At 37.1% G+C, this 216,123-nt stretch overlaps 4 protein-coding genes and 1 non-coding gene across 7 annotated transcripts; 3 read left to right on the top strand and 2 right to left on the bottom strand.

Moving 5' to 3' along the window:
• Window positions 1-13,552: 13,552 nt before the first annotated feature.
• LOC126967752 (kelch-like ECH-associated protein 1B) lies at window positions 13,553-21,021 on the top strand. The gene is made up of 4 exons (XM_050812424.1): window positions 13,553-13,761; window positions 13,862-14,020; window positions 15,674-15,850; window positions 18,102-21,021. Exons 1-4 carry the CDS (start codon window positions 13,614-13,616, stop codon window positions 18,344-18,346), a joined length of 729 nt encoding a protein of 242 aa, XP_050668381.1. The 5' UTR covers window positions 13,553-13,613; the 3' UTR covers window positions 18,347-21,021.
• Window positions 21,013-30,362, bottom strand: LOC126967693 (uncharacterized). 2 transcript variants are annotated; one of them, XM_050812284.1, is made up of 7 exons: window positions 30,192-30,362; window positions 30,031-30,102; window positions 28,235-28,365; window positions 27,722-27,826; window positions 23,895-24,110; window positions 23,107-23,681; window positions 21,013-23,034 (listed from the first exon to the last, which is right to left on the bottom strand). In XM_050812284.1, the coding sequence occupies exons 1-7, from the start codon at window positions 30,246-30,248 to the stop codon at window positions 21,248-21,250; spliced, it is 2,943 nt and encodes a 980-aa protein (XP_050668241.1). In that variant the 5' UTR covers window positions 30,249-30,362; the 3' UTR covers window positions 21,013-21,247. The 2 variants fall into 2 exon arrangements, with proteins under 2 accessions (XP_050668241.1, XP_050668251.1); XM_050812294.1 differs by having other exon boundaries at window positions 28,235-28,353.
• Window positions 30,363-36,622: 6,260 nt separating this feature from the next.
• On the top strand, window positions 36,623-93,986 carry LOC126967732 (dual specificity protein phosphatase Mpk3-like). 2 transcript variants are annotated; one of them, XM_050812365.1, is made up of 6 exons: window positions 36,623-37,247; window positions 63,235-63,325; window positions 84,856-85,036; window positions 85,847-85,985; window positions 86,802-87,037; window positions 89,530-93,986. In XM_050812365.1, the coding sequence occupies exons 1-6, from the start codon at window positions 36,881-36,883 to the stop codon at window positions 89,659-89,661; spliced, it is 1,146 nt and encodes a 381-aa protein (XP_050668322.1). In that variant the 5' UTR covers window positions 36,623-36,880; the 3' UTR covers window positions 89,662-93,986. The 2 variants fall into 2 exon arrangements, with proteins under 2 accessions (XP_050668322.1, XP_050668333.1); XM_050812376.1 differs by having other exon boundaries at window positions 36,624-37,247; window positions 86,802-87,032; window positions 89,530-89,627.
• Trnas-gga (transfer RNA serine (anticodon GGA)) lies at window positions 50,986-51,059 on the top strand. Its single transcript has one exon. It is a non-coding gene; the product is annotated as a tRNA-Ser (tRNA).
• A 2,815-nt stretch (window positions 93,987-96,801) lies between the features above and the next one.
• On the bottom strand, window positions 96,802-123,020 carry LOC126980130 (afadin). Its single transcript, XM_050829708.1, has 20 exons — window positions 122,891-123,020; window positions 122,557-122,744; window positions 121,098-121,385; window positions 119,776-119,916; window positions 118,567-118,687; window positions 114,065-114,185; window positions 113,038-113,181; window positions 111,978-112,077; window positions 110,985-111,343; window positions 110,836-110,905; window positions 110,686-110,761; window positions 109,691-109,850; window positions 107,351-107,471; window positions 106,405-106,863; window positions 104,670-104,845; window positions 102,776-102,921; window positions 102,516-102,643; window positions 101,833-101,978; window positions 100,233-100,383; window positions 96,802-99,300 (listed from the first exon to the last, which is right to left on the bottom strand). The coding sequence occupies exons 1-20, from the start codon at window positions 123,018-123,020 to the stop codon at window positions 99,256-99,258; spliced, it is 3,270 nt and encodes a 1,089-aa protein (XP_050685665.1). The 3' UTR covers window positions 96,802-99,255.
• Window positions 123,021-216,123: the final 93,103 nt, after the last annotated feature.

Here is a 216,123-nt window from a genome sequence, read left to right as displayed (position 1 = left end):
GGTTCACCCGTCATTGAATTTGAAGTTGTATGTATTTTTCAATGCTTTATCATAATTAAATAAAAATAAAAATCAAATTAGAACCGTTTGTGTCCAGAACCTGGATGCCGTTTCCTATATCAACTTGCTATTCGTATTAATGAGAAGAAATAGGCTTGAAATGAAATAAAAAACGAAATGAAAAAAGAAAAATGAAAAAGGAGAATGAATGAGAATCCTTAGCAGCTAGGCATTTAATAAACCTACTATAGATCAGCTGTCATCATAATATAGTTTAAGACATAACCTCATTTTTATATCTTCGATTACTCAGCTCCTAGATTGACAATTCTTGCAAAATTTTCAATTATGGATTATTTAAATGGTGCTACTTTCATCTTGTTATCACCTGAGCCTAGGAATGTATGGAAGCGTTTCAATCTCCTTAAATGACTCCGCCCCAGCAGCGCTATGCAGAGTACGAAAGTTTGTTCGAAATCGTGATAACCGTCTGCCAAGCCTTTTTTGCAGCAATTGGTTTAGGGAACAGTAGCGGCTGTCTAATGACCCATATGCTCTCATTTACAAAATAGGAGGATAAGCAAACATACGTGGTGGGGGGTGACCATTAGTAAGTGATAACTTCCGCTCATGCTTACAACAGGAAACACCGTAAAACTAAGCGCATTTTAAGTTTTTACATAATATACAAAATTAAAAATAAAGATAAAAATCTTTTACCTATATAAGCATATAATGTCATGCACTGTCAATGATGTCTACAGAGAAGGATTAAAGTCCGGACCACATTACAGCGCCGCACAAAGCGGGAAATATTATTTCAATCATTCATGTCACATGTGCATGGAGCAGTGCTGCACTGTGCGTTGATGAGCGTCGCGGCAGAATTGCTTTGCAGAGAATATTTTGACGCACAGCTCCGCGACCCGCAGTGCAAAGACGCTCAGTACGACACAGCAAGCGGCGCGTCGTTTTAGTATGAGTACTTTTTAACCGACTTCAAAAAAGGAGGAGGTTCTCAATTCGTCGGTATGATTTTCTATGTTTGTTACCTCAAAACTTTCAACTGGGTGAACCGATTTTGATAATCGTTGCCGCGGCGGGAGGACACCGATTCAAAAATAACAATAATCGTTACTAGAATTAGATTTATTAATTAGATGGCACAAAAATACGCAATTATTTCATACTTTTTAGTAAATATCATATTTATTGTTAAGTTTACAGACTTTTGACTTCTACATTTTTTCCTGTTAGATAAATATTCGATAAACTACAAATTACCTTAGTTCATAGTCACAGTGGTCACACATTGTTGAGAGTTTTTATGTAGGTATATTATTTACAAGTTAAGTGCGAGCCACGCAAATATTAATCTACCTTCAAATGAAATAGAAATAATTGAAACAATTTTTAATTAGTTTACTGTATGCATAAGATTAGTATATTTATGTTTTTGTTAAATACGTTAGCATTCTTATCCGTTCTGCGAAATTCTAAGGGAAGTCCTTCAATATATATTTACTAAAATGCGAAATAAATAAATTTATGTTTTGATTTTGAAGCATTCTGAAGTAAGTGTGAAATCGTGCAGAGTCATTAAAAAGGCGAGGAAACAAATAGTGATATTCGCCTTCTCGATAGCGTGACGCGCTGCGCAGCGCCGCTCTAATGCGGTCCGACCTTAATCGTTTTTGGCCTTCATAGTATATTAAGAGTTACAGCTAAAAGAAAATTTGAAACTTAAAGGTTTGTATTCGAATGAAATTTTTTTCTTCAGAGATCTCTTTATAAATATTTAAGAACGTACATAGCTATGACCAGGTACGTATGAGTTCCTATGTTACTGTCGACGATTATAATCCGCTCAAAACGAATTCGCAGGGTATAAAGAATGCACAGTCTTAATAAAACTGGTTTGTATATAATTCTACAGGTAAAATATGATGAGGACAGGCGGTATCCTCGCATGGAGCACATCCTGCAAGCTGTGCGGTGTCAGTTCCTTACGCCGAACTTCCTCAAGGAGCAGATGAGCACGTGCACTGTGTTGAAGAGGGTGCCAGCCTGTCGGGAGTATCTGGCAAAAATATTTAAGGTATTTTGTAGTCCATTTAGGCTTAAGACGAACATAACGCATATCTTCGTCGTACAATATTGCAATGATTTATATCTGTTTTCATTAAATGACAAATTTATAGTTTTATAATAAACATTTATAAATGGCCAGTATCAACTTTTATGTTTTTGTTTATGAAAATATGAGACGAGACGAGCAGGACGTTCAGCTGATGGCAATTGATACGCCCTGCCCTGATTACAATGCAGTGCCGCTCAGGATTCTTGAAAAACCCAAAAATTCTGAGCGGCACTATAATTGCGCTCGTCGCCTTGAGACATAAGTTTAAAGTTTATAATAAACAATAAACTGTATAAATATTAATTATCCTATAATATTGGATGCATCCACCTTTAGAGCTTGAATTCATTGTCTGTATAAGGATGCTTCGTGAACATGATGGTCGTGATTACTGTCATAATTAGTAATCGCATCCAAAAAATACAATGATTTATTAACTATAACAGTTCGAACTGGCACCACCCGTTCTCGAGTTGTCCCATGGACCAGCTATCGTTTCCTTGGCACATTTTTGAGGGAACGAGAATGCGTCTTTATGCGTATCAACGATCACGTTATTCGTCATCATCATTTAAATAAATATTATAAAATTAATTGATTTTTGCAGGACTTGACGCTACACAAGAAGCCCGTTGTCAAAGAGCGAAGGCCGAACACGCCTCGTATCATATACGTGGCGGGCGGCTACTTCAGACATTCCATTGATGTGTTCGAGGCGTTCAATCTGGACGATAACTGCTGGACCACGCTGCCTCGACTCACCGTGCCGCGGTCTGGACTGGCCGCTATATTTTTAAAGGTACTGTGCAAAAAGGCACGGACGAGTAAAAAAGGAGGACTCCGCGCCATGATATTAACAAGTGAAGCAGCTTTAAGCTAGTGTGTGTGCAGTTACGTGGGATACCAGCTAACACAAATGATGTACCGTTATTAGTCTTAGTTATTCTGATAGTCAGATTGTGTGTGATGTGATTATAGTGATTTGGTTGCTAGGTAAATACACATGTGATGGAAATTTCGACAGAGTACTGGATCCCCGACGATTCGATTAGCTCTGCGTTGCACGCGATTTAATGTTTAGAAATGATACTGGGATGCACCATATCAAAGACGAGAACGATACTCGTATTATAGTAGTGTTCCACTCTATTTAAAAAAAATATTGGTTAAGACATACCTATTATCATGCTGCATCACTGCATCTTGAAACAGATAATGATTCATATACTGAGAACACCATTAAAAAGGATTACCCAATTTTTCGGGTAAAGTCCTTGTTCATTTACCGGCCACACCGGCCGTTGGCCGAATCGTCGACATCTAGTCGACGGAGCCATTTAATATAAAAAAAGAAGTATAATTCGGCCAAAGTTTGCGGATAAAGTTTGAAAGCTTAAAACGTAGTGAATTTCGGCTATTTCCCTTCGAGTCGAGTCGATTATGAAAGAGTTTTTATCTACACCCATGCTTTAAATCCTCTATTAAAGATTCTGAAACAGTTAGCTTATTGCCAACATTAAAACACCCAATGTTCTAATAACCATTACATCACCCAAAAGAGTGTTGTAATGTTGTACTGAATTTCATAACAACACTCCTATGTTTTTTTTTATCCCTTCATGCGCAAAGAGTTTCAACATACATTCACATTCTTATTGCTCGATGCGTGGTATCTGTATGAAATTCAAAAAAAGAACATTTTCGTTTACGCGCGCTCCAAACTCCCAGAAAGTCGCGCGCCGTAAAAAAAAAGTAGGTTATTCGAATCCCCGCCATTTTTCTTCGATATTTTTATTGTTTTGTTTCAAAAAATGAGCGATTCATTTTAAACGCTGCAAAAGAATTATATTCAAGTGAATTTTAATTATTGCACTATACAAAATGTAAATTACTACTAAAATAAATAATTGTTTCATTATTACTTATTTAATTTGTATATAATCAGTAATGTAATATTAGGTTACTACTAGGACTGGTGTTTTAATGTAAGTAAGTAAGCTAACTGTTCCAGAATCTTTTAGAGGATTCATATTCTGGGTGTAGATAAAGTCTTGTATGCAACTGTTGATAATTAGGTATTAAAACACTCATGTGATACTATTATCATCAATCCACATTCGTGTTTTAATACTCCTTATTACACAACAGTTGCATAAATAACTATTATTACACCCGAACTGGCATAGTGAAATAACTATGATTACATATGAGGAGAATAAACGAGCATACGGGTCAACTGATGTTAAGTAATCACCACCGCCCACATTCTTTTTTCTACAAGCTTTTTTTTGAAGGTACCCATGTCGTAGCGTCCTAGAAACACCGCACAAGAAAGCTCATTCTACAGCTTGGGTTGTACGTGGAAGAAAGTTCCTTGTAAACCTCATCCGGAATCAGTCCAAACAGCTCTTCGGAACACTTCCTAAATAAATTAAGTGTTAAAGTTAATTTAGTTTAATTTGGTCCGTTATTTTATAACCAAATTCTATTGAACCCCTACTCATAAATTTTCCTAAATACCTATGGTAAGTTGATTTTCTTATCTTTGCAGAACCAAGTCTATCAGCCAATTCCTTCTTTTTTCTTTCTCTTCCCCATTGTAATTCGAAATCAAGAGTAATGTCGATTATAGCAGATTCCACCAGTTCTACCATCTCTCCGTTTAACTAAACTACTACATTTTTATATGTGTATTTTGTTTTATTATTTGCATTAGTGCATTTTTAACAATAGGTTAGCGCGAAACTCCATGTCAGATTTTCATTGATGTCTCATTTTTTACTTTGAATATAAGTAGAGCGTCATCCGAAAACAGTACTTACCACCGTATGTTTTTTTATGTTGTTAGATAATTAAAATTATTCCTCCCAGGCCTCAGAAATATTTTTGCTTAGCTAATAAACATAATATTTTTAATATCAGTATATTTACTGCCTCACTTTTAAAGTATCGCGATTGAAGAACTTTTCACTTCAGAATTCCCCTTGCGTTTGTCACGGCCATTGTCTCAGGTCTGGGGCATTTCTTTTGCGAAGTTTTTGAGTCTTACCCAGACATTAAATACGTAAATTGTGAATATAACAGTATATTTAAATTTGATCGTTTGTTTAACAAATGCTTGCAGGGTTTGTTCTACGCAGTTGGCGGACGTAACACAGCGCCTGGTTCGTCGTACGACAGTGACTGGATGGACGTATACAACCCGGCTACAGAGCGCTGGGTACCGTGTAGTCCTATGTCCACGCCTAGGCACAGGGTGAGTTGCACGATTACCTACAACAGACAGACAGACAGCAGTTACTGCGCAACCGATTGCCACGAAAGTTTCGTATTGTTTTATTGCCTGGCTACTGAGTTGAAACTTGTCAAGAGACTATAGGCAGAGTCGAAATAGAACAGTACGTCTTAATTGTTCAGTTATGGGCCTCAACAACTTGAGCAGTGAGCTGATGCATCATTTTTCTATTTCTGAACCATGATATCGCATCAGCAGAAACCGGGAACTGATTTGCCGACCGTCAGATGGAGATAAGTAGTGATGAGTCAAATATAGGGCAAGCGATGCGCTGGACGTTGACTACCAAACATTTAGGATTAGACCAGCTTTGCAGCTGAGCTGACGGCAAACCTCTAGTAGTGGAGAGGTACCTGAAGAGAGAGAGAGAGAGTGCGTCACGTAAATATACCCAAGAACTTACACGTCTTTCCGGCTCTTCTACTCATCAGGCTAAGGAAGCGGCTGTAGTGCACCTTATAAAAAAGGTATACACGGATCCTTCCAACTACCACTCTTTCGCCATTAAACCTCTTCTCCATTGTAACGGAGTCGATTATCAAACGGCTGATCTTGAGATAACTTCAGTAGCTACAATTAGCAACTGCTATTACGGTTTCATTCAAGGTCTCTCAATTGGTGTTCTTTTGGTGTATCTCACCCATGAGCGGAAGCGATTGAGTTCACTCGATAATGGTTGGTCTGGACTAGCCGAACCCTTCAATTGGGTGGTACAATACGCTTCTATCGAAAATGTATTCCTATGGGCTTCTCCTGAAATTTTTGAAATGGGTAACCAACATTTAGGCTGATCTGAGCATCAAGGCCGACGGTGCATTCTTCAACTATAAACCTATATGGTGTCCTGGAAGGGTGTGTACTATTTATTCCCTACCTGTTTCTTATGCATAATTCTTTGTTGCAAAGAACTCATTGTTATGAAGACGACAGAATGGCTATGCTTACACTGGTCGTGCCAACATCCCGTCGATGAAAAACTGAACAAACTTATCAAGTTGCTGTGAAATCAAGATCAAGTTGCCATGCAAAGCCTCGGGATGGGGCAGGCCATCTTTTTTCTTAGCAATATTTGTGCGTTCACTACGTAAAATTCGTTCTTAGTGCATTTCAGTGTTTACCTGGAGATAGTTCTTCAGTTCAAGCTAACGAAGTATACAGGTGTCCCAAAGTTATAGGACATGAAGGGAATTTACCTTAAATATCGAAGATAGGCTATTTTACTGAAAGAAGACTTTATGTTATTATTAAAAGTTAGTAATTCTGCATTCAAAGATTTTCTAAAAATTACATGCCTCGTCTGGGAATCGAACCGACTTAAATGTAAAAAAAAACACCCCTACTCTTATGATACCAAAAACTAATAACTCTTCTTAAGTAACATAATATTTTAAACTGCGTGGGTATTTTTTTGTAAATTAATTAATTAAATGCTCAAAATGTGATCTCTCTTGTCTTACGCAAATCGCCAATCTTCTAATGAGTCCGCTGCCTGTTGATTTTCTTATCATTTTATGGTGAATACTCGATATGATATGGCACAATTCTGTTTGTAACTCGCCCACGTTCTCGTACCGCTTTTGTATAGCATATCTTTCACATATCCCCAAAAGAAGAAATCTAATGGTGTAAGGTCCGGGGATCTGGCCGGCCATCTAATCGGTCCATTCGTACCACTCCAAGTAGGAAAACATTCATTTTACGTTGTTCCTTTCTTTTAAAATACTATGTTACTTAAGAAGAGTTATTAGTTTTTGGTCATTATTTCGATTGGCATCATAAAAGTAGGGATGTTTTTTTTACATTTAAGTCGGTTCGATTCCTAGACGAGGCAAGTAATTTTTAGAAAATCTTTGAATGCAGAATTACTAACTTTTAATAATAACATAAAGTCTTCTTTCAGTAAAATAGCCTATCTTCGATATTTAAGGTACTTTCCCTTCGTGTCCCATAACTTTGGGACATCCTGTATATAATATAGCTTCACATGGAGTACACTGTACTCACCTCTTGAGTTGGTTCCCCAGTACCACCTCCGCTTATTTGATCCGCATCACGTTTGCGCCTGGCATGCTAGAACCGTGCTATTCGCTAGGAATAATGCCTCACGCAGCCAATTCTTTAAACCATTAGCAAACTAATAATAAAGAACAAGACGGAAAGGTGCAGTTAATAAGCAATCCAACTGAGGAAAAGGGTGTGTCTATGTGTACGTCACGGGAATATTTTATACGTGAATTCCCTATATTCCTATTTTTCATGTATATTGTTATAACCAATATAAAATTTAAATTAAATATACATTTATGACGTTATTTTTATTATTATTCAGATCTTCTGAATGCTAGCGGCGGACTGCTCACTTTCATGGGTCAAGTATCCGTCTGCATACAAATGAAATATATGTTTCTGGTAAACTAATTAAATAATACATACATACTTATCCACATGTTAAGAGATCACCGCCGTCTGTTGTATCGGTGGTTGTATGTGAAAGAAAGTTGTTTAGAAACCATTATTTGGAGGATCGCCTTTCGATTGTATTATTGTAGAGCAAACCGTAAGTTCTATTGTATTGACGTTGGTGTGTTTCTCTTCTGAAGGTGGGCGTGGCTGTGATGGACGGGTTGCTGTACGCAGTGGGCGGTTCAGCGGGCTCGGAGTACCACAAGTCTGTTGAATGGTAACTACAAAATCATTTTTATTTCGCACTTTACATGTACAGGGTGGGCCAAAAGAAGTCATCCGATGTTGTTTGGCTCTCTTTTTTTTTCTAAATGAAAAACTTCGATTCTGTTTTTTGATTATGTTTATTTGAACCTTTATAATTGTATTGCTCAAGTCGAGAAGATGATATCGGCCAAATGGGCGCCATCACAATTGATTGCCCTACGGGCTTGTTTTATGACATTTTTCATCACTTCAGCGATAACTTTGGGCGACAGATTCTCGCACTCGTGTGGAAAGTTGTCCTTGAGGGCTTCCAGAGTCTCGGGCTTGTTCACGTAAACAATGGACTTCGAAAAATCCCACAAAAAAGTCTGAAACGGTTAAATCATGCGATCTTGCGGGAAAGTGCAAATCGCCAAAACGAGAGATGAGGCGACCCGGAAACGGAATATCGGTTGTGGCTCTCGCAGTGTGTGCCGTTGCTCCGCCTTGTTGGAACCACATGTCCTGCAGGCCTAATTCGTCCAATTGCGGCAGAAAAAACTCGGACAACATGGCCCTATAGCGCGCAGCGTCCACTGTTGTCGTTTGGCCAGGGGCGTTCTCGAAGAAAATGGCCCGATGACTGCTTCAGCGTGAACAGCGCACCATGCAGTCACTTTGAGCGGGTGTAATAACTCCTTGTGCATCACTCGTAGAATTTCGGTGCCCCAGAAGCAATAGTTTGTTTGTTCACGTAGCCGCTGAGGTAGAAATGAGCCTCATCGCTCATTATGATTTTGGTCGAAAAATCGTCCACTTCTTCCTCGAGATTGAGGGTGGCTTGGACGTAGGTTAAGCGGTCAGGTCGGTAGGTTACGCGTTTGACGGTCGTCCGGCAGCAGGTGATGCACGGACTGGACGTTGGACGGGAACATGCGCGGGTCTTTGACCTTTGAGGGTTTCCGGCGACAGCTTGACATCCTCGGCCACAGCGGCGATATTCTCAGCAGAACGGGCCCTCCGGGGCCAGCCACTCTTGGCATCGTCTCGTGTGGTCCCATACTCTTCAAGGTTGGTGGCCAAACGGCGCAGTGTTTGCGCAGTCGGTGTCAGATGACCGAGGAATCAGCGACGGAATTCGCGCTGCGCCAACAACACAGACGAATTGTTACGCAAAAATTAGACACAATTATTTCGCGTTCTTGGTGAGTGTATCGCTCCATGGCTTGTTCACTTGTATTCTGCATCTATCTAGTCCATAAATGTCAAAACAGATTTGACATTGGCAGCCATCTGCAAAAATGAGAGCATCTTCCAATAGGGTGATTTCTTTTGGTCCACCTTGTACAAATTAACATTTTATGGTGTTGATTATCTTTATTTTGTTGATAGTGTTTAGATGCTAACTTTACTACATTATCTACATGATTTCTAAAGCGTTTTTGTAGTTTTCTATTCAATTGTGTTAACTGCGGACCTACCATGAACTCTTCTTGCGATTCAATTGACAACCTAAAATGAACTGCTTTGCTATTTCGTACCACGACGTGATTAGAGCTATCTAATTTAGGTTGACGTCAAATCAACTGATTAAATCGCAATGATGTCAATTGAATGTCAAAAATGATATCAACTGAATCGCAAACATCAGTTTGCGATTCAGTCATGGTACGAATGAATGAACGAACTAAATCATTAATTCGTTCATTCATTCGTACCATGAGGTGTTATTTCAACCTAAACTGGATAGCTTATTTGTCAAAGTGACCGATTCGAAAAAAGTTGCTACTTCCTCAGAGGAAAGTGAATCGTGTTGTTAATAACTTTTAAAAAATAGTGAAAACATAGAAAAGAAAAATTTTATTGATTAAAGATGAGATGAGTATACTTTTTATTGGACTTTTTTGTAAAACAAAATACTGAAAATGAATACCAAAAATGAAAATACTAAAGACGAGGCAGTAAGGGCCCGGGCTATAGCCTATTCGCAAGAACGAATTAAAAAAAATGTACTCTGTGGTTCTGCCAAATCAAACATCAATGGAGGTTATTTTTACTCGTTAATTTACGAAAACACATAAGCAAACATTTAATTTGTAATTCAAAGAACTATATATATTTATATTACTATTATTTAATCAGTATAAAAAAGGGCTTAATGGTTTATAATTTGACGCAATTGCGCAATTCTAAAATGTATTTTTAGTATTTTCTACGCAAAAAAACCGCAAAAATCATATCATTTTAGGTTTCGAAACGCAATTTTATTTCGTTCATTCTTCATAATTGATCCAAACGTAATTCAGTAAATGGTACTTCATGGTACGAATTTAAGTGATTCAGTTTGGGTACCTAAACTGAACTGCATCGGATTCGCATCGCTTATTAAAAGTTGATGGTAGGCCCTCTGGCCTGAACGGCATACAAATACAAGACAAATAAGGGGCGTGCACTGGAAGCCTAACTAGTCGTAGTTGCGATTAATATTTAAAGAAATAGTTCCTGTTATAGGGAAAAATATTAGTTCACTTACCACCATTTTTCTGCCGTTCTGTCAGATTGATCGTGTTTTTAGCAAGATTTGTCAAATTATTCAAGTCCCTGTAACCAGTACCTATCATTACACACAGTCTTAGTTGTAGAAAATAAACAGCAAGGAAAGCTGAACAATAAATTTGAATGGCGACATCCAGCTAGACAAGTGTATTTTTCGTAATACTTGGTATTGAAATATCTCATAGTTTTACCTTTTTGTTGAGTTAAACTAATATTTGGCAATGGTCTATTAAGAGAAACGAAAAATGTGCAAAACGTACCTAATTTCTGTAAACAAATCGTATTTACAAACACTTAAATATAATTTAACAATAAACAAATCAACACAAAACAAATAACTAATGTAATTAGTCTAATAATTCACGCCCGTGATATAAGGTACACGAAAACACAACAACTAAAAAAATGGCACTGTCATTGTTGATTACTGAACAATATATTTTTATTTCCGGAAATGTCATATTTTATATCTTACCACAGTCATGAATCACGTCATGTGCGACGTCAACACTCTTATGGGAGCGCAATAAGGTTGAAACTTGGACACTAAGCGAACGAGATACGTCATAATAATTACTCATAAATCATAATGTAGGTATAATTTCTTTCGTTGGTTTAATTCGTGACAGCTGCTGTTGTCAGTTCGAACTGTTATAAGCTTCCCTACCCAGGACGTGCCAAAGAAGTCAAATTGCGATGGTCATATTTAAGAACGATATATATACTCATTGTATATTTATTGCTGTGGTCGTATAACCTTGACAAATAAATTTTGTTATAGAAATTGAACGTATTCTACTAGCCTTGAGGGGGCATTATCGGAACTGCCTACTATAGGTATTTAGTATATCGCGTAACGAAAAATTTACTGGTTGGGTGTTCAATAGAAGTTCGATTATAGAATAAAAGAACTAAATTTTTCTGAATTAACTTGGAATCTAGTGTAGGTATATTATTTAAACTCTTAAAAATATGGTAGGTAGGTTAAGCCTATTGGCATATATAGAATGCACGCCCCTGAAACCACTTGAAGGATATGCTCACGAAAGAGGAATTAAAGTAGCCAAAATTAATCTAGCTAAACAGCGCCATATTACTACTAAAAGATTTAAATATTAAAATTAAGTAATACATTGTACTTTTATAGTATCGATAAAAACGTAATTCTATTGTACTTCAGAAATTAGTTTACTATAATTAAGAAGAAATTATTAGTGACAATGATAGAGTGTCCAATGTGTTACAGCTACGACCCGGAGAAGGACGTGTGGACGTACGTGGCGTCCATGAGCACGGCGCGCCTGGGGGTGGGCGTGGCCGTCGTCAACCGGCTGCTGTACGCCGTGGGCGGCTTCGACGGCGCGCGCCGCGTGCGCTCCGTGGAGTGTTACCACCCCGAGAACAACTGCTGGACCGAGGTGGCGCCCATGGCCGTGGCCAGGAGCGGCGCGGGTGGGTTACAGATTGGGAATAAGGCGACCGCCTGAGGGCTATTAGATATTATTATTGTGGACGTACGTGGCGTCCATGAGCACGGCGCGCCTGGGGGTGGGCGTGGCCGTCGTCAACCGGCTGCTGTACGCCGTGGGCGGCTTCGACGGCGCGCGCCGCGTGCGCTCCGTGGAGTGTTACCACCCCGAGAACAACTGCTGGACCGAGGTGGCGCCCATGGCCGTGGCCAGGAGCGGCGCGGGTGGGTTACAGATTGGGAATAAGGCGACCGCCTGAGGGCTATTAGATATTATTATTGTGGACGTACGTGGCGTCCATGAGCACGGCGCGCCTGGGGGTGGGCGTGGCCGTCGTCAACCGGCTGCTGTACGCCGTGGGCGGCTTCGACGGCGCGCGCCGCGTGCGCTCCGTGGAGTGTTACCACCCCGAGAACAACTGCTGGACCGAGGTGGCGCCCATGGCCGTGGCCAGGAGCGGCGCGGGTGGGTTACAGATTGGGAATAAGGCGACCGCCTGAGGGCTATTAGATATTATTATTGTGGACGTACGTGGCGTCCATGAGCACGGCGCGCCTGGGGGTGGGCGTGGCCGTCGTCAACCGGCTGCTGTACGCCGTGGGCGGCTTCGACGGCGCGCGCCGCGTGCGCTCCGTGGAGTGTTACCACCCCGAGAACAACTGCTGGACCGAGGTGGCGCCCATGGCCGTGGCCAGGAGCGGCGCGGGTGGGTTACAGATTGGGAATAAGGCGACCGCCTGAGGGCTATTAGATATTATTATTGTGGACGTACGTGGCGTCCATGAGCACGGCGCGCCTGGGGGTGGGCGTGGCCGTCGTCAACCGGCTGCTGTACGCCGTGGGCGGCTTCGACGGCGCGCGCCGCGTGCGCTCCGTGGAGTGTTACCACCCCGAGAACAACTGCTGGACCGAGGTGGCGCCCATGGCCGTGGCCAGGAGCGGCGCGGGTGGGTTACAGATTGGGAATAAGGCGACCGCCTGAGGGCTATTAGATATTATTATTGTGGACGTACGTGGCGTCCATGAGCACGGCGCGCCTGGGGGTGGGCGTGGCCGTCGTCAACCGGCTGCTGTACGCCGTGGGCGGCTTCGACGGCGCGCGCCGCGTGCGCTCCGTGGAGTGTTACCACCCCGAGAACAACTGCTGGACCGAGGTGGCGCCCATGGCCGTGGCCAGGAGCGGCGCGGGTGGGTTACAGATTGGGAATAAGGCGACCGCCTGAGGGCTATTAGATATTATTATTGTGGACGTACGTGGCGTCCATGAGCACGGCGCGCCTGGGGGTGGGCGTGGCCGTCGTCAACCGGCTGCTGTACGCCGTGGGCGGCTTCGACGGCGCGCGCCGCGTGCGCTCCGTGGAGTGTTACCACCCCGAGAACAACTGCTGGACCGAGGTGGCGCCCATGGCCGTGGCCAGGAGCGGCGCGGGTGGGTTACAGATTGGGAATAAGGCGACCGCCTGAGGGCTATTAGATATTATTATTGTGGACGTACGTGGCGTCCATGAGCACGGCGCGCCTGGGGGTGGGCGTGGCCGTCGTCAACCGGCTGCTGTACGCCGTGGGCGGCTTCGACGGCGCGCGCCGCGTGCGCTCCGTGCAGTGTTACCACCCCGAGAACAACTGCTGGACCGAGGTGGCGCCCATGGCCGTGGCCAGGAGCGGCGCGGGTGGGTTACAGATTGGGAATAAGGCGACCGCCTGAGGGCTATTAGATATTATTATTGTGGACGTACGTGGCGTCCATGAGCACGGCGCGCCTGGGGGTGGGCGTGGCCGTCGTCAACCGGCTGCTGTACGCCGTGGGCGGCTTCGACGGCGCGCGCCGCGTGCGCTCCGTGCAGTGTTACCACCCCGAGAACAACTGCTGGACCGAGGTGGCGCCCATGGCCGTGGCCAGGAGCGGCGCGGGTGGGTTACAGATTGGGAATAAGGCGACCGCCTGAGGGCTCTTCAATATTATCCTTTGCACAGGATGCCGGCTAGATTATAGGTACCCAAGGAAGCCTGTTTCTGCCGTGAAGCAGTAATGTGTAAACATTACTGTGTATCGGTCTGAAGGGCGCCGTACCTAGTGAAATTACTGGGCAAATGAGACTTGACATCTTATGTCTCAAGGTGACGAGCGCAATTGTAGTGCCGCTCAGAATTTTTGGGCTTTTCAAGAATCTTGAGCGGCAGTGCATTGTAATGGGCAGGGCTAATCAATTATCAGCTGAATGTCCTGCTCATCTCGTCCCATATTTTCATTAAAAAAAAGTATTTATTGTAACCTTTTCAGAGTTTCTTGCGCCCGTTCTTCTCAGGTCTGGGGAATACTTTCTCGAATGGATAGAATTGATAGTTATTAACTTTCAATAAGTGACATCATATCCTATTTTAAATAAAAATAATTTAATTTTAATTTAAGGGGAAAATGTTGCATATACTTAATGTTACACTCAGGTAGCAGGGATTACAGATTTTTGTGTAATTTCATTTTTGTAGTGTAATTTCAGCTTTTCTTGTAAAATAAAAAATTTTGTAGAAAAATATTTGTCAGCGTGGATCAGAAACAGTTTTCAAACTTGTGACAGGTAGAATGCCTCGATGAGGATATTCAGACATACGTACAGAATTTAATTGCCCTGCATGATGACTTCAAAATCAGATTTGAAGGTATTCTAACAATGGAAATACCAGCATGGATCATAAATAAATTTGATGAAACGGTAGTATGAAGTTGTAGAGAATGTGATATTTCAAGACAAACTACTAAAGCTTAACACTAATGAGGAGAGCGTGAATTTTTAAACAAAATAACAAACATTTTGCCTGCAGTCAGAAATATCCAAAAAAATATGGTGGAATAAAGCTTTTGATAGCTTTTCTCTCGTTTTGTTTTATCGAAAAAGTTTAGTGTCGGTACAAACCTTTTAACAAAAAAAATAATTACAATTTTTTTTTCTTATTTTTCCCACTCCAAATGGGGAGTTTTCTTAATGTAATGAGAATTGAGTCGTTCCTTGCGCAGTGAGTAGAAGTCAATAAAATAAAGTTGGATGGAATTAATTTTTTTGGTTGGTATCTTTACTACATCTAATCACAGCTCAATCAATTATTAACCAATTAATTCTAACTTTTTAGAATACTATAAATTCGTGGTTAGTACCCAGCTGTAACGCAAATTAACATTTCATCTTCACATTTTTTGAGGCCCACTAAGGCACAAATGCAAATTCAAATATTTTTATTCAAAATAGGATATGATGTCACTTATAATTGGACGTAATTCCAGAAAAACGTTCCAAACCACAATCATGTCGAAATTGATTCAAGAAAACAAAACATGATTCATATTAACGGACTGACAAAAAATGGCAGCCCTACTGTCACTCTTTAAATGACATCATGACTTAGTAGCCCAACCCACATGTATGGAATACACTAATTACTTTAAACACGAATTCCTTAAAATGTGATGTATGTGTTTTAGAAAGTTTTTCAGGAACTACGTCCAATTGTAAGTTAAAACTACCTGTTGACATTCCGTTTTAATTTATTTCGATTGTTTGTATGTGTCAGGCGTGGCAGCCCTGAACCAGTATATCTACGTGGTGGGCGGGTACGACGGGTCGCAGCAGCTGGCGGTGGTGGAGCGCTACGACACCGAGCGGGACGCCTGGGACAGCGTGGCGCCCGTCACGGTCGCGCGCTCCGCCCTGTCGCTCACCGTGCTCGACAACAAGCTGTACGCGATGGGTGAGTGACGCTTCCATTGCAGATATTGACGGACTTGTGCAACAAGTAAACAACAGAAAAGCATTCGACAAAGTTGACCATATCATTTTACTTAAAAAATTTGCGTATAACGGTATTAAAGGGAACTCGTTAAGATGGTTTGCATCTTTTTTGTCTAACCGCACTCAGAAAGTTATTATTGCAGGATATGAATGAGAAACAACTAAAATAATATCGGGAGTTTTCCAAGGCTCCATAATGGGTCCTCTTTTATATATTATTTTTATAAACGATATCTCTCAATGTTTTATTAACTGTAAATTCATTACGTTTGCGGACGATCTTAAAATCTATAGGTCAATCCAAACAATACTCGACATTAAACTAATGCAAGAGGAGCTTGATAGATTTAATCAATCCTGTTCTATTAATAAATTGTACTTAGCACACAACAAATGTGTGCATATAACATTCACAAGAAATAAATATAAAATCGAGGCTACCTACCACATAGGTAATACAAAAAATAACTAAAATTAAGGACCTTGGATTAATATTGGATGAAAAACTTATATTAGATATTCATATCGATTATATTACTACTAAAGCATATCAAATGTTTATACATTTTCTACTAAATCAAAGAAGATTAAGTTCTCATGAATTCTTAAATCAATATAATTTTACAACATTATCTGACAGGTGACTAGTATTAGACGTTATATTGGCGTTATGTTGCAAGATATCGATTTTAGAATATATACACTTTGTACTAGATCGCAAGAACCATTCATACTTAGCAGATGTCGCAAATAAATATAAATAAAAAAGTGTGTGTGTCAGCTCCCACGTACGACTTCAGTTTACTCCTCAAGAATGAAGGCATTTAGGCATTTTTGCTGGAATTTCAACATCTGGCCGAACAAATCTCGTGTTAAAAAAATCTATAGAAATCAAATAAATCCTTAATGCTCAAAATATGTCAGGAAATGCCCAAACACAACTCCTGTTAAAAGCGGAATTCAAAATTCCAATTCTAAAAGGTCCATCAAGGACACATTTGTACACAAGATTACATTTTGGCACACCCTAATAGGTATATTATACTACATGCGTAAGCTATCACGCTCACACAGGTATATTATACACACACACACACAACTGAAAAGTGAAAGGTGCGCGATAAATGATGCGCACCAAAAACGTTACTATCCCATTAGATGAGTAGGTTTTACTCTCCATATTTTTCTCACACCGGGCGCCTTATATGAAAATCGATTCTTAAGGAGTAAACTCCAAAAATAAAATAAGTTATTTCACTCAGCCGTTATGAATACTAAATGATTACTTACTCGCTGCCAGTCTAAGTCACTTGTGGAGCGACATGTTCAAGGCGGCTATTGTACCTTCTTTGTTCGGTTCGAGCTGTCATCATTTAGTTCAATGCTACAAAGACTACTACTCATGAAATAAAACAACAGCTAGTGAATTACATAAACGGGCGAATTACTATTAACCTTTCCGCATCGGCGCGCTCCGGATCTCGCTGTACACTGTAGATCGGCAAGCTTCCGGCATTTTCGCGGCATTTTCCCCGTGTGTATTATTTTACGTGTAGTTATAAAATGCTTATAACTAGGGTGATTTGAGTGACTGTCACTGAAAGCTATTGAAACAAGCTATAAGACCATGTATAAATTATTCATATTGTCTTTCTTTTTTATTTCACAAAGACTTCATTCGAAAAAAAGTGTAAAAATAGGTATATTTTAAAATAAATATTGTAATTATTGTTAATTACTTGTTTTATTTATTTCCTTTTATGTTTTTGTAATGAATAGTATATGTTAATTATAAAATTAAGCTTAAATCTCCACAAAGAACGATCTTCGTGTAAAGTCTTGATAACGACCGCTCGCTGCGCCGGCCGGGAACAAGTGGACACATAAGTGCTTTGTCCGTAAAGCTATGACGTCGAATATTGGTGGCCTTGAATCGTAACGGATCGAAATGTGTTTGGGAATTCACTCGTTCATAACTGCGTAGGCAAATAAACCATCTTGTACACCTAATAAGGGTGAAAACTGGATGAGGTAAAAGAGTGCCCCGCGGCACAGCCGCTCTCATTGTTTTTTGAATTACCAGTGCCCGCGGGCACGACTGATGCGGAAAGGTTAACGCTCCTTCGTTGATAGGCGATCAGGATACAATACAACCGGCCGAGTGAAACTTTTTAAAATAGTAAACGGTTATAATAATTGTTAATTTCCAGGTGGTTACGACGGCGCTTCGTTTCTTGACATTGTGGAAGTGTACGACCCGGCGACAAACACGTGGACAAACGGCACGCCGCTGTTGTCAGCGCGCTCCGGACACGCCTCTGCCGTGTGCTGTCAGCACGTGGCGCCCGACGGAGACGCCGTGCCAGCCGCGCTCAGGAAGGTGGCCCGGCTGGGGCAGGAGGTGCCCTCGGACACGGTACTGGGGGCCGTGGCGCACGCGCGGGACCGGATATAACAGTGCAAGTGATACAAGGGACTCGTGGTAATATAAGACGATAACATTGGCCTACCAAGTGGCTAAGTTATCAACGGAATATATAACCCGCTTGTGTTTATAGTGTTGTATCCCAAGTCGAGCACAATATTTAAAGACTTTTTTATAAAAAACACTAGTGACAGTCTCTACTGACTAGTAGAGTCTAAAAATTACTAAGGTAAAAAAAATTATAAAATCACTCACAAACACTGAGTCAGATGTTGCCGGATAAAATGTGAGGCAAAATTATCCATAGCATTATCATCAATAGAAATTGACATTTAAATTGGTAATTTCAAACCTGCATTTATTGTTTGATACACAGACTGATGTGCTTCTGAATAATTTGATTGTGATAAGAGATTAGATAGAGATAATTTAGAGTTGCTAAAAATGTAACATATTGAGATATAAACAAGGAATGCTTTAAATGCGCTGGTACATCCCTACATTCCATAAACTAAAAGCACGCCCTGGTAGGTTCAATAATATTGTAATTATAGATTAAACAACAAAATTAGTTAACACTTAGACACATGTTAACATATAGCACAAAATAAGTTTCTATCAGATACGCTCGACCCAGTTTCATGTAGTAAACTACTATTAATATAGTAGTTTACTACATGAAATACCTAATGGTAAGGGAAAAAGTTTCTTCGCATTTATATGAAAACACAAGAAATGGTTTTTTTATTTCAAATCTTATTTACATAAATTAATGACATTATACATGTGCCATTATTCCCCTCTCTGGATGGTTAACCTGACACTGCCTAAAGAATTCTGAAGAGACCGAAACAGGTGGAAATCAGAAGGTGCCAGGTCAGGGTATATAGCAGCAAGTCTTGATTTTTGCTAAGTTGCTTAAAATGTGTGTGGTCTAGTTTTATCGTGATGATCGACTAGAACACCTCTCTATTGATCAATTCCAGCCGCTTTCTCTCAACTTCTTAGCTTTAATCTCATCAGATGCTGACAGAAGAAATCCGAATTGATGGCATCGCCCGACTGTATATGTTCATAATGAAAAATACCCTTCCAGTATCACTTTATTTCGAGTTAACCCGGGTTTTGCCAGTCTGTGAAGCCTCACCTTTTTCGGACGTTCTTTTCGTACGAGATCCACTAAACGTCACCAGTTGTCAATATCTTCAAAGAATGGTTCGGTGTAATTAACGTCTCAATAAAATGAGCACACAAAATAGCACAACATGGTTCATAAGGTTTTTCAGTGAGCTCATATGACATCCAAATTTCAAGCTTCCAATGTACGAACTATTTTGTGATCAATTCCCAGTTTTTGAGCTATATCCCACTAATATGCGGATTTTGCTCCAGATTTTCAATTTTTTTTTTCTCTTTCATTCGTAAGAAGGCGACCAGAGCGTGCATCTTTGACATCAAAATTCCCGACTCTTAGTAATACTGCATTAGGTCCATAAACGTCACAATTTATTTCGCGCCTTGCATTGCATTTGTCCTATCAGTTATAAAACTTTAGAACGTTTCGAATTTCTTGATTAGATTTCACTCATATTGACAAAAAAAATCAAATGATAAATAGCTGAAGAAAACAACATGTTACTAAATTGTTTAGTTTTTGGAAATGTAACGTTTAAAGTCATATCCAATATTATAGACCAAGAGATGTTATTACAAATTTATACATACTATAGGCGAAAAGTCTTCCCCAACCCATTTACTTTTGATTAGGATTGTATAATATATCAATTATTAAATATAACAAATGCATCCAAATATAATTAAAATACCCAATTAAAATGTACGAAATGTTTGTATAGATTTGTGACAAGACCTAGTCTAAGAGTTTTTAATCCTATAATGATTTATTTGAACAGACAGAGAAATAATCATTTCATTAAATTTATATTTTTCTTATTACTCTCATTGTATTCTGTAAAAATATTAGCCACTATGTTGGGTTTCACCATCTCTTCTTTCATTTATATATTTGTTGACAGACTGGTGAGATCTAACAGTTCCTAATTTGTTGAATAAATATAAATTACACTTTGGATAGTGTTTGTTATGTGATAATACAAGGAAATAAGAATATAATTATTGTAACATGCTCAGAAACCTGTAGCTATTAAAAAAATCAAGTATGTACTAGGCTTACAAATATACTTGGTATAAAACCTATATAAACCAAGAAAATGCAAAATTTTTGCTATATCGCTGACAACACTGATAATTCTGAAGTTTTCGAAATATTAAGCAGCCTAACAAATGGAATAGCGGGAAACGTGTACGTCCGAATAAACCAATCATAAACAAAACAACTATTTGGAAATATTTTGCATATTCTTGGTTTATTCTCAGGTATACTTTATACCATTTATTTTATTTGTAAGTAAAAGTATTTACTCGTATTTTTTTAAATACAACCAGGTTAGCTAACAATGCTTCCAATATTCAATAGCATGTTGTATGAATTTGTATATAATGCTGATAAACAATACATGAATTTGTCATAAGAAATAATTATGTGACGAAAAGAATCCCCCACACCACTGTAAGCCATTATTAAATTAATAATAATTTTAAATTTATAAATATACATTAGTAGTTATTTATATAATGTAAATAATATTGATTATTAATTAGGAAATTAAAGACTGTTTTGGGAACATTGTCTTTTATTTGTACTATAGGATATGAACATCAAATTCATATTATAGAAAATGTGTTCTCGAAATTAAAATGTGCTTAGCCAAAATTACATTTGACTTAATAAATAAGAATATTAGTAAATACTACATGAATACAAAGTAAAATATCATTCATTTCTTTATGTACAAACGGAATCCTATAATACATTATATAAAATAAATCAATAATTTATGAGTAAACAATTCACAATCTCTTAATTTTCCTTCTCCTTTTTACAAATATCCTGACATCGGGAACATCATTACATGTATCAACAGAGCTTGTGTTTATAGTGGACTCTGCTGATTTCGTTCCTTCGTTAACCAATGCTCTACATGAACTTTGTTCAATACATAAATCTTCGAAGGTAATGTTTTCCTTGTATGGTGTTGATGTGGCAATAGCTTTTAGAACATTATTTTGTTCTAAATTATTGGAGGGTTCTGCATGTTTAACTATTTTTTTATTATCTTTCAATTCATCATCACAAGTCTGCTGTTTTCCTGTTGATATAACAATAACATTGGAACCATTCATTGATACATCTGCATTTATATTTTTATATATTAGTTCAGGATTTACTTTAATCTCTTGAGTACTTGTGGAAACAGGCACTGATACATCAGTATTTTTACATTTATTTGCAGGCACATTTACTTGAGCACCAGCTATGTAAGTAGACTGGCTTGGAACAGTTACAGGAATATCTACATTCTTATGAATGTCATTGTAAAAAGTACTAGGTGCACTGCTTTCAACTTTTTCCACATGAATATCCATTGCACTTTGAGTGTCATCAAGTATCTCTGTGAATTTATTTTCTGTGTGCTTTGCAATACCTAGATCTTCAGGTGTGATTAAACTACTACATTCACCAAATAAGTCTGAAAATTTAGTTTTAATTTCAGTTTTTTTTGATTCTTTATCCTTTTTCGATTTGGTTTTCTTTATTGTGTTCAAATCCTTGTTTGGTTCTTTAGTTTTAGATGACTTCTGGTCTTGGGATTTCTTTCTGCTTTTTTGCTTTTGCTCTGTTGTTTTTTTAAGTTCGTCTCGTTTATCATTGATTTGCTCCTCTGCTTTATTTTCTTTTTTGTTTTTTACATTGCTAGTTATAGATATTTCAGATTTTGAGGCTCTTACTTCTATGACACATTTATTACCTTGATCTCCATTTTGATACCCTCGTGTGGTGTATGTAATGTCATCACAATCATTATCATCACTTAATAACAAATCGCCTTCGACAGTCCCGATAGACTTGGTCATGACGCAATCACCGTCACCATGACTAATATTCTTGTGCCTTTGTTCACATTCCTTAGATATACTTACGATTGAGATATTTTTTAAACTATTGGACTTATTCGGCTCTGCTATTATTCTAGGGAGGTCATAGTTCTTATTATTATTTTTAGGATTAAAACTTCCAGACTTATTATTTTGACTTTCTATACTCAAAGTACCACTATTTTCTAAATTGATTTTACCTTTAATTTCATCTTCTTTCGATTTTTCCTTTTTTGGTATTCTAAAGTTACGAATTGACGATACCTCAGACAGATCTCGTGATTCCTTTTCCTTGTTGTTTAATTTAGTTATACAAATATCTTTTTTATTATGTGTGTCACTAGTTTGATTCTTCGAGAGTTCACACTTGTCATCTACATCAAATTTGCTAAACAGGATATCATCTTCTGTACTTGTGATTTCACCAGATTCCAATGTCATATTAAGGTTTGCATTATCAATATCCCGATATATTATATCTGTGGCAATATCATTATCTGTAGTTGGAGCTGGTAATTCTCGCAATGCGTCAGGTGCAATCACTTTTGCAATACCCCAAACACTTTTGTCTATTACTTTTAATTCAATATCTTTACAACATATTGTTGATAAAAGAACTTTATCGTTTTCAGTCTTCAAAATATAATTCTTATCGCACATTCGGGGATCTTCTAATGGGATTACTGAAGTATGCATTATTTCTGTAAGGAATAATAAAAAAAGATTAATATATCTAAAACTTAAAGTAGGTTTTTTTTATGGTAAATAAATACCTTTAACTGGGTGCTGAAGTGAAACATTACTATCAATATGATCTGGTGACATACACGACCTAAATGTATCATCAGGTGATATCACAGTTTTGATATCAGTCACCTCTCTTTCGTTTACAACTTCACTTAAGTGATGGCCACTTGATTCTCGTCTTACCCTTTTTAAACTAGGCTCTTCTAAACTTGTTTCTACTTTATGCTTCATGGGTGGCCTTCCATGAACATAGGAGGGTGAACTGTCATACTCCCGCTGATCTTTAACATAATGTGCACGGCGTTCACGACTTCTATTTCTTTTGTATCTATCTGAAGGTGGACTTCTTTGGCGGAAGTATTTACCTCTTTCTTCTGCTGTGATAAGCCTTTTACTATGATGATTATAATAATTTTCCTTTCTTAGTCTTTCTCTAGGATCTCTGTATAATCTTTGATTAGAAAATCTAGTTCTTGTGGTCGTAGTTTCAGGTATACTACTTCGTTTATTATTATAATTTTTACCAGCCTTTGTCTCTTCTCTCAAAGATTCATACTTTTCATCATCTTCTGAACTAAACACAGGAGATATCTCTGCTTGCCTGTAACAATATTCAAATTAATACAAATTTAGCAAAAGAAAGTCTCTCACATTAATCAATTAAGAAGTTAACATTAAAATTTGGTTACAAAGATATTATTTTAGCATTAGATAACACTCATTTATGATTTAGCACAGAACGGTAATAACCTAATGCTACTATTCAATTTTACTTATTGGATTAACTCAAAAATCCACACAAGCCATAACCCACCTTGCAGGCAAAGACTTTCTCCTATCCATGATTCTCCTTGATTTACCAATATCTTTTCTATCTCGCTGTGGCTTTCCTCTTTCCTGCGATCGACCTTCATATTTATTTTCTTTAGAAACATAAGCATCGTGTTTATCGTTATTTTTTTTATGTTCCTTTGTCTTTTCACTTTTGACCACTGGGGCTGGAGATACTGATTTATTACTACTGGGTGTTCTGCAAATAATTAACAACACAGGAAATTATTAAAGACTCAATACTGGGTCATAAAGCTTGATCCATACAAAAGAGTGGCTGGAAAGAAATTTTCTCATATCGTCGATTTTTGTCATAAAAAAAAATATATATTTTTATTATTATGAATAAATCAGTTTCCAGATTAATATTTAAGTTATCGATAAGTTGTGTAATATAATGTATTGTATATATTAATGAAGCACGACATCATCGTGAATATCATCACTGCTATTTTTACTCTATAGATGTTACATATGCAATATGCAAGGGAAAATCCAGAGAAAGCATCCTCCCGGAAGAAGGCGTACTTCGTGGCTAAAGAATCTCCGAACACGGTTCAACCTTGGCACAGGATCCCTGTTCCGAGCTGCTGTGTCAAAGATAAAAATAGCACTAACGATAGCCGACCGCCGGTAGGAGATGGCAACTCAAGAAGAAGAAGATGCTACATATAAATAAAAGTCTGTACTACGTTTTGTGTCGCTCCAACTCTATTCGCTGTGATTGTTTCTTTAGTTGGATGTGCTAAAGTTGGACCCTAGATGATATCGACTTATCGACAAATTAACTATAAGTCTACAGTAATGTAAGTTAAATAATAAGTAACATTTATAATTCTGACTTAGTTATATTATTGCATTTGAACCACGTAATTTATTTGAATATTAATACATATAAATCATTAAATTAAAATCATTTAATTCATTATTGATTAAAAAAGGGAAACATCAAAGAAAAATAGATGTCACACAAAAAAAAACTAGTACAGGCCATTCACACGGCAACAGACACGAGTATCCTGTTAACAGTATCCGACAAAATACCGATCAATCCGAATTTGGCATTCGGTTATGCCACTACAAACTGGAAGACAATGACCAGTAAAAAGCAGGATCCAGTTTAATTACACGTTAAGTTTAATATTCCTACTAGCTGCCTGCAGACCGTATCCGATATCCTAAAGTAAACAACTTAGATTCATCCTTTCTCAAATCGCCCATGAGATTACGAAAGATACCCACTTTCTGTCGTTGTTTCAGAATCGGGTGAACCCAATACAATATCGCAACTCGCAAGCATGTTCACATCCACCACGTCTAACCAATCTATACCGTTCGTTGCTGTACCGCAGCAAACAGGACGCAAACTACTGTATGGGAACACAGTGGTGTTTTTTCCGGTATTCAGTAAAAAAAAACCCTTACCGCAGAACTGGCTGCCGTGGGAATGGGGTGTTATTGAATAAAATTAAAATATTTGATTTAAAATTATGCCTTTTGAAGTTTTGGGAATTCAGGGCTCTATGAACGGCTGGATCACTGTCACACACTCTTCATTGTGTATCTTCTACCGCATTAATCACGGGGAGTGTTACGAAGAGCTGCTTGACCTGATTCTTGCCGCCGAATTCCACCTTAGTATGACACACGCCACAAATTATCATCATCTCCACCACCGGATGTGTAGCGTTCCTCCACAGTGCAGTTTTCAATGAACTTTCTTCCACATACAACCAATCTGTGGAATGAGCTTCCTTGCACGGTGTTTCATAAAAAACCGCCTACACAAGGCCCGCAACGCTCCTGTGATTCCTCTGGTTTTGCAAGGGAATATGGGCGGCGGTGATCACTTGCCATAAGGTTACCCGTACGCTAGTTTGTCCTCTTACATAAAAAGAAAAATATTCTTGAGAAAAAAATTCTTAACATAGTGACAGATTGAAAATGAAGTTATCCGGTGTACAAAAGAAGAAGCACTTGAAAGATTTCAGCGTATTTATAATTTACAGCTTAAATTATCACCATAAATTATATTATAGTACTAAGATAGAACGACTTAAGACGCCCGCTTATAAGTTGCTTTTAAAAATCACACTTCGTTGGCAGCTGCGATGGATGCGTAACACATTGATAAGATGGAGCAAACTACTATTATTATTAGAAAGATACCAATAGCACCATTACCTCAAAACCAAAACAAATAGACGTTATTTGTCTTTAGTTAAGTTCTTCTGGTTGTAAGGTCAATGACTAACCTGATAAAGCTAAAATTAAGTACCATAACTTTGACAGAAGAATAAATAATAACTTACCTTGACTACTAAAGTACCTTGATAATGTTTACGTTTGATTTATTTATCTAAAATTTACTGGGTAGCTAATATTTAACTCCCAATTTATTATTTATTAATTACTTACTAAAAGAAAATTTTGTTTCATTTATATTGTCCTCCATATTTGATGAAAATTTAACTCTGATTATAAAAACAAAGAAAATAATAATATGTACCAGCACAGAATTAAGTAAGAGTAGAAATTGCTTCTCTTTCTATCGCGTGACTCTTACCTATTCTGATGACAATAGGGTTGTATTCTTTACCTAAAACTGTACCTACCGAGTATAAGGTCATCTTTTAAAAAGTGCTTAGTTTTTTGTTTAATATAAATAGTTTTGTGACTCTTTCGTTGTCAAACCCACATTAGTTGATAGTAATGAATACCACGACATAGTCAAACCTACTTAGTTTAAAGGAAATAAATAGGTAGCTATCATGAGTGGTAATATCATTATTATAATAATCACTTTAAATTAGGTTGTTTCAGCATCTTTAGGAAGATTAAAAAATTTAAATTTGGATCACAATGACCTTTAATATGCTTTGCTTTTTTATGTTTCTTCATTTTTAAATGATCGGTCGGACCGGTGAAGTAGGTGAACAAAACTCGCATGTCACTGTTCACTCTTGATTCTGGATAGCCTACTGTGTAGAGGCCACCGCGCTTAGCTACGATTTCGATACCTACACGGGGAGTGAGACAGGCCTGGCAAATTACATATGGTAGCCAAGATAGTATCGCCCATGTTGTAGTTTCCCGTTTATTGTGGAAGTGTCGGATAGCTGATAGCTGACCTCAATTCAACAGCTCATGTTATTATAAAATTATTAAGAATATATTCAAACATTATTTAAGATTTAATATAAGTATTAAGACACCTTTTTAATATTTTCAAATCTTTTGCAAACCCTTTGTGGTCAGCTCTGCAACCCGGGTTCAATATGCCTGTTTTTGCAGTCGGCTGCTGCTTTAACTGACACATTAAACTAGGGCTGTGTTCTGCCACCCATTGGTACTATAGCTTGGTATGGAAATATCCATGTTCTGTAGCATCACATTGGCTACCACAACGGCACAGGCACTAAGATGATCTGAAGAATAACAACTTTGTCCCAAGCGTAGGATGCAAAAAACGAATGCATCCTATCCGATTCTACTGACTTGCAGTTAAGTGCCGGGTTGCTGGTGTTATGTAAAGTGGCTGTTGGATAGACACCACACACCTGACCAGGCTATGGTCTGACATTCCGAGAGGAATTGTAGTTGATTTGCTCATTCAATAGTAAAAAATACTTGCTAAATAGGCCTTTCATAAAAATATATCTTGTTTATGCATCGGCAATATAAAATAAGTATTTTCATTTTTAATTTAATTACCAATGTATACCCAAATTTACTCAACAGAATCTAATTGTGATTTATTACCACATAGGTTCCGTAAATTAATTCATACCAATACTTAAGTTACAATACCTTTTATCTTCATTAGTCTGTACTTGAGCTGTGTTTAGCTTTGCTTTGAGCGATATCAGGTGTCTGCTGTTATTCTGCATTGCTCTCAATAACATTGAGTCTTTTCTGAAATTGAAATACACTTATATCAGAACAATGTATATACCTGATAGTATAATGTACCTGACTAATTTAAGGATTTTAAAACACAAAACTTTTGTAGTCCCGCTATGTAACTACTAATATTTATTTAATAAATGTAAAAAGTTATATTAAAAATGTAATGAATGTTGATAAGAAAGCTCTTTATTATAGTGTACACATAAAAATCATTACAGCCCATTAATTTGCTGTCAAATATGCAAATTAAAATGACAAAATATTTTTTTAAAGGAGAGGGGGAATAAACAAGTGCAATATCTGTATGTTGTGTGTGTTGAAGGCTTAAGTGATCACCGCCACCCTGCAGAAAAATCACTTGACTCTACCTGCCTTATATCTGTAAATATTGGTTTAGTAGCATTTGATACTTACTCGATATTAAGATTTGTGATCATATGAGTTTTCCGTTCTATCTCTGCCCTGGCTGTTTTTAACAATGTTGAATAATTTAACTGCAATTTTTTATATTCCCCATTTAATTTGTCAAATTCCTGCAAAATGTTCTATAAAATCAATGTCAATCAATCCACTGAAAATATGATTTCAATTATTGTATTATTAATTGCAAGCCTTGTCAAACAAAGGAAGAAACCTAAATAAACAGACCAATAGTTTGGAAAAATGAAAATCTGGATAATTTAATCTTTGTAGATTTTTTTACATATTTTTAACTTAAGCCAGATAACTGTAACGGCATAGGCAGGGGCGTGCATTGTTTTTCTAGTAAGGTAGGCACTGTGGATTTAATGATCCATACTTAGTTGAGCTTTGGAATGTGAAAAATTGCTTACCGTAGGTGTTTAGTATCTAGCAATCTATCAATAGAAGTTTGGTTATAAAATAACATAACCAAATTAAACTAAATTAATTTTGGGCTATATTTATTAAAGTTTGTAATGAAGTAGGCACTACCTTATTGCCTATATGATATGCACGCCCCTGAGCATAGGTACATATAATTTGTTGATTATACAAACAAAGAAACATTAACAAACTTTATTTTTAATTCAAGATGCATTTAGTTAAAACTGAATTCTATGAATACCTTCATATTAGCAGGTAAAACATACATTTTCATATGTATGTACCTATATTATTTTTAAGTTATTAACATACTACATACATCTTCTAAAATAATAAGGTTTCCTCAGATATTTCTAGCTATTGTTTGCATGCAGAATAAAATTAATTGGAACAGTTCAATCAATGGCCACCAGCAACAAACATTATGTGAAATCCTAGATCATGTTGCTACTAAGTTATTTGATTGTTATTGATAATCCTAATGAACACAAATTGGAAGACCTGATAATTTTTTTATGAACATTAAAAACAATATGAGCAGGACATTCAGCTGACGGTAATTTATACACCCTGCCCAATAAAATGCAGTGCCACTTAGGATTCTTGCAAAAACTCAAAAAATCTGAGTGGCTCTACAATTGCGCTCATCACCTTAAGACATAAGATGTTAAGTCTCATTTGCCCAGTAATTTCACTAGCTATGGCACCCTTCAGACTGAAATACATTAATTTCACTGCAGAAATTTACACCAATCTTACTCAAACAGAACATTGCAATCAAAATTAATTAATTATCTAGCATTAGCATAGCATTTTCACAATTTTAAAAATTATATTAAAAGCATGCTCAGCTTTTGTGTGTTTTCAGGCCTAGCATTTATATTTAGTAGTATTAATGCAAATTAACTGTACCTGTAATTAGTTATTAAATTCAGTAATAGAAAATCATGCATAACAATCTGATGACCTACAAAATATTTTAACATCCTATACAATAAAATAAACATAATCTATTTTAATCAAACTTTAACCTGTGTTCTTAAACCTCATGTCAGGTAGGTAATGTTAAGAAGCTTTTTTAATGGCAATATTCTTTAAATAGTAGAAAATATTTCTGCTGTAACACACAAACAGCTAAAATATCCCTGTGTTTAATGGACATCAACTAAATAACTTCAATCTAGGTCTACTTTAATACCCATTTTTTATTAATAAGAACTTAATGTATTAATGCTAAAGAACATAGAAATATTTCACATGAAAGGTTCTTTATACTGTTTCATCGTGCTATAATAGTAGCTTAAATTATAAATGACATGTTTTAGGACTGTGATCCAAGACATGACATTTTAATGAATACTAACATTTTGCAATCGCGTCATTGTTGTAGAATACTCTTCAACCTTCATTTTCAACTCCTTATTTTCATTTTTCAACTGCAACAGCATTCAAATTTAGTTCGACTAAACAATACATGGTTCACATAGAATTTGGCGCTAAATTGTGGCAGATACGCAATACTCACATCTTCGACAATATTAACATCATCATAGTTATCTAAGTTTTCGTAAATATTATCCATTAGGAAATATTACCACCAATCAATCGTTAAAAATAAAACTATATCTGTATTATATTATTATAACTTAAATAATATCATGAATCAAATTTCAGAAAAAATAACACTCGCAATCTTTTAAATTTACACAATTGTATTGAAAATTTGACATTTGATTATTTGAAGTGGATTTTGACAAATGACGGTGACGCTCATTTGACGTTTGTAATAACTAATACATAGCTTTTTTTTTTGGTTCTGTTCGTCCATCTGGACAGGCTAATACATAGCTTATAAACACTTGTATACTAGAGATAAGACCTTAGAGTAATGACACAGTGTTAATAAGACCGAAAAATGTTTTTTTATGGTTTCTGGTTATTATGAGTCTACTTTCTGCTGGCCCCTTAGACTGCTTATATTTTAGAAGTTTAATTTTTGCATGAAAATATCAATGAAATAAATATTTGATGTAAATGTCATGGTTTTTGGCCCTATCAGATACTGTCTAAATCTTACTTGAAAATGTTCACTTATATTACATTAAATAGGTTCTAACATGTTCAAAGCATATGACAAAAATTTAAGGAAAAATGTTTTGATTGTCTGATTTTAATAAGTTAATCATATAAGGCACATTGCCAAATTCATAAGGCTCAACACTAAAAAAAATAGGTGTATCATCGTCACTGTCCTGCATAGAGGTCAGTGATCATCGTACTGCTAGGTCTTAAAAAGTATTCATAAAGTAATATTAATTAATTAAGTAATTTAATTTTTATTCGATAAATTAACATTTATTTTCACTCAAAGTTCATTTATTAATTCAAATATTAAATTTAAAACCATTTAAATTTTATCAATGAACGTGTGTTTCAGCATATTAAACACAAATTAGTACGAAGAAGTTTTTGGAGACCCCTGGTCGATGGACTTGTACTTTAGTCACACGTGAAGTTTTCAGAGTTAGATTCTAGGAACTCCATATCTACACACAGAATCAGGTATCGGGATGTGAGTTGAAGTCTCCCAGGACGTAAGACACTTCCAAACCATTGTTTTATCATATTTTTTTTTTTATGGAATAGGAGGACCAACGAGCGTACGTACCTGTTGTTAAGTGATCACCGCCGTCCATACTCTCTTGCAACACCAGAGGAATCACAGGAGCGTTGCCGGCCTTTAAGGAAGGTGTACGCACTTTTTTTGAAGGTACCCATGTCGTATCGTCCCGGAAACACCGCACAAGGAAGTTCATTCCACAGCTTTGTAGTACGTGGAAGAAAGCTCCTTGTAAACCGCACTGTGGAGGACCGCCACACATCCAGATGTTGAGGATGATATCCTAACTTGTGGCGTGTCGTGCGAAGGTGGAATTCGGCGGCAGGAATTAGGTAAAACAGCTCTTCGGAACACTCCCCGTGATAAATGCGGTAGAAGACACACAATGAAGCGACGTCTCTACGCAACGCCAAGTGATCCAGCCGTTCACAGAGTACTGGGTCCCCGACAATTCGAGCTGCTCTGCGTTGCACGCGGTCAAATGGATCGAGCTGATACTGGGATGCACCAGACCAGAGATGACAGCAATACTCCATGTGTGGCCGGACCTGCGCTTTGTACAGCGCTAGAATGTGGACCGGCCTGAAGAATTGCCGTGCTCTATTAATGACGCCCGGTTTCTTTGAAGCCAATTTGGCTTTGCCCTCCAGATGGCCACGGAATTGGCAATCGCTCGAGATTTCGAGACCCAGTATTCCGATACTAGGCGAGGCTTTTAGGGAAGTGTTGTCGAAGAGCGGTGATACGACAAATGAGGTTTTTTTAGTGGTAAACACGAAAACTTGAGTCTTCTGGGGGTTAAATTGGACAAATTTACCCCATTCCGCGACCTTCTCAAGAGAGGACTCGATAGAAGACACAAGTTTCTCCCGGCACTGGTCGACGATTTCCCGAGAGAGACGTGCATGGCCCGTGTATACGGCATCACCAGTGCTGTCATCTGCATACCAATGAATGTTGGAGGTGTCCAACATATCATTGATATGCAGAAGAAACAGCGTAGGAGATAGCACACAGCCTTGGGGCACTCCAGCATTCACGGGCTTCGAGTTCGAGCAATGTCCGTCGACAACGACCTGTATGTTACGCCCAGTGAGGAAGCTGGAGGTCCACTTGCACAAGCTCTCGGGAAGCCCAAATGATAGAAGTTTAGAGAGGAGCGCCTTCTGTCATACACGATCAAAGTCCTTCGCTATATCCAGGCTAACTGCCAGGCCTTCCCCCTTGCTTTGAATAGCCGCAGCCAATCTATGTGTTAGGTATACCAGAAGATCACCTGCCGACCGACCATGGCGAAACCCGTATTGTCGGTCGTTGATCAACTGGTGACCCTCTAGGTATACCAAGAGCTGACGGCTAATTATGCTCTCCATGATTTTGGAGAGCAGGGAGGTAATAGCAATAGGCCTGTAGTTTGCCGGATCGGAACTGTCTCCTTTTTTTGGATCGGATGGACAGGGGCTGACTTCCATGAGTCAGGAACTACGCCTTTGGAATAAGAGTGCCGGAATAAACGCGTTAGCACCGGCGTCAACTCAGGGGCACACGTTCTAAGCACTATTGGAGAAATGCCATCCGGCCCGCTCGACTTCCTGACGTCCAACGAAAAACAGAGCTCGCCTAACAGTTTTCTGTCTGAACTGTACTTCAGGCATAGAGCTCTGACACCGCAGGATGGTCGGCGGTGTTTTTCCGTTGTCGTCAAGAGACGAGTTGGAGGCGAAAAGAGCGCACAGGAGATCGGCTTTCTCTTTTGCCGTATGGGCCAGGGTGTCATTCCTCATGTGCAACGGCGGCATGGACGGCTGGCTGAAGTTACCAAGAGCAGCTTTCGACAACGACCAGAACTTGCGTGTTCCGGTCGGGTAACTGGAAAGCTGCTCGCCTATTTTGACGACGTGTTTTGACTTTGCACGGGCGATTTGCCGCTTAAAAAATCTGGAAGCACGGTTGTATTTCCTCTTAAGAACTATGCAGTTCGGATCCTTTGTGCCCAGCGCCGCAACCCAAGTTCGATACGCCTGTTTTTTGCAGTCAGATGCTGCTTTAACTGACGCATCGAACCAGGGCTGTGATCTGCCACCGATCGGTACTACAGAGCTTGGTATAAAAATATCCATGCCCTGTAGTATCACATCGGCTACTGCAACGGCGCAGGCACTAGGATCATCCGAAGGGAAACAAACCCTGCTCCAAGGGTAGGATGCAAAAAAGGAACGAGTCCTATCCCAATCTGCTGACTTGTAGTGCCAAACGCGGGGGGTCGCTGGTGGTCTGCGACGTGGGCGTCGTATAGGCACTACATTCCTGACCAGGCAATGGTCGGACGTTCCGAGAGGGGCGTCGACAATGACCTGGTAACCATCGGGATGTGTAGTCAGCAGAAGATCTAATAAGGACGGCATGTGGCTATCCACATCCGGGAGCCGCGTTGGCGACTCAACCAATTGGGACAGATCGTACGCCAATGCAAAATTATGCACAGATCGCTCTGCGTAGTCTGTGGTACGTGATCCAAGCCATTCGGCATTGTGCCCGTTGAAATCACCCAAGACTACGATTTCAGCGGAGGGGATCTGTGCAAGCACGTCATCAATTGCCGCTTGAATGCAGCCCATGAGATGATCGGTTTCTGCGTTACCACTATGGGACCTGTAGACACACGCATAGATGCGGACGCGGTCCTCTAAATCTACGCGGAGCCAGAGAGTGGACAGGTCCCTACCCTCAAAATTGCCGAGACGGCGACAGCAGATATCCTCCCTAACGTACACACATACCCCGGGTATGAGACAAAAAATTGTGCTCAATTTTGTACCAGGGGTACGTTAAATATGACGTATCGCTAGGTCGAGATATCTGCGTCTCCGTAAGGAAACACAAGGCCGGCCTCGCCGTCTCAAGGTGGTGGTGGACGGCGTTTAAGTTGGAGTGAATTCCCCTGATATTGCAAAAGTCCACATTGAGTGTGGAGCGGGGTGCCGTGGTGTTACTGCCTCGTTTGTCCTTGGTATAGCCAACACTCATGTGTTACTCATGGAAATTGTATAAAAATTCACCGTCGTATACACTATTAATGACTAGAAATTCATTCGCACCTGTACGGAAAGCACACATAAACGGTCACTACTACATTCTACTATATTCACCCTGGAGAAATTGGAGTTGCGCCACAGGATGACCAGTCCGCCGTAGGGACGCCCTCTCAGGATTCCTACACTCGTTTCAACCGATGATTTTCACGTACATTCAACATCGTGGAAATCAGGATACCAGCTAGATTATGGGCACCACAACGGCGCCTATTTCTGTCGTGAAACAGTAATGTGTAAGCATTATTGTGTTGCGGTCTGAGGGGCAAGAAATATTACTGGGCAAATTAGGCTTAACATTTATGCTCCATTGTGACGAGCGCAACTGTAGTGCCACGTAGAAGGTGTTTAAAGAATCCTGAGTGGCACTATATTGTAATAGGTAGTGCATATTAATTACCATCAGCTGAACGTCATGCGCTGCTTGTCCCTTATTTTCATTTTAAAAAAACTGTTCATGTTCTATGTTCATTAGTGTTCGTAGGGACTCTTATTGTCCTTTTACGCTCCCAATATTTTCACATTTTACGTTATTGTTATTTATAGAAATGTATGGTCCAACTTTTTGAAGTAAATTCTCCAAATTTACTGGTGTCATTGTAACAAAATTTCTGAATCCACTTCTGTTTTGTATTCTTAAATCATTCATCAAGGAACGATAGGCCCCTTCTTGCTGTCGTCTCCTCAAAAATGATCGCGACCAATACTTGCGTGGTGCTCTTATAAGGAAGCAAAGTTACGCAATACCTTCACTTTCAATTGTCTGCACTGGCATGTCAAACAAGTTTACTTACAAGCCTACAACAACTATAACTGGAGACTGTTATACGTGCTGAGTTATACTTGCTACTAACGCGCAGTCCTTCTGTGCGTTAGTAGCGCTCTCTGGGTTTCCACGGAAGACCAGCGTTGTGGATTCTTTCGAAACCACAACTATACTGAGTTGGGGGCCCATTGGCGTCATTAGATCATAATTAGATTAGTATAACTTTAAGAACTATTATCCGAATGTATAATGACGTCAATCAACATTTATCTTTCTTTCTTTCTATAAAACATCAGATCAAATACATGTATACAACTAGTAGGTGACAAACAATTTCATCAGACAAGCTTCGTACAAATTTAGTCGGTGACAAGTTTTATGTTTTTGTATTTTGAAGACATTGCACACAACTTGTATTTGAAATTTGCATGAAACTTGTTAAATACATGTATAATACCTTGGTGAAAACGACGGATTATGATGTATAAGTATTCTGCACTCATGAAGCAAAGTTCCGCAGTAACTTCACTTTCTATCAACTTATGCACTGACATGTCAAATAAGTTTAGCTACCAACCTACAACAAGTATCAAATATGAGATCATATACATGTATACAACTAGTAGGTGACAAACAATTTCATCAGTAAAGATTCATACAAATATTGTTTACGACAAGTTTTACGTTTTTAAAGTGAAGCTTTTATTACGTCGTCTCAAACTTTTTCGTCTGTGTGTTGCATGTCCTAATAAAATATTATTCCAAAAAATTTTTGTTAAATGTCTATAAAGTGAAAAAAAGTTTCACTTTTACCGTGGTTTCATAAAACCACGTACTACAAAGCTGTGGAATGAGCTTCCTTGTGCGGTGTTTCGTGGACGATACGACATGGGTACCTTCAAAAAAAGCGCGTACACCTTCCTTAAAGGCCGGCAATGCTCTTGTGATTCCTCTGGTGTTGCAAGAGAATGTGGGCAGCGGTGATCACTTAACACCAGGTGACCCGTTCGCTCATTTGTCCTCCTATTCCATAAAAAAAAACACAATCCTTTTTTTGTATTTTGAAAACATTTCACACAACTTGTATTTGAAATTTGCATGAAACTTGTCAAATACATGAATTATACCTTTGGTGTAAACGAGTGTAAAACAACAACCTACAACAAGTATAAAACATGAGATCATATACATGTAGACAACTAGTTGGTGACTATCAAATTCATCAGACAAGATTCATTTTATTTTCTCTACGACAAGAATTACGTTTTCGTAGTTTGAAAACATTGCACACAACCTGTATTTGAAATTTGCATGAAACTTGTCAAATACATGTATAATACCTTGGTGTTAACGAGGGGTAATCATTACTTATTCTTTGTTTTTAAGTGTCAGAATGACAGTTGAGTAATTTGATAGTTTCTAATTGATTGTCAACAGTCAGTTTTCGCTTTCTGTCAAAGACCGATGTCATTCCAATACAGTGGCTACTGGCTTGTAGATAAAAAATCGCGTCGACTCGTTGATGTCGGTTGTTCATACGTTGTGGACGCATTATTTGTTTGATGTTTGTATTTCTGTGTTTATCAGAAAATTTGAAACGTTTTTCATATTTGGATAATGTTCCATCAAAACTATACGTGTTTGATATTATCTGTGCTAGTGAAATTTGATTAGTAGTGAACAGTGCAACAGGCAATAAAACACTTGTAAACAGAAGGTACCTTGGTCAATTCAAGATGCCTACAGATTCTGAATGTGAATGCAGCTTAGTGTCGAAAGAGTGGTTATTATCAAAGCTGAGATCAGACGAGAGGGACACAATATTAATAGATTGTCGAGGATCAAATGATTACGCTGTGTCTCATATACGGTCGGCCGTAAATTTTTCAATACCCAGTATAATGCTTCGAAGATTAGCTGCAGGCAAAATTGAACTGGCTTCCACGGTCCAGTGTAAAGAATTGAAGGCTCGCATTGGTCATTGCCGCGTCAGAGGCACATTCGTGTTATATGGTGATGGAGCTCCTCGTGATCCCGATTCTGTTCATGGGATCCTGCTAAAGCGGCTCAAACAAGATGGCGTGCAGGTGGTCTGCCTCGAAGGTAAATCAAATCCCTATTGAGTTCATTCATAGTAGGCATACCTATGAGAAATATTAATATAATATTCATCAATATATATTATGTTCTTATAAATGTAAAAATATAGTTAATACTTTGTATGATGGATATAAATCAAATTCTTATTCTATTTAATGTTAGGAAGGAAATTATGACAATATTATGTTATGTATGAACACTGAAGGAACCAATACAAAAAATGCCAAAGCAAATCTAATAATCACATAATTCATACTTTGCTGTTATTACTTGATTGACAGATATAAGTAATATATCATTACTAGTCATAGGCAGTCTAGTTGCTATCATAATGTTATACTACGATAAAATATTAGATACTATCAATAATTTGTTATTTAAGTATAAATGTAAAATGATCTTAATTGTTAGAACCTGTAAGCATTCTATTAATTATTACCAACATCCTTCCAGAATGCTTGTGAGAGCCCTACACATTGAATATATATTTTTCTAACAACAGGTATCACCGTTGATAAAAACACCATAACAACACTTAAATATGAAGTAAATAACTAAAATATGAAGCAAATGAATGAACAATATTCATTGCACAACTGATAATGCCTTGTTCATTATTGAATAAAGTATATGTATACAGTATTATTTGTGTATGGACATGTACTTGGCTTCCTTGAGAAAAACAATGCAATATCTAACACAGTTAGTGTTCATTTTTATGCATCATTAGCACATTTAAATAGAAGAAGGCTATAGGCACTTCTTTTCGTTTACATAATTAACCTTCCTAAATTGGCAGTGCCCCAGGGCAGTAGATTTTTCAGATACACCAAAACCAAGAGTGCAGTATGGCACACTATTCCCTCACCAAGTTCTGACTCTTATTTGCATTTGTATAGAACAATATTTAAATCACATATAAATATGTAGATTGATCAGTGACTGCTTTGCATAGATATTGTGGTATTTTTACTAAAATAGTTAAATATTATATTTTAGAAATGTAACCATTGTGATATCATAATAATTTTATTCTAATGGTGTTTCCAGTTTTGATAGTGTTACTCAATATTTGCCTAGGCCCATTGGCCCTAGCACCTTGTAATTTATAGTAACTTTCTGAGCAAGTTCAAAGACTACTTAAAGAATCTTTTAAATACTTCTAGATAATTGAGTTCCTGCAAATACACCATGTAAATTTAAAATAAAATAGCTTAATCCTAATAGGTTTTATAAGCATTTGAAACTACAGATAGAATTTACGTACTTACTAGGTACGTTAGTTGTATCAGATTAGTAGCATAATATAAACATGAGGAAATGGTAAGAAATAATATTGTCAATAATAATAATAATAATATAATTTGATGTAGTAGTGTGATTTGAGATATAATTGTTCCTTTTTAGATACTCTCTCTCTTGTCTCTTAATATATATATATTATTCTTGTTGCATTTATATTTTTCTTTTTTATGAAAATAAGGGACGAGACAAGCAGGACGTTCAAAACCCCAAAAAATCTGAGCGGCACTACAACTGAGTTTGTCACCTTGAGACATAAGATGTTAAGTCTCGTTTGCCCAGTAATTTCACTAGCTATGGCACCCTTCAGACCAAAGCACAATAATGCTTACGCATAGCAACCTATTTTCAGTCTGTCAATTTTAATTAAACTACTTTAACTATATATACAGCATGGAGGCTTATAACTCGTAAAAGCAATTAAAAAGACTCCCTAAGCTGTAGCCTTGGTTAACAATAATATAATATTATGGTTAGAAACAAAATATGCATAACTTAAGATATTTACTCATAAATATTCTTTATTAAGTTAACATTCTTGAGCAGGTATCTAATAATTTATTCAAATATGCAAGTATCTCAAGCAAAAGAATTGTTTGTTCTAAAAGGTATTTTATTTTCGGCTGCAGTTATGTTCTGAAAACAGCCGGATAGATAGCTCTTATTAGTGTAGTTTGAGGGTAAAATATTAATGGATATATTTATTTTTGTTGTACAAAAGTAGGTTGAATGAGATTTCATGAGCTCAATATGTTACAGGTAGCTGGAGTAAAAAAGTACCCAGAATCGTAGGGGACCAACAAGGTGTACATGTAGATAGTGTAGCCTCTGTAATAACTCATAGTTCATTGTCAAAGAATTTGCTACCTGATATTTTACAACCTTTCAGACCATATTTACAATAAATTCTGGGGATGCACCACAGACTATGAAGGAGTTTGTGGTTTACAAATGTGAGCTGTGCATATAATAGCTGGTATACCATCGCACCAATGTCTAAGACCTATTTTCGTGTCATTGAACATATTGACAATACCAAGCCATCTAATACTACAGATATATATCTAATACTACTACATATATGTAATACTAGCGACAGCCTTATACGCTGTATAAAAAAAGTGGCGACACCACCAAGTACCAGTTGCAGCATGCAAATTGCAAAAAATACAACAGAACACAGAATTAGTACATGCTAACCTTCCCTGCCTAAAATAATGAAAATACCACATGCTTACAATACTAGGATGCCGCAGTCGCTCGTCATACCGCTTCGCTGCGGAGTATATTTGAGCGAAGCGAGGTAAACTAAGTCTGTGTACAAAAACAAAACAAAATTAATCCAAACAAAAACAATACAAACAAAATTCTTATATAATATATTTTATTGTCTATAGTAAAACTATAGTTATGATAATAAATATAAATAGCGCGTGCCAATTTAGAATAATTTGTAAATCATGTTTGTTTTTAATTATAATAATCGAATCAAGTCGAAATTCAAAATTCTGTCTCGATAATAACCTACAAAATTTGGAAAGCTTTTTATGAGTTTAATTTTTTTTAAATCGGTCGAGAAATGGCTGAGAAACAATTTAACACAGAATTCAATTGGAGTCACCCGGTGGGAGCTCCGCTCAGCTTAGTTTCGCTCAATAAATATAGTATGTAATAATGAAAGAGTCCAACAGTTTCAACAGCAAGAAGGGAGAAACGTGAGGCGGAGAAAAAGGTAACGGTCAAATTTGGTGATTTATTAATAACATTATGAATTTTACAATCATAATATACAATTACAGTCATTGAAATTTTTCAATGATCCAAATCAATCTACATAGTTAGTAATCCGCATTTCTTAGTTATGTTTCGCCCAGGCCTATATATGTATACTAGCTGACCCAGCAAACGTTGTATTGCCGATATTAAAATCGCGATACAAAAGTAACTGTTGATCGTAGATGGGTGAAAATTTGAAGTTGTAAAAAAAAATTAAAAAAATGCCAAAAAAACATTTAGGGGGATAAAAAATAGATGTTGTCTGATTCTCAGATCTACCCAATATGCACTCAAAATTTCATGAGAATCGGTCAAGCCGTTTCGGAGGAGTTCAAAGTTTAACACCATGACACGAGAATTTTATATACTTATTAGAGAATTAAATTCTTTATTCCTTTAATCTAAATGCATAAGTACCGAAAATGAAGCCCGTTTAATATGAGCTAAGATTTAATGATCTATTTGTATCAATGGCACTATAGTTTGTACTGGATAAAACTGGTTTTATGCGTATGAATGTTGACGGCGAGGTAGGTAACAGAGGTCGTAAGTCGAGGCATCCGCTGTACGAAACGTGGGAGAGGAAGCTCTCTACTTATTGTGCTCTTCAATGCGCGACGGCACCCACCATTTGTAGATACCATCGTTCGTATTAAGACATCCTACAACACGACTCACCGGTATTAATATAGCCACTTCCTGGTTCATAAATTAAACGTACGGCCTCTATTGAATGTAAAAATCAAGTTATTTAAAACATAGTTTGTTTTTTATCTCATTCACCGATATATTAGACTTTGTTTCATGAAGGAAGTCGCGCGGCGTATAGTGTACTAAAAGGTAAAAAATCAACATTTTTTTTTTATGAAAATAAGGGACGAGACGAGCAGTACGGTCAGCTGATGGTAATTGATGCGCCCTGCTCATTACAATGCAGTGCCGCTCAGGATTCCTGAAATCCCCCAAAAATTCTGAGCAGCACTACAACTGTGGTCGTCACCTTGAGACATAAAATGTTAAGTCTCATTTGCCCAGTAATTTCACTAGCTACGGCGCCCTTCAGACCGAAACACAGTAATGCTTACACAATACTGCTTCACGGCAGAAATAGGCGCCGTTGTGGTACCCATAATCTAGCCGGCATCCTGTGCAAAGGAGCCTCCCACTGGTAAACATTGGAAGTAGAAGCAGACTATTAAAGTAGGAAATCAATTAAAAATGTATAATTTGTATCTTAATCTGATAATGTTTCTGTAATAAGAGGTAAGATAGAAAAAATATTAAAAATAAAGTAGTTTTATTTTGCGACACTAGCGCCATACCCACGGGACTTCTTTCATGAAACAGAGTCTACCGATGGCCCGATCGTAATACACTTCACCCGTCACCATGCTACCTAGGAATATCTCTGGAGCCTCAAATATGAAGTAAGGTTCTGGTGTGTAATAACATCTATATTTATCTCTGTTAAGCTGTCTGTGTTAAAAAGTTTGGCTCCTGCCTTGTATCGACCTCTCTCTGACCAATTCAAATTTTTGAAGAAATCTATGTATCCGAATACTGTTTATAATCGTATCTGATATCTGTGCCTTTAGAAGTAGGCTAATAGACATAATCTGCGAGGGCATAATTTTAAATTCAAAGCGAAGCGAAGGATTCTAAAGTAGAGTCCTAAGCGTAGCGAAGAATTTAGAATACGCAGCCGGAGGACAAAATATTTTAAACCTACTTAAGTACCTACTCGAAACTCGTATGGTATATACAGTAGCGGCCGTTTTCAATAACCTATCTATCCTTAGTTTAACTTACTAGAGGTAGACAAATCTATCCTCTTACGCTTACTTACATTTCATTAACCTATCGACATAAAGCATTGGACTATAACTATATTGGAAATAACTATGGATAGATAAAATCTTGTCATTAAACGGTGACAGCAATGTATCCGTAACTAGAGATACGGTATTGAAAACGGCCGTAGGTATGTTAAAGTTTAAATTAAGTTTGTTCTATCTAATACTAGTTAGATAGTTAACTTAATAGTTCGAGAGTATAATGTTTAAACTATTGGCTGGTTAAGTTGTACGCAAAAAAGTCATGTTTATTTATATTCAAACAATAATATGTATATATATTATAACAGTTTAACATTGTCATATATAAAACAATTTTTTCTATCTCCGGGACTTTTACTGGCAGATAGCTAACGGCATAAATATGAAAAGAGAATGAATTTCCAATCAGTTCTATAGATGTTGAAAACAGCAATGGAATACTTGTTACATTCTGGTTTGGTACTTCAGTGACGATATAATAACAGCGGGACCGGGACCCGGGTGTCTGTCTAGAATAATAATATTAATATGCACGGACTAGTAAAAAAATAAGGACTCCGTGTCACCTTACATAACAGTGTAGCACCAAAACAAGCCGATTAACGTGTAAATACATAGCCCCACGCACACACACTACTACAGGCCGATAGGCGGCCATTATGAGAATTGTCATCGTCGGTGACAGATAGTTTGCATTCTAATAAAATATTAAAAAAAAATGCCGTCGTGCGTTGTGAAAAAGGGTAAAAATAATAACATTAAAGTATTTGTGGATATATGATTATTTAAGGGAGAAAAAATTGTGTAACTAGTATACCCCGTAACCGCACACACACTAGTATAAAGGTGCTTCACTTGCTAATATCACGGCGCGGAGTCCATCTTTTTTTACTAGTCCGTGATTAATATGATCATTATACGTTTCCATAATACCAATAAGTTTACTGTAGGTATGTATACCTATTCAAATATCAATTGCCAAACAATGTTCAACATTTCCTGAATTGGCCCGTTATTAAACCTAAGTAGGTACATTTCTTATTTGTATATGAAATTTCCAAGTAATTTCCGGTTACTACATTTAATGGGTGTTCAACATGTTAAGCTACATTTTTTTTTTATTATAACACATTAAAATTCAAATGAACTTTTTCAGCTGCCTCTAACAGTTTCTAGCCGCCGCTGTTACAAGGTTTCCTAGATAAGACCATTTTTTAGGTGGCAGATTGAAAATACTGACGATTTTTGCCTTTGGCTCTTTCAAAATTTGTAATCCTGTATTTTGTATGAAGAGTTCAACTCCGTATCTATATGGCAGAGTTAAAATTTATATAAATCGACGCCAAAGGTCCCTCCACGTGTGTGTGTAGTTTTGTGTGTGTGTGTGTTAACCGAGCACCCCATGTAGTGTGTGTTAACGTCACAACGTACTCACCGAGTTGTTCAACGTACTCAGAGTCCAGACGTTACGAAGCTTAGTTGGAACAAACAGACAGCCAGGTGACAGTTAAAAAATTAAAAATTTAGTTTTCTGGTATTTTCTTGTATCATTGAACCATTCCAATTGACGGCCGTTTTCAATAACCTATCTATCCTTAGTTTAACTTATGGATACGTTGCTGTCACTTTTTAATGACTTATCTATATTATTATCCATAGTTACTGTCCAATATAGTTATTGTCCAATGCTATCTGAATATTAAAATTGAAATGTAAGTAAGCGTAAGGTTAGATTTGTCTACCTCTAGTAAGTTAAACTAAGGATAGATAGGTTATTGAAAACGGCCGTAAAACATCATTTTGACATAACAAACTGAAATTTTTATTTTATATTCATGTATTCTTTGTTTAAGTTTTAAAAATAATTCTAATATTCAGTAGGTAACATACATAAAGACCAAAGTTTGGACGCAGTACTTCGATAGTATGCAACCAATTCAAAAAATGTTTCACCAATTTTTAGAATGAGCACTAATTGGCTATGACAATAATAGGTTTTTTTGGTTTTAATCGTTAATGCTTAAACGAAGTAATAATAAATTTTAATTATAGTGCGTCGACAAAAAAAAAACAACTAAGAGTTTTCAAGTGACTACTTCTATAAATGAATTCAATTCAAACATAATTAATTTTTTTTCACTGTTAATAAGTATACCAGGTATATTCAAATTCAAATATTTTTATTCAAAATAGGATTTAAAATCACTTATTGAACGTCAAAAACTACCCCACCCATTCAAAAGAGACTGCCTCAGACCTGAAATGAATGGGCGCAAGAAACTCAGTGGGCTTTTTTATTATAATATAAAATATGTTTTTTTTTAAATATAAGTGTACCAATTAAAGTTTAGCTTTAAATATTGCGATGCCCTAGTAGTAAAACACGAAAAAGAAAACATTTTCCTATGATATATTATTGATTTGAATTGAATTTGAAAAATAAAGTCGAAATACCGGAACATTAATGAGAAATAGAGAAATTAACGTATTCTTTAGAGATATGCTCTAAATTGATGTCGAGGCAAACGCCTTGTTAATTATAATTGTCAAACTGATGTGTAGAACCACATAAATATATTATCAATTAGAGTTTAACTGGTAAGTAGTTAACACATGCCGTATATAATATAATAATACTAGCTACTATAATATAATAAGTACCCGGACGACCGAGCCTTGCTCGGATTTTTAAGAATGTACAAAACTTGCACAAAAAAAAAACTAATAGGTCACCTGGATTCGAACCGGGGTCTTCTGCTTCCCGGATCACCTAATGTCCCATCTGAGCTATAATAGTCTTGTATATAGTGGCGAAATTTACCTTTGTATTCTAATGTTATTGTAGCTGTTTCTCATTCAAACATAGATAAAACCATTTTTTTTAATTGAAACCTAGCTAGATCGATTTATCACCCCCGAAATCCCCTGCATACTTAATTTTATGAAAATCGTTGGAGCCGTTTCCGAGATTCAGATTATATATATATACAAGAATTGCTCGTTTAAAGATATAAGATACAGTTAGTACATAATAATACTAGCTGACCTGACAAACGTTGTCCTGTAGATAATAAAAAAAATACTGTTTTATAGGAATTTGCCAATATAATTTAAAAACAACAAGAATTATTCCGTAATTAATGCTCCCTGTTGTTATAATGAAATGATGCGGAACTGTCAAACCGTGCGTCACTAAATTCTCTCATAGAAAATATGTCCATACAAATATAATAAGAATAGTTATGGGTCCCAAATCGAAATAAAAACTATCCTATCTCTCAAGTTGGACCATACTGTACTCCATGGAGTAATCCCCATTAAAATCCGTTCATTAGTTTAGGAGCCCATCGCGGACAAACAACGTGTCACGTAATTTATATATATTAAGATAAGATATATACAAGCTGACCCGGCAAACGTAGTTTTGCCATATAAACTTGGACATTGCAACATTACTTTATTTTTGTAAAAAAAAAAAAATTCTAAATAACCTACATTACTCGTTATTACATCAGCTACCTGTCAATAAAAGTCCCGTCAAAATCGGTCCAGCCATTTCAGAGATTAGCCGGAACAAACAGACATAAAAATTGTACCGTATATTCATATACATGTAGTAAAAAACGGTGAGAAATATTACAAACAGACACTCCAATTTTATTTATATGTATATGTATGTAGATATATATAAGCTTACGCCATCGCTGGTACGGTATCGTTGTTATAGAACTGTTCTCATAAGATGAATAGCTCCACGCAAAGAACGGCTTACGTAAATATGGCAAGATGGAAGCCGCGAATCATCTCAATTATAAACTAATTAAATTGAAAAATGATTTTATTACTTTGTATCTTTGTTTGTTACACTTAAAAGTCGAAATAATCGATTATCCATAGGTAAATATGTACGTTTGTTGAACTCCTCTATCATTTACCAGTGAGAGGCTCCTTTGCACAGGATTCCGCCTAGATTATGGGTACAACAACGGCGCCTATTTCTGCTGTGAAGCAGTAATGTGTAGCTAATGAAATTACTGGGCAAATGAGACTTAACATCTGATGTCTCAAGGTGACGAGCGCAATTGTAGTGCCGCTCAGAATATTTGGGTTTTTCAAGAATCCTGAGCGGCACTGCATTGTAATGGGTAGGGCGTATCAATTACCATTAGCTGAATATCCTGCTCGTCTCGTCCCTTATTTTCATTAAAAAAATATATTTTCATAAAAATGATTGAATATTAGGAAATTGACTGAAGATGTTGCTCTTTTAAATCTATTTTTTTTTTCACTTTTGGGATTAAAAAACGAGTTTTTAACATTATCAATATTATTGTCATTCAACAATTCAGTTCATCGTGTTTCTAATTAGTATCAAAATAAATATCAAATACTGTATTAATTATTTATTTAACACCAACAAGACAAAAAACTAACAAAAGCATAATAATATTATTACAATAAATAATAAATTCAAAGTGCTGGCTTAATAAGACTTAGCTAAGCTGATAGGACTCAAACCACACTATGGTCAAAATAAAGGTAAGTATGCCATCGTACTCCTGAAGGTCAAATCTGACATGTAGTGAAAAGCCTATTTTTAAAATGTACACGGAAACTTCACCTTCGCACGACACGCCGCAAGTTAGGATATCATCCCCACCATCTGGATGTGTGGCGGTCCTCCACAGTACTGCAAAGCTATGGAATGAACTTCCTTGTGCGGTGTTTCTGGGACGATACGACATGGGTACCTTCAAGAAAAGCGCGTACACCTTCCTTAAAGGCCGGCAACGCTCCTGTGATTCCTCTGGTGTTGCAAGAGATTGTGGGCGGCGGTGATCACTTAACAACAAGTGACCTCGTTTGTCCTCCTATTCCATAAAAAAAAACTTTTTTTAAATATTTATTTGGAAGATTATTTAGAGCTGAAACTTCAAATAAGTACAACTCAAAATTGCCTTTATGTGGTTTGATTCCTTTATTCTTAACTGCGTCCAAATAAAGGTTAATTACGCACATTTCAAAAACACAACAGAACATATACAAGTATTGAATTAAATACAATTGAATACATAATAGTGAATAAGAAATCATAATCTAATATAAATATATATAAATTACGTGACACGTTGTTTGTCCGCGATGAACATTAATGGGGATTACTTCATGGAGTGCAGTTTAGTACAACTTGAGAGATAGGATAGATTTTTACTTCGATTTTGGACCCATAATTATTTTATTTCCAATATTTGTTTTGTATGGACACATTTGCTATGAGAGAATTTAGTGACGCACGGTTTGACAGTTCTGCTGTGAAACAATTTCATTGTAACAACAGGCATCATTTTTTACGAAATAATACTTGATGTTTGAAATATTATTGGCAAGTTCCTATAAAACACAATTTTTTTTATTATCTTCAGAACAACGTCTGTAGGGTCAGCTAGTATTTTATAATAATTAAAACATGCATCATTTCCAAATTATATAAAACAGATTATAGGTATATTATGCACTTATTTTTTTAAATCTCTCATCATCCGCGTTAGTTAACGAAAGTTATATTCTATTATGTTTATTGTAAGCGTTGCTCACAGAGCGTGCCGAGATCTCGGGGAAATGACGTCATGCAGGAAGTTGTATAATATTATTTTTGTAATCTGTAACCGAAGAACAAAATATATACACACAATTATTATAGTGGCAATGCTTCTCGCTTCCAATGTATCAGTAAATTTATATAACTTTACTAGCTGATACCCGCGACTTCGTCCGCGAACATACTTGAATAAGCTTAAAACTTAAGATTCATCGTTCGTAAAACAATTTATTTCAAATTTTATTTGTGCTAAAATTAAGTTTATATTTTACCTCCTGAGAAAGTTGGAAAGATATAAAAATTCTAATTAGTTATTAATTTATACAAACAATTCTTTCAATTTGATTTCTCAACGACGGGGGACCCATCAAACGAAAAACGAAATTGTTGTTTCATTCATTTCATTCCTTCTCTGGACTTCCACAAATAATTCAAGACCAAAAGTAGCCAAATTGGTCCAGCCGTTCTCGAGTTTTAGCGAGACTAACGAACAGCAATTCATTTTTATATTATATATAGATTTGTAAAAATTTAGATTCGTGTAGGCTTCTTTTTTAAATAGATTTCCCTATTAAAAATTATGTTTCGAAAGTGTTTGTAGTCTAATTTTTTTTCCTTTTTACCTATACATACACTAATGGAAAAAAATCATTATAAAGTTTAAAAAAAAGGGGAAGAGGAAAGAAAATAGGCAGATAATCAGGATACCCATTGCGTTAATTTTAACAGTGATCACTTCTCACTATAATATGTATAATTTTGCCCTTTGTTTGTGCCCACAAACTCCATCATCTCATCACAAACTTAAATTTACTTTTAACATTGCGTAAACAGTTAGTAGAAAAAAAAATCTGTTCATTTGTCTTTCCAGATACCTAAATTATTAACCGCGTAATGTTATGGCTTTTGTTATATTTTAAAGGGATGAATCATACATAAATCTGAAAACCGGACCTGTTTGTAATTACATGATAAAAATAAGGATAAACAATCAACTTCTAAGGTAAGGCCATTTTTCCATACAAACGTTCTTAACTCTAAATCATTATTATAATCTATCAAATAAGATCAATTTTATTATTAACTGTCTCTAAGTTTCGCCTTTTTTATAATTTTGTAAGTGCTAGAGTACCTTTTTTAAAAAGTGCTTAAAACGTCTAACGGCCGATCCCAATATACTATCTACAGATAGAGATAAATTACTACCTTCTACTGGCAGTAATTAGCTGTCAATAATCTAAAGCTGTCCCAATATACCCGATAAGTCATTCTTATCGCCTTATATTGGGACGTGTGAATTGCAATTTCCATACTAACTTCTATCGCTGGTAAGCTACACGTCGTCCCATTGACAGACAACGTGTACGAATAAGGTGAGTTACCGTGGATAAGTTTATTGGGATAGAAAAGTCAACGATAGTTAGGCTTTTTATGTCAAGTAAGAGATAGACTGAATATTGGGAAGGGCCGTTAATGATACAGGTCGCAAACAGAAGAGTAGTGTACAAATCCGCCAATAAATAGCGAAAAAAATTCCAAAATTACGTTTCGGTTAGCTTTAATAATTTGTCGAGGATGAAATTGCATAGCACGAAAACCTGATATTGATTTTTTTAATCGAAACTACAGCTGTTGTCCTCAGCACTGATGAAATATCATAAAATCTTTAATAGGAGGCCATTTTGTTTGTCAATGCTTGAGCTTGGGTTCAAATTCAGTTTTATAAAAAAAGAGGACTGCTGAGGCCTGAGGTTATTACGCACTTTTGAAAGGGTTTCGCGGAAATGGCGGTGAATAATTGTTTGATCCTTTTTTGAATTTTCATTTGTTAATAAATAAATAAAATATTTGAGTCGTTTTTCTTGGAGTAATAAAGTTGATTACCTACATTACATCACTTGCAATAAATTGTCTAAATTGTTAAAATATACGCCAAGGAAACAATTCTTTAACTAATTTAAATTCATTTCCTACATGCGGATTTCTTAAAGTTAAATTTATTTTTATTCTTACTCAAACGGATGCGTAACGTAAGTTAATTAATTGAAATTCCTCTAAAATTTAAATAAAATAAGTAGTTACTTAATCACTGAATACGATATTTTTAATCGTTATAAATTAGAGTTAATGTGCAGAACAAATGAATAATAATTTACATGTGAAATTAGATCCTTTAGATCCCGCGCCCTAAAACAAATTTTTAGGTTTTGTAATTTATCAAATGCAATAAGTATTATATTTTTGTAATAACATCTTATTTATATATATATATATATATATATATATATATATATATATATATATATATATATATATATATATATATACTAGCTGACCCAGCAAACGTTGTATTGTCTATGAAATTTGGTTTTAATTTTATTTATGGTGAAAATTTGAAGTTGTATGTATTTTTTAATACTGACTCATAATCAAACAAAATTAAAAAAAAATGTCAAATAAATTAAAACAAAATTCGTGTTTAAGATTTAGGGGGATGAAAAATAGATGTTGTCCGATTCTCAGACCTACCCAATATGCACTGAAAATTTCATGAGAATCGGTCAAGCCGTTTCGGAGGAGTTCAAAGCTTAACACCATGATAATTTTATATATTAGATTTCATGATACATTAAGGACATGCATTGAAAAAAACTGCAGCGGTATGGGCGTGGCTTAAGGTATTCCATCCTATGTTATAGAGGTAACAAGTACCGCTTAATTTTTTTCATTTTGTGATAGTCCGGTTGAACTTGATTTAAATTAAGTTTTGGTACAAGCTAGAATTAAACTACAAAATATGTTGATTTGTAATTATTAATAGTAGAAAAACTTTTCGTAAATGTTGTCTACTTTGTATATCTATTTTTGAAAATATGTTTTTAATATGTTTCCCCTCTATCAAACAACCAGAGTAGTTGGTAGGCCACTTGATGAGAAAATATTGTTTATATATATATATATATATATATATATATATTTCTTCTGTTCGTGTGTAGACAGTGAACTCCTCCTATACGGCTGGACCGATTTAAATGATTTTTTTGTGTGTCTTCAATTGGATTCTATGATGGTTTAGATTCACAATTGAACTACCTCCTAATTGGCTGGACCGATTTTGATGATTTTTTAGATTCTCAATACAGTCCACATATAATTCTCCTAAGTATGTTAGTGATCTCCTAACGTCTGGACCGATTTTTCAAATTTAACACGTGTGTACAGGACAAAAGAACGGTTAGCTCAGTTGGTTAGAGCACCGGCACGGAAAGCCGGAGGTCGTGGGTTCGAATCCCGCATCGTTCATAATATTTTGTTTTTTAAAATTTTATTTGTGTATTAATCCTAGAAGTGAGGTTATCACTTTAAAAAAAAACATAACATATTGTTTAGAGTACCTATAAATATATTGAATGGTATTGTTATGGAGGTAGATTACTTAACATAGTATAACGTTGACATTGAACACGTTATCAGATAAGTGAACAATGTCGTATGTACATCTAGTTGATATATTTCATTGTGTTATATTATCCGGTCCGTGGTTGCGGTGGTCGCACCAGCGCGGATATAAAACATGATCTGGAGGTCATCGCATGCGATTACTGTATTTGTGATGTGTGAAATGAACATAGCATTTACCATTGGGATGCTCCTTTGCACAGGATGCCGGCTAGATTATGGGTACAACGGCGCCTATTTCTGCCGTGAACCAGTAATGTGTTTCGGTCTGAAGGGCGTCGTAGCTAGAGAAATTACTGGGCAAATGAGACTTGACAACTTTCTCAAGGTGATCAAGTACCACACAAACGTTTTTTAACAATTCTTTTGAATATCGTAATAGGTACTTTTGTTTTGAAATTTTTCTGAGATCTTGTTGTAATAGTTATATACAACGCCCCACAAATGACTTAGTAACTCGACTTAGCCGATTAGTAGGCATTATAAGTATATTATGTCTGTTCCTGGTGTTAACATTATGGTTATGACAGTTTCTAGCAAATTCACTTATGTGCCTACGAACATACATTACATTATTAAGAATATATTGAGAGGCAACAGTTAAGATGTCAATCTCTTTGAATTATGCTCTCAATTATTCTTTAGGATCTAGGTTATAAATAGCGCGAATAGCCCTCTTCTGCAGCACAATTAATATTGTATTAATATCGGCAGCGTTGCCCCATAACAATACTAGTCGCGCCGCACCTATGACAGTTAATTGTAAAATTAATAAATTAATAATTATAAAGTTAATAACAATAAACAAAGGTTGTGTGACACCTTTTTTTATGTTAAACATTGCCGATGAATGTTTGATTATGGTTATACGGCCGTTTTCAATAACCTATCAACCCTTAGTTTAACTTATGAATACATTGTCACCGTTTAATGACAAGATCATATCTTTTAATAGTTATAGTCCAATGCTATCTGTCAATAGCAGGGGCGTGCATTGGTTTACTAACAAGGTAGGCACTGTAGATCTAACTAGTCGTAATTCCGCTTTAGTGCGACAGTACAACATAAGTTGTATGAAACGCTACTTGCTTAGTATATGGCAGTGCCGTACTGCCTACCGTAGGTAGTAAATTAACTTTAATACCAGTGCTCTATTTATTTAGGTTCATAACAAGGTAGGCACTGCCTAATTGCCTATATGATATGCACGCCCCTGGTCAATAGGTTATTGAAATGTACTTACATTTCAAGCGTTAAAGGGTAGATTTGTCTACGTCTAGTAAGTTAATCTAAGGATAGATAGGTTATTGAAAACGGCCGGTAATTGGCCTGTCGAGGGCCGGAGTAACTGACCGGCTGTCAACTAATGATGGTTGTGTTATCGCTGGGGCCGGCGCCGGCGCTCTTTATCTCGTTAGAAATCGGCTCCGCTTTTAATTGGAGCGCGCCACCGACTACTGTTTGATATTAATACCGCCGAATACATCTGTGAAGTCTTCAGCCAGTATACATCGCACTTGATACGAGCGAATGTTAACTTGATTAGAAGATGAGATCGTTGTTTTTTCTTGCGAACAGCTAGCAAGTCACCGATTTACGGCCGTTCCCAATATACTATCTTCAGATATAGATAAATTACTACCTTCTACTGTAAGTAATTAGCTGTCAATAAATTGAAGCTGTCCCAATATACCCGATAATTCATTCTTATCGCCTTACAGCCGTTCCCAATATTCAGTCTACCTATCTCTTACTTCAGATAAAAATCGTAACTATCGTTGACTATTATGTCCCAATAAACTGATCGACGGTTACTCACCTTATCCGTACACGCTGTCTGTTAATGGGCCGACGTATAGCTTACCAGCGATAGAAGTTTGTATGGAAATTGCAATTCCGTAAGCGTCCGAATGCTTCAATACGTCTCAATCACACATCCCTTCCCTGATTAATTTCAGTCAAGTCTATAATTTATTAAAATCGTATGTAAAAAGATATGGAATTGACATCATTGTTTATTTATTTATTGTCCAATTAACACGGCAGTGCCACTTACACTAGTTAGACGAAATACAATTAGGATAAATTACAAACAAAAAGGGTATATAAATTGAATGAATTATACAATTTCATTGCTCTCCGCGTAGGTACCTTAGTATTTCAGAAACTAGGCAAGTCTACTCATCATTGAATGGATCCCATTGAGCATTCTTGTCCAAGAGTCTCGTTGAAAGTTGCCAATGAACGTGGTGTAGGTGTAATGGCTCGGGCAACGGTGTGATGAAGCGGGAACACGAAAAGTTAATCTTTTCATGGGCGAACATTATTGAATTTACGGACACATATACAACACAATGGCTCATGTAGATCTGGAGCATCAACGTCTCCTCGTAAACTTCGACACATAATTTTATATATTTTATAATTATACTAGCTGACCCTACAGACGTTGTTCTGTTTATAATAATAAACAAATAATTCTTTTTTTATGTATTTGTCAATAATTTTTCATAACATCAGGAATTTTTCTTAACGTATACTCCTTGCTGTTATAATGAAATTGATTCACAGCGGAACTGTCAAACCGTGCGTCAATAAATTCTCTCGCATAAAATATGTCCATACAAAACATACTAGCTGCCCCGACAGACGTTGATCTGTAGATAATAAAATACTGTTTTATAGGAATTTACCAATAACATTTTAAAACATCAATAATTATTTCGTAAAAAATGCTCCCTGTTGTTATAGTGAAATTGTTTCACAGCGGAACTGTCAAACCGTGCGTCACTTAATTCTCTCATAGAAAATAGGTCCATACAAAACAAATATTGACAATAAAAATAATTATGGGTCTACCTACCCTATCTCTCAAGTTGGACCAAACTGCACTCTATGAAGAAATCCCCATTAAAATCCGTTCATTACTTTAGGAGTCCATCGCGGACAAACAACGTGTCACGTTATTTACATATATTAAGATTGTATCAAGTTACATTCACATAATTGTCATTTTTATGCATTTTTTTCGTTTTACGTTACTTCAGTCAAAAAGCATTTCGTCCCTTGTATCCCAACGATACAACCATGATCGCTTTTCGTACCGACGTAGTATATATCGCAATAAGTTACACCGGCTCTGTTAACATTATCCGAAATAGCCGATGACGCACTCATTACTTCACTATCCAGTGCTTCATCGTTTTCCTTTTTCAATCTTTCATCGGTTCGGTTTATTTTCGTAGTGAATCTTTTAAACATCCTAAATTTCCATTATACAGATTCATAGAAGCGGCCACTGCCTGACGTCAAACTGATATTTCTGGTTTCCAAGTAATTCGCTATTTATGTCGGCACTCGGTCCATTGTTTTCCTTGTGAAGGCTTCGGGGCTTGTGTATTTATATGCGTGGGCTGGATAGATCTGAGAATGTATTAATAACAAATGAACTCATATTGATGCGATAACATGATGATAACGTATACAAATCTTCATATCGCCTACCAAACCATAAGTACCAATAATAATTATTGCTGACCCGACAGACTTTGTTCTGTACATAATAAATAAAATATTGTTTTTTTTTTATGAATTTGTCATAACAGCAAGAATTGCGTCGTAAAATATGCTCCCTGTAGTTATAATGAAATTGTTTCACAGCAGAACTGTCAAACCGTGCGTCAATAAATTATCTCATGGAAAATATGGCCGTACAAAACAAATATTGGAATTAAAAATAATTATGGGTCTCAAATCGAAATAAAAACTATACTATCTCTCAAGTTGGACTAACTGCACTCCATGAAGTCATCCCCATTAAAATCCGTTCTTTAGTTTAGGGAGTCCATCGCGGACAAACAACGTGTCACATAATTTATATATATTAAGAAGATATATAATCTTTTCCTTTGAATTTTATAAAATTTGAAACTTTGATATCAATAACTTCAAATCTATATTTACACCAAAATATCAGGTGTGATTTACTAGTTATTTATGCAACTGTTGTGTAATGAGGGGTATTAAAACACAAATGTGGGTTTAATGGGATAATAGTATCACATGAGTGTTTTAATACCTAATTATCAACAGTGGCATACAAGACTTTATCTACACCCACAATATGAATGCTCTAAAAGATTCTGAAATAGTTAGCTTACTGCTAACATTAAAACAGCGAGTCCTAGTAGTAGCCTATTATCATCCATTACTGATTATATACAAATAAACTAAGAATTAATAAAAGAACTATTTATTTTAGTAGTAATTAACATTTTGTATAGTGCAATTATTAAAATTCACTTGAATATTATGTCCTTTGCAGTGTTTAAAATATCCGGCGGTGTGCTGTCATAACTTGAATCGCTCATTTTTTCAAGAAAAATGGCGGGGTTTCGAACAACCTACTTTTTTTTTACGGCGCGCCACGTTCTGGTAGTGTGGAACGCACGTAAACGTAGATGTTCTTTTTTTGAAATTCATACAGATGCCACGCATCGAGCAATAAGAATGTGGCTGTTTGTTGAAACTCTTTGTGCATGAAGGGATCGAAAAAAAAACGAAGAAGTGTTGTTATGAAATTCAGTACAACATTACAACACTCGTTTGAATGATGTAATGGTTATTACGACACTGGGTGTTTTAATGTTGGTAATAAGCTAACTGTTTCAGAATCTTTAATAGAGGATTTAAAGCATGGGTGTAGATAAAATATTTAATATCACACGATGTGGTATCATTCCATTATCAATTTGACCCGTCATCGAACCAAAATACATATTAATTCACTAGTTTGTCCCACCCACAGACTATTTCCAACAAATTGGCTTAAGGAGGTTCATTTAAAACAATTAAGACCACTACTCGTGTGGTTAGTGAATTCAGTTAAATAGTGCGTTTAGTTTCATGTCTGCTACATTGTAATTTTCAAATAATTTTTCCCGCTCTAAGTCCTCGTTATAAGGATTCCAATGTTCTCATTCCACTGGTGCTGCTACGTACAGTCACAACAACAGCTCGTTTTTCTTGATTTCCAAAGAGATGGGACCGTCCGCTATTGAGATTTCAGGGGCTATATATAAAAGTCACCGACATAGCCCAAATGATTGCGAAACTGAGGTGTCAGCGGGCAGGGCACATAGTTTGACGGACAGATGTCCGGTGGGGAAGTAAAGTCCTCGATTGGCGACCACGTACCGGAAGATGCAGTGTTGGTATGCGCCCCACAAGACGGACCTGGGGATAGTGCGCTTTGGGGGAGGAATCGCAGGAGCGTTGCCGGTCTTAAAGGAAGGTGTATGCGCTTTGTTTTGAAGGTATCGAAACACCGCACAAGGAAGCTCATTCCACAGCTCTAGTACGTGGAAGAAAGCTCCTTGAAAAGCGCACAGTGAAGGACCGCCATACCTCCAGATTCTGGATGTGATATCCTAATTTGTAGCGTGTCGTGCAAAGGTGGAATTAGGTGGCAGGAATCAGGTGAAACATCTCTTCTGAACACTCCCCGTGATAATAATGATGTTAAGTCGATCAGCTACGAATTGTAATGTGATAGCTTTTCATGTTTTATAAGTTTTTCCCTAGATTTATTCAGTTAGGTTACTATCGAACAGTTTTATATAGCTCCATGGGGTTATTGTTATAAGAGCGTGGAATGGTGTGCAAAGCTCAAGGTTTAGCGCGGGAACAGGGAAGGACGCGGCAAGGCTGTTCCCCAATCCCCTGCCACCCACGTGCGGCCCGAGCTCCGGCCGGTGTGCGGGGCGCGGGGGGGGGGGGGGGGGATCGCCCCCTGTCTCACGCGAGCCTAACTTAACCAGCCAGCTAGCCTGCCCGCCTGTTATTGCAATATCTCACACACACACATACACCACGCATTGTTAAGCCCGCAAAGATGTTGCCTTCGTTTTGTTTTTTTTTTATAGATGCTAGGTGAAAACCATTCATCCATAATATAATACGTAGTCAAAATATATAATATATTGGTTAGTAACATTTTATTTTAACATTATATAAGAAGATATTATATAATAGGAGTATATCGTAGTATCTAGTATATTAGAAATGACATCAAAAATAATTCTAATGGAATAAATTTTGAGAAAATAAATGCCTGTTATGTCTTTATGCCTTTTTACAGTTCGTGTACAACTGGAAGTTAAGTATGAATTTGTTTAAAAAATTTTAATCGGGCCTATACAGTAGTACATTCAAACTGCTTATCTACCTCTTTTAAATATTGTCTTTCTTCTACAAATAGTACATGTATGTACAAAATAAGTACATTTGTAACATATTTTTTTTTGGCATTAAACATTGAGTTTAAACTGCTTATTTAAAAAAATATTACTTTAGAACATCCTTTATTTTACACATTATTTTAACGTAGGTACTTATAATACATATACGCACGGGCGTGTGAGTAATGGGGGCACGGTGGGTAATTTTCAAATCCATACTATTGGCGCTATGTTATTATTAATTAAAGATATTTAATATATTTACGCACAGAGTACAGATTTACTGATATTGTAATATGTAAACAATTTATCATCGCAGTACGTACCTACTAATGAAATTCAAGGATACCATCTTCTAATATGTAAAATTCTCGCGTCATGGTGTTAAACTTTGAACTCCTCCGAAACGGCTTGACCGATTCTCATGAAATTTTGAGTGCATATTGGGTGGGTCTGAGAATCGGACAACATATATTTTTCATCCCCCTAAAAGTAAAGGGTGGTCCACACGATTTTTTTTTTTAAACTTGTTTATACAAATGATTTAAGTTTTCTTTAGTGTTAATTCCGCCAATATTTGTTTTTAAAACAATTCGACACGTGTTTCGCCTCTACACGAGGCATCCTCAGGACGTGTTGTCTCGCCAAGACTCCTTGAGTCTCGTGCCAGATTTTGGCGTGATTTGGTGTCGAATTGTTTTAAAAGCAAATATTGGCGGAATTAACACTAAAGAAAACTTAAATCATTTGCATAATTATGGATTTCCGCAAAGTAACCTAACCTAATTCAATACATTTTCTGAAACTTGTTTGATTATGAGTCAGCATTAAAAAATACATACAACTTCAAATTTTCACCCATCTACGATCAACAGTTACTTTTGTAACGCGATTTTAATATCGGCAATACGTTTGCTGGGTCAGCCAGTCCGAATATAAAAAGATGATTTAAATAGTAATTTATAGTGAAAAAAGATTTGAAATCGTTTATGTTCTTTAGATATGTCTTTATTAATAATAAAACAATTTGGAGTGAAAAAATATATTGCCGTGAATTACGAAAAGTCTCTCAGTCCGTGGGCTGAAATTGCCGCTACGGTGTGATTCTTTGTAGCGAAAGTATCAGTGATTCAGTTATTTCCATTCGACGAGGGGTGTCTTTAATGGGAGTCCTTGGCGTCGAGGACTCGGCGTGCGAGGGGGTGAGGCACGCTCGCTGGGGGGTGAGAGGGGGGGCGGGTTGGAGGGGGTTACGGCGGCGTTCCATTGAGCGCTGCGGATGAATGAGTCGCGGAGATGAGTCACGCGATCGATGCACGGCAACGTCGCCCCCGCATGCCGCGCGAGAACATCGCGCATGCGCACCAACGACCCTCGGTCTGAACATATTAAGCTTGCATTTTTAAGTCTAATTGTGATGAACTGTGATGACAATTTATGATCAGCCTACATTGGTTTCAATATTATACGACAGTCTGTAATTTACCAGTGGGAGGCTCGTTTGCACAGGATGCCGGCTAGATTATGGGTACCAAAACGGCACCCATTTCTGCCGGGAAGCAGTAATTTGTAAACATTACTGTGTTTCGGTCTGAAGGGCACCGTAGCTAGTGAAATTACTGGGCAAATGAGACTTAACATCTTATGTCTCAAGGTGACGAGCCCAATTGTGGTGCCGTTCAGAGTTTTTGGGTTTTTCAAGGATCCTGAGCTGCATTGCATTGTAATGGGCAGGGCGTATCAATTACCATCAGCTGAACGTCCTGCTCGTCTCGTCCTTTATTATCATAAAAAAATGTGTAATAATATATTTATCTTGTAATCTATTTTATAGCCTATCTCAAATCTGCTTTCACATTAGGTAGGTATAAGGCCTGATAATTCGTCTTGAAGTTGTCTAAGTCTACTACTACAATTCATTAGCCTTCCGCTATTTAAATAGTCCCCCTGGAGTTAATAAAATTAATGACAACGCTCTTGTGATACCCCTTTTATTGCAGGAGAATGTGGGCGGCGGTGATCACTTAACAACAGGTACCCCGTACGCTCACTTGTCCTCTCTTCCATAAAAAATAAAAACCGAGATTGCAAATTAAAAAATGGCCGTCATTGAAATTACTGGCACTCGTTCTTGACCGATTTTTTATTATATTCTCACTATATATTATAATACAAGTCCCCCCGTCGTGTCTGTTTGTCTATCCGTTCGAGATACACTCAGAAACTATACTAATGCGGTTCTCATTAAAAGAGTAATTCATGTGAAAGGTTTAGATATATATTTTGTTAAATTTTGAGTCCAAAAGTGAATTTTGGTTCTTGGCAAATTTCACTTTTTTTTTTCAGTAACTTATCGTCGAGATACCTACAGGTTTCAAAATGAGAATAATTTAGTATACACATTATTTTCCTAAGTCAATCCATTGCAATCCAGCACACAATAACTTATTTAAATTTAAAATAGGTATTTTGGTAAGTCTTACATCTCTTAAGGGTAGTCGGAGGGAGCTGAAGAAAAAATCTCACATCTCACTCACCAACTAACTTAGATTAACTTAACTAGTAATTTGTCTCTCGACAAAGGCCTCCTCTAAAGACTTCCACCTTATTCGGTCTCTGGTTACTCTCATCCAGTCCGGTCGTGCTATCCTTTTAAAATCGTCCTCCCACCTTCTAATCTGTCTACCTTTCCTTCGTTTCCCGTCTCTTGAATACCATTCTGTAACGGTTTTTGTCCATTTCTCTTTCTTTTCCCTCAGAATGTGTCCAGTCCATTTCCACTTTTGCTTTTGACAGAGCTTGTGTGCGTTTTTGAAATAGACACACAAACAAAAAGCACATTGTTAAAGTAACACAAAATAAAACCAAGATAGCATCAATTTAAATTATGACGCGTCCCACAGATAAATGAGATCGGTTCAATGTGGGCCCACGCAGTACATATTGGCAAAGTAAACTTGTAAGTCGTATGCCAAGCTACTCTCAAGGTTACACCCACGCTCCCCTCGGCTGGTCAAAGCCTTAAAAGGCTTTTTATGTATTTGCAGTCGCGATAACGATCCTTGTTCAAAGTGCAGCCCGTGTACTACCCACGGTTCAAACTTTAAAAGGGAAACATCACTGTATTATAATTACTGTTCTTCAAAACATTAGTGTATGTAAGTAATAGTTTATATTTAATACAAGCTGTGCCAGCGACTTCGTTCATGTAAATTAGGGTGCATTTGTTTGAATGCTTCTTATTAATGTACACCATGAGAACAGAAATACAGCCTAAATGTCCAGGTAATGCTGAAGGCATTCGTGAAAATGCACATTTTTTTTATTCCAATTTGTTTTTTTTTATGGAAGTAAGGGACGAGACGAGCAGGACGTTCAGCTGATGGTAATTGATACGCCCTGCCCATTAATTGTAATTGCATTGGCACTGCCGCTCAGGATTCTAGAAAAACCCCAAAAATTCTGAGTGGCATTACAACTGCGCTCGTCACCTTGAGACATAAGATGTTAAGTCTCACTAATTTCACTAACTACGGCGCCCTTCAGACCAGAACACAGTAATGCTTACACATTACTGCTTCACGGCAGAAATAGGCGCCGTTGTGATACCCATAATCTAGCCGGCACAGGAGTACAAAGGAGCTTCCCACTGGTATTTATTTTTGTTCAACTACAATCCCTTTATAACCTACAATAGGTTTTAAGTAAAAAATATAATTATCTAACGTAGCGACATGTCGACTCTTACAGTTTTGTATTCTTTTACGGATTACTACATTTAATATTATTTCCAAGCGCTTATTCTATTGTTTGCATCAATATATTTTGTGACAAGCATAAAATCACACTCTATGTGATAATTCCAATTGTTGTTCTTACCACTCATCCAACGCTTGCCCCAAGGCCTACGCAATGTTTACAAAAACGAGCTTTACAACTTTCGATTTAGCGAATAAATTTACAATAGTTTATATTAATTTTGTGTGAAAGTGCCAGTGTTGTTGGCGTTAAGTATAATTCTCAATTTAACATAGTGCTTAGCTCGTTCAAGACATTAAAGTTGTCAAAACAGCCTTATTTTGAATTTTATACCGCGCCGATTGTAGATCGATTATAAGTATTAGCATTACAAATACAGCGGCGGCAGGAAGCGGCGGAGCTGACGTGCCGGATGTGACGATTTCCTCCTCCGGCCGTGCCTCTCTTCTCAGAACAAGTGATACCTTATACGTGATCGTAATTCCTCTTGTAGTGCGGGTCCCAAATGGGTCAAACGCTATTAATAAATGATTGTCTTCAGCAAACAGGACTCTAAATCCACTTTAAGTGAACGTCACTCTTTGTAACTGGCTATTCCAATTCAAATCTTATGATTTTTTCTTGAGTGTAGCTAATTCCGCCAATATTTTCTGTCTTTCACCAATTCCTCTACACGACGTATCTTCAGGAGACTTTGACGAGACTCAGGAATTCGGCGAGTGTTTTCTTGTGGCTTGATAATACTTAATGTTCGAGAAATTAAAAGTATTTGAGAATTTCCTTCCTTAATTTTTTTAAAGAAAAAAAAAACGATAATTTGTACATCTTTGACTCGGATTTATCCTTCAAAAGCCATTACGATGATATTTGTTCAAAGGCAAATAGGATGTTAAGCTTTGTTCTTAGAATCGCCAGACCATTTAAACAGGAAAACTCCTGGATATTATTATACAAAGGTTTAGTGAGAAGTATCCTGGAGTATTGCTCAGTGATTTGGTCTCCAATTTATAATGTTCACCGTGATAGAATAGAGTCAATTCAGCGGCGGTTTGTAAGAGTTCTCTGTAGCAGGTTGGGTGTTAGACGTAAAATTCCCGAATACTCTGAGCGCTTACGTAAATTTAACTTGCATAGTCTTGATAAACGGAGATGGGTATCTGATATGTGCGTCTTACATAACATTGCGAATGGTTTTATGGATAGTCATCTATTAAGTTTGATAAACTTTAAAGTTCCAACACGATCTGTGCGTATACCATGTTTATTTTCGATCAATTCCTCAAATAATAATGTATCGCATAACAACCCGATTATGAGAATTTGTAGAGAATTTAACGAAGTGTGTGCTGATTTTGATATATTCTTTACAAATGTAGACATTTTTAAAAATACTCTTTATAAAACTTTCTAGTTTACGTAAAATAATTTAATGTTTAACTAAATTTCGTTATAGTTATAATATATATGCTGTACTTGTTATTAGATGATAGTTTTATCTTGTTATCTATTATTGTACAATGTCAAGCATATTAATCAATATTATATATTTTAGTTTAAATAATTTGTATACATCTAGTTAATTTGGTATTATTACGCTTCAGTTAGTAAAACCGTAGTTTTAAAGAGTTACGTTTAATGTCTTGCCATTGCTGCTCTTTCAGCGTAACATTTCCGAAGGTATGATGATCATGATTTTAACAATAATTGCTAACTTTAAGAGCTTTTGTAATGTGCTGAAAAACAATTTCGATCGGCGATTGATTATTGATGTTATGACCGAAACCAAGAAGTACTCTTTTTAGTATCTGGTATATTTGAAACGACATCAATTAGAATTCTAAAGGAATAATCAGTTTTGAGAAAATTTAGAAAGGTGTACGTCCCTATGTCGTATCTTCCTGGAAAAACCGCACAAGGAAGCTCATTTTACAGACCTTCCCTATGATTTGAACTAATCGGGCCTGCCTGTTTAATTCAAAGATATCAAACAAATAATAAAAGTGTTGGTATGTTTGTCGCAGGTGACTTCGCAGAGTTTCGTCGTTCATACCCCGAGTGGTGCAGCGAAGCAGGCGCTCAGCATTTACCACATCTGCCGCTCATGGGACTGAGGTATGTCATTGTTTGTTACTGTTATCTTTAGTAGATATGATATTATATTGGTATGAATCCTTCTTTGTAATTAATGCTTACCTTATTTGTAATTAATACTTAATCTCAAAACTTCTTGACCAGGAAAGAGAGAAATTCCACCAGATGAATGGTAGGTACCTATATTGTCATTGAGTTTCATATAATATTCTAAATTAATAATTATTATTATGATCCCTAGGTAAATTATTTAATGTCAATATATTTTACTAATCGTTAAAAATATCACTTTCATAACCAGCCTCGACGATGTTGGGGCTAGCAAGTGACTTGCAAGTAGATCTACCAAAATCAACAAAAACAATTATATCCTGTCATGAAATGAAACCTTCATTTCATTTTCGCCCGTACAACGCACGCGTTCATTATTTACAAGCTGTATTTCGCGCTCGTTCGGTTTCTTATGACACATCGTACTGATGCGCAGTGTGACATCCGATTGTTAAAATTTAGAGATCGAATATAAAAGCCTATTATAATGATGAGATTTCATTTACGCACGCGCTGCTATTAAATATAAGCGGTATTGCCGATACGCCTCGCTCGCTCACACTTACGATTCTTATGGCACATCGTAGAGTAGTGAAATGTAACTCTCGATTACATATTTAAATACATGATATCTGTTATTTATTGGTAGCATAATATAGAATACGTAGTAGGTACTTGTTATTGAAAATAAAATCTAATAGCGTAACGAATATTTGTGCTTCATTTGTTGGAATGTTGGTTTAAATCCTGAATTCTTCTGCAAGCTTTTTAAAATGTTGATATCTGACGTACAATGAACATACAGAGAACACACTGACTGCTGCTTCACTGTTTGGTACATTAAAATTGTGACGGGCTTGGTAGAACTACTGTAAATGTAAAAACCACAAAAAGATAATTTAGCAATAATTTCTCTTTGCGATTATTACGTCGGAGTTGCAAACTTGTCGATGAGCATTAATTACCCGTGTAGTGGAAAAACCGGCGCGCGTGGGAACACGATTTCATGCGCGAGAGGTTCCGCCATTCAGCTTATGTCGATGATGTTCAATGGCGGTCGTTGCGATCTGTTACACTCTCTCTTTCCTAGCCATTGAGAGAAAATGTTACAGCATTAAATTAACAATAATTCTGGATAGAGGTTTCTTGTATGTTTAATCTTTTATAACAGTGGTGGTCATTGGAGGTCATCACTAGGTTAGTTTGAAATACTTCGAATGAATCATTTGATACTTGCTGAAACGTGATTTTGTGTTTTGCTTTTTATTTACATAGAATACGTTATATCTTATACCTTTACACGAGCAATTCTTCTATATATATAATCTGAATCTCGGAAACGGCTCCAACGATTTTAATGAAGTTTAGTATACAGGTAGTTTCGGGTGCGAGAAATTGATCTATCTAGTTTTCAATTAAAAGTTTTAGTTTTATCTGTGTTTTAATGAGAAACAGCTGCAATAACATTAGAATACAAAGAAAATTTTGCCACTATATAAGACTATAATAGCTCAGATGGGATATTGGGTGGTCCGGAAAGCAGAAGACCCCAGTTCGAATTCAGATGTACAATTAGTTTTTTTTTGCTTAAGTTTTGTACATTCTTAAAAATCCGAGCAAGGCTCGGTCGTATATTTAATATATTTTACGGTCAAAAAGTACAACCCCACCCTAAACCATGATACATTTCTGGACTATGAACTCCACGTGCTTGATAGATTGACCTTCTTTATTTCTCTCCGCCCTTTCATCAATATCTGTACCAGCTGAAGGTCTGTAGCTACAAGAGCCCTTCAGCCGGTTATGTCAATATTGTATCTATTATCAATATTTATTCTTACAGTTGGTATCAACGCTGCTTGTTTACGTTCGTTGTCTGAGTAATTATCGCCACTAGTATGCTCCAGTACGCTCGAAGGTGACTCGTTTTATTCACTATCGTAGCAATTGTAAAATATTCCATTCACCGTATTGTTATACCTACTCTTCTATTTGCGCTCGGTGACGTCAGCCTATTGACAAATCTATATCGTTTCTGTGGAGTTGATAATTTAAGTTTTATTTAGATTTTTCTGTATTATAAATAGTATTAACTTGAATAAATTCCATACTTTAATATTCGCAAAGGTTTCAGTTTTAAAGAAAATTCTTTAAATGCTGTTATAAATTAAATTTCTTTAAAAATATGTTGTTCGTTTCTAAAGGGTAAACTCGCTTTTGCAAATTATAAAATGAAATATCAGTTCAGGTCATATAGGAGTTCAACTTTTTTCTTGTTCTAGTTATTGTATTACTATTTTTAGCTTCATAAAAATCTTGAAACGAAAATGTGTAACATAATATATTATTGCTTAGAGTATTAAAAATGTATATGTTTAGGTTAGGCTAAACCGCTATGGAAGCATTAGGCATAAAAAGGCATTTATTTTCTCAAAATTGATTCCTTTAGAATTCTTTTTGATGTCATTACGTCAGCTTCCTATTAGTTGGACTTCATGTCTTAAGTAAAAGTACACTTACTATGTTTTTGAGTTTGTTTATATAGAGCTTTTACATTTGTTGAGTACAACGTTCAATATCTTAAGCAGACTCTACCTGAAAACGAAGCTAATCAGTCTTAAGATCTCCGACATCAAAAGTGCATTAGGCCTGACTCTACGCAACTTTGTTAGGTACACCTTTGTGTAATATTCTTTGACAAGTCTTTAAAAGTGTCCTGTAGTTATCGCAATAAAAGAGGGAGCGGTTTTGCCAATCATGTGTTATCGCTTGCTCTTACTGGCCTTTGGTATAACTTCTATTTTTAATGTATTAAAACATGGTGTAACATTCCCAAATATGTTATAGTCGTAGCAAAAATTATTGAATGCATATTTATTTATAAATCATAATTAAAAAAATAATCCTTACTTACTTAGTAAAATACAGTATTGCGGCTGAAGTAGCAGCCATCGACAAACCTTAATATGTGCCAAATGATATTTTGCATTCTTCGTCGCAGCTTTTGCTATTTTTAAGCGGGCTTGTTTATAATTGCAAAACTAAGCAAAACTTAAGTATATGTATTAACATTAATCTAATAATTAAAACAACAGTTTTTGCGATTAAAGATGGTGAGCTATATCAACCTATCAACATCGTGTTTCTGAGTACCTCAAACTTACTACAAACTGCTTGCGAAATTCATGAAATAGATTGGGAACTACTTAAGGGAAACTTATATTTATACGAATGAAACGGGTGTTCTGGTCGCACTGCAGTCCCCACTTGACATGGAAAGCTCTCAGCTAACAAACCCATTCATCTTTTGTAGCTCGGGCGCGGACGACCTCCATTACCTAACTATTGCTATACACAGCAACAGCGACTCAACTTGCGCCTTCAATGGCTGTACGCTACGTTCATTCATCGCGCGCAACGAACTCCGTTCACTTTTCGATGCACAGCCTAATGTGGCATTTCTTTCCAATCGCATACGGTCGATTATTACTTATGGAACGAAGTAATTTCAGTCAATGAACTGTAATTGGCGGTGTGAGAACGTTTCGACAAGCATAATTAGCGATAATTTTTTTCTGGTAGGCAACAAGCGAGCAGGTTACCACAGTGCAAGTGGTCACCTCCCACGTTCTCTTTCAACACGAGAAGAGTAACGGCCGCATTTTTAACAACGATTACGGCATACGCATCGAACCGGAAACATTGGCTAAGGTATTTCGGTCTATTTGGTCATACGTGGGATGTTATGGATAGTGAAGTGATGATGAAATCATACACTACCTGGTTCCTGGATAATTTTGTTTACAGTTTATTTTCCACCATCCAGAGATAATGACAATAAGGTTGAAATAGTAATAATTTTTTATGATTTATAAAAAAAATGCGTTGTAAACCTTTGTTTTTATATGAAAACGCAATGGTTCAGTTTAAAAACGTATTTATGTTCTCTGCTAAATAAAATTGTATTTTATTCCACAGTACTGTTTTGTACCTATCTTATACGCATAGACAACAACTAAAGTATGGATTGAATTTTACGTTTCCAGATCGATATAACGTTGTGGTATTTGAAATTTTTTATTTTCTTAAACATTTAAGTACATAAGAGATGCGTTTTTGAGTATTACAAATAATTATTAATATCTAATCTATTGAGTTGTTCTATAGCAATAACTATAGTCAATTCAAGTTTTTGTTGCTCACAATTAATAGAATACTTACGGCCGTTCCCAATATACTATCTACAGAAAGAGATAAATTACTACCTTCTACTGTCAGTAATTAGCTGTCAATATTCTGAAGCAGTCCCAATATACCCGATAAGTCATTCTTATCGCCTTATATTGGGACGCGTGAATTGCAATTTCCATACAAACTTCTATCGCTGGTAGGCTATACGTCCTTCCATTGACATACAGCGTGTACGGATAAGGTTAGTTACCGATAAGTTTATTTAGACAAAAAGGTTAACGATAGTTACGATTTTTATCTCAAGTAGCGCAAGATAGACTGAATATTGGGAACGGTCGTTATACAATAAAGGCTCTATATTCACTTCACAGTGTTTTTTGAGACTCAAAAAAGTGACATCTGTTTTTTATTGAATATTTTAACTCAATAGTTCATTACAAATGTATGAAAATAACTCCCATGTGTCAAATTGAATACTTTTTTTTTAAAACTCTGTAAGTTCTTAAGAGGGTCCACAACCTTCGCGGTGAAAATACTGAAAATAATTCGTCAAAATAATACTGTATATAATTGAGTTTTATTTGTAGTGCACACATATTTTGAAATAAGTCTAGGCGCATATTTTGTTTGATTTCATTTAACCAAAAATGATAACAGAGCGTACAAAAAAAAATATTTTAGCAAAATCAGTATTTATTATTTTTAAATTTTTCTAGCTCGAAGTAGAACATGTGTAATGGTAATATTACTTTCATTTTGGGCGTAGGTTTTTTTTCATCGAAAAAGGAGGACAAACGAGCGTACGGGTCACCTGAATTTGTTTTAATTATCCTGGCCGTCCTTGGGACACAAGACCACTGTAATACAAATATTGTTTTGCTATCGGTACTTGATACGTGTGCAAAAAAGTAAGAATGTGTTCCGTTACCTAGGTAGGTATAAAGGAGTAGGTAAAAGCATTTACAAAATTACGCGTACACTCAATTGGACTTAGTTCCCCATAAACGTTCCAAACCACAAACATCACATTTTAAGGAAATCGTATTTAAAGTTTAATTAATATCAGTGTATTCCATACATGTGGGTTGGCCTACTAAGTCATGATGTCATTAAAAGAGTGACAGTAGGGCTGCCAATTTTTGTCAGTACGTTAATATGAATCACGTGACCAGTTTTGTGTTCTTAAATCTTAACTCAATCTCAACATGATTGTGGATTAGAACGTTTTTCTGGAATTATGTGCAACTATGCAGATGATTATCCTGGTGGTGGAGGTGATGAGGGTGGAGAAGGGTGGCTACGATTGCTCGTCATCAATAAAATCCCTCCTGCTATTTATATCGTAATAAATCGCCGTCCTCGCAGGTAGACTACGAATTATTTTGACCTTTCACCTACGCGTCTCTCGTTATTCTTTCGCCATTAATAGAACCCGGAGCGGTTGACTGTGTGCTGATTGTTAGGGCGCCCACGTCCTCCAGCCCTCAGCCCTCAGGGGTCCCTACGTTTATTTAGCCGGCATTACGTAAACGTTTTACGTAACACGGATTCAAGGCAGAAAATTACAATTTAGAAATAGGGCGCCGGTGTTTCTTTAATTTACAAAAATTCAAAGTAAATTAAAATTTATTCTTTGATAAGTTTTGCCATATAATTTATTCTTCGCGACCTAATAGTTTATAATGAACTAGCCGACCCAATAGACGTTATTCTGTTTATGATAAAAAAAACTATTGCGGGTGGAATTTTGTAAAATCCGTTCATAGCTGACCTCTATTCAACGAAAGGAATATTTCTATCAAATTTCAAATTTCTACGCTTTATGGTTCCAGAGATATCGTGATGAGTCAATCATCGGTGGAAATCTCTTATATATTTTTTGTTGAAATCCTCTGTCCTTCATCTGTCTGTACGAACGCGATAATGTCAAAAATCAGAGAGAATTCATAAGGAAAGTTTATTTTATATCGTGGTGAAGGCGTGATGGAATGCTTGATAAATTAATATCAATTGTTTTAAAGTCCACATGCCCGGTTGCTTATTTTAAGTTGATTAAAATAGTGGGAGTAGTGTAGTGACATTTATGTAATCACCTTTTCTTCCCACACGAAATGTACATGATTTAATCTTTTCGTATAAAACGCGAACTTGGCAACTTATTGAGACGACGATTCGAATAATTAATAATTTGCGCGACGATGTATAAGACTACAAGGGTCACACAAGCTGACATTACAAATTGATTATGGAATATATAATAATCTTTCCGTACTCCTCTTTAATCACAAACTACATGTATATTATATTTTAATGATGCACGTCGGAGATAATCATAGCAGATATTAATTTAGTTAGAAGTATTCGAAGCAATCAATGGCTATCATTGAGTCAGTCATCTGCTGAGTTTGTTGCGCCCATTCTTTTCAGGCCTGAGGCATTCATTTTGGAATGAAAAATATTTGAATTTGAATTGATAGATAGTGTTTGACGTTCAATAAGTCATTTTAAATAAAAAAAGATGAATTTGATAGCGATCCCGCTGTTACTTCCAGTGAGGTAGCGTGGTGAAACATTGGTCACCCTCTGGGTATTCCAAAAAAGCCTATACAGGTGGAACACTATCAATACCAAAACCTCGTGGATTTTTTTAAATGAAAATAAGGGACGAGACGAGCAGGACGTTCAGCTGATGGTAATTCATACGCCCTGTTCTTAACAATGCAGTGCCGCACTTACGGACACGACCTTCAGAAATGAAGATTGCGACCAAAAAGAAGACATCAACACCATTTAATGGCATAATAATAATAATAATATTGACAAACTTGTTACACAAATTATCTTGCCCCATATTAGGCATATATAGCCTGTGTTATGGTTGCAAGACAACGATATAGTTAATACAATATACTTACTTAAACATACATAAATACATATAAACATACACAAAAACATACATAAATACATATAAACATCCATGACTTGGAAACAAACATCCATATTCATCATAGTATAAAAGCTTGCACCTACCGGGATTCGAACCCGGGACCTCTAGCTTAGTAGGTAGGATCGCTAACCACTCGGCTATACAGGTCGTCTATATAATGATCCTATTCATTCAACAATGATACACGTGGTAGAGTGACACGGAGAGTAGCACGGAGCGAGATCCTGGTTGTGAAGTCGGCGGGTTATCAGCGACCGTCGGCGAGTGACGTCACGGCGCGCTGACGTCAAGCAACAGCAAGGTGAACGTGATTTCATTCACAAAATTACACCGGCGCGTAATTTGATACGACGCTTCATAGATTTACGATACGTATTATTGATAGTAATTGTGGTTATGTAACTTTTACCAGCTGGTGACCTCGCTCTCGTTTGTCGTCCTATTCGATTAAAAAAAAAGACGTATTTTTTTGATAAAATTAATTTAAAAAAAAGCAAACGGGAAGTGAGTAAAATTTTACTTGCAAGATTTGATTACAAACAGACAACGGGACAGGTGAAACTAAATAAAAATGCTTGTCATAATAATAAAAATTAAAAAAACGTGATAAAAAAACAAAGAAATTAAAAAAAATCAAGACGTAACCCCAGGCTCGAACCAGGGACCTTCTGCACAAAAAGCATACGTCATATAGATCTAGTAAGTAAGTGTTAGGTTATTTTCGTTACGGAATTTCTGGATTTGGTCTCCACTCTCAAGGCCCGCCATAGAAGTTATGCAATAGCTTAAAAACACGTTTATTTTCGCATTATTAGTGTCCAAGTAAATATCACTCAGGGAAGATCGCATCTAGGGGAATCTTACGGCCGTTCCCAATATTCATCTCCTACTTGAGATAAAAATCGTAACTATCGTTGACTTTTCTGTCCCAATAAACTTATCGACGGTGACTAACCTTATCCGTACACGCTGTCTGTTAATGGGATGACGTATAGCTTACCAGCGATAGAAGTTTGTATGGGAAATTGCAATTGCAACAAATATTGACAGTAGCAGGTAGTAATTTATCTCTATCTGTAGATAGTATTTGCGAACGGCCGTAAATCGTGGTAGTTTTTATCCTAGCCAACATGAATCCATGCCTCAAATTATATATACGGGTAGAACTACTTAACCGTAATCATAAAAAAATATTAATTAAAAAAATATATAATACTTCTAAATATATGTCAGCTTGATGTGTTAACAAGTGCTACCAACGTTATGAACTACCATAAGATATCCCAATTAATAATAACATTTATTTATCTACTGTTAATATTTAAATACTATTTAATATAATTATCACTATGATTAGAAATAACTATAATAGCATATTTAGATCTTAAGTTAACTTGATTCGTGTAAGTTAGTTGGCACTACAGCAGTGCCAACTAACAGTCGGTAGTATCATCATGAAGACGGTCGTGCCCTATATAAGCAAGAGCTCGAAGTTCGAGGAGGTATATTCCTCATAGCAAATAGCCAGGTTTTCCCAGATTCCTGGATTAAACCCCCCTTCCCCCCCCCCCCCCCCCCCACAAACCTCATGTATTACTTTTTTAAGCATAATAAACACGTAGATAGGGTTTTTAATATCGGCAATACAACGTTTGCTGGGTCAGCTAGTACCTATCATAATGTTATTGTGATGTAGATGTTCATAATTTATAATTGCTAAATGATAGTTAATTGTATGCGCATAAATATTAATTGAATTGTTAGATAATAGCGATATCGTTATTATTCTTAGGGATAATAATTGGTATCGCGATATAAGACAACTATTATGATAACATTATATTCAAAGTCATGATTTATTGTATCGAAACTCCGTCAGTTAATGATTTAATTAATCAATATTAACTTCGCTCATCTCTCTATATAATAATATTTGTAACATGCAGTAACATAGTTGATTATATTTGAATAGTCGTTTTTAAACACGGCCGCTGTTTGGCTAGAGGCCGTTCCCAATATTCAGTCTATCTTGAGATAAAAATCGTAACTATCGTTGACGACTTTTTTGGCCCAATAAACTTATCAACGGTATCTCACCTTATTCGTACACGCTGTCTGTCAATGGGAAGACGTATAGCTTACCAGCGATAGAAGTTTGTATGTAAATTGCAATTCACGCGTCCCAATATAAGGCGATAAGAATCACTTATCGGGTATATTGGGACTGTTTCAGATTATTGACAGCTAACTACTGACAGTAGAAGGTAGTAATTTATCTCATTCTGTAAATAGTATAGTGTCAAAGTGGTAAAATGTGTCCCCCCACCTATAACTTCTAAAACAAGAGAATCATATAACTTAATGAAATATATGATGTTGGTACATTACCATGCAAGCGTCCACCAAAAATTGGTTTGAACGAGATCTAGTAAGTCGTTTTTTTAATACGTATAAATGATGAGGGGTCATTTGCACTGTATGATTTCGAGTCAAAGATTTTTTTCTTTTCCCTTTAAGTAATTTAATATCACCTTCCTTTCTATATAACTTTTATATTATGTTACTTGCTGCTACGGAACCCTTCGGGCGAGTCCGACTCGGGCTTGGCCTCTTTTTTATAGGCTTGTTGCGTCGAAAGTTATATTTTCGTTATATTTATTATTAATATCTTGATCTAACCCGACATTTCGTGACATTTGCAGGACCACGTTTTGTAACCTAATGTAAAAAAACAAACAGTTTGTTTAGTTGCCTACACGCGTTTTAATTATTTCAAAAGCATTTTAGTGCCAGTGAAACAGACCCAAAGACTTACGTTCCACCGTAGAAGATATTATACTCATGTATAATACTATATACTTACTACTTTACCATAATAGCTTTTGCGTTAAATTGGTCTTTTCAGACTTGTTTATGGCAATGGCAATAATATTACCCTCTCTGTCAAGATTTCAGCTGTCTATCTATTGCGGTATATGAGATACATTATATGAGCCCGGTTACCCTTTGTTTAGAGAACCCTAAAAATGTACGTTCTACCTTCACAGTTCAGTGTTAATACAGTAATTAATTCTTAATATGTTTTTGCGCAGTTGAACTAAAAGTATACGTTTTATTTCCTATTGTCTCGGACACACAAAATGAGTGCTTGGATGTAGGGCTGCTGCAGATTTATAACAAGAATTGAGGAGAAAATGCGTTCAATTGGGAGGAAATAAAATTAGAGTACACCAACAAAGTATACACTAATTGAGTGCTAGCTCAATTATAGGCGCAAATCACATTCTTATATAAAAAGCAAGTACATTAAAAATTTATATGTTTTAAAAATTCAATCAAGATTATGTCATAAATTAAAAATTAAATCACAATTAAATTGAATTAATTATTATTAATTTACAATACATACATAATTAAATTATTGATTTTAAATAATAAAATAATTCTACGGTTTTTACTTATAACAGGTTAAAAAAAAACAATTTACTAACAATAGATTATAAAGAAATAACTTCCGCTTATGACCGAACAAGGAATTAATTTTTTCCGTGGTGTTTCCAGGTTGATATTATCATGCGAGTACCTTTAAAAAAGCATACAAGCTGGTTATAATAAAAGCCAGTTACCCAGGAGTGCACGATTATTGATAAAGGAAAATTAGTATTGCTTGGCACAACGTAAAATAAGGTTCGCTGACCTGACGGCCAACCACCAGTGGGTAGTGGAGAGGCACCTGAAAAAAACTACGATTAAAAAAACAGACTTTAAAAACTAAAAATGTATAAAATAACTTAATAAAAATTTAATTTAATACTCATCGTATGCATACCTTTACATTTAATATTAATTAAATAGTATTATTTATATATGCTACCTATTGATGGATTTTAAGTCGGTGCCAAGCCCTAAACAATATAAAACTTAATATTATACAGCTGTATAAGCTTATATACTGTTATTTTTATTTATGGGACCAAATGGCATCTATTCTGCATCGAACTGAAGAAGAATAATGTAAATTGGATCATAAATCTCAGCGTTATCATTGTTGTATACAAAAAAAATAGCGATCGAATTGAGAACCTCCTCCTTTTTGAAGTCGATTAAAAATACGCTATCAACGGTTTGATAGACAGGTATCGCTAGACCAACATCGTCAATAGTTTAATGCAATACCAATTGACCAAAATACAGTCACGAATCACGTTACAGGTATATAGGATATATGTAGGTATATATATTATGGGTACCATAACGGCGCCTATTTCTACCGTGAAGCAGTAATGTGTAAGCATTACTGTATTTCGGTCTGAACGGCGCCGTAGCTAGTGAAATTACTGGGCAAATAAGACTTAATATCCAATGTCTCAAGGGGACGATCGCAGTTGTAGTGCCGCTCAGTATTTTTGGGTTTTTCAAATAATTCTGAGCGGCACTGCATTGTAATGGGCAGAGCGTATCAATTACCAGTAGCTGAACGCCTTGCTCGTCTCGCCCTTATTTTCATAAAAAAAATACACTATTTTTTTATGAAAATTGGCGTGACAGCCCTACACTAGAGCAGTGTTGAATAAATGAAGTTTTATTATTTATTATTCATTCGGTGGTTGTGGCGAGCAGCAAGCGATGCACGGTGGCTAAGTAGCGTGCCATTGTTTTTGTTGGATGTTAATGTATTCACAAGGCAGGCTTCATTCACGGCGCGCGATCAACGAAAATGTCCTTGTTAGTGAATCTGTTGACTTGAACAAGTTACATATCTGTTGTGATTAAAATGTATGTACATCATACTTAACCTCACATTGTCAATGTAACGTCGCATGTTTACTACATAACCTCGAAATGTATAATAATGACAGTAGTCTCGAAATCATAAACTCACCTATAATAACCATAATAACCTATCTATCCTTAGTTTAACTTAGTAGAGGTAGACAAATCTATCCTTTTACGCTTTCTTACATTTGAATAAACTATCGACAGATAACATTGGACTATAACTATAGATAGATAAGATTTTGTCATTAAACGGTGATAGCAATATATCCGTAACTAGAGATATGTTATTCAAAGCGTCAGTTAGTAATAGACAAACGCTATTTTCTCAAAATTGATTCCTGTTAAGGTTCTATAAATTTTTTGTGTGTATGTTCCGTCAAAACTGTAATAGCTGCCTGCCAAATGCTGCTAAATGCAGTTGAGCAAAAATCGCCATAAAAAATACAGTGACAAAAACCTCTAATAAAAAGGTTGCTTTCGAACAAGATTGCACCTAGGGCATAAGGTACGAACTAGCCATGCTTGGCTAAAAGCTATCATTCGGGGCCTTACAAGTGCTGAAGACTGGCCTTACACAAATTAATTTGAAAACAAAATTTATGAACGATGCGGACTCGAACCTGCGACCTCACGCGCTCCAACCACAACCATCTGTAAAGTAGATCCTGTAGATGAATCCACAACCTTAGAGTTAAACAAAGGCATAATATCAAGATTTATGAACTCTAGTTTACTTCCAGCATCGTTCATAAATTTTGTTTTTTAATTAATTTAAGTAATTAAATCCAGAATTGAGGGTCACTTTAAACAAAAAAATAATAATAACAAATTGAATGGGGATGGTATAAATTGAAAATTCGAGGCGGAAGGTGGCGCTAAGATCGTCTCCTAAAATAGGTTCTTATTATATTTTATTAATTAAGCAGTGTTTGCGGAGTATATCTTCAATTTCTTCCTCTTCCTCGGGCTCGGTATTTACGCATAATTTTTTGCTTTATGTAGTTCTTCTTAAAACTTCGACTAGGTTACCTAGATTACCAGTGGGAGGCTGCTTTGCACAGGATGCCGGCTAGATTATGGGTACCACAACGGCGCCTATTTCTGCTGTGAAGCAGTACTGTGTTAACATTATTGTATTTCGGTCTGAAGGGTGCAGTAGCTAGTGAAATTACTGGGCAAATGAGACTTAACATCTTATATCTCAAGGTGACGAGCGCATTTCAAGTGCCGCTCAGAATTTTTTGGTATTTCAAGAATCCTGAGCGGCACTACATTGTAATGGGCAGGCAAAATCAATTACCATCAGCTTAACGTCCTGCTCGTCATGTCTCGTCCCTTACTCTCGATACGGCCGTTATAAATGGATTCGGAGCTTTAGCTTAATTATTAGCAAAATAAAACTCATATAGATGTCAGATTGCCTCATCAGAGTCGAGCACTCAAAGCGGCCTAGAATGTGGTCGGATTATAGATTTAATTGCGAACATGAATGCAATTTAAACGGATGTTACAAGCCGGATGTTGCTACAATAAAATGTCTATTTCAATATTCTGACTTGGCCATTTCCTTTTAACATTATCTTAAATCGAGTGGTTATTATATTACGTGTAGGTGCCGACGACCTTCTGCCGCGACCGATTGCTAACACAATTCACATTTAAAATCAAATATTTTTATTCAAAACTAGCTGACCCGACAAACGTTGTTCTTGTATATAATAAAGAAAATAATGTTTTTATTTGAATTTGTCAATAATATATCATAACATCAGAAATTACTTAGTAAAATATGCACCCTGCTGTCGTAATGAAATTGTTTCACAGCAGAACTGTCAAACCGTGCGTCAATAAACTCTCTCATAGAAATTATGTATGGACACATCAAAGGAAAAACAAATTTGTTGTTTTTATTTAATTTAGCAGCATTTTCCTATTTATTCACCTTTTAAAGCTTCTCTGGACTTCCACGAATAATTCAAGACCAAAATTAGCCAAATCGGGCCAGCCGAGTTTTAGCGAGCCTAAAGAACAGCAATTCATTTTTTTATATATAGATAGATAGGATGTGGTATCACTTGTTGAAATTCAAAAACTACCATCCATTCGAAAACGAATACTTCAGGCCTGAGAAGAGCGGACGCAACAAACTTAGCGGGCCTTTTTTTTTGAAAAATTTATTTTTACAAAGTAATATTGTACAAGTAAACTTATTATTTATTTAATAGCCTGAGTGCGGTCGCTTCATTTCCAATCTGTGGTATCATTAAGAAAGTCATTTATGTTATAGTAACCTTTACCACACTAACGTTTTTTAACAATTCTTTTGAATACCGTAATACTTTTGTTTTGAACATTTTCTGGGAGCTTGGTGTAAAAGCATATACATCGCCCCACAAGACTTGCTAACTCGGTAAGCCGAGTAGTAGGCATTATAAATTTATGTCTGCTCCTGGTGTTTCAATTATGTTATAATATATTTTGATTTAGCATACAATGTATGTTCTCGTTAATTGCAACTGTATGTAAATCCTTAATACATGATATAAGAGCAGTATTGTAAATGCAAATCATAATCAGATTAAAATACCAGTGGGGGGCTCCTTTGCACAGGATGCCGGCTAGATTATGGCTACCGCAGCGGCGCCTATTTCTGCCGTAAAGCAGTTATGTGTAAGCATTACTGTGTTTCGGTCTGAAGGGCGCCGTAGCTACTGAAATTACTGGGCAAATGAGACTTAACATCTTATGTCTTAAGGTGACGAGCGCAGTTGTAGCGCTGCTTAGAATTTTTTGGGGTCTTTCAAGAATTCTGAGCGGCTGGGCGTATCAATTACCACCAGCTGAACGTCCTGCTCGTCTCGTCCCTTATCTTCATAAAAAAAATCAATTCACTGGCTTTAGGACTAATAATAACCTAACCTAACCTATGATCATTAATACGTCTAGATCAGTGTTTCCCAACCATTTTTAGGCCCACCATTAACAATTTAAACACAGACAACAATATAAAAAAATGCTATTTTGGTGTATGCCCCGTATATATATTCACATACATGTAGTAAAAAACGATTATTTTAATATTACAAACAGACACTCCAATTTTATTTATATGTAAAGATTATGAATCTCGTTGTAGTGAAGTATTCACCACTGCGAGTGATCTTAGGCCAGACCTATAGAGCAAACTTAGACTTTTCTCAGACTTTACTTATATAAAACTTAGCCTCGTGTGATAAAACGCGAACTTGACTTTTGTATTATTGGGCTGTCTCAGCTTAAGCTCACAATAATTTTAGCTGTAAAATGGCTATAAAAAATAGTCTGTGTGTACTTATGTATGCACGCAAGATGTTACACTTCTTTGGGCTAACGAAGCAAAAATCATTAAAATGATTTATTTCTCGTGCTATTTCTATGTTGTGAAAGAACAATTTTGTTAAAATCTTGCAAAGTTGGCTTTGACAATTAATTATGAATTAATGAATACGGCTGTATGGGCCTGAACCCTTTGCCTGTCCTAATAATGGACGAAGAAACCAAAAAAAAAAAAACGAATGACGCAAACGTCAAAAAATTTTAGGAACTAACTTCGACCTGTTTGTTACTTTTATGTTACAGTGATGCGCGCGCAAAATTTGACTCTCGTCATTTTTTCATAACGCCCCTCAAAAAGTATAACTTGAAAATCAAAGATTACGCTAAGCTTATTACACTCAGCTCAGTTTTACGTCTTTTTTTAAGTCTGAGCAAAGTCAAAGTACGCATAGATCTCAGCCATAATCTCACACCGTATTTTAGCTTTCCTTATACTAACTCATATTTTCAGAGTCGTTTTCGCATAAGTATTCCCCAATGTTTGATATATTGCGTAGTTCGTTCAAACGTCAAGTATGTGTACATTAGTCGCGTCGCCACTCGCCGTGTAATCGGCGCGACCGCAACCAGTTAACTCTTTGTCCGGCCGACTCCACTCGTTAGCTTGTGGCCGGATGGAAACTAGTAAGTCAGCCAGTAAAAAAGGGTCTGCGCCCCGCGAGCGGCGAGCCAGCGGTCATTGGCAGCCGCCCGGGGACCCACATTCCTGTGCGCTTGCGCACCCGCTCCGCACGCACTCACACGCACACATGCGCAGAGCAGCAGCCGTGTGAGCAGCTTTATGAACGCCTTCGAATGACGCGCGTTGTGTTCACCTGAAGCTAAATAAGTGTAGAGCCAAACACTTATGCTTAGATAATTTATACGTCTAGATAGTCTCTTGTTGTAAGACAACCGATAAAAACAGGCCAAGTTTAATACTTTAGAGTGCGTGACAAGCACGTGACGTCTTATACTCGCGATTTGTATGTCACTTTGTGTTATTGTGCGTGCATTACTCAAATAGAGGCTAACTAAACTCAATTTTTTATGAGATACGTCAGCTCAGTGCAAAAGATATAATAAGATTCATGAAAAGAATCAATCGTAGCAGTGAGCTATAGTTAACAGTGGCTATCACAATAGATCACATCGGTCGCAGTGAAACAGGGCTGTACTGAACTGCACCAAAGCCACTTTACAAACCATAACCATAAACTCTTCAAAAGTCGGTTTAATAACTTAAACGTAATAGTTCCAATACGAATTTTAAAACAGACAATGATTAGTGTGATATAGACAAGTACGGCTTCGAATAAAAGCCCTGAGTAAATTGGCAATATACTCATCGAGAAATTTACCGAATCTGAATGGGAAGGAAATATTATTTGTTGGAAAAATATGTAAAAAGGCAAAACAGAGAGACACAGTTAATGATGATATTAATATTGATTTTATTTGATAATAATTTAGGGTTATAAATCAAGGAAAGAAGAGTCGAAAACTAATTGTATGGAATAATAGCTACTAATGTCTACATATGAACAAACTGACGTTCAGGCCTAGATTAGCTAGATCGAATCTAGGCAGTTCAGCCCCTTGTGTAGAATACTTGTAACCGACAACAATTTGGTTAAAAGGGCTGGCATAGATATTTTTCGGCACTCTGCCCAATGTTTCAAAAAAGAAGTCAAAAAAAAAATTATGAAAGTACTGCAAGATTAGTTATTGTTTTTTCTTTTGATTTTCTTGTTTATTGAGTAAGAATTTAATTATTTTTTTATCATTTTTTTGCTTGTGGCTTTATTTTGTTATATTTTTCAAAATTGTCTTTAGCTTTAAGTAACACAAGTTAGCCTGTAAGTGGAGTGTACATCATTATAAAAGAATTATTAAACGTGTCCGTAGATTAATTAATGTCTCCTTTTTCAAGAGCGGGTGACTTGTTCCGTTCACCATTCACCTACAAATGATTGTATTCCCACGTTGTCCCTCCACAAGATCCGCTCGCGTTTCGTTCGATACAGAATATTGGTAATAAAATAAGATGGTTGTCGTTATTAGATCAGTTTGATTACCGCTGGCGGGCCGTGGGCGTTAGCGTGGGCTGGCTCCCTTGAATGGAGCATGTTGGGCGCCCACGCGCGCGCTGCCTACGTCTCGCTATATCTGACCAACTGATTGGTACCCGCACCGTACCACTGCTAATGTATGCGCTGTTCACAGAAGTATCCATAGACTCTGAATATATAAGCGAATAGACGACTTCATAGCCCGATATGCGTGACCGATTTGGATTTGTCTATGTGTCTATTCGACAGTAAAGTCCTCGAATGGCGACCACGTGCCGGAAGACGTAGTGTTGGTAGGCCCCCCACAAGATGAACCGACGATCTGGTCAAGATTGCCGGAATACGTTGGATGAGGGCAGCGTAGGAGCTATCTTCGTTGAAATTTTTGGGGGAGGCCTTTGTCTTGCAGTTGACGTCTGATGATGATGATGTGTGCGATAGCTAATGGTTCAATATTCAGAATACTGAAGAGGAAATGCCAAGCGTGGCTGACTATTTACGACTTGTGTGAATTGAAATTGGTCACAGTCACAATAGATTCGCTTCCCTATTATCTTGCTGTTGCTATTTCCGTTGGAGATATTCTTCTCTCTTGCACGCTTTGTTCTTCTATACGCTAGTATATTGTGTGTGGTAGTATCCATATAGAATAATAAAAATATCATTGCAATCATTTTTAACCCAAGTAATCAAAAATTTGTTTATACAAGTCATTAATGGGCGTGCGCAGCAAAAACAATTGATGGTATATTTAAATGCTACAATATTTTTTATATTATGAGATCTGGGCGGTGCCTTAGTCTCTACAGAGGTGCCACAATGATTATCGATATATCGAAGCGTTATAGTGTGTGTATGGAAAAGCCATGTCATATCGCCAAAGCTGTTCGCCGGAACACGGTACATTGGAAGATGTCTTTAAGCTTCTGGACTGGAACAGACTGGGCATCAATATCAACGGCGAATACATCACTCACCTTCGATTCGCAGATGAAAATCGTATCATCGCAGAGACCATTGAAGACTTAAGCCATATGCTCGATGGCCTCAATACAGCTTCCCAAGGTTTAGGTTCCAAAAAGAACGTGGACAATACGAAGATCATGTCTAATGTCCATGTCTCACCTTCTCCCGTGACAGTTGCGATCTGTAGAAATTGTTGCCGAGTACGTCTTCCTTGGACAAATAATCCAGTGGGGCAGGTCCAATTTCGGGAAAGAGGTCACTCGTCGAATCCAACTCGGATGGGCAGGGTTCGGGAAGCTCCGTAAAATCTTCTCGTCCAAAATACCACATTGTTTTTAACCAGTGCGTGATAACATACGGAACGCAGACGTGGTCGCTAACTTCAATGTGCCACTCGCTCAAAGAAAATACTATCTAGTATGTTCTTATACAGTAAGCTAAAGTGAGTAAGTAAGAATCCTTAAAATAGTAATTAAAACGAAAATTTTAAAATTAAACTAATTATTTAAAGTAGGCTTTCAGATTTACGTCTTTTCTAGCAAATATCTTAAAACAATCTACATTATAATTATATCGATATCATTGATAAGACACTGACAGAATGAGTCTATATTAATTATATCACAAATTAAGTGTTTGTGTATTCATTATTCGATAATAGCTTTTGTAATGACAGTAATATTTATTTTTGTATATTGATATCGGATGAAATTCTAACACATTGGCGTTTTTCGAGTACGTAATGCACGATCCACCAGATCCTAATATATTAATATGTAAATATTTGGGTTTTCATGTGATAGAGCTCAGGTACGATTGTTTTCAAATGATCTGGTTGAAAGGTGCAGCGGCCGCGGCGTCGCGACGGGAGGGCGAAATCGCTAGTGTCGCGGCTCGCGTGGGAAGTAGACGCGTTGGCGGCCGGGACCTTCGCAGAGACGGGGAGCAGGTGGTGCGTGGGCGGCCATTGATCCAGGGGGCGGCTGAATGGGGCCGCCTTCCCCATTCACGAGGCTCCCCGCCATCGATCGAGCAGACCTTCATGTTTAATATCTAGCGCGCCCGTTACGACCTCTTAATGACTTGCTTAATTACATATTAATGTAACCCTATTCTGTCACTGTCCCGTGTTATGTATTACGTGCGTCAATATAATATGAACATTGGCAGGCGGGACATAGCTGTTGTAAAACCTTCAAACTTCTCATTCAATATTTCTTGTAATGGTGTATTATTCCTTGTGTATTGAATTGTTACGGTTGGCTCGCCAACTCAACTGAATCATTACGTTCTTTAGTAATGCAAATATATATAATGAATGAATTAGAACCGCATTGATGACTGAAGCCATTCATCGTCAATATGGCCCGATCATACATAATATATGTTTGACTATTCCTGACGTTTTTGACGACTATATACTACTACCTTTCCCGTATGATGTTGAAAAATGTTTTTAAATACTCTTTTTACCATATGATATTATCCGTGTTCTGTCGACGAGTTGTTTGCAATAATGGCTCTCTTTAAAGTGCTATGTTCACGGGTCGACTCTTAGGGCTATATTTCACCGGGACACCACGGTGGTGCAACCAGTCGCCGCCACTAAAAAAAACTGCGTTTGGTTATGCAACCAATTTTGTTGGTTGTTGTTGGCGTGACCAGTGGGAGGCTCCTTTGCACAGGATGCCGGCTAGATTATGGGTACCACAACGGCGTCTATTTCTGCCGTGAAGCAGTAATGTGTAAGCATTACTGTGTTTCGGTCTGAAGGGCGCCGTAGCTAGTAAAATTACTGGGCAAATGAGACTTAACACCTTATGTCTCAAGGTGACGAGCGCAATTGTGGTTCCGCTCAGAATTTATGAGTTTTTCAAGAATTCTGAGCGGCACTGCATTGTAATGGGCAGGGCGTATCAATTACCATCAGCTGAACGTCCTGCTCGTCTCGTCCCTTATTATCATAAAAAAAAAAAACTCGGACGCGTTATGACTTTAGTGTCTGTATGTTATCTTATTTGTCACCTTCACATAACTTTATTACAATCCAAATATTTTTATTTAAAATAAGACTTTATAATCACTTTTACCAGTGGGAGACTCCTTTGCACAAGAAACCGGCTAGATTATGGGTACCACAACGGCGCCTATTTCTGCTGTGAAGCAGTAATGTGTACACATTACTCTGTTTCGGTCTGAAAGGCGCCGTAGCTAATGAAATTACTGGGCAAAGAACATCTAATGTCTCAAGGTGACGAGCGCAATCGTAGTGCCGCTCAGAATTTTTGGGTTTTTCAAGAATCCTGAGCGGCACTGCATTGTAATGGGTAGGGCGTATCAACCATTAGCTGAACCTGCTCGTTTCGTCCCTTATTTTCATAAAAAAATACTGGACATAAAAAGTCGCCCATTTGAAAATTTATACCTCAGACCTGAGAATAACGGGCTCTAGAAACTCAACTCATTAAAAGTATTTGCGATCATTAATAGTGATCAATTTAGTTGATATGGTCATCTGGATATGACGCAGTGCTCTTAATTGTCATAGAGCAGCTGCACGTCTGTTAGTCATTATATAGGTAGGTACGTCTTCATAGTAACTCCACAGACCGATAAGTTAACAGCTGCTGTCGCCTATCTGAGCAGTATCGAATGATTTAATCTGCTTAATGTTTTGTCTTGCATACTGATTGTAAGCTGTTCAAAACATGGGATAAGTAGCCGTAAAACCAGGCTACATATAACCACGTTGTGAACGAGATTGTGTCTCTTCAGTAAGAGAAATAATATCAAGAGTTTTGGGTGTATTAGAAGCATTAGCTATATAATTTTTTATGCCCGCCTTACGATTCGAGAAAACGGATGATATATTATACACTGTCGCAAACAACTGCTAATACCAGTGGGAGGTTTCTTTGCAGGTTTGAAGCAGTAATGTGTTAGCATTACTGTGTTTCGGTCTGAAGGTGAAATTACTGGGCAAATGAGACTTAACAATCTTGTGTCTCAAGGTGAAGAGCGTAGTTGTAGTGCCGCTCAGAACTTTTGGGGTTTTTCAAGAATCACTGCACGGCATTGTTATGGGCAGGTCGCATCAATTACCACCAGCTGAACGTCCTACTCGTCTCGTCCCTCATTTTCATAAAAAATAAATCAGTTTAATATGTGATGTCTTCATTATTGTTACACAGGTCTCTTCGTATCTCGGGGTCAGGGAGCGACGACCCGCTGTCGTCGGGTTCGTCGTCGGAGTGTGAGGACACGCACACCCAGGCGCATCAGGAGTTCCCCGTCGAGATCCTGCCCAACCTGTACCTGGGGAACTCAACCAACAGCGAGGACTGCGAGGCGCTCGCCAGGCATAACATAAAGGTTATTACTACATATGTGAAATCTTACGTATTTTGTATAGGTTTAATGAACCTTCTTCAGCTCAAGACCCAGTAAACTCAAGTTAGCCCTCTACCACTAAAAACCAATTTTGTCATATCACCGTTCTTCATGCTTCATCTAGTTTCAAAATAGAACTAAGTCTCTAAATTTCGACCGATTGTCTGCAGTTATCTGGAAGGCAAAACCAAATTGGCTTCGAAGAAACTTAGGGTCATCAATAAAGTGAGACAAAACTTACAAGACAGCCCACAGTTTACCGCTGCGATATGGCGAAGGGGCACCAGCCACATATTGAGGATTGCTCTCCCCAATATCAACTCCAATTTCCCTTCGTACAATATAGTGTTGCTCGATCCCAGTATATTCTACCGCATTTATTACCGAGTGTGTTCCGGAGAGCTGTTTAACCTGTTTCCTGACCACTCACTACCAACATAAATATCATCCTCACCAGCTCTAAATGCCTTATTCCACAGTGTGGTGTTCAAGGAACTGTATTCCTCGTACAACCAAATTATGAAACAAACTTTTGAGCGCGATAGATCTTCCGATGGTCGCCAACGCTTTTGTCGGCGTCGTAGTCAATTCCGTTTCGCACGCTGTATGATTTACGTATTCCCTCGATGGAATTACGAAATTTACGCCTACCTAGGGCGTTCTACCTTTTCCAGCACATACAACATACAATTTATAAATTTGAGCCAGAACTGGATGGGCACGCTTTTTTCCTCTTACTAATTATATTAATTATTAATTAATTAAATTAAACAATATTTTCTGTGTTTTCAGTACGTGCTGAACGTGACACCAGATCTGCCCAACACGTTCGAGGCTGAAGGCTGCGGCATCAACTACCTCAAGATTCCAATCGCTGACCACTGGAGCCAGAACCTCTCCGTGCACTTTCCGCAGGCCATACGGTTTATCGGTGAGAATACGAACTTGAAATAAGTACCTTTCTTAATTTAGCAACATCATATAACGTAAGGAAATGCAAAAAATTACGGTCTTTAGAATCTGGCACTTCTGGTTCTACATAGTGCAATTTGAAGACTGAATATCGCGTAATTTTTGCACGGCTGATGGTAGTGTACAAATAAAATTTGAAAAACGAAAACTTTATGAACGATGCGGGATTCGAACCCCCGACCTCCGGCGTTCCGTGCCAGTGTTCTAACCAACTGAGCTAACCGTTCGAGTACCGCCTCGCTATAAAATTCTGTTTGCTTTGTTCAATTCTCAGGTTGTGGCTTCATCTACAGGATCTACTTTACAGTTGATAACCTGCTCAACCCCAATATTTACATATTAGGAAATTGACTTGAGATGTCGCTCTTGTAAATCTAAACAATATGTTTTTAAAGTGATAACCCTCACTTCTAGGATTAATACACAAATAAACTCGAAGTTGAACAAAGCAAACAGAATTTTATAGCGAGGCGGTACTCGAACGGTTAGCTCAGTTGGTTAGAGCACCCGCACGGAACGCCGGAGGTCGGGGGTTCGAATCCCGCATCGTTCATAAAGTTTTGTTTTTCAAATTTTATTTGTGTATTAATTCTAGAAGTGAGGGTTATCACTTTAAAAACATAACATATTGTTGAGGGTAGTGTGTTAAAATATTAACGAGTGTGCTATTGTCTGACGAGACTAGGATCACTTTACGTGAAGTAAAGTATTATATGAATTTACTACTGTCGGAAAGTAGGAGACTGACTGACGATGTAATATGATGTGTCCTCAGAGGAAGCCATGTCGGCGGGATGCGGCGTGCTGGTTCACTGCGTGGCTGGCGTGTCCCGCTCCGTGACCGTGACGCTGGCCTACCTGATGCAGCGCCACCGGCTGTCGCTGCGGGACGCCTTCGAGCTGGTGCGCTCGCGGAAGACTGACATCGCGCCCAACTTCCACTTCATGCGGCAGCTGCACTCGTTCGAGCAAGACCTGGGCCTCCACGAACGCAGCGCCCCACTGAGTAAGGTCTGCGCTTTTGTATAGCCACGCCTCATCGACAAGATCACATACACCACACTAACAATACTCCTTTAAAATATATTCACAAACCATGCCTTTCCCATCACATTTTATTAAATCCACTATCTTTCTTAAGGCTTGGGACCGAGCCGACGGCCTTGAGGAATCGAGCGGAGCTAGGATACCTCTCTCGCACAAGATCGCCATAGTTTTAATTCAAAATTAGAAGCATTTTTAATTTATTACAAACATAATTCAATTTTCTTTGCAAAAGTAACAAAACTATGTCATTTTAAATAGTGTTGGTGTACAATTTATAAAATTTTCGTGTCTAGATTTAATGAACATGACTCCAACTGTAAAAGTTAGGGGTATATATTGGCAATTGTGACAAGGTCAGCATGTGAAGTGGATGTAGAGATATGGAATACAATTTGAACCCTGGGGTACCCCAGCTCTAGTATCATAAAGCCAAGAACGAGCATCATCCTCTTTTATCGGGAATATTCTGTCTTCTAGATCCCGTATGACGGCGATTTATGTTTTTAAATACTCTTTTACGAAATTATATTTTCCGTGGTCTGTCGATGAGGTTTTTGAAAAAAAAAAAAAAGAGAGCCGCTCTTGTAAGTGCCATACTCAAAGTCGACTCTAAGAAAATACCATCACATAATGTCGTTCAAGTTCAAATATTTTTATTCAAAATAGAATTTAAAGTCAAACACAAACACACAAATCATTAAAAGTCTTTGTTATCAATTTCATTTAGTTGATTTGGTCATCTGGATGACGCAATAATCTTCTTTTATTCTGATTTTATTTTAATTTTATAAGTTCAAAAAAGAGAGCCACACTCTGTCAAAGGCCTGGTGCACATCTAGAAAAGCTTTTAAAGCTGCAGTACAGTATTCCCTCTGTTCAAGCGAACGTCCGATCGTAAAAAACCGCTCGTCTGTTAATGTCAATATGAACACGATCTATCTACCTGCGCAACAGAAATCAATCAACATTTAAATATAAATTTGACATTTGATATGCCTATTTGAGAACAATTTATTATTAATGAATAGACAAATTGAAATAAAAAATATATTTTATTATTAAATTATTATAATTTAATTAATTACTCAGAACCTCGAATTGCTTGTGGCAGCGTCGTGGGGCGAGTAATTTCATTTCCTAAAATATGGCCGAGGGAGGTGGTGGCTGGTCCAAGCGTCGTGGTCGTGAACGCCATATGTGGTTGCTAGATAATCTTGTCATTAAAACCTCTAACTTCATGTTGTTAGATTCTAAATTAATATAAGTATCTATAATTATTATAATATATATTTTTAATTTAATTTCAATATAACTGTAATGCTCCTATAACACCTTTATGTATTTACCCCCTTATTCATAATGATCCGCTAACTTTAAACAGCCGCTAAGGAGTGTTTTTTCTCATTCTGACTTAGGTCAATAGAAGAAGACAATAGAGTGTGAATTAGCAATGCTGTAAGTTAGCAGACTATTATGAATAAGGGGGTTAGTGTGTGTGGAATGATGCATCTATTTTCTTTGTTTTGACTGTATCTAACTTATTACGTTTGAGTATTTTGTTGCACCCTTTCACATATTGCAATTACAATAATTTTTACTATGATGAAGCTGTTAATATTTATATAAAAGAGTGGCAAAAACTTTCGTGCCCCTTATTCTCATAAAAGCTCAACAGAATACTCAAATTTGTACATTTACCAATAAAAAACCACATTTTTGTCGTATCACCGCTCTTCAACAACACTTGCCTTAATGCCTCGCCTAGTATCGGACCGCGTGTAACGCAATAAATAAGAATATTATCCCCACAATCTGGATTCCTGGATCTGCAGTGTGGTTTTTCAGGAACTTTCTTCCACGTACTGCTGTGAAATGAGTTTCCTTGTGCCGTGGTTCCGGGACGATACGACTTGGGGCGGTATTTTCAAAAAACGCCTTTTTAAAAGGCTGGCAACGCTCCTGTAATTTCTCTGATGTTGCATCAGAGGACCCGTATGCTCGTTTGTCCTCTCTTTCATAAGAGAAAAGCTTACAACCAGGGGCGCTTTCACGAAAACCTTTCTTAAAAAAGTTAAATTTGATTATCTTTATATATATAATTCTTATATACGTGTGTTCACAGTGAACTCCTAATATAAGGGCTGGATTGAATTGAATGTTTTTATGTGTGTTCAAGTGGATTCGAAGAGGGTTAAGATTCACAATTGAACTACCTCCTAAATGGCTGGACCGATTTTGATGATTTTTTAGAGTGTTGCAGTGAATTTGAGATTGGTTTAAATTCTCAATACTGTCGACATATAATTCTCCTACGTATGTTAGTGATCTCCTACTAACGTCTGGACCGATTATTCAAATTTAACAAGTGTGTACAGTACTACAGCACAAGGTCTGTCGGGTCCGCTAGTAGAATATAATATGTAACATGTTAGCAAGTGGTTTGTTGTTGTCGCCAGGTGCTGGAGGAGCTGGGCGTGCGTGAGGTGACGGCGGCCGAGCAGTGCGGGTGCGCCGCCCCCGGGGGCGTGTCACCCGACTCCGGCATCGAGTTCGACCGCTGGAGCGCCGCGCGGGACACGCCGCAGTGACCAGCCACCGCGCCGGAACACTGACGTGACGAACGTGACGTCATACCCGCTCCGTGCGGTCCAAATATAATAATAATAACCTATCATAGAGCCGGAAAACCAATGACCCGCAGTGACGTCACGCTCCCCGGCCTTGAAGTATGCACGCCTGGTACCTAACTCTGCCTAGTTCGTAAGCGCCTAGTGCTGGTACACTAGTTAAACGTAATCTCTAGATAATATGCGCTCAGTTTTTCTAAAGCACTTAGACGGTACTGACCGCTCCGTATGTACACGATAGAATTAGTGCTTCGACAGTCAACCAAAGCCGCGTAACAATAGTGTTAACCTTAATCTCATTAATCCTATTTTTTGGTGCTGGCACACTAATGATTTCACGCGAACATTCATCAAAATTGCCTTTTGCAAATATTATGAAAGTTAACTGAACTTGGTTTACAAATGATTGGTTTACCTATTTGCAAATATTTTTCGTTAGTTATACACAAACAGTATTTAACTAATTATTTATAACACGTCGGACAGACCCGAAATTGTAACTGACATATTTAGATGACGTTATATATTTCAATACATAACATTATTTCATAGCATATATAGCTATGGTTAAGGTATCTGTCCAATAAGGCTCACAGACATACACTACATTCATCTTAGTAAGTGTATATACTGTTTACTTAGTGTAATAATTATGTTGCTATCTCTATTTGAGTTTCTCTAGTATTGCAAACTTTGACGATGTAATGTCCACAAATAAAAATTGAAAACAAAATTTTATGAACGATTCGGTACTCGAACCCACGACCTCTAGCGTTCCGTGCGAGTGCTCTTCGAGGTTAAGCTAACCTGAGAGTTGAACAAAGCATACAAGATTTTATGACGATACGTCACTCGAACGGTTGGCTCAATTGCAAGAGCATTCGCACGGAACGCGAGAGGTCGTGAGTTCGAGTCCCGCATCGTTCATAAAATTTTATTTTAAAGTTTTATTTGTGTATTAATTCTACAAGTGAAGGTTATCACTTTAAAAACATAACAAATTGATAGTAATATCTTAATATGATCAGGATCCCCGCACGATTTGTTCGTCTTATATAATATTAATATAGAAACCATTGAAATAGCGGACGAGAAAATTTTGAAAGCCCGCACCGCGACTAGTACAAAGACACGTGATTTGATACGAAAGTACAACATTATACATTTTAAGAATTGTTCATTCAATGTCGGTTGGTTGTAGTTTAAGAGCACGCCCCGTATATAAACACCAGCACGAGCTTCGATAGATTTACAAAATTACAATTTTTTTTTGCCCCATACGTTAACTATTAGTCTCTATCGTGATTTACGTTTGTTTATATTGTCGTCAAATAAACTCAAGTTTTTATTATTTATTTATAATATAATAGGAGCTTTACTTACATAACGAAATTTATTTTCTGAAAAACCTAAAGGAGATCTTGAAGGCTCGTAAATTATTAAATATTGTTTATAAATAATCTTGTTTGATAATGTGTTTTGGTTTTGAACTGATGGCCTCGTTTAAATAAATAATAATTATAATTGGCTTTGAATAATAACCTTTTTTCAGATTGAGTTTGTTCAAGTGTTGTATGTGCTATCAAGGCTCGTAGTTGGAGAATAGAATATACAGGTTCCGTATTCAGTGTTGGCATAATATCCACAGATGTATCAATTAGTTTTTAAATTCAAAAGTTTGTTATTTTATGGTTTTGCTACAAGCTTATAACGGAAATATTCAAGTGTATAGACAATAAATAAAATAAAAACTAAAATATTTATGGTTCATCAGATAATTTAGTTTCTGAGCTGATTTAAATTATGGTATAGTTGGTGGAATCGATTGGCGAGACCTCATAAGTAATCCTTCGTACGTCTGCTCTAAATATAGTGTAAGTGTTGCATAGTTAATGATCAAAATACATCAGTGTCTTTATGATAATCAGTGAATACGGAACTGTGTAACTGGCAATCTCGTTGTAGCACCTTCATATGTGGAGGCTTGATATCATATTGTTATTGTTGGACGAAAACTCGGCCTTCGTTCATAATGCGTTATAACATACAATTTTGCTGTTATTTACTAAGTAAAAGAATTAAATACACGTCGAATTACCTCCCATTACACGTCTGTAACATACAATATATTTTATGAATTGTGTAAATCATAGTTACGCGTTAGAAGTATTCAACGAAGGCCGAGTGGTCGCCGCAAGTAAGGGTAGTTGTAACAATAAGTCAATTTTTATATGTTGAATATACTCGATGTGCTGTACTTGGTACGTGACATGCATTCCCGAATCCCGAATATTCTTCCAGTTAGCATTTTGTGTTCATTGCAAGTTGTATGGTCGGTTGTATTGAATGTTTCAATGTTGGCCGCCACAGGGATCCTCAAACTGAAATGATTTTTGACAGAAGTAGATCCCGCTTTATGCAAACGTCCGCTGATGTAGATACAATAAAACTATAAGGCTGCATTTGACCGACGGTCATCGCCGACGTCGGTCAAACGTACTTATAACAATGACTACGTCGCGCTCTCGAGAATCGTCGGCCGAGTTCGTCAGTCCGCTGACGCGCTGGCGATAAATTAGTGCATTCAGTGCGCCGCTGACCGAGCGACCGACCGTTTAAAACATTCTTATCAAAAATCGTAAACCAAAATTCGTGTTCTGGCAATTTTGAATATATCGTATAAACTTGTCCTTCAATTTGACGCTCTATAATAATTGGATAGCCATGATATCTTCTCTGTCTTTTATTCCGTAATAATTGTTTGTGTAAGTAGCATGCACTATGTGCGTACTACTTACATACTTAATAGGTTAAAAATAGATTCATTTAACGTAAAATCATTCGCTCTATGACACTTTTAGCAGCAACTGTGATTCTAAGTACTACTGTGACTAGACCTCATTACAAAATTATTTTGCCCAGCCCATATAAACGAAATGGTATGTAATGAAAAATAATTTGGTGAGTCGGACAAAATGATACGCTAGTTTTACGCTATGGAATACTTCTGTCAACAATCATATTAGTATCTGTGGACTGCGATCGATCTGTCCCCGCCGACATTTGGAATTTATTTATGTTCATGTTCGTATGTAGGAACAGAGCATTTCTAAGAATTCTTCCATTGTTATTGAGTGTTGATATGTGAATGAATGTTGAAATATAATATTTATATTTATACTTCTATATGTTATTAATATAAATTAGTAATGAAACAGTGTTTGTTCTCTATGGCCATTAGTGACCTCTGGTAAAAATACTTTGTCCTATAAAAATAATAACTAAATACATATTGTTTTCCTTCAGATTATATTTATAAAGATTTTATTAAATTACTATTTATTTTTCTATCGATGTTCTCATCTCTCAAATAACAGTGCCACTGTGTTATATAACATTTATTGTAAACTTATAATAAGATTTAGTTAAAACTATAGTTTGTTGCTAGTAAATGTGTATTTTTATATGAATTGTAACTTAGTGTGTATGAGTACCTAATGTGTTGAAGCCAGTGTAATTTAACGAAGGTAGGTATAATTATTATTTTGTATAGTCCATGTATTGTTCAATTAGCATTTATTGTTCGTTTACTCGCTGGTAATAATTATATTTGATATATACAATCATTGTCACCGTGTAAATAGATCGAGCTTTAAAATAAGTGAATAGAATGTAGTGAGTTACGAATTGTACATTTGTTGGTAGCGTCACTTGAGATTCAGCTTCTACGAGCTCGGGTTCAGAGTGAAGGTTCCTGTGTTCCAGTCGTTATAACCTTTACTGTTTTGTTTCAATATGCACCACGTTATGAAGAACCTGATTCCATTTAGGTCGTGTTTGAGATAAATTATGTTCCAATATTTATATTTGCTTGTCCCAACTTACTGGTGACAAGTAAATATTGGTTTGAATAACTTTAAACGCTCTCTCTCAAACCATGTTAAGCCACATTATATACTCAGAACGTATTCTTGCACAAAGCGAGCCGGCCGCGGCTTCGATCACAGATCATGTTACTTTAGTACCTGTGAACATTTATAATACTTTGTTTATTACGTAATTCGTTGTATAAATAATGTTAATTGATTAATTGATAACGTTTTAGATATCTTTTTAGTGCTTTTTTCTACGGTGCAAAAAATTACAACTTGATCTTCGATCCCGTTGCTGTTATAGACGTGCCAATGTTCGTGTCGTGCGGCGCTCGAGCACCGCGCCCCGCCATCAGGCACTTGTCATTATTAACTAACCCTTGAAACAAAATATAAACACTGTTAAATTATATATTTCTGCATTTTCATTAATAACCCCCTTCATCAATAAAATTGAAGCAAAAATGGGTTTATTGAATTTTTATATGGCACATGTGTCTTCATTATTCACATAGTTTCTCTTATTTTATGGAAGAGAACAAACGAGCGTACGGGTCAGCTGATGTTAATTGGTCATTGCCGCCCACAGTCTTAACAACAGAGGAATTACAGGAGCGTTGTCAGCCTTTTAGAAAAGTGTACGCGCTTGTCGTATCTTCCTGGAAACACCGCACAAGGAAGCTCATTCAACAGCTTGGTTGTATGTGGAAGAAAGTTCCTTGAAAACCCCACTGTGGAGGAATGTCGCACATCCAAATGGTGGTGACGATATTCTAGTTTGTTGCGTATCGTGCGAAGGTGGAATTCGCCGACTGTTTGAACGTCAGGTCAAACTGTTTGACCTGACGTTCAAACAGCTCTTCGGAACACTGCCCTCGATAAATGCGGTAGAAGACAAAAAAAACGAAGTCTATGTATCGCAAAGTTCCACCGTGCACAGAGTAGTGATTATTACCAGCGAGAATTCGAACACAGATGACAGCAATACTCCACGTGGCTGGATCTGCGCTTTGTAGATCCGAGAACGCTAGGATGTGGGCTGACTTGAAGTAATACCGTGCTCTATTTATGACACCCAGCCAATTTGGCTTTGCCTTCCAAATGACCACGGTATTATAATCGCTCGAGATTTCCAGACCCAGTATTCCGATACTAGGCAGGACATTAAGGAAAATGTTGTTCAAGACGATGATACTATAAATTGATTTTTTGGTAAATGTGAAAACTTGAGTCTTTTTCAACTGGAAAATGTTTAATTTACCCCACTCCGCGACCTTCTAGAGGACACGATAGAAGACAGAAGTTTCTCACGGCACCGTTCGACGTTCCTATAGTTCAGCATAGCCTCAACTTTAGTCAAAATAGTTGTTCAGTTTTTAGTAGTTCTTGTCGACATAGACGTTTTTCAAGATGAATGAACTGTGACAGGGAACTAAAATGTGAATCTCCTATATGAGTAGCGTGCTGTTTTAATAGAATAGCGACCGTCTGAATCTTTATAAGAAAGAGTCGTATACAAACGTTCGACTTCATCCTCCTCTGGAACAGTAATTTTTGTTTGAGGTGGTTCCTCTACTTGCCAGAATCGCTTAACCATTTCATCCATAGAACAATCACTGGAAAAACATCCATGATCAAATAATTATGGATTTCCGCAAAGTAACGTCTACTTACTTCAATTTTTTTTTTATAACTCTTAACAAGTTCATTAAAAAACAATTCGTAATTGTCCGAAGTGACCTTGGCCTGTTTAGCGATCCCAAGTGCGGATCCCGATAAAAAAGAGAAGAGATAATGAAATTTTGTAATCGCCGTAATCGATGTATTGTTATGAATAAATGTCGAAAATGTATCATAAAAGGTTTGCAAAGTTCAATCCGAGGTAACATAGCATGTACGACCATTTCTGTGTCGGGCGTGGATGCGTGGTGGCAGGCCCCGGTGGCGCTCGTCCCCGCACACTCGCGCGCCTCCGTCGGTGACGGCTCCGGGCGCAGAGCGGACGCAAAACCTTGCACTTCATAGTACAAGTCATCGAATGCAGACATCGCTTGCATGTCAATGCTGATTTTAGGTTTTAAAAATAACTAACTATTTATATTTCTGTTAAAGTTAAAAAAAATCCACGAATGCTTTCAATTTTAGAAAATCTGGCATTAAATTGGCTAATTAACGACGCGTTAGGTATTTCTCGAATCTGAACCGACAAATCTGAGATAAATTATATTGCACGAAAAACATATTCACGCTGCTGTGACAGATATATTATAAACAAATTCTCCTCTTTAGACATGAGGACTAAATATAGGTGTGTAAATGTATATACCTAGCAACAACAACACTGCCTAACGAAATGAATTAATATGTAGGAAGAGATTTTTGACCCACCTAACAGTAATCTAGCTTAGTTAGTAGATAATTGTTAAATATGTTTCTAGCAAACGTTTATATACGCAGTTAGTTGTAGTTAAAGATTGCGACGCAGTATTAATTTGCCCTCGAGTTGCGATCAGATAGTTAACCGGCAAAACGTTTCAATGCACATACGAAGTCAGCGATGGTATAATACGACGAAATAAGAATGTCATTCTGTCTGAGATATGCGCCAAATAGAAGCATTCAATTTAAGCGGATTATAATGAAATGAAATTAATTTACCTATGAATGTGATGAGTTACTTTCAATTAAACCAAAATAAGTATAAATAATAATAATAATAGTCCTCGAATGGTGACCACGTACCGGAAGACGCAGTGTTGGTTGGCCCCCCACAAGATGGACCGACGATCGGAAGATTCTGTTCGAATATTAGCCACCTTAACAAATTGATGTATAATTTAAAAGTTAATTATTTAGATGTTATCTTGTGTGTGAATTTTTAGTTGGTGGTATTAAAATTTGTCAATTGTTATAAAAAAAACCCCTTTTGATCTTATTTCCTGGAATATATAGTCAAAAATCATATTGCAGGGAACAATACTGTAGTGACAAAAAGGATTGGTTTATTATTTGTAAACATCATTTCTTGGTCACTTTTGTCGAAACCATTCCGTTTTGTAACGCAGCATTTTTATATTATTATTTATATTATAGTTTCGCAGTGCCATATGGTGATATAAATCTGGTTGAATACATACCATCAATGATACATAGGATACCAGGTATTATAATAATTCCATAATATTTTGACAAACAGTTTCATTAATGAGACACTAAATAAAAAGAAGTATTGTGTACATATTAATTTATTAAAATTTCAAGGTAAATGAAGTATGATTAGTTACTACAATAACAATAATTAATTTGTGTTATAAAACTTTCCAATCAGCATTATATCGGAATTATATAAAGTATAACTTATATACAGTCTGAACGTAACAATCGCTTCTAACTGACTATCGTTGGGTGTAACGCCGGCTTCGCCCCCGGCTTCAGCGCTAGCTGCCTCTTACTATAAGTAGTGTCCTCGTTCACTATGTCCGACGCTCTATAGCCGTCTGTATGTCAATTATAATATTCATGACATAAATAAACATTTCATTTACATTTATGAACACGGTCGCCGCTATCATATCTCACTTATTTACAATTAGTTGAACGGTGCAAACAATTATTGAAACATAATTTTCGTATAACTCCCGGCAACGATATTTGAATACTTCTGTGAAGTCAACGCGTGTGGCCACAGAACTTATTAAATATATCGTAATCCCAACGTTACAAAATATTAAAACATTTTGGCACGAATGTGCATTATATACCTATATATTACTAACTTATTATTTACAATAAAGGCTAATTAAATTTATTGCTTTTGTTGAATAATAATTGAAATCTGTAATGTATTTTAAATATTAATAATTTTTATGTTATTCTACAAAGATCGCTATCTCGCACACAAGGAATGCGTTTGGAAGAAACAAGAAAATATACTTAATATAAACATTTCCGTCATCCTTTGGAATGTAACGAAGTAAGAAAAAAAACTATTGTTCCACAAAACGTGTATTTATAAATATGAGCTGTAGATAGTTAAAACTAAGTACACATAAAGGCACCGGCACATAATATTGGTCCACATAATAAAACTCTTTCGTAAAACATTAACATTTTCATAAAATTAATTACAATGGCACCGATAATTTGGAAAAAATATATTCAATGTGCCACAAAATGTGTCAATCGATGTATATATAAACTTGATACAATATTGTAAATATACTATTAATAGAACATTTAACTAGCTGCTACGACCAATTCTAATATAGTAAATACTCCAAATGTTATACTCTAATGGCTACGGATTGTGTTTAGGTGCTATGTGAGTCAAAATGAGTAACTACTAGTATAAAATAGATGCCGTGGGCTCTCTGGTCCGCTGTCTTCTCGTAAATCATTAAATAAATATCTACCTCTAAGAGGATTGTTTCTAACAGTGCAACGTTGATATATTAACTACCATATTTGATGATGCAGGCTAATCATTAAACACTAATTACTTTGTAGGACTCCTATCTTACTAACACTCCTTTATTAATTTAAATTTTCGTTATTTTTCTCTCTCCTTCTAATTTCATTTTTGCTAAATTTGACAAATCACCACGTCGATTTTCACCATTTTAAAATAAATAATTTTATTTTGATTCCGTACGTTATTTATAGTTAAACAAAGGTTGCTCCATTAATGTGATAGTCGTGATGGATTATTGCGAGTTATGTGTTTTTCGTTTAGAAATATGTACATCTGAGTTATTAATATAACAAGTAAATAACATTCAATATTGTTCACGAGCATGAATATATAAAAAGATTCAAAATATGATTTTAATTGATATGATAACAACTATAATATACTGTCGCATCATTATAGTTATATTACATATAATAATAATAATAAAGATTGCGTGCCTACAAAGTACACATGTCAAAAGTGAAACCTGCATTGTGTATGAACCTCTCATCTTCATATGAAGTCCTGGTACATGTTGCTAGGATGACACATGATTTCAACCGCTTTGAAAGGCTTACCACAACTACCATATTTATGTTCTTCTGTTGTCTATGTAGTAATAACGTCGTGCGCATGACGTCAGAATATATTAAGGTGTACTTCGCGTCAACGATAAAACAATCTCTTCTTCGACTATGATCGCCTGGTACCATAACACTTTCTCCCACATTATCTAATGAATTTATGTGTGTGTCTCTTTTTTATGTCGATTTTTCGTTTCATCGACCCAAATCACAACAACGCTAAAGAAGTTCTCAACAAGGTAATATAAGGTAGTATAGGTCTCGGTAGTGTGTTATGTCAAGACGGATCTTGCAATGTTCAATCTATACTATAATTATTGCAAAACTCTTGGTCTTCGGGGCACCCTTAATGCATAGCTTGTGTAAAATTAATTTTGCATCACACAGATTTAGTAAGAACTAGTATCAGAATTTTATTCATTACTAACTCATAGATGTCATTGGGATATGTTAAGCCATATAATATGTGAACGAGAAATCCCTGAAATTTCATTAACTTTTGGGGCTTATACTTTACAGAAAACGTACATTTATTGAATAAATAGTCTCACAAAGTTTTAGTTAGCAACATTCTCACGTACTACATAAGTGGGTGTTTATTAATTAATACTGAAGTAGCTGCAATACCACAGCGGAACATCAACCTTCGCTAATGCACTGCGTCGATGTCACGTTGAGCTCGCGAGATCTTCACCTTTAACACACAAAAAAAATTAATTATTAACAATCCAAAATCTTCAGTAACTTTTTTTTTATAAGAGTAGTGATGGGAAGTGGTGAGCCGTCCATAGACGCTAAACCAGAGATTTAATTTTACTGTGACACTACAGGGATGGATATTTCCATAATATGCTCTTTGATACCATTCCTGTCACCGAATTCCATCTTCGCACGACACGTCTTTACATATCCTCAACATCTGTGGCGTTCCTCTATAGTGTGGTTAGTAGTTGGTACTTTTTGAAACGGGTCAGAACTTGGCGTTAGAAAATGGCGTCCATTATTATCCGTAACAGGGCGACCAGAGCGTGTGCAACTTTGACATCAAAATTTCGGGATTGGAAACACCTAAACCAACTTTGTGGCACTCTAACTGGCACTGCTTTATACATATATGAAAAAACAACGGGAAGTAGCTGGAAACACTTTACTAATGTACTTGTGTTTTTAAATATAACATTAATTTTATTATTAATTTAATTTCACCAAAGATTCAAATAATATAGCCAAAAAGATTTTATTACAAGTTCAAACATAGTATATGTGAGAAATCTTTTTCGGCCGCCCTATTTATTATCCTACTAATATTATAAATGTGAAAGTTTGTATGTCTGGATGCATGCATGAACTTCTTTAACGCAAAGTCTACTGAATAGATTTTTCTGAAATTTTACAATAATATAGCTTACACACCAGAATAACAAATAGGCTATAATTTATAAAACTATAGTGTGAATTATACAAAATATAAAAGAAGTGTGATTGTTACTAATGAATACAACCAGCGCCATCTCTTATCAACTAGCAAGCACAAGATCAAAACAATTTATATGGCAAAACAACGTTTGCCGGGTCAGCTAGTATTGTATACTTATCAGTAGTCGTGAGACAGAGAGCAGTCCGTACATTGTGTACCTTGTCTTTGGGCGTGGCGTGCTCGCCCGACTCCAGCGCGAACATCTTCATCTTCTCCTTGAACGAGAGCTGCTCGGGCACGGGCCTCTCACCGCCGCGGGCCCGAGCCTGCGCCTCGGCCAGGCGCCGCATGCGCGGGTCCCTGCACGGTGCACGGGAACAATATTACATTCAGTTGTACTTATTTATAAAACACCAACTTTAAATTAATACTGGTCAGTGCTGCGCATTTCTGTTATAGGTGTACATATTGTAAATAATGTTTATCTACACCCATGCTTTAAATCCTCTATTAAAGATTCTAAAACTGCTTATTAAATTATTAAAACTTTCGTGAGTCATTATTAAATTATCTATTAATGTGTTTGCCATTGTTCCCGGGACTTACTCTACTGGACCTGAACAAAATGTATCTAAGATAGGTTTTACTATAGAGGAAGAAAAAGATGGAACCCTTCCATTTTTGGATGTACTGGTGAAACGCGAATCAAGTGGTAGCCTGGTGCATTCGGTATTTAGAAAACCCACACATACCGATCAGTACCTAAAAGCGGATTCCCATCACCATCCATCGCACTTGTCGTCTGTACCACACACTCTCATTAATCGCGTTCTTCGTTTGTGCGATTCGCAATTCATTGAGTCAGAATTGAGACACGTGCGGCAAGTGTTGGAGAGCAATGGTTACAACTGGCGACATAGTTATCGACTGGCAAACCCGACCATCAAACAGCGGTCTCAACATGTGGAGCGGGTCCCGGCATATCTACCATACATGAGAGGGGTAACGGATCAAATTGGACACCTATTACGCCGTAGATATAGCATTATGACAATTTTCCCGCCTCCTGACCCAGATTGGTAATTGGTTTTATGATCTCCTTATTATCGGGAGTAAAGCCGTATTAATAGATAAGTTACCTTATTGTCGACATTAAAACCCCAATGTTCTAATAACTATTACATCATCCCATCGGGTGTTGTAATAAAATTAACATTATATCATCCGTTTTCATAATAACACTCCTTTGAATGATATTATGGTTTTTAGGACTGGCTTTTCTAGTGTTATCAGTAAGCTGTTTCAGAATTTTTTGTAGAAGATTCATATTATGGGTGTTAATAAAGATTTATTAAGCTAAGTATACAATTGTTGATAATTAGGTATTAAAACACTCCTGTGATACTGTTATCATCCACATTAGTGTTTTGGTACTCCTAATTACACAACAGTTGCATAAACAATTATAACTTTACGTTTTTAAATAAATGTATTAATGTAGTTTCTGCTGAAGTGCTTATAAATAAATAAATAAACAATATATGTAACGTAAAGAAGAGCTAAATAAATTTATATAATAAACCTTATTACTTATTAAACTTTATTAAGATATATTGAGATTTTTCTCTAGTGTGGGGTGAAGTGTTCTCGAAAAAAAAGAGAGAGGTTCAGTAAACGAATCAAAACAATCGGTAAAGATCTTTATATTCGTAATTTTGAACAATCGAACATAATTTTTTCTATAGATTTGTACATTTGAACGGAGATGCTGTTATAATCAGCAGTCATAGCAGTAGACAGGCCAGTCACCTGTACACCTCCTGCGCCCCGATCACGCCGGGTGTGTGCGTGTGAGTGTGAGCGGCCAGGAGCGTGCCGGCGGGCGACTGCTCCTCGGCCGCGTGCGCCGCGTCGCTCGCTCCGTACAACATACTCTCCGCTTCCTCTATGAAACGCTGAAATACAGGTATTTAAGGATTATTGTATGTACATAGTTTCGGAATAAAGGGGCATATTATAACTACACCAGGACAAAATGTACTATATACGTTCCTCATTGCAGTACTAATTACAGGCAACATTTATATTTTATAAGGTGTCCACAAGCAATAAATCAAATATCAGTAGACTTGCCTGATTTCGATATATTCAATACGTCACCAAACGCGTTAAGAGGTACATTGACGAGGCGTTGGATGAGTGTGTGTTCTCTTGATTGCTGAATACCTGAATACTATAATATCCATTCAGTTTGTCTTCGTGTATTTATACCTATATATTTTTATTGTATTACTTCTTGATTTATTTTTGTATTTTTGTTCATTGTTTCTAACACGCTTATAGTCTCTTATATGCGAAAACTGTAAATGGTTAATAGATGTATACTTTTTTTAACCTATTTATGACGTGTAATACTGTTGTTTTCCTAATAAAATAAAATAAATTATAATTGTTTGTTCAGTACAGTGTCAAGTAGTGATATGAGTACTCACATCGGGGTCCTCCCTGTGCTGCGTCCCCGGCGTGTAGAGCGGCGGCGGCGAGGAGGCGGGGGGCGCAGGCGGCGCCACGGGACTGCCGGCGCGGGGTCCGGCCGGGGTCCCTCCGCCACACGGAGCAGGTCCCGCCAGGGTCCCTCCGCCACACGGAGCAGGTCCCGCCAGGGTCCCTCCGCCACACGGAGCAGGTCCCGCCAGGGTCCCTCCGCCACACGGAGCAGGTCCCGCCAGGGTCCCTCCGCCACACGGAGCAGGTCCCGCCTGACCACTGTGAGTCGCTGCCGTCGGACTGGCAGCGTGAGTCTGCCCGAAGGAATTGCTTTGAGACGAAGCGTCTGCGTTTTCGTGGGCCCTTTCGTGGAATGACACGCGTTTGTCTCGTCCCCCGCTAACTGGCGATCTGTTGATATCATAACAACAATGAAAAATAAACATTGGGGTCTGTTTTTTTTTCCATCAACCTAAAGGAGGTTTTTCGTGTAATCGAGTATATTGAAAGTGGACTTAAATATTCTTCTTTTATTGAATTTTGGTATGAGCTGATTGATGGTCTTGTTACCTATACCATAAAAATTTGTGGCGTTTATAGACCTAATGCCATGTAAGTTTAAAACAAAGACACAAAGTTAGTTTAAGCGTTTTCAATCCGAGAATTCTGATATCAAAGAGAGTCCTGGTCTGGTCCCTCTCGTCGCTCTATTACAGATCAAATTCACGACCAGTTTTGAAAAATTAAGCAAGATCCACATATCAATAGTTACAATTTAGCTAAAGAACTAGAAACAAAACAATACAGTTTTCACTCAATTTCAAAAAATACTAAATACACAGTAAAGCTCGATGTTTCAATGCCACACGAGCTCGCTGAAAGACACCATATGACTTTACCACTTTGTTATGAAAAGTGGATCAGAAAGCAAAAAATTCAGCCTTCACAAACCCAGATTAACTCGCATTAAAGTGATGCTGTAATGTTTTACAGGCTTTATTATGATATTTTACCGTCGGGCAAAAATATCTCTACTGTCAACATCAGATGACATTAACATTATTTGCTGCAGAAGAGGAATAGTCGTGCAATAGCACCATTAGGACCTAGGTTATAAATATACTATACCTAGGTTACTAGGTCTTAAAGAATCATTGAGAGCAAAATTTTAAGAAATAAATAGTTTAACCGATGCCTTTAGATATTTTCTGGATAATGTTATGTACATAGGCATACACCAGGAACAAACATAAACTAATTATGCCTACTACTTTTGTGGGATGGGAAGTTTAGTATAACAAAAATGACTTTCTTAATGATACCACCGATTACAGATAATTTTTGTTTACGGATGAGAATTTTTTACAATTGAGAAACCTTTTAACAAACATAATGACCGCATTTATGCTCAAAGCTCTAAGGAAGCTTTCCAATTAGTCGACAGAGTGCAACGTGGGCACTATCCGACTTTAGTGATGGTTTAGTGGGGTATTAGCTATGAAAAAATGGCTGAGCTATACTTTTGTCAAAAAGGTATCAAAACATCGCCACAAGTGTATCGAGATACCATGCTTGAGGAGGTAGTGAAGCCCCTTAACAACATCATGTTCAATAACCAAGAATGGTTCTTTCAGCAAGACTCAGCGCCGGGTCATAAAGCTCGGTCTACGCAATCTTGCTTGGAAACGAACTTTACGGACTTCGTTAGAACTGCAGACTGGCCGTCGTCTAGTACCGATCTCAACCCGTTCGATTATGATTAATGGTCAATTATCGGCTTGCTCAAACGCCATGATAATTTGGAGTCCCTAAAACAATCCGTACGATTGGCAGTGAAGAGTTTTCCCATGGAAAGAGTGCGTGCTTCTATTGATAATTGGTCACAATGTTTAAAGGACTGTATTGCAGCCAATGGAGACCACTTCGTATAACCTTTTTATATATTAATTGTTTTATATTACTTCGAGCTTGCGATATAACTATAATGTTTTCACCTACATGAATATTTGAATAATAATTAATTTGATGGTTTTGTTAAAGACAAGATTCCATGTTAGAAATACATTGCAAGGGCCTATGTAATTTATTCAATTTACTAGGTGTCCTTGTTACTGAATTGAATATTAGGGTCAAAAATGTTTTCGGTAATAAGTACTGACTGCGGTGCGTAGGTGGCGTGCGCCTGGCTCGGAGACAGCGCCCGCCGGCCCGCCATTACGGCGAAGCTGGAGCCGCGCTCGGGGGGCGGGGGCGCCGCGGGGAGGGGGGCCCCGCCCACCGACAGGCTGGAGACGCTCGTCGATAGCTCTGATATCCTGGTCTCTTCGCTTGAGTTCTGGAAACAATTCAACATCATATTATGTTCGGAAGAGCTCACGTCATGTCACAATTTGTTCACACGCTGCGATGAATTATCCTGATTAAAATAGGGTCATTATTACTAGAATAAATATACAATGGTACATGGAGCACACTAAAAGTTTTGCACTTCTAGCTAATGGGAACTATTTGAATTTCGAATGTTATATTTTGTTAAACGATGCAACCTTCTTAGTAATAAAAAACAGTTGACAGGAGATCATTTGTCAATAGTTTTTTATCACACATTAAAGTTCTACGTACGCAACGGACGCAACAAATGGAATTAAGTCGAAAAGATTTTAGAGCGATGATTTTTTATGATTTTAAAAATTCTCTCCCTCCACAAGACTGTGCCGCTTCCGAATTGCTTTTGGGAGAGAAGCACCTAGCTTGAGCACCGTGACGCGACGGTTTGCTGAATTTCAGAGGGGTCGGGTTTCTTTACATGACGAATTTCGTGAAGGGCCGCCTTCAACTGTCGTCAGCAAAAATAGTGTGGCTACTGTTAAGGGGCTAATTACAGAAAACCCGCGGATTACTTATGAGATAAATCGAGGACTACTGGCGATTGGTATGAGCCAAATTCAGAAAATTTTACACGCAGAATTGAAAGTTCAGAAACTTTGTTGTCGTTGGATCCCCCATGAACTGACAGCGGAGCAGAAGCAGGCTCGCGTGGAATGGTGCTCACAGATGCTTATTAAGTACGACCATGGACATTCTAATGGGGGGTATGACATTATCACAGGAGACGAAACGTGAATTTATTGTTTTAAATCCGAAAAAAAACAGCAATCTTGTGAATGGGTGTTTGAAAATGAGTGCGGGCCAACAAAAGTGAGGCAGGCTAGAAGCGATGGTAACAAAATTATCGCATTTATTTTCTCAGCTACGGGTCCCATTTACACAATTTAAATTTTTTTTTTAATTAAAAAAGATTGCGAGAGACGACCAAAAAGCCGCATTCTCCTACATCATGACAACGCTTCTTCACACACGGCCAACAAAGCTAAGTCATTTTTAGCTTCCGAAAAATTACAACTCGTCACCATCATAGCCCCGACCCGTGATTTCTGTATTTTCCCCAAAATCATAGAATTGATGAGAGGTTTAAGTTTTACCAATTCAAACTTTTACAAATCCAAATAAATATAGAAAACATGTCTTCAGATCTGTGCTCCTCCTGTTTTAAAAATTGGTTCGATCGCATGAAAAAATGTTTAAAATGTTAAGGAGAGTATTTTGAAAAGCAATAAACAAAATATTTTGGCTATAACATGTCGTTTTTTGAAGTTACGCAATACTTTTAGTGTGACCTACGTACACCTATTATTATTTACATGCAATATATACAATTATATACGCAAAAAGATAATAAATAATTATTAGAAAAATGCAGGCACTTAACAATACGTCATCATGAAAAAGTCTGGCAGGATCTTAGGTACAAATAGTGGTGAAAATAAGTAAGTACATGAGTATTTTTAAAAACAGTTAAGAAGTGTGACTAATGACAAATTATTATATACTCACAACATGCGGCGGATATCCATTGACTATTTCGTTCCTCGTATTCGTTTTCAAGATCGACTTAGGAGGTTGGGGCTGAGTGTGGGATTGCTGCACGTTCGACTGCGTATTCACTTGTGAATGCGAGTTTATTTGTGATTGCGAGTTCACCTGCGAATGCATATGCGGCTGCGAATGTATTTGTGAAAAATTTTGTGATTGCTGTTGTAGTTGATGTTGAGTGTGGGAATTAGGTTGTGAGTTAATTTGCGAGTGTATCTGTGATTGGTGATTTATTGGCGAATGGAAATGCGATTGTAAGTTCATTTGCGAGTGTAGTTGTTGCTGTGAGTTTAACTGAGTTTGTATGTGAAGCTGTTGCGCGCTGTGTGATAGTCTTGACTCTTTCTCTTGGTCTGGTCGTTCAATTTCTGAGGGCGACGTCTCGTCTTCCTGGCTACCTTCACCATTACCGCCGTCATCCTGTCAATTAATGGGAGCACAATTGGTTTCTGTCAAACGTCACATTATTTTGAAATATTAATAATGTGTTTCCAATAAATCAGTATTTACTTGATTGTATTAATATATTTAATTTTTTAGTCACCGAAAAGTTAATTGATATACTGTGTCATCAGTAGAACAAATTACTCAAAAATTTTTCGCATAATCACATTTCTTTTTTTCTAATGTGTTACTCAGGGAACTTTAAATTCCTACGCAAAAAGTCGAAATAGATCGGTAATGCTCGCACTTTTGCCTACGTTTCGTGCCTATTTCAGTAAAACATGCTTAATATAAAAGTTTATAAAATTTAATTTTGTAAGTCGCGAACGCCATAGCGCGAGCATTTTTTGTGTAATCAGTTTTACGTCCCGTTTCGAAGTATGCCATTTATGACAAGCTTTTGACACGCGTGCTGGGGATTCATACCCTTAATAAATACCATATCATAGATCATGAAGGTTACCGGGTCGTGTTGCGTGGCTCTCCTCTCGAAGTCCCGCTCCAGCTGCAGGGCTCTCAGCTGCTGATTCTGGATGGCGGTGCGGGACGAGCCTAGTGCGACCAGAGCACCGATGGTGGCGTCCCTGTTCACAGACCACTTACTCAACATCATATCACTTTTATAACGACTATAGTCTTGAACACTGTTAGTTCTAACAACAGGACATTGACCAGGAATCATCAGTTATTCAGCGAATGTGATATTTGCTACTGCTCAAAATATCCACTCCCGAATTCTAAAATATATAATAATATTCATTTATTACAGTATTTCTCCATGTACGTTAAAAATCTTGTATGGGTGGTAAGCACCCGATGCACCCAAATCATTAGCTTCATTTTTATGTAATTCATTCTTCAGCGATAAATTCTGAAGGCACAAGAGGTAGCACTGTGCATAAACCAACAATTCAGTGTACCTATTAATTAAACTATGACCGAAATAAACGTAGCATTTTATTATTACTACACCAGAGAATATACTTTTTAAAGCATTGGTGATGCAAAGCACCAAGTGGACAACGTTTTATAGGACTCTTTATTTTTTTTTTTACTCATGAGACCATGAATCAAAGGCACTACTTGAGTCTTATTGGATGTGGTCATATTCGTCATCACCGGGGATTAAAAACAATTCAGCGAAGGAGGTGGGACACTCTTCTAAGTAGCATTGCAAAAATACTCGTCTATAGTTTCCATTTTTGTTGTAGAAACGTTTGTAAAAGAGATGATTTAAAATTAAGAAAAAGGTTTTATAAGCGTTGTTATTCACTATATGAGTGCCCACAAGCGATATGTTCTTCTCACGAGCTCTACTTTTTCCAAATATATGGTAGATTCATTAAATTCAAAGAAATATTTATAGTGCCGATTCAAAAGAGCTTAGTTTAAGCCTAATTGAGTAAAGTTTGTGGGACTTTGACGTTGAATGGTCGAAAGCTGAATGTTTGACTTTGGAACTTTCTTGGACTAGTTAGGAGACTAAAAGTCCTGATCCAATGATCTGAGCCCCCCTAGATCGAATATCAGAAGGAGAATCGTTCGTTAACTAAACTATTGAGAATGTCGAGACACTGAGAAAATAATTTGATAGATCACTGGATTACACTCGTGCTGTAATAGTTATTTATGCAACTGTTGTGTAATAAGGGGTATTAAAACACGAATGTGGATTTATCACATGAGTGTTTTAATACCTAATTATCAACAGTTGCATACAAGACTTTATCTACACCCAAAATATGAATCCTTTAAAACATTCTGAAACAGTTAGCTTACTGCTAACATTAAAACAGCCAGTCCTAGTAGTAACCAGTGGGAGGCTCCTTTGCACAGGATGCCAGCTAGGTTATGGGTACCACAACGGCGCCTATTTCTGCCGTGAAGCAGTAATGTGTAAACATTACTATGTTTCGGTCTTAAGGGCGCCGTAGCTAGTGAAATTACTAGGCAAATGAGACTTATCATCTTATGTCTCAAGGTGACGAGCGCAATTGTTGTGCCGCTCAGAATTTTTGTGTTTTTCAAGAATCCTGCGTGGCACTACATTGTAATGGGCAGGGCGTATCAATTTCCATTAGCTGAACGTCATGCTCGTCTCGTCCCTTTTTTTATAAAAAAAAACCTAATATCATCCATTACTGATTTTATACAAATAAACTAAGTATTAATGAAAGAATTATTTAATATAGTAGTAATTTACATTTTGTATAGTGCAATAATTAAAATTCACTTGAATATTAGGTTCTTTTGGAAATTAATCTCTCATTTTTTGTAAACAAATCAATAAAAATATCGAAGAAAAAGGCGGGGATTCGAATAACCTTATTTTTTTTTACGGCCCGCGACGTTCTGGTGGTGTGGAGCGCGCGTAAACCAAAATGTTCTTTTTTTGAAATTCATACAGATACCACGTATCGAGCAATAACAATGTGGCTGTCTGTTAAAACTCTTTGAGCACGAAGAGAATGAAAAAAAATAGGAGTGTTGTTATGAAATTCAGTACAACATTACAACACTCTTTTGGATGATGTAATGGTTATTAGAACATTGGGTGTTTTAATGTTGGCAATAAGCTAACGGTTTCAGAATCTTTAATAGAGGATTTAAAGCATGGGTGTAGATAAAGGAAAAAAATATTCGGAGTTACTCTGGCGTTACAAACTGTCGTCAGGAATGGAATTTTTCAATTTACAAATTATTATTGAAAGAAAACACACTGTCAAGATATCAGCTTTGTAACAATTGCGATTTATAATAAACAGTAGTGTGGCCAGCCTCACGCCTCCCAGCCTGGTGTTACCTGCGTGCCCGGGCCGCAGCCCGCCGGGCCTCGGCCTGTCGCTCGCGCTCCTCGCGCTGCCAGGGGTTGTGCGGAGCGGGGGACACGCCCCTGGCGCCCGCAGGCCCGCTGCCGTACATGGACACCGCCGGGGGCTCCAGGGCGCTGGCCACGTAGTGCTCTGGAATGAAATAGGAACGGGCCATCTGGAGTTGTACATTTATATCATTGTATCATAATCACTGAACATTGGCTAAAATTTTCGCAGCGAGATATTATATACGATAGTAACAAAGCGCAAACGTGTACAATACCTAGTTTTGTGTTGAAGTCAGTGTAATAAGCCCTAAGGACGTATTTATTGTATGTTTGTGGTTTGAATGGTCGACTTAACAGTCGTCGATTTTATAATATTGTAAGACTTTTACATTGGGAAGATTTAAAATATATGGTGTACGAAACATCCCGTTCATGCCAAAATCAAACACAAACTCAAGTTACTTATTCACGGAGGTCAAAACAAATAATAATAATATTGACACACTTTTACACAGATTGTCTTACCCCAAACTAGGCATAAGCCAACAGGCTTATGCATAGAACACTATGGATTGCAAGACGACGATATATTTAATACAATATACTTACTTTAACATACATAAATACATATAAACATCCAGGACTCAAAAACTAACAAAAGTAATCATCATATAAGTGTTTGCGCCTACCTACCTAATATAAATGATAATTATGAATTTACAACATATACATTTTACCATTTACCAACACTTTAACTTATCAACCAAGGTAGAGTTCTCCATGAGAACATCACCCAGCCGCGACGAGAAGCACCCGTTCACACACACTTTCACATTTCAAATTATTAAAAAGAGGTTTACTCAAATGCACCCTAAACAATTAAATTATTGTTCCTCGTCTTATTGCTATTTCATAGTTTATCTGTATGTTATGTGGTATCAACGAGCAATAAAAATGTAAAATAAGTTATTATTTACCCTCCTCCGGTTGTATAGTGCTGGTCATCTGAGTGTGACTTTGCTCATCTAAGTCATTTTCCGATTTTCTCTGACCCTTAAAAATAAAAATTATTAGTTAGTTTTTAAAATTACAATAATATTTTATATTCATATTCATGCTGTTATTACCTGAGGTTTAGGCGCGACTGGAGGCTGTGATCTCTGCGGAGAAGGAGGCCCTGGTTGATGCCATTCATACCTTAAAAAAAAAATATAAAATATAGAATACAGGATCAACTAAATTTTAACGATTAAAATTGACAAATTTCATGTTTTACCTCTGTGACTGTCCATGTTGATTGTGATAAGGTTGATTTTGTTGTTGTTGGTGTTGTTGTTGTTGTTGTTGTTGTGACAGTAAATACTGAGAGCCGTGAAGCTGTGGCGACAGTTGTTGATTCTGCAAGTTCATTCCCACGTTTTGCAACCCCTGCATTGACTGAGCGTTCGGCACGCCCTGGCCATACCCCGTGTGGATAAACATTTGTGGCATCACTGGTGACTTCTGGTATTGTTGTGGAATATTTTGTTGTAAGTGTTGTTGTTGTTGTAAATGTTGTTGTTGTCTTCGGTTGACTTCTTCAGACATTTCCGCGAGTTTTGCCGCACGAGCGTTCGCCGCACTGGCTTGGTTGATCTGAAAATAAATCATAAGATAGGTCTAAAAATGTATTTCCATCACGCACCATCCTAACCGACCGATGGTGCTCATATAGCTTGATGTATGAAGACAACAAACTAGAGTAGCACACATACAATAATAATATTAATACTTTTACTTTTGTGGTTTTATTGTATTGTTGTTGAATGGACACAATAAGGGATTTTATATTGCTCTTCTATAATGTCGGCACCCGATACATGTTTATTTTTGTAATAAAAAAAACTGTAATGCCAATTACTGCGTCATTTATTTAATTACGCGTGACAACGCTCGTAGGTGTCATGAATCAATGAAAACGCGGTAATGATAACTGAGCCGTGACGTCATTTATTCTGATTAGTGTTCCATGACCGTGAGCTGTATTTTATACTTTTATTTAAGTGAGAATCTTATTAATCCCAAATTGTCACATTAAAACTAGGTATTTTTTCAGAATATTTTCATAGAAAGAAATGTTTTTAATTCATTTATTCATTGACTCTTTAATACTGCTTATCATGTTAATCATGCTTACTATCGCAGGGCTTTTTAGGAGTCGACACAAATTATGAAATTGTATGAAGTAAAGCTTAAAAAATTATTTGAATGAGTATTTGTTCCAGCCTACCTGATGTTGTTGTGATGGACTCAGTTCTGCGTTGGAATCGGAGACACCGAAATGAGCCGACTGAGGTCTGCCACTGCCCGAAGAACGGAGTGATGACCATCTATATATAAAAAAATTGGATAAGAAACGGACGATTATTAATATTAGCACTGATGAGTCGATTTTATATAAGATGCTTTACCTTTAAGGGAACTTGTATTTGGATCACAACTTACATTGAGCTCGAGATCACCAACACGTGTTAGACATACTTTACTACCATATTATGTAGTTAAATACAAATTCAAATATTTTTATTCAAAATAGGATGTAATATCACTTATTGAGAGTCAAAACGACCCACGAATCCATTTTGAGAAAATAAATGCCTTTATATGCCTCAGACCTGAGACGAACGGGCGCAACAAACTCAGCGGGCTTCTTTATTTTATAAAAATATGTTTACAATGTCATGTCAAAAATATTTATATGGATAATGTAACCGGATTAACATAATTAATAAGTGCATTTGGGCACAAAATAAACGAGAAACAGTAATAGAAAATTCACATTGACACCTTTTATAGATGAAAGTAGCTAATTAAGTTGCCCGCTCATAAAATTAATTTTAAATTGTACTCAGTTAGTAAATTTGGTGAATATCTGCAACAGCATATGTTCGAACCATATTTGAGAAAACTTATCCCGATTAAATAAACAAACAGCGGAAAACATTTACCTACGACTAGAATAATGACGCGCGAGTCGTAGTGAGCGATTGAATATTGAGTTCTTATCTACCTCAAGCTTTCCGAGCGAGGTATATTTTCGTACCTAAAACGCGTGATATTATGAACAATGAAAATATCCACACACTACATAAATTTATTAAAGACACCTATTAGGTATGTTAAGTTTTTATTATTAGGATTTATGCGTTATAGAAAAAATTAGGCTTTAAGGAGCAAAATCGACAGTCAAAAATTTATAAAAACAAGCTTATTTTCATAAAAAAAAATAATAATGTTTGTAAATTTGGAGCGAGTGTACTCAGATAATAATAAGGTGAAGTGAGACGAACCTGTCTTGCAGCGCGTGCACGGAGGAGAGGTTCTGGTAGAAGGAGTCGTGATGTGCCGGCGCGGGGGCGGCGCCCGACAGGTTGTGGCTGCTGCGGGACCGGGAGCTCCAGCCGGCGGTCGGGGCGCCCGGGCTCAGGGGGCCGCTGTAGCACACGGGTATACGTGATAGCTCACATTGAGATGTGAATCATATAAAGTATTAAACGAAAAATGACTTAAACATTTTTCATCCACGTACTACGAAGATGTGGAATGAACTTCTGAATGAGCTGAAGAAAGAAAGCGCGTACACCTTCCTTTAAGACTGGCAACGCTCCTGTGATTCCCATGGTGTTGCAACAGAATGTTAGTGGCGATGATCACTTAACACCAGGTAACCAAGACGCACGTTAGTCCTCCTTTTCCATAAAAAAAAGTTATTTATAAGTTTGCATATAGAGATAATGGTGGAAAGTGAAAGATTATATACTCCACATAATTTTCGGTAAATATGGAGAAAATGTTAAGAATATACCGCGATGGGATGTATTGATAATCGATCAGGTCAAAAGGTGTCAAGAATATGAACCTGTACAGATGGGTTGATGGGGGGATATAGACTGGGAAGTTTAACAGTCGTGGTACACGGATTGTCATTACTCAACCTGTATCACGGTGAAGTGGACGTAGTTCCTGAAAAACGTTCCAAGCCACAAACATCACATTTTAAGGTATTCGTGTTTAAAGTTTAATAAATATTAGTGTATTCCATACATGTGAGTTGGGCTACTAGGCCATGACATCATCATCATCATTTAAAGAATAACAGTAGGGCTGCCATTTTTTGTCAATACGTTAACATGAATCACGTGACCAGTTTTGTGTTCTTTAATCAATATCGACATGATTTTGGTTTGGAACGTTTGGAATTACGTCCAATTATCCTTGGATGAGGGCAGAGCAGGACCGATCGTCGTGGAATTCTTTGGGAGCCTTTGTCGAGCAGCGGATGTCTTCCGGCTGATGATGATCGGCGTCAGTACTCACGTGTAGTGCTGGTGCAGGTGCGGCAGCGCCGGCGTGCTCTTGCTGGGCTTGACGGGCTCGGCCGCCAGGCGCGAGGGCAGGTCGCGCTCCGACGCGCGCCGCACTCCGCCTGCTGAGGCTCCTGTACAGTTGACACTTATCAATACACAGCCACTGACCTGTATAAATACCACTGGACAGGCTATTCAATATATTTGACAGCAAATTTTTTGTGCCTATTTGAAGCGCCGCTCGCGAGCGTCCAGAGAACTTATTTAACGTATAATACAAATGGCTGCGGAGGAACATATAATAAATACTCTGAAGTATTTTCGTTTTCCGTATTATTTATACTTCAAGAATCAACGTAATAAACTATACATTTTTTTTTTGTAAATAGTTTCCCACCATCTATCGTTGTTTGCTGAGGTTGTCATCTAGTTTTAGTGCCGCAGAGTCTCGCTACATGGCCAACAGCGCCAAAATGGCAAATATCAAACAGGCACAAAATCACTTTGACAGCCGCCTGTCCTGCAACAGCATATATAGTAGAGGTCAGTGCACTGAGCAAAGGCCAGATAACGTGACGTAACTAATAATATTTTTACAAAATAAAATAATTTTTAAAATAATAAAATAAAAATAAACTTCAAGTCAATTTTAGTTGAAATTTCCATTATTTATTTCGTATTTTAAACGACGCGACGCAATGGTCGATTAATTATACGTTTATAATGTTATTTTCAAAATCAACCAAATGCGGGATACATAAATATTCGTAATTTTTCCAAGTATTAAGGTTAAAATTTAGTCTTATTCATTTAAAAAGAATTATAGTTAAACTAAGCGACTGTACAAATACTTATTAAATATTATGAAAAATGAGTGCCGTACATAATATTTGCACGTTATGCAAAATTCTAATATGTTGATTATACCGTCAATAAATTAAAATATTAATTTCTTTAGTTGTATTATTTTTTAAATATCTATAATAATAAAACATTTTAACAGACAAACATAAGCTTAAAAATGGATTATGAATAATTAAATTTGACGAAGAGTTATGGAGTTGCGACAAAAACACCATTGAGAAATAATATACAGAAGCAATATTTATTATATATATTTATACTATGCGTGTGTTTATCACTGAACTACTCCTAAACGGCTGTTACAGATATTAATGACTTTTTTAGTATTTTATTTTATTTATTTGGAAAACCAACAGCTTTAAAAACTTAAACGATACTTAAGATAATTACAGAGAGCCAATTATAGGTTTCCACAATTAATGCTAGAGTAGAAAAATTTAACTGACAACGTGAGCATATACAATTGGAAAATATGTGTCCCAGTTAATTTTAGAATGGCTTAGATTCACAATTCAAACCATTCATCATTATTTTGTCCATGTGAATGAAATCCTCCTAAATGATAGGTCCGAATTAGATTATTTTTTAGTGTGTTCCAGTAAATTCGAGAATATCTAAGAATCACAATTTTTATTTATAAAATGTTGTCGATCTTCAAAATGTTATATACATTGGATCCACCGCTTACCGTTTAGAAGAAAATTGATTAGCAAATGAACTTAACAAACCACTGTTTAACGTGCCCGTAAACGCTACATCTAAAGGCTTCTTAAAATAATAAATAAATATCTATATTTGTTTTTTTTGTCAAGTAACATAAATATTTAGCAATAAGTAAAATACAGTTTACTGTGTTACTTCAAATTTATATTATACTCGAATGCCAAATATTTTGAAATATTATAAGGATTTGTAAGCTTTTAAATCGAATATTATCATTGACCTTATTATCATTACGTAAGCAATATAAATCTGTGTTGATATAAGATAGGTGATAGTGTTTTATTCAATTTTCGATATACTGAAGTTCTTCTAAATAACTTGAAAGCTTATGAAGCAACACACATTCTCATAAATAAGGTTTAAAATATAATGAACAGTGGAGACTTTAAAAAGAATGAGTATAAACTAAATAGTGAAATTGGATTACCTATAATATGTCTAAGGAAAACTTAAAGCTGAGTGCTATCATTGCTTGCATATTAATTGTAAATTATATGAAATTATCTTGGAACACATATAAATATAAAACTATAAACTTTTTATAAAAAATGAATCTATCTATAAAATAAATTTTGTAGTAGAACAGGATACAAAATAAACAATACAAATTTTGAAAAAAAAAAAACATGCGTTCTACGAGGACGTCGTGGACTAAATCAAAATAATAAACGATGGCTGAAAAAGAATAACAAAACAATCGAGAACGAAAAAATTTTAAATCGTGCCCCAAACAAAATAAGACGAACGAATGCATTACGGTGCTAACAGCAACACACCTATCTCATGCGCTGTGGGGGGAAGTCTTACGCGAAGTGTCCGTCGACAGCAGAGACGCGGTGCTGAGGAGTTTGTCACTGTCATTCAGGTCCGGACAGCTCTGCGCCATGGCGTCGCTCCAGCCCGGCCGCTCCGACCATCGCGAGGCCGTCGACACGTCCGTCGACGACAGGTGCTTGCGACCGACCACGCCCACCATCCTCGGAACGCTTGAGTCGTCAAACTTTCCTGTACTGTCGCTAATACACGAATCTGTGCTATCGATCCGTTTCGATGTGCTCATAGACGGTTTAGATTTCAATTTTATATTATCCAAGGTTATTATGCGGGGTTTCTTGTCAACAATTTCGTTGAATACCAAGCTGCCATTAATTGAAACGTTCGTGTCCGTATGTTCTTCAGAAGGTAGATTGGGCAGTTCGAATTCGTTGCCTTGTGCTAGTGTATCTTCACTACCACGTGAACCGAATTTCGACCAGTCTTCTAATTGAATTAGAATACTTTTCACCTCATCTTCAGTCATCTTGCCATTTTTACTGCTGGAGTCTAGATCACTGCGCTCGTAATGTAAATCGGCAAGACTAGTACTGTGTTGTAGGTTTTCGTTAAATACATGACGTTTCTCTTGATCTGTACAAAGATTGGGACTCGATTTACAATTTCTTTTGTAATTTTTAACGCAGTATGAAAGATTAATTTCATTAAAGCGTTTTGTTAATGCTTTAACTTTACCGAATCCGGGCCTATATTCGTCTGGAGATTTCCAAGACTTCATATTATTTATAATAATGACGTCATTTTTGGCATTATTTTCTAAAACAGTCTCCTTAAGTACTAAATTAAAGTTATTGGGTTTCAGTTGTAATATGTTATTTCTTGATTCTGAACATGAATATGTGGATTGGTCATCGGTGTCTTCAGATTTACTTGAGTAGGTCGTGGATATTGCGGACAGAGTTCTTCTCAACCTGCTGCGTATGTCTTCTAAGTTTGATCGCTCTTTATTTAATTTGAAATCAAATACGTTGCGATTTGCTTCTAAGGGTTTAGGAAGCATTTCTGAGGGCGAGGGAGGTGTTTGACACTCAGCATCCGCAGTTTTAGGGATGCTTTGATCTGATTTATCAAGTGATAACGACGGCAGGATTCTTCGAATTTTGGGTGTAGCTATCTGATGGTTGACACCATTGCCTTCAGTGATAACTGGATCGTAGCTGGGTTCGTCTATGTATGGTATCGTCTGGGCCTCCGGCTGTGGGGTGCGACAGCATTCACACGCGCTCACACACTCATTCTCACTGGTACATCTGCGCCTGTACTCCTCGGCGTTGCCCGAGTTACACAAATCTAACATTAGTCTTGTATTGATCGGTTTCATTTGGGGAGGAAGACATGTTTCATCATTATCCAATTCGTAGTAAGTCGGTGGATCAGGCACGGGTGGTGGAGTTTCTGGTACGTACGTGTCGTTGAGAGAGTCGTTGGAATGTTTTTCATCATCTTCGCACGTGATAGTGAAAATAGGAATTTGTCTTTGAACCGGTCTGTAGTAGACTTCGGCTGGACAACTTGGAGTTCCCGATGATAGATCCGCCCGTAATGGATAATTTTCTTTATCCAATGTTACCACTACTCGTGGTATACAACGATGGTAATCCAATTGTAGTTCCTCACTTTCCTCCGTACTAGATTCAGAAGACACATTCCTAAAGAGATGACAACGATGTTGTGGCTTGCGACCATATCCTGTAATATAAATCCTATTTCAATTAATTAGACGTTAACATCAACCAACAAAGAAGCCGAAACAAAGAAACAAAAACTGCAGTTTTTTTTTCTTTGTTGGTTTTTTTGTTGTCCAAAAAAACCAACAAATTTTATCAACCAAATATGTAAAAATACTGCAAACAAATTATAAGAAACGAATGAATTTCATTGCCTGCTGTCATCAGTTCGGAGAGAGGTGAAGTCGGCCTCAGTAGAGCTGGATGAGGATTGATAAACGTTCCTGAATTACGTCGAAATGGATCTTCGTACTGTATTTCGTCGTCTACAAATTAATCAAATACCACTAAATTCAAACTTCCATAAAAAATATTATTATTAATTATTTTTTTTAACTATAATTATGAAATAAGAGTTGCTCACCTGGCTTCTGCTGAGTGTATGTGGGCTGATGCAGGAGCGTCGCTAGACCATGTAGTACAGCGCCCTGTTTAGCCACCTCTAAGGTAACGGTCGGTCCTGTTCGCACTAGATATTCGGCAGCCTGCGATTCGAATAAAATTGCTACAAATTTTATGTCGGTGATGGGTTTAAATTGAATCTTAGTTAACTAGTAGTTTTATACCATTTTCAATGTTATTGAGTTTTTTAATGAAAATACGGGACGAGACGAGCAGGACGTTCAGCTGATGGTAATTGATACGTCCTGCCCATTACAATGCAGTGTTGCTCAGGATTCTTGAAAAGCCCAAACAATTTTAACGGCACTACAAATGCGCTCGTCACCTTGAGACATAAGATGTTAAGTCGCATTTGCCCAGTAATTTCACTAGCTATGGCGCCCTTCAGACCAAAACATGGTAATGTTTACACATTACTGCTTCACGGCAGAAATAGGCGTCGTTGTGATACCCATAATCTAGCCGGCATCCTGTGCAAAGGAGCCTCCCTCTGGTAAAATGTTGTTGTTCCTGAGAATTGTATAAAATATGCTCCATGTAATTATGAACTGGAATATAGTTATGTTTATGTGATTGAAAAACCAGTACAATCGTAAAGATAAACTATGTATTTTTGAAATGTTTTTAAATGACACTTTCTTAATTTTTCTGCCGGCCAGTTTGTAATTTGCCATCGTGGATTTTATTGTTTAGTAATAGGGTTTCTGTTTCCTTGGTTAGCTGCAATAATAAGCGCTTTACAACGCAGCACTGATGAAATTGAACTAACACTACACACATCCTTCTTTTAAAAGTTCTTTGTTACACGAAGAGCTAGTCATATTGAGCTGCCAATGGTGAGAAGTAATTATGGAAAACAGACATTAACCGTTGAGGGAGTTCAGATATATAACAACGTGCCCTGAGAAATAAGAAATGCCAAAACATTGACGCCTTTTAAAGCGAGCCTTCAAAGGCATATACTCAATAACTATGAAACGTTTCAATAACATAAGTGGGTTGTTTTATGTCTTATCTATTTGCCTAACATTGTATTGCATTCTCTACCTACCAAAATGATTGTTTGGAAGTGGCTTCTTTAATGTTAATTTCTCTTAGTGCCAATAGGTCTTAACGAGAATAAAGTTATTGAAGCCTAAAACAATGCGTAACGCCTGATGGAACATAATACCTTTTCCTGTGAGATGCCGACGAGCGAGTGTCCGTCCACCGACAGCAGCTGGTCGCCGGCCGCCAGTCGGCCGTCGGCCGCGGCCGCTCCTCCCGCCACCACCGACTTGATGTAGATCCCCAGCTTGCTCTGACCCGCACCCTGACAACAACAATTATTGAAGTAGGCGTTACTTTGCGGAAATTCATAATTATCCAAATGTTTTGAGTTTTCTTTAGTGTTAATTCCGCCAATATTTATAATTTAATATAAGCAATTCGACACGTGTTTCACCTCTATACGGGACATCCTCGGGAGATGTTGACTCGCCAAACTCTGGCAACTCAGTCTCGTGTTCTCATAAAAGAAAACTCAAAACTTAGTACTCAGGAAAACAATGAACTATGTCCGACTTGAATGACCAAAAATAAGCGTTTACACCCTTTATACATCACTACATGGTATAAAACAAAGTCGCTTTCACTGTCCCTATATCCCTATGTATGCTTAAATCTACGCAACGGATTTTGATTCGCTTTTTTTTATAGATAGAGTGATTGAGGAGGAAGGTCTGTATGTATAATAACATCCATTGTACAGTGGAGAAATATTGTTATTTTTAAGGTTTCTAATGGGATATAGTAAATAATTACATTTTTTCCGCTTACATTGCAAACGCAGGCTGAACCCTACGAGATTTATCAAAATAATGTACTAAATATTGTGCACATTGAAAACCTTCTACAGAAAACTCCGCTATAGTATATGTCTATCTCTTATGGATATCCCACAATAACATTTTCTTGTCAGTTACTTTTTACGACGAATAGTGGCTAATTTTCGAAGCGATTTTAAACAATACAGCATTAATTCTTATCTTATTAAATACCTTAAATTCATTATTGATTTAATATAGATCTATATAGGCCTTTACAGCATATGATTTAAATGCACATTTTCCAAGATATTACAGATTAAAATATTGCAGGACTTAGCGTTTGCGGCGGTTCCGACCGGCCGGGGTAGCGGGAATGTCCCAATAAATAGCGCATCGGAGGCCTCATGGTTTAGGGAAAGAAGAAATGTTTTACTCTAAATTTAACGCGTGCGGGCCACGACAGTAATGAATAAATCAAAACTACTGGATCGATTTTTATCTTTTTTCCAGTGAATGCATTTTATACCCGTGCGAAGCCAGAGCGGGCCACTAGTTAATTTATACTTTTTAATGTCAAACTTGTCATATCTCATTTACAAATATTGTCATATAGGTATACCTATAATGTGTATATATATATGTATGACTAACAAATCCTTTAATAATAAATATTAATATACCATACCTTAGCGGCAACAATACTGAGCCCCATCCCGTTGCTATTCTTATGCAACTGAATGATCTGCGGCCGAGGGTCGGTGGGGCGCCTCGGTTGTGAGCCGTATGAGTGCATGTATACGGTCCACAATCCGATGGCGTGCGGCTGGTGCGCCAGGCGACACAGCCCGCCACGTTGCAACGGCGCTACAAACTCGGCAAGACCGGGCGGAACGCCTCGCACTACTTCAGCGCTAAACCCATCACCGGGTATGAGGAGCGCGGCTCCTAGCCATTCGTTTTCTTCTAAAGTAATCTGTAAGAAAATCATATCTTTTTAAGTATAAAAATAAATTGATGAAGAACCGAAATAATCTGTCACTGAGGTGCAAAGCTTTATTTATGTAACTGGTATTGCAAAAGACTCGGTCCGAAATCTCCCCTCCACACCGCTTTTCTGTATTCAGCAGTCGCCAGTGGGCACTGGCCACATCGGCATATACATTTATATAATTAATTATTAAAAATGTTAAGTTGCTTTAAATAACATTGCCTTTGAAAAGGAAAATAGTTAAGTCTAAAAAATAAAAAACATTTGTGTGGCTTTATGAAACTACGATGCAAGTGAAACTTTGTTTTACAAAATAACATACTAATATTAGCATAATAACACAAAGAAAAAAAACGAATGCTTTATTTCTTAATAAAAATTTAAATATAAAGGTCAGGGTGTAGGGTTTGATCCTACTATCCCCCTCGGGAGCTAGACCTTAAATCCGGCGATTAAAACCGTGTGGCCAAACTGACTTGAAAGCAGTAGTTGAAATCAATGATACAATTTCACCCCTGCTTACAATCGACGGATTGTAATGCGACATGAGATAGAGTGGCGAAAAAATTTGAGGCGATGTAATAAAATGTTTTACTTTCAAAATGCAAAGAGACCTGGTGAAGCAACTCACTGTATAGGTCAGTAAAATATTAATGTTTGATTTGTGTGGACAAATTATGACAACATCTGATGCGTTGAGCCTTCTGCTAACTTGAAATTGTATTTAGTTACGCATAGAAAGGTCTAGATTGCGTTAGTTGTCGCGCATGCGCGCTGAATACGTGCGAATAATCGACTCACGCGCTAAAAAATTAAGACTACTACTGTTGTCTACGAGTTGTCGGTCTGCCGTGATTTATTCTATAACCATTTAAGCGTTTTATTGTGTGCCACGCGTCCGCTGCATATATTTTGAAGATTTGCTTGTGACATCATACTAGTTCCCTACTATACCGTGGACGCTTTTCTGATCGCTGTCTTTATCCCCTCTGCTGCGACGACGACAAGCCACGAATCAAGTCTGGTATCGGAGTATTCCTACTTAGGTAACTCTAGTAAATGGGTAGGTTCTTTCATTAGTTGTCGCAATAATTATCCGCTTTCTTTTTTGATTTACGTTCCCCGCTTAGCTCCCCTACAAAGTGGTGTGACTGACCTCGCGGCCATCTGCGCGGTACAGTTCGTCGGCCAAGGCCCGCGCATGCGCCGCGGCCGCGTCCACCAGGTCGGGCGGCAGCAGCGGCGCCAGCAGCGCGCGGACCTGCGCCGAGTTCAGCTTGAAGCACGTCGCCAGCGCCGCGCGGACCTCCTCCGAGCTGCGGTACTCGCCCTGGATTAGTCGAGCTGTAACACGTGTACAAGGAGTTGGTAATTTAAACGCACATAATAAAACTGTAAAATCTGTATTTTAAAGTTTCCACTAAGTAAGTTTACAATATACACATATTATTAAAAACTAAAAGACATTTAGGGCAGCGTTACGTACGTACCGGCCTGGTGAGTGCGAGCGAGATGGCAGTCGGCGGCCAGCTCGAGCCCCTGTCGCTCGGCCCAGGCGGCGAGCAGGGCCAGCCGCGCCGACAGAGCGGCGCCCCACCGCGCGCTGGTCCACTGTCTCATACTAGTTCTAGAAGCTCGTGAGAGAGATGTACGTACCGGCCTGGTGAGTGCGAGCGAGATGGCAGTCGGCGGCCAGCTCGAGCCCCTGTCGCTCGGCCCAGGCGGCGAGCAGGGCCAGCCGCGCCGACAGAGCGGCGCCCCACCGCGCGCTGGTCCACTGTCTCATACTAGTTCTAGAAGCTCGTGAGAGAGATGTACGTACCGGCCTGGTGAGTGCGAGCGAGATGGCAGTCGGCGGCCAGCTCGAGCCCCTGTCGCTCGGCCCAGGCGGCGAGCAGGGCCAGCCGCGCCGACAGAGCGGCGCCCCACCGCGCGCTGGTCCACTGTCTCATACTAGTTCTAGAAGCTCGTGAGAGAGATGTACGTACCGGCCTGGTGAGTGCGAGCGAGATGGCAGTCGGCGGCCAGCTCGAGCCCCTGTCGCTCGGCCCAGGCGGCGAGCAGGGCCAGCCGCGCCGACAGAGCGGCGCCCCACCGCGCGCTGGTCCACTGTCTCATACTAGTTCTAGAAGCTCGTGAGAGAGATGTACGTACCGGCCTGGTGAGTGCGAGCGAGATGGCAGTCGGCGGCCAGCTCGAGCCCCTGTCGCTCGGCCCAGGCGGCGAGCAGGGCCAGCCGCGCCGACAGAGCGGCGCCCCACCGCGCGCTGATGCGGCCCGGCTCTCTCACCAACTGGAACGATTCACTAGCTCGGTACACTAATTCTATAATATCCAGGGCGAGGAAACGAATACTTGGCCGATGGGCCAAACACTAAGATATATTATGATTATTGTTCATTATCTAAGAACTAGTTACAAAAGAGCGGTAAGGCGCTATAGTCCTAAAATACTACGATTCCAATTTTTTAACATGTTTATCTTCATTTCTTTATCTAAACTATTGCAGTTTCGAAAACACGATTACGAAATAAAATCTCGATAGATTTATTTTTTGAAAAATAGGCTTTTTTATTTAAATTGTCTTATATTATCATAAAACTATTTTTATTTTTATATTCTTCATAATCATATTTTGCGCGGCGACCATCTTGGATTTAAAAAATGATCCCAAATTCGTTTTCTACACTCTTGAAATCCTCAGATTCGATATCCATATTGTAGAAATCATAAATTTGCGCAGCGGCCATCTTGGATTTCCAAAAATGATCCAAATTCGTTCTCTGCATCATTGAGAACCTCGGATTCGATATCCAAATTGTTGAAATCATAATTTTGCGCGGCGGCCATCATGGTTTTAAAATAAAAAACATTGCGTGCGTACAAAGTACACATGTCAGAAGTGAAAACTGTATGGTGTATGAACCTCTAAACTGCATATGAATTCCTGGTACGTGTTGCTAGGATGACACATGATTTCAACCGCTATGAAAGACATTCCTACGACCACTAATATATATAATAATATGTTCTCTTGGTGTCTATACGTCGTGCGCTTGGAGTCAGAATATATTAAGGTATACTCGCGCCATACTTAAGACAATCTCTTCTGTAACTATGATCGCCTGGTACCATAACATTGTATTATGCTTCCTATCTCATTATCTCCCATGTTAAATATTATAATTGATGTGACTGCTCTTTTTTCTGTCGCTTTTTCGTTTTATCGACTTTCAAATCACAACGATGATAAAGAAGTTTTCACTTCAATAGTATGCATATTTCTGTCTCATTCTTTGCCGGCTTCATCCTACACATTTTTGTAATTGTGTCTCTTACCTGTCGTTTTTTTCGTTGCATCCGAATGAAATCAATCCGTTTGAAATCACAACGATTCTAAAGAAGTTTCACTTCAAAAAAAAACCGGCACGATACAAGGCTAGTTGTGGAAGATGTTCTACTTACTAGCGGCCGCGCGCTAAACTTGCACAATACAAGGCTAGTAGGGAAACACGAGAGTAAGAAAGACTCTTCCTCAATCGGTGTCAATCACTCTCTCACTTGAACAAAAACCTCCACCTCGTCTTGAAAAAAAAAAGTCTCAAATTTCCGTGACGCTCTATTCTGTTTCATTTGTTAAATTTTTACCCTCATGCGAATCATCAAAATGCATAAAAATATCACAGCATTTCGTACTCTTGCGCAACTGTAAGTTTGATAAAATATTACGCGGTCCTTCCAGGGTGGGGTCGTTGACCCGCATCGCTCGGCCGCATGTCTCAGCCATGCCGGCGTCGAACGTATATCTAACGCTATAGATAAACGTTCGAGCAGTTTTTGCCTAAAGTGTTGGGAAAACCTCGCCTTAATGTAATGTTATGACAGCTATTTAATACAAACTAATTCACCTTATTAAACGCCTTCGCGTTGATGTAATGAAAAAGATGCGAGAACAGCTGGATGGTGAGTGCTGCGTTGACGCGGCACCTCCTCAGCAGCACCATGGCGGAGGCGAGTGCCTGCAACGTGGGCGCCGTGGCCTCCGTGGGGTCCATGTTTCCCGGCCGGGTCAGTTCAACCAAGGCGCGGGATATGTCTTCTTGGAAGCACTGGACCAAGTTACTGAAAATGTGTTTCTTAGGTTAGAATGAGGCACGATCGCTTGACATTAATAAAGTTGTCTTGTATATGCCTTCCAACGTACTCAATGAATTACCATCCGAAAATGAAATGACTTTGTAAGAATATTAGCGTATTTTTAACATGGTCCATCAAGAGCTACGCAAGAATTATAAGAAGATACAATCTCTAGTGTGATTTGTAAGCAATAAAAATTATTTAGGACTTTGACAAAGTAGAAAAGGGTGAGCGAGGTACCTTTGGCAATTCACCGATAGTGACTTGTCAGGCGGCCGATATTTTCGTTGAGAGTGAGATTGTACCTGAGAACGCATAATAATTACCTGAACGCGTTCTGAACAGTGGTGGGTAGCAGCTCTTGCGCCTGCGTCGAGAAGGAGGAAATGTGTCGATCACACTTGAGGAAGTGTAGCAGTTCGCTAGAGTTGGCCATCCAGAACGCTTGCGCAGCCGAGTCCGCGCACCGTTCCTGTTTATAATAACCAGTTTACTTATATACCTCCTCGCATAATCATCAATCTTTATATATATATATATATATTTCTTGTGTGCGTGTGTATGTCACTGAACTCCTCCTAGACGGCTGGACCGATTCTAATGAAACTTTCTGTGTGTATTCAAAAGGATTCGAGAATGGTTTAGATTCACAATTGAACTACCTCCTAAACGGCTGGACCGATGTTGATGATTTTTTTGTGTGTTGCAGTGAATTTGAGATTGGTTTAGATTCTCAATTCCGTCGATATAATATAATTATCCTGCTCATGTGTATTTAAGTGGACTCCTCCCAACGGATGGACCGATTTTTCAAATTTAAGACGTGTGTCCGAAATTTCCGACAGGACAACGTCTGTTGGGTCCACTAGTATACAATAAAATCACATCTCTACAGTTAAGGCAATTATTTACAATTTACTTTATTCTTAAAAAATATTTTTGATTTAAAACACCGTGTCGATAATATAGCATCGCCTTAAGGGTCGTAAATTAAAATATTGTTAATAATTATTAATAAGATATATGTGAAATTGTTATATTCTCGCACCGAGAAATTGCTCCTTTTAAACCTCCTAAAAATAAACCTTCTTAATTAAATAATGATAAATATAACGTTAATATTCGTTACCGTGTTTCACTCATTTAGGTACATCATCTCTTTCCACGCAAGTGTTGAAAAATGTTGATCACGACACTCTCAGTTCCCTTATCACGCGAGCCATATCTAAAGCGTAGTACACCAATAGAGCTCACTAGTTTCGTAATATAATAATCCTTATTAAGTATGTAATAAAATTTCATAAGAAGAAACTGTTTTTTGTTATTATGGACTATTGGTTTAACTTTTGGTTTTCCCTGAGCAAACTAATAAATAATTTTTTTTTCGACTTGTACGATATCACGAATGAACTCCAAACACGATAGTAATAAATGTTATGTAAAACAAGAACACCTGGGAAAATGGCAGTTTAAATAGGGAATTAAAAATGGTTTAATAGAATGGTGTACAACAAAAATGTAGTACATCAAACTCAGCGAATCTATATCGCACTTAACCAATTAAAAAGTGATTTACAAAGTATGTACCAGTGCTCCTTTGCACAGGATGCCGGCTAGATTATGGGTACGGCGCCTATTTCTGCCGTGAAGCAGTAATGTGTAAGCATTACTGTGTTTCGGTCTGAAGGGCACCGTACCTAGTGTAATTACTGGGCAAATGAGACTTAACATCTTATGTCTCAAGGTGACGAGCGCAGTTGTAGTGCCATTCAGAATTTTTGGGGTTTTTCAAGAATCCTGAGCGGCACTGCGTTGTAATGGGCAGGGCGTATGAATTACCATCAGTTGAACATCCTGATTGTCTTGTCCCTTATTTACATAAAAAAAAAATGTAGATATACCTGTACTGTGGCGTGTATGAGTGTAGCCACGTGGTGCAGGAAGGCGGTCAGCTTGTGAGCTCGCTCCGTCGGTGACAGTTCCGGCCGGTAGTGTGTCGACGCCCGATATCTATCACATGACAACTAAATTGAGAAACAGTTCCTATACTCAGTGGCGGCCTTACGGGGTGGCGAACGGGGCAATCACCCGGGGCCTCGCGCAACAACCGAAGCAAATAATAAAAAAAAAATATATATTTTTTGTTTTTGAAACTTTTGATTTTGATCCTTAATTTCTTATTATGGTTGTAACATAACGGAAAATTAAAATAAACTTAGTTAACTAATTCATTTATTGAAATAACAATTCAAAAATTAATTATGTAGGACTTGAATATCGCGCCTCGAAACTCGACATGTCCTAAGTCTTTTGGTTGTGTTCAACATTCAACGCTGGACAGGAAGCTATGTCACTATGGCATAAAAGGAACTGCGCTCGATCTTCTGACTTCATATCTAAACAATAGAATTCAGAAGGTCGACGTGAATGGGAGGAGATCTCCTGGGACTCCTCTCAGTATGGGGGTACCACAGGGGTCTATTCTTGGACCGTTCCTCTTCCTTATCTATTTAAATGATCTTCCTAATCTTATAGAGAAAAAACATAAGGTAGTATTATTTGCGGACGACACTTCACTGATTTTCAATGTGAAAAGAAACCAAGCTATGTATGACGAAGTGAACGATATTCAATCTGACATCGTGTACTGGTTTAGCGCTAATACCCTATTGTTAAATAGCAAGAAAACTATACATATTAAATTTACAGTACCAAATGTCAAAAATGTAGATGCAAGTGTTTTGTTAAACGGAGAGGTGATAAAACCGGTGGAATCTGCTATATTTCTTGGCATTACTCTAGATTCCAAATTACAATGGGGCCCCCATATTGAAGTTTTTGCGAATAGACTTAGTTCTGCAGCATACGCGGATAAAAAGATTAGACAATTAACTGACATAAATACGGCACGACTTAGTTATTTCCATAGTATTATGTCCTATCGTATACTGCTATGCGTCAACGCTGCCGATAATAATACAATATTTGTGCTGCAGAAGAGGGCTATTCGCGCTATTTATAACCTAGGTCCTAAAGAATCATTGAGAGCATAATTCAAAGAGATTAACATTTTGACTGTTGCTTCTCAATATATTCTTAATAATGTAATGTATGTTTATAGGCACATAAGTGAATTTGCTAGAAACTGTCATAACCATACTGCTAACACCAGGAACAGACATAAACTTATAATGCCTACTACTCGGCGAGTTAGTAAGTCTTTTGTGGGGCGATGTATATGATTTTACAACAAGATCCCAGAAAATGTTCAAAACAAAAGTATTGTACGTTATTCAAAAGAATTGTTAAAAAACGATTGTGTGGTAAAGGTTACTATAACATAAATTACTTTCTTAATGATACCATAGATTGGGAATGGAGCACCCTCAGGATATTTAATAATAAGTTTAATTGTACAATATTACTTTGTATAAAAATCTTTGAATTTGAATTGGAATTCAACATTTTGCAAATTAAACATTGTGGTCCAAAAGGAAAAAAAATACTGAAGTTTACCCCACTATCGTAATATTCCTGAGAATTATTATATATCTGATGAAAGGAGTGTTTCGAGGCTTAAAATTATTATAACATACTTGAGGAATTCGATGATAATAGATCGGCTTTCAGCCCTTGTTATTCTTTCAATCTGAAGTGACGTAGCTCATTCGTTAGATTATTAAAAGCCGTTAACATTAATTTAATAATTAATTACATCTGTATTTGTCAATTTTGTAAGTGTTAAGTATTTGAAAAGTCAAATTTTGTTTATTTGTATAATTTTAGCATCTCTCCTGAAACATGACAACTACCTAAGCAAAACAACTAAACCTACTTTCGCATCAAATATTATTCACGAAAGACAAAGGGCCTCGCAAAGACTTGCCGCCCGGAGCCTCGCAATGGGTAAGGCCGCCTATACTTAAATAATATTACGGTTGTTTGTTATTGTAAGCACTTGAGCCTTACATAATATAAAGTGTGCGATAAAGCATTTATCAAGAATATTGACGAATGGGGAATCATAATCATTAAAGAAATTAACATTTGGACTGTTGCATCTCAATATATTCTTGATAATGTTTTTTTTATGTTTGTAAGCAAAATGAAATTGCGACAGCCATAATGTTAACACAAGGGACAAACATAAACTTCTTATACCTATTACGCAGTTAAACCGAGTAAGTAAGTCTTTTATTGGGCAATGTATATTCTTTTACAACATGATCCCAGAAAATGTATGCATGCATGTAAAATCACTTATTGAACATTAAACACTACCACCCATTCGAAATAGTGTGCCTCAGACCTGAGAAGAACGGGCTCAAGAAAGTCAACTTTTTGTTTTTTATTCAATCACAATATATGCAGTATCGTACAATATAATTAAATACCTTCAGGGCGTTGGCACCATTCCCAGTCTGTGGTATCATTGAGAAAGTCATTTATGTTATAGTTACCTTTACCACACAAACGTTTTTAACTTTTGAATTTGGTAACATATATTTGTTTTGCCAGTAGTACATTATGACGGAAGCAATGTCAAATCTATATTTTTTCCAAGAGTAGAATAAAATAGCATCTTGTTTATATTTGCACTAAAAATGAAACAAAGTGGTTGTTTGGTCTTTGCATTGTATATTGTTTGGTAAAGTGCCACTTAATTTAAACTGTGGAGATCGAACTTGCTAAGGTGCCATCTACCGCTACTGTACTTCAACCCTAAGTTGAAACCGGTAGCAAGCGGTGGCGCTAGTCGCGACAATCGCGTGACGTATGGGTGGGCGCAGCTCACAAGCCTACACAAGCTCTCTTCCGTTTCGACCGCCGTACGAGAAGGTGCCGTCCGAGACGTTCTGGGCCGCCCTTCGAGCCTCGAGGCTCGAACCACGTGGGTTCCTGTAGTGCCGTGCACCGGTGGATGCCGTGTGGCGAGGAGCAGTAAAGGTAGGTGGTATATGCATTGTTCCCTTTTTCACGGTTGTTTTATTGCGCGTACTAAATAATCTATAGTCCATTCTTAAATCGAACAGTGGTATTGTGTATAATTCAAATAAAATGAAGTATGTGTGAGCGGACCTGGCACAGAGGTAGAGGGTGTAGGTGGGCGCCAGCTTGAAGGCAGGCGCGTGCGGGTCCAGACGGGTCACCACGGCCGCCAGCAGGGCCGCCTGCCCCGCCTCGGGGAACTCCAGCACGGCCGGCAGGATGGGCTCCTGGCCGCGCCACGCGCCAGACACGCCCGACACGCTCCTGGCCACGGGGGGGTCAATATAGTAGGGGAATATGTCACAAGTGTCCATTGCAGAACGTCATTGGGAACACATAAGGTTACAAGTAAAGCTTTAGAACGACTAATATGCAAATTAACTAATAAGCAATATTTATGAACGATGTGAGACCGACCAATGTGGTGAAGCTCGCTCACTGTTATATTAAAGTGAAAGTCAATACATTTAATGATAATATACTAAATAAAATTGTATATTTAACGCCCGAAGTGAGGGATATCACTTTAAAACAACTAACTGTTTAAACAGAATGTTGAAAATTTGCTTTAAATTATAATATTTATAATTTGCTGAGTAAATAATAAAAAAGGGTCAAATAAGTCCATTCAAAATTTATTTATTCACGTACATTACTTCTAAAACAAATATTAAACTTATAATTTTTTAAATTTACCAACACTTCGGAAAGATTAACCTTTACTTAGAAAAACTCATCGCCACCCTATTTGTATCAACATAATTACAGCTTCAGATTTTTTTAGTAATAATTGAGCAAGTTAGCACGAAAAGTAAATTATTAGGAGAAATTAAAATAAAACTTATTATAGTAATGTGCTGAATAATGGAAGTGTAATTATGGCAAACTATATTGTGATTTGTCATAACATCTTATAGGCATATTATGAAATTAATACATCTGAATTGTAAAGTGCCAACAAAAATAAAGGTGCTTTAATGCTCTTATAGTAACCCTAGTCATTACTAATGCATCAATCAACCTATGCAATGACCGGCTTACCAATGTAGGCCGGTCATTGCAGAGGTTGTTCAATGTAATCGTATTAATTATCAAGTATTAAAAACCTTATTAATATCATTATTCAATAATTTACAATATTGACAAAATGGATTAATTCTTTGTTGAGAATTACAGTTACGAAATTTTACTGACAACATTTACTAACCAATCTGCGCTTACCGGTTCTCTGGAGTGTATGTAACAATACAGAAAAAGCAAACAACAAGGTTACCTGTTGTCGTGGCCGGAGCCTCCGCTCTTCGCGCTGCAAATACTCTTAGTCTCGACATTCCCGTCGAGATCGAAGGTGGTCTCGTAATTGTCCTTATAGTGCGAGTTGTTCCGATGCGGGTCGTCCCCGTAGGCCGCGGACGGCTCGTCCTTGGCGTACTCGGCGGACTCGTTGATGACGGAGTCCGAGTCCAGTTTGATGGTGTTGTTGTTGTAGGGCTGCTCGCTATAGGGGTGTGGGTCGTGCGGGTCGTGCGAGAGCGGGCTGCCGGCGCGGGGGAACTCCTCGGGCTCAGCGCCGTCCGCAGCGTGCGAGCCCAGGGACGTCGGCGACATGGCGCCGCTCTCGGCCGATCTAATGTTACAACAAGCGATGGTTGTGAGCCGGTGACACTCATGCACAAATAAACAACATCGATAACAAGCCACTAGGGGTGAGTATATGCATGTCGTCTTTTGTGTTTACTTATAAATATTGATGACTACTTATCATTGTCAAAAAGAAAAGCCCGTTATAGACTTTGATTTGGTGTGATGTAAATTTTGATAAAATATATTGAGAGTACATGCATATACCGTACTGGAAATGAAATGTGTATCGGTGAGATCTACGTCGCTAGTTAATAAGTTAAGTGTAACTAAGCCACGGGCTGGCTGTCGAGCGAGCGGGTACCTGTCGTAGATGGAGCCGGACCCGTAGTTCTGGGACTGCGCGAGGTTTCTGTTCATGAGGTTTTCTTGCGCGGGGTCTATGAAGCGGAACGTGGAAACACGTCCGAATTTGAGAAGACACCCGTGCTGCAATCAATAATATTATCATAAATTTAATTAAAAGTTAAAATTTGTGTATTATTTATCAAAGCGGCAAGTTGCTGATGCTGTTCTTTGGTATTGTACGACCAGTTATCATGAACAATTTCGACAGTAAATAATGAGAATCGCACCTTCGGTAATAGATCATGACAATAATGTATCGAAGCAGTTTCATGATGTTGATAACATTACAAGCTTATATATTAATAACTCTACAGTGGGAGGCCCCACAACGGCGCCTATTTCTGCCGTGATGCAGTAGTGTATAAACATTACTGTATTTCGGTCTGAAGGTCGCTGTCGCGCAATTGTAGTGCCGCTCAGAATTTTTGTGTTTTTCGAGAATCCTGAGCGGCATTGCATTATAATGGGCAGGGCATATCAATGATCATAAACTGAAGGTCATGCTCGTCTCGTCCCTTATTTTCATAAAAAAAACTGATATATAAGTTTCCAAGACCATTTTCTTTCAATTCGAGCGTTCGAAAATCAAAAATCATCTCTCTGTACTCTAGTACAGTACAACTGGACCAAAAGGATCGTCTATAATATTTCATTATTGGTTATTGGTTGTGTCAATATTATAATATAAATTCTCTTAGGATTATAAACGGGCACACCGTTGTCGCTGAATATTTAATGGATAAACTGTTATCCGGACCGACTCGGGCAACGAGTTATGTAACTTCAATTATGGGAACAAAGCATTCTGGATTTAGTGGATTTGATAATTTGTTTCAAATTATACTGTTTCAATTTTTTTGGCAGACGTAAGTACCAATGCTTATTCTTAAATATTATTGCATAAATTAAATTATAAAGATGCAGAATGTGGATTAATACACTGTTTCTACTTAATGGTAAAAGAAAACGAAGGGTGATATGGTTATGACGTTTAAGTTTTAACGATAAAATGTTATAAGTTTTGACATTCATGAGCGTAATTTTTTGACCTAATTGAGTTAATCTTAAAGAGTAGTTTAAGATGTTAGACCGTCTTAAATTTTTTGGACTACCGGACATAAAGGAGGAGACTCAGGAACCCAAGGGAGACGACAAAGGGTTATTCGAGGTGGGAGAGTCACGCTGCAGTCGTCAAGTCGAGAACCGGTGTGTAGGCCGAGGTATGTGTGTTCGTTAGGGAGAATATCTGCTGTCGCTGTCTCGGCAATTTTTTAGAGAAGGGACCTGTCTACTCTCGGGCTGCGTGAAGAGTTTGAAGATCTACAAGTTTTTAGAGAAGATACATTTTTACTCACGGGCTGCGTGAAGATAGTGGTCATAGTGGAAACGCAAAAACAGAACGTCTCATGGACTGTATTCAAACGGCATTTGACGACGTGATTGCACAGATCCCCTCCGCTAAAATCTTGGGTGACTTCAACATTCATAATACCGAACCGGCTTGGGTCTTGATATTTGTGAGCGGCAGTGATCACCTAGCATCAGGTGACCAGTACGCTGTTTGTCCTCTTCTTATATAAACAAATTTTTATTGTAATGTATGAAGCCTGTGTATTGGAATAGGGTGGAACCTTGACATGTTACCAGTTTCTTCACGTAAGCAAAAAGTCGTAATTTTGCAACCGGTACCGTTAATAGTACGGTAGATCTCGTTGCCTCTACTCGGCGAGCCGGCAAAACAAGCAAGCTATCGCACGTTTACCTGCAGCCTAGTAGCATGCGTGACGCGGCGCCCGTTGACGAAGACGTGCGCGTCGGCGTGAAGCGGCGTGACGGCCAAGCCGCCGCCCTCGGCCGCCGTTATCACGCAGTGGCGCGACTGGATCGACGGTCCGTACAGTTGCAGCGCGGCGCCGTTGCCCGAACCGATCTACAGATTAGACAATATTACTTTTGAAATCAAGTAATATGTAATAGTATTTTATGCAACAGTTGATATAAGAAAGTGAAAAAGTGTCAAAAAACGTGAGTGGTGTGAGTTGCGATGTAAACCGCCGGTGAATGTAAAGTATATGTAAAGGAAATGAATGACGCTACGAGTGTTTTTGACTAAGTTATACAACGTCGTAAGCAATACATTTCTAAGACTAATTTAATAAGAAAGGTAATTGCAAATGAAACAAAAATTAAACAAAACCAGAATACAATATTGATCTGATTGGTGATTTTATATTCACTTCAAGGAAAGGCAAATGCACACCCATATATACATACCGACCGGCATCTTAACAAATTATACTAATTAGGTGTTTTTTTTCAAGTTGACATCAAAATGTTTGCTCCAATGATTTAAACATGGAAATATTATATAATATAGTATGTTCTACGTATTACCTATCTATGAAGCTACCATACCTAACCTAGATTTAGTTGTCTGTGGCACCAAAAAATACTATGCTGTTTTGGCGACATAGAAGTACGATATACAATGCTTGTTTAGGAAATAAAGTATAATTTTTTTTAGAGATTCAATAAAGGCTGTAGAAATGGCTGATAAAAGTAGAGAAGTAGAAAAAAAAAAAATAATCCAACTTCAAATACATCTTTATTACAAAACAACAAAAAGCAAAGTTTCCATTAACATGCTGGAATTGATGTCATGTAGAAGGTACAAAGTAATCTCTGAGATCAACATCAGAAATATGTTGTTCTTGGGTATATACAACCATAGGAGTGGGAGAGTCAAGCGAACTCTTAGTTGACCAGTTAGTATCAAGCGAGCAACTAATGATTAAACACACTAAATTTAAAAGAATTAAGTCACGGCGTAAACTCTCAAAATGAGATACAAATTTTAGTTTTTTCGACAGATTAAATAGGGGATTAGCAACAATTCACTAAGCTATTCGTGGTCATTCTAAAAGAAACCATAGAAAATCAATATACGTTTGCTGCTTGATAAACTTCACTCGAGGTTCAGAGGAAAATTCTCACTATAGATTTAATTTGGCATAGCAGAACAGCAGCATCATTTGATTTTTAATTCACTGAACTAAACTAAACTACTGTTCTTCGCTCACACAATGTTTGCCGTCAAATCCTAAAAATTTTGCCGAGCACAAAAATTACGAATATAATGTATACTTGCCCGTATTTAAAAAATCTCCCAGTGTATAAACGGCATATCTCAGCTGAATAGAATCTAAATAACTGACGGTGATAAATGATTTGATAGATTGATATGCTGTACCAAATTGTATAATGTTGTAATTTAGAATGTTAAAAATATTTCATAAAGGCAACTCTTTAAAACAGTTTTATTGTTTGAAGATTGACCTAGTTTATAGTTTAGATAACTGTAGCCTCTTCAACGGATGGATGGCTGAAGAACAGCTTTGGTACGGATTTGAACCTTGTTATGAAAAGCTCGAAACTTTACAAAGAAACGGATTTTATATATTAGTTTTCTACAAAGATTGAGAGAATTTTAGTTCCTTTTCAGAGTTTTGCTTTTGTCATATTCGGCATGTCAAAAACGTATAAACACCAAAGAGATCTAGCTGATTTCTGCTTATCTAATCTGCTCATTTTAGCCTACTAGGGTTACAATGGAGTACGGGCCGAGGTCATACCATCAGCAATGGCTAAAAAATAAATAATCGAAGTTAAAACATTTAGTTGGAGCCGACACAGTAACATATACATAAAAATAATGACATTCAATACTTTTTAAGCAAGCAGGTGGTAATAACTAATGTTAAATATATTGGTCTCGGGTAGATTTAAACATTTCTCAAGGCTTCTTAGCACAGGATTCCGGCTGGGTGGGCACCACACCGGAGCCTCTTTCTGTCCTCAAGTAGTAATTGTGTGTTTGCATGAATTGTTATGTTACGGTTTGAAGGACGCAAGAAAAATACGAGTAGAACGGTCCATAAATGGCGAAAATCTGAGGGAAGGAACATAAAAATACACACGCTTTGATAGCCTTTTCGTATGTAAAAATTTATACAGAAGATAAAATTGTAGTGAGGAAGGTGTAAGAGGTGCCAGGTGTACACACACGATCACAATCATGGAGTCATTTGACTTGACAGTACCTACTCTGTTGGAGAACGAAATACACCTTGGAGGTATTCATGTCATTATTTTGTGTTTTTGTTATTATTGTGTTATTGTCGGAATTGCGTTTGATTGTTTTGTATAGCACCTATTGGGTGGTGTGTCAAACGTGAAGATTTCATTTTTAAATTATTAATATTACCAAATTAAAAAAAGTACGCGGAATGAGTTTTTTGCATCCATTGATGATGAGGCGATCACCACCCATGCTTCGCCGGAACATAAAATAAATTACAAGAAAATACAACAGTCATAATTAAAAAATACCACAGGCCAGAAATTCAAACAGGTAGGGAGGGATCCGCGTCCGTGGTGCGGTTCTTATGGGACTTCCAATAAAAAGCCAACTTTTGAGCGGTTTCTAGTCAACAGCCATGGGTGGTACCACATTAAAAACCACAGACATGGATCCAAATACATGCTGCGAGTGTGTGTACTTCGCGTCTCAAAAAGAGAAGCAATGCTCTTCCTTAGACGCTTTTTTTTTTATTATGATTTATAATATACCGATTATACATTGCCGATTTAGTAATAAGCAATACCGACTATTGATGTACAGAAAACGTCAACTAATGATGAGGTGAGTGGCTAAACGTTAGGCTCGATGCACTGGCATTTTTAATGACTTCACAGTAGGTACAAAAAAAAGGGCACGCTTGATTTTCATACAGACGGAGGGATTTGCATTACCTACTTAAAACGCCGACACGGCTTGATTTCTGTGGTTTTACAAGAGAATCTGTCGTGGTCAGTTGCTATGGTTACCTCGACGTGGTCCGTGATCCTCACACGACGGCCGTTGTCGAGCGCGGAGCCGTCGAGCGCCACCTCGAGCAGCGCGGGCTCGGCGCCGGGTCTTCCGCCGCCGCTGCCCGCCTTCTTCTTGCGCCGGCGCGGCTGGGAGTCTGTCGGACGCCGCCGCACGTGGAACATTATGGAGCCTGCCACACGACACAATCAACATTACTCAAACGTGATACGACATGGAAAAGGCTGGGCTTGATAGATGGCCCGAACCCCAGGAATATAAAGAAATAAAAAATGGCAGCTGTAGAGACTTTAGCATTTCGGTAGCGCGACCTCACGAGCCTACCATTTCACTTCTTTTAATGTGCACCTTGGATCAACTTTATATTGACTGTTAACATAAGGGAAATTCTAAGAGAATTTAATGATGGCAAACAGTAAGTATTGCATCTATCTACAGATATAAATTAGCTGAAGGAATGTTGATATTCGCCAATTACAGTGGCCTCTTGACCGTGAGACTAGTGTCGGATAGTTGGGTGTTTGTTGTTAACAAAACATTTAACTCTCACAACAAAATATCACCAATTACCATATTAACATTTCATGTAATACATACTCTACAAAGTGCACTACACACACATCGTCGGGTGCCTAAAATGTACACGAATTCAATTAACTTTGAGAAGTTCGGAGTAGGCAGATAGTTTTGATTAAATATGCCAAGAGCATGCTCTAGTCTGAGATCACTAAATCAAATATTATAATATCAATGGTGTCTTGTACAAGGAGTAAATATAGCTGGATATGATAAGAAAACTTGTGTTTTTATAGTCTCTGAGGCCTCTATTTTGTTCAGTTTATTTACGGTCGCTATGAGAGCGCGCCACTTTTGGATTTATATAGCCAATTTCGGGGAATATGATTTAGGTAGGCGATAAAGTCATTGATGAGATTGCGCGTCCTCTCTTGCTTTGTGTATCTACCAAGGGGGGAGCTATAAATTCGGGGAAAATTCACATTATTCGACATTACATCGGAGACGATCGTTTGAAAACCGAGCCACATAATAACATAAAACATTTTGGATGTATATTCATAGTTATTGAATTGTTGTTATAGTCATTGAAACATAAATTTCATCCATGAATGTCCTGCAATAGAAGAGATCAAGAATAAAAGATAAATAAAATAAATATATACGGCTTTTGAGATGGGAGTATTGCTCTAAGGTTACATAAGTATTAGTTTTCTAATATTGAAAAAAATATGAATGTTAGAACAGATGTATGTACAGTTCTTTTTATGATACCATTGTGTAACTGTAATTTATTTGTCATGTTTTTGATGTGAAACCTCTATAGGCGAAGGGTAAACCTGATTGTTGGCGTGGCGATACAGGCCGTGGCGACGCTTCGCCACGCTATATTGTTGTCACCGCCATCTATACGTATTACCTAGTACTTTTCTTGTGGTAATTTCGAATTTCAAAAGTTCTGTTTATTGTGGTAAAAACAGAACTTACATCATTATTTTAACAATTATATAAGTATTACATCATTTTCTGGAGAAAATTCGTAATATTGTATTTTTTCATCATGTCATATTTAGTTCCTGTCATAAACTGTACTTTCGTGCCTATTACTTGTACAAAATAATTAAGATGTTTCACATCTGCCAGGCGTCCTGTGACGGGTCAATTTTTTTTTATCTCAAACATGTATAAATTGTTTTATATTTAATTATCTCTGAGATTTTTTTTAATGTATTTACAGCCTATTTTGTATTAAGGTGTTAGATAAAGGCTAGTAATGCTCCTGTCACATCTCTGGTTTTATAAGAGAGTTTAGGCTGCGATCACGTACCGTTTTTATACTTCTCTGGTTTAACAGATACATACTTTAGAAGATAATTTTATAAACTTTAGTAATAATAAATATGTCATTGTCTGCTGGCGATCGTAAGCTCCGCGCGTCTCGATGTCGTATCGTAGGCTGTGATATAGATTTCAGGCTGAGATCGTTAACTGAAGTCGAGCGGAGTACATCGGGATTACAGGGTATGTATCGGGAGGGCGGGTGGCTGTAGGGCCAACATCATTAGCACACGAAGTACTCGCACATCGAAGCCAATGTGTCACGTACAACACTTCACGACTGGACGACATAAACGTACCGACATCTTTATTTTTTTTATGAAGGACTATATTTTTTACAAGATAGCAGAACATTCAGCTGATGGTAATTGATACGCCCTGCCCATTACAATGCAGTGCCGTTCAGGATTTTTGAAAAACACCAAAAATTCTGAATGGCACTACAACTGCGCTCGTCACCTTGAGACATAAGATGTTAAGTCTCATTTGCCCAGTAATTTCACTAGCTTTGGCGCCCTTCAGACCGAAACACAGCAATGTAATGTGCAGTAATGCTTACACATTACTGCTTCACGGCAGAAATAGGCGCCGTTGTGGTACCCATAATCTAGCCGGCATCCTGTGCAAAGGAGCCTCCCACTGGTTTTTATATTCAACGCAAACCAGTGGAAAGGTCATGATCTAAGCCATTATCCATTTTCGCATAATATTACCTATTTAAGTTAACCTGGATTCACAGGAGATTATTATTCAAACGTGTTTGGGAGAACTGAATTAATAATGCGTGTAAGATAATACTGATAACTTTGAAACGTATCCAAACAACCTTGAATTTTAATTTATGATCAACATTAATAACAGCATGGCATAAATATTGTAAAGGTGATGGACTTGCAGGAGATCTACAAAGTAGAGGAATCCCTGTGATACCCTCGCATTGGTAAACGTAGGTACGAAGATGACTCTCAGATGGATAGGCAACGACCGTAAGTTATTGAAAAAGTTTAAAAGCCTATGTTCATATATAGCCTTGCAAAGATTTACTCAAAAATATAAAATTAATATTATTATTATTGATTTATCTATTATGAATTGTAAACCATTTTTTTTTTAATTCAAAACTTTTTAGGCCACGTTGGCCAATTTTGGTAGGGGAAAATCTTATGGGTTCGCCTCACCGACATGCTTATTAAAATGCCAATATTATTCCTTTTATATAAATATTTCTCTCCTACAAGAAAAGTAACGAACCTTAATTTTCTACGATCACTCACATCCACTTATAAAATAGGTCTATGCGTACATTTTCTTAAATAAGTTAGTAAATATTAAGTAATTTAATTTCATTTTCATTAAATACTTTTCTAAAGCTGCCCAATATAAATAAAAACAACTCGGTATTTATAGAAATAAATAAATAATTAATTTATCCTTAATTTATTTATCCATTTTATATCTAATAATTGAACTTATGTAACATAAAGTCTGTAATCAACTTTAAATTGTTATTAAATTTTATTTTATATTATATTAGTAAATAGTTAACAGTCAGTAATAATAAGTATGTAATAGTTAATAATTGTCACAGTAGCAACTGTGAATGTTGTGTACATCTGTTATTGATACTCGCACCAGTAATGTAATTTCCTAGATAGTGTTAAGTGATTATTATGTGTGTGTACTGTTGATGTATCATTAAGAATAAATAAATAAAGAACTTGCATCAGATGATCGGCATCTTCGCATACCCTCATCATTTTACATAAAAAATAACAATTATTAGCTAAGCTATAAGCAACACAATTATTAGCCCATTCATACATACATATACATACAACAAGGTAAATTTAAAATGTTCTATTAAAAATTGCTCGGTCCATCAGGTCAAATTTAAAATACAGAGATGGTTACACACACTCACTTATGCAGACATGGAAGCTATTCTTAAAGTGATAGCTTAGCATTCATATAATGTTAATACTTTGTAACATGATTAATCAGATACTCACACTCACTCACACCCACCCTCACACACACATACACACACACACGTGTACACACACACATATACAGAGTGCACTTTTTGACCTTTCGGTTCATATTCTTAACCTTAGGATGTAAATTGGTTGCCTACAGGGCAGGCTACGCCTAGTGTAGGGACCAAATATAATGTAATATTATGTGATAAAGTGTCTGTATATAATAAATAAATAAATAAAATAAAAAAAAATAATATACTTGCTATGTAGAATATCAGCTATAGAAATCTCACCCAATACGAAATTTACTTTGATTCGACTCAACCTAATTTTCCTCGTCCCAATCCGATAGTGAGCGACCTTTCTCAAACGAGATCCTCTGTTAAATACAGTATAGGCTCGTTGAGTATTTAACCAACAAATAACATGATACGTACCCTAATGCGCAGTTTACTTTTTACGTCAGACGACACAAGATCTTTGACATTCTCGGTTTAAATAAGTGTCTTCTCCTTCAGTCTCGACTTAAAAATTTAAATACTGCCTTAAGTCAATTTCGTTAGAATAATATACAAACAGAAGAAAAAGATACCAATACATATTTAAATCCTGTTCTACTTAATCATAAAATCAATGTTAGGAGTCCAAATTCTAAAGATTAGTGAGAATCGTATAGCGTGCTGCTGCCGCGTATGCTATGATTTATTTAATGTCAAAATTGTCGTAACCTTAAATTGCATAGCTTTAGTTTTTTGTTTTCTTTCCTTCTTTTATCCCTCGTTTGTTATAATAATTAGACATGTTTGAAACTTTTATAAAAGTGTCATATATAAATTATAAGAGTATTTGTTGTAAGCATAATTATTATAACGCAAGCGCTAACTGTAAGTAAGGCGACTATTTCTGCCGTGAAGCAGTAATGTGTAGACATTACTGTTTCGGTATGAAAGGCGCCGTAGTTAGTGAAATTACTGGGCAAATGAGACTTAACATCTTATGTCTCAAGGTGACGAGCGCAATTGTAGTGCCGTTCAGAATTTTTGGGTTTTTTAAGAATCCTGAGCGGCACTGCATTGTAATGGGAAGGGCGTATCAATTACCATCAGTTATCACCAACGCCCTGCTCGTCTCATCCCTTATTTTCATAAAAAAAAGTAGCAAACCTTTGCTTAGTAATAATTTGCTTTGTAATATTATTTTACTTAATTTAAAGGCTCCGTGAACGCATCGCCGCGGCCGTCTCCGCTTGGTTGAATATTCTTCAAGGTACGTACGAAGCCGTGCCTACTGGACGGTTCTGTATAATGTTTACATACAATAGCAGCTTCATGCCGCTCCTTCATACGGCTATTTATTGCTGTGCTGGGTATTGCTTAATGAAAGTGTACTGTGTTCATACAATCTATGAATACGCTTCGAGGTTACTTAATGTGTTGATAGTCTAATGGAGTGATAAATTTAGTACCCAGTGTATGTTGGTAAATGTATCAGGTTTCGAACATCCAAAATCATCCTGTGAGAAATATTTTCAGTTTTCCCCCGGCGATACTTTAATATGCAAGCCTGTTTTGTATCACTCGGATACCGTGGCTTCTACACTGACAAAATACCAACGATTAGATGATATATTATAGAGAAGTATTAAAACAGTAGGTAGTTGCAATCAATTTTACCGAAGGCAGATATTCGGATATTTTATTTAATTTGTGCTGTATTTCGACAAACATGCTTCTAGTCCAATAGAAAGTAACCCGTTAGTTTGTGATTTACTTGCAAATTATTATTATTATTTTTTACTTGAAGTTAAGCTTCAATGGACCACAGACGTTGATATTCGATGTTTATTTCAAGTTGATACCTCAACGAATGATTTAGAAAAAATTCGTCACAGGTGGCCGGACAGACAAATTTCATTTTTATTTGTCATCGGCAAGATAAGCTGCTGTAAGATGTACCCTAAAACTTCTAAATTATGTATCACATTTATGATGATTTCCACAATCCACGAGGTGACTACAACCCTACGAAGTACGACCCTTTCAGGCTTACTCTCTGGATATTGAAATCTAAATCAGGACAAAATGTTACTTATTATATCCAAACTGCACAATTGGATGTCGATCCAATGCACAGGCCACGTCTCATAATATGACAGGAGTGAGGCTATTGTTGATTGCACCACAATTGTAAGTCGCATTGCACGAGAGATTTATGTTCTAGTACCTTAAGCATTAGTACAAAGCTTACGTTATAAATATCCTGCGTCTCTTAAAGAAGCAATGCCTCGAGGCATGCTTTATCTACAAGTAAATCCCCAGCTGAGCAAGAGAAACATAAAATCATAGAGATTTAGGTTTCAGCAGAAGAAATTAAAGAACATAGTATAGGCATATTAGGGGATAATAGATCCAACAAATGAAATAAACGTAAAAAAGACACAATGTAATTAATGTCTATTGATTATTGTAACATCGATTTTAAACTAAGCAAGTTCCAAAAATTCTCTGTACTGCTAAGCCCCAAACGGACGCTTCCATCTTACAATATATCTAAAAAGAAATGCGGGACGGTAATGTCTATTGTTTATAGAAACTATTTCCAAAAGATTGACGAAGTATCGTACAACTTAGGCTCCATGTTAGGGGACGATCCAAAACGTGAATTTAGAGCGCGCTCTCTGGAAAGGTCACGCCCGGATGGCCTTTACCGTTGTCATCTCTGGAAGTCGACAAACTTTCCATTTCGCCGGTTGATTTTTCTCGCGTCTCGTGACGAAGCGCTTTTTTGCTCGAGGCACAATCTATCATCATTCCGCCCAATTTATTTTAACTTCGTGTTTATTTGATGCAGCTCATTGTTACGATGGCTAGAAATCTTGAGAGGACTCCAATTACTACATCTCTGTCTTTAACGTTTTATTTGCGTGTTTTATGATAGTCAACAGAATTAATGTTTTTTTTTACGAGTAATGAGAAAATTAAAAATACTAAAGCATTAATGATCTATCCGCAAGATAATATACTTCTGGACATTTCCTTACCAATAGGGTTTGTCATACAGTCTTACACGATCATCCTAATTTTTAATAATTATGGTAACAAGAGTGGGCAAAGCTTTTTCTGAGAGCATTAGATTGTAGTGAGCCTTCGACCTGTTGTTACACGCGGGCTCACTATTATCTCTAAACCAAAGGGCTCTTCAATACTCCAAGTGTACGTGTCTCGTGTAAGTCATTTCTTCACGGGTTAACGACCCAATACAAACGCAAGACCCGTGAAATGCGGGTAAGTCTTGGCTTCGTTTATGGATACCAAACATCAGCAAGGATCACATCGTCTGATAACCATAATGAAATAAAGCACTTTCCACTCGAATTAGGTGTGATTAAAAGTATTCCATTAACAAAGTTAACACTCACGTTGTTTCCACACACACACATTTGGGAAAACTGTAACTAAATTATGATGGAGGAGACAACATGTAAATGAATTAACAGAACTGACATCCTACAGTAATTCTATAGGTTTACATAAAATACTACACATTTATTTCATCATACTATGCACAATATCTATGAATACAATAATAATATAATAATTATTAATGTTAGGTACCTAAATTAAAATGTGATCCAGGAAGAATGTACGAATTCCGCGGGATAGATTTGTGTTGTTCTTATATAGAGGTATATAATTTTATTGGTCAGCACGTTATCAAATGATTAACTGGTCCAACATCATTCCACGCGAACGAAGTCGCGGTCTACAGCTAATGATACATATTGAATATTTCTATCACTTACTAGCTGACCTGGCAAACGTTGTTTTGCCATATAAATTATATATATAAAACTTCACGGAGCTTCAACGAATCTATTACAGATTTCATTGAGATCGGTCGAATAGTTTAGAGGTTTTTAGGGAACATACAAACATACATTCTCTTTTATATATATAGATTGAAAGTCAGAAGCTACCTCTGATCTGAGAAGAATGGGCACAAGAAAGACCCGCTAGTTGGTAAAGGCCGCTATCCCAAGAAATTGCAAAAAATAGCGCATAATTAAAACCATTTCTTAACGGTTTATATATAGCTTTAATTTTTACAAAAATTAATTATATGTCTACAAATATGAGAATAAAATTCATTTTTTATTTACATCTCTATCTTTAATAGACATTTATAAACTTATAATACCCCAGGCTTAATAAACTCGTCTAAGTTTTAAGAAGTAAGTAAACATTATCATATAATTATTGATGAAGACCTCCATAGCTGTATACCAATGATAGGTGATGATACTGTGAAAGTCTACTCTACATATAAAATGTCATAAAAATCGACCAAGCTGACATAAGAGAGCTCGAAATACTAAATGAGAAATCGTTGTAATAAAGTAAATGTTTGAGTGGGTGAGGGCACGATTGAGTCTTTTTATTCACTTTGAAGATTCGTTTTGAATTCAGTCACAAGATCCTCTTTGAAATCTAAGGCTGACGAAATGATGGTTGAATTTTTATTACAATCTAATTTGCTATGCGTACTAATGTAACATCGAATTTATATTATAGACATGGCTGAATCAGCTTTAATAACCATAGTTCAATTTAAATTTATTTATTAAAAGATTATTAAATTACAAAATAAAATAATAATACACAACTCTTACATAAAAGCTAGTTAACACTGTGCCTGAATTAGGAAATCCTGTGTTTCAGGCGTAAAGAGCTGATAATGAAACTAAATAATCACAAAAAAAAACTTAATAAACCAAAATCGTATAAATTGAACCTATAGTTTAAGTATATAAGTAAACAATGTCTTCAATGTAATGATTATTAACTAATAAAATATATATAATGTTTATTTTAACACTATTTGTATTTTTTCTGTATCTTCATAGGATATATTTTGAACTACTTTATGCAGAGGCATTATACAATTAATATGATTAAGGGGATAGATGTTTGCTATTGCGTTTAGCTTATTGTAAAGAAACGGTCCTAGCAATACATAAAACTTTGATGTAAAAACAATGTTTGTTTTTGTTTTTTGGGTACAAACAATATCTTTGCGTCTCTTATCAATAAGTTCAGCGCTGTAGGGAAGGTCTGCGTGCTGTTTCAGTACTAAGCTCATTATAAATAAGTGTCGAACTGTTGGTACTGCTGCATGATTTATAGAGATATGATTTATATAAAAAAGGGCGGTTGGTAGACACCTTAAGAATACCTCTCTGAGCTCTCTCGATAGTTCATAACAATGTTTTTCCCGCCCCACCCCACATGGTAATACAGTAAGTTATAATTGATTGACATAGCGCAAAGTAAACTAGTCTAAATATTTTTGTATCTGCTATATAGCGTAACTTTTTAAAGACATATATCAACGTACGAATTCTATTACATATAGCTTCGATGTGATATTTGGACGTAAGCGTTTTAGCAAATACGATACCCTAATGGGCATACATTATTGGGTTAGTTTGGGTTGATGATAGATTGCACATCGAAAATTTCATATAATTTGTTTTATCTGCATTTAGTGTAAGTAAATTAAGCCGAAGCCATTTATAAACGATATTGAATCCGTGTTGTGCATATTTATAGTATTTGTTTTCAGCATCGGCCGAAAAAAGGAGAACAGGTCTACGGGAATCCTGTAAAGGATTGCCTAAATTACATATGATCGTATTCGAAAACTAACGTAGTTACCAGAATAATAGCAGAACCAGATCTAGTTGATGTCCCGAGTGAATACAACTTCAACGTAATCTCGTAAAACCCGGGCCGATCCTTTACGGACCTCTATAAAACTGGTAGTTAATGAAAGCAACTATCATGTTATTGCCTTTACGTTCGTGTGAAACTGAATTCAGTTTCACCGAGACTAATACTAAACAATAAAGTCAAGTAAAGTCATACACTTTATAAAGGAATTTAGAATTATGAATAAAAATACCATTTCTATTTGCATTTTGATAGATAGAAAGCAAATAAAGACAAAACACTCAAACATGTTACGTAAGCTCAGTTAAACGGTTCTAAAGGTCCTATATAATAGTCCTATACACAATTGGAATAAAGAATATTTGAGTATGAATACTAATGTAGCTATCAGAACAACGGTTGAGCATTCGAGCCACGTTTGAGCGTCCCAGGAGAGTACAACGTTCAAGTAATCTTGTAAGCCGTGGACCGTTTCACTGCGGACCTCCATAAAACATGTTGTTAGCGAAAACCAACTAACGTGTTATTGTGATTTATGTATTACCCGATTATTATACGGAGACTTGCGAAAGGTATTTCACCTTTCATAATATCTTCCAAAATATATTTATGTCAAGGACGTAATTTAGGTTTGAATGTGAATATCCCGGCGAACAATAATTAGTCCAGTCGTCAAATTTCAGGGCTGATTTTAATGAAAAGCCAAACCTTATTTGGTAGTGGATTTTATATATATTTGTGTTTATATTTTGAGTATCTCTGAATAGGTTGCATGAACATTTATTGACTGTGGTTTTTGGGGGCGAAATTAGGATGAAGATAGAATTTGTTGGAGTTTTTGCAATTGCAGAAAGTAAAAATGGTTTTAAGCAATGGAGATCCGTAACACACGAGGTCAAGAGATGCGTTGTCGGCCTTAGAAGTGGAAATATTCGCCCAGCTTGAGTAGCAGGTCCATAGGTCGTATCGGTTCGGGAATAGAGCAGCCGGCAGAGGATTCCATAAAGTGAAACAAGTGGTTGTGGAATATTAGACATTAACATGATGAGCATGACATTTCTTATATGGCCGTGATTCCGTTGATTGAATTTGGCTGCTGGAAATGCTATTAACTTGAAAAACTTCGAACACTTTCCGAAATATATGCAGTAGAAGATGCAGAGAAACTCACATCTCTACGGCACGCAGAAGAATGCGAACCGCTTTTGCGAGACAAATGTGGTCAATCTCAAGAAGCTGGTAATGGGGTAGTACTCCCAGCGGTAAGAGAAATACTTTATGTTAGGCAATACACTAATAATATACCTGTTCCACATTAGCTCCCCAATTTTTCGCAGTCAACTCAATTAGCCGATCATCTCTACATAGAACAAAATAAAACAATAAAAGATACTTTCAAAAAGTTTAGGGTCATCTCTAGCAGAGTTATCGTCTGGTAATAATCGTCAACGATTACAATTTTCCTCCTAACTCCAGAAACCTACATGCCGGGAATGTTGTTACAGGAGTTAAGGAGAAACCGATATTCCATTAAAGGCCATACAAGCAGTGATTCGTATCAGTGTGTGGTAAATCAAAGACGTGTAGGAAAAAGCAGATCAAATATATTTAGCCGTTTTTACAACAACAACTACTAATCGAAATGCATACAAGCATACTGATATGTTTTATCGTAAGTAGAGGCCCCCACAGGTAGTAACGTCTCGTGATCGAATTGAGTTTTTTTTCACTAATCAATAACATAGAAAAATGTTTAAATTAGTTTAGTTTACTGATTTTTGTTATCTGACATTCTGACTCTTGTTTGACATTGAAAATAACGTAAGCAATGCATTTATTAAGTATTTCATTTATTTATCTGTTTTAATACTTGTTACAAATTTTTCGTTTTAGCATATTGCACTTCTTCTCCATTTCTTCTCCATGTAAATGTTCACTATGCTAAATCTCACATCCCTCCACACGTGTGCGCAACGTGGTTTTAAAAGGGATCCAAAGTTCACGTTTCACGTATACAATATACATATATTATGTGCCATCTTGATAATGACAAGGATTTTGAGGCTATTTCAATTTCAGTTCTACATTTGTTCTATCTTTTGTCTTTATACAAAAGTTGAAAATAGTTGTAGATATAGACTATTATTGTCATTCATTCAAAGATTACAAGTTTAAAATACAATACCTGGCTGACACTGCTCGGTGTAAAACTTCACTAAAGATATACTCAATCCACGAAAACGCGCCCCCACGGTACAACCTAAAGTTTTAGTGTGAAATGTCAAAACAAAAGAAAGTTGCTCAGAGGGGCGCGTTATCGTGAATTAAACAATCTACTTGTAGTTAGCTCCGTTTATCTCCCTAAACACTCACGTGTAGTAAATTTAATCCAAATCGTTTCAGCCGATCACGTAAAACGCAAAATAAAGATACAACAAAAAAAAAATAAAAAACACGCCTTGGTTGAAAAGATAATGGTTGAAATTTGAAATGAACATCAATCAATCCTTATCGACGATAGATGAAAAGAATATATAAATTAAAAAAATTATTTTGCAAATTTTAAAAACGCAATAACTTTATCAAATTAATGTATTGTCATTGGTTCTCTATAAATCGAAATTCGAACGAAATCTGGCCGTTTAAAGTGGGCCAAAATCGCGCCCAAATGAGTTGGTTACAAAAAAAGATACCTACCTACAGGTGAAGCTAATAAAAAGCGCGTAAAAATAAATAGGTATGTAGAAAAAATCCTTATTAAATGTATAAGATATTGAGGTGATCGGGTTCGGTCATGTCGACAATAATAGATGAATGTATGAACAGTTCAAACTGATCTGTTTGTACTTTGTACGTTCCATGATCAGAGCGTTGTACCTCTGCTATTAGTAGCTACAGAAAAATGATCAAGTTATGACAATTAATTTTAAAAGTAATAGATTTTTTTTGCAAATCAATCTAATAACATGGTAATTACCTAGTATTTTCTTGATGTTATGTCTTCAAAAGCCAATTTCTATTATACGCGTTTTTATTATTTTAAGTATTTTATTTATTTGAAGAAAAAAAATTCAAGAACCTTAGACATCAAAATAAGAAGCTACCAGAAGTGTAATGTGGCCTCACTGGTGACTTGAAGGCCACCAGCCTGTCAGTAATGATTTCATATTAATCACAACGATGGACATGAAATAGCGTCAATATTATGGTGTATTTCAGTAAATTTTATTCATATTTATTTATTTGAATATGAAAATAATTAAAATTTACTACCGAAACTCTTCGACAACCAGCAACTATACCAATAAAATTATTACATTTCATCGGTAAGTCTTTTTTTAACTAAACTGCTGTATTTTTTAGATAAAAAATATGGCGATCACTTTTCACTATTAGATCCAAAATTAAATAATATCATATCGCCACTTTAGAAACCATTGCTGCACAAGTCCCTCAATTCCTTGTGTGTTTGCAAGCGTACATTGCAATGTACCTACTGTATGTATATATATATTATATAGGCGAAAGTCGCCCCGTACATAATAAGCATTATAAAATGTCTACTAGCTCCTTATTTAGTTTTCTATGAACTGAACACAGGCCGAAAAACTATTATGCAATTTAGGTACATGCTACAGTATATATCTCAAAGTGTAGTAGTAGGAGATGGAGACGATTCTCACCTATTTATCTTTCTAACAGGCCATTCGTTTCGGGCTATTTGGCCAAGAGCTTAAAAGCTCTCCTTGACATTTACTGAGAAGGACGTTTAGATCGTGCACTTAAGATAAAGCTGCATCATCTTTGTATTTTGTTGATATATTACAAGCAATATTTACAGAGAGATAATATAATAATAATATTGACACACTTTTTACACAAATTATCTTGCCCCAAATTAAGCATATATAGCCTGTGTTATGGTTTGCAAGACAACGATATATTCAATACAATATACTTACTTAAACATATATAAATACATATTATAAACATATAATATATAAATATATAATAACGCTCAACTTTAAATTAGCTTAGGATAAGATCTTTTTCTGATTGCACCAGATAGAACAACATACTAAATATATATTAAAAACTAATAAAGTTTTTCTTGATTATTGTAAAAGAGCTGATATGAATATTAATTTATTTAATGCTACTTCAAAAATGTTATTTCCACTCCTTTCACATATTATGATTGGATGATTAACGAGCTAAAAAGTAAATATATATTATATTTTTATTCGTAATAAAATTTTATTAGTCACGTGTATTTAGGATGGGTGGTTCTTTAATTGCTTGCTTTTTGTAAAGCTTTGGTACAGGTCAAATGAATGAATCATTTCCTCTCTTTTGAATGAAACTATCATAAATATGGCAATATTCTCAAATAATAATATTATGGTGACTTACACAAACCTACATAAAATATACAACTTGATAATACACACTTTTTATTTCAATCTACGTGTTTTTAGTATTACATAGAAAATCCAATAGACTTGTTGTTTTTTCGGATTTTTAAATTTTGAATAAATTTACGACAATTTTATTCTTCATCACTATTACTGTATGCTCTTGTTGCGCTTAGTATATATACGATATAGTTACTAGGTTTTGTTTTGACATTGCGTGTAAATGCTAACAAGAGTCAATTATCTCGTAAGAACAAACTTTATGGAGCAGTGATAAACTGTTATGTCCCGGAATAAAACAGGTTGCCAGCGCATTTTCCGACCTGTTTATTACAAGCAGGAAAATACACAAGAGAGCATCTTTATCATTATTTGTCAGCGAAAGTGAGTTCTTATGAGGTGAAGGGGACAACTTACAGTTCCGCTCGTGTGCGATCCTGGGTAACTATACACTAACGTTCGCGAAACAAAACGCCCAAGGCCGGTATTATGCATATTGGTTCGGAGAAGCAACGGGCATCGAACCGCGAAACGAGTTAAAAATACCGGCGACGACGAGCGGGCCCGGCGCTGCGGCCATCTGCGGGGACACCGGTCCGACTACTCCGCGGTCGCTCCTCGCGAGTGTCACATGCGTTTGTTTACGGTGGCTGAGTGGCAGGGAGCGGGGGGGGAAAGCGGACCCGGGCCACGGCACGCGTATTGCATCTATGGTGGGTGAGCTGCCTGTTTTGCAAATCTTAGAGTCTTTAGTTTTTTTACTATGGAACAGGAGTGCAATCGAGCGTACAGGAGCGTTGCTGGCCTATAAGGAGGTGTACGCACTTTTTTTTGAAGTTCCGAAAACACCGCACAAGGAAACTTATTCCACAGCTTAATTGCACGTGGAAGGAAGTCCCTGGTTTTCTGCACTGTAGACGAACGCCCACATCTAGATGATGGGGATGATATCCTAATATGTGGCATGTCGGGCGAAGGTGGAATTCGGCTGCAGGAATCAGGTTAAACAGCTCTTAGGATCACTCCCAGGGATAAATGCGGTAGAAGAAACACAATGATGCGACGTCTCTACGCAAAATACTCCATATGTGGCCTGATCTGCGAAATGTAGAGCGTGGGCCGGCTTATAGTATTGCCGTGCTTTATTTATGACGCCTAGCTTCATCGAAGCCAGTGTGGCTTTCCGTTCCAGATGACCACGGAATCGCAATTACTCGAGATTTCGATATGCAGTATTCCCATACTAGACGAGGCTTTAAATGAAGTGTTGTCGAAGCGCGGTGGCACGACAAAGTTTCGTTTTTCTCATGTGGCTAATATTGTCATCCCATTCCATAGTACCTAATCCCATTCCATAATACCTTTAAAATATTCACCATTCCAATTTATGGTTTTCACGTAACAAACAAAAGATATTTAATACCAACTGTCTTGTTCTTCACCACTTAACGAAAATATAACGCACTGTTAGGATAACTATGGAAGACAAATGGTAATCTTAAGCACATCGATTTACCACGCGATATCAGTTTGAATTTGGTCCTAATAAAGAGAAAATCATATAAATTATAGCTCTCGTGTCTTGCGATAAAGCGACAGACAAAGCTGTTATTCGCGCTGTTTTAAAAGAGTGAGCTATGTTGTCAATATCGCGCGCTCTCTCCCACTTAGTTGAGGGCGTTATTTGTTCGTTTTATAAGAGCGCGGTAATTTTGTAGAAAATTTAAAATAGAGCTCATTCTCAACGTATTATATCTTATGCTTACTTATCAGGAGATGTTTAGTGTGCTGAAAACTAGAAGGTCTAAAGTGTTTAAATCAATTAAGCCTCCCTAACAATAAAAAGGAGTTTCGGTGAATTACTTTGACACCCATAAAATAGGCGGTAAAATACTATGACATATTATTATGTCCTCTTTAAATTCCTTCAATTACTTTTACTTAAGGCTCTACGTCAAAATATTTGATAAATGGTCTGTCATTCGATATTTTGTACTATTTAATAACGGCACATAAAGTTGTGTCGCACACAAAAGACCACGAAATAACATTTCACGATTTACGACTGGAGACCGCGCGCGTTAAGTCCGAAAAGGATTCGTCGCGCGGAACATAAGTTTAATGAGAACTTACGACGGATACCCCAATCCATGTCGGCCGAGGCCGTCGGGTCGCGGCGGCGTCTCCGAGACGACTGTCGACGACAACGACCTCTTCCGCGCACACTCCCGTACTACGTCTACTATTGTCTCGCTCCTGAACTTTGTGGTATTAAACCGGACAGCCTATCATGCTTAGACTCTCCAAAGTGTTACACAAAGGATCTAGGCCTGCTTGGAAATTACAAATGCTCATGACTTATGGCACAATTAAACAATACGTCATACAGTTTAGAGGAAAGTTTTAATGTCCTATCTGAATGAAATGAAATAATAAATAAAAGCATAGTGTTATAATATTTTGTATTAATTATACAAGCGATAATATCTAGAAAATCTCACGTCTTTGGTGGGTACACAATGATAAAGGAATTAGAGTGACTATCTTGGATTCTCGTTGGATGGTAGTCTTGCTCAAAACTGAGTACCAACTCTAATAAGACCAAATTTGAATTCGAACTACGTATTGTATTGCGAGAATAACAATCGATCAATGTAAATAAACGTATTTTGTATTGTATTGTAAATCTATACAAAGCCGAAGAGTTTGTTTGTTTGAACGCGCTAATAAAAATTATTTCAGTGTTAGGTATCCCATTTATTGAGGAAAGCTATACTTAGTCTGGCCGTGAATACTGTTACAATCAAAAATAAACAAAATATTACATTTGAATTAGGAATCTGTCATTTTTATGTGATTGTTCATTGAGTATTCTCGTTTTGGCGCCAGTACATTGTACAATATTTTGCGATAATAATATGGCGTGGGGTGATAAAGAGAACCGAATCGCTGTGATTGAATTACACAAAGTAGGTATGGAGCCAAATACTATTTTTAAAACTCTATACGCCTGGTATTAGTAAAATGTTTGTGTACCGTGTATTAATAGGTACAATGAGACCTCCTCTGTTTGTGACAGAATAAGATCTGGCCGTCCACGTAGTGTTCGTACGAAGAAGTTGGTCAAAGAAGTAGGGGAAAGAATTCGAAATAATCCTGTCCGAAAGCAAAAGATTTTATCTCGGGAGATGAGGAAGCACCTAGAACCATGTCGCGTATTTTAAAAGATGAATTAGGACTTTGTTTTTTACACACAAAAAATATATTTTACAATTTACTTAAATTTAAGTACACCCATTCGGATTTTACCGTGTACTACACTCGTCGCATGTTATAAATAACTAAGAGAAAACTAAGAATATACTTTATGACATAATATCAGTACTTCAAACTAATTACAATATGACTTCAAAGCATTTATTGCAATTAATAACATTAAACACTTATTCTAATTTTTACAAACTTATTATATAAAATTACAAACAAACAAACCTAGTTCTTACCGCATACTTATTTACAAGTACCCTTCAATTCACTTACGTTTGTGTATTATTTTTCTCTGTTGAGGGTAAGGTACTTTTATTACGACATATACAGGATGTTTGTGTTTCATACTTATCTATTTATTATTTATTATGTAATTATCAACATAATATTTTTTTAATTTCACTTTTATATTTTTTATTGTTATCTCCTGTTTTAAAGATGTAGGAAGTTTATTTATTAGAAATGGTACCTTGTAATTTACTTTATTTCTACCATAGCCATTAGAAAATCTAGGTAAAAGTAATCATGACTCCCGAATACTGCGGGTACATACTTTGTTATTATCGTTTTTTTTTAATCACTTTAAGATTTTCGTTAAAATATTCTTCACTTAATATCGCAAGTTTTATCTTTTCATGGCATGGTAGTATTTTGCAGAATTCTAACAATTTAGGGTCTAAATTCTTAAGTTTTTTTTAAATATTTTTTGGAACAATAGTTTTAACTATTCTAAGTTGCAAAGTGTATATTCTGTCTATGTGGCTTTTATAAGTTCTTCCATAGCTCGAGAGCCCGTAACTGATAATTGATTCAGCTAATGAATTGTATAGTAATAGAACCGTTTTAAAAGGAACCCTATTCCTTATAACAGCGAACTTTGCAAGAAGGGCTCTTAGCTTGTCACATACTGTATCAATTACAGCCTATAAGAGACGTACTGGTCATTTCTAACTGATAATCTACTGAAGTAATAAACTACTGAAGCGTTACGCAAAGGGAGGTCACAGAAAAAGTCTTGGTTGGAAACGAACGTTTCGTACTTCATCAGAGCTGAAGACTGGCCGTCGTCTTATCCCAGTCTTAATCCGCTGGATTTCGATTTAAAGTCAGTCTTAAAGAGTACGGCTTGCTCTAAACGCCATGATATTTTGGAGTCCCTAAAACAATCGGTGCGATTGGCAGTGAAAAATTTTCCCATGGCACTCTTTGTACGTGCTTCTATTGATAATTGGCCTTAACGTTTAAACTTTTTTTGTTTTTTTCTTTTGACTGTATTGCAGCCAATGGAGACCACTTCGAATAAGCTTTTTATATTTCAAATCATTTCATATTTATATATTAAACTAACACACTGCAAAAGTAATAAATTATATTTACTGTATATTTTTCTTTTTCTTATTTTCACCAATGCTCAAATTGAGGAGGCCCGTTTCAAAACCTAAACCAAACCGGGATATATAGAGCTTCAACAAAAGCTTGTAAGAAATTGATAGCAATAATATGAGCATCATAGAAGTGATCACGACGCGACGCTGATGACGTTGTGACCCGTGGTTCGTCATAAAATATTAACGAGCAGTGTCCACCACGCGCCACGCCCGCCACAATGTAAACCCGCCTCAATATTAATGCTCTTCTTTCATGTAATATAATTGGCGGACCTTCGTGCCACTTCAGTAATTAAAGTGTAATTAGTGTATGAAACGTAGTGCAGACACCGCACCGCGCTCTTGCTAATTAATTGCTTCGAGACTTCAAAGAATTGTTTCATAAATTGATATTTAAAACACAAAAGAGCATGCGGGTCACGTTTTTAAAATCCAATTCAAAAAATTAATAGTTTATAAGCGTGTGTTATTTATTTTGTAACCTCAACTCTTTCGTGTGATTTTCTAATGCGAAAGGGAATATTTGCTTCCCGCATTGCATAACAAAATAAAAATCAAATATCAAAGAAATATTAATCTTTGAATTTTAGTTACGTTTATAACAATTTATTTTTAGAGTCGGTATTTTTATGTCATAGGAGCATCCCACCACGGCCCAACTTCCCTAAGTACAGGAATATGTACATGTAAGATAACGAAAAATAATATAAGTAATCATAATCAGCCGGAAAACGTCCACTGCTGGACAAAGGCCACCCCAAAAGATCTCCACGACGATCGGTCCGGAACCTATTTCGGCGATCTTGACGGTCCATCTAGTGGGGGGCCTACCAAGACTGCGTCTTTCAGTACTTGGTCGCCATTCGAGGGCTGTACTGCAATACCAGCCACCTAGCCGTCAAACTATGTGATCTGCCCACTGCCACTTCAGTTTCGCAATTGGACTATTATGATTCGATCTCGCAGGAAAACTCCGAGCATAGCCCTCTCCATTGTCCTCTGAGCGACCATGAGCTTTCTCACCCGGCCCATACTGAGAGACCACATGTGCGTACCGTAAGTCAACACACACTTGTTGAAAACCTTCATCTACAGACATTGTGGTATTTGGGACGAGAAGATTTTACGAAACTTACAATATTTTGATTAATTTAAATATACTTGCACTCTAACAATTATTTGTCTAAGAGGGGGCAAACGTGCAAGACGTTAACGTGAAGAGAAGTATACCGTAGTGAATATACCGATTCCTATGGACATCCGCAACACCCGAGGTCGAGAGATGCTGGCTTTAAGGGTAGGGGTATGCTCTAAGCTTGAAGGAAGATCGGCAACAATAACGGAAAAGCTATCAGAACATCAGAGTTCATAATATAATAATATTTTACTTCAGGATGTTTTAGGTGTATTTAAAATAAACAAAGAACACAGTGAAACGTGGTCAGTTCTAGTTATTAATATAATATAAACCATCCAAATATTCCCACGGCAATAGACATATATTATTTTCGTGCGGAGCGCCGCATATTGAGAGCTCAATTAACATTTAGATTGTTTTATCTGACTACGTAGTGCAGTGTTATTGTGCCAACTAAACATATTATTATTTGAGGAAAGACAAACAACTGGTGTGTGATATGTGTTTAAAATAGGAGAACAAACAAGTTGATCACATTGATCACATCACGTTGGTAAAGCATATCTCGCCTCCCATGCTACGATCAACGGCAGGCACAATTATATTTTTACGGAGAATCTTCATTTTAAACCTCTATATAAAGCTGCAAATATAAGTTTAACGGTGGCAACAGTAAAAGTAAAGAAAAAATCTGAAAATTGTTATTAATAAAATCAAGCCGTAAGGAGCGTCCTAAAGTGTAAGAAATCTAAAATCTGAATACCGTATATTATTTGCTCAAAGGTAATATTTCCGAATGCGGCACTGCTTACGCGGAATTAATTCATCTTCTCAACAACAGTAGCTACCTAATGAATAATGAGGAATTACTATATCATCTTACTACAAATAAAATGTTAATATATAAAGTACTCACAAAATCCGACTTGCAACAATTGACCAGTAGAAAGGAAAAAGAGTCGGACAGTCGAATCGGTACTAAATAGAAATTGATTGATACTAGACAAAAATCCAAGAAAAGAAAAGCGCTAGATTCTAGTAAAATTAAATTATTATTAGTTCCTTGAAGGTGTGGTGAATGTCGTTGTTAATTCCAAAGTAAAAGAGGTCGTGCTTCGCGGCGCCATTGGGGCAGCCATAGTCTAGCCGGCATACCGAACAAGGGAGCCACCGACTGGTAAGAACTAATAAGATCGTGAAAATTTTAACGAAGTATCTGTCCATCCATCCATCCATCAAATTTTAATGATATGTTTTTTATTGATAACGATAGCAATACGAACGATCCCATATAATATAAATAGGTAGAAGTTTTTTTTTCCATCGCGTATTTTTTCTAAATCGTGGATCCTTACCGACGCATATAGGATCAACAGATCGTACACAGTATTCTTTAAATGCAATTTTTTTCTTATAAAGTGTAAAACTAGGAACGGATTTGTGTTGCGTGTTTTCGCGTGGCGGTCTTCGAGAAGAGACCACAGGGCGTGCAGTAATTTGACAGCTAGGTGCTAAATCACTTATTTTTGTAAAGGTTATGTTGTTTAAACTGCTATGCTCTTTTTTATGTTTACAAAAGTAAATTTCATATCTCTTAGTAAAAGTACTTTTGATTAAAACGTTAAATTTAATTAGCCTGACATTAACGTTGTTCAAATTCAAATGTTTTTTTTCAAAATAGGATTAAAATCGGTTACAACGCAAAACATGATATACCAGCCACCAGCCAGACGAATGTCCTGCACATTTAGGTGTCAATGATAGGCGATAGCCATTTTCCAAATCATAGGGCGAGGAGTACCCATTGCGTGGCCTGTGAGGAGTCAGAACACCGGTTGATTACATCCGCGGAAGAACTCAAAACAAGAATTATAAACGCAGCAAATGCGATGTAATGTGGAATAATCACTTCGACCAAGAACTTTAATTAGGCTACATTACAAAAGTTGTTGCTTATTATTAATTGTTATTACCTACTACTAAACTGTTACTGGTTCTAAATTTTATATTTCATTTCTATTTTTTGTTTTATTTACTTAAGGTATTGTTTTTAAATAATTTTATGGAAATTTTAATAACCGACCTTAATAAACTTCAAATACGAATTTGCGCCTGCTTTGTTTGTGGTCTTTTTAATCGTTTTTTTTTTTTAAATAAGTTCCTAGTTGTTATGCATAGTTGGAGAGCTAAAAAAACGGTCATGCTTCTAAAATAATCTGCCAGTTAAGTTTAATAACGTTTTTTTAAGGAATTTAGATGAAAAAAAAAATCTCAAAAAGATATTCAAATAATATTGTTTTTCGTCTCGTATCTTTTAATTTGGAGCGATAATTGTTGTTTTAATATTAACAAATAACCAGTGTTTAATGAGATTCAAATTGAACCTATTCTTAAACAAATTTTTGATGTTGTATTATTGACTTATTGTAAAGAAAAACAAAACTTGGTAAACTAACTACTAACGGGAATTACCAATACCAATATTAGATATACGGAACGGTAGTCTAGTCACGATAATTACTAGCGCCACAACACACACACAACAGTAATTAAGAAATAAAATAAAAAGAATTGAAAAATGTAAATTATTATTTTTGTATATAATCATATTTATTTGCATAAGGATAAAACTGTTACTAAAGAAGTGTAAAGTTTCAATGCAAGAAATGCTTAAAATGAGTCAACCGAACTGATAGATTTATGCCATCGCAAAAAAATCTTTAGGATTTTAGAAGCAATTCTTTTGAACATCATCTTTATATATATAATTCTTGTGTGCGTGTGTATGTCACTGAACTCCTCCTAGACGGCTGGACCGATTCTAATGAAACTTTCTGTGTGTATTTAGGTGGATTCGAGAATGGTTTAGATTCACAATTGAACTACATCCTAAACGGCTGGACCGATTTTGATGATTTTTTTGTGTGTTGCAGTGAATTTGAGATTGGTTAAGATTCTCAATTCCGTCCATATAATATAATTCTCCTGCTCATATTGTGTATGTTAGTGAACTCCTCCTAACGTCTGGACCGATTTTTCAAATTTAAGGCGTGTGTCCGAAATTTCCGACAGGACAAAGTCTCTTGGGTCCACTAGTCTTATATATAAAATTCTCGTGTCACAATGTTAGTTACCTTGCTCCTCCGAAACGGCTTTATATATGCATATTCAGTAGGTTTGAGAATCGGCTACTATCTATTTTTCATCCCCCTAAATGTTAAAGTAGTCCACCCCATTCCTTTATTTATTTATTTTTATTTTATTATGATTCAGCGTTAAAAAATACATACAAATTTAAATTTTCGCCCTTCTACGATCTACATCAATTTTTGTAGCACGATTTTTATATATTACTGTCCCATCCACCAAACCGATATCGGGTTGCAAGATGGCAATCTAATACAATAATTGTAGTACGATATATTTGGTAGGTCTGAGAATCGGTTGCATCAAAATTTTTGATTTTTTTGAAATATGTTATATGGCAATACGACGTTTGCTGGGTCAGCTAATTGTTCTCTAAAATTTTCAGTGATATATCTCTTTAGGTTATTTTACTTGTGAATTTATTTTTCGGCGACTCGGTGGCTTAATATTACCTCGACTGAACGTGGAATGTAGGCTCAGGTCAGGTCAGGCCTTTCCCAAAGTTTATTTTAATGTAGTTTAATTTATTTAAGGTAGTTTTGGACCAAATAGAGATTGGCTAATGAAAGCTGAACCCAGCCATTGATAGGAATGGCAACAATAAATAAAATATCATTATGACAATGTCAGTTAATCTGTAGTGTCTTGCGGTTACATCGGGGTTTGTTTACATTGAGTTTCTTGAATATTTCTAAAGGTAGGGCCAATATAATATCTACATATAGATATAAATTACTACCTTCTACTATCAGTAATTAGCTCTCAATAATCTGAAGCTGTCCCAATATACCCGATAAGTCATTCTTATCGCCTTATATTGGAACGCGTGAATTGCAATTTCCATACAAACTTCTATTGCTGGTAAGCTATACGTCTTCCCATTGACAGACAGCGTGTCCGGATAAAGTGAGTTACCGTCGATAAGTTTATTGCGACAGAAAAGTCAACGATAGTTACGATTTATATCTCAAGTAGGCCACAACCGGAGATAGACTGAATATTGGGAACGGCCGTATGGGAAGATGGGTAGAACGATCAAAAGTGCCGTGCGGCGAGTGTTATTTTCTATGATGAGTAAATTGAAGCAAAAACAAGAAGGAAGCGTTGTTTAAGAAAAAAAGTAAATGTTAAGACGTCTTGACTGAATTCGTAGATTAGTATGGTGTAATGAATTTGATACTTTATTTCAGACAGTAATTCAAAATTTTATGCTTCTTGTTTTTCACACAGTCCATCTACTATTGGCGCAGTATTGTTTCTTTATATATTATATCTATTTGCGTTCATTAGTTTAGTTCATTACAAAGTATTGAATATATCATTGTATTTCAGATGATCAAAAGACATTATTGTAAAACTAAATAAGCTAAAAGAGTTGAAGAATACTGATTTAATAAGTCGGAATAAATATTTTGAAGAAATATCTTCAATGTCTGGCACGTAAAAATACTAAATTTATAGATAAAAACCTTACCATCAAATAACTTACATCATGTAACAACACTAAAGGTGTTGAGTTGTTCTCACTCAGACTATACGGTCATATTATTTGATATTTTTTTGTTCTTCCAGATATTAAGTCAATATAATTATCAACATACAAAAGAATCAAGAACGAAGGAAAAGCAAATAAAGGTGTATTATCAGCACATCGGGTAAGAAAGAATAATGTCCAATATTCTTTCTTTATGGCTTTCATTTTTATGCTCACCTCAAAGGTGTAGCGTTCTTTATGAAATATTGTTTTTGCACTATAGGTATTTTTACCCCTACTATAGTCTAGGTTCTGATAATATGATCCATTTGTACGTTGAAGTTACAATTTTTAATAATAAATTTGTACTGCAAAGAACTCATGCCTAAAAAATGTGTCTACAAGAATTATATAATAAGTGCCTGTGTAAAATTAAAAAACCGAATCCCTTTCATAATAACCGATAAGAAATTATAAAAAAAAAATAGGAAAGTATCAAAATTATTTATTCCTACTTTAGCTGGTAATATCATATGATTTTTTTTTAATTCATCTTTCGTGAGCCAGACTATATCAATGCATGCGCACGTTGCTAAATACAATATATGTCTAGTATAACTACGCCGAAATAATAATTAATAGAGTAAGAAGTCCATGTTCGTACTCACTGTGATGAGGGTGCGTCATGACGATCGCCAGCGGACATTCGTCATCTTCCAGGATGTACTCCGAGTTATCTGTACTGTCCACCTGTGCGGACAAACCATAATTAAAGTAAAAGTACTTTTTATTTAAATAAAAAAACATTTTCGTATTTAACTTTTTCAGCCTAGAAAATCGTTATAAATTATTGAAAGTACTGTTGTATATTGCGGATTGGGGTTACGAGTGGTAGAACATGTTAAAAGTCAAGGTTTTTGCCAAAATTCAACTAAGCGCCTCGCCAACAAGTGGTGTGCTGTTTCATGTATATTCGAGTGAATGCCACAACCATGCTCACCAGGAATGCAGAAACGTAGACTTTAAGGAAACTTGAATTCAAAAAATATTGCATTGATTCTATCCCCAAACGCATTGATAGATTTATATATTTTTTTTTTCGGACCCCAGCATCGCACTCGCACTTTTAGGGTAAGTATCAACGGGTGGGTGCAAGCCACCCGTTAGTCTTTTCCGCATAGCTATTCATTCTTATAACAAGACAGCCATGACAGCTGTGATTATAAATTCATCATTAATAAATACTATAAAGCAGAGACTGACATGTACCTATAGAAGGAAAAACTCATACTGACGACATTTGAGCTCATCTTTCTCTGACGGCTTTATAAGGCCGTTGTTACCTTTAATATTATTTTGTAAAAAATTTGCTTGCAATCTGCCTAAGTAGGTACATAGCAAGGCCAGGAATAATACTTTAGTGTGCATGACAAGCTACGTCTTACACTTGCGATTTGTATGACACTTTATGTTAGTGCGTTTGCTCAATATAGAGGTTAGTTCTATACTTAATTTTTTTCGACGTTTTCACAGATGTCATTGTCTATATATTTACAAGAGACGGAAGATATTGAAAGGAGAGTGGCTGCGGAAAACTGTGTGAATGGAGCGCTGCATGCCTTTACGAACGGCCAGCTTGTGCCAAAAGAGGCGCCAATGGCTGTACATAGTGGAGTGCTTGTCGTCACGTTAATGTACGGAAGTGAGAGTTGGGTATGGCAGAAGAAGCATAAAAGCAGAATTAACGCAGTTGAGATGCGATCACTGCGTAGTATGTGTAGGGAAAAGACTGATTGATAGGATTCCGAATGCGGTAATAAGAGCGTGCTGTGGTCTGAAAGAAGGTGTTGTGATAAGGACTGAGAAAGGAATGCTTAAATGGTTTGGCCACGTATCTAATATATAAGGCAAGTGTGTGTGGGAGTCGGTCGCGGGAGACCTCGTAGAACTTTCGTCGACCAAATTGGGGACGTTTTTAGAAAAGAAAAGGTCCTAAGCACCCGCAATCGGGCATGTGTGAAAAGAGTTATAAATGAAGCCGCAATAATACCGCAATGGGGACAAGGCGTGAGTATGTGTGTGTGTGTCATAGTCTGTCATAGCCAAATTCCACCTTTGCACGACACGCCACAAGTTAGGATATCATCCTCACCATCTGGATATGTGGCGGTCCTCCACAGTGCGGTTTTCAAGGAGCTTTCTTCCACGTACTACAAAGCTGTGGAATGAGCTTCCTTATGCGGTGTTTCCGGGACGATACGACATGGGTAACTTCAAGAAAAGCGCGTACACCTTCCTTAAAGGCCGGTAACGCTCCTGTGATTCCTCTGGTGTTACAAGAGATTGTGGGCGGCGGTGATCACTTAACAACAGGTGACCCGTACGCTCGTTTGTCCTCCTATTCCATAAAAAAAAATAGTCTATCTAGACGTATACTTGATCTTAGATATATCTTATCAGAAGAGGTAGCAGTGGCAGCATATTGTGTGTGTGTGTGTGTGTTAGTGTGTGTGCGTTCGTGCGTGCGTGTGTGTGCGTGTGTTTGCGTGCGTGCGTGTGTGTGTGTGTGTGTGTGTGTGTGTGAGTGCGCGTGTCACCTGCACGATGCAGTAGTGGTGCGGGTCGTGGCGCGCCAGCCCGTACTTGTCCAGCATCTCGCGCAGCACGCCGGCCGCCGTGTCGCCCACCGACAGCAGCAGTGTCTTGTACGGCACGTCGGGGCACAGCGACGACCCGTATATCTTCAGTGTGCCTCCTGTTGACGACACCCACCTTCATGTATACACCAACAACTACCTTGTCCCGACTTTGGCAAGGCTCAATTTCATTACATAACGGTTTAGTAAGTAAGTAGCAAGGTAAGGTAAAATAAGTAAAAAAAAAGTAACGACTTGCTGAGCAAATTGATGGAAACCAATATTCGCTACGATATTTACGTTTCTTTAAATATATACCATGTAATAAAATATAAAATGGTCAAGAAATTTGTGAATTCATTTAGTACAAAAAAAAACAACATACAGAAATAAGAAAAAACCTCTTTCGAAAACTTAACAACAAAACAATACAAATATTTTAAGTGCCAATTTCTTACGGCACGAGTGTCGACTGGATATTGGGACTTGTGCAGCAATGGTGTGAAAAATGATGGCAATAAGAATAGTGGAAAGGGATCATTATATATTTAATTATAAAAAGAAATTTTGTTCAAAAAATAACAATGAAATGTTATATTATTATTGGAATATAGCAACTAAATGTATATAATATATACGTAAAGATATACATTTCGTTGTTTTACGTCCGATGAGCAGATTTATACTAATAATAACACTTAAACGTTGGGTGGTCAGTCTTCTGTGATGCGACATGTTTAACGCGGCCATCTCACTTCTAGTACCTCATTATTGAGATTTGCTTAAGACCCTATACATTGATGCTATAAACTTAGAGGAAGGGCCCTTTCAGATAACGTTTTCAGGAAAGCATTAGAAGCGCGCGAGTTTGGGCACTGTGTGACAGACATCAAGGATCCTCGCTGTAAATGAGTGTTTGCAGACACTCAATCACGCTGTGTATCGTTGTAACTGCCGTCGTTGTAACAGCACGCGAATATATCGTGCTCTGTATAATACAATTTTATGTAACTGGGAATGCGTAAATTCTTTCAGTGGGTTCCATTAAGTGCAAGACAGCGCCTGAAAGAACGTGGTGTGAGAGGACCCGAAAAGCTGTTCATTTATATATTACATGATATAACATATACCCTGGTGTGGAATGTGTAAAGAATACCTATTTAAAAACAGTTTAACCCCTTAATACATTCAATATGGGTATCATAGGGTTATCAAATTGATTGCATCTAGACAGACTTCTCCAGTGCATTTGACAAAGTCAGTCATCCAATCTTGCTAAAAAAGCTTGATTGTTTATATGGAATAGGTGGAGAGTTACTTAAGTGGTTTGGTTCTTACTTATCAGAAACAAGTCAGTTTGTATCAATCAATGGCTTCGACTCACTACCATTTATTGCTACCTCAGGAGTTCCCCAGGGCTCCCATCTAGGTCCGGTTCTATTTGCGTTGTTCATTAATGCTATAGGCTCTTTTATTAAACACAGTCCCTATTCTTTATACGCTGACGTTATGAAACTTTCTAAAGAAATCCATAATGTTGATGATATGGCATTATTAAAAAGTGATATAACGCGTGTTCAGATGTGGTGTAATTTAAATAAAATGTGCTTGAACGCGTCTAAATGTTACCATATAACATTTACCAAAAGAAAAAATCCTCTATCCACATCTTACACTTATGTTATTAATGATGAACAACTGGTGAAGGTCACTAGATATGAAACTCACCTTTATACCACATTATAATAATATAATCAGTAAGGCTTCCAGAATGTTAGGGTTCATAAAACGAGCAACTAAATGTTTTACAAAATCAAAACCTAAAATTGTGTTATTTAATTCCTTGATCCGCAGCACACTTGAATTCGGTAGCGTTATCTGGAACCCTCAGTATTCTGTCCATAGGGATCGCATTGAACTAATCAATCGCTCATTTACCAAGCACATATGTTTTATGAACAGATATATAAGCAACAGAAGCAACTATGAAAAAAGATTAAAGTTTCTTAAAATGAATAAGCTCTCTGATAGACGTCGTATGCTTGACCACTCGTTTTTATATAAAGTTCTAAACAACATGCTAGATACACCCAATATCCTGAGCAAAATAACATTAAACATACCGTGATGAGGGTCAAGAAGCCAACACAAACTTTTCTATCTACCCACCGTAAGAACTAACGTTGGCAGCAACGCGCCACTATATCGTGTCTGTCATTCATTAAATAATATTTTGGAGACATCCGGGGCCGATCCATTTTGCGATAGCCTCATAGCATTTAAACGTAAGGGTAAGGTATTGCAACTATAGTATAGTGATTCTTTAATTACTTACATCATATTTTTTATTACCATATATTTTTTTTATTATCATATTTTTTTATATACTGTATAAGTCTCTGTGTTATATAAGTGCCCAATAGAAATGATTCTGATGCACCTGTAATTGACTCATACACTGGAACTATTTTTGTACAATATTTAAGTTTAAGAGTGTATTGTGTATGTGTTGTTGGAGCACCTTTAAATAAATAAATAAATATTTATAATTATCAAAAGTTTTGCTCTGCATAGCCAATATTATGTACTGACTAAGAGTCCCAGAAAAAATTGCCTTTTTTTAATTTTTTTATTTGCTATTGTTAAAATTAAGTTCAATAATTTTGATATATACATTATTCTTAAGTTATAAATATTATAAAAAAAAATGGTAGACTCTGCTCGAAATCAAATATAGTATTTTATTTTCTTGTGGTAACCTAAGTGAGCATCACACATTTTTCCGGAATTCTTAAAGTTAAAATACAGTACACCCAACTATATCGTTTTTAAGCTCTTTTATTAAAATTATAATACGATGTCGTACCAGTGTCCGGTCCACCATCTTTTGATCTAAACTGCTGCAGTTTTCGCTCAAGTTTTTGTTGTCTGCGGCGTCGCATCACCGCCTCGGGGTTGCTGATGCTGCGAGTAAACGATGTCTCCGGTAGTTCTGTCATATAAATAAACGTGTTTTAAATTAAACTTCTTCAGTAAAATGCCAATTCTCAAATTGATTGAGTCTTGGGGATGGTCCGGATAATTTTTAGGGTCAAACTTAACAATGAATGTGATGAAATAGCATTATCTCTCATAATAAATGCTAAAAACTGCTTTTTACAAATTATTACGAAAAAACCAAGCAGTGATAAGTAACATCTGATTAAGTTTTATAGTCGACTATTCCTGTGTTGACTTTTATCAGCAAATTTCGGGAAAAAAGTGGCGTAAGTATTAAATTTTGCCAGGGTTTGAATGTCTCAAGTAACATTAACAAGCCATAAAACTAAGCATTTTATCCGGAGCTATCTTACATCAGTAAGCAGTTAAAAATTATATTTAAAACATTTTAAAAACAAGCTTACGTTTGATATTTTTTCAAACAATAAACCTTATAAAGGCGAAACTTATTCAGCTTAATATAACCCACTTTCCTCCCGTTTCTATTTGCCCTACAATCTATATAAAATTTCCAAATATGTAAATTGAATACGGATTTTTTTTTGTGTTTTTCTCAGCAACTCTTATTTGATGCCCATGTTTGGGGTTCATAAGCATTGTTCATAACCAATATGTAAAATTTTAGTTCAATCGTGTTGGAGGATAACAGATTCAAAATTCGTTTGCAAGATTTAATCCGAACATACAAACATTGCAATTGAAATAAAATCTAAGTAAATAGGAATTATAAAAATTTCAATTCAACAGATTTTGTTATAAAAACTTTTTAAAAGGACAAGCAAAACAAAATCATCAACAAACCTGTGTATAACTTTTCAGCAACAGGACGGTTCTCGTCGTTGGTGTCTGATTTGAGTCTCGATAACTTTTCTTTCTTTTTCAACTCTTTCTTTTCTCGCTTTGAAAGTTTCCGCTTGAAGTTCTGATCGCCCCTTTCATTCACAGCAGACAGTGGCATCTGCTATAAAAAAAGGTGGAAAATATGAATGTATATTAAACATTACTTATTCAGACATTAATGATGTAAATAAAGGGTTATTTATTTGCTTTTTTTATGGAAGTAAGCGACGAGACGAGCAGGACGTTCAGCTGATGGTAATTGATACGCCCTGCCCATTACAATGTAGTGCCGCTCAGGATTCTTGAAAAACCCATAAATTCTGAGCGGCACTACAATTACGCTCGTCAACTTGAGACATAAGATGTTCAGTCTCAATTGGCCAGTAATTTCACTAGCTACGGCACCCTTCAGACCGAAACACAATAATGTTTACACATTACTGCTTCACGGCAGAAATAGATACCGTTGTGGTACCCATAATCTAGCCGGCATCCTGTGTAAAAGAGCCCTCCACTAGCAAAAATGTATCAACCCTAAAACTTAAATTATTCTAAATGTAAGGAGAAAATCCTTGTAGGACTAGAGTCCAAAGTTTTTCTTAATTGCTCAATATAGATGAAACCTGAATCTATATTACTAGTGGGCTTTTTAATACAGAATGCCAGCTAGGCGGGCTCCACACCGGCGGCTCTTCCTATCTTCTAGCAGTAAAGTGCCAGAATTATTGTGTTTCGGTTTAAAGGGCGCCGTAGCGAGTGAAATTACCGGGCTAAACAATATGTTATGTTTATTAAAGTGAAACCCCTCACTTCTAGGATTAATTACACAAATAAAGTTTGAAAAACAAAATTTTATGAACGATGCGGGATTCGAACCCACGACATCCGGCGTTCCATGCCGGTGCTCTAACTAACTGAGCTAACCGTTCGAGTACCGCCTCGTTATAAAAACTAAAAAAGGGTTATCACTTTTAAAAACATAACATATTGTTTAGATTTACAAGAGCGACATCTCGAGTCAATTTCCTAATATGCAAATATTGGGGTTGAGCAGGTTAACATATGTTGAAGCCACAACCTGAGAGTTGAAGAAAGCAAACAGAATTTTATAACGAGGCGGTACTCGAGCGGTTAGCTCAGTTGGTTAGAGCACCGGCACGGAACGCCGGAGGTCGTGGGTTCGAATCCCGCATCGTTCATCAAATTTTGTTTTTCAAATTTTATTTGTGGATTACCGGGCTAGTGAGAATTAACCATCTCATTTGTCACAGTGACGAGCACAACTGTCGCTCAGAATGTTCATCAATACAATAAAATACAGAGCTGTAATGGGCAGGGTGTTACATTTTACCATCAGGTCGTCTCGTCAATACTTATCATTAAAATATATTATATATGTATACCTATATCAAATGCCCAGCGTGTCACATGTTAACAATAATTAACAAGATTCATCCCGGCGCCTAAACATTGACCATTTACTACTTCTAGAATACCAATGTAGAAGAGAGACCCATTTTATATGGAACAGGGGTGAAGTAGAAAAACTCTGGTAATTTAACAGGTTGTCAGATCAAACAGGCGTTTTCTTCATCACGATTTTATAGCGACTTTATATGAAAATGAGGGCTGAGACGAGCGGGACGTTCAGTTGATGTAAATTGATACGCCCTGCCCATTACAATGCAGTGCCACTCAGGATTCTTGAAAAATTCTGAGCGGCGCTACAATTGCGCTGGTCACCTTGAAACATAAGATGTTAAGTCTAATTCGCCCAGTAATTTCACGGCGCCGTTCATACCAAAACACAATAATGTTTACACACTACGTGACGTGCATTATGCATTACGTGAAATTCAATATCTCCTACGATTCTTTATTGCTTGACGTCTCTTTAATGATCATATTAGTTAAATATCGTATGAGAAGTGTAAGGATACCTCGTTGTTTGTGAGACACTTGAGCAGGAACCGTCCCTCCCGGTCGTCGGCGTGCCAGTTGAGCTGCACCAGGAGCGGCTTCTCGTGGGGCTCCAGCTTGCGTTCGTCGTCGGGCCCGTGCGTCTCCCACAGCGAGTACGACCCCAGGGACAGCATGCGCATGTCTGGACGGAACTTCTCTATCAGCGTTTCTGAAAACATGACAGAAATATAAGCCACTGGCCACTGGCCTAGCGCCAGAACGCATCCCGACAGAAACAGCAATCTCTTTCGCGACAGTTACATCGAGTTCGCTGACAAAGTTATACATAAACACGCTGAAGCTAACAACACTGATATAATAAGACGACTAAAACTAACAAAACCATTTGAGGTAGTTTAGTGCTAATGAATTTGTGTAAAACATAAAAATAGTGATATTATAAGAGGCACAAGAATAAAGAGACTTCCCCTTGGTAGAGACATTAAGAAAAGTGTTAATGGACACATTCTTAGTTTAATCTATCTAGCAGTTTAAGTTAAAGTACAATTACTTTTTAGCCTAAAATGAGGCTAGATTGATAAGTGGAGCAATATTATAATCTAATATATAAAATTATTCTCGTGTCACGGTGTTAAACATTGAACTCCTCCGAAACGATTCTTCCTTGACCGATTCTCATGAAATTTTGAGTGCATATTGGGTGGGTCTGAGAATCGGACAACATCTATTTTTCATCCCCCTAAATGTTAAGGGTGGTCCACACGAACTATTTCTTTTTTACTTTTTTGACATTTTTTTTTAAATTTGTTTGATTATGAGTCCGCAATAAAAAATACATACAACTCCAAATTTTCACCCATCTACGATCAACAGTTACTTTTGTATCGCGATTTTAATATCGGCATTACAATGTTTGCTGGGTCAGCTAGTAATTTTATATTATTAAGTTCCCTAGAGAATTATATTATTAGGTTCCCTAGAGGAGAAAAAAAATAAGCCACTGTGGCAAAGTCAATGAGATCCTTACAACTGCCATCTAAATTGTTTCATATTCTGCACGTGTCATCGCTATATTATAGTAACAGGATTACCCACCTATGACGTCACTAACGGTAGCATCTGAAGCGACACGAATGCACTTTGTTGCTATTTTCTGTCCGGAGTCTTGGAAGTAGAATCGCATCACGCCGTGGAACTCCAAATTCTGTGAAAAAGATATAATAACATTATGAGCTTTAAGTGTAAGATTTTATAAGACTCTAAGTCATTTTCATTTTATGATGGCCGTCCGATGAACTCAAATGAAATGAAGCAATGAATTTAGGATAATCGAAGAAAATACCTCATAATACAATCTATACAAACGGCAGTATACGGATTCAGATTGCCCTAAGTCTAATATTTATTGTCGGCCAATTATATATCTGACATGTTGGCTCTTGTTGTTAATAAGAGCATTAACCATTTAATAAATTTTTTGTTCTACATGTTTAAATGTTGCGTGTTATAGCTATTTTTTTCAATGAAAATAAGGGACAAGACAAGCATGGCGTTCAGCTAATGGTATTCGATACGCCCTGCCCATTATAATGCAGTGCCGCTCAGAATCATTGAAAAACCCAAAAATTCTGAGCGGCACTACAATTGCACTCGTCACCTTGAGAAATAAGATATTACGTCTCATTTGCCCAGTAATTTCACTAGCTTTATGTACTGCTACTCAATGTAAACTTTCACTATGCCAAATGTCGTGATCAAAAGTTATCACACATCACGTATTAATAAGTATAGATGTGAGTCAGTCTTCACTTCTCACGATGAAAAGATTTGTAGGTATTGCAACAAACAGGTACTGTAATAAAAGTAAACAATAGTAAAAAAGTTGAAGTGATCGCATTCTTCCGTGATAAGGTGACGCTGCTCTATCTGAGCGCATTGTTTACCGAGTTGCCGTACGATTACATGAATCATTTGTGATAAGCCGTGCGGCGTGTCTCGCGACAATAGCACAACGAACAATAAAATAGCAAGTGCCTTATCACTTTATTAGCCGAAACTCCATATCGTTTCTTATCATTTATTTATTCGATGATGTTAATTGTACCTACGCCACACTATTTGCTAAAGCGATAATTGATAACAGGACCGGTATTGATAAATCACTCAATGGAGTGAACTTCATGAAGAAATACATAATACAAAATATTTAACACACCTTGTTTGGATATATTATGTATATAAGGTTTAATAGACAGCATGTTCAAGCCTTACGCTTAAGCGTAATTTATATTTTAATCGCTCACATGTTTTAATTTAAAATTTAAACATTTTTATTCAAAATAGGATAAAAAATCAAGTTAGGTATGGAACGAATTCACTAAATTATGCCTCAGACTTAAAAGCACGGGCACAAGAAACTACTCCGATCACTCCCTTCTTTCACCTTCAAGAAAAAGCGCGTACATTTTCCTAAAAGCTCGCTCATTGACTCGTCTGGTGTTGAGTGTGGGCGGCGGTGATCATTTAGCACCGGTGAGCCGCACTCTCGTTTGTCGTAGGACTACTAAGGCCCGGCGCCCATTATCGGCATCGGCAAGGAAAAGCATCCTTCGGCATCCTACATGTAAGCGCACACTATCGGCAATTATGCTTTGGCATGCTGCAACGTTCTTAGGGATGACGAGGCGTCCTTAAGGATGCCGCACCGTCCTGTAGCTTGCCGAAGCATCTCAATATCGTATTTCTCATCATAACAGTCTGAGTTGTTACAAGCTAGCTGTCTGAATTGTATTTAATATGGTGGACTGGGATCTAGTGTTCATAGCAACTCTTGCTGAAGAAGAAGAGAAATCTAATCAATCAAGAAGATTTTGGGTGAACAACCTTTGGAAGCAACGATATATGTCCGGTGAATTCAACAATTTATTCAATGATTTGCGTTATGACGTTCGAAAATTTTATGATTATTATAGAATGAGTTATGAAAATTTTGAAAGTCTGATTCATTTGCTTCGACCTTACATGGAGAAAAAACAATCAAGATTTCGCTCACCTATACCTGTTGAAGAAAGATTGTCTGTGTGCTTGAGGTGAGTAATAAAAAATACTTTAATAAGTTTAATCATATTTATTATTTTTTAATTCACATATACTCGTACAGGTATGATTCGAATGGTGACTTCGAATCTATATTTCTTGCTGCGCCGGTCATAGGACTTGTGTGTGACTAGTATCGGCGATGGAGTTCATTTTTCATGATGAGTACTAACTACTCCAATAGTCATTTTTATGGGATAGGAAGGCAGAAAAGCGTAAAGGTCACCTGATGTTAAGTGCTTGCGCCGCTCACACTCTCTTTCACACCAGAGAAATAACAGGATTGTCATCGACCTTTTTTTAGGCGGAACAAAGATAAATTCATAGCTTAGTAGAAGAAAGTAGTGATTCACAAAGATGTAAGTTCCTCAATCTCCTCACTGTGGACGAAATATTAGTTTGTGACACGATTGTGCTTGTTCGAATATTCCGTAAGAATCTGATGAAGAATCTCTTCAAAACACCCCTATGAAAGATGGTGTGGCACATAACATACATTGAAACGACGTCTCTCCGTAACGCTGATTCACATCGCTCACGTATTAGGTACAGGGTAAATTAAATGATAATATAATATAACAATAATTACTATAGATTTACATTCTGTATAGTCTGTTCTCTAATAAAATAGTAGTGTAGCTGCTAGTTGTTACAATATTACGCTTCATACGAACTCGTAACTATTTCCGTGTCTGCGTGAAGCCTTTGATCGGACAAATAGACTGACAATAAAACTGCGTCATAGATATCATGAACAATAGCACTAAATTGAAAGTTGCAGGATATGAGTCAGCCGTGAGGCACCTACTTGACCAACGACAGCTGAACATCTTATTTCATTACACTGTTTATTGGAGACAATAGAAACGTCAAACGCAATGGAGCACATTTAATTGACAGTGCCGTTACATTGATTGTCAGTTACTAAAATATTTCTGAATGATTTGGCCTATTTTCTTTTGTAATTAAATATTATATTACAATATATTAAAGAATCTCGATACCCCCAATTCAGTGGTGGTGACGATGTTCTATCATCACGCATATATAAATATTCAAAATTGGTACTTATCTGTACGATAGTACAAGGCAGTTACTTTTTACAAAGAGAGTCAAAGTAAGTTTCCGCATGCATTTACTGGTTTATTTTATATAGAGAAAAGAGGCGAGACGAACAGGACGTTCAGCTGATGGTAATTGAAACGCCCTGTCCATTACAATGCAGTGCCGCTCAGGATTCTTGAAAAGCTCAAAAATTCTGAGCGGCGCTACAATTGCGCTTGTCTCCTTGACACATAAGATGTTAAGTCTCATTTGCCCAGTAACTTCACTAGCTACGGCGCCCTTCAGACCGAAACACAGTAATGTTTGAAACATTACTGTTTCACGGCAGAAATAGGCACCGTTGTTGTACCCATAATCTAGCCGGTATCCTGTGGAAAGGCCCAGCCTCCCGCTGGTGAATTATATGACAGTAGAAAAATCCCGTGTGCCTGTTTTCGTTTCAAATAGCGGATATTAAATTGAATGCTGTGATTGTGGCCAGAGGAGTAGCAAGGTACCCTGGGCTCACCTCATTGGGCTCGCTGAGCTCGAACAGGTCGAGTCGGTTGGCGTTCCACTGCTGGATCATGTTGCGGAGCGCCTCCCGGTCCAACATCCGCTTGTCCGCCGCGTCCATGGCGTGTGTCTGCTGCTGTCACCGCATCAACGCTACTTCTGAAATATAAAGTCCAAATATTATTATAAGGTAAAACAAGAAATAAGTCCGAGTTAGTGCCGGTGATTATAGCGACAGAGTTTTCAAAATCAAATTCAAATATTTTTATATCACTTATTGAAGGACATCGAGAAGAACGGGCGCAAGCAACTCAGCGCACTTCTTTTTTTTTTCATAAAAAATATGGTTACAATGTAATATCGTATAATTAAACTTATTATTTATAAGCCTGAGGGCGGTCGCTCCATTCCCAATCTGTAGGATGATTAAGAAAGTCATTTATGTCATACTAATCTTTACCACACAAACGTTATTAATATTTAAATTATTATATTTATTTCCAAACACTCACAGAACTTGGTACCCGTTCGGACCTCAAAACGTTCCGAACTTTGGTTTATACAATAGGCCAGTTCCATCCATCAAAATTAAATTATGAAAGTTTGTTATTTAGAGAGTTTTTACCTTAAGAAAAACGGATTCAATACTAATTTGTTGTAAAAACATGAGAATTATTTATATTTTCAAAATTAAAATCATAGTTTTATTATCTGTGTGTCACGTGATCGAAAACACCGACCACCATTTTGTGACGTCAAAAAACAATATATTTTTAGGAAAACACCCACCCATACGGACTATGAAAAGTCATTTTTATACTTATCAAAATCAATAAGGGTTGCAGTGGACGTTTGACGTTTCTTTGTTTATGTTATTATTACGTCACTATCATGGCGGCAATTTAAGACAATTTTTTTAAACAAGAAGAATAAAGTGGAATAATTTTGAGAAATTAAAAATACCAGTTGGCTATCGAATCTTTACGGTCATTTTTGAATAGCCAATTAACAATCACGTGTTTAAACGTGTTTTTAATACTTCTATCTTCTTGGAGTTGATATTGATAATGCTATCTCGACCGTTTGAATTCTAATTATGTTACATATAGAGCAGTTTCTTCTCAAAAATTAATAATTATTAATGAATAATCCTAATCTGAAAGCATGAAATTAAACGATAATTTCGCGTGCCAATGGCGGATTGTATGCGATCTTGTTATCATTGGTATGTGATGTAAACGTCAATTATGTAAATATTCATCTCATTCAACCGTATCATTCCCACACACGAGGAAACAACACAACTCACCGGACAACCATTCCGCAGTAGTCTCTCACATCGTAATCGATTTAAGTCTTTAAGACATTCCTGTTTTCTACTTAATGATAACGGCGGTTGCCATTAGATTTCAATTATTAGATATTTTCATCTCTTTCTATCATCACATCAGTGATTTTGCTTTAAATACCGAAAGTTTTAGAAATTGAAATGGTCGTAACGGATTATTAAAATTAATACAAAATTACTATATTATATAGACAAATATATTAGTATGTTATTTCCTTATTGCATGTTATAATAAGCTGTGTCAGTAGAGTAAGAAATCTAAAACGATAACCCATATCATTATTTCTCATTCACACCTATTGCAACCTATATTTACACGAAGTACATTGAAAATCAGTCCTAGATAAGTATGAATTATTTAATTCAATGACATAATCTAAAGTAGGTAAATTAAATTAATTGAGATTGTGTAGTAACACAATCTCAATTAATTTAATTTTTATTAATCTAAACTACTACACAATCTAAATTATATAAAATCAATATACGTACATTTACATTAGTTAATTTCATATTCATATAAATAGGTCGAGGAAAAATTCTTCTCGCATGTAGTATGTATAAACTTGTAATTAAATCTCTTTGGCTGTTCTGTTTGTATCTGATTGGCTTGAAAAATATATAAAAAGGTTACATGGGCTGAGAGTTTCTAATCAGTTCTTCTCTCCATGTCAAAGCCACTTTACGTCAGGTAGGAGAATAGCTAACAACGAGTTCAGAGACAAAATTATGTATTTTCAATTTAAGTATAGTAAATTCATTACTCCGTAACTCCACCATAATCAAGTGGTTAACATATAACCTATTACGATGAACTGATGCTATTACGATTCTGATGTAGGTATATGTGAATTTATTATTCTTATATTTTTTACATGTAACTCAAAATTTGAACCCCAATAGTTCTATTTGTCACTTTAGACGCAACATTCGGGTAGGACAACATCTCTCACGTCCGCTCTAAGGTCGGGTGTGCGATTCGTATGATTTCTTTGTGGTGTACATACAAGTTAGGTTTTTTTGTCTACACAGAGTTTCTTGAATCTAGGTTAGCATCATCTCTGGGAAAAATAGTTTTCATCGTCGTCTTCATGATATCTATCTCACTTTCTTTGCGTGAAGCTTCATTTTTTTAAATGTTTTGTGCCAGTCCTTTTAACGTACCAGCAAAGCTTTTAATGTTTAAATACACGGCTGATCGGGGTCAAGCAGGTGATTTTGAGTAACCGTAATATTAGCACTTGCCTTCAACCATGCTCGAGGAAGGAACATAGGAACAGGGGCGTGCATACCATATAGGCAATTAGGCAGTGCCAACCTATTAAGAATCTACATAAATATAGTGTTAAAATTGATTAAATAGTTTTATTTGGTTCCGTTATTCTATTAACACTTTTTAATTGAACACCCAATTATAAAATTTTTCCTTGCGCCAAATACTAAAAACCTACGGTAGTATTCTCCATTGTATATTCGATATACAAAGATTTGGACCTCAAAACCTAGTATGTACTGCGCAACTACTACTAGTCAGATCTACAGTGTCTACGCCTTTGCATAGGATGCACAAGAACATTGCAAGCGTTTTTAAAGACACCAGATAAGTACCTATCATTGTACATCTTCTATTTTAATAGTTTTAAAAGGAAACTAATTCATACAGGAGATATTCGCACTCTTTAATCTGATTTAACGAATATTTCTGAACCTATGAGTCAAATCTTTGCTGCAGTATAAATATTTAATAGGGCATTAAAATTTTAAACAGCGATAAAAGAAATAGCTGGAGTGGGCGTAACCTGGCGTAGATGATGAGCAGACGCACCTACACGCGCGTGTCTGTATTTATAACGTAAACATATGGCCCGCTGCCGACATATCGCGGACCAGCCGACCACGGCGGCCCGGCCTCACAAACACTGCCAGTACATTAACGACAGCACTCGTCGCGCCGCCGCGAACCACTTTTACTTTAATGTCCCATAGTCTTGTCAACTTTCTTTGATGCCGGAAAACTATTAAGCACTATGTATAACTACAGTACGCTTGCAACGTTTGAACTTTCCGTTGAAAATAAATGTCATGATCTTGGGATCAGTAACACTTAACACAGAACAGACGTTGGTCGATTACCAGGTAAAGCTGAGTTCTGAGGTCATAGCTGGTCCAGCTTCGGTGTTTTGTGTGCAAATATCAAATACGGCATTACATAGTAAATTTGACCCTTCGCCAAATATTCGTATCTTTCCAAATACCTGATATTTATTGCGCTAGGAGGAAGGTTGAATTCCCGGTATTCCCGGGCGTGATATTAAAATTAAGGCATTGTCGGTTCAGTGAAACCTGGTTAAGTGAGACATCAAGGGACCTGCAATGTCGTTTCACTTATAGAGGTATTCCACTTACCCAGTGTCTCAGATATACAGGTATAAATAAATATCTGTCTCATTTACAGAGGGTTCCATTAATAGAGGTGAGAATACAGGTTATTTCAGTTATACAGGTGCGATCATTAAATAAAATAACGTGTTATGTATGTTAATGAGTTTTAATAAAAAAAATATTATGTACTTAAAGGTAATCATACAAATGTAATCAACAAAAATATTCAAGCACGTTTTTACACGTAATATGTATGTACGAATATGGAAACAGAATGTATCAATTATAAAAATCTGTCATTTTAGTTTGTCGTTTGGAAGTATCAGCCATCAGATGTTTTTCGATATTATAAATTTTATCAAATATGCTTCCCACTTTCATAAACGGATATTAACTTCAGTTTTTCACGTAATGATAACGATTGTAGCTTTCGTTTTGACATTTTTCAAATAAACATCTGTATGATAGTAAAGCGAAACTAAAACTGAAGGTAATTGAAGCTCAAGATTTGTACTTACGTACTTGGAATTACGTGTGGAATTTGTGGGTAGAATAAGAATGAGTAAACAAACAATGTTATCTATGATGATAAATCGAAAGAACAAATCCCAGATATAGAGGTTTACCTCGTCCCACTAACAGAGGTAATTCAGTGCCAAAGTGTTGGGACCTCAGCATGAGTTCCAGTTATGGAGGTTTCTCACTTATCCAGGTCCCACTTAACCAAGTTTCACTGTATTTGTTATGTCAATTAGAGCATGTTTGGGACGCTAGATATCATCACATAATCTCGACGGAGATTTTAAATGAACATTAAGTTTTAATTTATGATTTATAACAAATATGATTATCCAAGCTTTTTATACCTACTCTTTTATTTTTACGGTTGCCATCAGTGAGTTTGTTTAAGATAAGACAAAGTGAAGCAATAACTTGCAATCCGCACTTACGGCACATAAATTTGTGGGCATTTGTTTACCACACGAGAAACCCAACGAACTGAGGAGCCTCTTTGCTGGTTAGGCGGTCGGCCAACGAACATGTGTGGCCAAACAGAAGTACGAAGTTAAATACAGTAGTAATTATCTAGAGACATTGCAGTGGGGCTAACTCTTACAATGTATTGACGCGCCGCGGCGGTACATGCATGATGTTTACATAAACAATTTCATAAGAAGTGCATATTGGATTGCATAGACTATGGAGGAATGCTACAGCTAAGTAGCTTGCGCCGCCTATTAAGGTTTCCGTTACTTGGAAACGTGTTGTTTCAGTCTTAGAGCTAAGCCAGTTTGTAAATGTTGCGCTGAAACCGAATCTTCCAGTTATAACTGGACGCTCTTCCGCTGTTTCTACTGCTACGAAAGTAAACATCCCAACATGGGAACTCATACTAATACAAATATGTATTAATGTGTCAGAAATAGAGTTTTTATTTATGACTAGCTGACCCGACAGACGTTGTTCTGTTCATATTAAAAAAAAACTCTTGCGGGTGGAATTTCGTAAAATCCGTTCTTAGCTGACCTCTACTCGGCGAAAGGAATATTCCTACCAAATTTCAAGTCTCTACGCCTAATGGTTCCAGAGATATCGTGATGAGTGACTATATACGTGGAAATCTCTTATATATATATATATATATATATATATATATAGATTTTAATTTTGTTGTTGTTGTTTAATAATATTCCAGATAGAGTAACGAAGATTGGGACTCACACGCATTGATTCAATGTTTACATAAAATCTCCATAGTTCGTGATCTGCCGCTATTTGTTAGAGGAAATAAAATAGTGTAATATCGTAACACCCGCACGGCAACACGGTTGGTTGGCCCGTATAAACAAACACGCGTGTTATCCGTATGCCTTAGTTAGTAGGTATGTGCCTGGCGTGAACTTATTTTTATCCATCGCCATTTACTTACAGGAAATGTACAATTAATATAACTAGTACCGCAGTGGTGTCGAAATCCGACCAACTTTTAGCGTTCCGTAACTGGCGCTATTAATATGTATACACTCACGGATGTATCGTTACCCAGTTTTAAAATAAGCTCATTTTTGATATAAATGACAATAGCATATTACTCAAGCGAATGACCGCTCGTTCAACTTCGCTTTCGTGGGCAATAGACAACTTGTCGCACGAGTTGCACATACTATTGTGTATTACAAATGCGACGATTTATGTATTATTTCCGACTCTATATCCGTTTTTAAACATTTGTAACTAAAATTATAATTTTATTTATTAAATTATAACTGTCAGTCCGCAACAACCTCAATTCAGTTTTGATATTTAGATTGTGTTGTTTTTTTGTTATTATTTTATTTACTTTATCTAAATTTGCGTGTGCCAAGTAAAATTTGAGTGCGACAAGTAATCTTATCGCACTCAAACCACAGTTTCATTTACGAAAAAACTCACACGTAATTTTAAAATGGGCAAACGGCTCTTTTTCAACAACAACAGCGTGCGCCAAGATACTACTTTTCCCGCATGAGTAATACAAACTACAAATACGTTGGTACCACGTTATTAAGGTTAAATCTTTAAATTTAGATACAAGATGTTTTGACATTAATCACTATAATTTTCGACTAGGCCACAGAAGAGCTGGTAGAGATAACCTTCATCTATCACAGGCCTGACATTCTTCCCTGTCTTGTCTCAACATCTACTCGCATCCTCATTATCTCTGTCATGCAACCAGTTCTCTTAAACTTTCTCTGTGGTTAGCTATTAACAACTAGCCCCCTTATTCATAATAGTCTGCTAACTTAAAGCATTGCTAATTCTCACTCTGTCTTCTTCTAAATTCTAAGTCAGAATGAGAAAAAACACTCGTAAGCGGCTGTTTAAAGTTAGCGGAGCATTATGAATAAGGGGGATCTTTTAATTTTATGACAGTTTAATGATAATACGTGGTCTATGTGTTGACGCTCATTTTTACCCGCTTTTTATTCACCTGTATGTATATTTGTTTGTAACCGACTCATTTGGGCGCGATTTTGACCCACTTTAAACGGCCAGATTTCGTTCAAACTTCGTTAATTTATCGAGGAACGATGACAATACATTAATTTGATAAAATTATTCCATTTTTCAATTTGAAAAATAAGATTTTTATTAACTTATATAGTATTCATCTATCGTCGAAATTTCAACCATCTTTAACCGATTTATCTAATATTGGAAAATTTTCGAATATCAAAGAGAAATTTCTGCTTTTTAGCGTGTTTTTAGTTTTTTTTAAACTATTATATAATTTATTCTTTCTTACATTCCCGCAAATTTCAAAAATGTAACATGGGGTGGAATGGAACCTTATTACAACACTTCTTACTTCTATAATCTATTTTTGTATTACTATTTATCTACATACCTAATCAATACAATAAATTATTAATATTGTATGTGCAACCAGTGGGAGGCACCTTTGCACTGGAAGCCGGCTAGTTCATGGGTACCACAACGGCGCCTATTTCTGCCGCAAAGCAGTAATGTGTAAGCATTACTGTGTTTCCGTCTGAAGAGCGCCGTAGCTAGTGATATTACTGGGCAATTGAGACTTAATATCTTATGTCTCAAGGTGACGAGCGCAATTGTAGTGCCGCTCAGAATTTTTGGGTTTTTTCAAGAATCTTGAGTGGCACTGCATTATAACGGGCAAGGCGTATCAATTACCATCAGATTAGTCCTGCTCGTTAAGGGACGAGACGCTTTGATATAACGACTTTAATTTTGATGAAACTATGACCGAGCACGATACATTCTATCACGTGTATCGGTTTACCAACTGTCTGTATGTGCCTCAACGTGATGTGTTGCGTAAGTCATACCAAGTAAGGACTCGCAGTAGTATTGGCGACGGATGTTCACGCTCCAGTGCCGACCTTGCCCCTTCCTGTGGTCACAACCGACAAGCCGACACCATACGTCATTACAAGATCACTATGGCGTATGTTTCACCGTAACTTTATTTACTGGAGAGCAAGAGGATCACAGTTACCGATACTTATGTTATCATCTCGGCATTACGTTTATTCCAGACCTGAGTTAAATTACTTAATATGGATATTATGTACCTTTGAGGAACGGGTAGGTAAGTATGCGCCTTTTTGTAAATTCGTAATGATTCTGAATCGGACCTTCCTTTCCATTAAATTAGTTATTTCTAAAATTATTTTCTTCAACTTAAAAATTAACGATATCTCTTCCCGTTCTTAGCCTACACCTCACATCAGCCCCTCACTACTCAAAATGACTAACGGCCGTTTTCAATAACCTATCTATCCTTAGTTTAACTTACTAGAGGTAGAAAAATTTATTCTTTTCCGCTTACTTACATTTCAATAACCTATTGTGAGATAGCATTGGACTATAACTATGGAAAGATAAGATCTTGTCATTAAACGGTGACAGCAATTATCCGTTAGTTAAACTAAAGATATATAGGTTATTGAAAACGACCGTTAGTCGTGACATTCAACAATCAGTTGAGTGAAAGACTGCCTTATACATACATACCTAGTGTAAAAAATGTGTGTGTGTACTTATGCACAAGAAGTTATACTTCTTTGGCGTAACAAAGCACAAATCCGTAAAAATTATTGTAGAAAAATTTTATTATATTAATTATAAAATAGCGAATACGGCTGTATGGGCTTGAACCCTTTACCTGTCCTAATAATGGACGAAGAAATAAAAAAAATAACGAATGTCGAAAACGTCGGAAAATTTTAGGAACCAACTTCAATCTGTTACTTTTGTGTCACAGTGATGCGCACATCTTAAAATTTCACTCTCATATATTTTTCATAACGCGCCTACAAAAGTATAACTTCAAAAAATTTGTATTAATTATCAAAGTGCTACTGACAAGAATACTCCTCACACAGCCTTAACACTTCGCGCTGCAATCGCTGCCAGTAGAGCGTGTTCAAATCTCACTTCATTACCACGATCTTGTTAGTTTGATGAATTAACAATAACAAAGTTTAAAAATTTTGCAAATTCAAAATTCGTATAGCTTTTTGCGATTTTTCTTATAAACTGTGTAGGTTTTGTGTTAGATAAGTCGAAATGTTTAACTTGGAAACACTGACCTTTGGAACTTTGTAGGTCTTTCTTAGTAGTTGTTTTAAATTTGTAAGTTTGTTTGGTACGCTTTCAAGCCTAAACCACCGAACTGATTCGGATAAAATTTAGTACAGAGATAGACAAGAGCTTGAAAAAGGACTAGCGTTTATTGCAAAAAAATTAATGGAGGGGTTAAAATAGGAGATGGCAGTTTGTATAACTACATGGGGGTGAAGTTCACAGGGAAATACTATTAAAGAGAATATCCCTTGTAGAAGAGCCAGCAGCGGAAAGAGCAGTTTGCATGTGTATTACTTGAAATGTATCCTAAAAGATAAAGATATTGCCCAAAGTAACTATTCAACGCGGCAAAGTCGCGGGTAAAAGCTGCTAAAAGTCTAACATAAAATAAACTATATATATTTTAACTTATTATAATTTAAATTTATTATATGAAGACGGCGTCCACCGGCACTGTTACTTATAATTTTCATTTAGCAATGATTTGCATGCAGTCCATCCATGTCAACCGATATAATGAACGTAAACAAACAAGCTAATAAGTATCGGGTCCACATAGAAACAGTATCTGGAACGGTTGCAGTTGCCATGTGGAACATAATTTGCTTAGGGCTTATATCCTTGGCACAGTTAACATTTGTGCGACTTCCGCCCTGCTAGCGCTGCCACCTTTTAAATATATAATATAATATTCTATAATCTTTATTACGATATTATAAAAAGAAAAATGAATAAAATAAAAAACTGGAATGGATGGTTGGGGGTAAGCTTTGACGGCGGGGTAACAGATAATTATTACGAAAAAGGAGCGAAAATTAAAGTGCAGTTAACAATAATTATTTATTATTCATATATATACGTCACTTGAACGGTTAGCTCAGTTGAGAGAGCACTGGCACGGAACTTTAGAGGTCGTGGGTTCGAGTTCTGCATCGTTCATAAAAAAATTTAAAAACCCAAAATTTTGAGCGGCAGTACAACTGCGCTCGACACCTTGAGACATAAGATGTTAAGTCTCACTTGCCCATTAATTTCACTAGCTACGGCGCATTCACACCGAAATACAGTAACGCGTACACATTACTGCTTCACGCCAGAAATAGGCGCCGTTGTGGTACCCATAATCTAGCCGGCATAAGGAGCCTCCCACTTGTGCAACCTGTCGTTAAATTAAGCTCTAATAATGTTTCTCTATAGTGAGTCACTCCATTTTGGACGTACCTAATTCCGAGAAGTGCCCGTACCCAAATGTTGTAAACATTTCAAGTTACGTGTCGCGTTACGGAACAATGGTGATAGAACAAAGCATTGTTTGTCACTCCGTAGTTCGCAGTTCGCGGGATTCGACAGGAGCCTGGAGAGCACGCTAGGCCGACCGTGGCGTGGGAATGTATCTACTGATCGAGGGTGCAACGTGGCACCGACCCCTGCAAGTGCATGAGGGCGTAACAAGTGCAGAGCCCTTTAACCACCCACTTCATACTGCATAGGAATTCCGTAAATTATTTCATGGTTGCACCTGATATTATTAGTATTATGATTCTCTCAGCGTTTATAAATATTCCTACTCTTATTGTTATTGGCAAATCCATTGATGAACGAGCTTAGGGGGCAATGGTTAATAGGTGGTCAATGATCATCATTTGTAAACAGTATACGTAAACAGGCATTACTCTCTTTGCACACAGTTAAAAACAATATTCAGCCTAGCGAAACTCTCTAAGAAAAAGGCCATTCACTCGATTGTATGAAACGTGCAGTCATTGAAATTGACAGATGACGGCTATAAATTAAAAAATGGAGATAGCTGAAATCTACCACGTTTTCAGCAACTGTTCGCTTTCAAACATAGCCGGATTATACTTCGCCGCCAATCGCCTTACTGTAATTACTACTATTTCAAATGTATGTCAAATCACTGCATATTTCATACTAAACTAAATTTTAATTTTTACTTAGGCAGTCCCGCCACTTATTACGTATTATTTACATCCTCTTTGACAATATTAATTTTATTTATATTTATATAGCGGTATTTGCACCAGCGCGCTGACACCCACTGACAAGACAGACCTACACACTCACCTGTCAATGAAATATGTTTTGTTTTTTTAATTCATCGTAGCAATGATTCAGCCATCATTAACTCAATACTTGTTGGTGCTGGTTACTGGTTAAATTTGAGAGCTGACGAACTTGGCACACGTCCATTAACCACGAAGATCGTGAAGCCGCTTAAGGTAACTAAAAGTCGTAGGTTACAATAGTTTCTATCAACATCCGATAATCGAGGAATACATGGACTATTTGGTAATCCCCTTCGCATCGGCGAACATTGGCAACTGATATAAAAATAATAAATTTTTACAACTATTGAATTTTAAGCTTTCTTCCCCACAACATAGAGACCCTTTTCGCAAATGCTGAATGTTGTTGTTCATAACAACAAAGGCAGGTCATCGTAGCTGTTTCCACATTAGGCTGCGCAGAGCACAGGGCATGGCCCCCGAGGCCCGACCGCGACGTGAGTGTGACAAGCCAACAACCGTAGCGGGCGTTATTCAAACAGTTGCTAAATTACTCATAGGGCGTAGTTAAAGTTCGCCACTATTAAACCGACGAAAAAGTAAGTTATTACAATATTTTATAGGATGGTAAATGTATAGTATACCTGGGGGGTCCCGGAAATTTATGAAATATTATGAACGCTATTGCCAATCATACAGATTAGCGGTAACATATTACACATGAAATAATAAGTATAAAAATCCAAAGCAGTTTATAAACGCCAGTTATAATATTAAAATGAACTCGTTATATTTACGGAAATATATATTTATTATAGGCGATTATTTTAATTGAAACCTTAATTCAATAGTTCGTAATAAAGCCCATGACTCTCGAGAGCTGGCTAGCGGCCATGAGAACGCGACACCCCATATATACAATTGCTTCCATGCTCACGTTCACAATTATTACATAATGCATATTCATTATAAAGGTTACTGTTAATTTTATCACGACCGGTGCAGTTGTATTCTGTTTCCGAGTTTTTGCGCAGTTCACGTACTATTTGCGCTCCTCTATATATACCTAATGTTACATATTAGGAATATTTAATATTTAGACAATTTCTTCAATTCAATAAAAATGTATCTAGACACAAATAACGAATGCAATAATTAGTATTATGTCCATATTTTAATTAATAGGTAAAGCAATTATATAAATAGTATCAGTGCACTTACAGGGGTCGTAGAAATTTAATGTAGCCAAACGAATTTTGCATTCATTTCGCTCACCGCTTAAAATCCGTGACTGAGCATAGGCTCAGAATTAGCCAGAGAACAAATGATACAGAGAGAGTATTCATATTAAACATTATACAGAGTGTAAACATTATTAAAAAACAAATGCAGAATACTACTAATACTACCAAAATATTAAACAAATCCGAAGTGACACAGTTGAAGAATTGCGGCCCTGAACCGATCCCTTGCGGTGCACCACACCTAGCGCGCTTATCTCGCACACCTCTAAGCAGAAAACCGGTCGTGGAGTACTATCAAGGCGTTCGTCGTGCCCCCAATGTGCACGGTCAACCAGTTACAACACTAATACCAATGTACAACGAACGGGACATCGATAACTATAACTTTGTACCGATAATGGCAAATTATAAGTCAAAAAACTAAATGTTACTAAATTCATTAATTGGTAACGATGAAACTAAGATATTGTAGGCCCATTTCACCAAATAAAACTGGTTACAGAAGTAGACCGTTACCTAACTTGTGTAAAAATTAAGAAATTTGGCATTTAAAGGGTAAAATGTACAGCCATGGAATATATTATAAAACTGACTGACTCATTCAACACAGCAGAGCCTAAGCCGCTGGGGCTATAAATTTATAACTTTGTACAAAGGTTCCTTAAAAGACGTGAGTAAGCATTAACAAAGGATTTCTGGAAATTCTTCCTTATAGGAGATAAAATAAAAGGCGAACGGTTGTAAGGAAGTTAGACATTTTCAAAGTAGGAAGCACAACATTTCATATAACTACCTGCTTCAGGACTTTAGGTCAGATATCAATGGACCTTTAACGCCTATATCGACATTTTTCAAAGTATTATCCCTATGAGGGTGAATAAAGAGATGAAGGATTGTACTAGTAAATTTTGAATCCCACATTAAAGCATGTTCTAGTATTAAGCTACACTTTGAGAAACTGTATTCGTAAAAAATAATTTTATCACCTTTCTTTCTTTTTTTAAATTCTTATGAAGATTATAGATCAAGTTCCCTTGATGTCTCATTCATAACATTAAGCACTACCACAGAACCAAAATCTTTCCGGCTACATAACATTATAACAGCCGTGCAAATACCTGTCGTGAAATCTTCTTTCTCACGGTGTAACGTTTATATAACATTGGCCAGAGAAGAAAGTAAGCAGCATCGTGTTGCACTAATTAAATTACAGTAACTACGGGGTTTTGCCCGCAACTTAAATTTCATAATGACGTTACTAAAGATTTTTTAAGGTATATATAATATTTTAATTTTAAAAGTTTTAAAACGCGTAAGACTTTGTAATTATCGCGTTAATCAAAGGACTTAATACGAGTATACTTAGTCTGGCCATAAATACTGCTACAACTAAAAATAAACAAAATATTACAGTTAAATTTGGTATATTTTGCGATATTAAAATGGAGTGGGGTGATAAAGAGAACCGAATCGCTGTGATTGCATTACAAAAAAAGTAGGTAAGGAGCCCAATACCAATTTTTAAAACTCTCCATACGCTTGGTATTAGTTAAATGTTTGTGTATTGGGCTATTAATAGGAACAATGAGTCCTCCTCTGTTTATGACAGAAAAAGTTCTGGCCGTCCACTTTTTGTACGAACACTAGTACAAAAAAGATGACCAAAGCAGTAAAAGAAAGAATTCGAAGAAATCCTTTCCGAAAGGAAAGGTTTTATCTCGGGAGATGATAGCACCTAGAACCATGTCGCGTATTTTAAAAGATGACTTAGGACTTGTAGCCAATAATAGCTCTGATAATTTGGAGTCCCTAAAACAATCCGTATGATTGGCAGTGAAGAATTTTCCAATGGAAAGAGTGCGTGCTTCTATTGATAATTTGCCTTAACGTTCAAAGGACTGTGTTGCAGCCAATGGAGACCACTTCGAATGAGCTTTTTATATTTATGTATGTACACACTGCAAAAGTAATAAATATTATTTACAATAGAAAAAAAAATCTTTGTTTCAGTATTTATGGCAAGACTAGGTAAGTTCTATATTTTATTTCTTTTGTAGACAGCGACACTCACAATAATAGTTTTTTTTTCTCAAATAATTTATCATGTATTTACAGATATTGAACAGTTTAATGTTCTTTTACACAGTTCTGAATTATATATTGGACCTTTATATGCCCTTTGAATTAAGAGGTCCTTCTTGTAGGACTCGTGGCCTCATATATGGAGGCAAATATGAACTCCGAGAGTAGCACTTCACACTCGATATACAGATATACTGGATATACAGATGTGATATACTACCACACTCCATCACCGGTAATGTAAGCCTATTGGTGGACTGGTGAACGCGTGACATATGAACTGTTGCACGATGAACGAACATAATAGTATAGTTAACAACATGCAACCGCATAATAAAATTTACCGCATATTAATTATCATCCTGTGCATAACTGATATTACATATTGGTATTCGGAATGCATGGCGCGACAGTGGTGAGGAGGCAGCGTCTCAACGCGGTGACTCACATTGAAGGCACGCGTAGGTCGTAGGCACTACTTACTAAGGTATCTGCGATGTCTTCATCTAAACTTTACAATCAGAGATGTTGGAGATTTACCGACCGAAAACAGAATTTCACTGGTAATATCCTGGACATGTTAGTGGATCAAATTCAATTTTTTTATTTAAAATAGGATTTGATCACTTATTGAACGTCAAAAACTACTACCCATTCGAAAAAGTATGCGGGCTTCTTTTTTTTTTTAATAAAATCTTTACAATGTTAGATATATCATGCAATAAAATTATGCGTAGTATCATTAAGTCATTCATGTTATACACGGACGAGTAAAAAAAGAAGGACTCCGTGTCACCTTACATAACAGTGAAGCACCATAACAAGCTGGTAAACGAGTAAATACGAACACACTTACACTAATACAAGCCGATCGGCCGCCATTACAAGATTTGCCAGATCAATTTGCGTCGCAATAAAATATTTTAAAAATGCTGTCGTGCGTTGTGAAAAAGTGTAAAAACGGTACTATAAAATTATTTGCCATATATTATGATTATTAAAGGGAGCAAAAATTGTGTAAGTAGTATCCCCCGTAACCGCACATACTAGCATAATGGTGCTTCACTTGTTTATATCACGTCGCGGAGTCCTTCTTTTTTTACTCGTCCGTGATGTTATAATAGTAACTTTTTCCATAAAACGTTTTTAAAAATTGCTATTGAATTTCGTAACACATTTGTTTTGTACACTTTCTCGGATAATGTTGTAAACGCTTATCTACATCGCCCAACATAACTTCACACTCGATATACAGATATACTGGATATACAGATGTGATATACTACCACACTCCATCACCGGTAATGTAAGCCTATTGGTGGACTGGTGAACGCGTGAATATCCTGGACATGTTAGTGGATCAAATTCAATTTTTTTATTTAAAATAGGATTTGATCACTTATTGAACGTCAAAAACTACTACCCATTCGAAAAAGTATGCGGGCTTCTTTTTTTTTTTAATAAAATCTTTACAATGTTAGATATATCATGCAATAAAATTATGCGTAGTATCATTAAGTCATTCATGTTATACACGGACGAGTAAAAAAAGAAGGACTCCGTGTCACCTTACATAACAGTGAAGCACCATAACAAGCTGGTAAACGAGTAAATACGAACACACTTACACTAATACAAGCCGATCGGCCGCCATTACAAGATTTGCCAGATCAATTTGCGTCGCAATAAAATATTTTAAAAATGCTGTCGTGCGTTGTGAAAAAGTGTAAAAACGGTACTATAAAATTATTTGCCATATATTATGATTATTAAAGGGAGCAAAAATTGTGTAAGTAGTATCCCCCGTAACCGCACATACTAGCATAATGGTGCTTCACTTGTTTATATCACGTCGCGGAGTCCTTCTTTTTTTACTCGTCCGTGATGTTATAATAGTAACTTTTTCCATAAAACGTTTTTAAAAATTGCTATTGAATTTCGTAACACATTTGTTTTGTACACTTTCTCGGATAATGTTGTAAACGCTTATCTACATCGCCCAACATAAGACTCGCTAACTCGACTCAACCCAGTAGTAGGCATAACAATTCAGCGGACATACATGATTATATTTATAAGCAAGTAATATTTACGTAGAGAGGCTATACACACTCAACAAAAACTGTATTTATCTAACACATAAAGTACCACTGACATATTTGAGGAATTTTAAATAGGTCATAAGACATTTCTGAATATTAAGCGCATCTTTTCATGAATTGGTTCAATAGCATTAAAACTCGGTATTGAGCCAAAAATACGCAAAATGTGGTTATTTATATTAACTAAGTAAATGAATTTTTAAGCACAAAATAGTTGCAGAACGTCGAAGGGCGAAAATTCGAAGTTGTATGTATTTTTCAAAACTGATTCATAATAGAATAAAAATTAAAATTTGGTCAAAAAATAAAAATATATTTAGGGGTGGATTACCCTTATCATTTAGAAGAATGAAAAATAGACGTTGACCGATTCTCAGACCTACCCGATATGCACAGAAAATTTTATACAAATCGGTTCAGCCGTATCGGAGGAGTTTGGTAACAAACACTGGGACACGAGAATATTATATATATTCGATAGATTATGTAGCTATCTTAAATATATATATCTTTTGTCTTATTCAATAACTACGCACATTATTTTTGTTTCGCGCTACATGCACATTTCTTTAGTAAAATACTCTTCGAATTTAGGCACGACTGCCCCTTGATAGTAGCCACAAATAATGATAATGTGTTGTACAGCACCAGGGAACCCTAATATTCACGAAGACACTTGACTACTACACTTTTAAGTTAAACCGAATAGATATACTGTGTATATTTATTTATACATAATCAATATCTATATCTTCTATACATCTATATATGTATAAGAGATTTCCACGTATATACTCATCACGATATCTCTGGAACCATTAGAGCTAAAGACTTGAAATTTGGTAGGAATATTCTTTTCAACGAGTAGGGGTCAGCTAAGAACGGATTTTCCAAAATTTTATCCGCAAGAGTTTTTTTTATTATGAACAGAACAACGTCTGTCTGTTCAGCAAGTATTTAATAAAAATTAACAACGCGAGGTAAAATAATTTGCGTCAATATTGAGCGCCATATATCGGAAGCTACCTAAACTTCATATTAAAATATGTATCAATTTGAACAGGATGACGCGGAATTTCAATTCCATCGTGTACACTATGCGTGTATCATCAAATAATGTGCTTTTATTTGGAATACGTCGTGTAACTGACACTGTACTGTTGCGCTATTGTCGTCAAGTGACAATGCGATGTACTCCACAGTCCACATGAAGTACGAGTGTCACTTGGACGGCAGGCTCGTATTACAATAACTGTTTATCAAATGGCTGGAGTACATCGCTCTACATGGAGATCTTGTTTTATATAGGTGCTCCGAGCCTGTATACTGCTGATTTGAAAGATACAGGTCTGGATGATTGTATTTTAACAATATTATATTATTACTTAGCTACGTACATATATTTTCTTACGGAGAAAATTAATAAACTGTTCACAAAATGTAACAAACTATTCTAGATAATGTTGACGCTATGAAAATAAGGGACGAGTCGACATTCAGCTGATGGAAATTGATACACCCTGCCCATTACAATGCAGTGTCGCTCAGGATTCTTGAGAAGCCGAAAACTTCCGAGCGGCACTACAATTATTGCGCTCGTCACCTTGAGAGGTAATATGTTAAGTCTCATTTGCCCAGTAATTACTAGTGGTGTTAGTTACAGCGCCCTTCAGACCGAAACACAGTAATGCTTACACATTAGTGATTCACGGCAGAAATAGGCGCCGTTATGGCACCCATAATCTTGCCGGCATCCTGTGCAAAGGAGCCACCCACTGGTAGAAGAGTGCGAGAGACATAGAATTAGTAATTGATCACTCTAGTTCCTAAAATCAACAATGCACTACTACGATAAAGATTGGTAAACGACGTACAAAACGAGCGTAGTTTTTGCTCGATTTCTTAGAAAAGTATTTTAAAAAATCGCTAAAGTCCTACGAATCGGAATACCTACGCTATGTAATTGAAGCACGAGTCAAACATAAAATTCACGTTCACTACGAAAGTATTTGGCCATTGATGCAAATGTTAGAGAGTTGGAAAGTGATAGTAGGGCAAGTAGTTGGCAGGCGGGTCTGGTTCCGGCGAGACGCGGACGGCGGCCGGCGGTGAGAGCTACTCACATGCCAGTCGCCGCGTGCGGCCTGTCTCATTGTCTACAGATATGATACAACTGTGGGTTACGTACATATAATATATATTAGAATATAATCGATCCAACAATATAACTCAAAAACAGTCCTGAGGTAACGTCAATCACTAATTGCGGTCAGCACATAAGTAGTATAGGTCTCATAACAAAATACTTTTAAATATAAACTTAAAAGGTGGCACACTGAGCACTCGTTCTACTCATATATAATGAATTTATAAGTTAATTGTACTGTTATGTTAACGTGTATGTATCACGTATAATAGTATTAACGAAAAAAAACTTGAACTTGAACAAAAACCTCACCTCAATTATTATACGTCCAGAATCAAGATAGACTACGACAGCTGTGAAAACGACGAAAACAATTATTGAGTTTAGAACTAACCTCTATTTTGAGCAATGTTACAAATAGCGAGTGTAAGACGTAGCTTGTCAGGCACACTTAACTAATATGGCCGGCCTGTTTTTATCAGTTGTCTAACAGCAAGAGACTATCTAGACGTATATATAAATTATCTAAGACAAAAAACATACAAAGTATTGACAGTGGTATCGACTAGCGGGTCGCGGGACGCAGGTTGGTGGGGGGGGGGGGGAGTGGAGCCAGGCACGAAGCGGTCTATGTTAATCCATCCCCAGCTCGCCCTCTGTCGTCCCACGCACAATGCAACCAATCAGGCATTACAGTGTATTACACAACTCTTTATTGAATAATAATATAAGCGACGTACCCTCGCCATGGTTGGCTCTGCCTTTCTAAAGCTGGGCAGCCTGAAAGGGTCAGTGGAAGAGGTGGAGGCGCAGACTTCTGCGTCTATCGCACCCTCTATTGCCGACTGTATCGCCTCGGCTTGCTCAGCTTTTATGTCCTTGAAGGGCTCGTTCATTATCGTGACTAGCAAATCGTTCGATTTGCAGATGTCTGCGTAATTAGTGGAGCCCTTTTTGGGAGTAGGCAGCGGGTTCGTTTGCGTACGCTTGACGTCCTCGCGGGATAACAAGGTGTCATCAGGGCGAGCTCGACGACAGAACGAGCAGGACATTCAGCTGATGGAAATTAATACGCCCTGCCCATTACAATGCAGTGCCGCTCAGGATTCTTGAAAAACCCAAAAATACTGATCGGCTCCACAATAATTGCGCTCGTCACCTTGAGACATAAGATGTTAAGTCTCATTTGCCCAGTAATTTCACTAGCTACGGCCAGCGCCCTTTGAAGCGAAACACAGTAATGCTTACACATTATTGCTTCTCGGCAGAAATAGGCGGCGTTGTGGTACCCATAATCTAGCCGGCATCCTGTGCAAAGGAGCCACTGGTAAACAACTTATACAGATACCATTCAAACATTCATCAACATGCATCAATAATGTTTAAAGTCTATTGCATAAAACTCTACCTAACAGACTCGATTTTAGCTTCAGACAATTTTTAGCATGACTGTTAGTCTAATTGTTTATTGTACGTCAATGGGCCAACTAGGCAATTTTCAAAATTCCAGCCAGTCTCTTCACAAGTACTATTCAACATTATATGTGTATCAAAGCTTTAATGTATTCAGGTGACTTTAAAAATACGATAATGTATTTAAACGCGGGAATTACGTGTGTAAAAATGAGCCTAAAATCAAGTAGGCAGTTCCGTCGATATCACACATGATCACGAGCGACTGACTATTATGTCAACAAAACGTCGGGATAAATAAATAATGTTAATTACACCCCACAACCAACTACAGCATGGGCGTCTTTTTATCCAGTGGGAGGCTCCTTTGCACAGCATGCCGGCTAGATTATGGATACCACAACGGCACCTATTTCTGCCGTGAAGCAGTAATGTGAAAGCATTATTGTGTTTCGGTCTGAAGGGCGCCATAGCTAGTGAAATTACTGGGCAAACGAATCCTGAGCGGTACTGCATTGTAATGGGCAGGGCGTATCAATTACCATCAGCTGAACGTCCTTCTCGTCTCGTCCCTTACTGTTATAAAAAATCTCAGCGCTATGTTAGATGCAGCAGAACAGAAATGTTCAAACATTCGATAGTACCATAAATTAGTGATTTGCCGGATCGCTCCAAAAAACAATTGGCCATTTCGCGGAGTTTGGTAAGAGTCGCGGATAAAAACAATAGAGTTGTTGTTACGGCAATAGTGCACAAAACTTACAAGCCATTGTCTGACCGAACTAGCTGGAAGTCAAGTGTAAAATAATGGGCAGTCTACACGTTGGCCTGAGCGGGCTGGCGTGACGAAACGTTCTCACGTATTACGAACACTTGTAATTGTAATTACAATCAAATTTATGGAAACAGCACACACGTTACTTATACTCATAGATTTACAATAAACTAAAGTTTAGACGACTTGTAATCAGATGATGCGTGACCACTTTTGATTTGTCAATATGTGCCTAGTCAAGACGACCCCTATAGCCCAGTGGTTAGTGACCCTGCCTACTGAGCCAGAGGCCCCGGTAGGTGCAACCTTTTATATGATGAATATGAATGTTTGTTTCCGAGTCATGGATGTTCATAAGTATTTATGTATGTTTAAATAAGTATATTCTATTAAATATATCGTTGTCTTGTGCCCATAGTACTACAGGCTATGCCTAGTTTGGGGCAATATAATTTGTGCAAAATTGTGTCAATATTTATTTATTTATGTGTGTTAGCTAGTAATTTAATATTCAAAATACTAAGCAGGTAATGCCAAGCATGGCTGTTTACGACTGTAACAAAGCAGTGTTGTACGAATTGTGCGTAATATGGCTCGCACTACGGAACTTAACAATAAAAAAACAAGAACACTTTATCAGAAGCATAAAAACTATCGATATTTTTATTTTTATTCATAAGAACTTTGAATTGTCAGTATCTAGCGTAGTTTCCGTTTTTAAAACACACCCTTTCGGTATTGAAATTATCGTAGCTAGTGAAATTACTGGGCAAATGAGACTTGACATCTTATTATGAGGGTTATATCTCAGGGTGACGAGCGCAATTGTAGTGCCGCTCAGAATATTGGGTTTTTCAAGAATCCTGAGCGGCACTGCATTGTAATGGGCAGAGCCAATCAATTGCCATCAGCTGAACGTCTTAATCGTCTCGTCCCTTATTTTCATAAAAAAAATGTGATTTGGGGGGTTACGCTCAACTGATTATAAAACACAATGATAATTTTGAAAAAAAAAAATTGAATTTTTAACACTAGAAATCAAGATAATTTATAATGTTATATTGCGTCTTAGTTCCGAAAAAAAGAGTAATCGATGAAAAGTATTTTATATCAAATTAAATATGTAAAAACGCAATGTTTAAAATAACCAGGCACAGCCAATTATATTTAAAGGTAAAATAAATTAATTAATAAGTCAGTTAAATGTGGTAAGCAAGCAATATGGCAGTAATGTTAATTAGAACCATTAATATACAGTACTTAATAATAAAGAAGAAATGGAAAAAATATGAGTATGGCAGGTGATCATCAGCCACCTGCATGGAAGGTATACTTGGGGTCACAGACCACGGTAGTATAGCAATACTGTTATCTTAATGTCACCGAATAGTAGATAGCGGTAATAATTTACGAGTTTAGCTCTAGATTAGCCCTAATTTTATTCACAAATGGTGGCGCAATTTCTATATTTAAATAATAATCTTAAATTTAAACAGTATTTTATGAGAGTTCTTCCGCAATCATCGATGAGGTCCCGAAATTTTAATTGCTGATACAACCCGCACCCACGACGCAATGAATAACCATGAAAACACCTTAATTTTTTTATAGCATTAGAGCAATAGGGGGTGGGAGCTACTTGATGGTAATTAATCACCATGGCCGGCTTTAAAAACGCCTACTAATACAAAATGACGATGAATTGTTATGGGAAGAACCAATAAAGTTTTTTATTTTTATTTTTATGGAATAGGAGGACAAACGAGCGTAAGGGTCACCTGTTGTTAAGTGATCACCGCCGCCCACATTCTCTTGCAACACCAGAGGAATCACAGGAGCGTTGCCGGCCTTTAAGGAAGGTGTACACGCTTTTTTTTGAAGGTACCCATGTCGTATCGTCCCGGAAACACCGTACAAGGAAGCTCATTCCATAGCTTTGTAGTACGTGGAAGAAAGCTCCTTGAAAACCGCACTGTGGAGGACCGCCACACATCCAGATTGTGAGGATGATATCCTAACTTGTGGCGTGTAGTGCGAAGGTGGAATTCGGCGGCAGGAATCAGGTTAAACAGCTTTTCGGAACACTCCCCGTGATAAATGCGGTAGAAGACACACAATGAAGCGACGTCTCTACGCAACGCCAAGTGATCCAGCCGTTCACAGAGCACTGTCTCCCCGACAATTCGAGCTGCTCTGCGTTGCACGCGGTCAAATGGATCGAGCTGATACTGGGGTGCGCCAGACCAGAGATGACAGCAATACTCCATGTGTGGCCGGACCTGCGCTTTGTAGAGCGCTAGTATGTGGGCCGGCTTGAAGTGGAGTGGAGCCAGGCACGAAGCGGTCTATGTTAATCCATCCCCAGCTCGCCCTCTGTCGTCCCACGCACAATGCAACCAACCAGGCATTACAGTGTTATTATACAACTCTTTATTGAATAATAATATAAGCGACGTACCCTCGCCATGGTTGGCTCTGCCTTTCTAAAGCTGGGCAGCCTGAAAGGGTCAGTGGAAGAGGTGGAGGCGCAGACTTCTGCGTCTATCGCACCCTCTATTGCCGACTGTATCGCCTCGGCTTGCTCAGCTTTTATGTCCTTGAAGGGCTCGTTCATTATCGCGACTAGCAAATCGTTCGATTTGCAGATGTCTGCGTAATTAGTGGAGCCCTTTTTGGGAGTAGGCAGCGGGTTCGTTCGCGTACGCTTGACGTCCTCGCGGGGTAACAAGGTGTCATCAGGGCGAGCTCGACGACAGAACGAGCAGGACATTCAGCTGATGGAAATTAATACGCCCTGCCCATTACAATGCAGTGCCGCTCAGGATTCTTGAAAAACCCAAAAATACTGATCGGCAGACGGATGACGGATGACAGCAATACTCCATGTGTGGCCGGACCTGCGCTTTGTAGAGCGCTAGTATGTGGGCCGGCTTGAAGTATTGCTGTGCTCTATTGATGACGCCCAGTTTCTTTGAAGCCAATTTGGCTTTGCCTTCCAGATGACCACGAAATTGGCAATCGCTCGAGATTTCGAGACCCAGTATTCCGATACTAGGCGAGGCTTTGAGGGAAGTGTTGTCGACGAGCGGTGATACGACAAATGGGGTTTTATTAGTGGTAAACGCGCAAACTTGAGTCTTCTGGGGGTTAAATTGGACAAGGTTCAATTTTCCCCATTCTGCGACCTTCTCAAGAGAGGATTCGATAGAAGACACAAGTTTCTCCCGGCACTGGTCGACGATTTCCCGAGAGAGACCAGCATGGCCAGTGTTACGGCATCACCAGTGCTGTCGTCTGCATAGCAATGAATGTTGGAGGTGTCCAACATATCATTGATATGCAGAAGAAACAGCGTAGAAGATAGCACACAGCCTTGGGGCACTCCAGCATTCACGGGCTTCGGGTTCGAGCAATATCCGCCGACAACTACCTGTATGCTACGCCCAGTGAGGAAGCTGGAGGTCCACTTGCACAAGCTCTCGGGAAGCCCAAATGATGGAAGTTTTGAGAGGAGCGCCTTGTGCCATACACGATCAAAGGCCTTCGCTATATCCAGGCTAACTGCCAGGCCTTCTCCCTTGCTTTCAATAGCCGCTGCCCATCTATGTGTTAGGTATACCAGAAGATCACCTGCCGACCGACCATGGCGAAACCCGTATTGTCGATCGTTGATCAACTGGTGACCCTCTAGATATACTAAGAGCTGACGGCTAATTATGCTCTCCATGATTTTGGAGAGCAGGGAGGTAATAGCAATAGGCCTGTAGTTTGCCGGATCCGAACTGTCTCCTTTTTTTTGGATCGGATGGACAAGGGCTGACTTCCATGAGTCAGGGACTACGCCATTAGAATAAGAGTGCCGGAATAAAAAAGTTAGCACCGGCGTCAACTCAGTGGCACACGTTCTAAGCACGATTGGAGAAATGCCATCCGGCCCGCTCGACTTCCTGACGTCCAACGAAAACAGAGCTCGCCTAACAGTTTCCTGTCTGAACTGTACTTCAGGCATAGAGCTCTGACACCGCGGGATGGTCGGCGGTGTTTTTCCGTTGTCGTCAAGAGTCGAGTTGGAGGCGAAAAGAGTGCACAAGAGATCGACTTTCTCTTTTGCCGTATGGGCCAGGGTGTCATTCCTCATGTGCAACGGCGGCATGGACGGCTGGCTGAAGTTACCAAGAGCAGCTTTCAACAACGACCAGAACTTGCGTGTTCCGGTCGGGTAACTGGAAAGCTGCTCGCCGATTATGACGACGTGTTTCGACTTTGCACGGGCGATTTGCCGCTTAAAAAATCTGGAGGCACGGTTGTATTTCCTCTTAAGAACTGTGCAGTTCGGATCCTTTGCGCCCAGCGCCGCAACCCAAGCTCGATACGCCTGTTTTTTGCAGTCAGATGCTGCTTTAACTGACGCATCGAACCAGGGCTGTGATCTGCCACCGATGGGTACTACAGAGCTTGGTATAAAAATATCCATGCCCTGCAGTATCACATCGGCTACTGCAACGGCGCAGGCACTAGGATCATCCGAAGGGAAACCAACCCTGCCCCAAGGGTAGGATGCAAAAAAGGAAAGCATCCTATCCCAATCTGCTGCCTTGTAGTGCCAAACGCGGCGGGTCGCTAGTGGTCTGCGACGTTGGCGTCGGATAGGCACTACACTGACTGACTGACCAGGCAATGGTCGGACGTTCCGAGAGGGGCGTCGACAAAGACCTGGTAACCATCGGGATGTGTAGTCAGCAGAAGATCCAATAAGGACGGCATGTGGCTATCCACATCCGTGAGCCGCGTTGGCGACTCGACCAATTGGGACAGACCATACGCCAAAACAAAATTATGCACAGATCACCCTGCGTAGTCTGTGGTACGTAATCCAAGCCATTCGGCATTGTGCCCGTTGAAATCACCCAAGACTACGATTTCAGCGGAGGGGATCTGTGCAAGCACGTCGTCAATTGCCGCTTGAACGCAGCCCATGAGATGATCGGTTTCTACGTTACCACTATGGGACCTGTAGACACACGCATAGATGCGGACGCGGTCCTCTAAATCTACGCGAAACCAGAGAGTGGACAGGTCCCTACCCTCAAAATTGCCGAGACGGCGACAGCAGATATCCTCCCTAACGTACACACATACCCCGACATGAGGAAAAAGTTGTGCTCAATTTTGTACCCGGGGTACGTTAAATATGACGTATCGCTAGGTCGAGATATCTGCGTCTCCGTAAGGACACACAAGGCCGGCTGCGCCGTCTCAAGGTGGTGGTGGACGGCGTTTAAATTGGAGTGAATTCCCCTGATATTGCAAAAGTCCACGTTGAGTGTGGAGCGGGGTGCCGTGGTGTTACTGCCTCGTTTGTCCTTGGTCATGCGCGGTTCTGTGCCCTTCGTATTCTTTTTAAGTTCCGCTGTCATATTCGGGTGAGGGGGGGGGGGATGGCTACCGGTCCTCGACACTAACCTATGCGAGGTACCCCGGACGAGCCTGGCCCGATTGTGCTGACGTCAAAAGACGGCAGCGTGACTCTCCCACTTCTAAAAAGCCCTTAGTCGCCTCTTACGACACCCATGGGCCTGGGACTCCCCTATTCTTTTTACGCCCCGGGAAAAGTGAAAAGGGGAAAAGTTATTGGTCTTATGCATACTAGTATCAGCCCTTTCAGGCAATAGTGATGGTAAAAAATCTTCAAGTGGTCGCCATCGCTAAACAATAACATGTCTTCACAAAAAATCGACAACAGGAAGTTATAGAAAGTGAAATTATTGAAGCATTACTAATAACACAAGTTTAAAATCATTCACGGAAACAATAAATCATCTTGCGATGAAACTATGCAATCATTTGAACACGGCTGCGCGCTTATGAGAGTTCGGCCACGGTTAACCGACAGAATTTTCGTGGAAGTAAAATTTTAGCATAGGTATCATTAATATCAACATAATATAATAAATCTTTGTTTGTTGCAAAAATAAAATACAATTTTGCTTAAAATTACCTTCGACGGGTCAGTCTCTTCCTAGATGTGCAATGTAAAATGTCAAAAAAAAATCAATATATGTCAGAATGGGATAGAGAGAAACGTATTGGGAGTAAGGAGAAGGGATAGAATACAGATAAATAAGATAAAAGGGATTACTAAGTTCAAACAGTATACAGAAAATTGAAATGGCGCTGGACAGGACATATGTTGAGAGAAAAGAAAGAGAAATGGACCAAAATTATAAACGAATGGTACCCTAGAGAAAGCACACGAAACAGAGGAAGACAGACAAAGAGATGGGAAGATGATTTTAAGAAAGCAGCGGGCCCAGAATGGTTACGTATAGCAAAAAATAGAGACAAGTGGAAAGCCTTAGAGGAGGCCTTTGTTGAAAGACAAGCTGTTACAAGGGGAGAACAACCGAATGCCAACGATAGATTAATAGTTTAAATTAATGATATTTTGTGACCTCTATAAAACTTTTAATATTTTTTGTTAATTAAGTTCAAAATAACAGCAATAAAGGCTTTTTTTATTTTATTTTTATTTATACCTAATATAAGTAGACATTAACGAATAAGATTATCACTCTAGCTTCGTAATTTAGGTTCCTTAACTTGGTTAGTAAATAGTTAAATTGGCGTTTATATATATATAGTTAAATTCGAGGAATGTGTACAGGTCGGTACGATGGTAAAGTGTAACGCTTCTATCTACATACAGCTGCCGTGCCGTAAAAAGTTCGGAGATTTTGTATAGTTCCTCAGTGGGGAATCTACGAGGTTTACCGAGCATCACCTTTATGATAGTTCTTTGCGCTCTTACTACTTCAATAAGGTGTGAAGTGGATGCTTCTCCCCACACAGATATGAAACATTATACTATAACCTGTATAGCCGAGTGGTTAGCGATTCTACCTACTAAGCTAGAGGTCGCGGGTTCGAATCCCGGTAGGTGCAAGCATTTATATGATGAATATAGATGTTTGTTTCCGAGTCATGGATGTTTAAATGTATTTACGTATGTTACGTATGTTTAAGTAAAAATACACAATTATTTTTTAGTGCACATTATATCTATTGTTTTTTTAGAACTTTGTAAATGACCCGACTTATTCTATGTGTGCTTGGAGTTGTATAGAGATGTTCTCTAGGAACTAGCCTAACTGGAAGGACACAGTAGTAGTATCTAGTATATTTGAAATGACATCAAAAAGAATTCTAAAGGAATCAATTTTGAGAAAAAATAAATGCCTTTTACATTCTCCGATGTTTTATAATTAGTATGACGTGGCTGCAATAAATTATCGATATCTTAGTGCCTTTGGTTGCGATCGTCACTATCAATTGAACACTTAAACCTTTCCTCGTATTTTTGTTAAGTCCCATGTGAAACTAACTATAACGTCTTCTTTACTCTTCCACGTCCAGATTTTTTGCCATTGTCTTAAAATCATCGGCACTTCAACGTGTTGTAATGCACTAAAATATCAATTTATTTCAAGTGTTTGACACACTTTTTACACAAATTATCTTGCCCCAAGTTAAGCATATATAGCCTGTGTTATGGGTTACAAGACAATGATATATTTAATACAATATACTAAAACATACTTAAACATACATTAATTCATATAAACATACATAAATACATTTAAACATCCATGACTCGGAAACAAACATCCATATTCATCATATAAATGCTTGCACCTACCGGGATTCGAACGATAATATCGAGGCTGTGGAACAATAACAATAGACTTATGCCCCACGAGCCAGCCTTATACATACTAGTATTTTGTACACCACGCGCGTCCCCTGACAATGCCAAGCTGCCGTCTAATTAAATTATAGGTCGCTCCGATCGAACGTCTGCATTACCTTCGCGAGAGGGTTTATATTTATATCGCACCAGCCCTTACCTACAGCGTCTTACCTAGCGTCGGCAATCGGCATATAGATGATTGGTGAAGATCTAAGAACACGTCAACGATTTAAATTATTTTCATATTTTAATCAAAACACATGTTCACACTTATATGAGTCCGGATTATTATGTCGGTCGTTAATTAACATTAAGTTAACACTAAATGTAAATATTAAGTAAAATATGGTATCGTATGTAATATATTATCTGTGTAATATTCAAATGATACACAGTCCATAAACCATAAACTTGCGACTCTATTATTATTGGATTTTTTTATGAAATAAAAGGACGAGACGAGCAGGACGTTCAGTTGATGGATTCTTGAAAAACCCAAAAATTCTGAGCGGAACTACAATAGCGCTCGTCACCTCGAGACATTAGATGTTAAGTCTTATTTGCTCAGTAATTTCACTATGTACGGCGCCCTTCAGAACGAACCACAATAATGCTTACACATTACTGCTTCACGACAGAAATAGGCGCCGATGTGGTACCCATAATATAGCCGGCATCCTGTTTAAAGGAGGCTCCCACTGGTAATGATATTACTGATGGATGGATGGATGATATTGTTTTATTAAATTAAAAGATACTAATTACTACTACAAATATAGTATACATAAAAGAGTCCCCGTCGACTTGTAAAAACGTGTAACACCAACAAGTGGAAGTTGGTACACATAGCAAGCCATGCGTACCGCGTCATATAGTGTTACAACGACACTGATACTTGACAAGATTGTTATGTATTTCAATATTTTATTCGTCAAAATATTCTATCACACTATTTAAATTAAACCGAATCTGTAGCTAAATACCTACATTATCTAATAACAGCTTTTCAAGGATCTCAAGTTTTTTTTTAATGATAATAAGGGACGAGACGAGCAGGACGTGCAGCTGATGGTAATTGATACGCCCTACCCATTACAATCCAGTGCCGCTCAGGATTCTTGAAAAACAATAACTCTGAGCGGCAATACAATAGCGCTCGTCACCTCGAGACATAAGTTTATTAAGTCTCATTTGCCCAGTAATTTCACTAGCTACGGCGCCCTCCCGACCGAAACACAGTAATGTGGACACATTACTGCTTCACGGCAGAAATAGGCGCCGTTGTGGTACTCATAATCTAGCCGGCTTCCTGTGCATAGGAGCCCCCCACTGGTAAAAAGGTTGTGTTCATAATCTCTGGCTGTCCAACGAGCTGAACACGGTCACGTCATAAAATATAAAAAATCGTTACTAACTAATCGTTAATCACACTGAATAATATTAACTCTTCCCTTTCAACCTTCTTCATAATGTTGATATAGTTCTCTCACTATACCTTTATTTATTAACAGTATGTGTGGATTGATGCATCTAATGTATTCAATAACTCTTTTGGTCTTTAAATAATTTACATTGTTTTTGTTTATTTACATACTCGTGTAAGTTTTTGTTGCATTACTTTACATAATATATTGTGAGTTTCTTGACACTTCTCATCAAAACCTCATCATGTCAAAAATCATGAATTACAGTATCAATGATGCCGCTGACAGAGTTTGTTGTACCGTCGATGATTCGGGGTACTCCACAAACAAGTAACAAGCTGCACAAAAAATATAATCTTAAAATTATCGGCGGCCCAAATTTAAAACACAGTAAGGGACATATTTTTCAAAATTGATTTTTCAGCATCTTTCGTACTAACAGAGTCGTGTGAACAAAATTTAAAATTTTCCTGGAAAATTGTATTTTTGTTCCATACTTTGTTTTTAAATTGGCTCATTAAACTCCGTAAACAAGATGCACTGAACATGTAAAAAAAGTTTGCAAGTATTCGCTAGTTAGTAGGGCAATGGCCGCAAGTCATGTGCATAGTGGACGAGATGGCTGTGTGGCAGTGAGAGGAAAGTAAAGAGTAATCTGCGAGGAGAAAAGAGGCACAACACGGGACACCACCGCCGTAATGGCTGCATCAAACATTCAGGACCTGCTTGTGACCTACTAGCGACTGCTCATTCAGAACTGAACATTACGAGTTTTGATACCTTTCCGCTATTCAACATTGGGTTTGGCTTTAATGTTAGGAACCTACAGCCGGAGGCTATGAAAACATAAACGTTATGAAATCAGATGTCTTTCAATAATTTAGGAATAAACAATATTTTTGAAGTTATACGCGCGTTATGAAAAAATTATGATAGTGAAATTTTAAGATGCGCGTACATCACTGGGTGTCGTTTTTTTAGGATATGCAAAGGGTTCAAGCCCGTACAGCTGTATTCGTTGTTTAATAATTCATTGTCAAAGCTATCGTTGCAAGATTTTTACAATATATTTCTTTCTACAAACGAGGAATAAATAATTTTAAGGATTTTTGCTTTGTTACGCCAAAGAAGTATAACTTCTTGCGTGCATACCTAAGTATACACACACTTTTTTTTTCTATATAATATAGTGGACAAACACCAAAAGGGTGAACCCTTTACACGTTTGGATGCTTAGGGTAAAGTGAAAATTACTGTTTACTGTACTGTTTTAAAACCAGAAATCTTTGAGAAGCGTAGCCAGCCTGGAGGCCAGAGTATACTTTCGGTTCGGAAAAATCAGCGGATTTCAAACTGTCTGTTCGATGCAAGATGTTTCTTGCAAACCGCGCGGCTGTTTTACCGCCAAAATTTTACGTTTGACATTTTAAATACGGGCAGTATTGATATGACTCAGTACAATCTACATTGCTATACTCTCATTAATAAAACAGCACGAAGTATATTTATTATTAGTGAGTAATTTGAGACAACATTTTAAAAGTTTTAACTGCAATAACTCAGTTATTTTAACAAAATAGACCAACTGCATATTTATGATCTCGTTATTCTTTATATCAGATCAGAAAAACAAGTCGTGGTGTAAAATACATCATAACTAAGTATTATATAAATAAAATTAGTTTCCCTTTCGATTTCCAGCAGATATTTGAGACAGTAAGCTTAATTAACAGAATTATCAACGCCTTGAGGCTTGCACAACTTATGTTATGGTCTCAGCTGTGTCTTTTCTCTTTTAACCTTCAATGTTTCTCTCTAATTTCTGCGATTTATTCCTTTCCTATTTACTTATTTTTAAACATTCGCAATTCTTAATTGACGCGAACTGAAACCGGACCGTTTTCGAAGAGAGTGATAGCTGCGTTGAATTGATAACGTCAGAAAAAGGTCGGTCAGGCTTCACAAAACTCAGGCAAAATCCGGATTAGTAAATCGCAATAAGGTGATGATGTAGTTCTTGGTAGGGTATTGTTAATTATGAACTCTTTCTGCCCGGTTGGAAGGTGTAATTGCAACTTCCGATTTATAACTGTTCCTGTCAGAATTCTCAGAGAGGTCATCGAGAGGTATCAGGTTAACATTTCTACGGCAACGGAATCATGTCAAACAGAATGGCACTTATCCTAATATATATATTTCTTTTGTGAGTCTGTTGTAAATCCTCCTAAAGGGCTGGACCGATTTTGATGATTTTTTTGTGTGTTCCAGTGAATTTGAGATTGGTTAAGATACTCAATTCCGTCCATATAATATAATTCTCCTGCTCATGTTGTGTATGTTAGTGAACTCCTCCTAACGGCTGGACCGATTTTTCAAATTTATGATGTGTGTACAGGACAACGTCTGTCGGGTCCACTAGTATGCTGTTATTTACTTCAAAAGGTTGTAAATAATATATTATATGTTTACGTTTAGCGTTCATATAGTTTATGGTTCATATTATACTTATATGATATGATTGTACTAGGTAATTTATGTGAAAACTAATCAATAATTATTATTATCTCATTAAATTATTATCTATGAAGTTTTGAATGTAGGTAATAACAAAATGATAGGTAGGTACTATAACATTATCGTTTCCGATAGCGTTACAAATGAACTAATTAATATTATTTGGGAATGAGGTCGTTATGTGTTACAACTCTATGTTGAATTAATAGACTTATTCATAATATTCTCAAAATTGCCAATCGTTAGTCTCGCTAAAACTCGAGAACGGCTGGACCGATTTGGCTAATTTTAGTCTTGAATTATTTGTGGAAGTCCAGAGAAGGACGAAAAGGTTGAATACTCGGGATTAAATAAAAACAACAATTTTGATTTTCCTCTAATGTTTATATATATAAAAATAATAGTTTAAAACTAATTAGAACTTTTATATATTTCTAACTTTCTTAGGAGGTTAAAAATAAACTTCCTTAAAACACGGGTATAAACACTTAAAAAGATTCCTTTTGTTTGTTTTAAGTTTATTTTATACAGAAATTTTGGTGTTTTATTTATCGATTGAGGCAGTACGAAGCCTGCCGGTACAATATATATACTAGCTGTGCCCGTCTGTATGGCTGTGATAGTCAGTCCGTGTGATAAATGCGGATAAAGCCGCGGGAAGAACATAGTCATCATATTATGACGACCCCTATAGCCCACCCAGTGGTTTGTGACCCTGCCTACTGAGCTAGAGGTCCCGGGTTGGAATCCCGGTAGGTGCAATCATTTATATGATGAATATGAATGCTTGTTTCCGAGTCATGGATTGTTATTTGTATTTATGTATGTTTATTTTAGTATACTGTATTAAATATATCGTTGTCTTGTACCCATAGTACAGGCTATTCCTAGTTTGGGGCAAAATAATTTGTGTAAGAATGTGACAGTATTATTATTATCATATATAACATATCAATTACACCTCACAGTCACATAATCTAATTACACATCAATTGTTGTTGAATTATAAAGCAGGTACAAACAGTTCATCAAATCATTCAACATTTATTTCAAATCATTCACATTCAAATCATTCAACATTTATTTTTCACAGAATTTCACATAAAAATATAATAACAGACACAGGCTTCAACACGTATTACGTGTCCAAAGTGTTGCCATTGAACATCATTCACTTTATCATAGGCCTTGTCCACACATAAAGAACAATGACGCCTCGACATACGAACTCTTTTTCTTTCGTTGACAACCTTTATTATACTGTATTTGTTATTGTGTGGACTCGACTTTATAACAGATTCGCGCGCGACGCCCGTCGTGTGAACGCATCGTAATTTATATGTGCGGTAAGCGGGGTTTGTGAAAGGAAGTCGAAAAAGCCTGATGCGAAATATCAAATTTCTAAACCCCGTAGACACTCCATTACTAAGGGGCTTTCACGCACCAACAGAGCGATCGAGATATTGCCGGATTTATAGGAACGGTTTCCGATTAGTCTACTAAAATCCATTGAAATGGTCTATTGGTGGATCCTTTTCCAGTTCTATATATATCCACTTTGATCCATTAACCAAGATGTTGCACATACTTAATGGATTTTTATGCACCTATGGGTGAAAAATGAATCTATTATATGTATGTACATACATACAAGGATATTGATGTACACTAAGTCATTAAAAAATTATATTTTTTTCCCACCTTGATGAAAAGCTCGCTTTTAGTCCCTGGTACAAGGGGCAAAAGTGGCCGATTCTCTCGACTAAAAGCGAGCTTTTCATCTAAGTGTAAAAAAACCGACTTCACCACCCGCGATTGTCACACAATATTCCGCGGATGATGACCTACTTTTCTCGCTAGGTGCGTAATAACTATTCTTAAAAAGCACAAATATTCAAATACCTATTGAATGTTTTTTTAATAAACTCAAATAATAACTATTACTACATATTTTGGATATCTCTAGACTCTGGGGATAAATAGTCAAATGTATAATAACATTGATACAAAAGTGTAATTTTTTTACAAATGAAATAGTATATGATTTTTGACTTCGATTTACCCCCTTATTCATAATGGTCCGCTAACTTTAAACAGCCGCTAAGGAGTGTTTTTTCTCATTCTGACTTAGGTCAATAGAAGAAGACAGAGTGCGAATTAGCAATGCTGTAAGTTAGCAGACTATTATGAATAAGGGGGTTAATGTTTTGCTCTCCCCAATCTCCTATTAAGGAAGTGCCCCATTAAAGTATTGATCTAAAAACAAGTGAGGTCTGTTTGCTTAGTGCTTACTAATGATAAAGTGTTTACAACTCTTCAATATATTTTATATACACATTTTAAAAGGTACTTGTGATATGACAAATAAATAATGAATACCACATCTTTGTAAATCTGAGTCATAGTCATTGAGGTGACTACTGAATACTGTACATTTTCGGTAAGTGACGGTATGCGTACGGTCCACCTGGTGTTGAGTGGCACCATGTGTCTTAAACAGTGGTAATAAGATTTTTGTGGTATGGTACGTTAATTGAAGTTGACGCGTAGGGTATACGACCTCAATCACATCACTCTGCGACCGTTTACGTCTACTAAGATATCAGGCTATCGTCATCACAACAGCACCAATATACTTTAAAACTGAACAGAGTAGACAAATAAAATTTGAAAAACAAAATTTTATGAACGATACGGGATTCGAACCTACGACCTCCGGCGTTCCGTGCCGGTGCTCTGAAGTAGATCCTGTAGATGAAGCCACAACCTGAGAGTTGAACAAAGCAAACAGAATTTTGTAACGAGGCGGTAATCGAACGGTTAGCTCAGTGGTTTAGAGCACCGGCACGGAACGCCGGAGGTCGTGGGTTCGAATCCCGCATCGTTCATAAAATTTTGTTTTTCAAATTTTATTTGTATATTAATCGTAGAAGTGAGGGTTATCACTTTAAAAACATAACAAATTGTGAACAGAGTAGTATAAGCGCATTACCTTTATTTTTCGGCAGAGAAAGGTCTGGCAACCTAACTATGGTTATTTATATGACAATATCATACATATGTCCAACTTTATAGACACTGATAGGCACAATACAGTATGTAATTTTCAACAAATGCCAATGCGTAGTGTCATAGTAAAACAATAAAGCTGCGAATCAAATTCATAATATAGTCTTATGTTTAACATTTGTAAGGTCGAGAATCGCGTGGACTGCGTCGTTGAATAATCACCTATTTCGGTTGGAGGCTAATTTAAATGCTCAAGTCGCATTTAGGACTCAATGATTCGAATTCAATGGAGCACTCACGACAATAGATTCGAGCACGTGTCACGATTGCACTAGGGCTGCTATGTGTAACAAATCTTAATATATATAAATCTCGTATCACAATGTTTGTCCTCAATGGACTCCTAAACTAATGAACGGATTTTAATGGGGATTACTTCATGGAGTGCAATTTAGCCCAACTTAAGAGATAGGATAGTTTTTATTTCGATTTGAGACTCATAATTATTTTTATTTCCAATATTTGTTTTGTATGGACATATTTTCTATGAGAGAATTTATTGACGCACGGTTTGACAGTTCTGCTGTGAAACAATTTCGTTATAGTTAACAACAACAGGGAGCAATGACGTTCTATAGATAATATAGAAGGTCTCTGACAGGGAGCATATTTTACAAAATAATTCTTGGTGTTATGAAATATTACTGAAACAGTATTTTATTTACTATGCACAGAACAACGTCTGTGGGGTCAGGTAGTTTATAATAAAAGACAATTCAAATATGTGGTTATCACATAAAATTAATTTAACTATCCAAAATCAGCCTATTTCAATGTATACAAATATTTATTTATAAATTGAACTTTTACAAAAAATGTATCTCATAGAATTAATCAGGCAGAAATTAAATATGAAACTAAAAATAAAAAGGGTCCCAGAATCAAAAATTAAGACTATCCTACCTTTCAAGTTGGATTAAACTGCACTGTGCACAAGTGTGCAAAATTTTATTAAAATCGGTTTAGTAGGAGTTCATCACTGATAAACAACATGACATGAAATTTTTATATATATAAAGATTTACAACAGTGAGTTTCCAAATACCTATACCAATGCGACTTAAAATGAATAGTTGTGTCGAGCTATCTTGTTGCACTCAGTAAGCTGAGACAATAACACCTTCCTTAAAGGCCGGCAACGCTCCTGTGATTCCTCTGGTGTTGCAAGAGATTGTGGGCGGCGGTGATCACTTAACAACTGGTGACCCGTACGCTCATTTGTCCTCCTATTCCATAAAAAAAAAAATAACAGTTTACAGTAACTACAAGCCACTGCCTGCAACCATATCAGGCGCTTATTTTTATAGCTTTCCAAGTGACACAACACATGTGCCACTTTTTTTTAAAAATGTGAATAGGATTAGTATATTAAAGAGTAGTTTATCCTTAAAAACAGACATAAATATATCATTGCAACCTTTTCTGTAGTTGCTTTTTTCTGTTTCGTTAAAAGGATTTATGTAAATGTGTTTATGATGAAAGAAAATTCGAAATAACATTGGGGGTCCATTATGAAAGGTTGGCTAATAGACGGAGTTCTTTAGCATAAGTTAACACTTTGTGTTCCAGGCTCTCTAAGCCTTGAATGTCCCTTGAATACCGGGAGATTTTGGCCACATGCCAAGAATTATCGCAAAGAATATATAATAGTACAAGTACAGAAAAGTCACTCCAATTAAAGAAATAGGAACTCTTTCAGCCATTAAATAAGGTGCAATTCAGATCACACAGCACTATTAACCTATATTTTAATTCACCTAGAATTTGCCTCTCTTTCTAGATTCAGATGGTTAGGTTTGTCTTCTTTAACTAAAACGGCAGGTACCTACCAAGATAAGTTCACTTTATATTTGTTTTTTTTTATAAAATAAATAGATATGTAATTTTAAATGGAACACAACCATTAAACCTACTTAGTATATGTAATAGATAGGTAGCTATCATAAATGGTAATTTCTTAAATAGGTAATCATGATCACTTTAAATTAGATTGTTTCAGTGTCTTTAGGAAGCTTAATAAATTTCAATTTCAATCATTTGACCTAAAAAAATAAACTACGTTTAAAAAAACCGACTTCAAAAACTGAAAAGTATCAAATAACTAAAAATTTAATTTAATATACCTCTTATGCAAACCTTTACCTTTAAAATTAATTAAATACTATTATTTATATGTGCTATGTATTCATAGGTCTGGCCTTGCGTGTCTGTCCACTTGGGTTGTTTTTTTCTATACGAAGCTATCCCGCTCAAAGTCACGCGTGGCGAGTGTAGGTACCTTTATTACATTTGGCTTGGCACCAACTTCAAAGCTATCAATATGTAGCACATACAAATAATAGTATTTTATTAATATTAAAGGTAAAGGTTTGCATAAGAGGTGTATTAAATTAAATTTTTAGTTATTTGATAATTTTCAGTTTTTGAAGTTGGTAGCTTATTTTTTATTTTTTACTTTTTAGTGTCAGTTTATAATAATATATAATCACCTTGAATGAAAACTACAAAAAAAAACCCGTACACAGAAAACAATTATGTCATCCAGGTTGATGAAAATTTTCATATACATGTAAAATGAAAACTACTAGGCCTAACTATGTAAAATTTTTATGGGACCAAATGGCATCTATTTCGCATCAAACAAAAGAAGAATTACGTAAATCGGATCATAAATCTAAGAGTAATTGGTGTACATACATAAAAAAAATACCGATCAAATTGATAACCTCCTACTTTTCGAAGTCGGTTAAAAATCACAATGACCTTTAATATGCTTTACTTTTTTATGTTTCTCCATTTTTTAAATATCGGTCGGATCTGTGAAGCAGGTGACATAAAGCTCACACATGCATTACTACTTGCTTGGGAGTCCCTACTGGCTGCCCTACTGTGTAGAGGCAGCCGCATGTACTTACAATTTCAATACCTACAGGGGGAGTGAGACAGGCCTGGTTTATATCAATGAATTTATCTAAATACTATTGAAACAATCTATTTTAGTAAGTAATTAATTTGTTTTATTTTACACAGACCTTTCAACAAAAGTTAAAAAACAGTTATATTTTAGAATAAACAAGTTTTTTCAATGAAAACAATTGGTTTTATTAATATGTTAATGGTTTTATATCAACTTTGTATTTCCTTTCTTTTTACAAAACTCAAATTAACATGCTTCATAGTAATAAAAGAGTAATTAATTTGGGATATTCATGCAGAATGACACACACGAAATTGATGACGAACATTGTTTGCAAGTATTAGTGACCATACTCTCATAACCCTTTTATGAATAGAATTTTATTATCTAGACTTTATATTTTTATATTGAACAATAGGAAATTGAATCTAGTATTTTTTAATAATAATTATACTTTGGATAATTTATAAAACCATATAGGTTACAAAGCAAACTGTTGAGTAAAGTAACTAAATTCATGATTTATAATCAAAGATTTATACTCTTCATATTATATCATTATAATCTATGTTTTCTGTGCAAATAATACTTCATTTGAAATGACAATGAAATAACCACAATAGCTGTATAAAAAATTGACATTTTCAGAAACATGTCATTATAGAAACAGAATCATTATTCGTTATGTAAACACAAGGGATAAAAATAAACATGTAATTATGTTGAGCGGAGTAAGATTTTGTCGGGTGATATATATGTCGCAGATATATTGTGAAAGCCATGATATTACAATTTTACTAGTGATATTATAATTTAAGGGTAGATTGTCAATAGACTGAGATAATTAATATATTTGAATATGACTGAACTCAGTTAATACAGTCTTATAAACACCATCATGATCAGATAGTAAACAATATTTTTCTCAAAACACTCAGTTGACAGTTCGTTCAGAGAACCTGTTAATAAACTACAACACATTATTGATACATAAATACCAAAGGAAAAGAAAAGAAACTAATGTGCTAAGAGTTAAAAAGTTACTCGCTTACCTGTTTAAAGAGCAACAAATTTGTTAACTTTCACTGGCAAACATATAATCACACATGATTATAAAAACAGCACTTTAAAACTTTACAAACTTGGAACGCACTGAGTAATGCAGTTTATCACAGTCTCAGAAAGGGTTAATTATGGTATAATTGATATAACTGTACAAACATACACATTTTGGATCGTTCGGTAATATTTAATATTTGTAGAAATAAAGGCACCACTCTAAAAACCTTCACTAAATAATAAACCTATATCAACACAGCCAAAACGAACGCACTAACTTGAAGCACAGTTTGAAATAGTTTGATCGCTTTGAATTGAAGCAAGTTTGAAGTTTTAACTTTGAAGCGTCGATTACATTTATTTTTTCGCCGTTATGGTCGTTAAGGCAAAGGCGCAGTCATGCCGCCATCTATCTTGTTGCCAGTCTAAAATAAATTATCAAAGTGGACACTGGACTCTCCTAAAACATTAATTTCTATATCTAATCTAATCCATATCCTAATGTCATATTTTAAAAAATCTATTAAATTTTATACATAATAATTTCTCTACAAAATCAAGTTGTATGAAGAGTGAAATGTCAATCAAAAAAGAAAATTTTTGTGCCTTCCCAAACGATCAATTGTATTTTTTTTTTATGGAATAGGAGGACAAACGCCGGCCTTTAAGGAAGGTGTACGCGCTTTTTTTGAAGGTACCCATGTCGTATCGTCCCGGAAACACCGCACAAGGAAGCTCATTCCACAGGTTTGTAGTACGTGGAAGAAAGCTCCTTGTAAACCGCACTGTGGAGGACCACCACACATCCAGATAGTGGGGATGATATCCTAATTTGTGGCGTGTCGTGCGAAGGTGGAATTCGGCGGCAGGAATCAGGAAGGCAGCACGAATTAAACAGCGCTTCGAAACACTCTCGTGATAAATGCGGTAGAAGACACTCAATGAAGCGACGTCTCTATGCAACGCCAAGTGATCCAGCCGTTCACAGAGAACTGGGTCCCCGACAATTCGAGCTGCTCTGCGTTGCACGTGGTCAAATGGATCGAGCTGATACTGGGGTGCAGACCAGAGATGACAGCAATTCTCCATGTGTGGCCGGACCTGCGCTTTGTACAGCGCTAGAATATGGGCTGGCTTGAAGTACTACCGTGCTCTATTGATGACGCCCAGCATGACGAAATCGCTCGAGATTTCGAGACCCAGTATTCCGATACTAGGCGAGGCTTTAAGGGAAGTGTTATCGAAGAGCGGTGATACGACAAAAGGGGTTTTTTTTTGTGGTAAACGCGCAAACTTGAGTCTTCTGGGGGTTAAATTGGACAAGGCTTCAATTTACCCCATTCCGCGACTTTCTCGAGAGAGGACTCGATAGAAGACACAAGTTTCTCCCGGCACTGGTCGACGTTTTCCCGAGATCTGCATGGCCCGTGTATACGGCATCACCAGTGCTGTCGTCTGCATAGCAATGTATGTTGGAGGTGTCCAACATATCATTTATATGCAGAAGAAACAGCGTGGGAGATACCACACAGCCTTGAGGCACTCAAGCGTTCACGGGCTTGGGATTCGAGCAAAAACCGTCGACAACGACTTGAATGCTGCGCCCAGTGAGGAAGCTGGAGGTCCACTTGCATAAGCTCTCGGGAAGCCCAAATGATGGAAGTTTAGAGAGGAGCGCCTTGTGCCATACACGATCAAAGGCCTTCGCTATATCCAGGCTAACTGCCAGGCCTTTCCCCTTGCTTTCAATAGCCGCCGCCCATCTATGTGTTAGGTATACCAGAAGATCACCTGCCGACCAACCATGGCGAAAGCCGTATTGTCGGTCGTTGATCAACTGGTGACCCTCTAGGTATACCAAAAGTTGGCGGCAAATTATGCTCTCCATGATTTTGGAGAGCAGGGAGGTTATA

This window comes from Leptidea sinapis, chromosome 1, assembly GCF_905404315.1.
Source record: "Leptidea sinapis chromosome 1, ilLepSina1.1, whole genome shotgun sequence".
Classification (NCBI taxonomy): Eukaryota; Metazoa; Arthropoda; class Insecta; order Lepidoptera; family Pieridae; genus Leptidea; species Leptidea sinapis.
This window is presented reverse-complemented; position numbering and strand designations above follow the sequence as displayed.

Excerpts from the sequence above, each read along its gene's own strand:
- LOC126967752 (XM_050812424.1), top strand. The coding sequence starts at position 13,614 with ATGAGCACGGCGCGCCTGGGGGTGGGCGTGGCCGTCGTCAACCGGCTG. Across the intron at positions 13,762-13,861 it reads CGAGGTGGCGCCCATGGCCG|CGGCGCGCCTGGGGGTGGGC; the intron begins TGGCCAGGAGCG and ends CGTCCATGAGCA. Across the intron at positions 15,851-18,101 it reads CAACAAGCTGTACGCGATGG|GTGGTTACGACGGCGCTTCG; the intron begins GTGAGTGACGCT and ends GTTAATTTCCAG.
- LOC126980130 (XM_050829708.1), bottom strand. The coding sequence starts at position 123,020 with ATGAGACAGTGGACCAGCGCGCGGTGGGGCGCCGCTCTGTCGGCGCGG. Across the intron at positions 122,745-122,890 it reads CGCTCGCACTCACCAGGCCG|CTCGACTAATCCAGGGCGAG; the intron begins GTACGTACGTAA and ends CACGTGTTACAG. Across the intron at positions 121,386-122,556 it reads ACCGCGCAGATGGCCGCGAG|ATTACTTTAGAAGAAAACGA; the intron begins GTCAGTCACACC and ends ATTTTCTTACAG.
- LOC126967732 (XM_050812365.1), top strand. The coding sequence starts at position 36,881 with ATGCCTACAGATTCTGAATGTGAATGCAGCTTAGTGTCGAAAGAGTGG. Across the intron at positions 37,248-63,234 it reads GCAGGTGGTCTGCCTCGAAG|GTGACTTCGCAGAGTTTCGT; the intron begins GTAAATCAAATC and ends TGTTTGTCGCAG. Across the intron at positions 63,326-84,855 it reads CTGCCGCTCATGGGACTGAG|GTCTCTTCGTATCTCGGGGT; the intron begins GTATGTCATTGT and ends ATTGTTACACAG.
- LOC126967693 (XM_050812284.1), bottom strand. The coding sequence starts at position 30,248 with ATGGATAATATTTACGAAAACTTAGATAACTATGATGATGTTAATATT. Across the intron at positions 28,366-30,030 it reads CAATGACGCGATTGCAAAAT|AACATTTTGCAGGAATTTGA; the intron begins GTTAGTATTCAT and ends TTGATTTTATAG. Across the intron at positions 24,111-27,721 it reads CAGACTAATGAAGATAAAAG|AACACCCAGTAGTAATAAAT; the intron begins GTATTGTAACTT and ends AATTATTTGCAG.